This window comes from Molothrus ater, chromosome 2 (assembly GCF_012460135.2).
Source record: "Molothrus ater isolate BHLD 08-10-18 breed brown headed cowbird chromosome 2, BPBGC_Mater_1.1, whole genome shotgun sequence".
Lineage (NCBI taxonomy): Eukaryota > Metazoa > Chordata > Aves > Passeriformes > Icteridae > Molothrus > Molothrus ater.
In genome coordinates this window covers 22,308,144-22,596,501 of record NC_050479.2, presented here as the reverse complement: position 1 = coordinate 22,596,501, position 288,358 = coordinate 22,308,144, and the positions used below count along the sequence as shown (strand labels likewise).

Here is a 288,358-nt window from a genome sequence, read left to right as displayed (position 1 = left end):
AGGTTATTGCTGGTCAATGTCTTTGTTCACTTGGATCTTTCTTTTCCAATTAGTAATTAAAAAAATGCAAATGTTTTTGGGGGATTTTATCATATTTAAAAATAGCACAGTGCAGACATAAAAGAACAAAGCAGCCTCACTTTCACAGGCACAGTTTAGGATGTAATCAAACAGCAAGCTCTAAAGGAACACCTGCACTGAAACCTTGCCCACCTCCTCCTACTTATTCTTCACTGGCAGCAGGCCTGATCTGGCCTGCCAGCTCCCATCCGCAAGCAAGGACAGCTGCGAGAAAGAAAGCTCATCTTCATCAAAACACTCTTTGAAGCTCTTCTGAGGATAAACATTCTTCATTTATTAACAGCTTAATGCTTTGATAAAAGCTCACTTTGTTAAGTAGTTTGCCTTTCAAGAGCTGCCCACGTAGATATTTGCATGACGTTCATAAGGACTTTAGGACAACATGGGATTGCCGGAAATATTGTCGAAGGCATAGAAATAAAAACAGAGACCATATTCCTACTAGAAAAAGAGAGGAAAAATCAAAGGAAACTTATGTTCAGCAGGCTTTACCATTTTCTGATTTATCATAGTCCTGTATGAAAGTGCCATTATGTATAATGGTAAAATCTGTCTGCTTGATTTTGAGGAAATAAATGCAAAGGAAAATTTATCAGAGTGTATACATTTACACCTACAAGAAAGCAAAAATACAATTTCAAGTTTCAGGATTTCAAACCCAGCACTAATCATAATGGTCACTTGCACATACTGGGATAGAAATAAGCAAAACAAAAATGACTGCCTTGTCATAAGTCATGTAACTGGTTTAAGTACTAAGTTCTCCCAACTGCAGCACCAAGTGACTAAAACTCAGCATCATATGAATTCACAAATAACAAAATCTTATATGTTATAAATCATTGTTATATCTTTTCACATTTGCCTTTAAAGTACTGCTGCTGCCTTCTTATCAGAGTGAAGCTAAAAGGCTGCAACACCCCAAAGTGACTTTGCAATTGACAGTCCAGTGAGACTATTAAACTGGATGAACTAAATCTTTTTCTTTATCTTGTTAGATTATTATTCCTTTCTATTCCATGCTGGGTAACTGATCAAAGTAAGATCAGAAAACAAAATATATGGCCTATCATTGAAAAAAAAACCTGAAAGGACTAAGCACTGAGAAATATAATTGATAGCCCACTATAAGAACAGAAGAAATGGGTTTAAAAAATCTATTGAAATGATGTCTTTAGCTTCAGCTTTTATTTTTTTCAGATTCTGTGCTGCTTTAATGTGTAGTTCTGAGCTTCATATTAAGTATTTGCTACAAGTCCATAGGAAGTCAGTGAAATTAGGTCCACAAAGATCACTAAGCACTGGAGCATCTTTCACATGAGGGGAGGCTGAGACAACAGAGACTCTTGTCTGGAGAAAAAAAGTTTCAGTGGGTGGGATATGTCTTATTGATGTATGTGAATTCCCAGTAGGGAGGTGAAGAAAAGGAAGCCAGATTCTTTTCAGTGGTGCCCAGTGTCAGGACAAGAGCAATGGGCACACAATGAAACACAGGACATTTTCTCTGAACATCAGGCAACTCTTATTTCTTCCTCTGAGGGTGGTTGAGCAGTGGCACAGGTTACCCAGAGAGGTGGTGAAGCTTCCATCCTTGGACGCAAAATCCAAGAGAGCATGATCCAGAGAAACCTCCTCTCTGAATCTAGCTTGAGTGGAGCCTTGGACTAAATGATCTTAATAGGTACCTTGCAGCTTCAGCCATCCTGTAGCCACGTTATGCCTCCCGGTTTGAGGACAGGGGATAAGGGCCAGAAAATGCTATCCATTCACCTACCATAAAATATGTTAATGGACTGAGTATCCAAAGAACTTGTTCCTGGGTATTAGCATTTCTTGAGGATAAGTATAAATCACTTTATGACATTAGTATGAGTGATAAATAAGCCCTTATTTTTAACTATAGTTTATTTAATTAATGGAAACTGTTTTAAATTTTAAAAGAAACAAGTTTCTTTGAAGAGATTCCTACAGAAAACCTCATACAAAGTTAAGCCACAGTTTAAGCCACAAGATATTCAAGATGATGTATTTCAAATTTATGTTGATATCATTAATCTTGTCTGTCCTTATGAACATGTTGCTGAAAATTTCTTCTTAAATAGGTCTATCATATATTTTAAAGTATATTAGTAATGCTTCTTTTTTTGAGTAAAATTAGATTGATAGGTAATAGACAATAAAATGAATGTTTTACCCTCTCCCCTTCCCTACCCAAACCTCCCAAACATATTCAAGTTTTATATATATGGAAAAATATGATCTACCTGGAAAAGTTGCACCAGATTTACTTAGTTCCATAGATAGTAAATATGGATAATGTCTGAGATGTTAATCTTCCTCATAATAGGTATAATCATTGGGGTTGTAATAAACATGAATATGAACGAAGATTAAGTTTAACAGACTGAACATTTTTTTTTAAGGAAATAAACCCAAAGCATTTATTTCAAGGAAGGATTTCTTTACTTTTTTCATTACAAAATAAAAATAATAATGAAACATCTGATTTTCAATACTACTACTATTACTGAAAAAAAAAGTTTATCTCCTAAAAGATACCCTCCCTGGGAAAATATTATAGAGTGTCTTTTCATTCCCAGAAGGAAACAACATAGTTAATTTATAGCTTTCACTTTCAAAATAAGAAATTCTGTTCATTCAGCATTTACACAGCTTTTAGGTCTACAACAGATGGAACAGAACTCTACCACTAATTTAGCACACTACTCGTATTTTCTTAATGTTAGTTTTGACATGGGTTCAGGGTGTTTCATACACCTGGGAAGAAAAATAAAGCTACTGAAATAATTTATATGGTAAAAAAATCAAACGTCTCTCTTTCCAGTGTGAAAAAATATCTTGATAATGTCTCAGTCTTAATGCATTTTTCTCTAGAACTAGTCAGCATTTCTCACTGAAACAATACTTTAACATTCTTTAAAAACATGTGCCCTTTTTTTGGTCATGTTTTTTTCTGCATTACAAGAACTGATGCTATTCAAAATTAACAATTCTGCTGACAGTTGCTTTGGGGATGATCTGGAGGTATTTAGTTGTGTGGGTCAACAATTGCACTGTCAGCTAGAACCATGTCCAAGGAGAGCACAAATACACAACAGTAGCAAGGCAATGTGCTCCCTCTGTGTTTCAGTAGCAAACATTTAATGGGAGAGAACTGCACACTATGTGTTTTCTTTTTAGCAGACAACATGGAAATCACCAATGAAGAAAAAGATCCAGAAGCATTTCAGAGATTTCCTTTGGCTTCTCAAAGTTTTCCAGAGGATCTGGAAGTGTGGAGATAGTAAGAAGGGTTGGAGCTCATTATGCTCTTCTTTTTCCAAGTATTTCACAGAGTGTAAACTATATTTTCTATGATAGAGCAGTAAACCGCAACAAGTTTGAGACACTAAAAGTACCTTTAATGTAATAAAATATAAAATTATTATAATAATTGCAATGATTATTATCTCTTTTTTTTTTTTTACTGAATGACCGAATATTATATAAGTAAATTTTGTGCTGGTGCAGCTCAGAATTACAAGACAATGCAAGGAGAGGAATGGAGAAAATATTAAAAAAATACATAGCAACCGTAAATTCAGAGCAGGGAAGCAAAGAATATGTCCTACAAATGAGAGTTTGTAGTGATTTTTTCACACTTCATGGGGCTAATTGTTAAGATAAAAATTGAGAAAATAGTTTCTAGCTTCTATCATACGTACCAGGCCTATGAAGAGTAGTTGGAAGCAAGACTTGCAGATATATGTATACACATGCTGATGATCGTCTTTGAGCCTTACTGTCTTTAAAGAGACATTCTCTTTGAGTAAGGTCTCCTGGTAGTGATTGAAGTGAAAGAATTTTGATTTTTAAGGTGCAGAAAAGATACAAAAAATAAAACAAATACTGATGGATAACAAAAAAAGAATTATTCATGAAGCAGTTGGAGAGAATGTGCAGTACTCAGTAGCATTACATTTTCTTTTGACACATAATCTGAATCTATAGGATAATGTGTTGGTTTTGCATCATGGAAATGATGTTCTAAGAGAAGCTGCTAGCAGTTTCTTCTGTGTCTGACAAAAAACTAATCAGTAATTAGCTTTGAGAATTGACAATCTGCTAAATTACTGAGAAAGCTGATACGCTTTTGTGAACACTTATGTTAAAAATGAAAAATCTTGGGAATTCTTTTTTTTTTTTTTTTCTAGCTTGAGAGTAGGTAACACAGCAGCCCTGTCTCAGCCACCGGGCCAGGTGGGCTCTGCCATGGGGCCAGGCCCCACCAGCTGCTGGCAGGTGGAGGGGAGGCCATGGGGCTGAGGCCGGGCTGGGCTGCAGCTGCAGCTGCTAACATCTGGCCACTCTAAACCCTGCCTGCTGCCAGCCCAGGCTGAGCCAGCGTCCACAGGGCCCCAGGAGCAGCTGGGACCAGGCCGGCTCAACAAAGATGGTGCCACCATTAGGGTGTGACCTCAAATACTGGGCAGGGGGAGGAGAAGCCATCAGCCTCCCCCTCAGTCTGCTGGCTGCTGAGTTCTAGCCTGGATGCTGAGATCTTATCTGCCTTCCTCAGCCCATCCACAGTTCTCACAGTTCTTACTGCAAGCTACTGGGCCTGGCTAAGGTCACATAACCATCTGCAGGCCCCAGGAAAGATATTAACTCTTTTAGTGTTTCAATCTTCCTTTGAGTGAGAGAAAAGGACAAAGTGCAGGTACATGGAGGAGCAACATAAAGATATCGAAGTCACTAAAGAGGAAGTCAAGTTCTAGATGGAAGGGATGAGGAGATGCCTTGATCTTGGACTGAAATCTTCTTGTAAAGCTATGGAGAAAAATGTAATTGATGCATCAAACATTTTTCCCTATAACTTGTTGAAAGAATACAGGGGGATGGATTACTCAAACCTGTGCTGAAACAGGCAAATGAAATAGCTGTAAATTTAATGATAAGTTTGAATAGAGAGAGAGAAGGGTAATGGAAACTCTGTGGCCCCAGGGAGAGAAGAAGACCTCTGTTCCCAGAGATGAAGATGATCTCAAAGATAATTAAAGAGAACCTCAGATTTCGAACAGCTCATCCTTGAAATAGTACCCCATAACTTGACATAACCCATAAACACACCTGTGGGAAAAGCTGTGAAAAATGGGAAGGACTTCAAGATTGCAGATTTTCTGGGCGGCTGCTATTCATGCAAATTAGAAGCCACAAGAGAACTGTTTTCTTGTGGAGAATTCTCCATAAAATTACTAGACGGCTCCTGTCCCTAAGTGAACTGAAGAAGGACAATTCTAGAGGTAATAAAGTGACTGAACTGTTTCTGTATGTTGTGAGTAAGAAAGAAAAGGTTGTAGGGGGAGGAGGGGTGTTCTAAAGGTTTTATTCAGATTCTTATTATTCTTTCTTTTAGTTTATATACATTTAAAGTTTTGAACGTGCTTTGCCTTCCTCCTAATCCTATCTCACAGCAAGAAATGAGTAAGTATATTCTAGTGGGTGCACTGACACTTGGCCAGCACTGAAACCCACCACATTAATTGGTGCATTAGCCAAGAAATCTCAAATTGGTGAACCTAAACCACTACAGGTAAGAATATTGCTTGAGTTGCCAATACAACAACATAAACTAGTTGAAGTGATTTCTTATTAGATTTGTTCCTGAATACAAAATTTTCCAAACCACGAAGTGTTACGAGAAAGAGATTGCTTTCTCTCATTTCATTTTTTATTCCTAAAATAGGTTTCTTTAGTTCAAATTAAATAGAAAAACCTGCTGTTTTGTAATTGATAAACAACTTTAATGATGGTGTATCAAATATTGCATAAACAGGCATGCAAGAGATGAATTTAGTTTCTGAAACTGCTTATGCAAAGCCAGCTTTAGTACATGGACAGTTAATTTCAATCTACAGACAACCTCTTTTTACATACTACTTTCATCAATAGTCAGCTGCTTTCATCACTTTTTTCTCTATTGCCTACACTTGCTGCTCTCTGATCCATCTTGATCCCTCTTTTTCCTAAACTGTTCCGTAATAACATTTGCACAATTATCAAGTATTTTAGTATTTTTCCCCTGCTATCATAATATGCCATATGTCCCTTATTTCAGTAGCACTCTTCAGGTTGCAAGGCTTTCTGGAGATTGCAGGTTTGCTCACCTCACTGGGTTTTGTACCAAGGTGAGAAGATGCTCAGTCTTTTACAGACAAAAGAATCACTGATTTGAGTGCCACAGGCCTCACCAGATTACAAGGTTTTCTCTGCCCATCACTGCTCTTTTTGTCTCCCTGGGTGTCTCCATGTGCTGTGACTAGCCCTTAGTGTAATCTTGCAGTATGACAGAAGAACCTGATTGTAGGAGATGAGCCTGAGGTGGAGGATTGTCAACACTGGAAAATGCCTATAACACCGCTGCATCAAAGAACAGTTGTCAAAGATGTTGTCAGAAATGTGGTATCAACCCATAAAAAAATGCATGATCAAAGACCTTGAAGTGTGTATTTTCACAACATATTCCACCAAGTTAAGCTACAGTAAAGACCACACTCTCTCCACAACAAATTTCTTAAAGGGCAAGAAGTGTAAAAGATAGGTCACGTTGCATTAAGGGGAGCTGTGGGAAGTTCTTTTTAAAAAGGATGTTCTAGGACAGAATTAAGCCAAACAAGGCAAATCTAATATCCGAGAACCCCTTATGGGTAATGAAAGGTGCATTGCCTACTAAAGAAGAATAGGAAAGGCAGAAAAGGAGGAAGGAAAAAGCAAAAGAATGAGAGGGGAGAGAGAGAGAAAAAGTAGGCCTTGCCACCAGAAGGTTGGGGAGTGCCATCAACATCCATCTGGCAGGGGATGTGTGCACACTGGCTGCTGGGGAGCCTGCACAGCTCCCGCAGAGGTGTGGCTGCACAGGCACAGATCCTGTGGCGACGGGCAGGAACACTGGTGGGTGACTGGGCTCTGGGCGGGAGGTGCAGAACCCTGGACAAGATCCCAGCAAAGATCACAGTGGTGGGTTGGATCAGAGAATCAGGGTTGGAAGCAGGTGGCCTAGGCAGGAGCAAGGTGGGCAGGGATGAAGCAGGTAGGGTGTTGGGCAGGAGCACAGGGAGGCAGAACGGGTGAAGACTGGAAAAGGCAAGAGAGATGAAGTGGTAGGGCAGGACACAGGCTAGGAGGTGGTCAGCAGGTGTCCAGCCAAGTGTCCAGTATTATCCAGCAAAAGGATGAGCAAGTGAGTAAGCGAGGGCAAGCAAAAAGCTTCCAGTGAGGGCAAAAGCCCAGCAGCTTGTGACTATACCCCCCAACCCCTGCTAAGGTGTGCTCACTGTAGAAGACTATTGGCCAGCCAAACGTTTGACTGCAGCTCGCTGGGGGAGACATTTTTGTTACCCAATTGGAGAACCTTTCTAGAGGGCACAGTGTCCTCAGTGGTCTCCTAGTCACTGCCTATTCCATGTGGGGTGTAAAATGTCTGTCAGGTGAAGTGTCCCTAGAGACAGGGCATTCCTGCATCTTCTCCTACCTGCATACAATGTTGAGAGAAAAATCAAAATTAAATTGATTCCTCACAATACATCTCCCTGATCTTTTGGGCTCAGCTGACCACACATTATCATGAGTCTTGGTCCAGCATCAGACTGCTTCCAAAGGCAAATTTAGATGATAACCTTATCTTTGTCACTATCAGAATTCTGTAAGAAAAATGTTTGAAAGCAGTGAAGTTTGGGTGATGGTAGCATGAAAAACTGTTCCATTGTACTTTATTTCATTAAAAATCTAAAGAGAAAATTTTAATCCCTCACATTCTCTGACATAAATACTTAGCTTGGAAATAGTCATGCACAAAGATAAAAGGTAAATTTTATGATTCATGGTTAAAATAGAAGTTTCCTATAACAAGATTAATAAGCAAACAATTGGTGGGAATATGTTAAGCAGATTATAGCAAGTCCATGAAATAAAAACAATTCCTCTACATGAAAAAATCAAACAAACCCAACCCAAAAAATCCCCGAATTAAGAAAAATCTCCTATACCCAAAAGAAAAAAACTCAACCGATTCCAAACCCTAAACCTTTCAGTGTTTTCAAGATTTGCCAGCAGTATGAGGTTCAATAAGGCAAAATGTCAAGTCCTACACTTGGGTGACTGTGGGAAGAGATGGGATGTTGTTGATCTGCAGGCCATGGCATGTGCCCCTAGAACACCATGGCAGCACAAAGGAACACAGGGGGGCACAAAGGAGCACAGGGGGGCACAAAGGAGCACAGGGGGGCACAGAGAGGCTGTCTCCACCTGACCTAGGAGGAGGAAGTGCCACGCAGCAGAGCCCTACAGAGAGGAGCCTGGCAGAAGCTGACAGACAATTGAACAGCACATGATCACTCCATAGAAGGATATTTAGAAATTGTGTCACTGACGTGGCAACATGGGATAGGTTGCATAGTGAGAATCACCATATAAGGGAATCCTTGAAAAGAGTATAAAATCAGCTCATTTCTTTGAATAGAGGATTCAGATTCCCTCCCGGTCTGAGTCTGTGTCGCAGTCAGGCACAAGTGACAACCCCAGGCAGTGCTACAGGCTGGGACAGAGTGAGTGGAAAGCTCCCATGGAAAGGGACCTGGGGGGGCTGATCAACAGCCAGCTGAACATGACCTAGCATGTGGCCAAGAGGGCCAATGGCATCTTGGCTTCTATCAAGAATATTTTGGCCAGCAGGACTAGGGCAGTTTTCATCCCTCTGTACTTGGCACTGGTGAGGCCACACCTTGAGTCCTGTGTTCAGTTTTGAGCTCCTTACTACAAAAATGTAGCAGTAAGGAGCTCAAAGACATTGAGGTGCTGGAGCATGTCCAGAGAAGAGCAATGGAACTAGTAAAGGGTCTGGAACAATTGAGAGAGATGGAGTTGTTTATTGTGGAGAAGACCTCATCACACTTTATGAAAGGAGGTTGTAGTGAGATAGGTGTCAGTCTCTTTCCCCAGTGAAAAAGTGACAGTTTGAGAGGAGATGGCCTCGAGTTGCAGACCAGAGGCAGTTCAGATTAGATATTAGGAACCTTTTATATTTCATGGAAAGGGTTGTAAAACATTGGAACAGACTGCGCAGGAAAGTGAGGGAGTCATCAGCCCTGGAAATATTCAGAAAGCATAGGGGTAAGACACCTGAGGACATGTTTTAATGAACATGCTGCTGGTGCCTGGTTGATGCTTGGCCTTGATGATCTCAGAGGTCTTTTCCAATCTTAACCAATCCATGATTCTATGAAAACTGAATCTTTGAGATTTAGAGTTCCTTTATGCACACTCCTATTATGTGTGCATGGCACAGTGTAGCTTGTCTAAAGGAGAGAGATCTAAAGGAGAGATCAAAAGAAGAGCTATCAAGTATACTGCATTAAAGTATATATTAAAAATGTAGATATCAAAATATTCAAATTTTTATTAATCATATTTATTGTTGCCTTAAACTAGAGGTCAAAGCCTAGTATGTTTGCATTAACTGAATTTTTAACTTAAAAGTTTTCTTCCTTCATTATTTTTTAGCTAAACTTCTTTGAATTTTTTAAAAACTTTCTTATATAACTAAAATTGCATTTGCCAAAAAATCTCTCATGAATGTAGGAAAAAACCCTATACATTTTGTTATCTATGAAAAATATCTTGTAAAACTAGAATTTGAACAAATGACACAAAGAGCAAAAATAAGGATATCAAGGTTTTAATGATTGCAGTAGTATTTATGTTCTTTTCTCTTTTCACTAAAGTACTCCAAATACCTTTCATTTATTGTCTTTCATGTAAAATTTCATGGTCAGCGTTTAAAATGAAATTAGATTATGGCGTACAAACTGTCTAATCTTGATATTAAACAAAAAAATCAATTCATCCCTTTTCCTTCTTGCTGTTTATTTTTTGTATACAAGGCAGTGAGGAGAACTGACTAGACCAGATAAGAAAGTAAAATACTGATAAAAATGTATCAATTTATAATTCAGTTAAGAGGATTCTTTTTCACACTTTTTGACTCTATTCTTTGACCTACATGAAGAACGATTAGTTTATGACCTTCATTCACATTGGACAGAGCATATAGATGTTCAAGGAAGAGCAAAGAAAAAAAATCATAGCATGACAGCCAACAAATTTTATTAATATATTTCTTATATCATCTTGGAAATCCCTTCAAAATTGCTGTGATATGTAGTCAAATTGAAATATTTCTGTTCCAAGTTTTTCAGGCTTTCAGATGCCCCAAGTCACTCTTGTCACTCTACAAATTGCTTCACATTCTTCCATAACTTGAATGTTCTTTCTTCTATCAAATCAGGGCACCTAAAAATGTTATCTGTCAGGAAATTACAAAAATTCAACTTCCATTTTCTAAATGCACATCTAATAACATTTATGTGGGAAGATATTAAATTCATAAGATTTGCACACTGTTTCTCTATCATTCAATATGTGAAATTCAGATAAAAAAATCCACAGTAACATCTGTTACTTGGGAACTGTTTTGTATAGTGAGGTAGAAATATAAAACCGTTGAAAAAATATTTAAAACATATTTTCTTCACAGACATGACTTGGAGAGTCCTAATAATTGTTTGAAAAGTCAAATAAAATTTTGCAAAAGTCAAATAAATTTTATTGCAATTGAAGAAAAAAGATGACAAAATATTCTTTACAGCGTTAAGAAATTATGAATATAAAAATAATAAAATACAGATTTTGATAATGTCACCACATTTGACTTATCTTGCATGAAAAGGTCAGAGTCAGAGTAATTTGTAAGATTCAAATGAAGTCTCAAGGCATATAGGGAAGAAAATTCAGTTGTTTTTTGGTTATATTAAAAGGTTACTCATTCATAAGCAGAAAATGTATCTTTGACATGTTGAGTGAGCTATCACAAGTGGTGTTCATAACTGTAGTTGCTCTTTTAAGCAATAAATTTTCTGGATATAAAGAAAATTTTAAAATAGTTACAATATTTAAAAAAGAGTTTTATAAACAAAACAAAATAAATTAAATACACACACACACACAAAACCAAAAACCCCATCAAATAAAACAACAAAAAAAACCAAACAAAAACAAAGCAAAAAAAAACCCAAAACCCAAACCAAAATCCGGGATTATTTTTTGTGCCTTTAAAACTCCTATTTATGAAAGTGGTGAATTTATTCTTACCCATGTCTAGTGACTGTAAACTAGATAAGAACTGGAAAAAAGGTGGAACTACTTATTCCATCATGCAATCCAGCTATCACTAGTATAAAGAGCTTCAAATTAGTCATCCTTTTACTGAATTCTGTCAAACAAGTAGACAAAATGCCATTCATTATGTCAAAACCAAGTCACGAAAGAACAGTCCCACTAATAAAAATAGGCTTTTCTACCAGGGTCAAGAATATGGAAAAGTAAATTAATAAGAAAATTCAAGTTGTGGAGGGTACAAATTATGCTTAATATAAATTATTCTAGAAATAAGGAATTTATAAATAATTGAATCACTTACAGCAAGGTTAATGTAGCTGGAAACTGGACATTAAAAAATGGAAAAGAGTGTGTATTTTTATGACATTAATTTCCTGAAGCTGCAACAGAATGGACAATGTCAAAAGCCTACAACATGGTTGTCCTCATTCTGTTACAGTGGAAATCAAACAGTTAGAGTTTCATCTTCATCATCCTTATGTAGATCAGAGGAAACTGTCTGGAGCCAATGCAATTTCTCTGGGGTAAAACTAGGAACACAGTAAGTGTTATCAAGATGTTAATGGTTCAGGTAAAGTGGTATAGTGGAGTGAAAAGATATTCAAGGAAGGTAAGAAACATTAATTTTGAATTGTAAGTACTTGCATACAAAAATGATGGATCTCAAATAAAAATTGAAAGCATTTTCTCATAGTATTTCCTTTCCCCTTCTGTCATTATTCCCTGATCTTGTCTTTCTCACTAGGCTGTTTCTCTTTGATAGAGATCTATATCCACAGATAAGAATTTCTACTCTACACCACACAAACCACTGATGGCCTCTTTCCCTTTCCCACCACAGGGGCCTTGGGCAACAGGGAGCTCACTCCCACCCATGGATGTGCCTGGCCCAGCTGAGGGTCCAGCACCTTTTTATAAAATCTCCACGACAGACCCTGCTAGCTGCACTGTCAACATACAGGGACATGCTTCTCCCACCCTCAAAGAACTGTTTTTTAAAAATATTTTTTATTTTCTGTATTAGACTCATGGCCTAAGCCTGAAAAGACTTTTCTAGTCAAGTAGCCTCTGGACAATCTCTTTGACTTTCTGTGTTTCTAAAGCCAAAGAGCAGTTGTCAACTGCTTTTTTGTCATCCTCCCATTTTCTTTCTCAAATTTATTACCAAAGTGTGAGCTTATGTATTGCACATTTTTTCTGATGTGTCTTTGTTTTCCAGATCATCTACATTAATCTAGTCAGTTAGAGCTGGTCTGATGTAGTCAAGGTCTTCTTTGTCGGGGAAGTGCTTTAGGGTAAGCTTCACCCCATGACTCTGTGACATTTTAATTGGACCTTATGTCCAGAGATGAATTTGTTTTTGAAACCTACTGAAAAAAAGGAGTACACAAATGCATGTCTTTTGCTATTTATACATATAATTTACCCAGAATACTTTTTCATAATATTTTCTCTTTTTCATTCTTCAAAAAAAAATTAAAACCAGGAAGTTCTATTCTGTTTGTGTCATCTGTTAAGATTTCTCTTAAGTATTTTCAGCCAGAATTACTTAGTGAGTAAATATTTAGGAAAGAGTGGTGCAATGTTAAGTGTGGATACATTTCCTCTAAATTAAGTTTCTATACTTCACTTTCTGCATTTGTTTTAAACAAATCTCCCATCTTATTCTCACAAACACCTTGCCCCCCCCCCATTTTTGCAAATAAAAGAATCACATTTTTCTTAGGACATACAGCACCCACTGATCATGCAGTAGTAGCAGTGAAATAGGCTACTTCCTACTATTCATTAATAAGGCTTTAAAATTCTATGGTTAATTTAAAAATCACAGATGTAAATATGATGATAATATAAACCACAATAGGAATTTTAAAAAGGTGTGCTATTTGTCCAATTTTGTCCATGGTGAAGTGTGCATTTTGTGTGCATTGAAAGTTTATTTGCTACAATTATTTCTTGAAATTAAAATATTTTTCAGCATTATAACTACATATCTATATAGATGTGTATGTGATAGATTAAATAAAATTTATTAAAAATTAAATAAAATATATTCTCCTAATATATAAATATATGTGTGTGTGTATAAATATTTACCTGAAATTAAATTATAATTAACTGGTAACATTAAAATAGCCAGCAAGCAAATTTTCTGAGAAGAACTGAAAGACAAAATAAAAACAAGTACTATTTTATTGCAGAAAAATGTCCAAATTCTACATTCTGCCTGTCCTGCCTGTTCTGTATTGCATCATTCTGAACAGAGAAGAAATAGTAGCAGAAGCTACTCTAGTTAATCTACAAATATATTTATGCTATGGCTTTCTGTACTTAAAGTGAATAAGTGCTCCAGAGTGCATTCATAAATACAGACGGTCCTATATTAAGGAAGGAAAGGGGAAGCAACTGTCAAGAACATGACTTGTTTTCTGCAAACAAATCTTAATAACTTAAAATAGACATCAAAGTCTCAGTTAGTGTAGAAGTGTCAGCAAGTGGCCTAGTATAACTAAATAGAATATGCAGTTAGGTAAATCACTACAGCAAGCACTGATATTTGAAGTCACAGAGAGAGAATATGTCTCTTTAACAAATGACAGGTAGGACCATACATACATGCTTTTTCTTACCTATTTCACTGATCTCATTTGCAGCAAAGGATTTCCAGAACTGACTCCCAAGTCATGGCAGCGTGACCAGATGATGTGATGACAAATTCTCAAATAGGAACTCTTTAGAGAGCAGTGATGAGATGTATAGGATAAGGTTAGCTTCTGAAGAGATCAAAAATATACTAAAACCATGGGAGCTGAGGAAATCTGTCCTGGAGGAGAATTTTAGAGTGCCAACATTACTGGTGCTCTCAAATTTTTAGAAACAGGGATGTTTATATTTACCTAATAAACTTTAAAATATATCTTCACTTGTGTTCTTTTAGGTTCACTATATATAATATATTATTGCTTGGGTTCTTTTGTCAAAATTATTGCCAATTTACATACAGATCTCCTTCAAAAGGACTTTTGCCATTAGAGAGAGATGAAAGAAGACCTTGTTTCTCCCCTATTATTACAACGAAGGATAATGGGCAGACAATACGGACAGTGGTGAATTGTAACTTTTCATTTTATTCAGAATTATTACCCTTGAACTTTTAAAGAGGTATTCACTGAAATTGCTAGAAAACTAAATGCCAGAGAATGAAATTATGTGCTATTATATGGAGATTTCTGAAAGTGCCAGAAGTGAACTTCTGCCACTGAAAGATTGCAGAAAGGTTCATCAGTAAAGTGGGTAAATAATTTGTTCATCAGTTTAGAGGAACTGACTGCTTTAAATATTGCATCTTATTGGGTTACATGGTCTTTTGTATGTCCAGGTTCCTCAGGTGGCCTCAAACCTGATCTTCCTGAATGAAAAGGTGTATGTTCCCCCAGTCCCTGCCTTGAGGATAAAGCACTTAAGAGAAGACAGATTGCCAGGGAAAAAACTTCCCTATGCTCATTTTCACTAGTTCTCTTGTCTTAATTATTATGAAAAATACATCTTCCTTCACTGAGAAATATATTTGCATAAACCCATCTTATAAATCTTCACATTTTCTGCCAAATTATCCACTCCAACTTATTCTTAGCTTTGCTCATCCCATCCCAATTTAGTTGCACAGAGTCCCAGTATTTTTCCTAGAATGCTTATCTCTGGTACCCTTGCAAGTACATTCCTTTCTTATATTATAATTTGTTCAGGGGCCAACCATGCTGGTCTCCTGCCTTTCCTACCTGATTTCTTACATGGGGTAATTAAAGAGTTCCCAAGGTCTGAAAAAAATGTACTTAAAGTAACCTGCCAGCTCTCTTCTGCTCCTTTATCCTTGAGGGCAGTTTCCCAGGGAGGTTCCAGCCAGTCAGTATATATTACATATTCAATAGTGTCTTGGTGAAGGATAGGCAGCCAGCTGTCCACACAGAACAAAAGCTGGGTCATAATAATTAGATCAGTAGTAAGTGAAATTCATTCTATGTGTAGTTCTGTATTTGTTGTTGAATCAGTAAACACACTCTTCTAAAATGTGGACATTGTCTCTTCCCTGACTCCTTCCAACTCTGAAGGTCATCTTAGACACAGTTTTTAATTCCAATCCCTTTTGATCATGCTGTGTAGCTGTACTGTTGTCACTTAGAACATTACAACATATTCTGACTTTGAGCTCAAATGTGTACTCTGGGAGATTATAGATTATATGGTGAACATCTAAAGGCCTCTAGGCATGTTATATCTTGTAAATCTTTAAACCATATTTGAAGAGCACTGATCTACCCAAGTGCTTTATCTTCACTATATTTAATAGGTATATAGCTAGTAGATAATGGGAATCTAACAGTATTTATCTCTGTATTAGACTTGTTAAAGCTCTGTGGTAAAAGGTTGTGGAACTCTTCTTTTTATAAGAGACCAATGGATATCTTGTACAAGTCTTTCTTGTGAGTTTTACATTGTTGAAATTTTTTACCTAATCCTATTAGGTACAAAAATCAAATGCTACATTTAATAACTTTACCACAGACAAACCTTAATCAATTCCACTCAGATTGCAGTGCTGCAAGGAAATGAATATTTCTTTATTTTTGAATTTTTTAATGTACCATGATACAACATTCAGATAAAAAATGAAGAGAGAAATGTAATGACATTTCTTCATTTTTTGATTGTCAATTTCTTCACATCAGTTTTTTTTTTCTTTTATGACTGACCTTTTGTCTATAATATTCCATGCATTTTTCATTTTTCTTGCTCAACATTATTTTTGAATGGAAGAAGTGTAGTTAAAGGAATTTCTGTACTGCCTGTAATGACAAATTCTAGTTTTAAAAGACTTGTTTAGGGTCTTAGAATTTCCAAAGGCTCCTAAGTGTAAGAGATCTTCCAGGACTGCAGAATAGATATTCAGTTTGCTCACACCTTACTGGTGAAACATCTTCTACATGGAAGTGGAAGTATATGGGTAAAATTCATCTTTAGATGATTAAAAACAAGGATCTGATCTTCTCACACCTGATCTTCCTATTAATTTGTTTGAAAACATAAATGAAAAAAGAAATAAAACACTAGCATAATAATACATATGCTAATATTAGTGTTTATAAGAATAATAATTGCAGTTACAGAGGCAAAGAGAGTAACAGAACCCAAGAGGAACAAGTGATGCATAACAGCTGCTGCTCACCAACCAACCAATTCCCAGCTCATTCCCAAGCAGCAGTCAGCCCCTCACTCGCCCACTTTGTATGCTGAGCATGACATTCTGTGGAATTGGATATCCCTTTGGCCAGTTCATGTCACCTGTACTGACCACGGTCCCTCCCACCTTTATGTGCCACTCCTCACTGGCAGAGCATGGCAAACTCAAAAGTCCTTGATTTAGGACAAGCAGCCTCTAGGAACAGACAAAATAGCAGTTTCTCATATTATTCTCATACCAAGTACAAAAAACACAGCACTGTAATGGCTACTAAGAAGAAAATTAATTCTATCCCAGCTGAAATCAGGACAGTAAATGTCCCTGACCTGGGTGTAGCACATTGGTGCAGCACGTTGCACTCAGCCATGTTGAACTTCCAGCTCCTCGAGGTTGAGCACAGGTCATTCAAAGAACACTTCTCTGGTTGCTTTTTCATGAGTGTATTCTCTAAATAACAATGTCTAAGCCATTATACATCTTGCATTTGGTGGTACTTTGTAAACTACACAAAATACACACAGAAAAATATTCACTTTTTACTGAGAAGTTTAACTTTTTAGGAAAGTGGCAGGAATATTCTTGTGTTGAACAGCAGAATAGACTGATGTTATTATCATTATTATTTTAGCTAGAAGAACTATTATTTGTAATTTCACAAAGGAATTTGGATTAAGAAGATAAACAAGAAGAATTTGGAGTTGAATATGTTTGAAGTGTTTCTTCAAGCCATACTTGACCTTCTCCTGTTTACTGATGTGTAAAGGATAAAGACTTCTGTTATTAGAATCGATTTCAGTACATATCTCAAATATCAACTGTCCATGATATATTCTTTTGTTTCAGGAATTTACAGCCTGTGTCACCATATTTTTTTAATAACTTCTTCAATAAATGTGAAATTACCCAATTATCATACCTGAACTATGTAGTAAACTGTTCAAATTGCACTTCAGCTTCTATCAGCTAGAGTAAATGGAGGGTTGGAGTGGGCTTCCACATAACATTAGGCTAATGAGCTGTATTTTTCTTTGAAACAGAGGAAAAGTAATTGTACTCTAAGAAACAGTTATCTAAATTTCAAGTGGAAGAAGAAAACACATAAGGAGGTGTTACTGTATTTTGGATAACATGCAGTGTTTTCAAGACAGGGTTTATCTTCTATTCATGCATATACGCATGCTTGCTTCTATCTCTAGGAGCATACAAAAATCTATTAAAATAATTCAGTTTTGTTTTTAAATATGTCTAAAATACAAACCATATAACTTGGTATTTATACTCATGAACATGTCTATCTGTATTCTGGTATATACAGAGATGCCCTTAACTTTACACACGGGTATATATCTTATATATGCAAATGCATTTGAAATATGTACATTATATTCATAGGTGCCATTACAGAAAACTGAACGAGCTCCTTAAAAACCTATGCTTCTCTCTGAGCAGTGCTATTGTCCTAGAATGACCTTGAAAATAGATCAAAAGATTTTCCATGCAAGACATGAAGTAAGAGATAAAAGGATATTCAAAAGAAAATCCAAACAATTTTGAGGGAAGGAGGAAATAGTACTCCAAGCATTTGAAAAGAAAACTGATTCTGAATAAAATATGGATGAAATGTATGCATTTGGATCTTTCAAAATAATATAAATAGCTCAAGAAGGGAGGAAAAGCTCAAATTTTATTCTGACCTGATAAGGATCAGATCGGGAAGTTCACCCGGAATGCTATTTTTAATGGTAGAATCTCACTACTCATTTGTTTTGTTTCACCAAAATACTTTGGGAAGAATAAATACTTTGGAAGCAGCCATTTCACACCTGTGCCTATACAGTGAATGTATGAGATTTAACAGCGCAAGCAACAGCAGAAGTTAATTCAGGTAAAAATGATATTGTTCCAAGGGTAAGAGCAAGTAAAGTGTGATGGGGAGAAACAAACCTGAGGGACACACCTGGAAAGACAGGAAGCTGTTCTCAGCCTAAATTCACTAAAGAGGTCAGGCCTGCACAGATAAAAACAGAAGGAGAAGCACTGTATGCCGTTTCATTTTTTAATACATCTTTGGTCTCAGGGGCAGATCCAAGAGAATTTAAGAGGAACCACAGGCTTCTGGATGCAGTATTAGCAAGGAGTAAAGAAAACAAGCATAAAAGCACCTTCAGAAATCAAACAAGACCTTTTTGAATGTCTTGGACTGCTAATCACTGTCATTATTTTAGGTCCTATAAATATTTTAGTACTAAGTGGAAAAAATATAATTTTTCTTTGACTCAGTTGTCCAGCACTACCACAGTAATTTACTGGTTTGTATTTATAGAGTGTGTCCATCAACTTTAATTTAATTACAAGGAAGATGTAATAAAAAATAAACAAAATAAATTCATATAACAAAGCCATGCCATCAGCAGTGCTCATGCTTTGTGCTTCAAGGTAATTACATTCTGATTATATGGAGAACACTGCCTAGTACAGTATGGTGTGAAATAGCTGTTCTATGGCTATCTTATTTCAGCCTGCATAGCAGCTATGTTTCACAAAGAGCAACACTAGAAAGTTAGTCTACCCTCACTAGTCCATCAATTAATTTTTAATTACTGAATTAGATTAGAAAAAAAATAAAAGGTGAATGAAAGATAAAAAGGGATAAGGCAACACATATTTTCTCTCCCAAGCAACTATAAAACTATAAACAGAGATATATGTAATAGCAGATGCAGAACAGTGGGCATCTTTTTGAGAGTTCCTGGCAAAAGCTTTCTTCAAAGCTGAGTGTACATTATTAGTTTTATTGCAAAATGTTAAGGATAATTTTGTAATAATCCCCAAATTAAGCACTACCAAACTAGAAAAGTCTCCAAATTACATTTCAGTTTAGATCCAACTATGGTGCGAGTGGTAAGTGTTAATTTTCTCTGTGTTTTTCTGTCTTTGCCTCTTGTTCTAATAATATGATCTAAAGATAACAAACAAGGTTTTTAACATAGACATTAAAATTCGAAGTGTTGCTTAATTTTTAAAATATGCATGAATTCTTATTTCCTCTCTTTTCAATACATTAAAAGTTTTGTGTTAAGATTTCTTTTAGTAACTACAAAGAGGTAGAACATGATGCCTAAAATAAAATGCTCCTGTCTTGATAGTGGTTCCTTCCTTATCAGATAATAGACGAGAGGAGAATGCCTTTGTGCTTTTTCAGGAGCTCTTTGGAATGGTCACTGAGAACTCATTTGAAAGAGTTAGCCCTCATGTAAATCCTACTCTAGCATTGATAAAATGTTCTTAGCTGCTGAAATACAAAAGGAGCCAACCATAACTCCTTCTTTTTTTTTCAGTTTGGATACTTTCCTGAATAGCAGGTAGATGGCCTCAATCTGCCACACCTGAAATCAGAGGGAACTATCTAATACAAAGGGAATTATCTGATGATAATTTAATTCCAGTTTCCTATCTCTCTCTACTCTAAAGAAATACTTGTACATCTTACCTAATTAGTGATTCTGATACTGACTGTTTAACACTTTGCTGCTTTGTATATGTGCTTATGTGACATAAGCTTTCCCTAATGAGACAACCCACAAAATAATGTCAGGTTATAACGAGATTCATTCTCTGATGTTAGACATTGAATCAGCTTTCCCATATTTTAAACATATTTTGTTCATTCTCCTGCTGAGGAAGAATGTCTTTTTCATATGTATTTACTTCAGACTTGATCTTCAAAAGATAGAGTTTTAGCAGTATTTCTGTCACCCTCTGTATGAATTAGAAGACAACAAGCTTGACCTTTAGTGGATTTCAGGGCTCAGAGGAAGATTTCTGTGGAATAGTTAGGAGTCAGAAAAAAATCAGATGTCTGAAAGACAGCTGTAGGAAAATGTGAAAAGAAAAAGGACAAGTTTATAAAAGAATGACAGCAAGTGGAGTATTAAATATATTAAAGCTCTCTTTCTTTCTACTTTTTCTTCATGCATATCTGGAGCTGTATAAAAATCACATTTTCATACATTTTTTTCAAAAACACTTTGACTACTAATGCTTCTTGATGTTTTCATGGTTTATTCATTTTAGCTCCTCTGATCAAAACTGTCTTTTTGTGAGGAATTACTTTCAAATTATTTTTTTACATATTAAATTTGCCATATTCCTTTGCAAAATTCATGTGCACTAAAGGAAAATGGATACTTTTCTAGTATATTTGCAACAGTAAACATATGTTTCCATTAAATTGACTTTTTTTTGTGAGATAAGAGGACCAATGCTGAATTTAAATAATTTTTAATTCACTAGGTATATTTCAGTATTAGAAATGTATAAAGCACTAACAATTTCTACATATGCACAATTTGAAGGTAAGATGTTCTGTTCAGAGCAGATTGGTGAAGAATTTATTTAATAATACTAAATAATATTTTTTGTCATGTGAAAAGAGGAGATTTCCTTAACCCTCAGTGTGGGAGACCTCCTCAAGCCTCAGTGTTTGATTTGTCTGTCAGTGTCCCAGGAAAGCCGAGCCCCTGTTCCCAACAGCCTGTCAGTGTCCCATGAGGGGGGGCCCTCTCTGAGCAATCCTGCTGCATTGGAGGGGGCTTTGCCTGCTTATTCAGGACACACAACAGCGTAAGGGAGACCCTTCAGCAGGTCTTCCACTTTATTCAAGTATGTTACTCACTGCTGGCAGCTGCCAGCACCCATGAAGGACTCACAACAACTCTTTCAAGAATGGCTCTCTTATTATAAGATTGTGACACATACTTTTAGGATATCTCTTTGCTCATTCCTTTAGCTGATGTTTCATTGAAAAGTAGATTTGTTTCCTTCATGAGCCTGATTAGATTTTTTCAACAGGCAAACAAAATCTCTGAGATAATAACATTATCTTCTTGAGCAACTTGATGTAACTCCCTTAACAGAGTGCCTGGTGGCACTATACAATGCCAGAAGCTTGTTACGTTCCTACAGACATTGCAGTGGCAAGCACAGAGTTTGTCAGCAGCAAATACTGAAGCCACTTCTAGTAAGAAGAACTGATTCTGCTTGAGAGTCATGAAAAGCAGTTTTGTGCAAGGAAAGAAGTTGGACGGGAATCCCTATCGGATCCATGAGAATGCAGTGCTCTCAATGCAATACAGTGCTTTCTACCAAATTGTTCAGAAGTATTTGGTAGAGTTAATGCATGAAATCTAGCAGCAGTGTGACATTGACTGGTTGTGCCCTCTAGAGAGGGCATATCAAAAGTATGTAGAGAAAACACATTTCAGAATGAAAACAGAGTGTCTCAGAAGAATGCTTCAATGGATTATTTGTATGCTTTAATGTATGGTTAAGACTGTGGCTGAATAATGATCTTTACAAATGTAAAGAGAAGCTGAATATAGCTAAGTTTATGAATAGGAAAAAACCCTTGACACCACTAATGTGTAATGTGTGTGGTCCTCTCAGAAGAAGGAAGAAATTTATTAATACTCATTTCACTTTCATAAAAGCAATATCAATCCTCTCACATATTCTCATACTTAGAGTCCAATGTCATACATAGTTTTTAAGCTGATATTTTATGTTAACTTAGCACCTTGAGAAATTACTGTTGTTTTAGGAGATTGAATAAAATGAAGTTTAGCCTTTCACCTTTATTGTACAATCTATCTTACATGGGCCACCGAACTCAAAGGAAAATTATTTTCATTTATATTACCAGACTTTGTGACACTCTGAACATCTTTACCAAATCCTAATATTTTATATTGTCTTTACAAAGTGGTTTAGATCACCTCTTGATATTTCTATTTTCTCACAGTTCTGAAAGCTTTCTCAGTGTTGTTAAACCTAAATAAATAGCTCAGAGCAGAGCAATTCAAATAAAGGAGAACACAGTTCAGACTGTAAGGTTAAATGCAGTCTACATATAAAAATAATTGGCTGTCTCCTATAGAAAGTTTTGAATATCTCATACAGTGAGTTCTAAAAGAAATATAAATTCTTGACAGACAAAAAAACGAACCCAGGTCTGAATACTTGGGTAACTTTTTGTCTGTTCTTATAACCTCAGACATAAGTGATAGACAAGTTTATCCTTTTTGGAATGGATTGCTTAGCTCTTTGGCTTTTTTCCTCTTTTTTTTTTTTCTCCAAGGGACTGACAAAAGGAAATAATTTATTCATTTCTATGTAGGAAGTTTATTTTTATGTACAGAACCAGTTAAGAAAAATTTATATTAAACCTTTCAATTTGGGATGAGACATCAACAGGGGACAGTACTTAGGGTGGTTTCCTTTATTAGTAGAATTCCTGTACTCTTGAATTGAAGATCAACCTGAGAATAAATCCTAACATGGAGAGCCAGAGAATTCTTTTTTAGATAAACTCAGGATTTACATCTTTTGTTGTTGACCTATATTATATAGCTTATACTGTCTCTTTAAAAGATACTCAGTGGCTCATAAATTTCCTTCAGAGAATTTTTGCCCTCATCTTCTTCAAAGACATATCTGTCTGTGCAGAATAGTAAATCCCCTTGGTGAAATGTATTGTTAAATTTTATGCTTTAGCATAAAATGACAAAAGTTCTAATTACCCAATCAGCTTCTGAAAATATGACATCTGATATTTTCAGGTTATATTAATTCATTTAACGTAAAACATTTGCAAACTCTGGTTCTTCTTAGATAATTTAAAATTTTCAACAAAGGCAAAAAAGGAAACAAGTCAGAGCAAGATCTTCTGGGATGTAACCTGGATTATGTAGGTAATTTCAATCTGGTTTCAGCTGGAGACACATTCACATTGGCCATTCACATTGGTCTATTTTTTTTCCTTTTCCCCACATTCTACGAAAGCGCTTCTTTTTAATCCCTTGCTGTAGCAAATAAATTGGACATTTCTAGTAAAAATATTTGCATTTAAGGAATAATAATTGAAGATCTACCCATAGTGGTAATTCATGCCTAGAGCTGTTTTCATGGACAGTGTTCTTTTCAAAGGGGTCTAATTAGCTCAATATACATATAAGAATTGTTTATGAAGATGCTAAAGGAAAACAGACATTTCATGGTTTCTAAAGGAGTTAAGAGCAAAATTAAAAAAATAAATAGTGACTGGAATGTGACATTAAATGGATGGCCAAGTAATATTTACTCCTATATTTCTATGATTCTTCTTCTCTTTCATGAGAAAACTATGAGTGTGAGAGCCAAATGATCATCACTCTACAGCTTTGTGGTCCTATCCATTTCCTTCTTTTGTAGCATAGCAGTTTGGCCTAAAGAATGTAATATGATTCCAATAGGATAAATGAATGTTGCTACAAAGCAAAGAGACAATCCCATTTCTCTTTAAAGGAAAGGATGTGACTTTAGAATAAATTAGTGACTATTTTGGTTTGATCCTGCAAAAAGATGACTCAGGCTGGGGTTCCAGACTAAGGAATCATACTAAGAATTAGGATTCCAGGTAGAAAAATGCCTCCCAAAATGCTTCTAAAAGCAGTCTTACGGCAAATGGATAAACTGTGGCACATTGTTTTCATTTGCAGTTGGCTGTCATGTCCAGATGCCTGGTCTGACTGGAGAAAATCAGATATTTATCTAGATGGAAAAAGATGTTCTTGCTATGCAGTCAGTTCATGACAAACCACCTCAGCAAATTTTCCTTCATAGGAAACTCTTTCTTTCATAAGTAGCCTTTTTCCTTCACAGGCAACCTAAAGTTCACTTTCCCTTTTTTATAGCATCTTCTATAAAGAACGTATTGTCCTCAATAGGACACAATCAGGCGAGCTTTGCTGGAGCAGTTTCAGAAATAAATTTAGTCCTCAAAATGTCAGGATGAGATGTTCTTGACACAGAAATGGAAATAACACCTGAGGGGAAGAGAGGAAATGTCGCCTCTGAAATAAAGCTGGGTAGTTATTTGGTGTACTAATATGCAGGCATCTTTACTACTCACAAAGAAAAAGTCCTTTGGAATGAAATCTTCACATGAGCAATAGAATAACAAAATGACTAAATAAACAAATAGAAGTATACAGCTTTGGTAGCTTCCTGTTCAGTGGAGAGTAAACCATACTCTTTCTAAATTGCAATCTACTAAAAAGTCTAATTTCAAACTACTAAAAAATGTTATTAAATTAGATGCAGCATGTGTATTGATGTCTGCAAATTTCTTTAGAGGGCACCCTGCAAACATAAAGCACACTTAATGGTCACTTCCAATGCAGAGCCAATCCTTTGACTTTTTATATCAGCTGGTGAAAATAGGGGAAAACAACTACAAAATCTAATGAAGTGGATAGAAAAAGTGTTCAACTAGAAAACAAGTCACCAGCCATCTATTCTGCAGGTACTAAATTCCCCACAGTTGTAACCAAACCAAATGAAGATGACAGTGTTTTCCTGATTATAGAAGAAGCATTTATCTCATAGCAGTACAGTAGAAGTCTAAAACATAAAAGCACAAATAAAAAAAATTTACTTTGATAAAAGTTAAGAAATACTAATTTTATGAAGCTTTTCCTCTATGACATCTGCTGAGGTATGATGGAAGGGCACAGCTCATGATCTTCTAAAGGTAAGTTCTAAAGTCACATATCCTTCTTCAGCAGCCCAGGATTTTCCAGCTCTGGCCCAGCTGCTGGAGCCCCGACTGGTGCTCAGGGACCCAATATCTCTGCCCAGGCTGGAGACATGGCTGCCACTTCTTTGCAGTTTCAAACGGTATCAAAGCTGATATTGGTAGCAACAGGGACTCAATTATGGACACACACAGACCCAGACCCAGATTTACCAAGGACATTGACATGGTTGGTCACACAGACTGACAGACAAGACCCTCAGCCTCCCTATGGACAGAGAACAGGTCTTACATCAGACACAAGTGCAGCCAGCCACCTCTCATCTCCTCTTCTTTGCTGTTAGAGACAGCAGCTCACAAGTGCAGGCACACATGCACACATGCGTGCACTCTCTGCTTACAGGCACAAACACTCGTGGAGATAACAAGTATCATGGTCAGGTTTTATGTTTCTTTGTGTTTGTTCCCCTTGTTTACCACTCCTCCTAAACTGATAAGATAATATATCTGTGTAAGATAATACTGAAAAAAATAAACATTTCCACACTCTATGTATCTTCACCAATTAATGCATCTAGCCAGATTTGTTCTCCTCCCTAACTCTCTTTCCATCTCTTGGCCAGTTTTGTGCTTCTGTATGATCGTGTTTCTTGCTTATTGTTTTCTCCATTTTTTTTTCCACTGAAAATGCCCTTGCCCATTAAGAAAGTCTTTGACTGGATATGCTCAAAGGAACAGCCAGTGTCCTCCCACACACCCTTATGGCACACATTGGTAACTGTGTACAAAATACATCAGTATGAAATTACAATTAAGTCCCTGAATGTATGTTCTTTCCTGTAGACACTACATAGCTTATCTATTCACTCAGAGACCTAGTGGAGAAGAGGCAGGCTACTATAGATTTATACCATATAACATTACTCTCCTGGTTTAAGAAATGAAGCCAATTTCATTACATTTTTCATAGATGGAATTCTATTAAACAAAATTACTGCTATCTCAAAACATAAAAAACTTACACATGGAATATATCAAAATGGAATACATGTGCTCACCAGCTCACAACCTTGAGGTACTTCAAATTGGATAATCTGGGGTTCACTCTTGCATTCATCATCAATGAAGCAAATCTAGTAGATGTCATACTAAATGAAGCTTCCTTTAGTAAATGTTGCAAGAAGAAAAATATTCAAGAAATTGTTTTATTTCTTGTGATACAACACCTTCAAGTGTTCTTATTCTTATGGAAAAGGTTTCATCAATAAGAAAGGGAAGAACCAAGGTCAGTTAGCAGTTGGGCTGATCTTTAACTTAAGAGGAAAGGGATTTTCTCAAATCTTTACCTGATTTTACATTAGCTGACATGAAGAGGGAAGAGGGAATTGTCATAAGGCTTCTTAGCTGTATCAATTTACTAGTATGCATTTCTTACAAAATAATAGAAATAGAAATTATGTCGATCATCACTTCTTTCTGTGTAACTGTCTATGCTGACAAGAATCCAGTCAAGATAAATGTTAATTCTCATTCCTTCTCATGTACATTCATACATTCTTTTTTCACAGAATGTCAAACACAAATTTTATTTTTCACCATTCAGTACTGTAAATGTTCTATGAACCACTATTGAAAACTAACAAAGTATTATTAAGTTAGCATCAGATAAAGAGATTTGACACAATTGATCCTGCAGTTCTATTAGCTTTACTCTAATGTCATACTATCACATTTAATCTCCATCCTTCCCTCTCCAAATCAAATAATCTAAGCCCTTCCATCATTTCACTGCATAATATCCTTTACTCCATCCTCCTTACCAATGAAAATTTGATTTATTATCTAAATTTTGCCTTGTTCTGCAATACCACTTTAAAATGTTACTTGCAGTATTTAATGTATGGACGAATTACTGAAATAATAAGGAAACTGTAGCATTTTCTATGTTACAGTATGACATTTGTCTCTTTTTTAACAGTGTCAACATCCTGTTCATGCTTTCAATCAATGTTGTTTGCTCAATAGGGTTTTTCAATGGCCTATTGTGGTGCCTCCATTTTCTCTCTGAAGGATACAATCCCATCATTATGTCTGAATGATTTAACTTGTTAGTGCCAATGTGCAAAGACTGCTGGCTCCTGTTATTGTAAGTGACCTCTTTCAGTGCAGAGCAATTAATTTATTTGTAAAGCATATTTTATTCAATTTCACCATGTTTTTTGAATAGAGGCTCTATGCACCAAAAAAAAATTACAACATTGATGCTTAACTGTTCTAATATCTCAATTTAAATTTTTTTAAAATAACTACTCATATTAGTTCATACTCAGATTTTTTAACATAAAATTACAGGCTTAGAGAGGCAATTGTAATTCTGTTCTAATTTAGTTTTCTCACCAGGCCAAAGAACAAAATTGAGCCAAACAACTGCTGAACAAATAAAAGTACTTATAAGAACACACAACTTTTAATTCTGTCATGAATATTTAGGCATAATAGACATGCATAACTCTACTTTATATTTGGTAGCCAATTAATTTTTCTACATACAAATGAAAGTGAGACAATCCGTTCATTAAGGCAGTAACAAGAAATATGTATGTCTTTTTTGACTGTCCTCCTTTACCACTGATGAAATGTAAAGTATTTTATGTTGTCTCTAGCTTACAAAAGTCTCATCTATATTTTAGAAATAAACATTAAGAATCATTCAAAACCTTTCTGATTTATGTCAGGGCATTAAAATTGAAATTCATCTGATGTATTAACTTGAGAATACGGTGACTAAAATTGTGATAATTTTAAGATTGACCAACTACTTTCTATTCTTTTGTGCAAGTCCTACTTAAATGCTTTAAGGTGTGTTCAATTCAGCTACAATCAAGAATGAGAGTGAACTAGTAGTTCCTAAAGAAATTTTTTAAAAGTAGGTGATTTTTTTTTTAATTTTAAAACAGAGAATATAACAATCACTTATGATATCAAAATAACCTGCATGAAAAGCTGTTTTTCACTAAGTATCATGAATCTATTCAGTTACAAGTTTGCAATATTTCACAAAGCTATACCTAAAGTTAAATTAATGATTTCTTTGGTTCAATTAGTAAATTCCACCCCAATTAAGCTGTACTTGAAACATAAATCTGCCAAAAGCTTTCTAAAGTAGCTATAGGAATAGAGAATCCAATTTAGACAAAGATTCTGCTATATGCTAAACATAGAATTTAAATGGATTCATTTTGATTCATGCTTTAGGTTTACGTGAGAAAGAAAGAGCCTGCTAAAATGTATCAACACTTATTTAAGAATTTATTGTATTTTATTAAATTAAATTGGTATCTTTAAAAGATTCTCAATTTAAATTATGATTGATGAAATATTAGGACACAGAAACACACAATTTTCGAATTTGCAAGAGACCTTCAAGACCAACTAGTCCAAGCATCAATTCAGCACCACCATAACCACCCCTAAATGATACCCCCATGTGCTGCATCGAGGCATCTCTCAATCACTTCCAGTGACTCCACCACCTCCCAGGGCAATTTATTGCAATGCCTGACCATTTCTTCAGTGATTTTTTTTCTAATATCTAATCTAAACCTTCCCTGGTGCATCTTTGGACCATTTACTCTCATTCTGTCACTTAAGACATGGCAGAAGAGACCAACTCTCTATAACTACCTCCTTTCAGGTAGTTGTAGAGAGCATGAGGCCTCCTCTGAGCCTCCCCTTTTCCACACTTGACAACCCCAGCTCCCTCAATCCCTCCTCATAAGACATGATTTCTGGACCTTTCACTAGCTCTGTTGCCCTTCTCAGGACATGCTCCAGTACCTTAATGTTCTTGTAGTGAGGGTGCAAAACTGAACATGCATTTCAGTGAGACCTTACTGGTGCTGAGTTCAAGGGGATAATCACTTCCCTAATTCTGCTGGCTACATTATTCTTGATACAGGCCAAGATGCCATTGGCCTTCTTGGCCACCCAGGAGTGAGAGCAGACAGCAGTCAGTTCAGACAGCAGTCAATAAGCTGCTGAACTTTCAGACTCAAGTCCCTTTCAGCTGAGCAGCTCTTAAGCCACTCTTCCCCAGGCCTGTAGTGCTGGGGTTGGTGTGACCTATGTGAAGGACCCAGCACTTCGCCCTGAACCTCATGCAGTTGATCTCAGCCCAGTTGATCCAGCCTGTCCAGATCCCTCTGAGAAGCCTTGCAGATCAACACTCTCACCAAAGTTGGTGGCACCTGAAAACTTATTGGGATCTTGCTGTTAGACTCTTTTTCAATGATTTGAGCTTACTCATTTAAATCATCAATAAAGGTGTTAAACAGGACCAGCCCCAGTACTGAGCCCTGTGGAGCACTACCAGTGTTCACTGGCTGCTTATTGGATTCAGCTCCATTCACCACCACTCTCTGGGCTCGGCCAAACAGACACGTTTTTATGCAGTAAGGGGGTCACGCATCTAAGAATGAGCAGACAGTTACTCCATAATAATGCTATGGCACACAGTTGTCAGACTGTTTACTGATGTCTGGACAGACACCATCCACTGCTTTCCCCTCATGTCATAATCTTTACCTTACCATTTCTTGTAACCTTAAATCTCTACCTGTTCCTAACTGCATTGGCATGTAAAATGCTGAGAAAAAATTTGCCTTACAAGGCCTCCTTCCATTCTCTTGCTGGAAAAAACTGTACAAACCAGCCTCCAAAATTTACTTTTCTTTTGAAACTCAGAAACAAAACCCTAAATACATGTTATATATTTTAATTTTTCTCTTTATATGAGCAAAATTGGATATCCAAGTTTCAAAGCAATGATATCTTTCTCTGCCCAACACAGATGTCTCAGAATCCTTTTCAATTATTTTTTTCTTAGTTTTATGCTAAAAAAAATATATATGTATATATTCATAGCGTATGCTTCCTGAATTTCTGGCCATTGTCTATACAGGACCTATAAGGACCTAAATACCTACAGACAAATTCAAACTTGTTCCATCTGATTAATCATGTCTGGCCATCTGTAAATGATACTGGCAATTCTTACAAAATTAACACAAGAGAACACATCTTTCGCTGCAATTTTCAAGACAAATTGTCCCAGTTTTTATATAGTCCCCAAACTATATGTGTCGTTGGTTGTGGTTCCAGTACAGCCTTCAGTCTTCAGCGCCATCTGTACTGTGACTTTCCAGTCTGGTTTGTGCTTTTAGCCTGTCAGTCTCTGAGGAGAGGAGAGGCAGTGAATAAAGAACAGTATAAGACCTTAGATATAATTAACTTGTTGAGTACCAAAGCCTGGAAAGCTAGTGAAGACCGTACTTACACTTTTAACTTTCTTTCAAGATAGAAGTATATGTTTTGCAGAAATAATAATTACATAGGATTTTCATTAACAATTTCTGTCTCTGTGAGATTCTTGATCAGAGACTGGACTGTGGCAAAGTAGCAGAAATATCCAGATTTCAGTGCGATGTTATCAGACTTATTTGGAGCAGGACTGTTATTTCTTTAATGCAGCTAGGAATGACATTGTCATACATATTAAATTAAGTCATTTTCCCTCAAAATGACCTTGTGTGAATACAATATTGGAAAATGTCCATATTTCAATAACAATACTGTTTAATTACACTATGGATGAGCAAAAGACCATATGGGAGACGGCAAAAAGGACAGAACAAATACGCCAGGTATTGAACTTGTCTCTGAAGGTAGCAAAAAGATAACTAATTATTTGAGATATTTAAAGGTACACAGGCTGAGGATGGTCTCATATCAGGTAGGAAACAATTTGGCATTTGGTAGAGAGACAAGATAAAAGTGCTAACAGATCAATTTCATTTTTTAATTTTAAGATTGGATATGAGTATTTTTCAAGATACTGACAAATATATGGCATTTGAAAATACATTAAAAAAACTGAAGAAAGCAAAGCACTAATTACAGCAGTTTTGTGTGAAGTGTATAGACATTTAGCAGAAAATAACCCCTCTTGGATTCTAGCTGATCTTCTAAGATAAGAAAGGCTGGGTGTGGCTGAGGTTAAATTTTGATTATAGCCAATTAAGCACTATGAGTCTGGTTGAGTTGCTTGTATTCAATGAGGACTTACATGATTCACACACAGCAGACGTCACTGAAACAACAAAAAACCAGGTTCAGGTTTGCCCATGATAAATGCACTAACTGCAGAGTATTAGTATGTATTGGTATGTGCTGGGAGAGAAAGCATAATTAGAGCAATCTAGTAACAAGATAGATAGATATGTGTGTATATAAATATATAAATAAATTAATATTCCCAAGTATGTTCCTGTGGGAACTTTGAAGGAATTTTGAATGAGTTCGAGATGGAACTTCTGAGTTACTTTAGTTGATACAATTTTTTTTTCTTATCGTCTGCATAGGCAGGAAGGGTGAGTTTGGCTCACATCTTCACCACATGGCTCAGAATGTCACAAGACCTCTAGTTACAAGACCTTTTAAGGATTTGTTAACTAATAAAACACTGCCAACAAGGATATTTATGCTTTTGACCTAATCCTTAAATATTTTGTCTTATGGACTTATGCTACAGTGTAAGCTTTCTTAGCTAATCATGTTATGACACACAAATGTACATAAAACTCTAAACTTTTTTCTACTTAGCTTAACATGTCTCTGCTTTAAACTAGAAATCCACATATTTGCTTCTAGAACTTTAGTGCTAGTTTAGAAGCCTTTTCCAAGGTCTCAGGTTAAATCCTGTGTTTAATTCTAAGTTGGTTTACTGGCCCAAAGTTCTGAGAATTCTGTGCATTTCAGGTTCCAACATGTTCTAACACAGTTGGATGTTCAAAGCTCACCTAAAGGCAACCCTTTAAGGAAAATAAAAGAGACACAGTCTACTGACTGCTCACAGAGAGCAGAGGTGTTCTCCTCCAACTTTTTCGGAAGCCCCTCTTTTATGCTGTAAATATTGGGTCCAAGGAGAGGGAACAATCACATGTTGCTGGGGCTTGGTAACTTTGGTCATACAGGCATTATAGATCCCATGTTCTCCTTCATTTTTATTCCTATGGGTGTGTAATTTAGTATGTTACTGGGACTTAAAGAAAGTCTCAGTCAAAATTTATAGTTAACAAACGTGGTCAAATAGACATTTTGGTCCTTCTCCTAGTACTGAGAAGGCAGTAAAGGCTCTCTGTCCTTCATCAGTGGGCATTTTTACACATCCTCACCTCCTTTATGAAGCAGATTTATAATATGGCTTGTTTTTCAGGGTGAGGGAGTGGGGCTGTTGGCTGGTACAGAGGCACAGGGTTCTTCTGTGCCTCACTGGAACATCAGGCTGCGATACCTCTGCTTCTCTTCAGACATCATTCCATTGTTAGGCTTTGCCTGAGCCAAGTGCAAGATAAGTAAGGGACCCAGTTCATGTTTTTCTCAACCAGCCCCATCAATATTTCACTGTCTTAAAACAGCACTCTACAGTTCTGACCATTTACCCGAAGGGGTAATACTTTGCAATGGTAGAACCAAACATAAACATACCTGGTGTTACTGTTTTGCTAGAGATGGCTTTTTAGATGTAGGAAAGTCACTTTTGGAGAAAAACCCAAAGATTCATCTACTGTAATGTGAACATCTAAGGTAAGAGCAACTGGTTTTAAAAAGTTTTTTCAGAGATACATTTTCACTTTGGTGAAATAAAGTGGGAGATGAAACCTTCCAACAATGAACATAAATGTTATTGTGAAACATAGATATGTGAAGATAGATATAAGCCAGTTTATAATAATTAATAAATACTTCCAATACTTCTTTTACAATCACAATTCCTGGGGTTTTGCTTTAAGGGTCACTGAATTCAGACTGGTTCACACAAGGGTGAGAGAACAGATTGGACTGGAATTTTCCTTGCCATCACAAGGCTGAAACGTCCCAACTCAGTTGTTTTAGTTTCAAAAGTACAAGTGGAGAAGAGTCACATCTTACATTCTGGCTAGTGGTTAGACACTGAAGAGTAGGAAGATTTTTCTGAAATTCTCACTTACTGAGAATTATGGGCAATGCAGGTATTTCTTTTGTGAGTTCTACAGCCAAGAGATTTTTATCCAAAGGTGTCCTTCTCTTCCTCTGCGAAGCATGAACTTTCAGAAACAAACTCCACAAGGAAGAGAGGTATTTCTTCAGACATTTCTTCTATCACTGGTCTCCTAACCTCCTATATAAGGTTATATCTGTTATTTATTAATGTGGTTTCTCTTAATGTGTAAAAGCTGTGTAAACCTCACAAAACTCAAAACAAATCTCATAAAATAGACATTTTCTCTACATAAAACAGAGGTTCATTTTTTGAGCTATCTGGATGTCTTTCCAGAGAACTGCTCTGTTTTCTAGATAGGAAGCCTCTAAGATTGTTGCCTTGATGGAATTGGAGTTTAAAACTCCATAATACAATATCAAAATGCAGTGGTATAAATGTGGCCATACATTGTCCCTTTATTCACAAGTTCCTTCTCACTAAATAGCTAAACAGTAAAATGAAAATATTTTTCACTTCCTTCCCTAGCTTCTGTGAAATTCAGCTTTGTTTTAGATAATACAGATTGAAAGTACTCTTCCCAAATTTACACAGTTGATTTTCAAAATCCTCAAAATAATAAAAAAACTAGTTATCACTTTCTGGATCTGGAATAAGAAAGAAAAAAAGTTGGGGGTTTTTCAGTATTTTACAACATTTACATTCTTGACACATCTTACCATGCAATGGAAATTCAAGAATAATTCCATGATCCACATGCTTTTGAAATAGAATGTACTTATTCAAGATTAGATCCTGTACTTCTGGAGAGCATTTATCTTATCTGAATCTGAAGAGGTTAGATTTGCTGTGAAGACTGAATAATTCATCTATTTCATGGATCATTGAAAACCAATTAAGTTGATTATTCAGATTATTTTAGAATATTTAAACTCTTTTTTTTTTCTACTGCTTTGCTCACTAAAATGTTGTAAATAGCTTTCATCTAAAAATGGGCATGTGGCATTATTTGAAGGGAATAACTCAAAAAGGTTACCATAATTTTTTTTTAAACCAAATGGGATTCTATATAATTTTTGAAGTGCAAAAATATGAAGGACTAGAGATGAAAGAGTTGTTTGTCAGAAGTTGTTTGTATGTCTTTGAACAGTTAGAAAAAAATCATAGTGGAGAACATGCAACAAAAATAATGTGATTAGCAGAATGATTTTTTTTCCCCTGAATATCACCATCAAAGCAATCTGTTGTTTTTTTAGAAAAAAACATGTACAGATGGAAGAAGTCACATGGAACATCTATTTTCTAAGCACCCACTCAAAAAATAACAAGGCTGTACCATGAAAATAATTCACTAAAATTCCAAAATAGTAGTGAGAGGATAAAAGGGCTAATGAGAAATAAACAGGTACATGAAAATTCAAGGATACAAAACTGTTCCTAAGAAAATCACGTACTACCCTGTGCATTTCACTGAATGTGAGAACTCTACCACCTAGTACCACCTGACTGCAATAGAGCAAAAGCAGCAGAACTATATCAAGGGCAACTTTCTGAACTTGGCGATACCATGCCTTCTCACTACCCCACCACAATGCAGGGTATGTGAGGGCTTTTGGGTCTAAATGTGTCTCATTTGGGTCTAAAGTCAATTCCTCTTCCTTATCTGTGCTTGTTCCTCAAGTACCTCCATCTGCTCTTTCCAGATTCCAGTCCTCACTCAGGGTTGTAATTAAAGCTACTTCACTTTGTGCTTTAACCTCTCAGTGTGCTCAATCATTTGTGGAAACATCATCACTAGCCGGTCCATGAAGCCTGTGATCATCTCCTGTGATAGATTCTCAGCAGCAGTAGGTTTTCTTCTAAGCAATTTCTAAATATCTTCCACACATCTTGGCATGCAGACATAAATAGCCCACACAAGTAGGTATAGTGATCATCTGTTTTTCTCATACTATTCCTCTGTTATCCTAGAAGACATCATCCACACTGATACCATATTGAATCTATCTGATTTCCGTCTCAAGGAAGAGATTTTTTACATCCAAATCTTTTCAAGGTTTACATGGACATTAGCTCAAGGACAGCTCTTGAGTATGGAGCATGATGTACTAAAAAGACATACTAGAGTGAATGCACATTCTTGTACTAAAACCCCAGGGAACACATCCAAGGGGTGAAACAGGTAGTGTTTATGTGATATGGCCCTTTGTCTAAACAGGGGTGAAGAACTGGGACTGGAATCTTTAAAGTATTTGGAGGAACTGGCTCTACTCTTTTCTTGCTTGTAGCAGACCTCTGTGCCTCCTCCCTCTATTCCTTGTTCTGTTTAATCTTAAAAATATCTTTTTTATGCCTGGTCTGAGACTTCTTATTTGCTCTCTCTCTGTTGTCCATGCTTGTCTTGAGGATGAATTAGGATCCTTTGATTTAAAAGAAAATTTTTCTTACGGCAGCATTTTCTCTTCCATAGTTCCAAAATAATTTAGTTAAACCTGTTGCATTTCTATAAAGTCCTTTGACTCGACCAGAATGAACATTTTGACAGAGTAAAAATGCCTTCTAGAAAATAACCCACCAGAAGATGACCGTTAACATTTTGAGGCAAGGTTTTGCTTCTCACAAAAGTCAAGAAATGACTATAATTTCTCTTCAACATATCTAGGGTGAATGATGCTATCTGACTCCAGATCTTGATTTCCAGGACCAGTAGCAACACAGATAAGGGGTGTTACATTATGAAGTTTTTCCATTTTCTCAATTTACTTGCCTGAAACTCAGCAAGAAGGCATGGAAAGTCTGTTGCAAATGAAAGCAGGAATATCTGGCTAGATTATAAACTTCCAAAAATGTATCAGCAGAGACTCTGCAACAGAAAACACCCTGAGGCTCTGTCTCATTGAACATAGTCTGTTCAAGGATTACAGGAACTCTTTTTGTATCAGTCATTAAGAGATGAAGATCTCTGCAGGAGCCAGGACATTAATATAGAAATTAGGACTAGGAGTGAGAGACAAAAAGGGTCACTAAGGTATCTAGTTAGAAAAACAAAGTTAGACATAGGGGCCAGATTTGGCAAAGGTAATAGGACAGAAAAGCCACAGGAAAGAATGGGAGGGTGAAGTCATGAAGATAATGTGAAATCTGAGAGGTAGCTTGCTGGTTGGATAGCTTCTGTATCACTTCTGGGGAACTCTTCCTCATCCAAGTTCAAGACAAGTGTTTTTTAGGATTGGTATTTTTTTTTTAGAATACCATTGCATTCTTGGTTCATATCATCCAATTCTTTTTCCATTGTCTGCACAAAGATTATCAATTTTTCGATTTTACATTTTTGTACTTCTTGACATTTTTCTTTTGCTATATTTATGCTGCTTTTCATAATCTAATTAATTTGCTCTTGTTTGTGATCTTGAATCCTAAATAATTTGATGAAGAAATTGTCCCCAAATTAATCTTAAATTGAACTAATCTTCTTTCAAATCGATTTTAAGATAAGCTGTATAATTTGTTATAATTAAGCTGTTATCCATAACTATTCTGAAGTTTTATTCCAAGACCTGTTACACAGGTGTAAGTAATTTCATCAAGCTGAGCTAGAAACTAGCATTCAACTCACCTGTAAAGCCTTAAACATAGCTTTCAACTTTCACTTCTGAAATTTCTCACCTATCTGTTTTGAAGATTGCTGAAACACCAGCAATAACTTAAAAAACTCAATATCTTCTTTCAAAGTTACTTGAATTTTCTGGTTTGTATTTCATGGCTACACTTGGCACAACTTATGAACTTCACTTACACAGGCAGGCTAATGGACAATAGGCTTCCATGGCAGAATATTTTGTTTTGCCACACAAATGGATTAAAATTTTCATATTCAAGACAATTATGTTAGCTGTTACTTGAGTCTTTCTTTGCTTTGTTTTGTTTTTTTTTTTCTGTCCCAGATAAAGTCATGGGCCTTGTTGTCAGGAGGCAAATGGTACTCTGAAATATATGATGTGAGGTCTTGACAGTCTGTTGATCCTAAGAAAATGATGCTGTGCCTTTGAGGGTTATGAAGGGTTTTTTCAAATAACATCTGTAAACCTGCATTGTTGTAGGACCTCTGCAATTATATCTGCACTGTCCCCTCAAAGTCTCATTTACATAACTAAGACTACAATTTATTCAGTTCTTCTCAGGTTCTTTCAAAGGGGCTTATTATGTGCCTTTCCCCTTGGAGCACTAATTCACCCATTCAGATCATCAGAGATGCAACACTGAGAAGGTGCACAATTACATGCCACCACAAATTGCTTAAATACTTCTAGAAAAGAGGATGTCCTTTGAATTTGTTTAAAATAACATGGATTGATTACTGTCTCAGAGAATTTCTCAAATATTTATGACAACGTTTTTTTCTCTATCACTACAATATAAATAATGGGCTCATTAGGAGATACTGTGATTTACTTGCAGGCATGTGGATAATAATCAGATACAGTGTTTTGTTTTGCTATTGTTAATTTTTTGGTTCAAAGCTGTACAACGTAACCTCAAGCAACATATTGGTGTCACAATTAAACAGCCTTATGCTGGTTGTGTGTGTTAAATAACAGCTTTATACTTAGAAGAGTGCTTTTTACTCATAAAGGGCTCTGTTGCACTTTTGATTAATATGAATCACTTTCTGTGATATTGTTATATTTTATCAACAGAGACCAATTTGCTCACATTTATGAAGGATTGTGCTTTACTTATATGCTCAAAGCTGTGTTCAGGTGCCCCTGAAGCGATGCCCAGCCCTTTAACTACCTGCACAGTAGGAACATGTGTGATGCAAAATCTCAGAGAATCAAACACTAATCTTGAGTGCCAAGCTGACCACAAGCCGTTCAGGTGTTGGGGGACTCCTCTGCTTTGCTATGAAATTTAGTTTCTCTAAAACCAGTCTGGTATGGAAGTAAAAGCTCAATACCTGCATGTTAGCATGAATTTGTTCGGGCCACTTGGTGTCAGAGCTGGGCATGTTTTACACCTTTTATTTAGCAAAATGAATATGAATATTAGGGTTTGTAAATATACTTGTATTACAGTGGAAGAGGAAGGAAGGAAGGAAGGAAGGAAGGAAGGAAGGAAGGAAGGAAGGAAGGAAGGAAGGAAGGAAGGAAGGAAGGAAGGAAGGAAGGAAGGAAGGAAGGAAGGAAGGAAGGAAGGAAGGAAGAAGGAAAAGATTTTTGTAGATGTGTTTAACCTGTGATCCTCCAGGTAGAAAAAGGAATTGAAACTTTTGACTATTAATAGAGACTCAAGTATTCCCTTTAGATGTGTAAAACAGTACATGGAACTTTGATTTTCTGCCAGCTTTCAATAAACTGAGAGTGGTGTTTCTTTATGCCAGTTGGCTACTTATCAGCCATTATTGCTCCACTGAAAATACTTCAAATGGGAGACATGACACATAACTATAGGCTGTCTGAAAATACAGCTTTATATGAATGTTTTTTGCAGATTTTTTTTCTGTGTTTCCTAACACAGGTTGAGATCAGATAAGGAAAACATACTATGCTCTTTCTTTTCAGGTCAGAGAGAGAACCACACTCTTGGCTACAATGTTTGTCTTAGAGTTTCATTTTTCTCTAATGTATTTATTCCCACTCTTGACTGATTTTAGGTACATAATGCTTTGCCTTTTTATGATAGAAGTTTGCTAAATTATGTACAAGTGTTTTTATCCATTAAGATTTCTTTCCAAAGTTAATTTTTTTGTTCTTATTTGGGATGTTTTCTATTTCTTCTGTTTATATCTAGACAGGTTGCAAACCTGTTCAGCAAATGTGTCAAGTTTGATTAAAATTCTGGAAACGTCTTGTGTTATTTCAAATTATTATTCTTTTCTTTCTTTGCTTTCCAGTGTCTTTAGTATTTCCTTTTTGAATAGGGCCACTTGGGATACACGATGTGGTTGAGTTTCTTTCAAAGTTTTACAGAAATACTATGGACAAGGTTTATAAGTCCAGGTGAATTCCACCACTACTTTCAGACTCCTGGTCTCTATGTATGCTTTAGTATCTGGTTTCTGGGTTTGCATGGAATTTCTGTAATGCAGCTAGGAAGACTGCAAAGGTATCAACCAGGATCCCAGTCTAGGGAATCAGTACAAGAAGGACTCTCATAACACAACATGTTTTCAAATCAGATCAGTTTATGCGTACTGTAAAGAAATTGAGACCATCCTCCATTGCACTATCTCTATAAAGAGGGAAGGTTCATCAAGTTGTTACTATGAAAAAAACTTCCTCATGCATGGTATTTACTGATTAGACATACATGGAATTTGCAAGCTCAACTTTTATCTTAGAATTTTGATAGTGAAAGCACTAGAATTCTCTGCCTGTTCTTCCTGTGTGCCCACTTTTTATTCATAAGCCATAGCTGGGTTACAATACCTTTATTTCAGTTTTAAAATAGGTATTTCATTAGAAAGAAAAATAGATCTGATTTTTTTTATATAAGTATATTCTATGTTTTTACTTGTTCTCTGGACATAAAAGAGAAGTCATAAAACCAAACAAATAAACAAAACAAAAATATCCCCAAACAGCAAAGCTCCAAATCCACATTTCAGTGGAAGATTTAGAAAATACTTTTCTACTGCATTGGTCTATCAATTAATGTTTTTATTTTGTACAAATAATTTAACTTCTGACACAGACCTCAGCATTTTATAGTGTATTTTTTGCAGAATCTGATATAGCTGGAAATCAAAATATGAATGCCAATCACTTAAGTTCCAGTTCCTTTCTTTTTTTTTTGGGGGGGGGGAGTTTCTTTTCTCAGATGGTTTCTGTTTAATATCTGCCTGAATAAGCCTGACTGATGTGGTTTTACTTACAGTTCTAAAATTACACTGGACTAAAGTGAACAAGCAATTTAAGTATTTAGAAAAAACAGTGCACACTTTACAATGTGTGTTGTGGCAAGCAAACAATTCAAGTGTTAACATAACTCAGCTTCAGGTCCAAGACTTTTTTTTTTGTTGTCGGGAAATCCTAATGAAGGAGCAATAGAAAAAAAAAATCTTTGCCTAGGAATTTGTAGTGCAGACAAGACAATGCACCAAACTCCCCTCGATCTGAACCAAGTAATTTATTACTATGGTGCCAAGAAGGGCTAAAGAAATCACACTGGCTGGGGATGCTTTCCATTATTGCTTCTTTCTATCAGACATCTTCTATTAGATTTAATAGAATCTTCTCCAAGAGCAATTTGCCAACCAGAAAATTGTGTTACAATTTAGTGAATGTTGCTCTTCCTCAGTTGATTCATTTTCTAACCTTCTTGATGCATTATTTTAAATATCTTAGTCACATTTGCAGGAATCCTAGAAGGGTGAATAAGAGAAATTGAAAAATTGTCCTTTATTCCTATCTTTCACTGAAGCCAAATAACTAGCAAGATAGAACTCTATGTAAAAACTACTATTTAACACTGGTGTGGTCTTTTATTCAATGATAAATGTTGCTCTATATTTTTCCCAGCTGGCTTTTACACTAACATACAGAATCTGTAATTTTGGCACTACCCCACATGTCAAAATATCCCCATGCCACAAAGAATCACCCACCCTGCCACAGGGGTTCGTGATGAAATGGGGTTGACTATTTTAGAGCCTGTGCATGGCTCGTTTCACTCACAATCTCTCAAGTGGTAACCACGCTGTCAAAAGCATCGTGAAAACTGTTTTTCTACATCTCTTATTCAAAAAGAAGTTTTCTTATAACAAGGGGGAATTAATTTAAAGAAGCACTGACAATATTAATGTACCTACCTCAAGGGATGGTTGTCATGCAGTGTCTTTAGCTGTCTCCCTAGTGTCAGGCACAGTGATCCTTCTCTCAGTCCCCTGGGGAGTCAGTGGTCTAAGAGAAGATGGGATATGGTAAAGAATGAAGGGCTGTCTTTGCCAATTTGCAAGTCAGAATTAATTGAATTCTACTTTCCTTATTCTATGAAGAAAGAGCAGAAGACTGGCACTTAGAAGGTAAAGTCCTCATGGCACCAGCCTCTTGTCTTCCTGTAAAATGCTGAGCATGTGTTCTAGTATGTGCAGCTATACAAATTATTAAATTGAATTGAAAATGTCGGAAAAAAAATTAACTTCCTCAATCTCTTTATTTACTTGTCATTTAATTTTATATATTTAATTGGCTTAAAGGGATTGATGAGGTATTTGATTACAAGAGCTTGCAATTCAGCAGCTTTATAAAGCTGGAAGAAATAAATAATTAGCTTTGAGGAGCAGGCAGTTCTAAATGCAGGAGCAAGATGTCAATGTAACCTCATCATTATTTGGCACTCATGACTATTGCAAGCAACCTGCTAACTTGCCAGCAGGCTCAAAGCCCTCCCTTTTGTTGTTCATAAGTGTGAAGGGACAAGAGAATATATCTGGACTGGAAATAATTTCAGAAAGTTCCATTATACACATTGTCATCTGCACTCTGGTGGTCTGCCCGAAGAATCTGTGGACCAGTTAATCCAGTTCAGAGCTGGAATAATTCTAAACACTGAATACAATGCTCCTCTGTAACTAAAAGTCTCATTTTTGACCCAACAGAGTCAAGGAAAATGCTCCATGGCAATGGAGATGCTCATTGTGGGGAAATGTTCCTGCCTTGTTGTTTGGGAAATCAAGCCTTGTACAATAAGGCCATGTACTTCTTTAATTATTGATTTTCATTAAACAAGTTTGATCTCATAATTTCTACTGCTAGGGTTTTTTAATTGGTAAATACATCTACAGTAGCACTATCTGCAGCAATATAATTTTTAAAGGCAAGGTTTTTGGTTTTTAAATGTCCTCTACATATTTTGACTGTACATGGAGAGGAAGTATCTTGAAAGAGATGGGCAGTAATATGATTCCACTTGTTTTCAGTAATGCTTTCATAAGCACAGTAATAACACCTGTCAGTATAACTAGGTTTTGTCAAGTACTATCATAAATTTTAAGCCTAATACATTCACAGATTTTTTGGTTTTATTTTAGTTTGTTAGTTAGGGTGGTTGGGGTTTTTTGTATATGTGTTTTGTTTATCAAGAATTATTAAATATGATATCTAAACTTATGGGGAACCAATCAAAGCTTTATTTAAATTTATATAAATCAAAGCTGAGATATACAAAAAATTAGATTTTTTTTTTAGCTGCCAAAAATACTAGCAAAAACAAAGCAGTACTTTTACTGAAGTGGTTTTGCAGTTATTATAAAACATAGTCTGGGAAATTAGAATGTAGCAGCATTTTTGGGTGGTTTGTCTGGAATTGAGGCATCTAGAAATATTAAGTAGTGCTTTTCATTTAGGCAAAGGGCAAGGACTAATTTGCATTCTTCATTGGCTCTTCCTAGGAGCAGATCAACAAAGCAGTGTTGGCTTCAGTCCTGAGGATTCTGGCTGATGGCCTCACTTCCCTGGCTGCATGGAGTGTGACTCATGCATTTGCAAAGTGTATGAGGGATAAAGGGATTCATCCTGCACCCATTGACTTCAGTGGGACATTATCAAACACAAAGACCCATTGAAACTCAATGGGACTTAGAATCCTAAGTAGGGCTGTACAAGAAACTGATTCTTTGGTTGTGCCACTGAATTTTTTTAATTAGGAATAAAAGAAGAAAAAGTGGGATAATCAGAAACATATCTGTGCTAATTTTCACAGAAGTATCAAAGATTAAACAAAGCATTGCATATTCCCTGAATACAATTCTCACTGTATAAGGGGAAAGAAAACCATTATTTTTTAGTAATTTAAAAAGTTTCAAATGGAAAAATGTTAGAAAAGATAAACATTTAACTTCGAACATGTCAGTATGAAACCCTCAATTCTTTGTTTTTACTGAATATGTTGATTAATTGTTTCAATCCCTCCAGATTTTATATTTTGAAAATAAATAGTTTACAGAAGAATGTATTATAAACTCTTCATACTAAATTACATTATCAAATTGGGATATACAGATTTGTTTCCTTAGTGGAGATAACTTGATTTGAGGTGAGTGTTTGTCCTTCTTTCACTGTAGTCTCTTCCCTTAGAGATTCCCATTCTTATCACCACTGACTTCCAAAGATATTTTTAGCATGCATAGACTTTTTTCTTAACTAAAACCTCAGGCTGTTAACTGTGCTCATTCAGGGCCTTTTCAGATAAAATGGATCAGTCCAGTCGATGCAACAAACAAGATGGAAGAACCCAGGAGAGAGAGGATAGATAATTGGAGACACAGTGACTTGTACTCCAGCTGGATTCTCAACAGCACATTTTTTGTGAGTCAGAGCCATTAAACAGACATTTCAAAGATTTTTATTTAAATATTCCCATAGATTACAGTGAGATGTACTTAACAGGCATCCACAGTCCGGTCTTCAGACTGCAGAAGTCTGCATAGCTTTCTAATTTAAATACCTTTAACATTGGACTCTAGTTGAAGTATTCTTTTCTAGCTTAGAACTCTCTCACTCCCCTTGTTCTTGTCTAGGAAAACATCAGGACTTGTAACCATTCACTGGACTGGATGGGTTAATTTACAGGAGTAGAGACTTTTATGACTTAAAGTCACCTCTGCCACCTTTTGCTTGCTACCTGCACTCATACATTACCCCTTTGAAAGATGTAAGAACAGAGAGTTCTTACAGGTATCTGGATGCCTAGGATCTTGCCACAATCTCCCTGTAAAATAAAAATCAGTCAACTACGAAGTAAAAACTAAAAGAAGACAAAAGACTGTCTGTTGTCTGTTATCCAGATTTAGGTTAGACATTTGACAAGGCATTTCCCAAGGGATATAAAAAAGATACTGCCAACTTTATGAACTGACTTGGAACATCCTTATAGATATTGTCTCTTTTCAAGCTAAGACTCTGATAAATAGCTCTGATTTCAGAGTGTATCAGATGAAGAGATAAAGTGTTAAGGGACCTGTGGCATACTACTGGTTTTAGAAAATCTTTAATAAAAACAAGCATAAAATACATTATTTAACTCCTTCTTATAACGAATTTCAGTGTAAGAATAATTACCAAAAAGAAAAAAAAATCTTTCATACTGTAATCTTCATATGAAATTTTTAAAAGTTAAAGACCACTTACTATGTATGAATTTCTACATAATGACAAATTACCTACTCACATAATTAAGCAATCTGCTCAAAGTTCTCACTCTGATTTTTGAAGTGCTTATAAAATTAAATTGCACAAGCCCAGGAAAGAAATTCATGAGATGTTAATTAGGTGAAGAAACAGAATTAAAGGAGAAGAAATGGGATACGGGGATTAAACAAGAATAAATAAATATTTCAGTTGGGAATTTAAAAAAATAGACAATAAAAAAAATCAAATAACAATGAATTAACAACACATAAATTTATTGACCCCAACTTACTTAAAATATAAGATCTCACCTATTTTAAGGTACATTGCTGAGATAGCACTATGACTTGCAATTTATTATAGGAGGTTGGAAACACTGGGGTTGTTCTCATATGATGGCTCCATATCATGGTAGACATCAGGGATGAGACTCAGAGCCAGGCTTTTGGAGCATAAATTTACAGGTAAAATGGCTCTGTAAATGTTATATTCAAAGGCATATGCAATACTATCAATGAAGGCTTAAAAAGGCCCTCAGGTGACCAGTGGGCTTATTTAGGATGAGTATGCTGGTTCTGTAAATTCAGCTGACTACGTCCTCAATAATAGCCCAAGACATGCATTCTACACTGTACTGTGAAGCCTGATATTACAAGCATCCACATTTAAGTTTCTGAATCCCAAGGAGAATTTCCCTCCCTTTTGCCACTTGTTCTCAGAGGATGTTTGCAGAACATACATCACTGTCAAAACGAGCCTTGCATAGCAGATCATAGAAATACATGATTGGATTCTATTTCCTGAATATTTCTGCTAAATGCTTCTTGATACTTAATATACCTCTGTTCCCAGGTGGCTGGAGTATGTAAGACAAGATATATTGGAAACCTTCACACTTCCAGAATGAACATGCCATGTGGTTGGAAAATGCACTGTCTTTTTCCTGAAATCCCTTTTAGTAAGTGAAAAGGAGGTACAGCTGTTTGCCTGCTCCAGAGATGCACATAACTCAGCTTTCAAGGGCTCTTTACTGGGATATGGAGGAAGCACATTCTGCTCTAGTGATGATTTTCACCATGTTTGACTTCAATACATTCCTATCATGTTTAACCAGCCCAGCTGATGCTGTTTCCATTTTTCTCCTCTAAAATCCACTTTTCTTCCCTCATGAAAGCTTTATTTCTTTTTTTTGTCACCTTGTCCTTTTTACAACTAGAGGTTTATGATCCACAATAGTCACAAAGCAATCTAGAAGCTTAGTCTGGTTTCTGTGTGAAAAAAATATAAATTAAGAGGAGCATATTTGTGGAAATGGGGACATAGAAGAAGTCATTGTAAGAAAAGAAAAAAAAAAAGATTTTGCCAGAAAAGTATGTTTTCAAATAGCTTCATTTTGACAAAAATACATTCAAAAAGTCACAGGTCTCTTCATTCCAAGGCTCCATTCCCTGAATTTATAAAAATAAGTGCTTTAAAAAAGTTTGTTTTCATCCTTGCCTACAGTATATCTGAATGCTCATCCCAGCCACACAGCACAGCTATGCATGTTGTTTGGAAGTTTTATTGAAAACACAGAACTGTGACTCTCAGATGATGAACTCATTCTACCACCTGTCTGCTGGGGGGTAAACAATATTACACAGAAATTAATGTTCCTGCAAGTATGACTAGCCAAAAGGAGTGGGAAGGGCTTGCTGGAATGGAAACAGGTTGGAAAGATTAACTGTCCTTTCCATGAAAAGCTCATTAAATGCCTGATCGTCATGAAAAAAAAAAAGTGCCATGTATGAAATCAGAACAAAGTGAGCCTGGTTTTGGACATATTTTAGAGATACATGACAGACTGATCCCAAAAATAAATGACAGTATGAAAATTAATGTCTGCTAATTAGATTTAAAAGTATTAATACATTAGAAGAATGTATTACTTATTACTTATTATTACTTATCAACTACTTATTTCCCAGCAATATGTTTTTACACAAAGATTAGAAACAAGAATGACTCATAACATGGTTTATTATTAAAGTAAAAACAAGCTGCTGTGTTATGAAATTTACTATGAAAATATATATTTAACAAGGAGGAAAAAGCAGCTAAAACATACAGTATTGTGGTGTTGTAAGTAGGCTACATATCACTAAAACAATACATTAAATACATTAAATACATTAAAATAATTTCTATTTACCTAGAAATAGTAGTAAAGCCCTTTTGAATTCTCTTTCTAAAGGAGAAATAGTGTAAATTACAAGATATCATATTTTTGATATTTGTTAGAGTTTTTTTTAATCAGAAATACTTTATTTTCACAATTGCTACATGTTGATTCCAAAATAGCAAAAAAACCCCAAAAACTATAAAATCCTGTACTTTGAAACAGATTTTTTTAAACTTCTTCTCTTTCCATCACAACACTTGGGAAAAAATCATTCAGTCTGGAATGAGATGAGGGATACAATGAGGATTAAGTTGTTTATCCATTTAATTCAGAACACTTTTAAAAATTTTATTTTTTTTTGCAGTCTCAAAGATATTTTTTCATAGAAAGCAATAACTTGAGTGATTTGTATCTTAGTTCAGCAGAAGGTGCTTTACTTTTTTCAGTGACCTATTTTCTGTTTCTTTACCCTGAGCGGAGTTTATATTACATGATGTTAGTAGCTTGCAATGTAAACTAGCACAATTCTGCAGCAGAAACCCAACAGAAGTCTGGATTACTTTTGCAGCAGCACATTAATATTTTAACACAGACATCTCCAGAGAGGTATTCATCACCATCTAAGACCAAATTATGAGAAACTGCAGTGACGAGTAAATGGTAAATGTAATTATGTGCAAGGGAAATGACAAAGCAAGACATCCTACTGATAGGAGCTGTTGTTAATCTTTGAATTCCCAAGGGAATGAGAGTGAGATTTCATTGATCAAACCACATGATATTCAATTTGACAATATGTTAGTAAATACAGTATGAGGAATAATGCAGGATGGATTCCCTAGGGGATTTAATATGATTATTTTTGATTTTATATTTCAATGTTTCACAAATTGAACAGTCATTATAAATTATTTGTTTAACAGAAAATCAGAACTTTTCTGCTTACAATCTAGGAGGTTTCCTTACTTTTTAAAATTTTTCTTCCTCATGCATCAGACAGGAACAGAAATTACAAGTTTGACATAATCACTGAGAATGTTCCCAATTTTTGTGTTTCCTTTGCCTAACAACATTTTTTTAATATAAAAAACAGAGGGAGAAGCAACCTGAATATTTTTACGTTCTTTGATTGCTGAAACATTGCAATTCCTTTCTTCATTTATTTTGATGTGAAGAATACAATAGAAAGCAAGAGAGGAAAACCCTTCTAATTTTTTAATTTATTAATGATTTTAATAGTCTCTTGTACAGCTGGATAACTGAAGGATAATCTCTGAATGTATATTAAAATTCTGGGGCTATTGCTACATAGTTCCACAGAAGCAAGGTCCATGTCCAGTCTATTTAAATTCAAACCTTTAATTCAGATTATATGGAGTGTCTTGTATTTCTGTAAAACAAAGATACAGATTGCATTTTCAAATCATGGAATCTATTTGTTTTAACGTTGGAAAATATATCAGAGAACAACAATATCATGAAAAGAAAGGATTTCTGAGATAAATGCATAGATGAGTCTAAAATGTTTCTAAAATTCATCAAATGTTTCAGTGCTAGACCTGTAAAGTTAGTATACTCCAAAAGTACTACTTACTTTTTACATATTTTTAGTTTTCAACAATACCGACAAGTTGAAAGTCAGAGAGCTGCTTGATACTATTCAGGCATTATTTTCAGCAAAGTAAATCAGCATCACTTGCAAATATGTAAGTCTGATACAAAAAGGGTGGTTTAAGATCGCCTTCAGAGAGAGTTAAGGTGGTAAGAAGCATGGATGGAAGAGAAAATAAGTTTCACGTTGTCTAAAATGACTACTTCTCATCCATGGGTAAATGATGACATTAGGTTGTGAAGACTTTTTTGACTTGTTCAAATATGGGGAATGATGGGTCACAGGATGAATAGCATTCATCAATTGAAAGAATGAAGCTCTTGTTGCTGTTCTTATTTTACCATTGCAATTGATCTGCCCAACTATTATTGTCAGGGCATTGCAACAATTTAGTAAATTTCAAAATGTAACACAGCAGGTGAGACCAAAACTTATAGTTGGTATGGCTAATTTGAATTATTTGAGGGGAAGAAAATGAATAGCATGCAGTAGATACAGAAATCCTTTTATTTGTTTCTTTCACAATTATCATAACTTTATCTAAGTCATTTAATAAGGACAATGGGCTCTTTGGGGATTAAAAAAATTATGCAGTTTAATAACAAGGTTAAATTGCATGGCTTTGCTTCATTTGCGTTATCTTAAAATAAAAGTTTTAATGGTCCAAGAAAACTGAATTCCATGCTAGAAATTAAAGATAATAGATCTCTGACTTTTAGGAGACTCTAGTAGTAACATAAGAAATGTTATAAGAAAACACTGTAAATCCTTAAGGAAAAAGCACGGGGCAAAATTTGAGAACTATAGGTCAAGGCACCCAATATTTGAGAACTATAGGTCAAGGCACCCAAATTCTATCTGCCAATAAACCTGGCCTTAGTAAAAATTAGCATCAGGGTAACATAGTGTTGAATTTATTTGTTCAGGTAATTTAAAAACTCTTTGAGAGAAAAATGGTTTTTCAGTCATCAGTTTCCTTCAGAGACTCTAAAAGAAGCTTTGGAGAGGAAAGGGAGAGATCCTTTACAGGTAATGGAGCGAATACTGAAAGATCTGTAGCACATGACTGAGAAAGGTGATGGATACAAATAGAGAGAAATTAATGGTTTTTTCACTCCTATAATTTTTTTAGTGTTTGGGGTTTTTTGTTTGTTTGTTTGTTTTTGGTTGTTTTTTTTTTTTCACTCAGCTATCAGGTGGTGTCTGTCTCAAAGTACAGTGTAGAAATGTCATTATTTAGCACCTAAAAGTAAAGTAGCTTGATATCCTTCCTTCTGGGAAGATGAAGTAAGAGTCTGTGAGAAGAAAACTGAAAGAGGTTTCTGCGGAAACAAACAAATTTTTCTACCTGCTTTTCATGCCTATGCTTCTCTGTACTCTACTACAAAGCATACGACCCTGAAGGCAAGCCAGGCAGTGTTTCTTCTTTCTCCTTTCAAAAGTTAAATAAATCCAGGAGATGTGATATTTTAAAACATTTTGTAGGTCCCAAAAGGAAATTAATTCTGATTTTTTTCCAGAGGAAAACCTTCTCAATAGGATGGAGAAGGGGAAATAATAACATGAAGCTTTCGTTTTTTCTTTAAAGAATGGAGGTGCCAGGTTAACCAACCCAAATTAACTTCACCCCTTCTGACCCTGTGATTCTGTGAAGTCTGCAGGAGCAGTCTATAGCCAAGAGTCAAGTAGAATATATGTGTCCCTAAAAAGCAGAGTATGAGTATTTTTTTGGGAAAGACTCTGCTTTGAGGCAGGACTGTAAGACCTGAAACTTGGGGAGAAGGGCTGGAGAACAAACAGAGCAATAACTTCCATTCAGGTACAAATATTTATCTCCTACCCTCAAAGCAGGTTGCTTGGAGAGTGGATGGTTATTTAGCAGATATCTATTGTTTGATATGATAAAAGCCATGATATTTGTTTGTTTCCTGCTGTGGTTTTCTATTTTGCTGGAAGCCTAATTTGAAGCCAAATACCAAGACAATTGTAGGGCTTGGAGGGCTTGGAGAAGAGATGATGTGTTTTACTCCTGAAAAAAAATTATTTTAAAGAGTGAAAATTCACTGAAAAGTTGTTGAAATAGCACTGAAATAACAACTTGTGAAACAGCCCTCTTAAGAAAGAAAACAAAAAAATAATGAAAAACACAACCTTACCAGATAAAAAGCCTCCATTACAATATCATGCCTGGTGCCTAATACAGCAGAATAGCCATGTAACAATGAAAAATACCCCAAACCTGATGCTAATTGAAGAGAAGTAATATGAGGCAAAGTTCTTATATGTCTGGCTAGACTGACTTTATACCACGAAAGGGGAAGAAAAAAAAAGCTCTTTGTTAAAAGCCATGCGTGTTGTCAATCGAGTTTCATGTTGTTTTATAGACTAATACACACGAATGAGCTACACATTCCTTGCTAAAATTGTCTCTCACAGGTGAAATAGAAGGAAAAACTGCTCTGAGAATTGCAGTACTATGGGAAGTTGGGAATTTTCAATTATTTGCTTCTATTGTTTCAAAGCACAAAATATAAGCAATTCTATTCTTCATTAACAGTAAGTAGACTAAAAAAAAAAGAAAAATTATATCATTATATCATTATATCTAGTAACCACATGAAAGGAAGAATCACTGTGACAAATCTTCATCTGCCATAAAGAGGAAAAGTTCCATTTGATTCAATGGAGTGATTTATTCTTTTTCAATATCACAACTAGAAAAGTCTCAGTGCCCTTGCACAGACTGGGTGCTCCTTCTGTTCTACTTCTGTATTAACTGCTATTGTGGCATAAATGTCCATATCAAACCAAACCCACCTTTCAACCTCTTCTGTCATGTAATAGGCAAAAATGAAAATATTCTTTAGTTAATGAGGGCAATTATTTTTAGATATGTCACTAGTATGTAAGAAACAAGTTCTTGTTTCATTGACTGTGATTTATTGCCGTTTTAAATAATTTTTTTAAAATTGTCTTACTCACTTTGAAGACAACAAATATTTAACCCTCAGATTAATACCACGTCATATGTGATTTTTCTAATTTTTCCATTTATAAATTAAATTTTTAACTAAAATTTTATGAGATACACCAACTACTTTATGTAGTTTTTTTCTTTATTATTTTTTGAGTTGTATTGAAGCTATTAAGAATGCACTTGTATATAAGTCACAGTATAATGTGGATTTGGTAATATCATATTATGAGTGTGATTCTGTTTCCTTGGTACATAATTTTACTGGTTTATTAATGTTGATTAATTCTTTGGGTCAAATGAGCATGATTTACATATGATCCACAAGGCAAATTTAGCAAATTTCTAGTTTACTTATTTTTGTCTTCTTTATGTTGTGCCTTTATACTTTCTCATGTTGTTTAAAAAAAATAGAGCTCTGATTTTAAAAAGTATAAAAAATCAAGGTCACGCTGATGTTATATCTTTCAAAGATAACCAAGTTTTATTGGTTTATTTCTGGAAAAAATATACTGCAAATTTCAATATGAACACAATTCAATGGAAAATTTCTAGTGTAATAAAAGTTCAATTATTTTATCATTTCCCTTCCGTCACAGGAAATTCTTACAAACTGTATGGTATTCATATGTGAAAAGAACCTAAGTGGCAAAATATACACAGTGACAGAAGCAGACTTATATTAAAATTTAAAGTTACATTCAATTTGCATTTTGTCTAATCTTGTGTTTTTATAACTTCCCTGACATTTTAGTCACCCTATTTTACTACAAATTAGAAAAAGTGAGGATTATGAAAATGTACCCATCAAAGATATTTCTTGTATAAATAGGAAATCTTTCTCACAGAAATATGAAATCTTTGAAAAATTACCAAAAAAAAAGAAACAAAAACCCAAACAGAAGTTTTGTTAACACTTGAATATATTATTTTTTTTGTGTCAGGGAAGAAGTATTAAGAAGTATTAAGAACTCTGAAAAATAAGATTTTACCTGAGGCTTAATTTCCTTTTCTGAATGTGGCATTTATATAGAACTTTATCTAGTAAAATGCTCTCCAAACTGGGTGTTATTTTGAAATAATCAACATTCTTCCCAATTTTCAGTGACAAATCATGACTCCAGTTATTACATGACTTAATTTAGAGACTTCATATATAAGTATCACTTCTAGTGAATTCTTATGATTCTTAACAAATTTTCTTACTAGTTTTATTAAAAACTTGACTGACAAGTGTGTTTTAGACAGATGCAACTAAATCCTCCATATTAATGATAAAGACTTTTTAACTGTAAATTTCTTGCTAGGCGTAAGCTAATGTTGGAACATATTATGAGTACACCAGCAATTTTTTTTAGCTTCTAACAGAGAAGAAAAAACACAACTCCCCCCCCTCCATTAACAAATTAAAAAACAACTGCTATACTTTCAACTTTTTTTTTAAGAAACCATGTGTACCATGTGTGTAGTTTTTGATTAACATTGTGGAATTCAGTGGAAATGTTGCTGTTTATTTTAGAGGGAAGATATTTACACCAATATGCACATCTGTGATTAAAGATCACAGATCTTTCTAATTTCACAGGGGAAATTAGAGCTTTGCAGAAGAACACAATGTTCTTTTCAAAGTTACAAATAAGAACATAGCACTTCCAGGCTTTATGTCTTAAAGTTATTTGCTCATTTGATCTCGTATGAGGAAACATTATAGTGACTGAGTAAACAAAGGAAAATGTTTCCCACAACACCTAATTTCCTTCAAGAGTTAATTTTGATGTGAATTCTTGCAGTATTTCCAAGTAAATTATATCTAATTATGAAGCACACATTTAAATGTAATATAAAAAGAAGGGGGTTGTAATGAAGGTCAAGGTACTTTAAGAGTAATTCAGTTTAAAGAATTATGGCTTTTATCCTCTTTGAGGGCAAATGGAAGAATTTTCTCAACTACACACTGTGGCCAAGACAACCTTTGACAGACCAACAAAGGCATGTGACATGCGGCACTGGGCCAAGCAGCACCTTAGGACCCATTTAATAGGCATCTTACAGTAGTGGTGGCAAGAAAATGAACAAGCTGAGACATTCCAAGTCATGTATATTATTTCCAGACTGCCCCTAGATGTATCCTTGGGTTTACATCCATGCTCTGGCTAACCCAAGGCTAGATTAAAATGCATACCTGTATGCATAAGCACAGAGGAAAAGGAAGAAAGGGAGAGCAAATAAATACTAGATATATAGCATAACATAATGGGGGAAAAATTAAGGAATGCTGATTTTATTATTCACAAATTGTGTGCTGGAATAGCTGGTTTCAGTAGTACTTAATATAAAAGGTATTTTAATATTCTACAACTTAGAAAAAGAATGAGACTGTGATGATAACTTATTAAAGTATTCTGTATATTCAGAAGAATAACTCTGAGCAGAACACAGTACCTTATTTTCTAGAGAAAACAAAATTTCCTTTTACACCTTCTGGTTACAGTCACTCGCCTTGTCAGTAGAAACTGTGCACTTGTGGACTCGCCAACCTCACCCATATGCCAATAAAGCCCATGTGTTACCAAAAGAAATAAGAGGAAAGAACCAAAACAGTGTGTATGTGCATACATTTTGCACAATATTATTCCATGTGCACCTTCTCACAATATTTGCTCTTCACCAGCCTCTGCTGACCATTAATATTACAATTACTACATAAATCTCATATAGTTTTATTACAGAGAGGTTACACACCTCTATGTAACATTTGTACAACATTTGGACCTAAATGTAAGAGAAAGAATGAAGGAACTTTTTTCAGCCCCATGGTTTATCTGCTGCTGTTCTATTTATTTCTAGTTTTCTCTTCTTTTTGGATCTACTATTTTCTAATAGTTATTTCCATCATTATGTCTCATATGCTATTTCATTATTCTGCTTTGTGATGCATGAGTATTTACCCCTGTAAATGTAAACCCTGCTTTCACCTATTCTGAGATTTTATGTCATAGTTCTTTTCTCTTTACCCTCTGTCCCAACTGCAGGGTTTTTTTTTTCCATTGTGAAGTTTCAGCACAAATACTGAGCTCATAGAATGCTGCTTCTGAAATACTTGATACAGGCAGTCCATGACCTTATCTTTATTTTCAATTTCTCTCCCAGAAATTCTCATAGCCATTTAAATTACTCTTGGTGCAATGGACTACTAAGAAATGGATTCACTGAGTATGCAAATTATCAAGAGAGGCTCCAGGCCTACCTTGTTCTGCTGAAGACCATGCACACTCAGGGTGGTCTTCTAGATAAAGTCTATGCATTACTGATCGCACTTTATGCTTGGTGCCAGGGAAAACCACTGTGGATATAAATTTACTTAAAAATAGCCAGACAGGGCAGTTCTTGTCCCACTCTGCATGCACTTATATATCTTAGAGCCTGCATCCTTTAAAGATTCAACTTCATGTTCCTATCAGAGGTGGTTATGAATGTGATTTTTTTCACCTTTTGCAAGTACATAATTTTAACTGTTTACAGTTATCTGAAAAAAAAAATATTGGATATATTCACTAGTCACTTGATTTCCATTATTGAAAAAAATTCTTTACTTAAACATCAAGTCAATCTTGCCCTCTGAGTTTCTACATCAGCCCTATCTCTGAATTTACCAACTTTAGGCCACAGTCCTTCACCTTTTCTACACCTCATTCTCTGAGCCCAGTGCCATACCTCTTGCTCCTCTCTCCTCCATAGCTGTCTCTTCTCCCTAACAATTACCATCCTTTCATATTTTTCTGTTCTTCTTTTTCTGCTAAACAGCTGAATAACTCCAGAGGGGCAGAACTGCCCTGACACTCTCCATTCTCTATCCCATTACTCTTTAATTTATGCTTGGTGTTAGTAGGGTACATATTTAATTTTGTTGCTTAATTTAAATTTACTTCATGTAAATCACATTTTCACCCCTTGTATTCATAAAATCTTGCATGGAGAGACAGATTTGCTAAAATGAAATATAAGACATTTCTCTTAAGATAATTTGATGCTTTGCCTTCCTCATTCACAACTGAATTAAAAACTCAATGCAGCTATATTACTACAGGTTTGTGTTGTTTTCTTTTGGTTTTTTTTACTAAGTATCAGTGTAATTCGGTTTTAATTAATGCAGTTTTACCAAGAGTATAAGACATGATAACTTTATGCATCCAGTTGTAGTTTGATTCTTTAAACTGATGAGTGATTTTCTAGAAATGTTTTCTTCTGAAGTTTCAAAAGTACAGGAAGTTCTCAGATCCTTTAAAAGTTTAATTATTCAGTAGATTATTCATTAGGTTAAAAATTTATTTTTCAGTATCTTAAAAATAGCATATTCAAACTTTTATTTTAATCAATATTAATCTCTATCTTAATCAGCAAGAAGAATCTAATTTAAAAATGATTCTGTTAAAAATGCATTTGTACTCCTGAAATCCATAGAAAACCTGTCTCTATACTGCTGGCTACCACATGTGATGTGGGTCAGACTCAGTTTTAGGTAAAAATTTCATTTTCTCTGAGATTAGGGTGCCTTCTTTGGATTTGTCCCCCATAAATGTGTAGACATTTTGAGTTGCGGTTTTTTGTTTGTTTTGTTTTTTTTCTTCAAAGAATCTTTTGCTATTTAAGTTGTGAAATGAGAGGGATATGTTCTTACATGCCTTTAAATTGAGAAAACCTCAAAATTTAGGCATTGCAGTACATGATGAGATATAAGTTCTCTCAATTGATGTGATCACAGAACTATCATGGAACTATGAAAAGGATGTTGTGTCCTTTTCCTAGTTAACACAGGGTCTTTTAATTGCAATAGCCAAGATTAAATAATAAAAAGCCTAGCTTTGGCACCTAATTCTTACTTTGTCTGGTACAAAAAAGAAACCAGAAACATACCTGTCTGTCTTTTTTGCACAGTGGTGTGACAAATCTACTGCCTATGGCTGTAATATTTATTTAGAAAGTAGAAGAAGCGAGAAACCATGAAACCACACTGAAATTCCTGATTCATTCCCCCATATTTTGTAATGAAATTGATTGCCAAAGTGAGTCTAATAACATTTCCAAATAAATTATGTTACTCAATGCCTAGATTTTACAGTGCAATAGGATTAAAATCAAATGGGGCATTCAAAAGATAAAACCCCTTTAAAATTGTGAAATTCTATTGTTTGATTTGGGTTCTTTGTTTGTTATTATTTTTGGATATGTTCACTCCGAACATCTTCAAGTATTTGGCATTTTAGGTCAGTGTTAGGAACATATACCATAATACCAGGTGTACATATTCTCCCACCAAAACACTTTTGAAATTATTTCAGGTTTTTAGGTGGACAAAAGTAAATTTCATTGCATTGCTGAATCCTTAAACCACCAGTAGCAGAATTTTTTTTGAGTATCAAGTGCGTGCTTGCTTTATTGTAGAAAGAAATATCCTTTCATCAATATAATCTACGAAGTCAAGAGTGGGACATTCCCTTTTTCATAGTTGTGAGCAGAATTTTAAAAATGAGCAAACGTTTTGCAAATGGTTCTAGAACTTGGCAGCTAAGTATGCATTTTGGGACTGAAATCAAAAGCATTGCACTATAAACTGAACTTAGACAGCAGGATCAATTAGCCTTGCTGCAGTGGGAAAAGACTGCCGTTTGTATGCCAGAGGCCATATTGCTAAATTGCTAGTCTGTTAAATAGGACAGGGACAGGGGCTGATGCCAGGGCTGTGGGGAAGTGTTGCAGAATGGTTTACATCCTCAAGTGCCAGTGGTTTCCTTGGAGGCATGGCCTGCATTTCTAGATCACATCTTCCAGTATATCCCTGCAAAAGGAATCCATCTCACCTGTTCCAAGATTGCTTGCAATGCACAACAGTGTTCAGTTTGTGAGGAATGTTTAATAAATGGGGATTGGCATATTTCCTTTAACAGTACATTCCCGAACCAAACAAAAATAGTAATGTAAACACAGCTTGGCAGTCTAGCATTGTGTCTTTGTCCTGTGCACTATTTTCTGAACTTTTATTCTCAGTATTATGGATTTTCTGGTCATTTTCCTGGTTTCTGGTTTATACTTTTTTCCGAGTTCAGTTGATCCAGCCTCAAACCATTTCCTGGCTCCTCCTCATGTGTCCTTGGTTAATCAACAGCCACAATTCTTCTGCAGCTCCTGCCATCCTCTTGACTTGCCTTTGTCCATTCTGCATAACTTGCTTTTACTCACATTCCTGTAACCTCATTTTTTACAGATGAATGGGATTTTTTCTTTTTTCTGAGGAACAACTGAGGTCTACATTCTGCAACAGAATCTTTGCAGGTGGGAAATTATTTTCACCAGGAGTTTAAATACACAAGTTATCTTCTCATCTATCCCTCAGTTGTATTTGTGTGTGGATCTTCAAAGCAAAAGCTTATGTAAATCTATGAAAAAAAAAAGATTTTAAGAGGACCAGATACAAAATACTTGTAAAACATTTTTTTTTCTTTTTTTGTATTCTATGAATTGCAAATAATTGCAAATAGCTTTTATAATCTGACACTGAAAACTGGCAGTCAGGAAACATATAATAAGCATATATATATGTAATAAATAGATCTTCATATATAGATGGATGTAGAAATACATCCCAAATATCTAAATATGCAGACTTCTGGACTCAAATGTTAACAGAAGTTCCTATAAAGGTTATATATTTTCACTTCAATCATCATATTGCTTATTAAAACAATTGAGATGGTATATCTACCAAAAACCTTTCCGCAAATTATGTATCCTATAACATTATATTGCTATTATACTTCTTAACATTTCAAGGTTTGCAATGCAGAAACTGCTCTGAAAACAACTGCTAAATTTCTAATCACTTAGAGTCAGAATTGCAGATTTGGACTATTGTAAAAAGCTGTATGCTCAAACACACAGCCTCTTTCAGACAATCATTGAGATAACTGAAAAGTATTAATTTTCCCATTATAAATTACTCTATTTTTGAGGAAAGCAAGATTACAGTAGGATTCTACAAGTTCAGAGTGCCTAAACTCCACAACTATCTCTATCCAAAAAATCATAAAGCCAAATAATTCCAGGAGACAAACAAAGCTGAGATCAGATCTTGAATTCAAAATGGAGAATTATCGTCAGTTTAGTACAAATGCACACATCTTTGCAATAGTAAAAATTGTTTACCTTTTCCTCCAGCATTACCTGTGCTCTTCAAATTATTTGTTATATGCCAGATTCACAAGAATTTTTGGAAATTGCTGAAGTGCTTCTATATCACAGTGATCTTACTAACAGGAATTATTTTCATTTCTGTTCTGTTGTTGGTGTTATTTCTCACATGGTACGTATTGAATAGACGTCTCTGTTTCTGACTGGTCACCGATTAATAAACTGCCGTGCGCCAAGGAAGTCTGTAAATCTGCTCTACAGAGGTCAGTGCAGTCACTGACATGCTACCACCACCCTGAGGGGAAATGTTTGTTTTAAATCTATGTTAGTCCCTAGTTACTCAGCAGCCTCCTAGAAGAAGAAACAGTTACTCACAAGAAAACCCTTCATTACACGTAAGATCTGGATGGAGGGCAGGCAGCAGCAACTGAAGAGGGCCAAGTTCCTAACAGAAACCTCATCTCAGCTGTCCAAAGTTCCTACAACTTCCAAAAATGTCTTCATTTTTCTTTCGCTGTGTGCTGCAGGTCTGAGAGCTCTTAGCAGCTGTTACATGTGTCCTTGGTATACCTTACCTCACATTCTAAAAACAGCAACAAAAGGTAAGTAACTTCAAACTCACTGTTTATTTAAGCAGCAATTTATGGAGCTGTTGCAAATTGAATTCTGCTTTCTACCTTTGTGCATGTACACATGATGATTTATTCTCATGCCTCTACCAGAAATCTCTATTGTGTCTGATTTGGAGGCATAGTGAAACATCTGCAGTCAGATGAGAGGATTAACACAATGCTGGGTATTACTTCTCTCACACATACTGGAGCCTTAGTTTTGATAATTAAATTTTTTATTTGATTAATTTTTAATCACATCCTTACTGATTTTCTGCTATATTAATGGTGCAGAATTTACAGTCTGGAGAGCAGCATAGATATTTTTTAATGAACCCATTATAATGGGTGAAAAAGACTTTCAAGCCTCATGAATCAACTCAGCTGCTGATTGTTGCCCATCTCCAACAACCCCCTCACAGACCACTGCTCCTTGAGTACCTCCATTGCTTTTCCCTGATCAACTGAAAACTGAGTAAGGTGCTTGGCTGGCCCTTCCCTGAGTACTGGGGTAAATTAGCTGCATATCACTCTTCATCTCTTAATTCTTTCTGATAGTCCTTCACCAAGAAGAGAAAAAAAAAGGCTAATAATAAGTAAACTGTTCATATTTCTTCTTTCTCAGCTCCAGTTCCAGCTTAGAGGGACCTCTAACATATCAGTTGGAGATTTTTGAGGGCTCAAGGGCCAGTGGTTAGTGGAAAAGAGTATATTCCAGGGACATTTTCTCCATGGACTCCCACCTGGGAAAATGAAGAAAAAAGCAGATTTGAAACATAACCCCTCTGTTGGGCCTACATGCAGGGTGGTTATCCAAGCAGGACCTGCACCTGCCTTGTACTGTCATTCTTCCCTGTTTTTTGAGTCTAGCACTTTATCTTTTAACATTCCCTGAGAAATGTCCACATTTCACTTTGCTGTGTTATCTACAATGGCAGCACTGTCTTCTGGTTAAAGTAGGGCATCTTGGGATCTAATTTTATATTTCACAATACCCAGATAAGCACTGTAGATTATGTTCTGCATATCTAAATCCATATGGTATTCCATTATGACACAAAATCTCTGTTCAAAATTCCATTATAGTCTAATTTTCTGCAATGATTTAATTTGACAAGACCCTGTAAAAATGTATCCATTGAGATAATTTTCATTTTTTCTGTTGTCCCTTCACACAGAAGAAATCTATCACATTACTTTAAGGTCATTTCATATAATGTAGTATCATATTTCTTCCTGTCAAATTCATTTAGAAACAATTTGCATTTGACTCTTATTTATTTTAAAACATTCTTCCTGCAGTTTCTTTACTGTTGCTGGTAGGTATTTTGAAAGCAGAAACCCTATTAAAGATACTTTTGCAATATCATCTTGATTTCCTGAAATCTTCAAATTCCAGTCTAGTTTCTGAAGTGAGACATCCATTGACTGAAGTGTACAAAGTACTCATGCAGCTCAACCTGCAAATTGTTGCCTACACAAAATAACCACCAGGGCAGGAAACTAGTGCGTTTTCTCTGAATTCTACCTTGGGTCTTGCTCACCTTTGACATGGTGTAATGAAATTTTGATACATGAAAATGTTAATTGCATTTATTTTCCTTTGTATGTGAAACAAGTCACCACCAAGTGGAAGGCAGTATACCATGAATTCTTGTCGTACAAGGCTGACTGTGCCAGCCTCCTGTTAGTTTGCACTGATGGTAGAATCAGGAAACATAATAGCTTAGAAAGGTTTTTATGTTTTGGTGGAACAATGTAATTATGTGTATCTAAACAAGAATTACGAACAACGTAGGGTTTGAGAAATCTTGCTGTGGAATAGAATGGCATACTAACTTAATTTACCTTTGATTAAAGATCAAGGTAAAAAAGAAACAAATGCCAACAGTGAATAATAACAATAATAAAAGCTGCAGGGTAACAGGAGAGCTGGCTGCAAGCTGGCACTTCCCACTAAGACATACACTGTGTCAAAGCAAAGCTGTTAGGCTGGCGCAAAATGCAGTCACAGAGATCGATGCATTTCAAGGATGAGGAATATTGTCATGTAAATACCCCTTCAATAGAACTTCTTAAACACTAAAAGCAGCAAGGAAAATGCCAGATGAAAATGCTCTCTCACAGTCATACAGCACAGAATGGAACAAGTCTGAAAACTAAAGTTGTGACAGAAAAAACCACACATGAAAACATATCTGCATCTCTCGGAAAGTATCTGATGTAAAAAGAGATAAAAGATATGACAGGACATGAAATGAGTGAGGGCTTTGAGTCAGGTACAGCAAAAAAGCAAGTTATCAGACACCAAAATATTGAAAAAAAATGGTCTCTATAAATGCATTATTTTAAAAATAAAACATAGATAAAGCTCTCTTCTGTTTTTGTGCCACATCTTTGGCTCTTGGAGAGAAATAAACTGTGCTGTGTAGTCTAAGTCAAAGCCAATATATGTCAGTCCTTTGTCTAGATTTTCCCTTCTATTTAAACTTGGAGCCCTTGAAATGGGACCACTTTGAATCAGCCAGATAACCTAGAAGCCCTGATAAAAGGCACTAGAGGAAGAACATTTTATGCTTTCAGCACTTACTTAGAAGAGAAAACAAAGAGGTTGTCTATTTCATTGCTCATTTATGTATGTGAATATTACAAACAGTACTGTCTGAAAAGGTTTTTTTATTTTATGTAGAGAAGGGGTGGAAAATGAAGTTAGGAAAATGGAGATATTGCAAAAAAATTTGCAAACTTTCCCCTGATAACAATGGAATGTACCTTATTTATTAGGTGTATATTTTACATTTGAATTGTTGGGATATTACTGCATATTGTCATTAATTACTAGCATGTCTTAGGAAAGCTGCAGTTTACTTGGTTTATGACAAAACTCCTTCTACTGGTTTGGACTTTGTGATTGGATTGTGTCTAAATCATCCCTGAGTGATCTGAATTTCATTACATCATTAAAAATTGGATGAAATCATTTGGGTAGGCTACAAAAGACTGAGAAAGCATAATTTCCTTAAAACATAACTTTTAGAAGACACAGTGAGGAGCTTAGTACCCACTGTTGTACACCAAACAAAATGGCTTGAATCAAATCTTCATCTGGAAGTAAAATATTTATTATGCTACAGCTCAAAACCGATGTTTAGACATTTCCAAAACCCTTCTTTATTTTAAATTTATTTTAATTTAATATCTTACTTTTCAGGCTAATTTGATGGGTTGAGAAGCATTTAAAATATTATGATATTAAATTTACAATATCATAATTTCTAGTGGGATAAAAACCCCAGTTTTCTCCAGCTGCTAATGGCCTCTGGAGACATTCAAGCTGATGAGGTTTGTGATTCCAAACAACTGTAGATGAAAATATGAGAAACAATTGACAATAACTAAATAATACAAATGTAAAATCACAAATCTGAGACAAGCACATAATTGTCATGGTATTATTTCATATGATTTTTATGTGATATTAAATACCATTAAATTGTAATACTCTTAGCAAAGCCAAAATAGGAACATACTAATCTTCATATTTATATTTCAGGCAATAAAGGAATAAAATAACACAATATTAAGTTAGCATGAACAAAGTTCTGAAGATGTTCTCTTTTTAAAATGTGAAACTGATTAGCTGAAAATAAGCAAATTTATTGAGTTCACCCAGAAATTTCAGGGGAACAATTCAAGAAATGACACAATTGTAACCCCTCTTTGTGTGTATGAATTATCTCAGAGCAAGATGTGGAAATTTGAAGTGTACCTGTAATTAAACATATTTGCTGAAAAATTCCAAATCTGCAGTTTATTTGCAAAAGCTTTTTATACAAGTTCAATATTCAAAATTCAAGCTGCTTGATTAGGTCAGCAGGTGCATGTTTCTATCTCAGAAGCTTGATTTTTCATATCAAAATTTTGATATGAATAATTAAGACTTTGATTTTTTCAAATACTTTTCTCTAATATGCTCAAAATTCATCAAATATTATTGTTAGTACCTCTATTCAGAATAGTTACAGAAAGAAAACAATACCCAGTTCAAATTACTAAAGTGCTTACATACCTTTCCAGTGAAAGGAAATCTGGTTGATAAACAGAATCTGATATCATAAAAGAACAAATTATTTACTTTCTCAGCCTTTGAAGGAAGAATAATATTAACATCCTTGCAATATATGTAAATACCTTAAATGCATATGTGTAACATATGTTGCTAGTTTTACATATTTTTTATAGCAAAACTCATTTTGTATCTAAATTTAAAATATAAAAATTAAGTATATTGACTTGTGTAGCTTGACATATTAGATTTATCTGCATTATTTGATCCCTAACTTGGAAGATGTTTTTTGCATTTTTCAGCTGCTAAGCTATACACTAATATGGGAAACTTCGTACCCAAGCTTTTCTTTCATTGCCGCAGAAAATACTAACAAAACAATTAAACCATTGCTTCAATGGGAATAGCAGTGTATACAGGTAATAAATATATGGAGCTTAATTTTTTAAATCTTCATTGTCTGAGTTGCTTTCCTTTGACTGGCAGGCTTATAGAACTACAAAAGCCATGAAAACTCAATGCTAACTTAAAAGTGCAACCTCTGTTACTTTAATATTTTTATACTGAGTATCAAGGCATTGTTTACAGTAGATAATGAAATGGAGATGGGGGCAGAAAACACACCTCTGAAAGACTTTCTACACAAAAGGATGAACACGTAGTTATTTGCACAAAGCATTAGAAAATACCGTGATATTTTATTATTAAAAATGCTGCTGAAAAGTTTATACATATGTGTCCAGCCATATATATCTTCTATCATTACTTAAGGCAAAAAAAACCAAAAAATTGCAAAACAATAACAGAAGAAACCATTGAACCCTGTGTGCCTCTTAAGGACAAGAATATAAGCCTGGGAAAGTACTTTTGTTTTTCTTTTACAGTTTCAAAGTATATTTTGATATCATTATTATAGAATTCTATGAAGACCCTATAAATCTGTTCCCTCTATAAATCATACATCAGTCCAGATGTATCAAATTATTAAATCAACTTGATTGTAATTACTTTTAAAAGCTAAAATCATTCACTTACAGGAACTTTTTTTACCCAAATGTCACAAGCCTGACACAGTACTGTACATATTGCTAGCAGAAGACAATTGGAAGTACTAAACAAATACTTTAATTCACATTACAAACATACCCAACTGATTATGATGCCAAGCATCATTACCTTTTTTTTTACTTTTTTTTTTTTACTTTTTTTTTAAACCTTTTTTTAAGAGTTATAAACTGCTGCATCTCAGCTGAGGCATTACATAGCTGGTGGAAATGGCCTGGTGTAGAGTCAGCATTAATATATTATGTGATGGATCAGTGAAAGAAAAAAAATTTCCATTTCCTACTAGTTGTACTTTGGGGTTGCTGCTTCATCACATTCCAACCTGAGCTCCCAGGTCAGATTTATAGCACATTTACTGCAGATAAAGGATTATATCAGCCACATGTTGCATTTTTATCATGTCATTAACATTTTATTTCTTTCCTTCAGAATTTGCTTTACTGCCTGCTACAACAAAGAGTTGTGCAGATGAATAGACCTCAGTGAATCACCTTGTCTTGCTTTTATTTTTAGGGGTGACTATTTCAAGTTATTTTATTTGGAAAAAAAAAAGTGTAGAAAACAAGAAGAGGTGCAAGGCATCTTGTGTTAATCATTATGGGACATATGATATTGATGCAGTTTACTTGTGAATTAAAATAGAAAATACATCTGGGATAGTCACATCCAAGTGCAGACCAATTTGTTCAAAGATCTTTGGTTACTATTTCTCAATGTTGGAGTAACTTTCAAAGACAAAATATAAAGCAATCTTCATCTGCAAAAACTATTATCTGGGTTTTCACATTCAAATCAGTTGTTTGAATCAAACTGCAAAGTTACTTTGATAGCTCTGCTTGGCCCCTGTTTTTTCTAGTGAAGGAAAGGCAGAAGGGAACAACCAGCTAATAATTTTGACTTTCCTGAGAGTGATGCTCTCTGGGATTTTCAGTTTTATTCAAATGCAGAACAGCTGAGGATTTCTCTGCTTCTCTCTCCATAACGCTCACTGACTGTGGGACTGAGTGCAATGAATCAGCAAATAAGAATTTTCTGACAGGTACACTCTCAAGCGCAAAACAAGATACTGGGCTGATAAGTTCTTTACACACTCATCGCTCTGAACAGTTTGAACAACAGCCAGCCAACCAACCCTGCATTTCCCAACTTTCAAACTGTAGTTTTATTTTGTTTATCAATGCTGAGGAGGTGCTTTCTCAGCTGAGATTCTACTGCAACTGCTGGTGAGCTTAGAGCTAGTTTTCCTTGAAGGCTGACCAAAACACAGGCTTTCATTGCTTTTGTCAGGGCACAAAACTCTTCCTAATGTATCACAATAACCAAGAACTACAAACTGGACTCCAAATATATATTATTGGATGTTTCTTGGTTCAGTTCAATAAGCTTAAAATAGTAATTCTTTAATTCTTTTCTTTTGCATTTTTTCTCTTTGTTTTCCATTGCTGTGTTGGAATTTAACAAAGGCTAACACAAAATTAAATTATAGAAAAAATGTTTCAGAAAAGAACAACAATCTCCTATGAATACTTTAACATGCACTAGTGTAACCTGTAAGAGAAAATACGCAGGTTACACAGACAACTGTATCCTCTGCATGACACCATGGTCTCATATAAATGAAACATGTTAGAAAAAACTCATGGTTTTTGTTAACCACTAGTAATTAAGAAGAAATTCCTCCTTTGGTCTTGGAGGAAACAGAGGTCATATGACTAATGTATATACACATAGGTCACAATCGAATGCACAATCTTTCTAAAAGCTCTTTTCAAACTGAAAACATCAATAAAAGCTGCTTCTTTTTTGTTTGTTTTTAAACTCACAGCTATGTACATTTTTACAAAGTTTCTTTAAATATAGTTCAGGCTGGCAAGTCATCTCTTTGCACAGAACTATACGTATTTTACTGCATAGTCAGTCCTCCTCTTTTTTTTTTTTCATTTTTGTTTTTCATAATAAAATTCTATTTTCCCCATCTGAATTACAGCTTCATATGCTGGGTAAAAGCCCATGGTGATGTCTTTGTTTTATCAACGGCCATGGTATGGCACATAAAGAATCTTTTTTATAATTTTATTTATTTTAAAAAAACCAAAACAAAACACCTGTACAGTCACTGGCTCTGTCTTCCAGAAGACTCTGCTTTGCTTGTTACACTTACAACACCATTTTAAATTACTTCTTCTGGCCTCGACTTTCAATCAAAGTGGCTGAGATCTTAAAGCAGTATTGTAACAGCAATGTACACTTTTCACATTTCACAGGGTTTGTAGTTGATCTTTAACATCAGTGAGTTTCTGTGGGAAGGATCAGTAAGAAAATAATGACTGTCCTTCTCTTTTACTTATTTTTACTTTAGATTTTGACAAGGTGTTCAATGGATGGTATATAACTTTTTCCTCTTCTTTTTTTTCTTTTTTTTTTTTTCTTTTTTCTTTCTTCCAAGTGGCTTGTGAGGGTAGATGGGGAAGGGCTGAGCTATACCCTAGTGGTCGAATGTCCATGGGGCAAATTTGTACTGTTTTGTCCTCCACTGAAAGTGTTGAAAGTATGCAAAGGCTGCATTCCTGTTAATGTATTTGGAATCATGGTTATGGTGTTGGGTGTCATTAGCGGGATGTCATCTGGGGACCTTCTCAAAGTGAGCGTGTAGTCGGGCGGACAGGTGAGTCTCAGTGTGTCGTGGGCCTGCAGCGATTCACACTCGTGGTCATGTTCTAGCTGCTTCATCTGCAAGGACATGATCTCCTCATTTTGTATGTGTGCTATGTCGTTGGTGGTGTTCCTCTGGGGGCTGGGGCGCCTGTGAGTCTCATGACGCCGCTTGTCCTTCTTGTAATATAATGCAGCAAAAGCTAAAATATTGAGGAACAGCAAGGAGGCCCCCACAGCGATGGTAACACTCAGCTCTGTGGAGTAATCCCTCTTGTTTTCTATCAGAACTGTGGTATCCTCTGGAGCTGTTTTATGGGTGTCTTTCGAATGTTTGGGATTGTTGGCAGGTGTCATTGCTGGACGTTTGGTGGCTGGCCATAATTTCCCAGGAGAACGCCGGGTCACATACGGAAATGAGGTCATGTCAGGAGGGGGGACTTTAGTTGTGGTGGAAACATACTGAAATATTTCATTCAGGTTGTGAAGGTGTGGTACCAGCTCCAACCAGAAAGCAACTTTGGTTGCTCGATAGTGATCACGAACTCGGGGTTTCAGGCCAATGTGTAAATAAAGTTGGTCCTTAGGATTGTATTTGGACCAGGCCACTTCTTCAAAGCGGTTGGGTTTTGTGTGGATGAACTTTGTGTCCTGTGGAACAGGCTGGTTTGGATCTCTAAAAAAAATTAAAACAGACAATATTACAGTCATTAACCTTGCCACAAAAAACCTACAACAAAACAAAAGCAAACAAACACGAAACCCTCTCAATCTTACAGTTAATAGTTTATCTAATATTTACAGTAACCTAAAAGCAGAAGATAAAAACCGTCCCTAACTGAGGAACAGCTGTTAATAAATAATCAAAAGAAAATTACTTACTGCACAGAACATCTCAGATACTACAATATTTTTTGACATGAAAATGTAGAAATCATAGTGTTTCAGTTAGCAAAAGGTCATCTGAAGTGATTCAGTACCATTCTCCAAGGATGTGTCTTAGAGACATACCATCTTAGAGAAGTACCAACTACCTCTTTCCATAGTAAATGTGTAGGTTCAACTCTTCTCCAGATTTGACACTAACTTTTTCATTTAAGGTACCACTTCTTCCACTGCTGTAAGTAGTAAATATGGGCATCTAAGCCCCATGGCAATATTGGAAGTCCTTCTGAACACACAGAATTATACTCACTGCATATATTACAAAGGAGAAAAACCTCTTCAAAACCTGAAGTAGCAGGGCTAATACATGTACCTGGGAACCGTTCTGCCTGTTTTCTTTTACTGAGCTATTAGTCCTCCTGCATTTATATAGCTACATGGGTGAAAAAACATCTTTGAACTACCTTTGTGTCACAAATCTTTCCATCATTTCCACTAGCAAATGACTATTGGTAGCCAAAGGACAATGGGCCTTAACTAAGATGAGAAATATTTTAGCTAAGATCAACCAGTTTTAAAGTACTTCAGTAGTAGTAAGAAAAGAGCAGTACACAAGTCAGGGATAATTTCAAAATTGGTAAACCATTTTTTTTCTTACAGGTGCAGAATAAAGACAAACCAATGCCACAAAGAGCATTTAGATGTGATTAATGTATGCATATCTTTATTATTTTATATTTAAATAAATAGCATGAAAAAATACAGAAAGTTAAAATTACTTTTACAATACTAGGTTTAATAGTATGTTGCACATTAATTTGAATCATCTTTTCTAGCAATGATTGCTTTCTGTGCCTTTGTGATGTATGGTACTGAGTACATTATTAATTTCCTGTGCATACTCAGAACTTTCCATTTTCCTTGTTATTCATTTATATGCATTGGCTTATTTCCTGTGAAAACAATTCTAATATTTTCCTTTTCTTCCAATGTACAGTTATATATATTCTGGGAATACCAAAACATATCCTTACAGATTTTAAAGCATGCTTCTTCTTTCTCCATTTTCAAAAGTCTGTGAATCTAAGAGCCTACTTTAGCATTTCTTTGCTGTACATAAAGAGTTATTTCTTAGTTCTTAAATGAGACAAGTAATTTGACTTTAATAATCTTATGATTCCTGCATTCTTTTTTTACTTGAAAGAAAGTATCTTACTTTTTTTTGAGAGAAAAGAAGAATTATTTTTCTATATATTTTGGTATTTTGGCTTACTTATGCTTGTGGTTTTAGTGTTTGGGTTTTTTTGGGGTGGTTTAGTGTGCTGATTTTTTTTAATATTGAAATATATCTCATCCTTCCCATTTCAATAACATTTAAAAAATACAAACTAGGGGTCCTGAAATGTTACTCTTTCTTTCTTTCTTTCTTTCTTTCTTTCTTTCTTTCTTTCTTTCTTTCTTTCTTTCTTTCTTTCTTCCTTCCTTCCTTCCTTCCTTCCTTCCTTCCTTCCTTCCTTCCTTCCTTCCTTCCTTCCTTCCTTCCTTCCTTCCTTCCTTCCTTCCTTCCTTCCTTCCTTCCTTCCTTCCTTCCTTCCTTCCTTCCTTCCTTCCTTCCTTCCTTCCTTCCTTCCTTCCTTCCTTCCTTCCTTCCTTCCTTCCTTCCTTCCTTCCTTCCTTCCTTCCTTCCTTTCTTTCCTTTCTTTCCTTTCTTTCCTTTCTTTCCTTTCTTTCCTTTCTTTCCTTTCTTTCCTTTCTTTCCTTTCTTTCCTTTCTTTCCTTTCTTTCCTTTCTCTTCCTTCCCTTTTGCTCCCCCCCCCCCGCTTCTCTCTTTCAACAGTTAGCCAAATTGGGTTAGTTCAGAAAAAAAAGACAATTTATTGGTAATTGTTCATCCCAGTTCAAACTAAAGAAGTAATATTCCCTTCCAAGCAGAACAGAAACAGATATATGCTGCTGCTTTGAGGGATTCTAACATGCACTGAAGAAGGAAATAAAGCTATTTATTTTGTTATTAAAGAACAGACTGAAAGATCTGGAAAATGTAAACACAAAGATATTGGCCCAATTCAATATATCTACTTTGAAAAAACTTTGGGGTTCAAAATATAAATTCTAAGGCAAATTAATAATCAACAATCAACAAATGCAAAACATTTTTTTCTCAGAAACTCAAAATACTGCAAGAGTTCTGGCACACAATCTTGTGTCATCCCCCTTGCTGTTCTGATTCACATCCCAAAAGATTCTGGGAATGGATCTAGAGAGAACTGATTCCTCAAGTTAGCTCTTGTAAACAGGTTGCAGTTGATACACAGAATAGCAGATGAAGAAGCTGAGAACTCACTTCAAAAAGCAGCCAAGCTGGACATGCACTTTTAAAATTTTTAGTGGTCTTATAAAAATTATTATTATTATCCTCATAGCTGATGATTATTTTAGTAAATAAGATTTTTTAAAATTAGCATTCTCACTGTGGTCCCTTCCATCCATTTTGTATCTTGTGATTCCCTTTCCCTACAAAAAGCCTGCAAAACCAGTAAATATCAGCCTCCTTTTTCCTCCCTGCCATCTTCTACTTCCATCTGTCATTTTTGACTATATTTATTGGGAGCAGCCAATTATGCTGCCGCCTCCTCCAAACACAAGAGAGAAAATAACATTACATGAGTCTGGGCTTGTATTTTAATATTTGTTTACATAGCTCTGTGTGGGCATGAAGTTGTCCATTGAAACAAGAAACAGAAAAAAATCAACCATCCCTACAGACAAGTAATTTATTTGCTGAGGATATCAGAGCTCTGTGATTGAAATCAACTCTAGGGCTGATCACTTAAAAAATTAATATAATGGTTTGAATAGTCTCTCTGAACTTAGAAGGTAAATCTATAAATTATATTGTTTTTTTTTTTTTACAAGAAACAGGAATAAGTCCAGTCCTAAATAAAGGATCTAATAATGGCCTTGGATCTTGCTTTTTATAGACTAATGATCATTTGCCAAAAATATTCAGTAGAGTAAACAAGAGTATTTTTACTTCCCTTGGCCCTCCTGCTATGTACACTGCAGAAAATTCATGAAGTTAAAATTTACAAATTGTTAAGTTTTTTCCTGGGGTAGTTGGGCAGCTTATCCTACTATAAACCATTTTCCTGCTTTATTGGTAGGCATAAAACATAGATGTACAGGAAATAATTTCTCGTATCAAATCATCTGTTCAACAAAATTTTTGATCTGTTAATTTAATTTCAAATTTTCCCTTGCCTTTTAAGACTCTCACAATTCCTTTGTGTTTCTAGATGTTCTTGAGTCTCAAGTGTTTAATTTCATAACAAAGACTTGCCAGGAAACCTTTCTTTAAAAATTCACTGCAATCATGATGATAACATGCAATCAACATGATAACAGTATAATCTGAACAATATATTTCCAGTTCTGAACTTTGTATTGGCTCTCATAGGGAGGAGATTTCTTGCTTCCCCATTTGTCAGCTGGTAGGGAAGCTTTCTCTTTTCTTCATCCGACTACTATAACAAGATTGATGATTATTGTTATTTATTTTGCTATCTCATTACTTATTTTTACCACCTTTAGAATTCAAACAGCCACCAAAAAATGTCTCTATCATGAAATGCCTGAATTTTTTTCCATATGACAGAAGACCATATCTTCCCTAAGGTATATTTTTGTTAATGCGCAGAATAATCCCATTTCACCTGCCACCTTTTTCCTCCCATTTTCAGTCTGCACTAATTTTGCACAACTTAAGATGTTTTTGTATATTGTCATTCAGTTCAAACCTCATAAGCATGAGATGTAAAATCAAAACATCAAATTTTTTCTCAGGTGATATAAAGTAAATATGCCTGCAATGGATGTTGACTGAGGAGCAACACACATTCCTGTTCACAAGGTAGATTAGTAGCTGACCTGGAGAGTAAATGAAGGAATTGGGTATTTCATATCTGATTATATTTTCATGGGAAGGATAGTGAATTAAGAAGTTTTCTCATCTCCCAAATTCCTTATAAGATGGTGAAACACCATTTATGTTCTAACTACTTCTGCCACAGCACTATCACTCAGGAACTCTTACATTGATGTATTTGAAATGTTTTAAATTTTTTGTTCTTCTCTGTCTTCACTGGAGAGCAAAATGTCTTCACAGTTACATAATCTTTGTCTCCAACACTCTGAAAGGCCCTCAGTATTTTATTTTCTTTCAGTAGTACTCTTTTCTCTGTATGATTAAAAAAAATGGAAGGGAGAGAAAAACTGGCTTTTCTTCATTCTTCTGTTGATTCTTTTCATGCTGTCACAATACTAATAACGCCACAGACATTCCTTCTTGAAAGACTGTTTGACAGGCATGTTTTCCCTTACCTCCTCTCCTCAATTATCACCAGTTCCCACTGTTGCCATGCTCCCTGTCAGCTAAGGACTAACAGCTAAGGACTCCTTATAAGAGCTAAGGAGCACAAACCATAACTACACTGTTTTGTTTGGCTAACACAGATTTGCCATTGGAGATAGTTATTTCTTCAGACGAAAACATCAAAAAGAAATGCAAAAGCCTCATAAAGAGTTGCCTGAGAATTGGTTTGAAACTACACTTTAATAACTACAAGTTTAATCAGGTCTTCTATTAGAGAACCAAACTGCATACAAAATACAGACATTCTAAAAAACTCAGGTTTGTTCTTCAGATTCAATGGCACCTAAATAATTCTGGAGTATTTACCTGAAATGCAAAGAAAACAAGGATATATCCTCTAGACCTTTATCTTTCCCAATATCAACACAGGTAGAGCTGGATGAACAGGATAAAAAGTAGAGTACTGTAATTCCTGAAAACCAGGGCAGTTTTTAGAAACCTAATAGATGTCTCTGATAAGCGTAGGGCTTTGTATCTACCGTGAGAAACTTCAAATCCCTCACAAGAGCATAGCCGGCAGAGTATCTATGAGGGACTGGCCCACAACCCCTCATGTTCATTCTTCCTGCTGATGTGTCTGCAAAGGAGGTAACATGGTCCTAACAAACAGAACTTGGCCTATAAAATTACCATTACAGTTAGGATGGCACTACTGGCAGCAGACTGAAGCTCCAAGTGCACGTCATAATAAAGCTCTCACATATATTTCTGTGCATTGAGGAATTCAAAGCTGTATTTTCTTGTCATTTTTGTATCCCAAATGTAGTATCTCAAACTTACTCTGCAATAAATTGTTTTCCTATTTCTAGGGCATGTTGGAAACAGTTTTGAAAAGGCCAAATGAAAAACTCTAAATAATAATCACCATCATTAAAAAAAAAAGTCATAGGTGAAGGATTAGCAAAATGCAGCTTCCAGGCATCATTTGAAGCACAAACTATTTGCCATTAAACACTTTAATTGTCACCTCCTGTTTGCTAGCTTCAGTAACCAACTTACAAGTTAAACACAATAAAAGTACTGTGCCCTGTGCTGTGTCTTTCACCTACTGATTTTACAAGATTGACCTGCCCTGCAAACCCAGCCTTGGCAGTAGGCTCATTAAACAGTGTGTGCTTTTTAGCAATGGATGGCCTGTCATTAAAAGTGCATCTGAATGATGCACCACCTGAGCCATAATTTTACAATAAGTACCTGAATGCAGCCTCTGTGGGGGAGTCATAGAGATTGGAAAAGTCTCAAACACATTAAAAATAAATAAATATATCTGCAGTTCTAATGTTCAAAGCTTACCTACAGGGAATTGCGAAATAATAAAATCTTTCCACTAAAAGAATTTTATGCGTTGCCATGGGTACAAATGCAAAGCAAGACAAGTACTATCATAATAAGGATGGGAAATTATCAATTAAAAATAGGGTGGGGAAAAAACCAAAGCAGAGCCCCCAGCAATGCAGTTCTGAACTTGAGAGTTGAAGGATCTGAGTGGGTACAGAGATTCCAGATTGCAAGTGAATGAGCAGAGTGGAGAACAGTTACCCCAGAGATCTCATTGCTCTAGGCTTGAGATGCTACAACCTTTGCCTTTCTGTTTGAGGAACCAGAGGTGCAGAATAAATGTAATCTTAAAATATTGTCTGCCTCCAAGTATTCTCCCGTACAATGCAGAACGATTAATCATTGTTCACCCAAACGAAGAAAAGACCCCATCAAGGTAATATGCATTGTGCTGCTCTTTTCCTTTCCTTTGAAAACTGAGATGTTACAGCTAGAGGCCATTTCTAATGATACTTCTTTCAGACTGCCTGTAAGGGAGTGAGCCTGTAACAGGATATATACACCATTCCTATCTCATCAGCAATGAGGAAGTTTCAGAAATTACTAATGGCTCTCCCAAAGCACCTGTTTTTGCCTTTAGGTATAGTATGACGATGGCTTTATAACCAGAGAACTGGGTATAGCCTGCTGAAATTAGTTTTCAAGCAGCAACAGCTGGAAAGTGCTTGAAATTGTGAGTAATGGTGGCAGCTGGGACTGTGAGAAGCTCCTGTCAGCCTCAAAAACTGCTTAAATACAACTTCTTAATATACAAAGTAATTGTAAACAATAGTGAGACCATGGAGATCTTTTATCTCCATTATTATTCCAATGAGTATATTTGTAAGGATCTGAAGTCCTCTATGTATACATAGCACTTCATCTACCAAAATAAAGACAAACTGATGGTATCATCATCTCTGCACATGTGGTACAGCCATCATGCAGCATTGTCTGTCCATAAACCAAGATTTCATCACAAACTTTGCCCATCCCAGTACTGAAACTTCTTGTTGCCAAATACATCTAAATATTACACAGTTCATTCATTTTTGTTGCTGAACTCCAGGGTTTCTGCATGCTTTTGTATCTGTTTGTCTGATATGCAGTGCAACAAAAGATTTTTTTTTCTTTGTGCACTGACCTGAAGCATTTGATTGGTTTTTACTCAATTTATGCTTGAGGTTCTTGTTAAGACTGCAAAATCTCTCTCTCAACCCCCATTTAGATTCATGGAAGGCTACAAGGGCAGCTAAAGCCTCTGAGTGTTTCACAATAGGCATCTGAGTTTTTCTTATATAGCTGCACACTGTTCACTGCAGTGCAGTAAAGCTGCAGTTTCCAGAGCCCAATCCTGCCATTAAACATTCAGCGGAAAGATTTACAGCCCCTTTGTGCCACAAGTATCTTTGTTTTAATTCAGTACTGAAGAATCAAGGTTAACAAAAAAAGCCCTTGCCGCTGAAGTAAAACACTGCAATACTGTTAAAAGGAATGTTATAGGAAGAGAACAGAATTTATTAATATTGCTCACAGATTAAGCTGCTTTGAGGGTTCTTTCCTTGGTGTTTACAACTCTATTTCATCAAAATATTGATGTCTTTAATTTGTTTTGTAAGCAGAATTAATTTAATTTTTTAACTTTCTCAAAGCAAAATTTATATCCGAGTCTCTTCTTCATTCCAGTCAAGTACTTATTATTGCCATTATAGCCCTCAGAGGGAAAAAAAAATTCCAGTGTCTGCCTTTCTGTTCTAATTCCTCCCTGAGTCCTCATCCCTGTGAAGGTCGCTGAAAAACAAGAACTTCCTTTTTTTTGTAGCAGATAAGTGCTATCTGCCTGACAGTTCCTTCTTCAAGTAGCAGACATGTTGCCTCTGATTTTTCGGTATCTTAGTGAACCACCTTTTCTCTGAGACATGCTTTTTGTCTTAGTAATTGTCCTATTTTTTGAACCAAAAATACAGTGTGTTATTATTCTCATTGAGCTACTGAAAGAAAATACTTTGAGGGAACACACTAATTAAAAATCTATTAAATATGAATAAGCCTCATTTACCTCCTGCCTTAGCACAAATATTTCTATACATCTACTTCAAAATCAGATTTTGAGGCCACTGGAATGGGATACTGATTATTTTAGAAGTATGCTATCAACAAAATGAATGCTAGGGGTCACACTTACCCAGTTTTGGCAAAGTTAGTCCAGTATGTCATAACCACTGCACTAAGCATGACATCATTCTTGGAAAAGTTGCAGTTGAACAGTTCTGTGGGACCAATCATAGGAATCCCAAACACATAAGGGACTTCATCACCATGAGCTGAATCAGCCCAGCTGGGTTTCATTTCACTTTGGCAATGGTGATAAAATGCATAGAAATATGTTGGAGATCCATACTGGGCATGCAGGTCAGCCGTGGCAACAGCTGGAGCAACCCATTGGTGGTCTGTAAAAAGAGCAACCAGGGTCTTCCGTCTTGTTTCGGGATTTTCTTTGTCTGCCCAGTCAGTGTACATGAATTTAATGGTCTCTCGCAGTGTGTCCTTCCCTTCTGGATAGCCATATAGATTGTCCACAAAATTGGAGACAGAAAAGTCAAAATCATTAGGAGAAACACCATCCTCATTGTCTACAATGCCATCCACAAATTTCAAACCTTCCCCTTGATTCACACCCAGCATTATATCATAGTTAAGGAATTCCCCTTGCTCCATTAGAATCTGAGGGTCATCTGGAATCACATCTCCATCTATCACAGGCCCAAAGGCAATGTGGTACGTGGCTGGAGTGATAGTCTGTTGAATGAGTTCTTTGTAATTCTTATTCCGCAGACATTCAACCAAATCAGTGGTATCCAGCATGTCGCAGCCCACTTTATCTGCCAATATCCGAGTGTACTTGGCAGGCTGATAGTTCACTGCCCAGCTGGACAGGGCTGTTCCACTCTGTATGATTGCCTTTTGGAACAAACCTGCAGGTGCAAATCATTTAAATACAGATGAAATTAGATATTAAAATATATATATATATATATATATATTTTAAAAAATGAAAAGTATTTTTTACTAAGGAAACAAAGTTTTGATTATATAATCCCTAAAGTATGCATTCAATGAAATTTTGAATAAATTTCCATAGATCCTACTCGCTGCTCCCTTTTTATGCTATGTAGAATAGGCTACTAATTAAAATCTGCCATGTTCTTGATGCTCACACACAAAAAGCATGAAGGTTTCAGGTTACTGTTTCAAGAACAAAGCTCATTCCTGTACTGCAGTTTTCTTGTATCTTTGATGGAAGTCCTCTGGCTTTACCACATTGGTAGTGCTGTGAAAATTTCTTTGAAGGACTGAAAGCTAAAGGCAATCATATGCTCTTTGCCATGTAAATGACACTCATAAATGCGTCTTTCAGTAGTTTAAAGGTCAAATGAAAATTACACATTCTCATTTCCTTTACAAAAGCCATGCATCATACTAACTTAAAAAAATCTGCTCTATTAAAAGCAATTTCATATGTTTGAATCTTCTATTCTGATATTTTTAATTTACCATTTAATTTTTAAATTATTATTGTGTGTATATTCTAGCCTAGCATTGCTTATATGTTGAATTGCATGTGTGTGTGTGTGTGTGTGTGTGTGTGTGTGTGTGTGTGTAACTCTGCTTATATGTTGAATTAAAATTGTAATATTTAAATTGTTTTGCAAGAGAGCAAGATGGTATTCAATTGTTCTTTCTGGTTATTTTATGTACACTAATATATAAACTGGAGTATGAAGGATAGATGAAAAACCAATCTGAAGAGTTTCTTTGCTTAAAGCACTGAAAGGCAAGGGGAGCTTACTGGTGAATCTGCCCCATCTGTGGGGTTTTTTTCTGGTAAAACCACTTAAATGGCCTATTTTATATTTAAACTGAAATACTTGGGTGTCATCTGCACATGGTTTCTACCATCATGTTCTCAAAATGCAAAAGACAGAAAAGTTAGAAAAGCATGTGGGATTTTTGTTGATATACCTTTGAGGATGATAACTGAATGCACACACTAAAAAATTTCAATTATTTAATCAGTTACATTTTTCATGGTTCCATCTGCTTGATTTTGGCATGGCTTGCTCAACAGTTATTCACTGAAATTTTATTTGTATGAATAGACAGAATTGTCAAGCATAACTATGTATTTCAAAATTAGGTGTGTTTTCCAGCCTCCCTGCTATAACTTCTGGCTATGGCTTATCTGTTAAAAATTTTTGTCTGTTTTATTGTGATAGAAATGACATGGATTAATAAATACAATAGATATTTTGGTGTTGTCTTTTATCCAGTCTTTGTAGATTTGATCTTATCACCAGGAATATTTGTAGTTCAGTACTGGTGCTGTACATTCTTGGAGTTTGGGTTTGGGTTTTTTTGGAGGGTGAGGTGCTGAGGGTAGAAATCTCACACCTCCCTTGCTAAAATCTGAAAACACTGTGTGGGATCACACAGTACTTGTGGGGAGTTAAACACAGTTTTAATAAGGCTTAGTTATATTTTTACTAAGTAAGGAAAGCATCTACATATATGTTGGAAGTGCAGCCAAGAGTGTACAAAAAATCAAAAAGGTCATTGCTCTTTTCCATTTTAATTAGGGCAAATTCTTTGATAGAAGAGCCAGCGGAATCTGTTGATAAAGCTAGAAAAAGTATATTGCCCATGGCATTTGTTGCATGAGATTTATGCTGTAATAGCATTTAGTTTTCCTTATAAACAGATTTATGTTGACTAATACAAATCCAGAATTCTATCTAGTAGGTATTTTACAGAAATTACAGACCTCATGTAATTCTAATTCAGCCTACCTTGTTTGGCCCTTTCACTACATTTTAACATAAAAAAAAAAAAAAAGAAGAAGAAAAAAAAGTACTTTGCCTGGAAGACTGTTACCTTCTGAATAGTGGGAGAGTGTCAGGAGACTGACACAGGAAGCTCCTGCCCCAGATCCAAAAATAGTAACTCTCTTCGGGTCTCCTCCAAAAGATCCAATATTTTCTTCAATCCAACGTAAAGCTTGGATTTGGTCAAGCAATCCATAATTGCCTTTTGCAGCTTGGTCCCCAGTACTTAAAAAACCTATAAGGCAAAATCCCATAATTTTAGTTCACCAGATACAGAGTTAGCTACAGGGTATCTACATATTCACAACACATCTTTCCATCTTTTCATCTTCTGTGCTTTTTTTTTTTCTTCTTTTTAAAGGTCACAGTCCTAGTTAAATGTCTCCTGAGCAAGCAGAGAAACTCATTCTGTGTGCTATTTTGCTTGATTTTGTTTTTCCCTACTTCAGAGATCCCATTTATGAGGAATCACTATTTTCTTACTGAAATATTTCTGTAACAATGCAACAATACAAAAAGACAATTTAAAACATTTAATAACTGGATGTGAGCCGGGTGCAAAATCTTAGGAAATAGTTTTTGGGCAAAGACGTGAGATAGCCAGTCTATGACTGAGAACGACACTCTCTAACACATTAATTTAAATACTTCTTACCAAAATTGTCCTGAACTACATAGCTCTTTAAATTTCTGTACTTGTGATATGGATAAATGTACTCCGAAACAGAAAAAAGAAGGCTGAAGTAAATAGAAAAAAAAAAAAAAACATGAAAAAGCCTAGGAGAAAAAAAATTACACTTCAATTTCACAGAGGATATTTATTAGGAAGAAAGCAGGTAAATCCATGACAATATAGCCTTTGGTGGGAAGACTTTATCTGAACAAATCAGGTCTTGTCTTTCTCTTTGGAAATTGCAGGAAAACCTGTGCTGCTGTTTTTTGTTCCTGTACTGCGGTTATCAGATTCTAGAAAAAAAGCATGGCATGTTTGCTGCTTGTCTTGCAACCAAGAACAAAATGACCATAAGATTAGGACTGAGATTAATTTTTGAAACCAGCTAAGGTGAAACATTGCAGTTATCTCTGCTGCCTATTATTCACAGTTAAGACCTGTGCTATGTCCAAATTACCACATTGAGCTGGGTACTCACAGTCCTCTCTTTAATTCCCTTTTCTGTTAGACAACTTTTCCTGTTAGACAACTGCAAAGTCAGAAGTCTATTAGAAATATCTTACAGCATATGGAAGTTTTCAGATGGACATTACTGATTTAGGCATCAGTGACAGCTGTCAAAGACAAAACAACAGCATCGCTTGGCAGGTTTTTCCCAGCTAATTATCAGTTGAGAAATATTTTCTAGAAGGGGGACCCAGGACATAGGAGATCTATGATCTGGAGCAGTTGGAAATGAAAGAGTCTGTTATCATAAACCATGTGAGCCTGCTGTAACAAGGCCTCCATGCTCCTGGCTGGAAGGTGAGTCTTAGGTCCCTAGGGGAAAAAAGACTTTGCAGTACATTTCCCAGGCTTTGGTAAAGGGGAACAGATCTCTTTGCATTGGCTGTAATAATTTTTTTGTTTATAGGAAAAATGAAAATACACATGAAGGAAGGTATTCACATAATGGAGGAAGCAGAATACAAATCATATCCATATTGCTAAATAACATGATAAAGCTTTTTCATTTAAAAAGCCTCTACTAATGGAAAGCTCAGTCATAAGAATGGCAGTAACCTTTTTTTCTCTTCTGTGCAAATGGAGAAAAAATAAACACTCTTAATCCATAATTGTCTCAATTTATGTTTTTAACAGATGTGTTTTTCTCTTTTTTCACATGCCTTTATTATCTTTATAAGCCTGTCAAAGAAAGAATAACCCACTTGCTGGCTTTGTTGCTGTAGCTCACTGCAATATTCTATAATACTCTATAATTAAGGCTTTATTCAATCAGAACTATGACATCCATTGGATAAAGAGAGTGTTGTAACCTTTAAAGAAGGATGGTAATTAATATTCAGAGCCTAAACCAGTTTTAGTTCTACTAGCAGCAACAAACTAAAGCTGTTTGAACTTCTTAATTTTGAATTCTTAGTAAATGTTCTAAAAGGTGAACTTGGTAAAACTGCAGTCAATGAATATCTCATGTTCAAAAGATGAGGTATTTTTTTTTTGTTGTTTCCACAGTTGTCTGCTGATTCTCATTAATTGCAAGAACAAATTTTCTTAATTTAAAAACTAATCACCATGGCAAAGAGTCAGCCCCACATTACACAAACTGAATTCATAAATCTGTCTTTTCTTGCCAAGGATGTATTTTCTTTCATGCTCTGAGTACCAGATCAAAATATTTTTTCAAAGCTGTTTGAAGAAATTCTGGCAAATAGTAACTATTTGTCCACATATACACAACACTAAGGGTTTTTTGGCTTTTTTTCTACATTACTTCAGTGAAGAGAAAAAAAAAAAGCTTCTTTAAGCTGAAGTTCCTGAAATAACTTATTTTTCTCTCACTCTATGAAGGAAAGCATTCAAGAAAAATTCTTTCATTTTAAACTACTTGATAGAAATCATCAAGGAGAAAAAGATTGCAAATGGAAATTGCTGGGAATTTTCCTTTTCTACAACCTTTAAAAATGCTACTAAAAAGCTACATGCTGTCACTAGCACTGTTTCGATAACACAGTGAATACACAAAGCTACACACAAGGCTCCTTTAGATCACACTGAAACAAAAAGAAATCCCTTCCTTTATCTTTATGGTTGGTTTTCCCATATGCTACAGAAATCTTACTGAGATATCAAGCCCCAACATACTAGTGGTGATATTTCCCCATTACTACTAAACTGTTATGCAGACACCCACTGGGACAAGTAGAAGGAAAAAATATCCATAAAATCCACCCAAAGAGTTTAATTTTGCTCAGCTTTAGCCTTGTCTAATGGTTGGGGGCCATGCCTACACATCCCTAGTACGGCTGGCAGACCTTCAAGAGTCAAGACCTAAAGAGAATGGGTGGTCTGCCTGCCCGCTGTACACATTTCATGTCCTTTATTTTATCATGACCAAGCTATTGCTTGGTCCATGGGCTGAATGAATGACTTCTCATGGACACAGTGCATAAGGGGCAGGACATCTTCCAGCTGAGGCTCACCTGGAAGAGACCTAGCTGTAAGAAACTCTCTCCAATGTGAAACAATGTGCAAGGAATGGTGACAGTACTGAGGTTTTCTGTGGAAATACACCCTTGATCTGAATTAAAACACTAGTGTAACCACAGTGAGGATAAAAAACATATTTTCCCAATGACAGGACTTCAATTTAACATACACAGATTTAGGAAGAAAAAAAAGCAATGGAGAAAACCCCCTAAACACCATTATGTTAAAGATTGAAAATTATGATCTGAGAACTATGATTTCACCCTTAGAGATAAATAAAATGACCATGATAACTGCAACCTTGCAGTAATTTTCATTTTTAAATTTATGTTACCTACTTTGTCATTCTTTTTAAATTATTTTAAAAAATAAATTATACAAGTTCCCTTTGACATTTTGCACATGGCAATACCCAATATTACATCACTGCAGGAAAAGTCCATTCTTTATCTTCATATTTTGGCCCCATGGGCCTAATACATATCAAATCAATTTCATAGCTGTCTGAAAGCCTGAATTTCAACTGTGAATATTACTCTGCTGGTTTGTGCCTTTTCCCCTCTCTCTCTCCCTCCTTTCCAACCCCCCAAGTTGGGGACTGTTTCCCAGCGGAAACAGATGAGGTTGCCTTGGTGAAATCTGGTATTATATTACTGGCTCAAAATAGCAGTATATAAATATAAATAATGAAAAATTGAACTTGATTCTATCATGAATTTTACTAGGTATTACAACCAATTCCAAAAGTATAACTTGAAATGAAACATACTTTTCTTTGTAAATGAAGCACTTTTGCTTCAAATTCTGCCCTTCACAGGTTTTCTTAAAAACAAAATGTTTCATTTCTGAGGCACAGCCCTCAGACAAAAAATAATGCCAAACTTAGTAAGAAACATTAAACAGCCAAGATGTCACAACAAGAAATTAATCACCAGGAAATCTGTAGAAAATCAACAAGTACGTGCATTTTGATTTATTTAAGTCCTCTTTGTTAAGCCTCTGCTGCATTTTCTGAGTTTACATTTCTTTTGTCTTTATGCCTTTTCATGACTGCTGTCCAATAGCCTGCTGCAGTTTGTTTGTCAGGTGACATACAAAGATTGATTTGTACAACAACTGATTGAGAAGAACTATGACATAAGCAATATAAATAAGATACTGGAGAGTGTGCTCCAGAGTACAATCATGTCTTTTTTGTTTACATTTGTGAAATACCAGAGTAGGGCCTTTTCAAAGCAAAGAGCAAATGGCAAGCATACAGCAGAGCCTTCATATTTTCTAATAGATTTTGTCTGTACTTATCATATTTACTACTGTAAAAATGGACCAGTTCAAATGCCAAGTAAAATTCACTGGGGATTATTGAGAACATAGAGACTATAGTTAGTTCAGGAAGACCCTGAAATATAAATAGTTGGAGAATAGAGAAGCTTTGAGGGAATTATCACATAAATTTGTCCTACACTTGCCCTTCCCTAACCATTCCCAAACATCCCCAATAGTGTTAGGAGGGAGGATGTTTGGCTGGATAATATCTTGCTTGGAATCAATATAACTATATATTTTTTGGGTTTTTTTGACTCTATATGTATGATGTCCACATTACTGAAAAGCTGGTGGGATGTAAGATAGTGTGATGATGTCCTTGGCACAGGTTTAGCAGAAAAAACCTCAAACTCCTGCAGCACGACTGGCATATGCAAAGCTGAGTAAGCATCACAGCTGCACCTGAAATTTCTACCTAGAGACTAAAACAAATGAGAGGACTCTCAACTGTCTATGTACGGGTCTGTGCAGAAATAATGTTACACAGAGACTTCTTCATCCTGAAAACAAAACAACAATGCCTTTCCTCCAGCTGCAAATTGGTTTGAAACTTGCAGGTGCTCTGCCAAAACAAATGTTTTAATATTCAGAAACTTAAGAAGTAGGATAGTGTGTGATTCTGAAGCAGTGGTCATAAAAGGGAATTTCTGCACGCCATGGCTATTTACCATATCTAGCTGAAAATAACACTCATTTAAATTTTAACTCAGATTTTGGTAAGTGAAGAGGAACAAACAGTGAAGATAGCTTACAGTTTTTATATGAGGTTATAGATTATGTTAAAATACAGTGGTGATTTTAATTCAATTTTCTAGCTTGGGCTTAAGAAAACAGTCTCTTCTGATTCTGCCTTGATGGATTCTTTTCAATTACTTCTATTGGGAAGGTAAAACTTAAATCTGTTATTTTAGAAAGATCATCTCATTACTATATGCAGTACAAAAGAATAGGTCAGTGATGGTGAGGTGAGATTATTGGTTCCTATATTGATTCAGTACTGAAACCTAAAATCTAGATTTTTACAATTCAGAAAAACATCTAATCTGAAATATATAAAAGTCTTTTGAAAATATTCTGGATAATAAATATGCATAAGAACACTTAGCAGTAAAAGAATGAGAAAAGACAACAGGATACGTTTTAACAAGATTTAAAACCTACTTTTATGCATATTTCTAAACAGTGAAAAGCTTCTTAACATAAATTTATTGGAACACCAGGGAGATCAACAATTTCCTACAGTCAAGCCATTATGATATTCTACAATGAAATATTTTTAAGGAATCTAGTTGAAATTAGTACATTAAACTTAAACTGCTCTTAAATTTGCCTTGTTCATTGTAAAATGCACTGAAGCTATTGTGCAACGAGGTTTGGCCAATGAATATTATCTAAAATATTAGAGATTTAAGATGTTCACATTATTCAATTCTATTGTTATTATTCATGATGAGAAGCACATAACTCTATAGGAAGTGTCACTGAAGAAGATTTTGCCAATCATTAGGAATGTAGATTTTTTAAAAAAATATGGTAAATAATGATGACAGCATCAAACATTTCAGAGCACATTCAATGATCTACTGTCCATTTAACTGAATATTCACAAGTTAAACATGCCATTGTATAATATACAATCAATAAAACAGCAGGTTCAATAAAAAAGATTACTGTTAAATACATGGTTAACAGCTTGATTAACAGCAAATTAACAGCTCTGGGAATGTTATTGCCAGAAAAAAAAAGTGTGTGTGTTAAAGGAGAGACTAATAAATATCTGGTGCCATCAGCCTACAATTTGAAAATATTTCATAATCACTGATCTAGACAGTCAAATCCAAAGGCATTTACAAAGAAAAATATGCCATGACTACCTATGAAGCACTAATGCAGTTACACCCTCTTTCTTCTCAGATGAGGAAATACAAAAAACAAGCACAAGAAAAATTATAGATTGAGACAGAGCACAATAAGTGAAAGAAACAGGAAAAAAGTAACTAAAGGAAAGGACAACATCTGACACCTCCCAAAAGCAGAGTGAAGCCTTGCCAGTGTCTGAAAAACAGCTACTTGGAAGTCAGACCCACCCCACATCCTCCTCTGACATTGTGTCCTCTGTGTGATGATACACCACGGGACATCTGCTTGGTCAATGTGGGTCCACTGTCCTGCTTCTTGCTCACCCTCCCAAACTCATCAGCCTCCAACTTATTGTCTCTGGGCAGCATGGGAAAAATAAAAAACCTTGGATCTGTGTAAGCACAGTTCAGCAACAACTACGATATCAGTCTGTTATCAACACTACATTAGCTATAGACACAAACCACAGCATCATAGGGGCTGCTCTGAAGAAACTTAATTCAATCATTAATTCCCACCTTAAAAATCTTAATTCCCACCTGTCCCAGTACAGTATTCTACACCTATGGCACAATCTCCATTTCTAAAGGGATGCCATTTGGGTTTTGCCTTTTTTTTTCATATGTTCTTTGTATTATTCCACATATATTTATAACTCTGAAACCTATTGTATTAGCAGCTACTTTCCCCAGTACTTTTCCATGGCCTTTCTCTAAGCAGAAAGACAAAACAAATTCCAGAGCTCCAATTCTCTTTGTATGTTATTTTTCATGTCATTTGGGATGTAATTTGATTTTAAAAGTTGTAATAACAAGGGAGTTAAAGTTATTCTTTAAAATAAGATGAAAGAACCAACATTTAAATTTTAGACATTTTAATGAGTCACTTATTGATAGCTGAGTTTGTGGTACTATAGCTACCATTTCATAGGCATCACACAAACTTCCTTAAGTGGTATATAACAGCTTCTTAATAGAATTACTTATGGCCCTTAGGGAGGAATTAGATTTTCAATTATCACATTCATAATTTAGAAAAGGAAATATTGATTAGATTTGTTAAATTTAATGTTTCAGCTAATGTGGGATTTTCCTCACTAATATATTTATTCTTGGGTTTGGGTTTTGGTGCTTTCTTCTGTGCTTCTCTGATTAATAATATATGTTTTATAGCACTAAATCAATGTAAATGTTAACAGTAATGAATTACTATTATCCTTTTTATTTGTTTGGGGTTATGAACCCAGGATATACTTTGTTCAGCTAATAGTGATGGTTTCAGTTATTACACTGTTTTTGTTTACACATGCATGTAGTGATTTGCAGACCATGTGAGAAAACTTGAATAAAGAATACTTGAATAGAGAGACTAAGACAGAATTGTTTTTAGAACAGTTTTTGGGATTTCTAAGTATCTCCAAATTGTGCTCTAGCTCTTAATTTTTTCTCCAGGATGGATTCAGTTTTGGTGATTTCTGAGAGACCACTGGAAATGATGAAGTGAAAATTCTCAAGTGTCAGATATGATTTTTGGGGATACCATCCACCTGGTCTCCCCAGTGCTCACTGCTGTCATACTCAAAACAACACTTTTCAAAAGCAAAGTAATTCAGTCCTAAATCAGTCGTTACAAAATATTCACATTATCAATAATTTGGCATCTCATACAGAGATATGAATTGTAGGGAGACCCTACTCACAGGGGTGAACTTTTGTAAAGGAAGATTAGTCTCCAGAAAATCTTCTATTATACATAATGGCAGAGAGAAAGAAAAAAAAACAAAAAACACCACCATTTCTAGAAGCCAAATTAAAGCACTGAGTCACAGTCTTACTCTAATCAGCCACTAAGCAATCACTCTTCACAAGACAAGAAAAGTTTAACAGGAATTATCTTTAAGGGCACGAGAAGCTCCACCTCAGCTCCTCCTGATTTGTGCCACCAGAGGTGCAAGGGAGGCACCTGCAAGGTGGTGTTGAAAGAGCAGGGAAGAAGGTGATCAGTTGCTACTCTAAAGAAAGTACAAGAAATTCGGAAATTGCAGAGAATCCACTTGGGAAGCAGAGCAGGTCAGAGGGATGGCTGCACAAACTGCTGCTGTCTGTCAGGTCTGAGCGAGGCTGTGACAGCAGTTCCCATGCTTTGGTAATTTGTACTACCCCTTCTGTTAAGAAAATGAAACATGCTATGAAAATCTCCCAGATGAATCTTATTCCTGTGGAATCAGTCAAGCTCTCCTGGCATTAGGTGACATGCATTAAAGCAGCAAACACTTCACCTGCACTCAATATTTCACTACTAAAAATTGAGCTTCTGCTAATTTCTGCTCCAAATGATCCTCAATGTGTTTGAAGGCAACTGAGATTCTCTACAAAACAAGCAAAGCTAAGAAGTGTCAGGGCTCAAATTCTAGCAAAGTAGTTGTAAGAATATGCTAATTACCAACCATCAGTAGAAGGCATAAGTGTTGAAGAAAGAAATCAATGTGCAGCAAAAGAAAATATGGATGAATTTTATAAACTGTTAATATGACTGTATCCAGACTTTACTTTGGGTACTCCAGTGAGAAAAAGACAGATCTTCTGAAATGATTCTTCATAGCAGATGTATCTGAGATGCCTGAAAAGCTTTGATTTATTTTGTTTATAAAGCCAAAAATATTTATTTCCTAGAATGATTTGGATGCTTTCAAATTGTTTAACATAGCAAAAGATTAAGAGAGACAGTTCTAAAAGATGCATTAAATATACAGAAAAGCCCAAATTGCTTCTGGATTTGCACACATGAATCTTATTTTATGAAATGTAAATGCTGAATATATGGACTTTGTTGTCTTCCTCCTGAATTCTTCTGGTTATGAAACAGATGTTAAAAAAAAGTTAGACACTGCTAAATATTAATGTTTTGAGTGTTTCAAAATAGTATTATAAAACCAATAATTTTCTATTTATTATTTTCAACAAGTGAATGTAATAGAAATAATCACTTCTTTAGAAAACCGTTCTGAGGGCTAGGAATTCACATTCTGCAGTTTTGGCTGAGCTCTTTGGGCTGGTTTCTACATCTTCATACTTCATATTTCTCTCTATTAGCATGTATCCAAGAACATAATCCTAAAATTATGAGTCTCAGTCCTCTGAGAGTTAATGAAAAAAAAACATTAACCACATCAAAAGCACTTCTGCTGGATGTTATCTGTCCCTAGATTAATGTTCAGCAGAAGGAAGAATATCTAGGAATGACCACACACATTTTTTGTTCCATTTCATTTTATCCTGCTTCTAAAAAATACTGACAAGAAATACAATACAATGCTGTGAAGTGTTAAATAAATTGGGGAGGAGGGGGTGGTGGTGGGGGGGGGTGGAAGCACTGGGAATTCATTTTCATATTTGGATTCCCAGAAGTCACTGTTTCTCATCTGTCTAGGTAAAGCATTGATAGGAATGAAATTATTTCTCCCAGTGAAGAAAAGCAAAAGTGAGGGTGACTGTGTACAAAAGTTTCTTCAAGTTACATCATTAGACACAAAATGAAAGCACTTATGCATATTTAAGCTTCTACTTTGTTGAAAGGTTTTAGTAAATCTAGTTATTGTTGAATCTTTATTCAAAAAATGCAACTTTTGCTTTTTTTTACCTTTTACAGGAAGGTAAAGCAGTAATTTATTTCTTCTACAGTATGTGCCTATTAAAATGATTATTTACATTCATACCTTACTATTAAAATGGAGCAATTTCATGTTGCCTAGATACAGATCAGAAGGCTATTTTATATAACTAATACACATGAACAAACAAAGCAATCACAGATGAAAATAATTCTTTATTCTAGTATTTTCTTTAACCTTCTTTGCTCTTTTTTGTTACCATTGCTTGTGACAAGGAAAACATTCTTACTGAAGATATCTACAACTCCAGCAGGATGTTATGGTCTGACTTTTACATTCAAAGCATTTCACCAGCTCTTTTTGAAATGGATTATTTTGTCCATTCACTAGACTTTTGGTAAAAAGAAGACAATGAACTATGGCAACTAACATTTCTAGCTTTACTTACTGGTCTGGTTTTATTTGGACATAAATATGACTCAAAGCATCTTGCATCTTGCATCCACGCAACTCACACAATTATCTAAAGTTATGTTTTCCAATTTAAAATTTATAATTTTAAAGAAATACTGTTTCTCCAAATCTGATCTGATTTAAAATGGCCATCATAAAGTGAAAATTAATAGATTAACACATTATTTCACATATGTTCACAGAACTTCATAACTTCTGGGTATTACACAGAAATTGCAATTCCCTCACTTCTTTTTAATTTGAACTGTACTTTTTTTGCCCTATGTTTATCTACATATTGGTCTCCAGTGGAATTTTTTTACACATATAAGCACACAAGCACACATGTGTGTGTGTGTGTGTATTTAGTGTTCATTAAGTACAATCTGAAAAATACAAATCTGTCTTTTGTCAAACATTTCAACCCACTAAGTGATATTTATTTCTAGAAAAGTAAATGTAACAAAAAAAAAATTGCTATATGGGAAAAAGATGCAGAGTCTACTTTCTGGGCTGTCTCACAGTGTTGGTTTGCTGTCTTTTTTCCCATGGGAATTTAAATAATAATGCAAATGAAACATAAATAAAATAAAATTATTTGCTCAGTTTTAATTATTTTCCCTTCTCTCAAAGTTTTTAATTATTCATGCACACAGCTTCCTTTTGCCTCTTTGTTTTATGGCCCCATGATTTTTCTAACCTGTCTCGTTCACCAGAAGTCACTCTAGTTCACCAGAAAGATAAATTCTATCCTCAATTGGAATATCTCTTTTGGGCAGGAGTAAGTTTGTAAAATAGATTTCTACATCTTGTATGAATACTATCAAGATAAGATGAGAAATAACTGTTTTTCACACTGCCTGCTCCTGAATGCAAGCCTTACCAGCTCCTAAGGGGAAGGCTCCCAGCAGTCTGCTTCTGTAGGACAGTTGCTTTGTCTTAATTAGGAAAAACTTGACTAAGGAAAGGTCAGTCTTTCCTATGGTCTCCAGAGCTGCCTATCTTTCTCCATTGACTGCCTTACTAATAAACACTACTTTTGTAGAATAGACGCTAAAATATGAAATCGGGCGTCCTCAAGGATCACAGAGACAGTGGGTTCAACATCTAATCAAACACAAATAACCAACAGGCAGTGCTACCAAATAAACATCCCAACATGACTACACACATCTAATTTAAACTTTCCAGAAAGGATTTCCAGCACTGCTTACTATAGAATATGTTCTTTATAAATAATTTTCAGACTATTTTTAGAAAGCTCATTTTAGATCCACAGAGTTTGTAATATACAGAGGGCTTTGCTTTTGCAATGCAAATACATACAGAATACATGAATAGAAGTAAAACAGTTTGTGGCAATTGGTATTTTACCTAACAATTAATGAAACTTTTAACTTACCCTGGCTAGCCTGCTCTTTTATGTAAGCTGGTGAGTTGTTTGTCACCATTTGCTGAATTTATTGCACTATGAACAGAGACAATTTTGCTTGCGTGCTACTTTGGAATAAAAGGAATGACTCACAAGCACTATTTGTCTGTTTGTGACAACAAGTCTTTGTACTGATATTCTTACTGAAGATATCAGGGCTCCCAACAGGATGCAGAATTTTTTATGGTGCTTTTTCATTCTCTAACTATTTCATGGCAGGTCACCAAATATGTTTCTAAGTGGGTCATTCAGCCCATTCACAGTTTTTAAATTTTTTTTATCCAAGATTTTTAATCGCATCAATATCCTCCTGAGAAAGAGCTTTAGGAACACAACATCAGTGCAGATATACTTTTTGGGTTTAGTTTGATACCAAATATAGCATCTGATAATGTGGACTAGAAATCAGGAAAATACCCAACCTGGAAAGAATTTCAGCATATTGTTAATGTTTTCTTGTTCTGAAATATTTAACATTCACATTCACAAACACACAAACCCACACAAGTATTCAAAATACCCCCTAAGAAGCATAAATCTCAATATACACAGTCTTCATTGCAATGAGAAAATAGATGGATACAAGGCTCTTCATTTTCAAAGGATGATCTGAGAATTTTTACTTGCTTGTTAGTGCATCATTATTATTGCCTCTAAGGTCTTAAACTTTAGGTCATATCCATTCCTTTTAATAGAATTTTTGAGCTATACAGAGGGATAGAAATCTGAGTGTCAAGTTGCCTTGTACTTCCAGGCCCACAACTTTCTAATTTCACAATTTGGATGTAAAAAAAAATCCTGTTTACACCAAATTTTAGAACCTAAGACTAATTTCATATCAAGTGAAATAGATTGTGGGAAATTGGGTTAAAAAAACCCCGACAGATTTTTTTTTTTTTGACAGATTAATATCAAGGGATTTTGTCTTAAAATACCAGAAGTCTATGTCAGTGTTCCTTCTGTTATTGTTCAGATAATAAGATTGCAGTAAGTACAAGAGCATGAATCCCTACTGCTTTGCTCTTCTGGAAAAGGAACTGATGAAAAAGGTGTGGCAGAGACATACAGCTGTGTATAAATGCTCGCTAGTCAAACTAGCCTTTGCTGACTGTAGGTCTACAGAGCAATTTCTGTCATAGGATTACTTTTATCTCACTCTGTCCTGCCTTCTTTTCACCTCTTATCTCTTCCCAATATTTTTGATTTTTGTTTTTCTGGTTGGGTTTTTTGTTTGTTTATTTTTCATTTGTTCGGTTTTGTTTCATTTCGGTTTTCTTTCATGTCATGGTAATTTATTGGTGCCCTGCCTCTGAAAGTAAGAAAATATGATTACTCTTATTTTGCAAATGAAGAAACTCAAGTAGAGAAACTGAAAACCCAAGACACAGAAAACTGCTTTTGGAATTAATAGTAGAATAAAGAAGAATATGACTTCCAGTTCTAATTCAGCATGTTGCAAAGAAAATGTTTTCATTAATGAAAGTAAATAGAAAATCACAGATGATAAATCTTACAGATGACTGATCTAAAGGGGATGAAACACCCAGGCAGCAAGCTACAAATACACTTAGTATTCTGCTCTTTTTCCTTGATAAAACAATTCTTTATCCAGAGCAAAGCACAGATTTACCCAGGAGCATGGAATGGAAGCCATAGCTTTGGAAAGTATGTGAATGTGCGAGGAGCAATGGGTAGTAACCTACAAATCAATGACTAGAAAAGCCCCAAGGGGCTGGGGATTTTTTTAGAGCAACTGAAGAGAAGATTCCAGTGTGATAAACTAGTGCTATCTTTGGATATTTAAGGAGCAGAAGAAGAAAAGAGAGATGACTTCATCCCTATGAGGAACACTGTAATCCATTCTGAGGTTTTTATTTTAAGAGATTAACAGTGTGGATGAAGAATGAGCCAAAAAATTCAGGATTTTAGGAGAACAGAAAAAAATAGGATTCATCTCTCTTAGTTTCAAATACTGTCAGTGTAGAGAGCTGAGTTAGATCTTTAGATATCTCTTCAATCTTAAGGGTAACAGGCATCTACTACATTTAAGGCATACACATATAGTGAAATTGTATTCTTTAGATTTTGGAATGCAAGTCTGCTGAGGTTTTTGCAAAAAGATTGAAATAGAACTTAATTTCAATGTAAAAATACATTTATGATCACAAAAACTCACTTATTTGATAAGAAAAAGTCTCAAAAACAACAAAAATGCAGTAAGTTAACCTGAGACAAATACAAATGAGATATAAACATGGAAGGTTTTTTCAAAAGAACAAGTATTGTTGATACTTTAATCTAAAAGTGAGCATATGATGTTGATAGAACCCTTCTAAGAACAGATCTAGTAGCACAAAATCTATGTGAGGAATATTTTATTCCATAAAAAACCACCACTACCTAATGAAAGGTAACTTTGAAAATATTATGACTATACTATCACATTTTCAACACAGATTATCTTTCAATCCACCCATACAGAGGGAAAGTGAAGTTTATATTCTAGTCTGTGACCAAGAGGTGATTAATTTTAAATTGCTGCAGAACCATTAAAAAGTGCATATAAACCCCTGTGTACAACTACTGAATGGTATAGCTAACTATGAACTCACCAGCATCAGTTACTGGGGAATATCCTTAGAGTGAGAATTAGATTGGCAGCATTAGGTAAAGTTATAGCATAAGAAATCCCTCATCAGGTTTGACCCCTTCATTAAGCATTTCAATTCTGTACATAGATGGAAGCTTCTTTTCTTACAAGAAAGAATTGTTCTTTCCCTTCCACTTTTCTATTAACATGCAATTATTTCATTTTAAGCTATTTTTTTCCTGACAGAATTTCCCTTCTCTTCCCTTCTACTATTGATTATACCAGAGGCCAGCCACTGGAATGTATTCAGTTTTACTTCCAGAAACAGAGACAAATGATCATGATCTTGTGAATGGGTACTGCTGTTGGTCTATAATAAAACAATGATTTTCATATGGCAACTTCTAATCACTATACAACAAAATGGAATGGTTTATTCATTCATCTTGTCCTTGTTTAGGATGGCAGTTCAGCTGCCTTGTGTTATGCCATTAAATCAACAGTTCTATAAGAAGGTGTGCTTCTCTCAAAATCTCTGAAAGATGCTGCCTTTTCATTATAGCTACAAAAAACCCAGTAATTCCATCTAGAAGGAAAATTTTAGGTTTCATAACAAAGTGGATATTAGCTTTGCCTATGATTTCCTCTGAATGCATACAACAGCTAACCCAGTTTTCCTGGTGTCCTCTACAGGGATGCTGGGTTACCACAAGTGTACTTGAGGATTACTTTCTTCTAATGATGACTCAATTTTTATAAAACATTCATCATATTCTGAGAAAAAAAGAGGAAAAATTCATAGACTAGGTTTTTAACACATTTCAGGGTGATTGGAGGAGGGGAATAGAAGTCCATATTCCTTTCAAATCAGTAATTTTTATTAATAGAAACAATGTAACACATTCTATGTTGCTACTGAGCCATGAATATACCAGAATTAATAAATATATAATTGATATGCTATGCATGTTCATATTTATATGTTCCTCCAGCCACTGAGGCAAACAAAAATATTTCACACAGAAATTTACCCTTTTCTAGTAGATTTTTTGAGAAACAGAACTTAAAACATAAAAATAATAATTTAATTTAAACAAGGCACAATCATGAAGACAGATAGACCACAAATGTAAATCACTTCAAAAATAATATGGTTCAAATCTGTATGTTAAACTAGATTTCAACTCTTTCAAGGAACCAAGGGATGTAGAGACATGTTATGGAATGAAGAAAAGAGAAAAAATAATTAATTTTTAACCAGCATTTTCAGTGTCTGCAGTAACCCAATCTGTGTCTGGCAGTGACCAAATCTTTCAGACCTCAGGAGAAGCAGCACAGCGCAACATTCCTTTCAGAGCAAACTTTGCCAGTCTAAAAAGTTTCACAAGTAGGTAAATGAGATCACAGGAATTAAAGAATGAGAATTATTTCTGAGAAAATGACCCAAACTTGAAAGTTCATAAAAAGTAATGTTAGTATTAAATGAAAATTTCAAAGAAATACTGCAATCATAATATACCAATGCAGAATACAGTAATGTATGTTATATATATATATATATATATATATATATATATATATATATATATATATATAGTGATTGTCTCTTCCATAAGATGCATTTTACATTTTACATAAAGACATAAAGACATTTGTGATATTACTTAGTTGCCATGATCAGCCCTAAACAGAGGGGAGTCAATGGGAAGGTCAGTATAAAATCAACAATTCGGAAACAAACTTTGACAAGAGAAATAAGTATAAATACATCAAACAAAAGTATCATTAACAACACAATGAGGGTTTTGTACAGATTCCATTATAGATGAGGACTATATCCCTCAAAATTCTTGCAAAACTACTCCTCATGAGTGGTAAACAACAATAAATTATTTATATTCCAGATCTGAGTTATGGGCAAAGGGGAGAACATGGAATAACTTCCTCTCATCCACAGTAGTATTAAAACATCACTTAAATTACAAAATGTATAATTTTAAGCATCATGATTTAATTTGCTTTTAATCTCAAAAGGTTGTAGAAGTCAAGAAGAGATAGGATACTATAAACTGGACTTTGAGGCAGTAGACACTGTCATTGGACAGCTTTTAGTGGCGTTTCATGTATGTTTTTTCACATGTCTCTCTCTCTCTCTCTCCCCCCTTCCTAGTTATTCCCATGAAGGCTAGTTTCTGAGTATTAGTAAAATGATCCAGTGTGACAGTGGTCACAGGGGTCTTTGGATGAGGGAAGAGACGAGGATTTGACTCTATATTTCAGAAGGCTTGATTTATTATTTTATGATATATATATTACATTAAAACTATACTAAAAGAATAGAAGGAAAAGCTTCATCTCAGAAGGCTAGCTAAGCTAAGAATAGAATAGAAAAGGAATGATAGAGAAAGCAGCTGGCTTGGACAGAGAGAGCGAGCCAGCTCTGCCGTGACTGGTCACTAAATCCAAACATCCACACGAGACCAATCACGGATCCACCTGTTGCATTCCACAGCAGCAGGTAACCATTGTTTACATTTTTTTTCTGAGGCCTCTTAGCTTCTCAGAAGGAGAAATCTTAAGAAAGGATTTTTCATAAAAAGATGTCTGCGACGATCCAGGAAACCCTCTCAGAGAATAGCTTTATATTGAGAACTGAAAGAGATCTTGCTTACTAAAGGATTAGGCTGTACCTGAATAGAGATTTCAAAAATAGCAGTTGGCCATTAATATAAATACCTACTTTAAATTTTGTCCCTTGACTTCAGACAGATAAGTTGAGCGTTTTGTGAGAGAAACCGTAATTATCCCTCTATTACAGAAAAAGCAATGAGACATAACTGTGCAACATGACAAAACTGAACTTGGGATCCTTTTATCCTTTTGCGAATAAATCTAAGATCAGGCCTAAGTCTGTAAACCTTTGGAAGTGAGCCCCATTCTCTCAAGCTTCACTGAAAGGGTGCTCTTCAGTGGCATAAATTCCACATCCATGCAAATCCCTACAAAGATGCCCATTGACTCAAGAAGACTTGGATAAAATGAACAAAATAACAGATGCAGTAGTTTTCATTCAGGATAAACTTCCTTAAAACAAATGAGAGTTTCATTTAAAACTGAGAGTAAAAAAATTAAGGACCATAAGTTTTGGTAATATGAACTATGCAAGGGGACTACATAGAATTATCTATCGATAAAGAATTATCATATTATTAGTACAGGAGTATTCCATTAAAAGATGAAATTAGAGCTTTAACAGATTGTTCTATGGCATTATGTAGAGCACCAAAAATTTTAAATATCTCTTCAGCTCTCAACAGAAGACACAGGAGTCAAAAAAGCTAAACATTATGCATCAAAATGTCAATGTCAGTTCAAAGCCCCATAAAGACTGGAAAAGTAATTTCTTGCCCTGAATATTGAAAAATGTGAGTCAGTTAAAACTCTGAATACAGTTTTGATGTGTTCCCAGTTATTTTGGGAAGTAATTTATGTTTTATTTCCAGCATTTTTATTGTAGAAAGTGACAAACAGATTGGAAACATTATGTCTTCATTGGTTGTCTTTTTTTTTTCAGATTTTTACCATCCGTTTCTGCTTATGACTTTTCTTATGCATACACTCTGAACACACACAGAGCATCAAGCAATGAGGACACAGCTGAATTCTCTTCTCTACAGTGGGCCTCAAAAGGCTCAGCGATAAAAATGATGTGTCTACCTAAGCTCAAATAAAGGTATTAAGGTATTATAGAGTTTAATCAAACTTAGAAACTTCAGGGAAGATTTTAAGAATAGGATTCCTCTTCATTTAACTTTACTAAGGCTAAGAACATTGCTGAATCTTATCACCTAGCTTTTTCTTGTAGTCAGTCAATGGAGACTGCCTAATGACAGCTCTGGCCATTTTCTTAGATGTCATAAGGGTTATTAGCCTTTGTTTAGTTCTTCTGTGCTGCAGTTGACAGCAAGGGATTGCTACTAGATTCTTAACATTTCTGAAGCTGATGGTGAAGTGAAAATACATGAGTGCTGTATGAGCATCTGCAGTTATAAACATAGAATTTATACAATGGATTTTATACAGGATCTTCAGAGCTCTCACAAACTCCTGTACTGGACAATATAAGAGAAGGACTGGAAGTTTTAATATATATATATATATAAAGCTAAAAAGCTGTATTCCTTTACAGTTGTGGGTTTTTTTTACCTTCACTTTAGATTTACTCTTATATCAATACAACTTGTCTCACTCTTGAAGACAGGAGTACAAATTTGTCCAAAAAATTCGTTCATGCATTTCAAACCTGGAAATAAATTTTTCTATGAGAAATAGATTATTTTCTGAGATTGTTGGTAAATCTGCTGTGCTCAGTGCTAGAAAATTATTTTTACTGTGTACCCAGGTCATTATCAGCAATATTTCTCATTCAAGTCTTAACTGACACTAGAGAATAGTAATATACACACTTAACAATAAGGACATTTGGAGTCTATTCCATATCCACTATTAGAGGTCTTTAAGTTAAAAAGTCATTTTGTTCTTGCTTTACTTATTTTCTCTGGTAAAAATGTTTATTTAAATTCCCACTTTATTTGCTGCCTAATCCCTCACAAATACTCATGGCCAGATTATTTCTATATTTAACTGACTTCCACAGAAAACAAAGCATTAACAATGCCCTCTGATTCACTGTAGTATTGTGCTCACAGAGTGAAATTGTTACACAAACCTAGATTATACCAAAGGTTAAATGAATGTAACATTGGCAGGACTTTTAAAAAACTTATGGTGAGAGTGCTATTGTTGTATTCTCATATTATCTATCTAAAACTGTTTTTCCCCAGGAGACTTTTAGAAGCCTCCTATAAATTATTAATTATTATATCTTTTTCTGAAAAAGTGTATACAAATAAGAGAAATAGCAAAGTCTTTCAGCATCTTTAACTGTGCACTTGATATCTTATAAAAATGAATTACTTGTAACTCTTAGAGGAATTGCTTCTCTTTTAAACAGAGAAGAAAAATTACATGAGAAAAACTTAAATTTATTAAATCATTCATAATTGAAAAAAAAAAAAAAGTACATATCTTACTGCTATAAGAACAAAGAACTTGTATCTTTCCCATCATGAGATGGATGAGCAACTGGCCCACAGGTCAGGCACAAAGTGTTACAGCGAATGGGGTGACAGACTGGTGACCTGTTACTAGCAGGGTTCCACAGGGCTCCATCCTCAGCCCTGTGCTCTTCATCTTCGTGACTTGGATGCCAGACTTGAAGGGATAATAAGTTCACAGGCAATACAATACTGGGAGCCTCTGCAGGGCCTACCTCCCTCAAAGGCAGGGAGGGAGGCCCTGCAGAGAGTCCATAACAAATTAGAGAGCTGGGCAATCACCAACCATAAGAAGTTCAACAAGGGAAGTGCCAGACTTTGGAGTTGGTATGGGGCAACCCTACATCTACAGACTGGGAAAAGAGAGGCTGGAGAGCAATGCTGCAGAAAGGGACCTGAGGGTCCTGACCAACAGAAAGCTAAATATGAATTAGCAGTGCCCTGGCAGCCAGGGGAGCCAACCCTGTCCTGGGGGCATCAGGCACAGCATGGCCAGCTGGGCAAGGGAGGGGTGGTCCTGTTCTGCTCTGCACTGGGGTGGCCTCACCTCGAGTTCTGGAATGATAATGATTGGTAGGCCTACCAATAAGACACTGCACACAGAGAAAAGACTGAAGACAAGGACTAGCTAAAACTGGTCAGAGCACAAGCAACCAAACCAAAGCCTGCACTGCCTAGAGACCCTCCTCCCACTGAAATTCTTTTGTGGCAGTCTACTAAAGCTCTCCCCAGATATAAAGACATTTAATGACTTTGTCCTTGGTCTTAGTCTTATTCCAGGAGAGCAAAGACAATAAAGAAGTCAGATTAGTAGAAGCAGATATGTAGAAACCAAAATTGGGGACATAAATTATAAGTTTTCGAATGAGATTTTTATGTATTTTTGTAAATTTTCTGTCCCATTTTCATTTTTCTTGCCTGTCCTTCCTTTAGCACATTCCCTTTAGCTAGCATCCTTTGTCTATTTCTTACCTCTTTCCACCAGAATACCCTCCTAAGAATGACTTCTGTTCAAATAAATTATCATCCATTACTCCTTTCACCATGTACCTCTGCTATCATCCTTTCATTAGCCTCTGACTGCCTGTCTAAAATAAGATTTTAGGAGACAGAAAGCTAAGGCTGTGTAGCTTTGCATTTTCTAACAGGGTCAGGTATCATTTCTGTAAGTTCTACAGGAATAAAATGTTATTAATCCTAAAGGCAAGTGCTATCTAAAGGGACCACAAATATCTGACACCACCAAAGCCTAGCCACATTCCTTAGCAAATATTAAGACTATGCAGTAGGATTACAGAAAAAAAACAAACCACCATGCCCCCAAAAAAGCAACACCACCACCCCTCCTCCAAAATCCCCACCCAAATCTCTAAGGAAAAAAAACCAAACATATACACAAACTCAGAAAAAATCCAAACCAACTAACCAAAACAGCTTAAAAAAAAAAAACCAAAACAACAAAAAACCCTGAAACACAAACAAAAAACCCCCCACAAAGAAACAAACCCACTCTCCAAAACCAAAACCAACAAAAAAATTCCTGTTTAGAGAAACAAAAGAAGAAAAAAATAAGTTCCCCCATTTTTTCAAAAGGTTCTCAATCAGTTCTGTAGTAACTATGAAAAATGACATTGTCTGTCTTCCCTAAGAATATTGTGAGTCAAATTCTTATACAGAAGGATACAAAGCACAAAAAGAAGTTAGAATTTTGGTCTTGGAAAATAGATAATCTAAAAGATGAACATCTGTCTAAATTATTAGAGGAACTCATACAGCAAACTTTATAAAGTTTATACACAAAAAAGATTTGCGCTTTCAAATCTCACAAAAATATAAAAATAGTAGCATTTACAGCACTTACATCTCTGAAGATCAGGAGAATTTAATGATGCTCAGTGTTTGTGAGAAATACCAATATGCTTTCCTGCCAATAGCTTGAATGCATTGTGCATGAATCTTGCATCTTTAAGTTAGCAAACTCAATTTTCTGTTATAATGGAAATCTGTGTATCTAGCACCAAAATGCTACAGTTTAAATAGTACTAGTAGTAATAGTAGCAATAGCACTATTTCAGTAGATACTAAGCACATCTAACTTCTGTAGATTTTAAGTAGGTTTTATTTAGTACACAGAAACATTCTGTTGTTGTTTTCTGTCAGGTCAGGATTTTTCCCATGATGTTTATACAAAATCATGCAATTTATTTGACATAGAGACTTAGGATATTTTAATATGGGTATGAAGGCATTTTATATATTAGAACAATCAGTGAAAGATTATGTAAATATTATGTAAATATTTATGTAAAATATTCTAGGGGGTGGGGGGGGGAAATAATATCTATATATCCGTTTTAGATGTTACTTTAATCCCACCACAGCCCAAAGAACCATTTTCAGTTTCCAAGTAGTTTATTTGATCATTTTATTATATTGTGTCTTTTTTTTTCTCAATTTTAACAACAGTAAATTACTCAAAACTGTTTTGAGAGGTATATTGTCCGAAAGCTGAGATGAATAATACTCATAAGTCATATTTGAAAGCTTAGAATTTCAACAGTTCTGTGCAATAAAAATGGAAAATAGGTGTGAAAATGAGTGTGTAAAGTGAAGATCTCTTCTTCATAGTGCTCAATATTTTATTTTAATGAAGGAGAAGCAGCATTTTCTTGGAAATGAATACACGTTCCACTTTAAGGGCAATTTAAAGTTTAAATGCTGACTTATTTCAATGGGTATATTTAATTTGATTTTGTATAGAAAAGTTCCATGATTTTTAAAACTAAAATAGAAATTCCTCATGATTCATGTTCACATATTCATAAAGAACTTATCGATGGCACAAAGACTTTCTGGATGTTTAGCAATGTTTCTGAGGGGAGAATCATGCAACATTTCATTTTATGTAAAAGATGGAGGCTGCAGAGTCGCTGACTGTACATAATGATGAACAGCTGCACTGACAAACTGCCCAGGTGGGAAATCCCTCTACTAGGATGCACCATTTTGCTGAACATTGCCAGCAGGTATTCTTCATGGATTCAAAGCCTCAGAACAACACCCTGTGTGGGTAAATTAGTGGCTATTATAATTACTAACTGTATTGGGACTTTAGTTCATCATCTGATAAAGTGAGGGAGTCAATAACTTGCATTCCTTAATAAAATTTGTAACATAAATGGCTGAAAATTTGTCCAAATTTTCTGCTGATGTAAATAGGCAATATTTCACCTACATCAGCCTAGCTGTTTTATTTTACTTTGCAGAGAATGCTGTTCCTTTTGCAACATCATAAGGCAAAATCCAAAGACAAGCCCATTATACAATTGCCAAAGTAATGGAGTACTAATGCAAAAAAAAAAGGGGTCAACTGGGGTAGAGTTGGTGGAAATAGTTGAGTCACGGATCTTTTCAAAGCGACATAAATAATATGTGGATTGTGAAACAACATAATGGGACCTCTATATTCACATGAAGTAGAGTTCAAAATAATCTTACAAAAAAACCCACCAACTACTAAACAAAACCCAGGCAGATAGAGAGGAACATCTCTAGCATAACAATTGAATGTATTATAAATATCAGATTTCTGTATTTTCGTGATATTTCCAAGAAAATGCCAGTCATTTCATTAAATTGTCTTTCTAGGTCAAGCCATGGAATACATAATGGACCCAGTACCTCTGCTGAATAAACTGAATTCCATTCTTCTATTTCCATTGTCTGTTATCCATTGCATGAACTTCTATAGTCATCAATGGAAGCTGAGATGGGCATCAGAAAATAAAAGATAAGCTCTCTTTCTCTGATTCTCAGTTCTGCTCAACCACATAGGAATTGAAATGCCATTTCCTACTCTACTGAAGAGTGTCCCAAACATTAGGCCAAAAAGCATTCTAGAAAAAAATCCTTCTTATAGAATTTGTTTTCCTACTGACACTACGCTGAACAAACAGGAATGCAAGAGGCAGGAAGCAATAAAGGAGACTCACCAGAGCAAGAGAATGGAATAAACAGAAAATGTTCTAAACAGTTCAGATGTCTAATCCATTGGATTATATTTCTATCTAGGAATTAAAGTACTTAAAATCCACTGATGCAGATTTTTAGCTGTGAAACAGACAGATTTGTGCACATCACTGTGGCTGATGCATTCTCCCATAAATAAAATTTGAAGCCTAAGTAGGCCAATCAACACGAGTCTCAAAATTATTCCTTAAAAATAATCTTATGTAAGATCAAAAAGAAAACAAAACCATCATCCCCAATACTATCAGTAGAGGCCAATTATGAGAACTTTTGAAATTTATTACAATATAATTTTGAAAGCAAATATTAATTAGAATCTGAATCTTTAATATATATGAATACTTTTGCTGTCTAAATAGCATCTTTACATTTTTGTGGGAAAAGGATTATTTAGCCTCTTTCTTATTTAGAAATAAGAAAAAGGCTCAGAACTGAATTTCTTTACAACAAAATGATCATATTTCCTTTTATTTTACTCAAATTGTTTTTTTAAGTTGATATTATCTTAGGAATTATTTGTATTCTATCCCTGAATATTAAAAATAACCACATGAATATGTTCACTCTAGTAATATCACAGAATATCTACATGCACTTTATTTATTAAAGTCATGCATGTAACATCTCAGTGACAAACTGAAAATTGCTATGTATTCATGACAAAATAGGAAAATGATGTCTTAGATACATAAATTTATTATTTTGTCTTATTGCCTTTAGATATCTCTCCAGGAACTTTCAAAGACAATGAAGATACTCTCCTCTGCTATACAAAGAGTTCTCTTGTTTATTGGTTGTATTGCTATAAATCCAACTTCCTACAAGACCATTAGGTGAATAAGACATAGCTGTTAGTGTGGTCATGCAAAAAATAACCTCATTTTAATTTGTTGTTCTCAAAGTATATGACATTTTATCATATTTTTTAATATACTGTTTCTCTGGTATAATGTTTATTTGACATGTGATAATAAAAATTGCCACCTTTGGAAGGACAAAAAATTAAAACCTAGTATATGTACATATTTGTGTCATATTCTGCCCCAGATTTGGTCATGCTGAAGGAAACAGTGACTCAGTCACCCCATTCTGACAAGTCCTTTTTATTCTTTGCATTTAATAACTAGTGAGATAGACTTTTATTTTTTTTTAAGGTCAGATGTCATACACTGGAGCCTCTTCTGCTGTCAAAGCTGTTCGTGCTGTCAGGGCTTCTCCATGTTTCAGAATTGGTGTGCAGTGTTCCCACTAAATATTGTGTATTTACCCCCTCTGGGAATTGTGATTCCTTTTATTCAGCATGTCTTGCATTGTAAGTGACATCACTGAGTGTGTCTCTATGACACTTCTATTTGGTTTTTCATGAGGTAAGGTCATTTTTATTTCCAATATACCTAAACTTCTTGTTAAAACTATTCATTCAATTAAGTCAGGGAAGAATACAAAGTTGAACAGGCTCATTAAGGATATTGGATGACTTGTAAAATAAGATTCCATGTTCTTGGGAACCCCATTAAACTAGTGATTACAGGATTAGCAAGTATTAAGGGACAACTTTAATATAACTTATGAAGATTTTTTTAAAATATGTTTGCATATTTTGCTTATTTGGTTTGTTTTCTGTTTGAAAATGATAAATTATTTCCCAGAAACAGAAACCACTTACTCTGATAATAAAAACAAATAATTCCAGAGATGGCATCCGAAGTAAATGTGTTTTGATACTACATTTATCAACCTATATCCTTCTTTTCAGAGCTCCAAAAGTAAGAAAGTCTGTATGTCGAGCTTATTTTTATTTAAGCAAGTCAACAGTTTAACTTTGAAAAAAATGCACAGTATCAAGAATGCAAAAGGTATTATCTGAGTTATAAGATCACCTCATAAGAAAAAAAAAAAATTGTATCTGTACCTATACTACAGTGCCAATTAGTGACATAGCTCAGTTCACATCACACACAAAACAAATGTTCCATGAAGCACATTAAACATTTTCTCCAAGTTTTCCTATTTGATAATCCACCAAAACATGACTGTTACAGGGTGAAAAAAATACCAGAACAAAAAAAAAAAAGTCTAAACCCCAAAACAAGAGACAACCAGTCTGAAATACTATTTTAACAGTAGCAAGTAATAGCTCCTTCCTGTATGCCAAGAAACTCACCTGAGTCATCTGCAATCCTTACTTACCCTTGTCTTGGCTGTTACACCTACAGAGAAGCTGAAAAGAGCCATCATGTCCAGGGACAAGACTGTTCTTCAAATTCTAGTACACACAAATTGTAGTACCCTAAACATTTCAAGTCTTTTGGAGTTGCCTGGAGTAAGGTTTTCCTAGTTCAAACAGTTCTACCATTACTTGAATGTTGAATCAAATTGTTGGATGCCATTACTTGAAAGTCACAACGTTTTCTAGAAAGAGGGATTTTTTTACTCTTTTTTTAAACAGATTTTAACAAGATAGTTTTTATCTTTTAATTCCATTCAGCATGATAAAAATACTCCCTTTTAATAAACATTCTGATTACTGTTTTAATATAATCACTTTTATCTACTATAATTATGAATTTCTTAATAAGTCTCTGTAAGAATTCTTAAAAGTCAGTTGATATAATTTAAACTGCTTTAAATTCCTTCTAACTAAAAAGGTCAGGGTATGTTTTTTAATTAATTTTAATTTATTTTTAAAGGACTATTATTTTCACTTTCTTAATTTTTTAAAACCCTTCAGGAAACAAAAATTCACTGGAACTGAGGTCATGTTTTGAATTCATGAGAGACAAGCTTCAAACATGTTTTTCTTCTTAAACTATAATCTGACTGTGAAGGATCACTTTTTAGATCACCAGCTCCTAGAAGCTTTGAAGACTGGTTTTGTGTTTTTTGTTTGCTTAATTTTTCCTTTGTTTTTCCTCTTGCTTCCTGAAGATGGTAGACTTATGCTAAAAAGACATTTGTACTAGTGGCAGAAGTACAGAAGACATTGTTTTAGAAAGTGATTGGTTCTTAAATGTGTTAAATATCTTTTGACAACTCACAGTAATAGTATATATCTTTCACTAGAAATTGAATGTTGCTATGCATACCTCATCTTCTACTGCTGATTTCATATTAGTTACATGTCCTTAAAAGTCTCATTAAAAGAAAAACCAAAATGAACAACAAACAGTTTTATAGAGTGTATTTGACTGTACTAAAGCAAAATAATTACATTGTTAACATTAATTCACATTGAAATGACAGGACTGAAAAAGAATAAACAAACTTGTAGAACACTATTACTACTAAAGTTTCAAGTATTAAAAAGTATGCACAAAAGTCCCTGAAAGCAACTCCAAAACACCACAAATTTTGTAAAGGGACACTAGTTAGATTCGGCAGAACGTTTTGTAAGCTTGACTTTCCATGATACTACAACAACTTCAAATCATTTCTCATTGCAAAAAAAGTAAAGAAAAAATGTGATTTTAAAGAATGTCCCAATATTTAAGTGGAATATTATTTGTGAATACAAGGAAGGATTTGCCAAAAACATACCCTTTACATCACAGAATCACAGAATGGTGAGGATATGAAGGTGTCTCTGGAGATCATCAAGGCCAACCCCCTTTGATGAAGCAGGTTCACCTGGAGCAGTCCTCGATCCACCTCACTGTCCACTCATCTAACTCATGCTTCTTGACCTTACCTTATGAGGAGGGTATGGGAGACAGTGTCAAAAGCCCTTCAGATGTCAAGGTAGACGGCATCTACTGCTCTGCCCAGGTATCTATCTCCCTCTGAGCCACCAAGACATTATTTGCAGTAAGCTCAGAGAAGAAGGCAGCTCTAAGACTTTGCCCATTTCTTAATTCATTCATTAAAATTAATCAGATTAATTTTACCCACCTCTGCTATGAGGAGAGGACACACCACATATAGCTAGATATCCAAGTTGTGTCAGTTCCCATTCTACTTAATGAGATGAGCTCCCAAACAGATTTCATCTCCCAAGTCCTCAAGAGGTGACATATTTGCCTTATGTAGAAAGTATTGCAGTGTCAGCAATTCAAGCTTGTAGATACAGTTAGCATCATTATATATTTGAGTAAAAAATATTTTTAAAGAGGAACATTTAAGAAAAGGTTTGAAAATTAGTCATTTTGAGAATCACATGTAGTATAAATTACCAGATGTTCTGTTAGAATTAAAAAACTCTGAGAATTTATTTTCAATTTCATTATCATGCTTTCTTATTTAAACTTTGGGCAGGTAGTCTGTTACCTCTATTATTTAAAAAATATTTAACAAATTATTTAACAACCAATTTCTATTCATTCTGCTTGAAAATCATTTCCAAGGACTGGGGTTATCTTCTTTCTTTAAGCATTTCCAAGGAAGGGTTATCTTCTTTCTTTAATTTAATATCTTAGGCCATTTTCCTAGATTCTGAAAGGTGATCCAGGTGATACCCATGTCAGATACAATCCTTAACCAAGTATAGGAAATACCAAGGAATGTTATTTACTTCAGTCCAAGGTAGAATTATATTAAGTCAAAAAAGCAGTGGTTTCAGACAATCCAAAGGTGACACCATGTTTCCAGAAGTGTCCTATCCACCAAGACACTAAAAAACCCTTGCACAGGACTCTCCACTGTTTCATTTCATCAAGCTGAGAAAACATGTGGCTCAGAATATGAGAAAAGGAAGACTAGGCTGAAGTTTAGGATAGAAAAGATAAGAAACACACCTCAGCTGAGAATTGCTGCTTACCTTTTCCACAATGTTCAGCACAGGTGATGACCCCAGTTTCACTCTTCTGAAGTAAGTACTGTAACCATCACACTATTATCCACCACAAGGACCAGGTAAAAAGAAGCTAGTTATAGGTCTGACATTTTCTGGCTTCTGAGGTCTCCCAAGAGATTTAGGTTCTCAGATCTTTATCCAAAACCTGCCTGTACTGTATCTCAGGGCAGCAGGTAGGTAAGGAGGTGACATTCCCCCCATCCCCTCAACATCCAATTAGTCTTGGGTTTTGTGGTGATTCTTTCCTTCTGTTCTTTCTCACAACCTGTCTTGTTTGCAGTAAGAAAAGCACCTGCTGTGAGTTTAGGCTTGCTCGGGGTGGAGGTGTTAGTTATTATTCAGTGTTATGCTTACTCAGTATATTTTTCAGCTTCTGTTTTTCCTATAATCTCTCTGAATAGTTCTGCAATTTTTTGCCATGAACTACCTTTTCTTGTGAATTTTTTGTCTTTTCTGAAAAGCACTGAAAATACAAAAATATTATTTTATTTAGTGCTATGTAACCTTTAGAGACTTAGCACTTCCTTTTTGACCCTTTCCTATCATGAGTCTAGATAGACTTCAACCAGACAAATATTCTAAATCAGAGAATAAAAGAATACATCATTAAAGTTTTGGTGTTTCATGTTTACATTGTTCAATAAAGCAATGATAATACATAGGTGCTGTATAACTTTTTAATAGAGTGATCTTTCAAAAATATCAGATAAGAGCAGGCCCATTTCTGATAACAACAACTAATAAAAAGGAGCCTGCAAGGGCAAAAAATATTTTCCTACCTACATTAAAAAAAAAGTGAATTGAAAAGTTGTTTCAACTCAAATTTGCAGCAACTCCTTGCAGGTTTAAAAGTAAATCTTTACAAAACATTAAAATGGTTCTCTGGATAAATTAATATTCTATGATTGCATCTGTGTGTTTAGAAGTTGTTTAGGTTTGGGGTTTTTTTTCCCTTTCTTTCTTGCAATGATTTCCCAGCACATTTTTAATGGACAGAGGTCTTAATGAGACTGAAGTAGAGAGGAGGCATTTTGATAAATCAGAGCCAACTGCTCAGCAGCTTATAGAATCAAGTGTCAAATTCATTTATTTGATTATTGAGCCAATCATACTGAAAAGTTTTGTATCTTTTTTTGTAGATTACCTAGTCACTTTCTTTGACACAGCTGACTTGGAAACACCTTGGAGAGAAAAAGAGAACAATTTTCCTTATGTATATTTTTGTGTCTACAATACAAAACATTTCTTGGGCCCCACCAAGCCCAACAGTCAGTTCCAACTTCTGTGTTGCACTGTTCTTTTCCTTTTAACTTGTTATAGAGCTGTTGAAATTTTTTCTTATTTAAAAGAAATAAAATAATATAATACCATCTTGTGGGATCTCAGCACATCATTCCTGATGTTCAGAGATGCCAGGAGAACCCTTGGGGGTCTCGAAAATCCTGGAATGTTGCCAAGAGTGTCTGGTGGCTTGATTTTGATCCATCCACAGAAATAACAAGAGTTTGAGGACAAGAGAATCACTTTAGAGTAAAAGGTGTAAAATAGACACGTTTAGAAAGTGAAATATAGATTTTAAGGTTTTTAGGTACAGGGGGGTTATGGAGACAAGATGGAGGGATCAGGGCGTGTCTTGTCCTTCTTCTTCCTTCTTCTTGTCCTCCATCTCCTGTGGTGATGTTGGCATTTGGGGATTGGTTTATGGTGAAGGTGCACTTGCCAACATGGGTGAAAAGCATTGGGAAATAAAGGTAAATATTGTGTACGTAGATATTAGTATAAAAAGACATGACCGCCCCGTGGGTGGTCAGAGAGTGCCTGTGACTGCTTGCAGATCAGACCTCTGTTGGGCAGACAGAAAATTTTGTAGATAAGAAATAATAAACAACCTGAAGACCGAAAAGCTGAAGAGTCCAGACTCGTCCTTTAAAACGCGTGCCACCCAAGAACCACACTACCCGTGTCGGGGCAGAGACAGACAGCCGAACCCGACACCATCTCAGAAGTTCAAAGTATTTTTGACCAAGTCATTATTGTTTGGACAGGACATTTGCTTCCAGTTACTAATTTTAAATATTTTTCTGCAATTATTTCACTATATTCTCTGTTGTCTCCATTCTTTTGTGGTTTGTGCCCAGCCTAGCTGCAAGAGAAATATACAAGCCTATATAAATGTTTTCATTATATTTCACTCCAGTTTTATATCCTATAATCCTTCTCCACAGCTTTAACAATTCTTAGCTCTCACCAAAAAATCAAACAAACAAACAAAAACAAAACAAAACAAACCCTCTAAAAAACCCAATCAAAAGAACCAAAAGAGTCCCAAAGAGATAAAATAGTAAGTTTTCCTTTAAAGAATTTTTTAAAAGAAAGGTGCTTGATTTCTCTTTAAGTTAATTAACTCAATTGAAGTATTTCTGTGAGGAACATAGTTTTTCTTGTTTTTCTAGTACATTCAGTGGGATTTGAAGGCTCTCCTAGAGGGAACTTCACCTGAACTAGGCTCCTGCTGTGGAGCCCTCCCTGAACGAGTCTCTTTTCCTTGCTAAATGCTTGCTGCTTAGAGAGCCTGCTGAGAAAAGGCTTCTGCTTACTTCACACCCTTCCTGTTTTCTTGTCAGCCCCTGGCTATAAAGTTGCTGAAAGCCATAAAGGGGATTTCAAAATGAATCATGACTCATGTTCATGGAAAGACCAACTGCTCTAATTTTATGGGACTACTATTGTTCATATTTCATCCCTTTGGGAGATATAAAGAATAGAAAGACTTTCTAGTGGAACATTAGATATATCCACAGAGAAAGTAAAAAAAAAAAAAACCAAAAAAAGTGTTTCAGAGTTATTCTACTTATTCAGCAGCCATTTAAGGGCACAGGAACCCTCTATAACTCGCATGTCCTCTGTCCTGTTAGCAACCTCTTCCATGTAGTCTTGTTCCTAATTTCAACTGGGAGACCCAAGACCTCAGCCATGGTTCATTCCCACCCACTGTCTCCTTTATTTTAAAGAAAAAAGTGCCATTCAGTATCTTTAACATGCACTTCTCCTTGGATTCTGTTAGATTGCACTTCTGCAGTTAGTTCCACTCAGTGGGTTATGTCCAAGCCTTCACTCTTCTTGGGTAGCACAGAGATTAGCTCATGGGGTTAGCCATGTGAACAAAGCATCTTGGATACACAACAGACCATATTCTTCAGGGCAAGGAAAAGGGATAAACTATATGTTCTTCTACATGAAGGAAAATTATAAGAAACATGTCACATTACTTCTTTTTTTTTAAGTTATAATATGCTAATAGATACAGTCAGTAGTCACAGCACTGAAGACTCAAATAACTTTTCTCTTTTTGTTTATATAGCAGTGTTCTCACCGGTAACTATTTAGTGTAGTTTTTTTCTGTTGTGTTTGAAGGCTCAGATTAGATTTTAGGATATAATCTGCACTCAGTAAGTAGGGGTCAATAAACATTAGACAAGAATCTAACATATCAATTTAACATGTAAATTAAATATATATATAGATTTTGAAAAGGGCATTTCTTCAATGTATTTAAATGCCATTCTCTTCAATTTGATCACAAAGACATTAATGAACAAACAAGCATGTATCAAGCTCTTATTCAAGTTTAACAAACCACTATTTTGAATAGTCAGGGCTTGGTATAAACACAGCTGCAATAGTTTTTGTTTGTCTGTTCCATGACCATAAAAAAGTTTCTGTCTTCTAAAGGAACCACTGAAATCTCTACTTCTTCATCAAAAACTTAATGTGCAGAGTTTGATCCTTCAACTTTGTGTTAACATTTAAATGGGAAAAAAAAAACAGAAAACACCAAAAATTCAGAAGAAAAGTTAGTTCATGGCAAAAAATTGCAGAACTATTCAGAATGTGCTTAAAATGCATTTTAAAATTATTAAAATATGTTAATGTCCTGATCTTTAATACACCATGAAGTATATAGAACTGGTTTTCATCAATAAGTGTACTCTTATTATCTTGTTTTTCTTCTATTGCTTTTCAAGGTCTTTTCCAAGATTTTCTTTTCTATGAGGAAATAAATGTATGTTATTTCAGTGTATTTCATAATAATGATCATGGTATTTGTTAAAATTTTCATACCTATCTGTGTACAGAAGGTAGGCAAAGAAATAAAGACGTAAAATTTGAACCTAAAAATTCGGTAGATAAGGATTAAAATCACTTAAGAAAAAATATTACTGCTAAGAAGTATACATAAAAATTCCATTTTTCCCATTCATGCAAAGCTTCGAACTTGCTTTGTACACAAAAACTTTTTTGTACACAAAACCTAGATTTACACTATCACGAATTAAGTTCGAATATTCTTATCTGAAAACTGTTTAGGGGATTTCAAAAGAGATGATTTAAAGAAAAAGATAAGTACCATTTATAACAATGTGATTAGACTACCAAAAATAAGGAAATCCCTCAAACATAGCTAACCACTAGTACAGGCATAATTTTAGATAAGTTAATTAAGAAGAAAATGTATGCATGCCTCATGTGTTATTTATTTATTTATTCTTTCCTTTTAGAAAGGTGTTTTGAAAGTAAATGCTATTTATTTTTTTAATGGGTTCCTTGTTCTTGTCACAGACTATATTTTCTAGGTCAGACTATTTTCTAAATATATGAAACACTTTTACTGGGGAAGTTGGATGTCACCTTAGTGATAGCCACATGCACAATACCTCTGTCACACTATGGAAGCCTTCCCTTCAGTGTGCACTTACAGCTTTCAATCAGTTATTCTTGTTGCTCAGTCTCTGTCATATAAAAGCACTGAAGCTTTAAATAATTAATTAATTTAAAAAAACAAAAAAAAAACTCAAAACAAAACAAAAAAAACAACAATAGGAGGAAATTTGCATGGCAACTTAAAGGGCAGAATATTCAAAAATAACTTAATAATTAAATACCTAATAAATACTCTAACAATTAAATTTCCTTTCCTCTTAACCCTTATCACCTAATTCTGCCTCAATTCCACATGATGATTATCTATTTCAAACTTGGTTGTGCCTGTCTTTTCTTTACCTGGCATCTGAGTATTTTATCTGCTCCTGGCATTCAGTTTTGCTCTTTCCTATGTTATTTGTAATTCTCCTATTTTTAGAAGCCAATCATCCCTTTGAACATAACTGTCCAGCCAGTCCATGTGCAGAATCCACAGAAACCAATTGTGGCACAATGTGCAATCAGACCTTGAAACTGTGTCAGAGGTAACCTTCAGCCCTTTCATCCCTCGGCAGTATGCAAGACACGTCTCATGCTCATACATACCAAACAGTCACCTCTGACTAAGAGGATTTGAATGTGATTCCTGGGTTACCAGGAAGAACAAAGATACATGGTATAAATAGGAGGAATACACGAAAGCAATCAACTTCAGGAAATATGACATTCCATGTCCCTGCATCAATGGGTCAAAGATTACTGCTTTTTGTGGCATAGGAGATAGAATACACCAAGAGGAGCTCATGGATGAAAATATTGGACTTTGAAAATTTTCTGTTTTGCACTGCAACTGGTATATCCATTATTTAACATGGTCCGAGTATTACTTTGAAAACACTACGCAGAATAAATACATGCAGTGAAATAAATTAAGGCATAGTCAGGTCCACAATAAAAAAAAAAAATCAAACTGTTTCAAGGATGTCTTTTCATTTTTTTACAAGCTTTATATTCATGATCATTTTGATTGCATTTGACTAAGCATCTTTTCAGGGATATGCACTACCTACCTGGTACCAGAAGAAGACATTATGAGAAATATGACAAAGTTACAGCAGTATCTTTCAGAAAAAGTGATATGAGAAGCAGATGATCAAAGAACCTGATGACCACAGAACATGGCGTGCACAGTTTCTGATGCTATCATGTTTATTTTTAGAAATTTATATAAATTATATTGGAAGCATCTAAGAATGGGACTCTGATCTATTCCTTTTATGTTATTTCTAAACTTCAGGCTGCAAAACACCATTCCCATTCTCTTGCATATGCCAGTTCTAATGCAGCCATAGGTAAAATGGATGAGCTTGCTGGAGTCTACAGCTATGATCTGCAGAAACTGCTTTCAGATGTGTGAAATGCTTTCTCTCAGTCCAGAGTTGCCTGTTTGCCAGAATGGGTTAAAAGAAGGAATTTTACCTCTGGTTTATTCATTGCATAGTTCAAGGCAAGTTATCCCAGTTCCCCATCCTGTGCCCTAATCTATCATTAAAATAGATAATGATAAATGAAAATCATTATCTATGATAATGGGAAATGGGAGAAGAAAAAATGCAGGGGTCAAAGATTTTGCAGGGGTTTCAAAGTTAGTAAACATTTCATATGATCTGAAATTTCCACATAAAGTCATGACTGAGCTGTAACTTCTAATTAAAGCTGAATATGACAACAATAAAAAGAATATGGAAAAACAGAGCAATTACTATTTGAAATTACTGTTCTTGGCAGAATTGAGAATCAGGAGTTATGGCTTTACATAAGACCTCACTCTTCCACTTCAGGATGGAGGAACCATACCGTGGGGTTTTTTGCTCCCTGAGCTAAACAGTGATTAGTTTAGCAGTAAATATGTTCCTTAAGTACTCATAAGTTTGGATGATTCCAAATATGGAATACTTGTTGGCATTCAGCAATTTCTTGGTCTTACAGGATAAAAAACTGTTATCTTTGCACTAGTCTTAGAGGCTTCAATATTTAAAGTGCTACTTTAATGAAGAAATCTCCTATTTTACAGGACAGAAAAGAGTCACTGCCCAAGGGAAACGTCCATGCAAGAAGAAATTTCTTGTAACAGCTGCTCTTAGAAATGTTTGACCTTATTTCCACTGTAGAAAAAATTAGGGAACTGTGTAAAATATAAAAAAAAAAAAAAGTGTAAAAGCAGCATAGGAAGAAATTAACATTTTACTCAATAGTTCTTCCTTTCTTCTCTGTTATCTTGGCTATTAGGATCACATTATTTTAAAGGTCAGTATTTTAATAATCCCTGTATCTGCAAACCATACATTCTGCTTAGCAACATTATCTGATTCTGAAATATAAAAATATAAAAGATGTAACAATTAAGGATCACAAGAGATATAAAAAATTTGAGTTTGTTTTTTCAACTCGTCCATATTTTGTTAAAGTGATTTGCTTTTTATATATATCAGAGGATGTTAACTGAGAAGTGGCATAACTCACCTGCAAAATCTCCTAAAATTGCATTTTCTTAATTTAAAAAATGAATTATTGTTTCAAGTAATAAAGGCTTATTATTTAAAAGGGGAAACCTTTATTTATTTATTTCTAGTTCTGTAAAAGGAAATTTCAGTTTCAGGTAAGCACCCATTTTATACATTGCAATTTGAAAAATAAATTGCTTCGGTTTAAGCAAATACATAGTTTTCTATTTAGTGACTGAACAAGATGAGAGAAAATTGGAGAAAGATTAAAATCTTTCCATTTGTATTAAGAGTATGCTTTCTCCACTTGGCCAAAATTTGAAACTTCCTAAATTAATTTCCTGTTGAATCAAATAATCCCATATGGTATAAAGGATCACCTATGGATACTTCAATTAAAAAAAAAGTTATATATGTGTCAATTTTGACTGGGATAGAGTTAAATTGGGGCTTAAATTGGATTTGTGCTGAACAAAGGTTACTGGAGATGTTTTTGTAATTGCTGAGTGAGTCTCACAGAGCCAAGGCCTTTGCTGCTTTTTCTCCTGCCACCCTGGGGAGAAAGCTGGGGCTGCGAGGGAGCCTGGGAGGAGACACAGATGGGTCAGATGACCCCAGCTGAACAAAGGAATAGTCTAGACCTTATGACATCACACTCAGCAGATAAAGTGGATGGAAGAAGGAGGAAGGGGAAGACATTTGGAATGATGGTGTTTGTCTTCCCAAATAACTGTAACATATGATGGGTGCCTGCTCTCCTGGAGATGGCTGAACATCTGCCTGCCCATGGGAAACACCTAATTAATTCCTTGTTTTGCTCTGTTTGTGTATGTGGCTTTTGCTTTCACAACTAAAATGTCTTCATCTCAACACATGACTTATCTGGCTTTTATCCTTCCTGTTTTCTCCCTGATCTTACAGGTACAGGAGTGAGTGAGGCAGCCAGGTGGGGCTTGATGAAACCATGACAACATACTGAAATCCTTTTTTTAATGGGAATTGACTCTGTCCATACCTTTTGTGTTGATCATGTAGAAGGTTTCTGCAGCAGCTGTTTTCAAATAGTCATTATTTATTACAGAATGACACTTGTATTCTTGAATTCACCATTGATATTATGAATGTCTGTGAAGTTATCACCTCTTGCTACTTCACTACTTCTGCTCATTTTCAACATGAGTATACACATTTCTCTGTGAGGAAGATCAGTAAATGAACATCTTTACATAAGATGATGTAGTCTGATTCCTAATCCTCTGAGTGATACACAAAGTTCACAGTTCTGCTTAAATAAACCTCTTTAAACACTTTTTTTGTCTTGTAGAGTAAATTCTACTTAAAGACATTTAATAATATTCCATCTCACAACCACTATAAAACAATAGATGCAAATATGTGATAACTTTTCAGGCGTATAATGTTCAAAATTCTGTGTTTCCCCCTAAACTGTAGTTCATATTGTATTCAAGATGACTAAAAAAGTAATCTTTATCTATAAGCACTACTTCCTTGATGTTTTTTCAAAACTGAAGTTCTGACAGCACTTCCAGTCCAACTGCCATATATTTTATAAATATTCCAGACGATTGTCTTGCATGCCTAGGCATGAGAGAAATGTGAAACTTCCTACACTTTGAAAGAGCATATGTATTCAGGATTCAAATTGCATGGACAAACTGCCTACAGTTCTTAAACCAATGTTTTGGAATGTTTTGCAAATTCTGTAAAATGTCTCATTTGCTACAGTATAGGTAGTTGTTTACAGGCAATATAACCAAATTTGTTTAACATCTGCCAGTCAGACTTGCCACATGTAGGATGTCATAAGTGATTTTGATTGATTTGCATTGATTATTCTATTTCAGGGAAGTGTCAAGAAAAATACACCAGGAAAAATGGAAAACAATTATTTAGAATATAAACTCACAGCACACTGAATTGGATGTAGTTTTTTTTTGAATACTGGTACAGTTCAAGGTCATTTTGCAGGTATCCTTACAAATTAACAACAAGGAAAGTCAGAAAATCACAATTTTCTCAGACACATGCTGACCCTAACTTTTGATTTTGTACTTTTCAGTACACTTTAACCAATGCTATGTGGTAGTGATTAGTGAGACTAACCAAAGTCCTTGCTCAGAATTTTTTATGCAGTTTTGCTTTTCCTATAAGCAACAGTAAGCATGTTTCATTTTACCAGAAAAGGGAAGATGCTCAGTTCTTTCCTAAGTAAAATATATTAAATTGTAAATATGTCAAATATTTATATTTGACAACATCACTAGCTCTTATTTTCTCAGCCCTGCCAAGAAGACTTGGGGGTGCTGGTGGGTGAGAGACTGGACACGACCCTAAAATGTGTGCTTGCCCTTCATAGAGCCAATAATGTCCTGGGATGCATCAAAAGAAGCATGACCAGCAAGCTGAGGGAGGTGGTTTTGTCCCTATAATCGAGTGTCTGGTGAGACTCCCCTGGAATCCCCAGCACAGGAAGGACATTGACCTTTTGGACTGAATCCAGAGGAGAGCTGCTAAGTTGATTAGAGGTATGGCGCACCTCTCCTATCAGGAGAATTGGGATTATTCCTCCTGGGAAAGGGAAAGCTTTGGCGTGACCTAATTGTGTCCCACAAGAAAGATACAGAGGGACTGTTACAAGAGCATGAAGTGACAGGATAGGTGGGAATGGTTTCAAACTGAGAGTAGGTTTAGATAAGATATTAGAAAAAAATTTACTGGGGTGGTGAGGGACTGGAACATGTTGCTTGGAGAAGCCATGAATGCCCCTTCCTTGGTAGTGCTCAAGGCCAGGTTGGATCTGGCTCTGAGGAACCTGGTCTAGTGGAAGGTGTCTCTGCCTGTGGCATGGGGGTTGGAATTAAATGACCTTTAAGGTGCCTCACAACCCAGGCCATTGTATGAATCTATTATAGGATTTTTCTGACCTTGTCTTTTATTTACTTCTTCTTATAAATAGAAAAAATTCTGAGTGATTCATTAGAATTTCTAAAGTAGTACCTCTCTATATATTATTTCTTTAAGATATCAGTTCCATTTTTCTTAGGCAGGGTATATCGAAGTCATACATTCTGAGTACTGCCTTTGGAGAAAAAATTAAATTGTGGAAGGGGTAAAATGTCACCAATTTAGAACTTCTGTGGTGACTGGCCTTTTTATGTTTCTAAATGAAATTTATCTTCATTGAGATGACATAGAAAGTGTTTCCATAGGAGAATTTTAATATAGTCTTCTTTTAGGTACCATCTTTTGGCAGATGCCAAGATGCAAGCAATTTGTCCTCAATGATTCAGCTATATAGCTAACTGATTACCAGACTGAGATGCTTCTTTGTTGGAGTGATTTGCTTCCTCCTCTTATGATCTTTGTGAATTATTTCAGATTCAAGTTATTGAAATGAAAGGAAGACTTTCTCTGCAATAAGAGAAGATATTGCATTTTAAGGGAGACAATCTGAAGATGAAAACTGGATACCTTAAATTGAAAGATAAAAGTCCTCCTGATTTAAACAGCAGGAGGATTTAATCATGAATGTCAGAAAAATTTGTCCCATAGGTGATTGGATATATTGCCCACAGTTATGAAAAAGAAATAGTAGTTCAAAGTCTGTGTTATTTTAGCAGGTATGCACAATGGATTTTTATCTTCCCCATAAAGTTTCTCTTTCAGAAGACTATATTAGAAGTTAATCTCTGGAATATTTTCTTGTGTTGTCCATGCACATACCTCTATGAAGGTCATAAAGGGGGGGCAAAGTATTCTTAATAAAAAAACATTGTTTATGAAGATAAATTATTAAATAACTTCTTTTTTTTTAGATTTTTAAAGAGCCTAAGAGATAAAACTTACTGAAAACTTACTGATACTTATTGAAAAGTAGAAGTCTAGTTGGATTTTATTCTCTCTTATCAGCCACAGGAATGACTAGCTGTCTTCAGAAGGCACTATAAAGGTTTCAGTAAAATTAACTTGCATTTCAATTGAGCGTTGACTAAAATCACAGGAAAAAACCACATGTATATACTGGGAGAGGAGCAGCTGGAGAGCAGCCCTGCAGAAAGGGATCTGGGGATGCTGGTCAGCAGCAGGCTAAGCAGGAGTCAGCAGGGTGCCTGGGCAGCCAAGAGGACAAACTCCATCCTGGAGGGCATCACCAGCTGCCCAAACCAGACAGTTATCCCCCTCATTCAGCCTCATCTTGAGTACAGTTCTGGGCCCCATGATTTAAAAAGAATGTGAAAATCCTTGAATCCATCCAGAGGATGGCACCAAAGCTGGTGTTAGAGCTCAAATGCATAAGAGAAAAGGTTTTTCACCAAGGCCCCCTTTTTCTTTCTCCACAAAATAACCACATAATTTAAATTCTGACATTCTGAAAAACAGCAGAAACTTCCATGCACCAAGATAATTGATTGAAATATTATTTCTTTAAAAACAGATTTACAGCATTTGAAAATGAAGATAAAGACCATTTCAGAAAGAAACAATCTTGAGTCTAGCATTGCAGAGACCATGTGGATGTACATAAGCAGATACAAAGTGCCATGAGCTCCTGGTTGTGGTTGTATAGAAAAAAGCAATTATTCTCCTGTCTCTCTATTGCTATGAGAAAAAACTGATTTTTTTTATCACTCTGTAATGCACATTAGCAGAAAAGAGAAATCTTGTGCTTCTTTGAGAAGTCATCAATTGAAGCAATGTAATTTCTCCCAAGAGCAAGGGAAAGTAAAGATGAAATTAGGACCTTATGAGTCATAGCTTTTTCTCTCTTCTATTTTGGGAGTACAACATCTGTAAGCTACCCTTTATTCAAGGATATTCAGAATTGAATTCCTTGTATTTTTATCAAGGACTAATCCAAGTCCTTGATTTAAAACAATTAACAATCTAGGGCAGAATGTGTGTTTGAATCCTCCTACTTCCCACAGTAACATAAAAATAACACGCAGAAAGTGTGGCTTTTTTTTGGTTGCCGGTTTGGTTTGTTTCCCCTCTGTCCAAGAAACAGGAATTCTCTCAATATTTTCTGGTAAAAGGAAAGCTAGACAGAAGTTAAGGAGCTTTACAGTCAAATCTCTTAGAAGTTTACAGCATCTAAGTCATCTGTATCAAAAACATAAAGTCTTAATGACAGCATTTCTCCCTGAAAGATTCTCAACAGAAGAAAATGTTCACTGGTTATGTCTTGCTGGGGACTAATGCAATCCCCTGAAGTATAAAGTCATGAAATTTTTCTCATGACTAATTAGTCTCAATGTGATACTTGGCTGTGGGCTAGACAATCTCTGTAAATCAATGTATTATTTGTTACCTTCTTATTAGACTGAAATACTTTCTGATAGAAAGATAACTAGTCATTAGAGATGAGATTATAACAGAGACATAATGCTGTTAGATACCCACTTGCTTATAAAATGTGGAAATATTTTCAAGGAGCACAAATATTTACAATTGGACAACTTGTTTTACATGAAACAAAAGTGAAATATAAAAAAACATACTTAAATTGTTTCAAAAGGAGTCACACACCTGAGTAAGTGTTAAACATTGATTTACATTTCTAGCAGAAATGAAAACTCAAACTTATTAATTGTATTTACAGAAATTGGTTTTGTTTCTTTACATGGCTAAAATCTGACTTTATGCAAAGTTTGATTGTATGAGTGACAAAACTTAGGTACCTTCTGGTTTTATTCTTGTCTCTACAATTCTTCAGAAGTATTTATTTATTTTACCGTTTCCCAGATCCTAAAGCGGGGGTACTTAGTTTTAGGAAACATAACATAATACAATCCACAGATGATGTGAAAACGGGGAGCAGAAAAATGGAAAATTCTTAAATCATTTTGTCCTTCTCACTTTTTCAACAGTAATTTTATTGCATCTGGTACTGTTATTCTTTCTCTTAATCAATGTGAGCTTCAAATGAACAAGTGCTATCACAGGAGACTTGACACCAATGAAAGCCAAAAAGACACATTATTTTGATTTCCTAAATGGAAACCATAATTTTCGATTAGAAAGTAGAAGTGAAAAGATGAAAATTGATAGACTTTCTCAGCTGCTAACCTTTCCCTGCAGATATCTATTGAAGAATGCACTTAACATCTATCACCAGAAAGCTTTATTCATTCAATATTTTAATATATTTTACAGAGGCTTTTGGAGATATTAAAGCAAAAAAAAATTCCATCTGTTCTAAAATGGAAACTCTAAAATCACACTGGAAGCATGTTTTATCTCTCCATACTGTATATTCATATACTGTGTGAATAGGTATTGTAAAGCAGTAAAGGTATTTTAATCCTTCAGTGTCTTCTAGGCTCTAATTGCAAGGAATTATGTGGAAGGTATTAAATAATTCAGGGAAAATGCAGTTATTTTGCTATCCTTCCAAGAGCTGGTGAAATCCTGCATCTTTTAACTCTTTTAACCACTGCAAGATGCTCCCTTGTCTCCCTGTAAACAATGTAAAGTCATTTACCTCACACACACACTATTGCCATTCTCATTATGTTAACAAGCTCATTTCCAAGGAGTGGTTAGATTAAATTACACTTTTTTTTCTTTTTCTTTTTTTTCCCCTTCTAATTTCTGTATAAACTATCATATCCTACAAAATGATAGATTTAACATGCATTTCTTTTAGTCAGCCAGAATCTTCATAATAGTATTAAAAGCATGTCTCTCGCAGTATCTTTCTGGATAACATGTCCAGCACACTGCTGGGTAAACACATCATGCACTGGGTTAGTAACTGGCTGACAGATCAGGCCCAAAGGGTCCTTTTACACTGTCTTGTAGCTTTTTGATCTGTTTTACTATATAGGCTACGATAAAAATTATTTTATAAGACCATGCTCTACTGTCATGGTCAACTGAGTCAATCCATCAAGCCTGGAGAAACTGGATTCTGTTACTTTTAGGTAAAGGGAACTCTCTGTCATTAGCAAGTTTCTTGCTAAATTCCATTTTTGGCAATTAAATTTCAACAAAAAATATACCTAATTTTAGAAGCTCTATGAGTCTACACATAGCTTCTGATGACACTGTTACTTAGCATTTGTTGCTTCTGATATTTGAAATGGAAGAGTCTAAATCAAATGGTATATGGATAGAGCTTATGAGCTGCATTTACACAAACACAATTTCTGTGACTGTAATAATATAATTAAAATATAAGAAAAATGTAAGTTTTACCAAAAGAAAAAATAAAAGAATTTATTATCATCTTTGCAATGTTTACAAAAATATGTTAATAACAGTAAGATTAACAGGTGTCATTCTAGAAAATTAGGAATTACACTGAACTAGAAAATCAGCTATGAAAACTGACATTAGCTAACAAACTGTTAGGCAGCTGAGAAGAAACATGAGAGACAAAACTGGCCAGGAAATCTGCACGAAGCTTAGAGATGTGAGTGAGGCAATGCAGAGAAGTTTGTATTGGGTTCAACAATAAAAACAGTCACAGTAACCTTAATGAGTCTAAATAAACCTCCTTTCTGTGTAAGCATGAAATCGATTTACTTAGCCCACTCCAGCTCCTGGGTCATTCCCATGTTTTATTACCTCTGGCCTTTTCTACCAGGAGACCACCTTAGGTTTCCTGTACTAGTGGGATCATACACACTGGTGGTAGAGAGGGCTGTCCAGAGGCACAAGGGGATCAGATATCTGTATATCAAAATTTAAAATACAGACTTATTATGTGCAGCAATTACACTATTCAAGGTAAAGTTCAATATTTTGTAGAGTAGTGTAAACAAGAATCTGGCCCATGGGGTCAGAAATAAAGCACATACTGCTTGCTTTATTTGATTACTGCTGAACAGGATAGAATAGAATAGAATAGAATAGAATAGAATAGAATAGAATAGAATAGAATAGAATAGAATAGAATAGAATAGAATAGAATAGAATGCAGCTCAGCTGGAATGGACCTATAACAGTCAGTCAAATCCTAAGCAGTTCATTTACAACATACACTTTGTCAGTGCTCTAACTTGCGCAACAGGAACCCAGGGAAATAGAACAAGCTCAGGTTCTCACTAACTTGAAGATGTATGGAGCTTCCTTGCAAACTTGATTTATATTTAATTGTCTAATGTGATTACTTACAGAGATTATAATTGCATGTGGATATAATTTCAGCTAAAAGTCCAGCCTTCTCAGATAGAGTATTTAAAATGGATGCTTATTGCCAAAAAGGCAGATAGATGAGATGATCTATTCTTATCTGCATGATTTAGAATTCTAAGAGGGAGAAAATTGCAAGGGGTCTCAGAAATGCTAATTCAATTTTACAATTCTGAACTCTTAGTGTGTGTCATTTTACTGCAGTAGATGTTTCAGTTAGCTCTGCCTTCCAAAATATCTCATTCATGTTTCTAGAAGTCATCTCAGTTTTTGCCATTCTTCTTTTTCTGTAGTAAGATTCTGGCTTCCAAATGACTGATACATATTTCTGGAAATCATCTCTGGTTTTGTCACACAAGAACATTCCTCTTTGAATATGGCAACTTTTTAGATGATTGCTTAAGATTTTTTCTTGAAAATTTGTAATGCTGTGATTGAATTTAACCATACAAAGTAGTACTATAGGACTTTGATTTTATCGCTTTGAGGTTTTGTTTTGGTTTTGGACTTTTTTTTTTAGGGAGGGTGAGTTGTCAGGTTTACTTTCTGCTGTTATGCAATCTAAACAGAGATTCCACAGATTGAAATCTCACCATGAGACAGATGATTTAGGTCATGTCTTTGTAAAACAACTCTAAACAAAAATCCCTCTTTTGTATTATTCCTGCCAACATAATCTTGAAAAAGGCACTAAAAGAGTGCTTATAGCTGTGTTGGAAAGATATTGCTACTTCTAAAAGCATATCCACAAAGACTAAGAATCTAGATAATAAAGAGGAATTGAACAGTATCTAGATTGAGTGAGCCAGGTTATTCAAACCATTCCATTTTTTGTAACACTATAACTAACATACTTTTAATTAGGATATCTATTTTCCTTCCCACTCTCATAAATTTCTTTTTTTTTTAGATAACTCTCAAAATAGTTTTGGAATTTTGAAAATTCAACTCAGTTTTTGAAAAACTTACATGTAAAATAAAAAGTTGCCCAATGCTAAAAGCATGTAGTGAGGGCTGGGGACCACCATGGGATTTAGTACTTCTGCGTTTTACAGTATTTTTCAGTATACAGGAGCACTGCCTCACACTGGGACAACTTAGCAGCTTCCTGTAGCTCCAGTAGCATCTTCAGTCATCACTGTGGCGAGGTATGAGTAAAAACAGAAACTGCCTAGAAGGGCAGAGGCAGCATCCTCACAAGCCTTGAAGAACATAAGTAATTAAACTCAGCACCACAGCACCCCTCAAACGGTGCCCACAACAAGAAGTAGAAGGAAAATATAAGTATTTTTATTTTATTGTCCCAAAAGTATCCTAACCATGGAATACATTTTGATAAATGCATATTCATACTTAAAGGGAAAATATGGCCTTCTAAATAACAACCCATATTATTGCTGCATGCATTCTTGGGGATCTGTAAATTAGAGAAAATTCTAGAACTCAAAGGAGAGAGAGAGAGAGAGAATTAAAAAGTTGGAAAGTCTTGTGCCCATCTGTCTGCTATTTTGGCATGTTTACTTAGAGAGAAAGAGAGAGACGAGGAAATTATTCCCAGAGCATCTCTGCAGTCCTCTAAGACAGGGGGTATTTTTGGAGTTACAGATACATATTGTTCAGTGCACAATCTAAAGACTCATATTTTACCCATATGCAAGGAGAAAAGATAGACATAAAAATATTTGTGTCTATGATTCAGTTAAAATGTTTTATAACTCTGAATGTCATAATGTTACATCTACATAAAAAAGGGTCTTTTCTGACTCAGACATCTATCTTTTCATCTACTTTAGACCAGAATTTTCTTAGTGGAGCCAGGGACATATATCCTAGGAAGAAGATAAAGATGCTGTTCAGATATGTAGGGATGGGATTAGAAAAGCTAAAGCACAGCTGGAGCTGAATTAGGCAAAGAATATGATGACTGGCTAGAAGGGCTTTTACAGATATGTTGCTCAGAAAAGTAAGATGTATTTCCCACAATAAATAAGACAAGAGAACTATTGAAAAATGCCATGGAGAAGTTTGAGGTACCAAAACATTTTTTTGCTCCTCACTTTTCACTGGCAATCTCTCTTCCTACATCTGTCAAATCCCCAAATTTTCAGGCAGAGATTGGAGGAATTAAATCTCCACCATTGTAGTAGATCAGTTTTCAGATCACCTGAGGAACCTGAGCATACAGAAGTCCATGGGATCCAATGAAAAGTCTTGAGGGAAATAAAAGATGCCGACACTAAGCCAATTTCCACCATATTTGAAAAACCAGGGAATCTGAGGAAGGCCCCAGTGACTGAGGGGATATCACATCTGTTTTAAGAAGGATACTTAGGAGGATCCAGGGAAGTACTGACCACTCAGCTTCCCCTCCATGTCCAATAAGATCACAGAACAGATCCTTATGGAAGTTATACGGAAGCATATGCAAGACAGAAATGTGACTACAGACAGCATCATGGCTTCACCAAGGGCAAGTCGTGTCTGGCTTAGCCACAATAATAAGAGGCCATATACAATAATGTGACTCCATCAGTAGCAAGCAAAGAGCAATAAATGCTATCGACTGGATTTTATCTTCCTGGATGCTTTTAAGAAATTTTTTTAAATCCCCTATAACATTCTTGACAATAAATTAAAGAAGTATGAATTTTTTGGATAGACTACTGGATGGATAATGAACTGGCTGACTGGCCATGTACTCAAAAGCTGCAGTCAACAACTAAATATCCAAGTGCAAAGTAACAACCAGGGGTGTCCCTTAGGGTTCACACTGGGACCAATACCATTTTATACCTTCATTAAGGACATAGTGGGATTAAGTGTACCATCAGGAAGTGTGTGGACTTCACAAAGATGAGTATTGTACTTGGTGTACTAGAGAGAAGGGATGCCATGCAGAAGGACTTTGAAAGGCTTGAAAACTGGACCAGTGGGAACCTCAAGATCAACAAAGCCAAGTGCAAGGTCCTGTACCACCACTGGAAGAAACTCCAGTATTTTACAGACAGATGAATGAGATAGCTTCATAATGGTGGATGAAAATACTGGACAAGAGACAGCAATATGCACTTGCAGCACAGAAAACTAACCATATCCTGGGCTGCATCAAAAGCAGTGTGGCCAGCAGATTGATGGAGGTAATCCTTGCCCTCTACTCTGGACCCCACCTAGAGTGCTGCATCCAGTTCTGGGGACCCCAGAACAAGAAAGCCATGGATCTGTTAAGGAAGGTCCAGAGGAGGGCCACAGAAATGGTCAGAAAAGCTTAACTGGGACTTCAACCTGGAGAAGAAAATGCTTCTAGGAGACCTTATTGGAGCCTTGCAATATATGAAGGTTGCTCACAAGAAAGATGGAGAAATGTTTAACCAGGCCTACAGTGGCAGGACAGGGGGAAAAAAAAATTTTATTATGAGGTTGGGGAGACACTGGAACAGGTTGCGTAGAGAAGTTATAGATGCTTCATTGTTGGAAGTGTTCAAGGTCAGGTTGGATAGAGCTTTGAGCAACCTGATGTAACCAATGTCCCTTCCCATGGCATCAGGGTTGGACTGCAAGGTCTTGGAAGGTCCTTTTGAACATATGCACTTACAAATCAAACACCATTGAAACACATCAGATTTACAGAAATATGACCTCCAGTAACCCAGACTAGAAGAAAGGGATACAAATATTGTTAGTATTCAAACCATATGTAATAAAGTGACACTTATTTTTTAACTCTTATGAATAGTCATGTTTGTTTTACACATGGCTGTTTTTCTGAAGAAATTTTTGTTTTCTTTTTAAACTCATGAAGCAAGCAAAAAAGACGTGTAATTCACCTAATATCTTCCAATGTCCAGGGAGAGCTTAATGAGCTCCCAATGATCACATTTACATTTTACCCAGGAGGAAAAAAATGCAAATATGTTCATAAAACAGATTTCCTCTGATTTTTAAGTGTATACACATTTTCTGAATATCTTCTGTTTTTCTAATTCAAACATAGACTTTCGTAATAAAGAATAAATTCCATAGTGTCTTGAAAGTTACATTTGCCACTGTTGAGAAGCAATATTTAATGTCAATACACATATGTATTTTTCCTAATCCTTTTAAAATCCTGACTACTGTTACTTTTCTCTTTCTCCTAGAAATGTCCCTCTTTTGTGCCTTTTTGCCTGAATTGCACAATTAAAAAAACTAGCATTCTGACTCTTTCTTCTATTTTGTTTGTTTTCAATTTAAATACATAAAATAGGAGTTCACCAATGCAAATATTGCACTTTTCCCTTTAGGTTTATAAAATACAGAGAGGCAATGAAACATTTTAAACCACTTATAGTGGTTTAAACTCATCTGTATCCTTCAACAATGTTAGTTGTAAGAAACCAAGAGAAAACTTTTTAAAGAGATACAGTATATAATCTTTTTTTACGGTTAAAAAACTACCAGGATTCTGGGTATATATGTTGTTTGACAACAACCAAAACTGCAATTTGTTTTCTTGTGTCTTCAGTTCTTCCTTTTTTGTCCTTTTGTTTGGTTGGTTGGTTTTTTGTTTGTTTTTATTGTTGTTTTGTGGGGGGTTTTTGGTTTCTTTGGTTGGTTTGTTTTTTCAGGGTGTTTTTTTTTTGTTTGTTTGTTTGGGTGTTTCTGAGTCCCAATAGTTCCTTTCATAAATATACCAAGATATCTTTTTATATTTCTGGCTTTAAATTGAAATCTCTTTCCATCATAGAAAAAAATTTATTTTTTTCTCTTTTCTATTTAATGAATAATCAAAATTAGGGACAAAAAAACCTCAGTACTCCGATGAACTATTAAGTTGTTGAAAAACATTAACAGATAGCTCAGCAACAGAAGACTTCTGTGTTCCAAAACAGTGCCTACTATGAAAATAGATCAGCTTTGCTATTAGGAAAAACAAGATCAAAAGTCCTTGTAAAAAGACACACAAACAAAATTACTGTACTTTAGGCTGTGTATCTAAATTGCCAGAAATATGAACATTTGAGCATTTTGTATTCAGTTCTATATAAACTATAAGCTTTTTGACTAGGATAACAAATATTTCTAATGTCTGCCATATTTTAGATTTTATTTTTTCTGTGGAAAAGTAGAACCTCAAAAAATAAATAAACCTTATTTTGAACAAAAGTTTGGTACATGCTATGCACCATGATTATGGAGTTTCTTATCTTTTTGAAGATAATGTCATTGTACTCCTTAAAACCCCTTGATTGCCTATTACCCACAACACAAATTCCATTAGTGTATATGGCCTTTATTTTTTGTATGTATCTCTAAAAACCAATTTGCACACAAAATTAGTAAATACAGATAAATAGTAACATTTTCCTTCTTCTTGCCATTGCCAACTGTTTTAAAACCGTGAGGACTCATTCTTGATTGACTTTCTTCTTCTTTTTGTTTTAAACATGGAATAGAAATTATTTAAGAAAAAGATACCAGTTATCAAAACATTATACATTTCCAGTCAATTTCTTTTTAAGGTGAAGGCAGTTGTCAAAAATAATGTAGTTTAGCCAAGTTTCCATTAAAAAATGGACAGAATTCAAAATCCATCATTGAGATTGTTCTGTTTTAAAATCAAAACTGAGCCAAATATCTATGATTGATCAGTGGAAAAATTCAGCAATAAAATATTTCTGTGAAAATATTTCTATGAAGAAAAGAGTCACTTACCTAAAACCCCCAGCCTGTAATTGATAGTGACAACAATGACATTTCCATAACTAGCGAGAATGCTGCCATCAATCATGTTTCCAGTACCCTCCATGTAAGATCCACCATGGATGTAGACCATAACGGGTTTCTTGCTGTTCTGATCATGAATGTCTGAAAAAATTCAAGTAAGGAAAACACAATAAAGCAATAAAAACATAAGGAAAATGGCATTAGCAATTTTTAATAGTGCTTACAATAGTCTTAATTACTTATGTTTCCAATGTCACCACCCCTATACTCGCTAGCTTACACAGTTCAGGACCATCCTACAAGCCTAATATTTATAATTTAAAATTTCAAATACTATTTCCTCTAAAATGGTCTCACTTCAAATGCATTCAGTATTACAGGAAATATAGTTTTAATAGAAATGTCTCAAAGCCTAAAAAACCAAATTATGAAATAATCTTGGTTTCTTTAGAATTCTCGGCTTCAAAAATATACCAATTTAGAAATGTCTGTGCATCTAATAATAAAATTATAGTAATGATCCATACTTTCCTATTTCTTGTGGGACATAATTATTGAAATTATATTCCCAATATTTCAGTAAGAGATAGTAGCAAAAACTCTAACTGTTCTGGTAGAAGAAAACATAGTAGACTGTTCTTTCTTTTAAACAGCCTTAGAGTTAACAGAGAGGATCTATGTGAATTTATGGCACACATTTTTGCATTTAAATCAAATTATGTTTTTTGTGTTGCACTTTTCCTGGTCTAGTAGCAGCCAAGCCTCAAAGAACAACCTTGAGTTAATGGATGATCTTTTGTATAGGTAGAAAATTCTTGGCTACTTTAAAAAAAAATAAACAGCTGGCTCTTTAAAAGAAAGTTCAATGAAATTGACAAAACTTTAAAAAATTCTAAAAGAAAGTAAAATGAAATTGATATTACATATGTAATAGTGAGTTATAAAGATGTCCTAATCAGTGATTGGGGTAAATTTGGGAGAAGGTTAATCTAAAACGTTCAGCTCTTGATGCCAGTGATGATTCAAAATACCTAAATCTGAAATTGATGTTCTCTACAAAACAGTGTGAAGAGAGGTTAAGCTCCTCTATGAGGTAGAAGGCAATTCAGCAAGCTACCATTAGATGTACAAATCTTCTATAAATAATTCAGTCTTTCTGCATGGAATCAGAGCACTTCTTTCAAGTATACAGCACAACATACAAGGAAAAGCAGAGCCTCTGATTATTCAACCAGATTTTGAAAAAAATCTTTTGGGTAGGCATATATTGAAGAGCAGAGAAGGAAGGTGGACAAAGGAAAAGCTGAGCTAAATACCTACAGGTGAGGGATCTACATTTGAAAAGCTTCCAAACATCCTCCCTCCCCTCAGGCTGATTAGGAAATACTGAGATAAAAAAATGTGATCACCAATGACGTACCAGATAGTCAGTGTTTATATATGTGGAATTAATTAGAGTATATTTAAAGGTAAATTTTGAATATCATATTCTTGTGTCCCACTTTTGCTTTACTCTTGTGTATACCTTAAATATCACAAATTTCCAGCTGAGTTCGGGAATGCCCAGGCTACAATGTACACCTGTCTACTTGTCAGAGTTCAAGGCTTGTCGTTGATTCTGCCTCCTTTCCAGGAAAAGACATATCCATACATGTTGTATTTTACATGTTGTACTTGAGCAGCAGAACAAAAGATTTTGTGATAAGATCTTTTTAATTGTTGTGACTATAAGAGTAGTACAGTAAGTAAACAGATCACTTAAAGCAATGAGATGCATTCTAGTCGATCTATTTTTTTTTTTTTATTGTCAGCATTTTCAGCAAAGTATATAAAATTGCTTCTTCTCTGAAGGCACAGCTAAGATCTCAAAGAACCTGAAAGCAGCAATTATTTAACACAATTATTCGTGTTGCTGAACTACCTTTCCCTTCTCTCCCCAAAATCTCATGGCATGATTTGTTTGCATTTAATCTTTTCTTATTACCTTCTTATTACCTATTCTACCTCAGAGTTGAATCTTTCACTGATGAAGTCAATAGAAGGTTTCCCCTTCCTCTTCAATGACAACATTATTATTTTCAACATAAAGGAAATTAGCTGGATGCTTTATGCTTAGATGCTTAGATCTAAAATGAATACCTGTGTTAATCATGAAATCCTAACATTTTATCAAATTTTAAAAAGGTTGAATAATTATGTGTTCATAATCTAGTATTTATCTTTGAAGCAACTTTGGTTTTGCCTGTTATTTGTCCTTTACTTTAAAATTAACTTCAGAATTTGGTATAGAAATGATAATACCATCGTTTGAAAAAAGCCTGCGTTGCACAGAAATAGGAAGCTGATAATCAGAAAGCAACAGAGTAATTCTAGAGTACTCTGCACAGTATTTCTGTGTTGTAAGAAAAAGTGTAATTCTGCAGTGAAGGTAGTGGGGTAGAGGGCAATCAGAGTAAATCAAAGACCTGGGGTTTTTATTATGGTATTTTATATACAGACAGAGTAGCTACAATAGACCTGAACTCCCAGGAAAAGAGGTGATAATATCCTCACTGCAGTGTGTATGATTTTAAGGGAAATAGAGAGGACATATGTTTCCAAGTAATTTGAAATTATGTCAGATGGGGAAAAAAAAACAGGAAAAAAGACATGGAGTAACACTTTGGATTGGCCAAGCCTGAGAGGATTAGTAAAGATGTTGCTTTGAAGCCAGACCAACAAATTATCCAGGATTTTTGTCTTCTCATTTAATGTGAAAATGTTTTTTTCTTAATTTGGTAAATACGTGTAAACTGACAATGTAACTTTAATAAAAAAGAAGGGTGAGAATAGAGGAAGATTTCATGACTTCTTTCTATTTTGGTGCATCCTAAATAGATTTGTTGCGTCAAGGCAAGAAAAGAAATCGTTTCCATCTAAAACTTTTTTGGGGTATTTCACTGTGAACTTTTAGCATTTCCTTTCAGGAAACCCAGTCCAACTTTGAAAGAAGTCAATGAAAATGATTGTTACTGATTTCAGTGGGAATGTGGTCAGAGTCCGAATGAATGCGTCTCAGAGGCTAGCTGATTACAGGAAAAACACAATAAAGCAACATCAACAGCTTCCTTTATTTTTGTGTCCTGAAATAAACCACATCCTGTGAGAAAAAAATATAAATAAGTAAATAAAAATAGCAAAGACAAAGCACAATTCAACTGTATCAATGTACAGCATGTGCACTGGGGAAACAGTGGAAGTGAAAGGAAGGATATATGTGAGTTTTTTCATGAATTTCAAACAAGTGAATATGCAAAATGTGTAGGAGGGAAAAGAGCACATGCATGTTTTTAAATTCCATTTTCTCAGCCTAAGAAAGAATATAGGGGAAAAATATGTGGTTTCAAATAACATTTATGTTACTCACTTCACACATATTTAGGAATAAATTTTACACCTATGTCACGGAGGAACTGCAGTCATCTATATGCTAATTTAGATTTTAAAAAGAAAAACAATCAAAGCAAATTCTAAAGAAGAAAATAAAGAAGCACACTGATGTGAGCTTCTGCAAATAAGGGACTAAAAATCATGTTGAAATAACAGCAATAATAATAACAATAATAATTCTTATTATAACAAAAATTGAAAAGTTTATGTTCATGCATCAGGGTCAGGCTTTGAAAAAACAAAAAATACCTTCATCTTCACCACGATCATTACTGGTTATATCATCTGCGCTTTTCTTTGTGTTGGCTCCTGGGTTCATATTGAGGAGGAGAATAAAGGGAAAAAAGAGAATTCAAAACCAGCAGGTTCTCAAAAAGAAAAAAAACCACTAGTACAAAAAATGTAACAAAAATGTCAAAATCTGTTACATTTGAAATTGAAAAACAAAAAAGATGCAAACTGCACATAAACATAAAATGTCAAGAAGAACAAATTGAAAATATTTGAAAAAATGTATCATATTCTGTGACAATGCAGTACTTTAGTTAAAAGTGATTTCTTCAAAAAAAATCAAATTAATGTGCTATTAAAAAAGAATAATATAAACCAAAAAAGTATGTTAAAAATTACAAAATTATGTTTTACATAAGAAATGCAATTTTTTTATTCTGTTCTGTAACCTTGAGGAAATAATGCCTTGAGTTACTTTCTTCAATAACTTAACATTTTATTCATCTTCATTACAATTTATAAAGAAATAGCCACAACCTGAATTTTGGATGGAAATAATGCAAATAAAATGATTGTTTGAGTTTCACAAAACTTGATTTGACCAAGACAAAACATAAAGACCTCCTTAGAAATTAATCTTGTTTTCCATATGAGCAAAAAGATATTTAAAACAAGACTGTAAACAAAAGTGAAACAGAGTTGAGTCAATGTCTATTCATGAAATTGGTCCAAAACCAGCCTTTGTTGAAAATATACCTCGTCTCATGCTCTTTAGAAAAACCTAGAAATTCACTGAAAACATTCACTTACCATGATAAAGAACTTGCATTCCTTTATCAGAAGATTTAGGGAAGAATTTTTTTTAATTTGTATTCAATATGCTTTCTTAAAATACTTTTGAGGTGTACACATGCACACACACAGAGGCACGCACACACGCATAAACATTTATGCTCATACATGTCACAGCCTGTACTTATGGGAGCAAGAGGAAATAAACATAGTTTTCACCATGCCCATCCTTGGGCAATACTTCTGTTTTCTGACTAAAAAAATAAAAATACACCAAGCTATCCTAGCATACTATAACATTATGCTTATTCCCATAGCAAGCAGCTACTTGATAAGGAGTGAAACACGAATAGGAAACTCAGTTTATAATTTAGCTTAGAAATTAACATAGCTACTAAAGAAATAAAATGGCCTAAGCATGCTAATCATTATTTTCTTGAATTTTCTTTATTTTGAAGTGCCTTTTCAATACATGCTGAAAAAGAACAGTATACTTTAACTTGTTTATGTATGAAGTCGAAATTTGTAACAGATACATCATATTTAAATAAATATTATTTACTCCTTTTATTTTCCAATTTAAATTTTACTGTTAACTATATTTATATCCCTCAAAATCCAAGGCTTCAATTAAATCTTAGTCTATGATTGTAAGACAGAATGTCTTTATTATTACTAAAATATTTAAGATTAAGTATTTAAGATTTTTTAATATATACAGTTTTAGGATCAGTGTACTAGTTTATTTGTCTTCCAGATACCCATTTTCTACAGGCATTTTCTGGAAGCACTTCCACTATGTATGCAGTGATGATGATTAGTGAGAAAAAATGTGAAAAGCAGTGATTGATACTCTATCTCCTCATAAAGTCTCCATCTTCAATGCTGTTGTACAAAAGATATTGTTTGTCCAGTACACCAGTGGATTCCTTATATATATATATCCAGTACATAATTAACTAGGTAAAATATCTCTGTCAATGAAATATGGTGTTCTCCAATCCCTATTTTCTTTCAAAATAGATACAGGCTCATAATCTCAGCCTCCATGTGTGTTTTGTCTTTTTATTGTTCCAATTACTTATAGCCCAATGAAGGTGCAATACTTTCTCAGGTGATACACAAATAAAGTAAATTTTTTATTTAAATAAACAACGTACTCAACCTTGCCCTTAAACTATTTTTGATTCATGCAAAATATTTAGGAGAAATAGTTGTTTATAGGCAATGAATACATATAGACACAAGTTTGAACGTATATAACAAATTTCAATACTAGTTTCCCCAGGGAGGTAGTCTTTTAATTGTTTGATAAAAATATGATCATCATATGGCAAGTATAAAATCAACTACCACATATTTTTTATCTGTATGAACTAAAAAATATCAAAATCAGTGTGATCCCATATATGCAGTACCTGTAGACAAAAACTGTGTCTACAGTTATTAGGACTGTAATCCCTATTTCAATTATTTTTGAGTGAAAGAAGTAATTGTGTCCCAGAACACTTTAATTTGGGTACTATCTCGCCCCAAAAATCTTCAATACACATATCAATAACATATTGCAAGGATTTTCTCTTTAATGTGCTTCCCAGTGTGGGAAGCACATTAAAGAGAATGGTTCAGTGTACTTCTGATAAAAACAACGCAAGTGTAATGAGAATTTGGAAAATGTGCTCACATCATGCTATTAAATGTATCACCTAACAAGCTATGTGACATAAGGTTATCTGCAATAATTGAAACACCCCTTATTCCATTTTTATGTCCTCCAAAGATGTAAAATATCATGTTGTAATCAATTTCCAGAAGAAATTACTATAACTTAGTATGTTTTTATTTACAATGTGAGTGGGAACACTGTTTCTCCTACATGCTGTGAAACAATCATGCTCCTATTGGCAATTGGAATACACTTTTGTGACTAAGTTCTTGGGTTTGAGAGGATTTTATATTCATTTTGAGACCTGGTTAGATGGATTACATCAATGAGTTCTCAAACCAAGCTTCTGTGCTCCTATCACATTGGACATTTTTCATACTATGCATACCAGCCATAAAATCATGCAATTGTTAGGGCTGAAAAAGATCAAGTCCAACTGTGGCCCTAAGTACCATCTTTTAAATACCTCCAGGGATGATGACTCAACAACTTCCCTGGACAGACTGTTCTAATGCCTGACCATCCTTTCCATGAAGAAGTTTTTCCCAATATCCAATTTTTACCCCTGCTGGTGAAACTTGAGGACATTTCCTCTCACCCTATGCCTTGTTACTTGGAAAAAGAGACTAACCCCCAGTTGGCTACAAATTCCTTTCAGGTAGTTGTAGAGAGTGATAAAATTTCCCCTGAGCTTCATATTCTTCAAATTAAACAACTCCAGCTCCCTCAGTTGCTCCTCAGACTTGTGGCTAGATGCTTTACCACCCCTGCAGTCCTCCAATAACAGAACATTCCAGCGCCTCAATGTTCTCCTTGAGCGAGGGACCCAGAAATGAGAGGACCCCTTTGAGTACAAGGTCCCCCTGTACTCACCAGTGCTGAGTACAGGGGGACCTTAACTGTCCTGGTCCTGCTGGCCACACTATTTCTGATACAAGCCATGTGGGTGATACTGTTAGCATGTATTAGTAAGTTGCTGGGAGCTTATATTTTTGAAAGATTCATGTGATTTTTCTAAGCAATGCTCCTAAGTATTTTAGGTGGTTTTGGAGCTACTGAAATAATTCCAACAATGACATCTGTTGTCCTCAGACTATCTCACACAGAGAGAAAAAATTTGAATTTTCCAACCATGTTGCGTTTTTTATTAAAAATGTCAATTCATTTGTCCTTAGACTTCTAAAAAAAGATGGTAATCCCTGTCATAAGATAAAAAAGTCACTATGCCTCTAAGGTTAGTTTAATTATCTTGGAGACTGAATGGAATCACAACTCAGAAACTCCCATTGTTCAGAAAAAAATGCCTGCCTGCAACAGCTGATTGTCCCACAGATCAACACTTCCCTCTGCTTTGGGGCTTCTTTTGCGAGTGTTCAGGGTTGGGCCAATTTTTTCCCCATATCTCGTATTCTCCTTATCCCAAATCGCAGGAGCAGCAATTTCAACCTTCAGTTCCCATACACCAAGTAAACATAATCACTGTATTATAGGATTTGGCCCTTCTGCAGTCTAAGAACTGTTTACTCATTCATCCCACATTAAACACGGATGGTAAATTTCAACAGCAACCCAGGATCCAGAAGTAGTAGTAATGATCTAGTGCATTAAAGACTGAATTCCCTAAGCATCCTTATTGACTAACCTGGTGTTTGATGAGTTTTCCTGGTTTGTAAAGTTTGTGTTTCACTTTTCATAATACTGAAAAGTAACAGAAAAATATTTCAAAATATAATTAGGATGGAAATTTTTTTCCCAAACGGTCAAGGCTAGGAACTACTTAATTACATATGTTAAATATGCTGTAGATAGCATAGCTCTACTGAAGAATACATTTGCATAAAGGTTCATTGTATTTTAGAAAAATATCTTATTGTAAATGACAATTACTAGAAAAATATGTGACTTTGCAATGCATATTTTAAATGCATATTCTCTTTTAATTTGTCCTACAATTCCATTCACTGCTGAGCGAAAAGAGCATGATGCAATGTATTACTGAACTTTTTTGAAACCTCTTTTGCAAAGGATATTTGTCTGCCAGAAACTGCTTCTTTTTCATATTTGTGTATATATATATGTATATATATATATATGTGTGTGTGTGTGTGTGCAGTTTTGAAAACAGCTCCATCCAATTTGGTCACAACAAAGAAGGTTTCATGGGGGCTATTTTTTTGTCCCTGTAAGAAGCACTCTAAGCAATGCAGTTGTAAACATTAAGTCAGAAAACATCTCTAAAATGTTTTGATTTTGAAACAATGATCAATGTGTTAATAAACTAATAAAAAGTAGTTGATTTCATTTATCTATGCATGAACAGTCACCATGTATTCCCAGACTTGTTCCAATGCCATACACAAATCTATCAGAAATTAAGAAGTCACCCTGCTGTAAGCATGTCCTCTGGCTCACATTTCCTTTGCATAATGAACAAAAATCTCATTCAGAAGCAAATTTTCTGGTTTTGTATGTTGTCCCAGTTGTACTGACAATTTATGCTGCATCTTCCTCTATTCAGACAATATGAATCACATATATGTAATAGAGGCAGGTCCCATGCATGCAGTTTACCACACTTGCATATTAGGTATTCACTCTGAAGCCTCTAATGGCAGCAAAAAATCATCCACAACTGCTTAAGCTGATGGCATTTCTTTGCATTTTATTTGCAATTGCTCCATCTGTCACATACCTTTTGACCCCATTTAAATTTGGAAAAGGGCTCAGTTTTCAGAAATCACACAGCACATTATCAGCTGTATGACCTCTCAGTTTCACATAGCACATGCTTAACCTTCTGGAAATTTCCAGCTCAAACCAAATTAATACAGGTTTTAATAGATGTTATCTCAGTGATATGTCTTATTTATGCAGCCATTTTAATAGAACTCTGACGCTCTTGTTTTCCTATCCCATGAAAACTATTATAGTTTTACAATCAGGTCAAGTCAACAAATTTCCTTTCAGCATTTATCCTAAGACTGGTTGGAAAACTTTGCTTTGAGTCTCACCTAGTGTGCAAGACTTGACACATTTCATGTCCACAAAAAGGGCTCCATCACTGGCACAGTTTGGCTGCCATAACACTGCACCTGCCTCATCCCTATGGCCAAGGCTCTCCAGCTGCCTTTATAGTTGTAACAAGAAGTTCTAATTTGGCAGCTGAAGAAAGCTCAAATGAGGCATTTGGCACTTCAAACAGAGTGGAGGAAAATGATTGTCTAGAATTTCAGCTTGTTAAAGTGACATAGAAATGACTGTGAATGCCCTATGTTAAGGAGAGACCATAAAGGCAGGCAATATATCTACATACCTGCTGTTTGGAAGTCTGTTCATTTAATCAAAGAAAGAAAAATATAATCATATTTCCTAGATTTAAATAACTATTATTCTTAACTCTTTACTGAATAATTTCAACATGTGCGTGTAACTGTATGTGGGTGTACACATGTAAGCAAATATGCACACATAAATGCACATAAAAAATCTCTATACAGCTAATCAGCTTCCAGAAAGAAACCACTTTTATCTTCTGGCACTCCTTTCCCATAATCATATCTAAATTAAGTTATAATACATCAGTAATGTGCATAACTCCAGCAAACACCCATATTTGATGATTTCAGTGCAGTCCTTAGCCATAAATTAGATGCCATCTCTTTCCTTAATAATATGAAGACTTAGACCTACTGTTCTACGTAGTTTTCAATGTGAAATTCAATGAAAGCTCAGAAATTTCCTTCAATTTGCCTGAATGAAATGTGTTTAGTTTTGTTTTAATTCCTATATTATCACTGAATAGCAGAAGACACACTATTAAAGTAGTCATTATTCTAATGCCATTAAAAACAACAAAACAAAACCTTTTGGGTTGCAAGTGATAGCTCTGTAAAGCAGCAATATTTAACTACATGCAATACAATTGAATTCATGCTCTTAATCACTCCAGCTGCAACACACAAAAAATTTATTGGGATTCCAGAGAAAACACATAGATGTTGTTGTATATCCAGGAAATGCTCCTTTTCAAGAAAAAGGAATTAAAGGACAATTTTGTTTGATATCCATAATTGGATGGACTGTAAGGAAGATCAGCTGAAATCCCTACAGTTTTGTGTGTTCCATGCATTAGGGAGGATTAAATCAAAAAGAAAATGCAGTTTCACAAGTTTTTTCAAATGGTTTCAGAGGATAGATTAAAAAATCTGTTGAAAAAGAAAAATTCTGAGGTTGAAAAAAGGTTGCATAAAAAAATATAGGATTGTTATATCACCTCAACTCTGTACTCTATATTGCCTATAGGTTTCAGTTACACAAAAAGGTTTTTTCCCTATACTTATACATTTTTGGAAAGTAAGCAGTGTATTTTAAGAAGACAGTTAAAAATATGTCTATGATGAATATAAACACTGAAACTTATAGCATACACATGGTATAGTTCCTGAAAGAAACACACCTAAATGTTATTTCTTTTTCCAAAAATATTTGTATTTACTTATATTGTATTTATTCTTTCTGGAAAAGAATTTATAAAAAGACTAGATTTTATATTTTAACACCTGTCAATTCATTTTGGCACACTTTGTACTTCCTAAAATTGTTCTGAATAAAAACTACCAAGAATAATAATTTTAAATCTATTGAATTAACATTAAACATATTGTTTTCACCCATATTAATATTAGTAAAACTATTATTATTCTAGAGGAGTCATAAAATAGAAATGAGGTAGGCAGATCAACTCACTAATAGTTTTTATAAGGGTTTTTGTCATGCAAGTTACACCATAACTAGAACTTACCATCCTCTAAATATACTGCATTACTTTGACAAAACAATCCATAATGGTTCAAAAGAAAGAGGGAATTGTGAAGCCTACCCTTTCAGTGACCTCCATTAGATAAGAGGAGTGTTTCTTGCACTTCCAGTGTAACTGAATCTGCTTTATTTGATGGAAAACTGGACTAAGCCTGCAATGTTTACTGATTCAATAATGAAAGACTAATTAAAACCATAAAACTATCATATAGTTATATTAATTCCAAAAGAAACACATATTTTTCAGTACAAGCATCCCCTGAAACACTGTCAGTATGAAAGCTTAGCAGTGACCTCAAATAGCTGACATTTCTCTGCTGAAGTGATGCACTTGTGAAAGTGTGACTGTAGTAAAGCTGTGTCCTAGATTCAGCTAGGATAGAATTAATTTTCTTCATAGTAAGTGGTACAGTGTGGTATTTTGAATTTAGTATGAGAGTTATGTTGATAACATGCTGATGTTTTAGTTGTTACTGAGTAATGCTTGGCTTAAGTTAAGGACTGCTCAGTTTCCCGTGCTCTGCTGGTGCACAAGAAGCCATAGGAGCATGGCCATAGGAGCATTTATAGATCCACTGGTTAGATCTATAAATCCCACTGCAAAATTTGTTCAGAGTATATTAATACTGTACTGTCAAGTCAGTGAGAGCAAGACAAGAGCTGAGTGCAATTAGCTGCAGAGTGGAAAAAGGTTGTTGGCATGATGAATACACTACAATTAAGTTGCCAATAATGTATAGGACTTCTGAATTAGAATATAATTCAACATTTATTATTAGTCAAAATTCCCAAGCTTAGATGCACCTACATTCTACTTAATGTAGACAAGTAGAATTTGCAAAGAATTTGCAAAGAATTCACTAATGTTGTCTTAATACTACCTATAACTAAAGAGTGATTACTTTCAAATAAGCTTAAGAGAAGTACCTATGTGCCATTTACAAAGACTGTGAATGTGCCCCCTCTGCAGACAACTGAACACTGCAAGCACACGCTCTATTTGGTGAAGTTGTTTGTGCAAATTCTCCCTTTGGGCATTTGTAGGCACCACTGGAAGCTGTGAACTGAATAATCAACTCTTAAGAAAACATCTAATTATTTGATGCAGCTATTTAATTCTTCATTTTGAAGACTAGTTCAATTTGTGGTTTCCTTTGGAGAATTCAGAGTTTAATTGTGTTTGCTATGCCAGTGGATCCTGTGAAACTGTAATTTTATTCCATTGTGATAGATAAATAATTTGGCACCATATGTTGATGTTTACTGGATCTTTGACCCTTTAGTTTTTATTTGGAAATCTTGGCAGTGTTAGTTACAGGTAAATAGAAGGTTCATATGTGACATCCAATGGAGATAAAAGATTTTTTGGGTGTTTGGGATTTTTTTGGTTGGTTGGTTTGGTTTGGTTTTAGCATATAGCCATGTTTTCAGGTTTTTTTCTACTACTCTTTAATGACATCTTCATCTACACAAAATAATGCATTAAATCTTACTGGGATTAATAACATCAAATCAACTAAACAATTAGACTACCAAATAATTAAGTTGCTAATAAAGAGTGTAATTTTAAAAGATGGAATAAAATATACTATAGCTATTTCTGGGAAAATCACATCTAAGTTGTATACGATGAAAAGCTTTACAATGTGATATATGAATATTTAATTAATCTAATACTTCCCAAAATACTATGGGCACATAAAAGATTTTCCCTAGAATTGAATAACAGATGTGTAGAGAAAGATAGAACCTTGAATATTAAGTTCATATAAATATTTTATTCATTATTACTCAGTACTGAAAATGTATATGACTTTTCAAAACAGAAATTAGTGTCTTTATCCCAAACAACTGGCAATACCTTTTTGCCATCAACTTGGTAAGATTTGTTTTCACAGAAATATTTTAGGGAAGAGGGATGAGGAAGGGAAAAGCACAGACAAAACCTGCAGCATTCTGTATTATTTACAGTTTAACTGCTTTCAAGCATTAGTTTTGGGTATATTATGAAGCTGTGATATTTTATCTATAATATTAAAGAAGAACACAGACCATTTTGATTCATGCATGCTATATAATTATTAATTATATTAAGCTAACCCCAAAACTGGTGGTCAGAATTATGATTTGAACTCAAACTTCAGCAACACAGCACTGTGCTCACTAGTATCTGATCCATCTAAAACCCATTATTTGAAAATATCAGTTGGTTTGGAATAATTTGTGGATTATATATCTATGCTGGTGGAAAAATCTTTTGTCTATTAAAAAAACTGGATGAGAACTCCAGTATCTCATTTTGGCTTTCCATTTTGCAATGTTCCAGGCATAATTCACATTTTGTACTTTCAGTGCTGGGGCTCATGCTTTATTCAAAATTTAGAAAAGAATAACAGTGGCTTGTCAATTATAATTATCTGACAGATGTAGGAGATTAGAAGCAAGTACTAAAAGACCTTTTTTGATGTAAATACTATATAGCATGTGCCATTTGATACAATACCATATAATGGAATAATATAATATCAATATTTTATAATATGATTTACTATTCCCTCTGAAAAAAGGCAAGTTAAATTTTGCATTTTATAAGAATTATATATGAACTACATGGAGTTAGATATGAAATAATACAGCTTATGTATGCAACTACTTCTGAGAAATTGAATTCCAGTCATCTTTGACTAAATATAAGTAGTCCTTGTGAAAAGGAACAGGTCAAGTTTTTCTTCTTTTGATTTATTTAAGCAATATTATTGTAGATTTGCTGATGTTATTTGTTGTCATACGCACCTTCAAGTCCTACAAAAAAAAAATTGTTCTGTATTTGTATTCAGCTGTAGAAGAGAGCTGAATGTTTCCTTTTCTCAATCAGTGCAATTTACAATTTAAAACACCTACCATCTCTTTGAGGAAATTAACTATAATTGGCACTCTGTTGAAGGTCACTGACAAAAGGACTTAACGAGGTTTTCTGAAGGTAAAATTGGCTCAACACCAGTCCAAATTATATCTGCCTGTATGCTGTTGTTAGTCTGTCAATCATACCAGGACTGAAATACGGTCACACGAACAAACCAGAACTGGCACCACAGCCAACTTTCCTATTACTTATGGCAACAAGAAGAAGGTATCAGATGTAAAAACACAGTAAAAACAGATTGCTGTGATCAAATCTGTGAGTTTCCTCCTGGCACCAACCAAACCTCCTGTCCAAGGTCAAAGCCTCCTGACAAACACCTCATTGGTGTAGCAACTGAACTTACCTGTGCCTTTAAACTCTCCCCTCCCCGCTAAAGAACACTCAGTCTCTGCCAACTGTTTTTTTCCTGAGGCATAATTTGAAAGGAACAAAACCACCAGGTGAAAGGTGATTTTTGTAGTAGCTGTTCCTCAGCTGGACAGCTGCCAAAAGGCAAATTCCATTAGTTCCACTGTATGTGTATGTGGTTGTATGTGTGTGTCTGTGTGACATTTGCCAAGTTCTCACACTCTTTTTAGGCTTTCATGCCTAGATCCTTTAGCAATAGAGGAAAAATCTGAGAATGTCCTTTGCACTGTGTTTTGCTTTTCAGGCACCACTGTGGGTAATTTCCTACTTCTTACCAGTAAACCCTGATAAAATTTGCCATAGAAAGTGGAGAAAGGAAAAGAAAATTATCAGCACATTATGCCTGACTAATCCGGTCTCTTTCCATGATTTTTATGGGATAAGGGAAAAGCTATGGATGTCATCTATCTCTGCTTCTGAAAGCTCTTTTGTATGGTTCCATACAACAATCTTGCTGATAAATTCAGGTGATAGACATTTGATGGAAGGGCTATTGAGGTGGATTAAGAATTGACTCCATGGCTGCTGAAAAAATAGTCAAGAGCTAATAGTCCAAGTGGAAACCAGTAACCCCTCAAGGGTCTGTATTAGTACCGATAGCATGGAATATCTCTATCAAGGACACAGTAGTATTGAGTGTACCATCAATAAGTTTGTGGACAGCACCAAGCTATGTGGTACAGTTGGCACATGGAAGAGAAGGGTTGCCAGTCAGAGGGACCTTGGCAGGCTTGAACAGTCAGCCAGTGCGATCCTCATGAAATTCAACAAGGCCAAGTGCAAGGTCCTGCAGCTGGGTCTGGACATTCCAGCATCAGTAGAGACTGGCCAAGAATGGATTGAGAAGGAGCCCTGAAGAGAAAGATTTTGGAATACTGGGGGGAGAAAAAATTGGACATGAGATGTCAGTGTGGGCTTGCAGCCCAGAAAGCCGATTAAAATCTTGGCTGCATAAAACCAAGCACGTTCACCATTACTGAGGGCTGTGGTTCTATTTTGCATGTTTTCTAAAATCTATGACACATTCAGTTTGGAACAAGTTTAATAATTCTTGCAACAAATGTATTATGGGACATTCTGCAAAATTGCATATAGAGTTCTGTGCAAACAATGCTCTACATTTTAGCATTTCAAAATAAACCCCTGCTGTCATCCATATTTTAACTCTGGTGATATAATTTCTCTCATGATCAAAGTGCACTGCCCTTCTCTGTCCCATATTGACTTTACCACATTTCATTTTAGTATCTCATTTCACAGGTCTCTACATAAATTTCCCTTGGAAGCTTATAACAGATTTTTGTAAAAAGCAGCAATTCCAGTAACAACCCTTAATTTGTGATTCAGACTCTTGCCTTTGAAAATAGATTTCAAATTCATTAATATCAGCAGTAGGGTACAAACAAGATCATTAAAGTAATTGATAATGTTCCCTCTCTCAAGAGTAGCTTTCAGATTTTCACACCAAGAAACCAACATCCTCTGACAAGTTATTTTCTTCCAAATCTTCCTTCTTTCCTTTTCGTGTTTTTGCAACCTCTGACACCATTCTTTCTCTTTACAGTGGTTAAGCCTTCTAAAGTGATGCTCTTATCTTTTCCTTACATGACTTCGATTCTTCTTCTCCCTCATTTTTTTGTGTCATTATGTTTTAATTTGTCCATTAACTTTAGCCTAGGATGCTGCTTAACTACCACAATATGTACTTTACTACGTCTGCTTGTTTTGGTTGGAGTAGAGATAATTTTCTTTCCAGTAGCTTGCCTGGGTTATGTTTTGGATTTGTTCTGGAAACAGTGCTGGTAACACAGGGATGTTTGAGCTATTGCTGAGCAGAGCAAGGTCAAGATCTTTTCTGCCTCTTGCATGGTCAAGATCTGCATCTTGCATGGTCAAGATATTTTCTGCCTCTCACCTCACCCTACTCCACCAGCATGAGGGCCGGGGATGCACAAGGAACTGGGAGGGGACACAGTGAGGGACAGAAGACCCCAACTGACCCAAGGGACATCCCTCACCATATGGCTTCATGCTCTGCATATAAAGCAGGGCATGAAGGAGGAAGGCAGGGGGATGTTCAGTGGTGACATTTGTCTTTCAAAGTCACTGTTACACGTGATAGATCCTGGCTTTCCAAGGGATGGCTGAACAACTGCCTGAACATGGGAAGCAGTGAATGAATCCCTTGTTTTGCTTTGCCTATGTGCACAGCTTTTGCTTTATCTATTAAACTCTTTATCTCAACCCATGAATTTTCTCACTTTTACCTTTTGGATACAATCCTTCATCCCACTGCAGGAGGAATGAGTGATCATGTGATTGAGCTGGCTGGGGTTTACCATGACAACACTCTAGAATACCAAAATTAATTCAATCTAATGCTGTCTTTGGTTACTCTTCATCTTTCAGCATTCAGTAATAATTGAATGCTATTGCAATTTTTCTGACTTAATTCTTGTAATATCACCTTGTTCTATTCTGTATTTTTCTCTAGGTCTCTAGTTTTACAAGAAGCAACAAAACATTATGCATTTCTCTCAGTCAGGAATTAGAGATGTATAAAAGAGAGTCAAACAAGCCATATTTTGATAAACTGAACTGTCAGAAGAATAATTACTACCACCTACATCCCTAGATGCATTAATTATAAACCAGTATGTTATTCCCAAAAAGGGGTTGAGAATAAAATTATTGATTTGCCAGTGAAATGCTTCAGTATCTAATAAATAAATTACTATAAGAGATTAGTAAGAATATATAATATAGACATTAAAATCAAGGAAAAAAGTTACTGTAGCCTAAGGAAAACAGGTATTAGAAGCATCATAGAGCATTTATATACATACACAGAAAATAATCCATAGCTCTCTTTAAAGAACAAGCATCACTCTTTTATCTGCTAGAAATCTTGATTAAAGTTGATAAAATTTATTTAGGTTTTCACAAAGACCTTTCAAAAAACTTTTTCCATGAGATATTGAGAACATAATTATTTACAGAGAAAGAGGTAATGTTATGGATTAAAAACAAGATATACAGGGTATCTTATATTGTAACCAGAGGTCAATTTTCAAACTAGCAAAAGATTAATGGTCTAGTGAAATATTCTATATATTAATCTGAGGTTGTTTAGTATTCTATTAATGATCTGGAAAAGAGGATGAATTATCATTTTGTACCAATTTACCAGGCACAGAAACAACATGAGCCAAGGCTAGAAAGAATATTAATATCTTCAAAGACAATTTATAAATCTAGGAAAATGAGGGAGCTCTGTTTTTTAAATTTAAGGAGCTATGTTTTTTAACTTAAGTCACACAAATATCTACATGCCTGTGAAATATGAGCTATTCACTCTGCAGTCCATGGAGATAAGCAATGGTTGCCCCAGTCTGAAACAATTTCAAACAAGGTATACTTATTTCTCTTTCTTTCTTTCTTTCCTTCAGAATAAAAAATAAACAGCACAGAGCTGGACATACTTCTTAAGTAGTATGTTTAAAAACTAATAGTCATGTACAGTGGAAGCAATAAGTGGAGCCAGATACGTGACTGTTAGATTCCAGATTATCCATAACGTCCAGAGAAAAAAGCTTAGGCATTACTCTAGACATAGCCATGAGAACCTTAAAAAAAATTGCCAAATGCAACACCCAGAATATTAAAGCAAAGCAGGAAATTATTCTGAAAATACAGAAATATTGTCCATCAACATATAATAACCAGGTACAGCAGGTTTTATCAGGAATGATACATTTACATCCAGATTCTTTTTTACACAGCATCTAGCAGAAAGTCTTCCATCAGTGCTCTATATTTCTGGAAGACAAAAATTATTTTGTATGTGAAGAGATTCGTTAGCATCCTCAATTACATCCAGAGATCAGAAAAAATAACAAGAATTATAAGATTGTTGAATTGTTCCTTTACAGAGCTCATGTATGAAGTAAGCCAAATTTTCTGTGAAAATAGTGTTGAAGTCCTTTAAAGAATTGAATATATTTACTATCTATTAATCTTTAACAACCTAAAACCAATAAATACTTTAAAAAGTGACAAAGTCATAATGCAATAAAATACCAATTTATTAGCATTTGGTACTATTATTAGCATTTAAGTAGTTACACCATATAGCTGGCACCAACAACTCAAAAAAAGGCAAAACACACAGTTATGTGTAATTTAACTGAGATAAGTGGGGCTGATTTGTGTTCACAATAAAAGTTATGGGGCAGAGATGGTGAATTATGTCATTCATGGCATAGATCAACCACCACACTCTCTGGCAAGAAATCACAGTGAAGTTCAGTTCACACAGAAGTCCCTTGCACCCTCAGGATTCCTTGCTCTGATGCATGAGAGGACTGGCAGCTTGAAAGAAAGGAACACAATAAAAATATTTTGTGTGGTCCTAAAACACTTTCAGCCTCAGTTTTTAATGGTGCTGTGGAGAAAACTGACTTTTATAACAACATAATTATTTAAGATGTGGTAGCAGTGAAATGCTAAATTGATATTAGGATCAAAGAGGGACTGCCCCTAGTTCTCACAAATGGATCAGAGAATTCTAGAATTAAGTTTCCAAGAAGGTTAGTTTTGTTACTGTTGATTTTGTTCAACCTTCAAAGTTTGCTATATTATTTGATCATACTCTGTTTCATCTTTATGATCATAAAAGGAATATCAGTTTATTAGGGGATAAAATGTGGGCTTCTCTTCACACTTTAAAAATTACATGTTCTTCATATTTTTCTTAAAATAGACTTTCTAAAAGCATCAAAGCCAATCACACAATTACTTGTACACAAGTACATAAAAGAATTGCATTTCAGTTTCTAAGGTTAATAAAGTTTGCAGTATATGTGCCTGCTAACTTAGTTTCAGAATGGACACTAATAAAAGGAACATACAAAAGTCTGTCCTGAAAGCAGCAATGGTAATAGGAAGCCACTGTCAGAAGACAAAGCACCCTAACATCCACACAGAAGACAGGCTGAACTGATTCAGAGCTGCAGTGATGTTGCAAAAATGCATCAAGTTTTAAGAGAAATATTTTTTTTTTAAAAGGCATGAGCCAGGCACAGCTTCCCACATGCAACTGGCATTACAAATCAAAGGTGTTTCAACCTATGGTTTGGCTACACAATTTTAAAATTGGAAAAATTAATTTTTACCCTTCAGACCTGTGAAACATTTTTAAACACAGCTTGACTACTTTTCTTTTAAATTTTCACCAGAAATCTATGATAACTGACAGAGAGCAACTGTACCTATATATGTATGTAGAATTAAAATAACATCTCTTTTAAGGATTGAGATTGCATGATTAGAAAGGAAATTATTATTATAACTAAGGATAAGATTTAGAATTATATGAATAAGAATAAGAATAAGAATAAGAATAAGAATAAGAATAAGAATAAGAATAAGAATAAGAATAAGAATAAGAATAAGACATGTGGATTCACAGACTCACAAGAGGGATTGGTTATTAACTACTAGACCATGAATGACAGTTCATTCCTAGAAATGAGCAGAGGGAGAGAAGAGAATGCTGATGTTTCTTTAAATCTCCAATGTATCACGACGCTTACATCATGCTGCGTGGGGTTACATCATGTTTCGACTAGTGATGTAACCCGTCGCAATGCAATGCACACATCGCATTCAGTCAGCACTTTTTCAGCCTGTCCACATGATCACCATGGCCAAGAGAGGTTTGCTTGAGTTAATCAAAATTATTGTATTTCTGTGGTATTTATGGTTGGTCATGAATATAAACTTTCTCAGCTTAAGAAGATGCAGGAAGGAAAACAGAGATGAAAGGCATCCTAACTATAAGAAAGGCAAATGTGTAAAACATGCAGGAAGGCTTGGTCTGATGATGATGTGAAAAGCCACCCACATGAATATATTATATAGTAAACTTAGGAGGAAGTAAATCAGGGGAGAAATACCAGATGGATCACTCTAAATATAAGCATATTTCCTCTTTAAATATAAAATGCATCCATGTGTTCAGTCAGGGGGTTGTGCTTTTACAGAGGGGAAAGCGCACCTTTTTTTGCCTTTTTTTTTTTTAATGGAATGTGGTAAGTAGAACTTTAAGGCAGGACTTAAGGGTAACCTTTTCCTACATTGTATGAATACTGTGCTCTTGTGTTTCCCCCAAAGCAGGCTTCAGCTTAGGTTTTAGCAATAATTTCTATGCAGAACCAGGCTGCTGAAGGTATCAGAACAGTGTCATTGCCAGTGTCTCCAATGCACATGCAGCAGCCAAAGTGTGGTTGATGGTGGAGCTGGTGCCCAACAGAGTATTCAAATAGCTGGAACAGCAGAAGCAAGTGTCATTAGAGACAAATATTGCATACCAACTGTAATAATGTGCCTACTTATTTAAGACTAAAGCCAAACAAGTCTAATTTTTGTCTCACCTTATTCCTTCCTTTCTTTTCTTAGTCCAGCCTTAATGCTAGTCCCTAAAGCTTGAGCAGAAGCATCAGAATTTAGATATGGGAAATTTTTACTAGTATGGTCATTTTGAAAATATGATAGACATTTAAATGCATGGTTGAAGATTTTCCTTGTCATAGGCCACAGTAAGTTTGTTATTTCCTACTTGTTTTTTTACACTATCCCTTGGAAAGCACTCTTTTCTCTAAATGCTAATACATAGGAAAGATAAACAGCATACTCACAGCACTATTTTTTTAATTAATCCTATACTCCATAATATTTATGTTTAGATGGAGAAATAGCCATGAGCATAGGATGCAAAAAAACTGGCAAGGAGAGTATGATGTCATATGCTACATTGCTGCTTTTTTTCCTATAAGATTTGGGCAAAAATTATGTCAAATTATGTGTTCTGGAAACTTTGCATTTTCACTGTTGTTTTTATGTTGTTTTAAGGCTTCTTCCATTCTGTCTATCTTTGCAATAGGGATATACAGAGCATGCAGAGTCCTGGTGATTTTCCACTCTGCTGTCCATCTTGCACACACAGCTTGCTCAAACACACATGCATAAAATCAGATAATATCAATTTCTGTCGAAGAACTGAATGTAAATGGAATAATTTTTTAAGGTTGATCTTCAATTTAGATGTGAAGATGCATTCTCCATTGGCAGTTATAGTCATGAAAGCATTTACCATTTCTTGACTAAATCCCACCCTTTCTGTCATCAGCTTATAACTGTCTTCTTGCTAGAAGCTAATTCAACTGCACATGTGATTTCTTCAGAGCTCATCTCAGACAAAAATGTGTCAAGTTAACAAAGAACGACTCTTTGAACTGATAAAGCTAAAACACTCTGACTGAAATAGGTTAGGAGACAATCATTTGACTAGCTTCACAAGCAGAGGCAGAAATTGCTGTACTGGAGGGTGGGAAGCAGTGGCTTTCTTTGCTGGCACAGCTGCAGTATGAAGAGGATTCATCCGCTCCTCTGAAATACTTAAGCAGGTGAGAAGTGACTGGCAGAGAAGGAAGGATTAAGAACTTTCTGGAGAGAGATAAACACTAATTTAATCTCTAAGAGTGAAGTTAGAAAGCAGAGTGGTATAATGCCATCAGGAAGCAGGAACCACAATTAATAAAGCAGCAGATGCCAATGAAGGCACTCAATACAACTCTTTCTCAAAAAAAATGTGACTCAAAATTGCAAAAGAAGCATTTAATCTCACTTATTTCCACATCCTACCTAGTCCTTCACCTTTAATGACAAGACAAATCAAATTCCCCTATAGTAAAATAATACTAATTAAGAGCATGGAATCAGATCACAACACAAAGTGATTAACTATAACTGACAGAATAAAGAGAAAGACACTTCTGGAATGGAATCTTGATCCCAATACTCCAAAATAGTCTATATATGTATCAGATATATGGCCTCTCTGAAATCAGGTCAAACTAGAGGCAGTTTTACTGCAAGTAGAATAAGAGTAAAGCATTACAATTTTAAATGACCCATTCTAAAGGAGAACAAAAACAAAACCAATGTAAATACAGTGGTGTAGGCAGAGTGATTGTATTAATACAGGTAGGTTTACATGGAGAATATTATCTTTAGATGCTGTGTTTGAGCAGCATTCAATTTTTAATGCTGCTGTGTTAAAATAATTGAATCCCTGAAGCAGGAAGTGAAGAAAAAGGCAACTGAGCTTGAAGGTTGTTCCTAAGGCACTATAACTTCCAGGGCTCCTTCTGGGACAATGCTAATTATGAATCAGCTTTCGCTCCAGGTTTTGCCTAAGGCAAAATCTAGCTATAAATAAATATTCATATAATTGAATCCAGCAAAGGCTCATTTTTTCTAAAGCAAGAATGTTCCTAAGCAACTCTGAATCAGGTCAGAATCCCATAAACATTAAGTAAACTGAAACAGCTTCCTTTGCAGATTATGTAAAGCCTTTAAGGGAAAAGTTTAGGTTTATGGATGAACTTGCTCTAAGGCTTATGCTAAATAAGCCAACTACATTTCCTCATAATCAATAAGATAATTTATTCTGTAATTTTCTATCGCCTTAGTGACAAGCACTATGTTCTTCCTGCACCCAAGGAGCAAGGATTCACAACATGGCAAGCTAAGTTAAAAAAATCAGGCTTCTGATATTAAGGAATAAGTGGAGTGTTTCAGTAGAATGAAAACTTCAGCAGCTTTGTCACACACAAGAGAAGTCTTTGGCAAAATGATTCACCCTGGCATAAAAAAATGATTTGCAAGTAGATAAGTATGTTTTGCCTTTTTTTTTTTAACTGATACACAGTTTTACAGATATTTGTTTATAGTCACATTTATGTATTTGCAAACTAACCTCATAGTCAAATTTTATTGAAACTGATGCACCTAAATAGTTGAGCAGGTCCATGTGGAATCTAATAATGCCTTTAAAAGTTCCAGTCTCATGTAGTTTTGAAACCACTACATATTTTTTGTGTAACATGATTTACTATCTTGAATGATGTAAATATACACTTTTTCACCATGATTTATCTTAAATCATTACATTGTCATTATTTTCACTGCTGTTATGCTGAAGTCCTAACCCCTATTTAAAACATGCCAATCTTACTGATTATTGCACTTGTAGAAATGCATCTTCCTATAAGCAGCAAAAGCAGCCACTGACTTTAACATAGGCAGAGATTACATTCAATAGCTTTATGAAACAATATATCTTGTTTCCACACAAAAAACCATTATTATTTTGTGTAGATGGAGTGAGATGATGACTATTTTGTTGATCCATTTGCTGAAACAGGGCAGTATTAGGAAAAATGTAGGCCTCTGGCAGCTTAGGAAAAATGAACTAGAAATGGAAAAAATTAGCATATTAACAACTTGCCTTCTTAACCCTCATTATATTTAGTATCTGCTCTTTTCTGAAATGGATTTGATTGCATGTGCACATAAATGTGTTCTTCTGGATCCTAAAAGGGCCAACAGGTAGCAGAGAGGGAAACGGGTTATTTAATCCTTGCTTTACTCTCAGTACAAAGAAATATAATGTGAGATTTGTTGCAAGACCTGTCAGGGTGACTGTCATATGTATTCTAAAAATGTTGCTAGAATGACAGACAATGTATATATGCTTGTTCCATTGCTTATACACATGCTGCAAATGTAAACCTGGAAATGATACAAAGGAAAGCATGAGTTTAATGGAGAACTATTATCTCAAGTCCACCTGCAATTTGAAAGAAAAATATTGAATTTTTACATAACAAAACAAACTTGTGGTAACTCATTGCTTCTGACAGTACATTCAAAAAGTAGGATACCTATAAATATACAGAAGTTATATGCTAGGGTCTGAATTCTGAAGAAGCTTCTTTAACAGCAAAACTTGGTCCAAAAATCAATGACAAGCCTTTAAATAAATATAGAAATAAATAAATAAATAAGTAAATAATAAGTCTTTAAAAGTTCCAGCTTTAAAATCCCTTTCCAAATTTGTCATACGAGACTGGAAGAGAATATGCAGAAAGCAGACAGCATGTTAGATTAAGAGGAACTTAATTAACAGTTCAGGATATTAACACAAAAAAAAAAGCAAAAAAAAAAAAGCTATGTTTCCATGAAACCTCCAGTAAGACCAAGGTTATTTGGTGTGTACAAAGAAGATGCATGTTCTTTTTTACTACATTACTACATCCCTTTTTTCCCTTGTTGCCTTGTACCCCACTAAAATTCCCCAGTTTCTATCCTGCTCCTTGGGGAATTCATTCTAGAAAGAGTGTGATGGCTGTGGAACCAAAAGTTGCTGTCAAGTTTGCTTTTGAAAATCCTGGGCAACTTAATCAAATTCTATACATAGCATACATGATTGAAAACCTGGCTACAGCTGATATCTTATAAAGTAGTTGTATTGCCTGGAAGGCAGGAATTGGACAAGAAACCAATAACATGTCAAAAACACTAGGGGAAAAAGAAAGGGAATCATTTGAGCAAGCTTCAGATAAGTAGTCATAGTGGAATATTTCCATAGTTTATATGGAATGTTCATGTTCCTATGAGCAAAGGCATCAGGAAGAGTCAGAAGAGCAAAAAAGTCAGAAAACCATGTGTGAGTGCATAAGGCCATGCATGAGTGCATTCAAATGAACTGGAAACCTGTAAAAAATTATTTTATGAAAAGTGACTACTAGAGGTAGCTCCAACTCCAGGAATCAGATTTCACAATCCTATTAAGCATTTCATAGGGTTTCTTTGCACACGTCAATGTCTCATTTTTTGTGAAGATGGTTTAAACCCTTACTGAACTCAAAGTGAGATTTCTGCTCTTTTCTCATGTACTACATGTTAAATTACTAGGAATAGCCTGAAATTAATGTAATTACTCACAAATGCAAATATTTATTGTGCAATGCTAGAAATATAACAGAGAATTAGGGAGCAGAGAACTTAGTCTGAGTAATATACACAAAAATCCTGACTTTCTAAAACTTAAAAAAAAAAAAAAAAAGCCTCATTGGGCACTACAGAGAAGCCCCTCTCAGGAAGTAATTTATGCCATAAGTGCCATAAGTGCCAGGAAGGACTTATGAGGGCTCACTAAGTAGTTTAGTTAGTTTAGTTCTAATATGTGTATCTACAATTCCCTTGTAAACAGAGTTTCTGCCATGTCTACTGTCCAGACGCGACAGAAAACCAACCAACTCTTAAAAGAAAAACTACCAACCCTATAGATTACATTAACAAGTGGTAAAGCAATGAGTAGATCGAAAATGGAAAAAAAAAACCCATAATACTAAAATGCAAATTAGCTTTCAGAAGAGCACAGAAGTTTCAAATATGGGGAAAAAAGAAACGGCTTCCATGAGTCCCTAAGAGGTTGTCTGCCTGTGAAGTAGCAGCATACAGATGTGTGAAGTAGCAGCATACAGATATCCCTAGGCTAGAACTAAAAAGATTTTTTGATGACAAGAAGTAGAAAACTTCTATCTCATTCTTCCTTCTTTATCTAATTAGGTCTGATAAGTGACAAAAACATGTAGTCTAGATGGAGCCTCTTTAAAAAAAATGAAGGAAATTAAATTCTCTATTTAACAAACAGATCCTTTTTGTTTTAAAGGTGTCTGTTTTGAGGATTTACTGGTAATTTGGTACTGTCAAATAGGTTACTCGGGATTAAAAAAAGATCTGTGGAGTAGAAAGATTCTTTATACTATTACATCATTAGTAGTAGAAATAGTAGAAGTATTACATTATTACTTATAGAAGTATTACATTTTTATAATTATTATTACCTTGTTATTAGAAATCTAATCATTTTTTCACAATTTAATGAATCAATGCATGCTTTCTTTATCAGGTACAACTGAGATTAAAGGTAGAATTAGTTTAAATTAATATCTGTATACCAAATGGTCTGTTTCTAATGAATCTCCAACACAGTCAGTTATTATTATGTACAAAAAATTAGGCTATTATTTGACTTATTTCATTATTGAATGAACTATTATTTTATTATTTTTTTTCTAATCATTATGGACAAGAAAAAAAGTTAAAGAAGACTATTGTTCTCTTTGCCTTGTAAAGCAAGCATTGTTACAAAAATTGATTCCTACAGAAGTGAAATTCATAAGCCTAAATTGGCACTATAATTTAGAATTCCAAATAAAAATTGATAAACTCTATTTTAGATAGCCTCTTACTTGAAAGCTCTTCAAAGATAAGTATATATATATATATATATATACACATACACACAAATATATTTGGAATATAAAATATACGCAAAAGTGTAAAAGACACACAAAAATATGCCTATATAGTTTGTTTTAGAAAACCCAGCTAAAGTAGATGAAAATCACTGAAAATGCACCATCAACGTATAAGCCATAGTACTTGAATCCTCCTCATCTGTACCATTCCATTCTTACTGCTCATAGTAAACATACTCATTACTTATCTATCTGCATTATTTGCTATTATCTGCCTGTATTCCTTTCAGACAGGTTCAGGTCAGAGAAATCCCAAATGCCATGCTCTTTTGCTATTCCTCAGTGACAGCCACAGTGGCCCCACAATCTCTCGCTGTAATTGCACCCTCCCACACCGCTGGTACAGGAGCAGCTCTAGGGCAATGTTCCTGCAGATAGCTCCATGGGGAAAGGCTCACAGGTGGGGTGCACATCCCTGGCTCCTGCTCTGAGCTACGCCCACCTCTGCTGGGGGGTGCCCTGAGGCTTTTCACCACAGCCAGCTCTGTATCTAGGATGGATGTCATGTGCCGGCTTCATGTGGGCTGTCGTTTCTAATGTTGAGTCTTTTGGATATATATTCTTGGGTAATAACAAAAAAGCCAAATTGTACTGCTGGTTAGATTATGCTGTTGAGTCAGGGACGGAAAGAAAGACTCCAGTCTTCAGGTGGATCAGAAGGCAAAAGCGTTTTATGAAAGTAACGGGTCCTTTAATAATGTGACTCGCTAAGGTGATACTTGATTGGTCCCAAAGTAGAAACATCTCACATTATTGGTGACTATGAATAGCACACTCTGGAGAACCATATCTATAAACAATGGTTACAGAAAGAGAGATTATAATTGTTTGAATTCTTTCATCTAAGGTTCCTAGGCTCAACCTGGGAGAAATTGTCTCTGCTCTTTCTTTGGCTGAACTGAATTCTCAGTTAGATACAATTAAACAGTGGGGAAGGCTGCCACAGATGCATGAAGGACACACATTCAATATAGACTCTTATAAATCTACAGTGTCCTGCTTCATCCAGCTTTGACTAGTGTTCAATTCTGTGGAAATACCTGTAACATGAGAGTTGAATATTTATACAAAGTTAACATACTAAGCCTTGAAGGAAGCAGGTATCCCCAGGATGGTTTGCTTGTTTGTTTGTTTCCTAGTTTGTTTTCATACTAGATACTCGCTAAAAAAAGAATCTCTCTTTAAAAAAAATCCTGACAGATAATTGCATCATTGGAATTACTGTTATGTTCAGTTTGGTCAAAACCAACATAATAATACAAAAACACTAGTTGTACCATATCTTTTACCAAAACAGGTAATAATAAGCAAAGTTCAATGTTAAATAAAAATTTATCCTTAGATCACAGTAAATGCTTCACACAGGAAGTCAAGAAGTATTTTCTTACTCTAATTTCACCATTAAAATTCTTTTCTATGCAAAAGATTTACTTTGATGATTTAATCAAAGTAATAAATGAGAAAATAAAAGTCCTTTCAGCTCTATTCTGTATCTAATGTTGTTATTTATGTGATTTTTTTCCTTAAAACAAAGACAGAGAGTAAATTTGGTCCATGAGAGTTCTGCTGTTCTGTTATTAGTGGTAATCAATACTACCTTGTGTTACATGCATAATTGACCATTTCCTGGTGTTCTTTTATACTAGATTACATATGTTATCCTTTACAAATAACACCTCTTTCATCAAGCAACTAATGTTTCCTCTGAGGAAAGCAGGTATCGACTAAGGAGCTCTACATTCTCCACTGCAACAATTGGCAGCCCTACCACCAGTCTAGTCCAGCTGGTGTTTAAGTCAGAACTACCCAAAATTAAATTTGATTTCTTGATGCCTTGAATTGTCATGCAGGACATGGAAAGATCTGGAAACATTGTGAAAGGTTTCAGAGGGATTGAGTAGGAGACCAAATATATAGATGTCTAAGAACCAAGGTGTTTTGGGTTTTTGGTACTCAAATGATTTTTATTTATGCAAGAGCTCTCATATTATTAAATATCTGAGAGGGCCAGTGCAGGGGCACAGAGAAGACACATTTGTCTGTTCTCATTAGTTTAATCTGTTAATATATACAAATTAAGATATGGTGATTCCACAGAACTAAGTTAAAAGCAAGTTCTAACTTGTATTATGGAAACCTTTTCATTATTTTCTTCTATGTTTTTCTTTTTATACACAATGGCAATAGAGTTTTGCTCACAGAATTTAGCCTTTGTGGTCCACATAACAGCTGTTGGCAGTAAAGAAATTATACTGTCCACACAGCCTGACTGCCTCTTTTCTGGATGCACTGCTCTTGTTCAATAGAAAAAGAAAAAAAATGCTTCAAAATGCAATAGATTCTAAGTATATAAAACTGGAACATAAATGTGCCAAGTCACATGGCTACTAAAATACTAATTATTGCAGTACACTAATTATTGGCAAAGTACATTCTTAATACAAGGACTTTCTACTGAAGTTTATCCTGCTAATTCTGAAGTTAAATTTAGACATACTGTTGTCAACAAAAAAGATCATTATCAACATTATATGCTGTGTAGTTTAAACAGAAAATAATTGAGGGGAAGAGTATATATATATATTGAAGAGTTCTTTAAAAAAAGACAAGAATAAAATAGAATTATAGAAAGGTCTTCATAGAAAATGGCTAAAACTGTCATTCAACTTGAATGCTGAGCTGCAGGCTTTGAGTATGTTAGTCTGCTAATTTAAAAGCTTTAAACCTATTTATTGTTCATGAATTTACTGAGCTGACAACTCTAAAGACAAAAATAATCGATTTATCTACAGGAAGGGTATTTATGTACAGCAAAAGAACATAAGTTTGATTTTACTAAGTCAGATCAAGGAGTGGAGTTTCTTATAGTGAAGAAATTTACATCAGTGAAAAGACAATTGCAGTTTATTTCTCAGTAGTTATTTCCAGTTACTTACATGCCCTGTTTGAAGAAATGGAGATAGAAGAAAGAAATAAACAAATAATTACCAAGTTAATTAATGTTAACTAAGATACCTATTTTAAAAATGCATAAATGTTCTTTAGCCGTCCAGTGGAATCTCAAGGGCACAGGCTGATACTGAAACCTCCCGTAAATGCAGTGCTGTAATTGTTCAACAGGTAAGTAGGCAATCAAAAGGGATAATGAAAAACCTCGATAAGTCTTTTTTAGTCTTTTTTATTTTTTTTCAAACATGAATATTCATTCTGGATTGTTAGTAAAGAAAAGGATGAATAGGTGGCTACTGATGTGCAACAGATAGGCAGGCATCCACCATGTTCAATAAAATCCAGCAGTATTATTTTCAAATGGTTCAATCAGAAATTCTGGAAAAGAGACAAAATAATTGAGGAAAATAATGTCCGATAGCAAATATGTAAGACAAAGCTTCTCAAAATTCCAGGAGCTACTAATGTTTCTATAACAAAGTTCGTATGAAATATCAGTGAAGGCAAACTACTGTGGTGTATCCTGCATAATAACACAACAGGAAAAGAATGAGAATGAAAAATTCATGAGGGGATATGAAAGATGCTTAAAAATTGCAGAGCACGAGAAGTTTCTAACCACCTTGGCAATAAATGGCCATTAATAACTGCAAAATTAATACATTTGAATGCAAATGGATATAGACTCCCTTGAATCTATTCATTACTCTGAGGGTGACAGAGCACTGGAACAGGACTCCCAGAGGCTGTGGTGTCTCCTTCTCTGGAGATACTCAAAACCCACCTGGACACAGTCCCTGTGCAACCTGCTCTAGGTGAGCCTCCTTTAGCAGCAGCATTAGACTAGAAGATTTTCAGAGGTCCTTTCAATCTCAAACATTCCCTGATTCTGTGAACTACTTAGATTTCATGAATCAAAGGAGTTATCATCTTCTCTCAGGTGGAATTTCTGCTCTAATAATGCATCAGGTTGCAACTTTCTTAAAAAAAATTAATCTCAGATTACTAAAGAATTCACTAGATAAGAAGAAAATTGACAAAGAGATATTATTTATTGTATGTATATATGCGTGTATGTATATACAAATATATGTGTGCATGCATCTGTGTGTAGGCATGTGGGTATGTTTATACACTCAGGATATCATAGATATTGAGTGTTTCCTGATGCAAAAGCCCATTTCAGCTGTTCATGAAACAAATAAATTTGACCTAAGACAAAAACATATTTTTACTGATTGCAGTCTATTTAAACCTTCTAAGTATGACAAAATTCTTTACAAGGCAATATTGTCTTATGATACAGATCGATTCAAAACTACTGTGCACATAAAACCCTAAGAAAATATTTCAATCTTATCATAGCATAGATTATGACCTTTCTTGATAAAGTGAATATACTTATAGCTAAACAAAGGACTTCTTTTGGCCTACATTACAAGATGAAATAAAAACTGCCAAATATGCCTACTCGGACCTGTGAAAGTAAGTCCAAAAAGGGGAAAATAAAAAGCTGAGGATTGCTTCAGAAAATTACCTTATTTGCAGAGAAAAAAAGTAGATAGATATAGTAAAGGGAGCATAGCTAAGAAATAGTGAAGACGCTGTGCTACTTAGGAAAAAAAAAGTGGGAAAGGTCATAATGAAATGTCTGTATCCTATCACAACTCTTTTTATCCACTTGTCCAGTAGTATCTATACTGTTATTTCTGAGAAAATGTAGGCTTTCTTTAGCAGCTTAGATCTACTTTGCTACGGTCCAGTCTCACCAGAGAGGATTAATGATGCTCTCTGTGTACTCTTTGTTCTGGTAGGAATTCAGGCCAGGCTTCCCCGTGATGGTGAAAATTGCTTTTTTTGCTGTCACTGCTGCTTCCTCCTTCAGCAACCTTGTCTAGCAAATCAGTCCTGCTCAGTGAGGTCCAAACTACAGAAATGTATTGTCATGACCATTTGCTAACTGTTAGCATTTCCCCACATTGCTAGAGCTTTGGATTGCTCCCCAAAGCAGCTTTCTCCATCATTAAGCCTGAGTATTGGGCACACCGCGTGACTTGGCTGCCATCAGATATTCCTTTATTGGATGTTCTGACAGCAGACTGTGCAAGACTCCACTTACTGTCTGCTGGCCTTGAGAAAACAAATACAGTGCTAATATATCTAACAGAGCTTACAACTCCTCCCATGGGGACTGCTGTGCTCAACAGAGACTTTCCTCTAGGTGGAGACTTGTGAAGTCTACCAGCTTCCTTAAAACACTTTCCTCCAAGGTGAAGCACTGACAGCCCTTGTAAGAGAATAAAGGAGCATTCTATTTTTCTCTTCTCATTTTTTCAGTCAGTGACTTTATCTAAGAAATGTAACTGTTCAGCAAAAATGTGGAGTTTGTCCTTATCTCTCTTACCTGAGAGCTTATCTATGCTACCCTATTGTGCAGTAGGGAGTACTGAGGTGTAATGCAAATTATCAGTGTATACAGGCAATTTTGCAGGAAATGTCAATCAAATATGAATGCAATTTTCAAAGCAATTACCAAGTAAAGAGGTTAGTTCATTTTAACTGTTCATGAAAAATTCTCAAGGGTGTATATAACTTCTGGGCTAAAGGCAAGCCAACATATTTTTGGAAAACAATATGTAAGGTTTTTAAAACTATCTGTTCATAAACTTCAGGAATTATCATAGGCTATATTTGAGCAGCATTAAGCCTGCAGGAGTATGTCATGCTTAGTGTTGCTAAAAAAGTAGTGTTAATAAATGCAGGTCTAAAATTTCCACGAACATAGCAAATCACAGCTAGTAACTTCCAAATTACTAGAATCATATTACTGATTAAAAATAATCCCAGAAAATCTTTTCATTTTCCTATCAATATGTCACATGGGGGTGGTGCTCAACATGACCAATATGTTGTTCTATGGTCATGAACATACAGGGGTACTAGCCCTCAGTGTTTTATTCTGTTTCATGTGTAGTTCACATTGTCTATGGATATGGCTAAGATAAAATTACCAATTACATATTCATATGTCATCTCGATTACTAAAGCTGACACATGCTTAAATTCTCAGGGTCTGAATCATTACCATTACAACACATTAGATAAACTGGCTGTTCATAGTGCGTGTGCCTTAGATTCACTACTAATTTGGATAAAATCCATTAGCTTAAGCATCCTCCATTAATGTTTTTTACACCTAGGTTAAAAGCCAGGGCATTTACAATAGACTAAGAAAGTGCATAGTCAATTCGTGGAGCTATCTCTTATACTGCAATACCCCAATTCTGTTTGAAATTTTTTTCAGTCCTTCTAAGTTGTGGGGAAGATGGAGAAATGCACTTGCCAGTAGCAAGGGGACACGTACTCCATGGAACTATTTAAACTGTGGAATCGTGTCAAGGTTACAGCTAAGGTTACAGCTAACTGATCAGAGGAACAAAGCTAGGGAATACACAACCAAATGCTTTATTAAGGTAAGGGGAATTGGAGAAAGGTGGGATATTTTTAATAACCACCTCCTGGGTTATGTACAAACCTGGAGTATTCTAGTTCAACACAGAGTAAGTGTGCTGCATACAAAATACAGTGCCTTTGAAGAAATAAACTCTGAAAACAAATGTAGTTGGTTGCTCCCTCAAGGATGATTTAGCAGCCACAAGAAAGTAAAAAAAGTCAATATGGGTTAGGGTCTTAGCCGATTAAAAATGACACTAAACAAGTTCTGTGCATAAAGAATGCATCTGCTGCTCTCAGTGTTCTGGAACCAGCGTAAAAGTACGTATCCCATTAGGTCTCTTCTCAGGAGGGGGCTTATAGGTCATGCAACATTTTCATTTCAGAATGGTCTATAAGGTTTATGCCAGCTAGATCATAGCCATTGTAGAGCAAATCTGGCGCATTTGTTAGAGCAAACACTTAATATTGTACTCAAGAGTAATTTCTTTATTAGTTGAGAGATAATGAAGAAAATTAAAGGACTCACAGAAATATTCCAAGCCATTTGATGCATCTGCAAAGAGCATATTTTCTTCCAAAAATCCATTTCTGACTTCTTGCTTTCAGTAAACTTTATGAGAAACCTATTAACTCTGCATCATGTATTAGTAACAACCTTTTTTCATTCCTCAGAAATTTAGCTGATCTCTTCTGAGTTTAAAGAGATTACACTGAGAGCTTGTATGCCTTACCCAGCCACAAAGTTTTTCCTACCTTTCAGTATTTCAATGCCTTGGGATCTTCTTCTGGCATAAGTCTTATTTCTTTATTTCCTTATTTCCCTTTCCTTTTAACTCTTGGAAAAATTCTATCTGCTTTCTGATTTCTGACTACTCTGTGAATATTGAGAGTAAAGAATTAAATATAAACTTTGATAGCAAGTCTTCAATCTTCTATCAGTACATGACACAAACCAATTCCTAGATTCCTTAGTTTTAAATCTCTTTACCCAATTACTTAAATTCATCGTGGTATAATGGCTTCCAAATCTATTGCCCTTCAGACCTTTCAGAGTTTGCTTGGAGGTTACAATACAATGCAATGACATGCAAAGTTCTGCCAGTAAATGGATCACCAAGGGGAGTAAGACAGATACTAAAAAAAGCTATGCACACACAGAGAAAAAGGAATACAGTCTTCTAGGTTATAAGTATATGGGAAGTAACTTGAGCCTTTTGTCACCCAGAGGAATTTCCTTCTTGCAGTTGTTTCTAATCCTAATCAGAGAAAAAACCTGTGATACTCATTTTCTAAATGGAAAACCAAGGCACAAAGGCAACAGATGATCAACCTCATGTTTCTCTCCATTAGACCTCAGAACGCCTCAGTGCCAGTGTATAAGCAATACAGTGGTTTTGGTAATTTATTAAAAAAAAGCCAAAAAAACAGCAGGCAATTTTACTTCAAATCTCTTCCCTATTAAACAAAAAGCCTTGTAACAAATCCGTACAAGAAATTGAGAAATTACTAGGCAAAGTGGTAGGTGTTTGTAGTTCCAATTTAGGCTTACAGAAGAAACACAAAACAGAAAAGTCACCAAAAAAATTAAGTTACTTGTGCTAAAGTAGCACTTTTGCTTAGTACATCATGAAGGAAAAAATGCTTAAACTAGGTCCACTTATAATGCAGAAATAACTGTTTTATAACTGGTTTTAGGAACTAACGGTGTCTATCTTATAATTTGTGTTGAGACAAAATAGGAAAAAAGATCACAAGAAGAAAAAGAACATGAATATAGACAGTCAAATCCAAAAGCTATATATTAGAATTTGAAAGAATCAAGTTAATTATCCCCACACTAAGACATTTTGATTTACTGTATTAAATATGCAAAACAAGCATGGTAAAGTAACCTGCATTTAGAAGTTTGATACAGTATTATGAAGGAACAAATCCAGAAGTAGCACTCAGAAATGGAATAAGCTATTAATTTAATAATATTTTAAAAATGTGATACATGCAGATACTTTCTAAACTTGTAAATTAGTTATAAATTCTTCATTTTTCTGAAGAGAAATAGAAAATTAACTTAATCATTACAGGCCACACTTTCAAAGGCGCTAAAAACTGAAAATAACTGCTTGAACTAAGGCAGGATAAGTGTTACATGATGGAAATCTTTCACGGCCTTCTTAGACGCTCAGGCACTTTTATACAAAAGTGTACATTGCACTTAAAGAACAGACACTTAAAAAACCCTCAAAAGTCAGTATCTGAACATCATCCTTCCCCTTTATTCTTGCAATATCCAAAAAATTTTCTGGGCATATTTATCCATGGGGTGTGGGGTGAACACTTCATGGTGACAACTAAAAATTCGAGGAAGAAATGTTCAGCTAAAAATGAAAAATGAAAACAACAGCCAGCGAGGAAATTAAAGCAAACCCCAGCTTACTACAGCAGGGCGCATATAGGATCCCCACATACTATCCTATAGGCCAAATGCAGCTTGGCAAGCACTGCTGAGCAGCCCACTGAAGGAGTCAGGTACAGAAGAACTAATACATGAAGGAGAATCAAGCTTTCTCTCTTTTCTTGATCTTTTACATCCACTGGACATCTAATATATACATAGCTACCCTTCCTAAAATTATTTAAAAATCATAGCTGCTGTTTTCTCACCTACTGCTGCTTCTTGTGTGTGACTTTATGATTTAAAAATAGATAGGGAAGAATATCCAAATACCACCATTTTTGGAAATGGAAACTAAGTTTACACTTACTTTATAGTATTACCTTGTACAGTGAGCAAAGGGATTCATTTATAAAATGACAGTGGCCAAAGGAGGTAAGAAGAAGTGGTTACAAGGAATAGTGAAATTGGATAGAGAAGAAATAAAGCTTAAACACCTCTCAGCAGTTTATTTTGAAAATGGACACAGTTAAGAAGAAAAATTTACCTATTTAATCCATCTACTACAGTTTACTTCTGGGAATAACCCTGAAGTATGGATAACCCTGCGAGAATGAAAATAAGAATAAACTGTACAATATAACTTTTAGAAACTTCTCCCATTCTTTAAGTTCCTATTAGTGCATTTATTTGTATTCAGTTATTTCTTCAATTTGCTTTCACTGAAGTATTCCTACTGAGAGATTGTTGTATGGAGCTTCTCCTTTTGTGCAGTGTCTGTGTCACTTTCTTTGACTTAGCTCTACTTTCAGGCAATTGTTAGTGACAAGTTAATCCATAGGGATGGCTTTATGCATCATCACAGTAAAAATCTGATTTGATCCAACTCCCAAGGACCCACCCTAGACATCAATTGCAACTCAGCCTATTGTAACTAGTCCCTGAAGGCAGAACAAGGTTTAGGGTTTGGTAGATGAGAAAAGCACCTAAAATCCTTAACACCATAAAAAAACCAGTTTGTTTGAATCAGATACATTATGAATCTGAAAGCAAGGTATTTTGGAGGGGAAGCCCTCCAGCATTTGAGTAATTTGGCACCTTGTATGACATATTACAGCTTAGTTATAGTGTTAATTCCAACAAAGTGATAGCAAAAACTTGGAAGATGCTTTAAGTAAGAATGAAACTTCAACATGCTTAACATTTTTGTCTCAGCGAAAGAGAAGGAGGCAAAACACATTTGGCACTTTACATGATTGAGCTGTATAACTAAAACAGAAGATGGTAAGCAAATGACATTCATTAAAAAAAATCTTCTTTCTTTATATTTTGGCTTTGAAATAGAAGGAATAAATCAATACTTTTTTAATCAGGAATGTTCGTACTAACTCATCACAACCAAACAGATCAAATTCTCTACTTTGGAATCTGCTCTGACATTGAATGCCTTGCAAGTATTATTGAATTTAAAAACTGGTGCATTTCCAGTATGCTTATTATCCAAACATTTATTATTTTATAATTTAAAAAAAATAGTTTTGCATAAATTTGTCAGTGTAAGTGCATGTTTTGCTTGGAAAAGTCCTATCCCTTGTATAAATTCAACAGTCCACACCACCAGAATCAACACTGTCAACTTTATCAACTTTCAGCTTGGGAAAGGTGGAATCAGATCCCTACCTATCTGTTTAAACAGTAAAAACCAGCACCTGTTTGCATGTTTTACTACTGCATTCACCAGCATGATTTGTGTCTCTCTGTGATTCCCAGGGACAGAAAAAAATTAGTTTGCTGGAAACTCGTGCTCCCTCTGGTGTCGGAATGAAGCATGAAAAGCCAGCAAAAGCATTACCATGGGGGCAGTATTACAAATGCAGAATGATTTTTTTAATTTCCTGGCCACCCTAAAAATACTACATAAAAGATAATTTGATACCAATTTATTTGAAAGAGGATGAAGTGTATATATTTGGATTGTGTTTTCATTTGCCCCACTGCATATTTAATAAAACAGACAATGTATCCATGATTTCCATCTATGATGGCTTGTAAACGTTACCAGTGACTAATTGAACAGTCATTTGAATCTGCACAAAGCAATTTCCCTTCATTAGATTAAACATGTCACACCCTGTCAATGAAAAAATCTATTTAACATCAACCCAGCAATTATAAGCATTTTGGAATGAGGCACCAGAAATCTATTTGTAATTAAAATTCCCTATATATATAGTGTAGGAACTTGGCTTAGCATGGCAACTAAATTTATTGTTCACTAAAAGTTTGCCTACAGCAAGAACTGTAAAAGAAAAATTTCCTTTCTATTATAATGGATTTTTAACACATCAGTACCAGATAGCTATAAGCATTAGCTCATTTTCACGGTTTCATAATAATTATTTTTTATTGTTTTGTCTCTTTGGTACCAAGAGCAAGGTCCAGACTAAAAAAAGCCTTAAACCCCAAGAACATAAATTTATCCATATTTCTTCAGATGATAATATCACGAACACAAATAAAATTTGCTATCATTAACTTTCTTTTTTTCCTTTTTTTTCCCTTTGTTCTATTTGGATTACAACTAATACATTCAACTAATACCATCCTAAAATGTAAGCATACGTAATTGATTACATGCCATTCTGAGAGTTTTATCAGGACTGTTAAGCAAGAAGCACTGAATAAAGGCCAGAAATATTCTTTCCCTCTAAAAACAATGGCAAACCAAAGTACTGTGCAAAAAGCTATGTTCAGGAGAAATTTTTGTCTTTGTTTCATTTATGCACAATTTTTTCAGAAATCCTGAGGAGGAAATAATGAGCATTTGCTTTATTTCAAACTTGTGTTAATTTATTTTGGAGATACCTAAACATTTGCAGAAGAGAATTGTAAATTTTCCCAGTTGACAAACTACCTATGACTATCACATTGATGTGGGTAAATTCCTTGAAATATTTTCACAGATGTGACTGATTTATGAGCCCTGTGATTTAGCTGAGCTATTCAGCATGTGTCAGTTTTGTTTGAACCTGCAATTAATGTGCAAATTAAAGGAAACTGAACCAAATTTGAATGAAAAGATACAAATAGCTTTCAAAACTTTCAGACCAATGCAAAAAATACCTGAAGGAAGACCATTGAGGCCACAAAGCCTTTACAGGAAATCAAAGCTGATACAAATGATGTGTCCAAGACACTGATCAGATCTGACTGCACATATTCTGCACTATTCACCACCCAGGAGCCTGCCAAGGGCTCACTGCACTGCTCTAGGACAGAGGCACTGCCTCAGTGTTAGCAGGTATCACATTGATTTGTGTTTTGACAGCAAGCAAGGAGGCACACAGAGAACAGCAGCAGCTTACAAAGACACATTTTCCAGGAGTGAAGAGTAAAGCTGTATTTAAAAACAAAACAAAACCCCCAAACAAAACAGAAAAGAAACTCCAAGCAAACGCACAGGAAAAAATCCAAACCAAAACAAAAAGTCCCTTGAATAGACAAATGGGAGTCAGTGGACAAAATTAAGTTAATTCTGATCTGTCTCATGACTCACATGACTAAAGACTTTTTCTTCTGTGTCACTGAGCCAAATGGCACAGCCTCTACAATTCCAAAGGCACTGTTCTTTAACTAAAAGGATAACATTAATTTGCCTTTGCACAAGAAACGTTGATTCATCGTGTTTTAAAGAACATTCCCCCCCCATTCTAGCAGGTTTTTCAATATGAGGTAATGATGAGACTCTAGGAAATGGTGCCAAAAAGCCTGTTGGGATTAACTAAAGTCATATTGAATGCTGAGTCTTCTTGCTAGGCTTCACTGCATATCAGTTCCTGAGAAGGCCATTTGGGTGCAATCCTGTAAAGTGCCTGTGGAATGGGCAGCTCCTGGGGGAAAGGACAGCATTTTGAAATTAGCAACTAAATCTGAATTTATCTCTAAGGATTTAAGAACTTTATTTCATCTAGATTAGAGTCCTGTTCTTTGGTGTCAGAAGGTATTTGAGACTGTTAAAAGCAAGAATGTAAAATGAGGGCCTGGATTACCCACAGCTTTATCCTGGTAGGCAGAGAACAGCCAGACATATGCCTCCTCCTTTCTCACAGATGCCACAATATTTCTGGATTAGGAGGAGGGGATATATTGGACCCTAACGGTGAAAGAATTGGCTTGAGGCAGTCTGACACAACAGGGAGTTTATCTTTCACAATGGAGAGCAATTTTCTCTCTGATCCTAAAACGTATATATTTATGTTCAACTGGTACTACATGCAATAATTACAACATTGTAATTTTGTATTGTAATTAGTATCTATTATCAATCTTTCTCACCCTGGAAAGAAATACAATCATTTTACAAACGGATATTTCTTATTTTATGTAATTTTTATATGTGTTTTTATAAGCTGAAATGGATTTACATAATGAAATTTTAATAATTAATTTTAGTTTTCCAGAGTAGAAAAAAAATTGACTGAATGGGTGGGGGTTAAAAATAAACCAGTCACCGACAAAACCTATGACAATACTGAAACTGAAAAAAAAGTTTAATTTCTTCCTGGGTTTTTTTTCAGAAGAACATTATTTGCAATATGAAACTGTTTAAACATTATTATCTATAGAAGTCCAAAGTATGATTTAAAACAAATTTGAAATATTTTTAGAAGTAAATAAATGTATTTAATTTGCTTTTAAAAATATGTCAGAAAACATAAGTAAAACTCTACGTTCCTATGCCAATTACAGAAATTATAATTGACTTTAAAAAATATGTAGTAAAGATTTTGAGAAACAATAGAAACTGTAAACATATATACAAGAGATATTGGATTCTTAATTCCTTAAAGCTATATACATAAATCCTTGCTTTGATTTCTTAAGTAGCTACTTATATTTACAAAAGTAGTGAAGAGATAATAGGACAATTAAAATTTTAAGATTACCTGAAAAGTGTCTGATATACATATACTGAAACCTAAAACTACATAAAGTTTAGGAAAATCTAATGTGTAGAAAATTGAGTTTATTTGGAAATTACAAGTTACTATTATTATTAGCATCACCTTCTAATAATTCAACAAAAATTATGTTGAACATATTGCAACTATCTTGCTCACTGTGACACTATTTTTATGTATGACCCTATTTTTACATTTGATCCCTTATTTCTCATGGTAACAAAGAGGCCATTGATTAAGTTACTTTTTTATTCTATGCCATCAAAATGAAAAGAGTAATCTTTACACTATCTTTTTCTTTGCCTCAAAGAAAAAGGAAAAAACCCCAATTTTTATCAATTACGTTTTATTAGGATAATTTTGATAAAAACACTTTTTCCACATTAAAGACATTGCACTCAACAGCAATTGCAAGAAGAAAATTGTAAGCACCCAATTATCTATTAAACAGCAATTATTCATTTCACAATATGCAAAAGGGACAGTCTGAGGCACATCTTCTCAATCAGCTTTGCTCAAATTTTTCATTTTGCTCTTTCTCAGTCAAATAGACACAGAGTCAAGAGCTGCAGGTATATTTAGTCAATCTCTTCCAGAGAAGGAGCACACTTGATCTCTTTGCTTTTGCCCAAGACTTTTTTCTTCCTGGAATTCCACAGTTAAATCCTGGGCAAACCTCAGTTCCAATAATCTAAAGAAAAATTATCACCTACCCATTCAGCCTTAATAAGTGTCATGATCTCCCACCTTTTGTTGTCACTTCACCTGTATTTATTCTGAAGTAAATGAAACAAGAGCTCACAAGCAAAAAACAAGAAGATGCTAAATACTTCATTAGTTAATCTGCAACAGATACATAGTGGATAAAAAGCTCTACCCTGTGTAAAATGTGCACTCTATCCATATGCCAAAATAAGTAAAAAGTATGCTTCCCATTGATCAAGCAAAGACAACAAAAAGTAACCTTTATTATTTTCTTTTTTGATCTGAACATAGCAGGTTTTAGACAGACACAAAATTATCTGTTCTTGTTGGGTTTTGTTCTTTTTGCTTTGCTGTATTGATTTTTTTTTAATCTTGCTTTGTTATGAATAACATTTTTGAAGTTTATAATGAAAGAAATACGAAATAAGGGTCTTTTCTGGTTTTTTGTTTCTTGTCACACTTTTTTACCCCAGTTATGATAGGAGTTAGCAATCTCCTTCAGAATCCACAGATTCAAATGATAAAGGCCAGGGATTAAGCACAGCCGATTAACAGTCTGTGTCCTCTTCAATCTAGCATTTCCACTGTAGATAAACCCATATTCAGACTGAAGTTATAATAAACACACTGTCCTCAATATCATCTCCCTAGATGACCTCCTCAAAACTGACATTCAAGTATTCTTGTGGAAAATTACAATTCATAGTAACTGAAAAAGCAGCCTAGCCAATATACACCCACAAAAGTAATACTGCAGATCAAGCCAAATGTTTAGAAAGCAAAATGATAAAATGATAGTTTCACTATAAATATTTTATTTGCTTCAGTTCTGAGTAATTTATTATTACTATAGGTTTGACATATAAAATAAAATAATCTTCTTAGATTTTATTTTTATTGTTTATATGTGTGTCTTTAAAATAACTGCAATATCATTTATACTTATGAACAAAAAATAAAAAATGTCAATGGATCACAGTGGTTGCAACTTTCTTTCCCTTCCAAAGGTGAAGGAAAACAAACAGTGAAAATCTCCAGCTACCTTAGATACTCTGAAATAGAAGTATTACTGTAAGGAAAGGGACACCAAAAAACACTTATCTAGTGAAAAACAGCAAAAGAATAAAAATCTACAAGACAGAATTGCAGTATTATTCTTCTAAGTATGTATATTGACTTGTATGATAAATAATATTTTCACCTATAATGAAAAAAGACAGCCCATAAAAAGGAAGATAGCTTTTGCTTTGTAAGGACATGTTAACATAGGAAATTCTGATGGGATTCTCCTGGTATCTGACATTTGAAATCCAGCATCTTCTGAGTCTAAAAAAAGGCTAGGATTAATACAGACACAGACTATGTAACACATTATTTTAATTTCTTAACCTAGAAGCTCAAACTATTTTAAGGAACTATAGATTTATATGTTATTTCATTTCCTGGTACTTTTTCAGACAATAGCAGTAACATTTCAAAATCTTTTAATATAACTAACTAAACTTATCTGTCTAGTTAAAGTGATGGTATTCTGCTCTTATTCCCATTAGTTTATCATGAAAGGATTCTAGTGAAGCAATTCTGAAATCAGATGGAAGGATATATTTATTAGTCATTTATTTGTGCATTTATTAGTCAACCCTTTATTGAAAGTACATGGTCAAAATTTGGTTCTCCTCAACCAAACCACAAAAATAATAAGAAACAGGTAAAGCTATATACTGAAAAAGAACTGCAACAAAACAAAACAATGAAAAAATCCCCAAACCTGAGCTTTTTTTTAGTTATTCACCAGAATTGCTTTGAAGTAAGCACTGCAAATGACTGCAGTTAATTCATTAGCTGTTGTTCTATTCTTTTCTCCAAAGTTAAAAAAAAAGAGAAAAAAAATTATTCAGAGTGAGTTTCATAATCAGAGCATTTATTAGGTTTGGATGATTCCAGCCACCTTTTCTTCTAGAAAACAGTTTCGAAGCTCTTTTAAATCATCTATACTGAAGAAAGAATTGAAAATGTGAATTTAATTCAAAGTCACTCACTTTGAAATCTTGCTTCAAAAACTAATTTCATGGTCTGTTTCCATAACAACATAAATTATTTTTGCCAACTAGGACTCATATAATGAAGCATAACATCTTTAATCAGATTGTATGCACTACTATTTAAGACTGTTTAGAGTGATTTGGAGACACACTAACTTAGAGCATCTGATTTGTAGGTCAGTTCCCATTAAGAATCTTTGTGGTCAGAAGATCACATATACTTCTCACTAAAAAAGCCTCTGAGATTTTTTAATTAGTGATAAAATATACAGCATACAATTAACACATTGTGTACTTAATTTATTCATTTTTAAAGTTCTTGTTTCCCAATGGAATATTTTAAAAATGCTTTTCATATTGTAGAGGAACAACCTTACCTTCAGCTCATCACTAACACAAACCTTGTCATCTCATTATTCAGCTACATATTTTTATGCATATGTTTGTATTTTCAACGGAGATATAAAAGCAACTTGATACCATTTACAAGCTATTTAAAGAAAATCTAAAACCAGGAAGAGCAAACCATGATTTTTGCAAAAGTAAGTGGACAAAAACGTCTACAGAATGTGAAATTAAGTTTCTCAGTTCTTTCTACTTTAAATCTAACAGCAAATGTCATTATCTATTATAGCAAGATGACTGGTATATGTTGCTAGTCATTCAGCTCAAAATATTTTACTACTTTTCATTTGATATTAAATATTCTTTTCCTAGATGTTCACATATATTTTCCCATGTCTAATTTCCTGTATCCTCTAATTAATAAATGAAACTTCCTATTATTAGATTGGAGGAATGTATTATTTATTAAAACTGGATTCTAAAATAAGACTGAGCAAGCAGAACTGATGTTCCTTCAGTGAGAACAAATAAAATCTTAACCCAGAATGCTTTCTCAGGGCAAGCTTACCCCAGTGACTAATTAAAAGATGAAGGCTAAAATCCAGAACGTAAACAAATTTGTGAAAAAATTATCTATTTCATTATCCAAGGAGTAATAAGGAGTCCAATGAGACTGGAAGAGGGAAAAAAATGCCTTGTAAAGACCTGCTCCTTTGTCTACACACAGGGCACACACACACACACATGCACACACACTCATGCACACAGAGCCCCCATAAACACAGGCTTCCTTTCACAGCACTTTTCCTTTAAGCACCTTGGTAGTATTTACGTTTGCAAAGCTCCCAGTATTCCCAAACCTTACCCTTTTATTTTTAGCTTTCAAGTTTTTGCTTCAGCTGATGAGAACAGGAAAAGAAGGTGGTATGTTTATTGCTGTCAGACAGCTTGGAAATTCTGAGTAAAGAAGCCAGTCAAGGCAGAAGGATTATAACAATCAAAGTAGAAAATTTGCATATTTAGAGTATGGTTACTGAGAAATAACAATGCCTTGGTTGTGTAAATCAAACCCTCAGCAAAAGTGAAGGGGATTTGCATATCTGGGGGAAATCTTTCATGTTATACATCCGTAACTGCATTCTAATTAGCAGAAAGCACTAGCTTTTAGTGGAATATTAAATATAAGTGCTAGTACTATTTTTATTTCCTTGTGAAATAATAGACTTAGCTTGTTTGGGGCCTGATGAAAAGAGGTTTTCTTGCCTGTAGGAAGTAATACTATTCAAAACAACCAAAGATATATTCATCATGCCATACAGCTACAATTTTTAAGATTGAGATCATGTAAATATTCAAAGAGTTCTGTATTACCAATTGTGTTCATCCTTTTTGTCTATAGAAAGTGGCTTAAAGTAGCTCTCTTGAGAAAGTATTGCACAAAACAGATGAAAGTTTAAAGCCATCTCTTCAAATCTGCATAATACATCACCTTGACTTCATTTTAAATTTAGCAAATGAAGAAAAATAAGCTGTAATGAAAAGTTTTACAGACAAAAATCCTAAAAAAGCTCCTGCTGATGGAATTCCTGTAACAATTTTCTATTATCTATTAAAATCAAGTAGAGTTTACAGTAGGCCCAGAAATTTTGTAATAAAACAAAGAAAAAAATAGGTAAATTCTTCTTTCAAAATTAGCATGTAACAGCACGTTTGTACCATTCATACATGGAAAAATGACTATATTACTTCAGGTTAATGTTTATTTTCCCTTTCCTCTCTTGTGAATGATTCTCAGCTGTCTTTTAGATGTAAGTTTAAGGCTGGCTGACATACCCTGGCCACTACTCATAATCAAACTGCCGGCTGGTGTTGCACTGAAAAGTAAAAGAGAATCTATGCAAGCATATTCAATCTACAAAGTATTACTAATAATGCATATTCAGAAGCATTATCCATTTCCACAGATAAAGCATGGATGAAACTCAGTAAGATGCTTTAAAGACCTGGACACTCCTCATATGTTGAACTGGTGAGCACACCGCAGTGTGGGTCTCAGGGTACTTACCATCCTCTGTGGGCACGTAGATATTCAAATACAGACAGTCTTCATTTTGATCTTGAACATATGTCACCACAGTATCCAGATTGGCTGTAAACCAGACCGGCAGCATATCGTTGAGCAGTGACCTCTCATCCAGGTACTGCGGGCAGACAGCGGCAAACTGCGTGGCGTTGCGGACACCCGTCCAGGATGACGGTGGCTCCGGGGGCTGAAATCGCCTTTCTCCAGTTGGAGGAGAAGCATAAGGAACGCCCAAGTACTGCTCCACTGGACCAAGGATCTCATTAGGCAAAGGTGTTCTTAAACCACGTATTTTGCCATAATTCGTAGTAACAACTGGGTATTGTGCTTGGCCATCAATGAGAGTAAATCTTATAGCCAGTGCAGTTATCCACAGGAGGAAGTTAGAATTCAACATGACACACACTGGTGTGAAGATCAAAGGCAGCCATAGGAGTCCCATTGGTTTCGACATTATTTAAATCAACATTAGCAGGGCTCTTTTTTCCACAGCCAGGAGAAATTATTCAGTCAAGGAAAATGAAAACTAATAAAAAAAGTAGTCAAAAGGAGATGAAGTGAGGGAAAATGTATCTTTGTTCAGGCAACAAAAAAACAAAAGATGATGTGTGATAGGTGCCTCAGCTGACTGGCTGTAGACAAATCCCAATGTCAGAAGAAACAAGGGAGTGTTTGCCCCTAAGGCCCATCCCAGACTTCAGTGTTGAATTAATCCTGGCAACGCGCAGCACTTCCCAACAAGTAGAGTGATGAGAGATCCACAGTTATTCCACTGCCCCAGTGAAATGGCTCCTTTCAGTGAAGTCCAGCCCACTCAGTCAGCCTGCGGCCAAGAAAAAACAAACAATTCAAATCAATAGACAAATTTATGTTGGCATAAACCTCAAACAAATAAATAAAGAAATAAAAGAAATAAAAAAGCTAAAAAAGTTATATTTACACACTACTTCCATGCCAAGGCCCACAAATGTTTTATGAACTTTAGATATCATAGTTAGCTATGTGTTTCCAAAGATATGTAAGTTAAGAGAGCTAAACTTGAAGCCATAAGATTATTCCACAAAACAAATTTTTCTTCTTCTCTATATGCTTCTAAACCAAACCACAGACCAAACACTTCTGATTTCAGGAAGAGTATCACATTCAAGTGCTAGCTTGAGGATATTTTCTGCCCTAAATAAACAGAATCTTCTTTTTAAGCCTCTTTGCACTCCCACAGGAACCATTCATTACTTTTGTTTCCTGTATTGGATAATCTCTTTTTGCTATGAGTTGACAACTAGAGAATATTTTTCACAGACATGACTTCTTTTCTGTATGACAACCTAATTTACCTCCATCTAATTCAGAAATTCCAATGAATGCAATAAATGATTAGTTCAAATCAAGTGTGAGAACAGTCAAAATGAGATACAAATTTATTTTTTTCATTTTTTTTTTCCTATATCTGACAGAACAATGGAAAGCTAAAAGAAAAAAAAGGCTACAATCTCTTAAGTCAGATTTTGGCCTACATAGTGTTACAATTATGTAACGTTACCTTCTTGCATTCTTACTTTTCAATAGAAGGTAATTCATACAATAATTCTGAAAATGTTTAATGAAATGCAAGTCATCTGCATGTATATGCTAACCATTACAAGTGTACAAATAAACACACATCAACATTCTACCTGCCCAAAGAAATTAGGAACTTCCTTTTTACCCATTACTCAACTCAGAACCACAGACAACAATTCCACAGGTAAAAAAATTCCACAAGCAAAAAATTCCTTGCTATAAGAAACTGACACTGATACCTTATATTTGGTAGGATGAACAGCACATGTATATATCAAAATTATATATAAGGGGACAAGCAGGTCCTGTTTTCAGTCAGACTCAGACATGGAAAATAATTTGAATGACATTTTATTCTCTCAACACTCCTGGAATTTCATTTTAGCACTCTTACTACAAAACTCTTAAAACACCAGAACACCAGAGGCCAGAAAAATACCAGATACATATTATGTGTGATGGACCTAAATTTTGTCTACCAACATTTTCTCTAGGACTTGCAATTTGAGCACCATTTCTGAAGGACAAATCATTAACAGCTCTAATTTTCATGTCTCCAGAGGCACCACCAGGGCTGTCAGACCCTGAGTTATGCTGCAGGAAGTCCTATGCCCAACCCCATGCCCAGCCTGGATCTTGGCCTCACTGGGTCCCCAGGTAGACCTTGGACCTGACTCCTCACCCTGCCTGGCCTTACAATTATTGGGTGGTGGCAGAGTCCTGTCCCTGTCGGGGAGCCTTAGAAGTTCAGAGTCTTGCCCTGCCAGCTGTGCAGTGCCCACAGCTCCTGGGTCAACCTCTCCCATGGACAGCTCCACTTCAGCTGCTCCCTGGCACTCAGAGTGGTCAGCCAGCAATGGGTCTCTCAAAACTCCTCCTCAAGCATCACTTTCCCTTCTGATTTTTGCTACTATCTTTAACAATGGAAATCAGCAGCAGGTGGTTGATTTTGAGTAGCATTCCTCTTGCTCTGTCCCATCCTGATTTTGGCACACTTTACTGATCATGCAGCACAAATCAGATTTTCCAGTTATATCCAACTGAGGATTTAATCTGTGTTTCGGGAGGAGCAACAGATCTTATTCCCTTGACACCCACACTGTGGAAGTTTGTAATGACATTCTAAGAAATGTGGAATGCAGCACTAAGAAAATTGACAAGGTGGAAGGAAACACAGTGATCCAGATGATGAAAGATGGATAGAGAAAAAAATTTTCTGGGCAAACAGCAAGTAAAAAAAGAGGAAACAAAACAAGAAAAGAAAATGGGAATGACAAATAAACAAACGTGAACACATTACCAGCAGGGAGAGAACCAAAAATGACAACATGAAGGAAATCTCTCTGATACAGCAGAGAGAATATGCAATTGTAAAAAATGTGATGTACTAAATAGTATGGCTTTCTTGGCCACCTGGATACGTGCTGGCTCATATCCAGCCAGCTCTCAAACAGCACCCCCCAAGTCCCCTTCAGCTGAGCAGCTCTCAGGACACTGTTCCCCAAGCCTGGAGCATTGCAACTGCAGGACCTGACCCTTGGCCTTATCAATCCTCAGAGAACTGATCTCAGTCATCCAGCCTGTAGAGTTCCTTTTGCAGAGCCTTCCTATGCTCCAGCAGATCAATACTCCCATCCAATTTAGTATGATCTGTGAATTTACTGAGGATGCATGCAATCCCTTCCTCCAAATCATCACTAGAGACATTAAACTGGCCCCAATACTGAGCTCTAGGGAACACCACTGCTGACCAGCTGCCAACAGGATTTAACTCCTTTCAGCACCACTCTCTGGGCCTGACTATCCTGCCAGTTTTTCACCGAGTGAAGACTGCACCCATCCAAGCCATGAACAGCCAGTTTCCCCAGGAGAATGCTGTGGGTGACAGTATCCAGTGCTTTACTGAAGTCTGGATAAATAAAATCCACAGCCTTTCCCTTATCCACCAGCCAAGTTACTTTATGACAGAAAGAGATCAAGTTAGTCAAACAGGATCTGCCTTTCGTAAACCCATTTGTGAGTATGATCTGGGCCTGATTCTCTGGCTGTCCCGCACACAGCATGTGATGGCACTCAGGATGATCTGTTCCATGACCTTCCCCAGTATCGAGGACAGGCTGACGGGCCTGTATTTCCCTGGGTCACCCTTCTGACCCTTCTTGTGCATGGGCATTACATTTGCTAATTTTCCACCAACGTGACCTTCTCCAGTTAAGCAGGACTGCTGGTAAGTGGTTTAAAGCAGTTTAAAGCTCTTTCATCAGCTTCCTCAGGTGTATCCCATCTGAGCCCATAGACTTATGTGTGTCTAATTTGCTATAAGTAGCAGGTCACTAACCACTGCCTCCTGGATTTAAGGGGGCTTCACTCAGCTCTCCATACTTCCCCAGCTTCCAGCTCTGGGAGCTTTGCATCCTCGGGACAACTGGTTTTGCTATTATACTGAAGCAAAGAACCCAGACTGAGGCAAGGAAAGCAAAAATATCTTGTTTAGGCAAGAAAATTAGGCAGAAAATATCACAATCAGGCAGAAAATATCACACATTTCAGTTCATCGACATTACTAGAGGAATGACCATTTTCCTAAGGTTAGTTTCACATGTGAAATGTATGCATGCTCATACACAAAGACACAGAAAATAATTTTCAATAATAATGTTGAGAGGTAAGGAAGAAGGCATGCTGCCTATTAATTTGTGAACTGTGACGACTATGATATGATGTTAGATACCTGATTGAAAATGTTGGAAGATGTAAATAGAGAGTCACAGATTTCAATTAGGGATTAATCTTAAATAGAAAACTAAACATTCTAGAAAGGTTTTTAGATATATGAAAACTAGTTTGATGTTCAATTATATGTATACAGTCAGCTATTTAATACGCCTTTACATACTGAGTCTACAGGAAGACATGAACTTGTCATGTCTTTATTTATTATCACTTGTAGTGTTGTACTTTTTCCATATTTTTATTTACTGCTTCAAATATTAGAAAAATGCATACAAACTGCTTGCAAAAAAATCTTAGTTGGAAGTATTACTCATTCAAACAATCGAAAATCAATTCAAATCCGAATTTTCAGTTCAAAATGACAACTTCTGGCAGCACACCACACAGAGAAGTCAAGGAAGATCTGAAATCAGATACGATCACATACAATGATTTTGTTATTGGCAGAGGAGTGTAATTTGAGGCTAATGAGACATTTATGGCCTTTGAAGCAAATGCAGATTGAAATTAACATGGATGTGTGTCTGGAAATACCACTTGTTCTTGTTTATAAATCTGTGCCCCAAGACACTCTTAGAGATGCTTAAATAGTCTATGAATCAGGCCTTCAGGGCTAAACTGATGGTTTCCAGGAACTGCAGTTAGCACTTTTTCAACCTAAGAAGATTGTCAGTAGTTCTGCACTTATTCTGTAGCTGCTAGGGAAATAGAAGACATGGCTTAGAAGTCATCTTTGCTCCAGTGTAGAATAAAAAACTAAAGTGACTTCAAGTTTTTTTTTTTTGATCCTCTTGTTCAGTTACAAGAAAACTAAGCAGAAATATAAATTATATCAATATAGGAAATTGAAGACTCTGCAGATGTCCTAGGGTTTCCCAGGCTTTATCTAATACAACTAATGTAGAACAGTACACCTCAGCTTTCAGTCACTGACCACATTTATTCTCTGGCCCTCCCTTCTGCTCATATTCCCAAGGGAGTTTTTGGGCACATACACAGATCTGACCTCAATAGAGAGTCAGGGTTAAAGACTCACATCCCTTTCATTAGACAGGCATTCTGAAAGCGTACAGTGATCTTGATTAGCTGAAATATAAAAGCAACCAGCTAGTCTGTAGAAAAAAACTGACAAATGATGTAATCCATAAAATTTCAGATTCTCCTCATATTGACATTTTGCTAAGTATTTAATATATTTTACAGAATATGGAGATTCAAAAAATATTTCATTTACCAAGAACATGAACTGTTTTTTCTTCTTTCCATTCCCTTTGTCCCCTTGAAATAAGTAATTTTGAAAGTTATTAAGTGGATATGTATGGATTGCTTTTTGGGTTTTCTTTGTTGCTTTGTCATATGTCTGTGTGTGTGTTTGGTTGACTGTTTTTAAACAAAAGCAATTAGAATATTATCATATTGTAACATATATAAATCTCTATAATAAAGTAATATTGTTGTACAATACTGTAAATAAGAACTATCCGAGGCATAGAAATTTTTAACATGCCTACAGTATTAATTTTTAGTAATATGTCCATACAATTTGAAATATTTGCAGAAAACTAATCAGACAATTTTCTTCTGTAAAAGCTCTTCCCCAAGCAGGTTTAAATACACCTCTACCTCATAATCAGCACTACACTCTCTGAATAGTCACAGTATTTAAATGTTCATTCAACAACAAAAGAACAGTTTTTCCAAATATCAGTAAATGCATACTGGGTTTATCTATTATCTTTCAAATTAAACTAACAACCCAAAACAGTTATAACTTCTTTATGGATTTTTTTTCTGAGCTTCTAGAACTTTCTTGATACATTGAAATGAGCTAAGCTTCATTTTTCCTTATCCTACATACAGTCATTCAGAAATATCAGACAAAATAATAGTGAACAACACAGAGGAACACCAATCATTAAATAATGTCCACCTTCTAGACTGGATTACTTAGAAAATTGGTAGAAAGTTTATTTACGAAAACTGGTGAATCAAAAGGTATTTTTTAATCTCAGATGTGTAACTACAGTGATGTCTGGCTTCAAATTACCATGCAGCAAAGCTTTACACGAAATTCATTTTTCTTTAGCATGTATATATTTATTTTGTTGTATTTTTGTAAGCATTTTCCTAACTCAAATAAGATATTTATCATTACATGATTCTTAAAAATACACACAAACACAAAAAACGCCCTCAAAAAAATGAAAACCCCCTAAATATAGACTTCTAATAATCCTAATTGTAGAGGACCCGATCTAAGCGTGTTTTATCTCAAACATGCCGAGCATTGCTACAGGAAAGGTGACCAGAGGAGGGGTGGGGCAGTGCTGTCTGAGCCAACTCCCTGCTCTGCCTTGAGACTTGTGCTCAGTCCCTGTCACCCCAACTCACTTTCTGGGGAAGGGCTGGCTGTGCAGGGGTGAAAAAACATGCAGAAAGCCTAATTTACATTAGAGGCATACAGACTGCACCCCCTCTCACTTTCTTTCTTCCTCTTTCCTTTAACTGTTTGCTGCAGTTAAGAACACAGCTATACAGTGAAGCAGAACAGTTCCCTGACACATGGTCCAGTGTCTTTGTTCAGCCTGAGGAGAACTTACAACAAACATGATGCCCTGTGGGTCATGAGACTAACTTAGCATTATAATCTAGGGATGAGTGTCTGAATAATGTCTCACAGAATCACAGAATTATTTAGTTGGGAATTATAACTGATTAATCACAGTCAAAAATTTCTTTAAGATTTAAAGTTTAAACTGAAAAGAAAGTGATACAAATTTAAGAATTGGTAGGTACCCTTGATTAAAGTGAAAATAAATGCCAGCTATATAAACATCACGATTGACCTTGACGTTGGTCTTAGTTGTATGATTAGAAGTCACAGAAGACAAAGGTAGATTTCAAAAAAAAATTTTAATATGGAAATAAAGCCCAAAGAGCAATATAAACATTGAATTAAACAGGTTTGGGTTTTTTTAAAAAAACATGTTGCATTTACCCTTCCATTAATTTCTCCAAGTGAGAGAAATAGGCTCAGATAGGCTTGGACAGTGTCAGTAGATCCCTCAGGTTAGAAACTACAATCACCATTTGCTTTTCAGAAAATGGGCACACATTTCTTTCATATTATTGTTTCTTACCTGTAGCTACCACTCTTATTCAGAATGTCTAAATCTCATACACTATCAAAAAGAACAATGGGATTGTAGGAAAAAGCTGCGTGGTCCCTACACTGTTTTTGAAAACAGCAATTCTCTCAATAATAAAAACAATTTGAAAAGCAAGCAAAGGAAAAGAAAACACATGATCATCACTCGTTTCCAAGCAAAAAGAAAAAAAGAAATTAACATCAGTATTCTCAAAAAATCAGCTGTTTCGATCTAATTATAAGAAGTGGTTGTTAAAAAATCACAGATATGGTTTCCCCTATTTTTTTCTGTATTTAAAATTATTAAAAAACTGCATGGCCAGAAGGACTCAAGACAAACTAGGAATACTCAGTTAAGACAGTTGAACTTATCTCACTGATCTTTTGAACATTAATTTCAACTACTATTACATGTAAGTATAGAAGAATTTCAGTCAGACAATGTTCATAATACTTGCTGCTTAGGATAAATTGATGATAATTGCAAATAAACATAAGGTTTCAATATTAGAAGGAAAAAACATAAACTCCTTACAAACATAAGCCTGAAATAAGTAATAATCCCAAAATTACAGGTGCGTTCCATTCAGCTCAAATTGTGATCTGAATTTAAGTTTCCCATGACAGTAGCTATTCAGTTATGGTCTCATTGCAGCTGTGAAGTCTAAAGAAAATGCTACATTTCTAGTACATATTCTAGGGAAATGTACAAAAAATAGCATCAGTACAGTCTAGCACAACCGATGTCGTAATTTCCAGCTTTAACTTCTGATATAACCTTGTATAAGAAATGTAACACACTCTGGGTCTCTCTTTGTCTCTTTTATGCACCTCTCTTTGCTTAAATTCAGACGTCTTACTACAAAAATAAAAATATTATGATCTGAAACAGAATGTTCAGTCCTGAGTTTCTTTAAGGCAAAAGTACCTGTAAAATCTCTTATGCCTGGAGCAAATCACTGATTTATGGATATTAAAAAAAATAATATATGCACACAAAAATCAGTATTTGATACATGAGGTTTACAGAGTAGGCCTTAATAAATTGAATAAACCTCAAAAACATCAAAGTTCATTACTCACTACCACTTCAAGATCTCAAAAAAAAGCATTTGTAACACGGAATGAGTCTTAACTCCTCTTCTGTAAGAAAGATCAAATGACTGAAAAGAAAAATTCTTAATGAAATCTAACAGGTTTTGTCTAAATGTTATACAAAGAAACTCACAGGTCTCAGTCCTTTCTTGTCTTCTCCATTGAACTGAAGTGCATGCCTTTGTCATGGATGAAAGAAACTACAGCTCTTGTCTGAACCAACTGAGAAATTGTCTAAGGGACTGATTGATATGCAATTTGATCTCTTGAGGCTATTTAATGATTAGAATTTGATATCTCCCTCTAGGCATTCTAGTCTCAGAAGAGCATACTTTAAAAATGTTACAATGACCAGAAACAGGGTGGGAAAAGCAATTTAAACCAGCTGGGCATATGAACACATGTAAATACACGCACACGCACACAGACACACCATTAATATATTATATGGCCAAAAAAAGTTGCTGCTTTATTATACAAATTCTTATGACTTAATTACACAGGAGACACAGGCAGGACATTTTCATTGCATTACCTGGTTCAGTTACCAGGTGGTGATACAGCCCTCATTCATATGATAATGTCACAATTATACATTCATTCTGGAAATGGGGAAGTTGAGTGGCTACCCTCATTAACCTGAAGAAATCTAAACCCTTTGTTCCCTCTTCCAAGTTACAAACATTAGCTTTCAAATAAGGCTGGGATAGCTATGAGGACTCTGTGAAGCATTCTCCCTGAACTAAAAGACTTCACTCTGAGTTTCTTACCCTTTGACTATGAGAAATCTCTAACATTGGATTCCCATAAAATAAAAATTTTCTTGGACAGGTATTCTCAATTTCAAGCAAGCCTTATGTAGTTTGTAGGAGAATTATTTCATAAAATAAAAATTATGAGTGGAAATTAACTTTACTAGGGTTTTACATCATCAATTTGATTTATCAGGTAAATCTTCCCTTTTGGTTTTCTTTATTTGTTTGAAAGTAGACAACTTCACCAGCACAAGGAGGAGTGTCCTCCGGCTTCTCTTCCTGTATGGCTCTCCTCCTAACTTAGTGGACTTTCCTCTGCTAAATGTTGTCTTGAACCCCTTATATTTAAGAGGTGAGAGAACATGTCTCAACAAAATAAGTCTCCAAAAAATATTGTGAAAAATGGGATCATCAGAATCCCTCACTAGATCAATGTTGCTAGATCAATGAAGCTGGTGAAGGGGCTGGAACACAAGTCATAGGAAGAGTGGCTGAGGGACCTGGGGTCATTTAGCCTGGAGAAAAGGAAGCTTACGGGTGGTCCATATTGCTCTCTACAAATACCTGAAAGGACACTCCAGCAAGGTGGAGGGCAGTCTCTTCTTCCAAATAACAAGGAATAAAACAAGTGGAAATAGCCTCAAGTTGGAGCGGGGGAAATTTAGATTAAATATTAGGAATTTTTTTCACCAAGAGGATTGCTAAGCACCAGAACAGGCTGCCCACAGAAGTGATGGAATCATCATCCCTGGAGACATTTGAAAGGCACGTAGATGTGGCACTTAGGGACACAGTTTAGTGGTCAGTGTGACAATGCTGAATCTTAGAAGTCTTTTCCAATGAAAAATATTATATTATTCTATGATTTTAAACAACACTAATGAAACCATTCCTGTGCTGCCTGCTGCCTTCCCCTCTTCCCTGCAAACACAGTTTAAAAGCTTGCCTAGAAGAGAGACTGCGGCATATACTCTGCTTACTGTCCTGTCTATGCTGAATTCAATTAATGAAGGATGAAATTCTTAACTTTCTTGCCAACATAAGTACTGGGAGCTGTGAATTATATCAGATACTATGGACTACTAAAAGCTAAGCATAGCATTATCATACAAAAGTCTTATCTTGAGCTGTTTTCAGGCCACTGCAGTAAGCACTGGAATTCAGGGTCTAAGCAGGAAACTAGATAGGGCTAGAGCATGGACTCCAACACTGTCCTGCCCCAGTATTCATACCTACCAGCCAGTGCACAAGCATAAACAGGGAGTAGCATAGGCCTGAGGTATTCTTCAACAGATAGCTCTTTTTTTTTTTTTTTTTTTTTTTTTTTTTTTTTAAGTAAGAAAGATTTTCACTATGTTATGTGGCATCAGGGGCAGAGAATAGCCCCCTGGACCATTTTATTGACTAAGATGTAACTTCAGGGACAGAACCAGAGATATCTTTTCTCACCACTGATTAAGATGCCAAAAAAGCAGGAAAGCTAAGCTTGGAAAAAATATCAAATCTTTTTCTGGTAGTTTTCTGTTCAGTGAAAAAGGTCCTCCATTTCAAATCCCACACTCCCAAATGATAAAAAATCAAACCATCTTTCATGGTCTTTCAACAATTCCAAGAGAAATCTCAGAACAATATGTGATGTTTACTCTTGGAAAAAAAAATCCCAAAATTATCTGCATGACAATCCTTATCATTCTACTACAAGGGAAATTTCAAAGCCATCTCACATGTAGTTAATTATATTTTCTTGCATCAAAGGATTTTCAGAAATCTAAGGTAATATATCATATTTGCTTTGTAATGTGTAGAGTTGTACCTGAGTCGGAAATGGAAGCCAACGAAAAACACAGAAGTTACCATTTCTCCTCCTGTTCATCCTTTCACTCCAATTATTGGAATGTTTCCATCTTTGCTTAGCACAATGAATAGGTACCTTCTCTACCTTGGTAACAAATACTAAAGCTCATGTTCGTTTCCCAAACTGTATATGAAAACGTCAGATAGTCTGTCTATAGCAGAAGCATACACTTCAAGCAGCACTTCCCCCTACTGTTACACAGGTATTTGACATTAAATATAACTTGAAGTCAACTACTAAAAAAGCATCCTGAAGATTATGCTGAAAAAGCCCAAGTGATTAGCCTAGATTAGACAGCTAACTGTCCTAACTGAGCTGTAGCAGGATGATTCTTTCTTTCACTTCTTACCAATATACACAGAATTATCTTTATCACCACAGACTTAAGAGCCTCGTAACTTTCCTGTTTGTTTCATACATGAACAAAGTCCTCATGACTAAAATCAGGAAAAGCTTACTCTGCTATGAGTTTCTTAACAAGTTTTTGTCTTCTATCATTAATTGCACTGATAGTTTATCAAAGATAATGTAGCATCCATTGATGGGAAAGTCCATATAAAAAGTTAAGACTAAAATGCAGATATTTTCTCACCTACCATTCAATTAATTTTATTTTCTGGGGCTGTTTTTATTATTTTTGCCATTAATATTGTTATTCCCACCTATTGTTATAGCCACCTTCAAGTTATTTTAAAAACTGTTGCAATGAATCTTTCCTGGTGTAAAATCATATCTCTGAGAATGAGTTTATCCAGTTTTTCCATCTTCACCTAATACTAGCCTTTACAAACATAGAATTGATAGGCTTGTGGAAAACTACGATTATTTTAGAAATATTTTGATTATTTATTTTTAAAAAACATGTTTCTCCTGATTTTTTTGGTTGCAATGAGTAACATTTATGAATGACTTTCTAACAAGACCCGTACAATATTATTATTTTTATTATTACTATCATATTGTTTAGCACACTCTACCTGCTTTCGCAAGAATGCAAAACTGATAGTGGGGCCCTGGAAAATGTTAAAGATAGACTCTGAAAATGTTAGGCTTTGTGTTTTGCCAGATCAATGCACCTGCGTAAGCAGTATGATAAATGACATAACTGTTAGATGTGATGATTGTTTAGTAATTAAATATAATTATTGTATAATCATAAGAAGAATCATGAGAAACTATGTTAGAAATTTAAACGGGGGCCACAAGGAGCCATACTTGATTGAAATCTATGTATACAATAGAACAATATAAGTTTAATAATTAACATGAAAGTTATATAACGATAGAATATAAAAACATGTTCATCCCGAATGCATATCGGAGTCAGATTTGGGTTGAATACCCCTGACACCCAGAGCTCTTCAATAAAGCACCTACATATAATCATTTTCGTGATTATGTGTTTCTGAACGCTAACAAAACGACATGGGCATTTTTAAATATGAGGAGAAATATTTTTTAACAATATAATTCCGTGACAAAACTTTATGCCATGGTACTTTTTGAAGACCCATCTTACTCTTGTTCTTCCCTGCTTGAAAATGTCCTCTTATAAAGGTACCTTCTATACTTTTTCTCTTTTGCACATAGCCCTCTCAGTTCTCTTCTAATTCTCAAATCTTTCTCTTTCCTCTTTTCTCCAACTCATAACTCTTGCCTGTGACTCCTTCCTTCTTCCTGGTCATTTGTTTTTAGCTTCGTTTTGTATAAAGGAAAAGTAATATGCCCATCAAAACAATCAATATAAAACTTATTTTTATGTGTAGAAGGAATTTATTTCATTTATTTTGTAAAGGGTTTCTGGGTTGTTTTTTAAACTTATTTGGTTTTGGGTGGGGTTTCCTTTTTCTTTTCTTTCTTGTATCATATCCATATGGGATGATACTGAAAAAACCCCAAAAAACAACAACAACAAAACAAACCAAAAAACAAACCAAAACAAAACAAACAGAAGACAGTTTGCAGCTGCCAGGTTGACTAGGAAGGACCGATCTATTTTTTCCTGCCCACAGTCAACTGATTTAGGTCAGGATTGAGAAAAAATATACCTTGTCACATGGCAGAAGTTACAGCTTCCTGTGTGCTTCTATTATATCATCTCAAGAAATCTCACTAATAAAACATAATACCAACCAAAAATATCTACCACAAACTAATGCAGTCAATTAATAGAACAGATGGAGGTCAGGGCAGACAATTAAATCCCTTTGACAGAGGAGAAGATTATTCTACCTCATATTGGAGATATGTCAGTAATTCCTGTGTGATCTGATTTATACTTTATTCTTCAAAATAATTCCTTCCATAATGCCTTCTTTGGCATGAGAGAAAAAGATCCATCACCTAAAGGTCTTGCTTGCAGCTGTATATAATTATCTTTAAATGGTGGGAAAGTGCACATATGTTTTCCCAGCAGTATTCTTATTGATTCTCAGAACAAGAAATTCAAATCTCCTTTCTGCTTTTATTTAGATTGCTGCTGCTCCTCAAAAGGATGACACAGCTATCACCTTGGGAAGGTGTTGAACACTTTTTTTTGGAATTTAATACTGTCTTCTATAGGTATGGAAGATAACCATTCAGGAAGTGTGATTGATTATTTCTCTGGCCATGAATTTCAGCATATTTGCAACAATTATCTTTCCTAAAGTCTTGCACAAAGATGGTTGTATTTCTGGACATGGCAGCTACACTGCCAATAATACAAACTGGTAAGTGTTGTTGCCATATTCTGGCAATATTGATGACATGTTTAATGTTTCAAACAAAAAAACCTGAGTTATTTAATTTTTTCCAATTTTGATGATTTCCAGCATATAGATTCCAAATAATAAACCATAAATAGCTATAGGGAAAAATTCTTCAGCTAAGGAATTAAGTTCCCCATGACATATTTTTTCACAGAAAAGGAACTCTGTGCCAGATGAGTTCCAATTTGTTTTTAAATAAAGGTCAACACAAGTTTTGATAACTTTTTAACTCCTTTTTTTTAAAGTTATCCTCATAGCATACTGTGGTAATATTTAAATTTTAAAAAGCTCGGAGAAAGTTGCACTAATATTAAACTACTATTTAAAAGCACTGAAAATCCATATTCCAAAAGACAATTAAACTGCAAAGAGAGTGACCTGTTAGTGTAATTGCTGTGACTGCTGTGTCCCAGCTTCAATTTTCATTGGTGAAATTCTAACACATCCATTTTCTTTGTCAAGCTCCTCTATTGAAACTCCTGCTTTGTTAATTAATAAACTCAGATTGCTTAATGACTGCACTATCCTAAAAGCTTTGGTTTTCAGATAAATATGCTTTAATGAATTCTGATCTCAAATTAATATACATTTGATGCTGGATATATCAGATGTGAATTTCTTGTACCCTTATGTAGCTTATTACCTCACTGTTGATACATTTTAGTTTTGATGGCTTCTAACAAAAACAGATTCTAGTTCTGCCATTGTTTGAACTTTGTATTGTAGCCTCACACCGTGCCACTCAATGAGTTGTATTTCACTAATACTTTGTAATAAATATGAAATAAAAACTATTTCAGTAGTCTTTAAAGTATTTACTTCTGTTTCATTTGGTATATAGTATATATAGTATATTATATAATATACTATATTTCTTTTAACTTTCTTCTTTTAAACAGAACTGTATTAACAATAGAAATGCTAAGTCTCTAATTATTCATCACCTATCTTCTCAAGTGACTCAGCATCATTATTTAAACTTATAGCCTAACTGTTTGCAGGTTTTTTCCATCCTTTTTGATACTTCCATATAATGAAAGAGAAAGGGTCATACTGTTATTTTATATCTATGGAAAGAAAAATTTAATTGCTCTTAAATGCAGATCACAGGTTCATAGATTGGTTGAAGCTGGAAGGGACCTCTGGAGTTCATCTGGTCCCGCCCTTCTGCTCGAGGAGGAATACCTTCAGTTTGTTTTGGTGATGTTGTTTAAGTAAGAATAGACTGTAGCTCATTATTCACAGTTTTCAAGAATTTGCGTCTCATCTTTGTGAATCAAATTCATGACACATGTCTACCAGTAACAGCAGTCACAATGGTATGATGCAGCATATGAAATATCACCTATGTACCTTTAAAGCTAAGCAAAAAGCCTCGAATGATAGCAGCAACACAATTTTTCAGATTAATTAACTCCACTGACTGCAAACTACATTAGAATTAAATGTGTAATTTAGTTCCAGATAAAAGAGCTTTTTTTCCACCCCAAAGAGACAAACCACAATTTTAATAGATATTTGGTCGCAGGTTATTGATTTCTTACACAAAGAAAAAATGCAGCTTTTTAAGATTATAATTATGCACCAAATTTTGTCAGTGATTTCCCAAAGTCATATTGAAACATAAAAATTCAGGTTGTTTTTTCTAACATTTTATGAATAGTCATGTAAGCTTTAAATCCATGTTCATGCTGTGAGTGCAGAAAGGCTATTAATATAGCTTCAACCAGGTGAAAAAGAGAAGAGTACTACTTCATACATCTTCATAAGAAATAGAACCTATAATGAAAGGTGACAGAATCTGATTTTACTTAACCTGAGTAGTTTCACCTACACTGAAGTTTTTCTAAGTTGTAGATAACAACATTACCATATTTGTGTTGTGTTCCATTTCTCTGGCTTTTTTCTTGGAAAAGAAAACTTGAATGCAAAGCATTATATATGAAAGGAAATGTGGGGAGGGTGTTGATAATAAACCTGGTTTAGAAAGAGTGGTTTAGATAATTTCAGCTTCCATACTTAAGATCCAATAGAAAATACTATGTGTGTGTATATATATACACACATATATATTTTCCACAACATCAATAGAAAAAAAAGCAAAATAACACTGTAAAAAATTCTGTACAATACTAGCTATCTGGGTCTAAATTGGCATGCAATTAAAGCTAAATGCATTTTATATTCATATATACAAACATATTTACCTTCAGAATCAAATAGTGATTTTCAATTCTAAGTAATTTCTACAAGCAGTTTGGCTTCCTGCTGGTAAAAACATTTTATTTTTTTCTTTCAAACAAGAAAGAAATATGCCATCATCTTCCCTAGTCACTCAACAGCTGTATCAATTTGTTTTCAGGGCAGTGATTAGCATAATTGTGGTGGATTACTCGCATTTAGCACAGAATGGAAATAATTCAGTATTTTAGCAGATATGACATAGAATGCATGGGATATCCAGGCCCTCTGGAGTGGTGCTGGAAGTTTGTTTTTTTTTCCTAAAACTGTACTAAAAGCCTATTTTTAAAAATCCAAATCTGTCTGAAAGAACAAAAAACCTTAATTATTCTCATGTGCTGTTTGATAAACAATCTCACACTATATCAATGGCACACGATCATGGAATCAGCTGCAAATAGCTATGCTAAGGGCACTACCCAGAAGGGTTTCACTGTGGTATAATTTCTCTAAAAATTAGAAAAAAAACCAAACCAAACCAAACAAAAAAACAAAAACAAAAACAAAAACCAACAAACAAAAAACAAACCAACAAAAAACCAGATTAAAAAAAAGGATAAAAAACCCAAAAAAACAAAACACAAAACCCCACCCAGAATGTGATTCCATCATTACTGGTTTTCTACTTTATCTCCAAATTCTAGTTCTGATGCTGAGGTGCATACAGTGCTACCTTTAGTGCTATATGAGTGTTAAAATCAATCTGTTCTATATATACTCAGCCATTTACCTTAATACACTTGCATGTTTTATAAACATGCATAGACAAGCACTGTATGATATTATACAGAAATATAATAAAATTATAAAATGGTTTTGGTTGCAAGGGACCTTTAAGACCATCTGGTTCCAACCTCCCTGCTATGAGCAGGAATGCCACACACGAGATCAAGTTGCTCAAAACCATCCAACCTGGCCTTGAGCACCTGGCTTTGAGTTGAGGATGGGGCATCCACAACTTTTCTGGGCAACTTGTTCCTGTGTCTCCACACCCTTAACAATAAAGAACTTCTTCCTTACAGCCCCTCTACATCTATGCTCTTTTAGTTTAAAGCCATTCCCCTTTGCTCCCTGTCACTACAGGCCCTGATTAAAGTCTCCACATTTCTTATCTCTCCTTTTCTATATATTGAAAGGCTGCAATAAGGTCTCATAAGAGCCTTCTCCAGGCTGAACAATTCCAATGGTCTCAGTCTGTCTTCACAGGTAAGGTGCTCCAGTCCTCTGATCACCTTTGTGGTCTTCCTTTGGACCCACTCTAACATGTCCGTGTCTTTCTCGTGTTGAGGACTTCAGAGCTGGATGTAGCATTTCAAGGTGGAGCTTCACCAGAACAGAATAAAGGGGCAGAATCACTTCCATCAAACATGTTGGCCACCTATTTTGATTCAGCCCAGGGTACAGTTGGATTTCTGGGCTTCAAGAACACATTGCTCACTTATTAACAACTTATCCACCGGTACCTCCAAATCCTTCTTTGCAAGGCTACTTTTGATCCATTCACCATCCAGCCCCTAATGTTAATGGATATTGACATGACACAAGTGCAGGATCTTATACTGGTCTTGCTGAACTTGATTAAGTTTTCAGGGACCCACTCCTCCGGCCCGTTGAGGTACCCCTGGATGGCGTTTCTTCCCTCAAGTGAATCAGTTGCACCACTCACCCACAGACTTGCCAAGGGTGCATTTAATCCTATTGTCTATGTTACTGATGAAGATATTTAATACATTGTCCCAGTATGGACCTTTGAGAGACATCACTCCTTATTGGTTTCCACCAGTAATCAGCATAGCCCTTGGTTTCAAAACCTAGATTACAACCTGTATAAAAAGCATTGTATGATATCGTTGTCCCATGTTATGATCCCAGAAACCATCTTCTGTCAGTTGTTTCTAAAAGAAACTTGAGAATGCAGAGCTCAAATTAAGTTATAGAGATACCAGGAAGACACAAGATTTTGCTGTTACACAGAGCCATTCCTTTTATATGAAAACTGAGGGAGATAACTGCTGAATAACCGGTAAAGGGATATTTATTAAAAGATACAGATGGTCTTTCTTTCCCATCAACTACTGAGTTGTCCAAACAAAACAAGCTGTGGTCTTGTGGTTAAAACAGCAAGAGGACAACTGCTTGCCTGTAATTCATTTGCACTGGAATCATTTTCTCAAAAGCTTTACTATTCTTAGGGGGGAAAAAAACCCCAAAACCCAAGAACTCTGAGCTATTATGAACTTCTCTTAAGAGTTTAGAGTTCCCTGTAGAAAAAGATATAATAGATATAACGTCATTACCTGTTGTTCAGTACAGTAGATTTAAATTATATTAGTCACAGTGATAAAAGATTTTCAAGTTTAAACATTGAGATAGTAAAATTTGCACTCTGGTTCTTTGAATTGAACATGACTAAACTTTAAATGAGCTGTCTGTGAAAAACAGTGTGATTATTTTTTATTTCACATTTACTTATTGCTCATGATGTTATGACTCAGTGAACTTCTATTATCCATGAAGTCTGTATAATGTTGAAATTACACTACTTTAACCATTCTCTGTTACTATTGTACAATACTTTGTGTAATATGTTCAAATTAATTTTCTACAAAATCAATTATATTTCTGGAAGCATTACTCAGATAAGAACAGTGCATGGGTCCTAAAGATTTAAGACAATCATTACTTATATTTTTATAAAATTGTTTAACTATCCTCTCAAGGCTTTTTAAAAAAGCTAATGAACTTAGGTAGAAGCTTGAAAATAATTCAAATACACTGCCACCTGAAAATAAATTTAATGACCTGGAAAGTTTTGGTGTTTGCTATTTCATATTTGAGTAATATTTGAAAAATGCTTCCTATTTCCATTTCTCACTTGGGTTCTTAAGAAATTCACATATTGGTGGAGATCATTAGAGTTTATCTAGTTTTAGATACTTTAGGTCAGTCATACTGAAATGCATTACAAAATATTGGAATAAAAATAATGGATACATCATTTTGAATTCAAATGGAAGCAAGGATTATTTATATTCATTAGAGAATCCACTATTTTTGATTTGATTTTCATTCCACTATTCACAGTAAGCCTCTACCTTTAATGGAAAACACACACCCTAATACCAGTGGTGTAATGGATTTGTTAAGATTAGATTTACCAGTAACATCTCACAGCAAAGCAGACAACGCAACTTAATTTATTTTTCCTAGATCAACTGAGAAACAGTTAACTACACTGGATTTAGGATTTCAGAATATTCTCCCTGGAGACAAATTTTTAGGTGCATAGAGAGCTGTGGAACATCCTACAACAAAATCTAGACAAACTCTCATTAAAGTCTGGTTAAATTTCCAGACAGTAGGTGTTAAATTCAATTTACACTACTGGACTTTTTTTAAGAAGATACAGTTTCCAATTTGGAAACTTACTGAAATGTTCAGCATCAGCCTCAATTGACTGACATAACCAGACCATCAATCTGGGTTCACCTGGTAACTTCATTAGTTGCTCTTGCTTATCACTTGTGTTTCAGTATGGAAAACACACCTTCTATCTTTGTAAAAAGGAAGAATTTTAAACTGAGTTATTTTTTTTCTTTCCTTCTTTGTGTTTCAAAATTAAGAGAGACTTGGTAGGAAGGATGCACACTATAACATTAGCAGAGCCTAAGTATCATAACACGGTCTTAGGAACCCGCATAACTGATGGATTTCCATGCTAAAATTGTGCAGATATTTGTCCAAGACAGAGGAAATGTGGGGGAGCACTTTTCTTCCACCTAAGACTATAAAATCAGTGAGAGCCTAAAAAGAAAACTGGAGGAGTTGAAGATGCTGCTTAACCAGAGGTTGGACTGCTCAGCTAAGAGTACTTTCATGTACAGCCTTAAACCCTGACAAGAGGAAGGGAAAAATTCTTATCCGAATCCCAAGAGCTGAAAAGTAAGCTGAGGAGCTCTGACAGCTCTAAGAATGAGAATTGTATTGTGCCCTGATTTTCCTCAGAGAATAAAGAGTTGATCTGTTTCCTAAAACTCCCAAGACTTAAACTGGAATGGTTTATTCCTGCCTCCTAATATAAAGGCTTTATTTTTCCGTCACATTTGTTACCATAAATGATACAAGACAGTAGGTTTGATCAGAGTCTGAGAACATGATCAAGAATCTGACAGTATGTGGCTACATCAAAGGAATGACACAGCGCTTCACAGACTACCACAGGGCTCCATCTGCACATTCAGCTGTCAGGTTGGGATTCTAGAAAGAAATCCAACCATTTCAACTCACTTATACTTCCAATGCACAATCAAAATCTGAGGAAAAAGCATGGGCCATTCATTTGCTTCAGTTTTTAATACTATATTATATATGCATTTCCAGGAAACACACATCGCATACTCCAAACATAAATTGATGGCTCCTGTTCTTGAGAAAGATAATGGGTCTATCATGTTGAAGAATTCTATCTGGAATTATGGATGAGACAGATAGCAAGTAAGCAGTTAAAGAGTTCAAGATGTAGGGATTTCTTTCTGTATTTCTCTCAAATATAAGAGTCCAATATAGCCAAAGTTATAGTTAGAATCTATCCAAGCTATTGTCCCTAGTTATCTTTCGGAATTTTTTTGTTCTTCTGTTTATCCAAATGGATCCCTATTTTCTGCTGAAAATACAACTTTGAGGTTAGTTTGGCTTGGATTATGAATTATCCTGAAGGCCTTCAGATCCATTTCCATTTTTCTCCTGAAAAAAATCTCAATAGAAACTTTTTCTAGACAAATAAGAAACAAACAAATATTTCTGTATTTCTGTTGTGTATTTTGGATTACCTCAGGGCTAGTAGTTGAATACAAATATTTGTGGCTACTTCAGAAAATTAGCAAGCAGAGAAGCAGAAATAAATTTTATGCTGATTTATAACTTCATTTTCTAATATTTTTCTTTTTTTTTTTTTAATGTATAGTCCAATTATCACCTTAGATGAACAAGAAAATTTTCAAAAGGCACAGCTGGCTTCTGATGTTCACTAACTTGCAGTGTGAGTTAAAAGCCAGACATCAACAGGCTCCATCTCACTTTTCTGCTTTAATGTTGTTTCCTTCCTTTTCTTCTCCTCCTCTCTGACTTTCCTGCTGTGCATTATGAAGAGCAAACAAAATACTGAGAAATTGGAAAAAACTAAAATCCCTCCATCCCTTGGTTTCCCCTTCAAAATCCTCTCTCCAGCTTCTGTGGTCTATCTCAGTGTACTGTGATAGAGCTAGAGATAAGAATTTCCCTTCTTGGAACATGGCTGTGGCTCATTCTAATGCCAGACAAGGCAAATGTACCACAAATTGTTAGTTCCAAAGAAATTATTTCAACATTGACTTCAGTTTTATATGAGCCTTGTATTCTTTATATCAGTTGCTTGCCTCGTTCCTGAAAAAAAATGTCATGAGTTCTCTGAAGCAGAGTCAGTAATTGAATTCTATGTATGACACTTATGCATATTGTACTAGTCACTATATACCTCCAAATAGTTCAGCTATTATCACAATCAGTGTGGATGCTAAACTATTAAACGGGTCCCTGTTCATAAAGTATTTTTTATTCAATTCCATGTAAATTGTTACAAATTGGAATAAACATGGTTCAGTGATGCAAAAATCACATACATTTTCAAAGCTGTTATTTTCTTTGTCTGAATTTTACACTTCACATAATGGTAGCTTCGATTTTCATAACTAACCTGTCACACTTTGAATTATTGCTTATTCACAACTTTATTATAACATCAGATATATTATTATTCCTTCTCCTTGAATTTAGGTCCCAGTGTCAATGCAAAATGGAAACGTCATTGTACTACAGCTGGTGCAATGATTACAGAAAAAGTCACATCTGCTTCAAAGTTCATAGATAGTATAAAGTGAAAAGGAAGAATTTGCACCAGAGAAACTTTTCTGGTCACTTGTACATCTCATTCCCTTCTCGTTAATCAATGTGTCAGGCAAAGTATGAAAGAATGGTAATTAGATCAAGGTGTTTTATAAAAAGAACATATTCTATGCATGGATTTCTAAATTAAACCCTTATCACATATTTCATATTGATATAATAAGAATGTTTATATATCTGTGTGCATAGATATACACATACATATATGTGCTGTGTACATGCTATACATTAAAATATGTTCTCTCATATTTTGCTAACAACTGAGAGGAAAAAATAGATCTTTATGGTAACAGTATGAAACAGCAACCCAGCCTCTTTTTTAGTACAGCCTCATAAGAACTCTGGAACCCCACCTTATCTTGCAAACTGAAGACAGACAGCTCTGTCTGGTACACTGTGGCCTGGAACCCCCAAATCTTACTGAGCAGCAGCGTCACAATAGCCAGGCTTAATCTCATGTCTTTTAATTACAAACTGATTGGTATAATTCAATACTTATAGAGCTGAAAAATAATAACAATTCATGCCTAACATAAGTAAGCATATAAACAGTGCTAATGCTTAGAATGTACTGTATTCCATGTCTCATTGGATGAACACAGGGTAAACAAACTTTTTAAATGGATATATTGCAAAGATATTCCAAGCACATTTAAGAACACCAGCAACAAAGACTTGCTATCTTTCTTTTCTATATTATGAAAAAAGGAATTGTTATGAACATACTTTTAGTACTTACCACTGTGTTGTATTTTTGAGAAGGCTTCAGCGTTCCCCCACAGGAGGCAGCATGATGTCATTTTAGTTACAGCAGAAATTTTTCCTGTTAGGAAAAAAATACATAGTGCTCTTCAGTAAATGAAGAAAAGAAATGCAGATGTATGAGTCAAAAATGGTAAAAAAGTGGTTGCTTAGTAAATCACCTGTAACACTATTTTTCAAGTTACCAAAAAGAGAAATGACAATATTAATAACCACACAATAAATACATTAAGCACACAGTATTGATTTGTGTCATAAAAATTATTAGAAGTATTTTTTTTCTTTGCATATTAAACACTGCTACAAAGACAGAATTGTCTTTAAACCTGTATACCACAAAAGCATACATTTTGAGAACCTGCTAAGGCAATTAAATACTCTGAAATCCAAGATACAGAAGAAATCATAACAAAACACTTTGGTTTTAAATATTTCTCTAAACATATATTATGCATAGCCAAATATAAAATTTCAATAGCCCAATATATAAAAATGTATTCAATTTTATTTAAATATAAATAATCACATTTTAAATGCCATTTTACTATTTTTATTCTTTCCTATGTGTAATTGAAAACTATACTTTATACTTCAAATTTCAATGGATAGACTATTTCTGAATAATCTATCCATGTTAGATTCACTTTTTAGATTAAATTCCAATATTTACCAATGGTCTGTTCTGTCAAGAGTATCTTGAGACACTGTGATTTAAAACCCAAATCTTAATAGTGTTAAGAAATGTATTTCAGGTAATTTTAATATTTCCAAGACTTTAATACCTTAAATACTTGTCTTCCCTCCAAAGCCAGCAGACTTTATGGGATTTACTTATCCCCTGCACACATTTTGCAGGGGAAACATGCGCTCTGTTTTTCTCTGTATAGCTCTTAAAGGCACTTCTTATCATTTATTCTTTTTTTTTTATTAAGTTGATCAGCACACAGATAGGAAATTTTGCAATTTTAATCACAATGAATACTTCCTCATGAATGGTTTGACTCTCTACAACCAAACCACTCACTGTAAGTGCAATTTATTATAACAGCTGCAAACACAGGCCTCAATTCTGTGTAAACACAGTGATTATCTTTGTAAGTTGGAAATAAGTACCAGTGGATGGCTACGTGAACACACGTCTGAAAAGAAGAAATTCTGAAATATGAATAAGGAATGTGTGAAACACCCTAGCTAAACTGTCAAAGTGTCCATCTGGACACTTGCTGCAGGGCAAGGCTGGCAACACTGCGACTTTTCATACACACCCATTGAGGAATCAGATGTTGAAGTTTAGAACAATCTGTATTCCAAGCTATGGTAATGCCTTAAATCTCTCTATATGACAGTGGCACTTTTACTGGAGATTTCACTGCTCACGTAGACCGACAGCCATTCCAATTCTCTAACAGTAGTATGTGATCAAACTTAGGATATAAGAAATAAGGAAGGATTTAAGGAATGGCTGTCAATGGAAGTGAAAATCCACTAAGGCTAACACAGCTTCCCTTCTCAGTTATTTAAAACCTGAATTTCTTTATTTCAGCATCCTTTATAGCTTAATTACTGCTACAGGAAGAGAGGAGAAAAAGAGAGGAGAAGAGAGGAGGAAAGAACTCAGCTTTACTGGTAACCATAGGGATTGCATTTATTGTCTCTCCATGGTACCAAAATAGTCTCCAGCTTTAAAGCATGAATTAAGAAGGTACTATTTCTAGGTTTTCCAAGTTTAACTCTGTACCTATATGTCTATCCTTTTCACCATTACATTATCTTACACTGTCTTCTAGTTGTCCTTGGCAGACTGAATTTGATTGTAGGTGACTAGGGTTATAATTTACATTTTATGTATTTTAGTAAATCACAATGTCCCTTTAAAGATCATGTTTAGACTTTATCTCTCTAATAGTCAATTGCTTTCAAAAAAGCAACAGCAAATGCTGCACCTCCTTTCTATCAGGAAGCATAGGCACATGTTAAAAGACTAGCACTAAGACAACATCTAGACAAAGTATAGGCATTGTCTACATACTTTATTTCTTTTTTAATGAGCTATTTTTTTTCATATCTGTGAAAACTAACTTCCTCATAATTACAAAATTTTAATGGAAATATTATGGGATGCTGGCAGTCCCTCTAAGCATATTTTTTTCTGAAATCTATGCCAGATTTGCTTACCATTCCACAGACACATTTCTAACTTAAACCCAATGGCGTTATAATGGCCCTAGTTTTAATGTTACCCAGTTTAAGCTTACTTATTTGAGTAATTTCTCAGAATTACCACAACTGTCTATGATTTTATAGATGGTACAACAAGAACACAGTAATACAGATATTCTGTCACTATGTACAGTTATCTTAGTCTACTTGAGAAAGAAAATCTGTCTTATAAAAAAAAATCTGTTTTGTTTTGAACATGATGACCCACTTTCTCCAGCTATTCCTAAAACCCCTGCCAGATCCTGCCAATACCTAAATATAGGCTAAAAACATTTTTTTTAGTATTTGATGCTCAAATTTGTTCAACACAATTACTGGACTATTTTAATTAACTTCTGTTTCAGCAGATAGATTCGTGGAGTCCCTTTAAGAAAATGTACCCTTTTGAATTCAATTTTAGCATCTTTAAATACGTCTTTAACACGTCTTTAAACCTGTAACCTTTACAATGTTTATACCCTTTTAACTTTCAATTCAGTTTCATAACAAGTTCTTTCTTTTGAAAATTTTCAGAATAAGCTCTCCTCACTGTTAAATTGAAAAAATTGTATCTAGTGACATATTTCACAGCAAATAATTTTTGAGTCTTTTTATCTATTAAAAAAAAAATCAGTCATTAAACAATGGGTGATAGAATATGCTGAGTTGGAAGTGACCCATCAGGATCATCAAATCCAACTCTGGTCCCAAGCAGGATACCCCAAGAATCACACCATGTGCCTGAGAGCATGGGGAAATGCATGCAGACAGTTCTGTGATATCCTCTCAGAATCAATAATCCAGAAGTCAGAAGATCAAGTAAGCAGATGTTGCTATTTCAACTCTTTATGGCCTGGACAGTTTGGGAGGCCAGTGCTGTTCAGAAGAGGAAAGCTAGCCAGAGGTAGATCTCACAGCAGGAAACAGACGCAGCCAGCCAGAGGTATATCAGAGATATGCAAATGAAATATTTTTTCCCCCTGATTAAAGTATATGAAAGCAAAATAACTAAATCTGACCATAGGCTTCCTTTGTATTTTAGTGGGTAGAAAAAAGGCATCCTTTTGAATTCTAGACTTATAATCTCCATGAGTCAGAGTGTGGGCCTCAAGTTAGAAAACTAACAACCCACTCTTCAACTACACCAGCTGAGCTAATGTTGATTTTGATTTATCCAAGAAATGAGTGGTGGCATCTTAATTTCTTTACTCGAACTAAATGTAATTAAGTATTAAACAATGCAAAGGCAGTGAAATGTAATTTTCCTTTGCTGAATAGGCAGTATCTCTCTCTTTGCCTAAAGGGAGGAAATTAATCCAGAAAAAACCTCCCATTTTGCAACTTTAATCAAAAGCACCACACCAGAAGATAGGAAGCCTCTTATCCACACACTCTTTCTCAATGTACATATTCTGAGTTACAGTCCTTGTCTTCAAGCAGATCAGAAAGAGATGTGAAATTTGTTTCTTCTTCCTACCTCTGACATACATACCTCATGATTCTCTGCTCACCTATTTCTGTTTTAAATAATTGAACCTCTGAACCTTTCTGTACCTCTAGTCTTGATTTCTGCCTGTCCTATGAGGATACCCTTGTAGCAATAGTCAGAGAAAAGCAGGGAGAAAAGATTGACACTCCTCTGAAGCCAGAGGTGAGGGACTGTATCTTCAGCCACAAATAACTAAAATATCCCACAAAACAGGTGGGTGGCTTTAGAAAGAAACTACAAGAAAAAGAAAGATTAGTCTTGTATGAATCTTGGCAAGGTCTAAGGGCAGGAAAAAGTCTAGCAGAGACCAAAGACGAACAGAGGAAGTAGGCAGAACAGCCGAACACAAACAATAAACAGAGACTGCTCTTCAGAGAAAATGGGCTGCTACCAAAGATACAATGGCAGCAGCAAAGGAGCAGTAACACAGAAATGGAAAGGCTGAGGCCACCTCCACAGGATGCAGATGGAGAGGAGAAATGGAGCTATGTGTAAGGCATGATGGCAGCTTGGAACAAGTGATGTGAATTTGCTTATTTTTTCCCCATAAAGTACTAACATTTCTTGAGAAATCATCTTGCCTTCAGAATTATTTGGATATGAATTTTTGTTAATACAACTGGCAAAGCAGATTAATTTCTCATGTTAGCTACATCAGAAACATCCTGAACCACCTACAAAAAAAAAAAAAGATATCATATGTGATATAGCAGATAAAAAAGATTAAAAATTCCTCCTTCATGAGGAGAATGAATTAAGATAAATATTTGAATAGAATATAATACACATTTCATTCTAAAACAAAGGACAAAAGGATCACAATATTGGTGCAATGAGGTTCCAAGCAAACCTAATAATAAATACTACAGGTCAAAACCTGAAAAGTTGCAAGAAAATAATAAACCATGCTGAAGAGAAAAAAGAAAACAAACCAAGGCTAAAAAAACTAAAAAAAAAAAAAACAAAACCCTAAAACCAAAACAAACCTAAAATACAACAAGCAGACTGCAAACAAAGACTTTAGACTCACTTTGAATCAAAACAAAACAAATCTTCTGAAGAATTTGCAAACTGCTATGAGAAGTCAGGAAGAATTAGACTCATGAAGCCTAGGTCCAAAACAGCAACAGAGACCAGAGAAATGCTGAAGATGCAGAAGAGAGTAATTTGCCATGTTAAGAAATTCTGAATGGCAAATGGAACAATAAATCCCCTTAGGGGAACTCTAAGAAAGTAACAATCCCGAAAAAAGCATGTAGAACAAGGCACAGAAAATCCAGAGGACATAAGAAATGTTAAGTCTAAGGTCAAAGAGAAGGGGAGAGTGCCAGCCCTGTGTCAAAATAAAAGGTTGAATCTCAAGCCACAGACAAGAGAAAGGCCAAGCTTTAGATTAAGGAGGAGGAGGAAAAGGAGGATGAGATACAGCTAAGGGAGAAAGACATCAGAAAGCAGAGGGGAAAATCAATCTGAACTAAAAAAAAAAAAAAGACTAAGGACAAAACTCAAGTTAAAGAAACAAAATCCAAAGAGAGCTTCAAGACCATGCTGAGACATTGAAACTAAAGTTCAGAAGGAACAGCAAGAGTTCCACATAATAGCCCTCAAACTTGTCGAGGTACAGCATTCAGAGTTTGCAGATAGGGAATAAGATGAATAGGAGACAGAAAAATCCACCCAGTGGCATGGAGTTCAGATGATCTTTTGGTCCTCACTTCAGGTAAATATTTAAGTCTCCTTAGGCCTTTTAATAGTATTTCTGTTTCTGAAACTAACAGCAAGAAATGTATGAAAAGGCACTGAAACAGCTATTACAGCAAGGCTCTTGCTCTGCTGGAGGTAATGTTAATTATCTGTGTCATTCAAAGTTATAACTAGTAAACCAATTATCTTTGATGAAATTATATATGCCTCTCTTATGCACAAGTAAACTGGTCAATATACCTTTCACCCTTATGATTTTTTAAGACCCTAGTGATTCAGGAAAAAGTTCTCCTAAAATTTTCACAGCCAGAAAGACTGGAATAACTAAAAATTCATTAAATAAAAAACTCGTACGTGAAAACTCTCTCAGAAGTGGAAACATTTTCATCTTTCCATAAATGATGTGTCAGATACTATCATTGCTGGTTAAGTCACTGAGCTGGTTTTCACACACTCAATAAAAATGCAGTGTAGGTAACAGAAATTGCAATTCCAGATATCAAGGTGAAATCAGTGCATCAAAATCTGTCTGCCCTTAGGGAATTGCCTATCTAGCTGTATAAATTTCCATTCCTACACTACTGAAACTTCTTTCAGGTGGACAAAACATGCACAGGGAGGCTATTCCAGCTCAGTGTTGATGTAAGTGGATGATGCCAAGGATACAAAGCACAAGGGCCCGACTGACAGCAACAGAGGTTCTGAGACTTTCTTCTCTTGAAAACTGACCTCTTACTCATTTTCACCTCTATGGTGTTTACCAGTTCTCCTCAATGAACCTAAAATATCAGTAAGACATTTCACAGAAAGTGACCCATCTATACTGCCTCTCCAGAATAAACATTTTCAGAAAGCCTTTCAACAAAGAACATCCCAGAGGACATCACCGATCCTGACCTGCCCAGGACCCGGGACCCCTGTCAGCTCCAGCCTGGAGGTGCTGCAGCAGGGCCGGTCCCCAGCTCCCCACAGCCCTGCCCAGACACACCCACACTGAGCCGGGCACAGCTCCCCACAGCCCTGCCCGAACACGGCCCCACTGAGCTGGGCACAGCTCCCCACAGCCCTGCCATGGCCTCACTGAGCCAGGAACAGCTCCCCACAGCCCTGCCCGGACACGGCTCCACTGATTCGGGCACAGCTCCCCACAGCCCTGCCTGGACACGGCCCCACTGAGCCGGGCACAGCTCCCCACAGCCCTGCCATGGCCTCACTGAGTCAGGCACAGCTCCCCACAGCCCTGCCTGGCCATGGCCTCACTGAGTCAGGCACAGCTCCCCACAGCCCTGCTCGGACACGGCCCCACTGAGCCAGGCACAGCTCCCCACAGCCCTGCCCGGACACGGCCCCACTGAGCCAGGCACAGCTCCCCACAGCCCTGCCCAGCTCTGCCATGGCCCCACTGAGCCAGGCACAGCTCCCCACAGCCCTGCCCGGACACGGCCCCACTGAGCCGGGCACAGCTCCCCACAGCCCTGCCCGGACACGGCCCCACTGAGCCGGGCACAGCTCCCCACAGCCCTGCCCGGACACGGCCCCACTGAGCTGGGCACAGCTCCCCACAGCCCTGCCTGGACACGGCCACACTGAGCCAGGTACAGCTCCCCACAGCCCTGCCTGGTCACGGCCCCACTGAGCCGAGCACAGCTCCCCACAGCCCTGCCTGGACACGGCCTCACTTAGCTGGGCACAGCTCCCCAAAGCCCTTCCTGGACATGGCCCCACTGAGCCAGGCACAGCTCCCCACAGCCCTGCCTGGACACGGCCTCACTGAGCTGGGCACAGCTCCCCACAGCCCTGCCCAGCCCTGCCATGGTCCCACTGAGCTGGGCACAGCTCCCCATAGCCCTGCCCAGAAGCAGCCTCACTAAGCCGGGCTCACTAAGTTGGCCACTGGCCCAGCCTGGCCTCATTCTGCCAGAGAGGGTCCTGATGCCCGGGGCTGAAACTGCCCCAGTGCCCTTGGCTGTCCTGCTCCTGACCAGGGGGGAACAGGTCCTGGCTGACACACCCTGCCCTGCTCCTCCCTGTGCAAAGCCTCCGACATTTCTGCACCCTGTGATGCCATGACATGTTACCAATGTGAATGAAATGTTCACGTGGCAAAAAAACCCAACAGTGATGGGACCCACGATGACACACAAATGAGGAGCATATCCTTCTTCCACCAGTCATCATTCCATCAATAACATAATCACCAAAATCTGCATCTTCTAAGCCCATAATATCTTTCCCCAATCACCATCATGACAACTATATGGATTGAAAAAACACATGAAGATAAACCCACACCAAACACTGCAACAGAATAAACTCATACAATATCTTAAGAAAGGAAATTAGTTACCACCAATTTTTTATAACATTCCTCTATTTCCTGTTTCTCTGCCCAGACTACCACCTTTGAAATACATCTAAGCATTAAATTCCTTAACTCCAAGTGCTCAAAATTACAGACTCCACAGAGACCTGAGTCTTACTCTTGTCTCTATTCCTCTTCCCTAGAGAAGCTTTCATTTTTTATTATAACCTATCTTCACTTTTTTTTTTACATGATTGAGCCGCCTTCTCAACACTTATGCCTGCCACAGAGGGACTGCCTCTCAGATTGTCTAACTGGTAGATAAATCTTTTGTTAGAGATAAAAAGAGGGTCTATATATAATTCCATAGGAGGTAATCCTCACAAAATTTGTTGCTAGCTGTCAGTGTAAAGGTCACTACTTTGGTTTCAACCCCTTAGGTAATGGTCTTCTGCATCCAGAAGTTCAACATTTTATCTAAGTATATTTTTTTATTAAAATGAGTGATGGTAACTCTCTTTACGAACCTTGCTAAACTTTGAGATTACCTAACTGAATTTTTAACATAAGAACATGTCTTAAAATTTAGCAATCACAAATGAAATAAAGTAAGAATGGCTATCTTCCTAGTAGAAAGCATTACATAAAGAACGAACAATGAGGTTCAATCATTCTGCAATTTGCATTAAATCATCAGGCAAAAATAAATGTCCAAACCACAATGATTACATAGAAGTGTCATAACTGGACTACAGTTTTAGATCATTTAGACCTTTACCTTTTTTTTACCTTGATGTTATATCTCCTTCCCTGTTACTGTCCCTTCTCCTTCCAGAAGGTACTTAATTTGTTTATTCTAAGCAGTATTTACCTTTATAGAGATTATGGTCAGAAGCTGAGGGCAGACACAACCACATTCTACACTGACCTATGGACTAAAACCCACACAATTTAAGCTACAATAAATGTGTTTTTACAACCTCCTTACTAGTCTCAAAATGATTGGTGATGAATGATTGATCTATTATATTTAGAAAAAGAATGAACAGTATTTTCACAAGAAGCAACTTCTGATGAAGCTGGGGAGTAGAGAGAAACAAACCCAAAGTACAACAGCAGTCTGATAAGGTGATTTTTTTTAAACAATCAGTGTGATTAGAAACATTCAAATATTGATAAAACAGATTTCTCTATAAACCTCATCTTTTCTCAGTTCAAAATTTCAGGTGTTGAATGGTACTCAAGTAACAGGACCAGAAGCAATGGGCACAAACAAACACATGAATTTTCCTCTGAATAGCAGGAAATGCTTTTCAGTTATGAGAGCGATCAAACACTGGCAACAGGTAACTGAGAGCTTGTAGGACCCCACTCCTTGGAGATATTCAAACAATGTCTGGACAAAGTCCTGGACAATCAGCTGTAGGTGTCTCTTCTTGAGCATAGGATTTGAAAAATGATCTCCAAAGGTCCCTTCAAACCTCAGTCAGTTATTCTGTTCTTACATAAATACATATATGTTTTTCAAGAAAGACGGAATACGCCACCAACATGACTGACTCAAGCTAGGCTCCAGTTGCAAGGGTTATAGCAGATGTTCAGTGTTTGGTTATGTCTAATTCATGCCAGTGATTCACTTCGTCAATTACTCAGATCATTATTGCTCCTTACGGAGCAGCATCATTTAATATTAGCAACTAAAGAACAGCTTGAACTATAATTTCTGACATCTCAAGTGAATATCTTTTGTGAAAACTGAGCAAAAACCTGATTCAAGTCAAGTAGAATGAGGATTGCTATAGTCCTATATCCCCAGGTGCTGTCCTATCCTCAAGGGACAGGAAGAAATTTTAAGTCTTTCCTGATCATACAGAATCACCTGCCTACTGATGGAAAGCCGCAGAGTCAGAACAGAAATGAAACAACTCCATCTTCTTCCAGCACCACAAAAAACCAAAATTATTTGAAATGGAGTGTAGGCACCCTTACACCACTTCTAGCCTCCCTGACAAGAAGAGAAAAAATACTTAAGCTTCTATTTGGTAACCACAGCCTTGTGAGCAAACATAAACACATATGAGACCCACAAGAACTGCACATGGTGTTTATGAGTGCCCCTCTGGGCATGCAGCTTAATTGATCTATCACCTTCATTCCCACAGTTCTCTACATCACAGGGCCAACTAATAAAAATACAATTATCTTCCTGCTTCTGTATGTGGGGTTCCCTTTCAACGGATAAAATAACTCTAAGTAGGAGTAAACAGAAAGAGAGGTGTGAAAGTAACTACTGAGCTGTTCCAGATCATGGCTCAGCCTGGGTCTTCAGCTGAGTCTGACCCAATTGTTTCATATCCTGCCCCAGGTTCAGTCTAAATACAGACAGAATTTACTTTGGTAATAGAGCAACAAGAAAAAATTGCAGAGAACTTACATCTAAGGTTCCAATTCCTCTTCCCTCAAATCCAATGAGGAGGAATGTCTTTCACTGGAAATCTTTCTTCCGCTAATTAAATTCAATTCTGGCTTATCCAGGCTGCACTTGAAACTATCAGTTTTCCCTTCTCAGGGAAGTTTTGGCAGTTTGCCAAAAGCAAAAGAGATAAAAAAAGCAGCTATTTTAAAATGTGTTTTCTTTTTTAGGGATAAGATGTGACAAAACAGCAATGGTGGCAGCCACTACCAGCATTACTATTATGTTGGGACTGCATGAGAAGCCTACAAGAGAAGGATCCTGTCTTGAGAGGAACCTCATGATCAACCCAATTCCTGATCTCTAGAAGCATAAGAGGTAGTGACACGGGTTGAAATGGATTTTTCTGGACAAAAAACTAAACTAAGTTCCCTCTACAACCGGGGCATGGCACCTGCAGTAAGTACAACCTCCCTCTTCACCACCAGATTCCTTTACTGTCAGCTGAATGGTGTGAAGTCCTGTAGCTCAAGCAGCAATGAGCCATACTGAGTCTTGAAATTTTGACTTAAGGTGTTTTACAGAAGGGGTGGTAAATGTATCTGGTATTGTAAGAGTTTTGTTTTTTTTTTCCTTTTCCTGTAACTCCAAATAGTCTGTGAAGACCACAGAAAAAAAATCAACAGAAAACCAAAGTCTAAACATATATAAAAGGTGAGAATATGGCCCTAAATACTTTTGATTAAGGCATTCAAAAGACATTTGTGAAACAAACGCAGTTTGTTTAATGCTTCTACTAAGATTTCAGTCAAATGCAAGAAGTTAAATACATTAATTACAACTTAATCATTCATTATAGTTTTATTGTGCTGAATGAACCACGTACCAAATGTTAGATAAAGGTTAAGAGTTATGAGAGGTCACTGGAATACCCACAAGGGAAGCATTTACGCATGACAATGGATTATCTCAATCCTCAGCTAATCAACCACTCCATGTTCTAACTGAATCTATTGTATTTAGAATCATCTAAAATCAGCAGTGGACAGTGTAGAATAATTACTTGAACAAGCAAATAACAAACACTATAATACTAAGAACCCTCACATTTCCCCAAAGCAGGAAATTAGTATGTTGGTAAATTTATTTAAACTCCATTACATGAACTGAATAAGTTGCCTAAAATATTTCCAGTGTCTCAGAATATTTGCTGAAGATTCTAAAGCTTCCCAAAAAAATAAATCCTCTCTTGTCTCCCATCAGAAGGAGAAATGAAAAGATTTCTCTCACTGTAGGGTTATATATAGAGTCATTGTTCTGTATTTAGAACATTCTGTTTTCAGCTAGATCTTACTTGCTCTAGGCTGTCAGTCATCTTTAGATCTCCTGCCTGCAATAGCAATAGGTTACATCATATGCTGTTGATTACAGGTCATAACAACCCCAAATTTATGATTGTCATGAGTACAATATGTCTACTCTTTCCATTTGTCTGTTGAGAAGTCAATTGCTTTTCTCTACCCTGCTGTTACTTGGAAGAATAAAGATATTCATGAGTGAATGAGTTATGAATATGTTGGCCTTTTACTATTTCAGTGTTAAAAATTGAAGAAAGACTACAGTTGCTTTGAGCAAAAACTAAGAGATTGATCCAGAGCCCTTTGAAGTCAATAAAAGTTCTCATGAGATCAGTAAACTGAAGAAGTCAGTCCTTGTATCCAAGTCTCATACTTGCTGTCTCATACTTGACTGCAGTCTATTGGACACATAATTTTGGGAGGAAACTCTGACAATAGCTGGTAGCTGCTACTGAAAAATTATAAATCACACATAAGATCATGGTTTTGACAGCAATAACTATCACAAGGTCTCAAGCAGAGCATTAAAGAGAAACATATTTTAAAAGTCTCTTCCACAAAGACAAAACTGCTGTTATTTTGCAAACCACAAGACAAATTTTACCGCAAAAAGCCTAGGAAGTGCTGATATACCATGAGTCTCACAGTGAAACAAAGCTAACTCTGACCAAACTCGTATGTCACACTGTAGCACTCTGCAAAGACCATGGTTCAGGTCCCAGAGGACTTTCTGCCTGAGCAAAGTACCAGCCTCTGGAGGGCTGAACAGCACTGTCATGCACTGTGGGGATGTGTACTGTTCCAGTAACTTGGAGTTGTTGCACAGTGCTTTAAAATATTTGTAGAAATACCCCTCTGAGTACACACAGACTCCTGAAACACACACGTGCAGAAGGTAGAAGCTGGAAGGATAACGACAAAGTGTAAGCTCACACCAGGCACCTAAGTGATCACCAAAAGTTTTGAAAAATAGCTCAAAAGACCCCTTTGGTGATAAACCCATGGAGCAATAAAATCCTTGGTTTTTTTCTAATACTGCAAACTCTAAATGTTGTGTATGTTATTTTTGAACAAGTAATTCCCTAATCTTTAAAAAAATTTCCAGCCACAGGTAAATATGCTAACAAAGGTATTCTGAATGCAAGTAACAATTTGAAGTTTCTACAAATAAATTAAATCTTCCAGTAATATATAATTTGAATTGCAAACAATTAAAAGCATTGCAGTTTGCCGTTCTTTCTCATTCTTTTTCCTATTCACATGTCTAAAATGCAATTGAGACTCATAGATAGCTAAGTGATAAATACCTGTTGTGTTGTAGTCATCATCCAATTTTAGTTAATAATTCAATTTTTATATTTCCTCAGAAAACAAGGAGATATCAGAGCAAATGCTTGTTGTTTTTAAATACAGCTCTTAACACTTATGGGGGTTTTTAACCTTGCATTGTTTATTTTTTTTAAACAATATTCTCAGGAGTTGAAAATGAACTTAAGATATCAAGAAAAAAAATATCTTTGTAGAAAACACAGCTCATAAGCTTTTGAAATTAGATTCTTGCCGTGTAAGCACTTCCAACAGAGATTATCACTATCTGATTACTGGTGCATGAAAAAACACTAATATTTCACTCAAGAATCCACCTGCAATGTATGCCCTCAAAAAAACCCTCCCCTAGAGAGTATTCAAGTGAGAGTTGTTCACAGTAAAAGAACCATTACAGATGATCTGTTTTTAATTTTTAAAAGAATTTGAGTTTGCATTTGATTCATTTTTTTAAAATCACTCATTTTTAAAAAAGGTCTACATTAAGGCCATCAAGATAACAAGTGAACACTTGCAGTTTTTAGTTAGACAATAAAAACCACAAAACATTGAAATGCGTTGAAGAATACATTAACATATACATTCACAAGTTCTATTTTCACTATAACCTGAAAATTTTTCATTTGAAAAATGTTTTTTTAACATGAGTTTCAATTTAAAAAATCCGTATATGTCTGATTCTTTAGCTTTTTTCATGTGAGAAATATTAAAAGTTGCTGCTGAATGGAGAGACCTGTGCTGCAGCAACCACTATATTAGCTATTCCTGTCAATGGTATACTTCAGTAAAATATTGAAACAGAATTATTTGCCATTAGAATTACATCATGTGCTCACCTATTATTATAAATAATGAAGCTAGCCTTCTGCTTCCAAATTTTCATACTGCGATTCATAATTCCAAAAAGAGTAGGGGGTTTAAAATATACAGCGTTAGATAGAAATGAAAGCTGCTGGGTTTGTTGCTGCTTTTGGAAGTTTAAATTTTATGTCTTGTGTTAAATACATTTAAGCAGGCAACACATGGAGATTTTCCTTCTGAAATAAATGAAGTTTTCAGTGATTATATTGTGAGCTTTGTCCTCTAAATTGTAAGTATTCTACATTGCATTTCACCACTCCCAAAAAATCAGCCACATATCCACTTTTTTCTGCTTATCAAAACATCCAAAGGAATAAGAGATGACAGTCTGAGTCCTTAAACTCAACCACAGTAAAACATATTTATTATAATTATTTCAAATAAATGCTATACCCCTTGTATTTTTTTCACCTCTTTTTCATTCAGAATAATTGAAAATCCTGTAAAACTCCTCCACACATTTCTTCAAAAGGATGTCTCACACAGAATGTACTTGGAGGTAATCAGCATATAAAATACTATATTTCTTTCATACATAACAATTTGCATACATCAAAACTGAGTAGTTGATATTTTTTATGTATAACTAAAATCACTGAATGACAGTGTTAGAAGAATGAAATTTTTTGATACCAATAACCCATGAAAGCCTGACAAATGTGCTAGCATGCAAAAGTTCAGAAAGGAATACAGTCTAATGATTCAGGCCTCTGATAGGTACAGTGATAACCTAAAATTAAGGCTAGATGCTAGACTATCAATGGCACTCAAGCATATCAGACATCCAACAATCCCACAGCTTCATAAGGAAAATGTGTTTGAGAATGACACAGGTATTCAAATGTCAAGAACTGTAAGCCAGGAAAGAGAAGTCCACTATCTTAAAACAAAATCTGTAACTTTACATAAACAGAAATAACAATAAAGGAATAAATTGTAAGGCACCTTTGCTTCATCAATAATATGGGTGTCTCAGATAGGCCTCAGAACAGGAAAGGCAAACAGCTTATAGTCTTTGAAACAATGTAAACTGACCAAGATCCAGTTTCACCCAATCAAATTCTTTTATTCATTAATCACAAGTGCTTAATCTCATTCTGAAGAAAACCTTAAAAAAGGTCAATTGCATCCTAAAATTCTTAATTATTCCTATATTGCATTGAGAAGCTAAAATAACGAATTTGTACACGACTGTCTTCATTTGAAAACAAATTTCTGGTATGCAAGATGAACCAACCCACAGGGACTCAAGAAAGGTCTTTCCTTAAAAACTTCAAAAAAATCTTCTGCATATACTTTTGATAATCCTACTAGACAGCTAATCTGGTCAGCATATGAAAGTATCTAGATTGAAGGAGGAGTAACAAATAATTTTAGCTATATTTTTTCATAGCGAAAACCAAAACCCACACCATTTCCAAGAGGTTTAAAAGCTATGGTTATCAGTGGCAGCTGAGCTAAACTAGTAGCATATACTAGCAAGAAGCAAAGAGCTCTGCAGACAGATAGAGTCCTCACTGATCTGATAAAGACATCTTTGAGAGAAAAATGCTCATCTACTAGTAGGAAAATCACTGAAATCCAGAGGTTGTCGGGGCCTCACCAAAGTTGTCTTCATTGAACCAGCTGTGGAAAAAAAAAGTGTGAAATTTTTGTCATAAAGCTCCGCACATGTGAGTATGAATTGATTATCTCGAATATGTGGACTAAAACTAAAATGCATTCCCCTCTAGTTCTTCTAGTTTGTGCAATATATTCAGTAGATATTTGACAAAAAACATTAAACATGGCCTTACTGAACATATACAGTTGACATTGGGAAACAGAGTAGCAATCCTGTAAGGATTTTTCATCAACCCCTAATGAGTTAGGCATATGGGAAAAGAAGGGATTTTGTTGGTTCTTTATCTGGGGTGGAGGGGAGGAGGGAGGTGTTGGTTGTGGGTTTTTCCTATTTCTTACAGCAGAACAGTCCAGAATTAACAGTCAAAATTTCTCAGCTTCTTCAGTTTTTATCAGCCAAACCCTAAAAATAATAAACCTGACATCCAGCCACTGAAAAACTGATCTCATTGTCCAGAGTAGTTACCTGGACTATTGAGGAACTTCTACATTTTTTCAATGCTTTCTTGAGAAAGAAAACTGAAGCTAAGCTAAAAGATGTGATGATAAAAAAAAAAATTGCCAGTGTTGTGAATAGTTTGAAAGACCAGATCAGTTGGTAACCAGATCAAGAAATTCCGTGGATATTGCTGTTTGCCACCACAAAAAGCCAAAATCATCAAAGATAACATTGTACTCCCTGTTGTGGTACCTCAGCTTCCAATGAATTTAGCCATCTGATTATGCAGCATCATTCCTCAAAGTACAACCTTCTGAATGTGGCATTTCTGGGAACAGCACCAAAATATGACAGCAATCACTGTGTGTGTTGTTAATGCCTGTGGCTAGATTTTGTATTTTGGAATACCTTGAGGCATTGGGTAATGAGGATATCAGGCAATTCTTGTGATGATTTACAAAGTCATAGCACATCTAAATGTACCATGGCAATTACTGTTTGATAAATGATGTAGTCTTAGGAAGAGAGGACATCCTTCCTTCCAAAGGATCCATTATGAAATAATAGAAGTTATAAAGGGATACAAAGTCACCTAGTACTTACAAACAGCATACAAAAAAGCACTTGCTCCATTTTGATGAATATAGTAGAACATAATGTAAATTAAGGGGTTTTGTTATAAAAGATCACTATATAGTTTAAAAATGAAGGTATTTACTGATACACTATGTCTTTACCTAAAGCAAGGTAAAGACAAACAAAAATACCCTTAGAATTCTCTATACCTTCCTTTTTGAGAAAAAGAAAGTATCCAGGCAAAAGCCTAAGTTATGCCTACATGATCCTAATTTTTATATCTCTGATGTTAAGTTTAAGTGATCCAATACAAATTTTTCATTCATGAATGCTGTTAAATCATGTTTTGCCTTGAGTAAATTAGTATCTCAACCTCAGCAATGTCAAGGGTCTGCAATTCACAGCCCTGCAAGCTATCATCTAAGCCACTGAAGCAGTGTTTTCCCGAGCCCTCCATAACATCATTTTTCTTTTTCCCTTGATGTTCTCACACTTTAGGTCTTGTATTGTTATTATGACAGCCCTGCAACTGCAAATCCCAATAGTGTTGTATGGTAGGTACTTGTGGGAAAAACCATCACTACAGTCAGAATGGTCCCTCTTTTGTCCCTCCAGCTTCAGCTTTCCTTACCTTTTGTTTTGTAGACTTTTACTTTACAGTACAGAAGCCCCATATGCAGCGCATAGACACGCAACACTTGAACCTAAAATTACCATACTTCAATCAAAATGAACACCCTTTGTGTAACAATACATATGAAAATCTAGAATGAAAATTCTTTACTATGTTTCTGGGCTGAAATCCTAAATGGGGTTGTTGGGACTGAAGTGCAGGATGCAGAACTTCATCTTACTGCACCTCATGCAGTTGGCCTTGCCCCATTGATTCCTGCTGTCCAGATGCCTCTGCAGATCAGAACTCCCACACAACCTGCTGTCCTCTGCAAACTCTGAGAATGCACTTGGCCATTGATAAAGATATGAATAGGACTGGTCCAACACTGAGCCCTTGGGAACACCACGTGTGGCCAGCTGACAGCTCAGTGTAGCTCCACCCACCACCACTCTCTGGACCCAGCCATCCAGCCATTTTTCAATCCAGCCAAGAGTGCACCTGGCCAAGACATGGGCTGCCAGTTTCTCTGGGAGAATGCTGGGGGAGACGGTGTCAAAGGCTTTACTGAAATCCAGGCAGACAACAGCATTTCCCTCATCCACTAGGCAGGTAACTTGGTCATCAAAGGAGACCACATTGGTCAGGACCTACATTTCCTAAACCTATGCTGGCTGTGCCTGATCCCCTGGTTGTTCTGTACATGCCATGTCATGGCATTCCATGAACTTACTCCTTTCAAAATCACAATGCATAAGCAAGAGTGATTCCTAGCATGACTTATGACTTCAGTTAGATGCAGGTCAGAGAACCCAGAAGCATTTCCCAGTCTGAGTGCTGGAGATATATTCGGATTCTGTATTTGGGCTAGATGCAAATCTCACCTTCTCCTCTCCTTCCTAAGTGGCAATTTTATGCATTTCTGAAGTAGATTGAGCTGTGTTGCAGGTTATCAGTCTAGATATCTGAAATCCATTTTGCCTTATGCAGTACATTACCCAAATAAAATCTAAACAAAGAAAGAAAGAAGAAACAAAAATAAATCATAAATTCATTCCTTTGTTTCTTTTCTCCCTTCCCCAAACTATTCTTGAGATATATGAAAGACTAGACATCATGTAACAATCTAGCAAAGTCTATATTCTTCATCCAATTTTTTTTTGGTGGAATATTTTCTGTGGTTTTGCAAATAAAGGCAATATATTGTTCTAGAAAGTTGAATTCCTCAGGCATATTTTTATTAATCTTCTCTAGAAAACTATTTCTAGTCTGAGATATCTTCTTATAGAAAATTCAGTGCTTATTTCTTCACAGAAAGTATGTACTATAAATAATCAATCCTAATACATGTCAGAGCAAAAAAAGAAATCGGTGTAAAGTAATAAAAATATTGTGATTAAATATTTTGCATCCATTTTCTCTCATCTGTACCTGCAACTTCTGCCTGTCTAAACATAAAATCTGAGTACATACTAAAAATTAGCGTGGATTAAGAACTAAAATTCTGATAAAACATACTCTTCCTGTTTAACAAGAATCATCTAAAGGGGACAAATAAATTTTAAAGATAAATTTATCTCTAAAAATCACTTAAGTTCTAAGCCTATTTAGTAAAATGTGCATCATGTTCGTTTCCACCACCTCCTGTCATTCACCTCTATCCTCATCTTAACTTTTCAGAGTCACAATGTCAAGAAGGTTAATGCAGTTACATGAATTTGTGATGGACCGTTTCACTCAGATTCGCTAAGGCAAACACATATAGCTGGCTGGTAAACAATTTACTCCACAAAGAACAAGTTCTTCTTAGCTGAAAAGAGACCTCTGCCAAATCAATACATTAAATGATGGGATATTAGCTGCAAAAGGAGGGGGAAATCCTGGAACCTGACTATCCTTTTTTAAGCACTAAATACTTCTAGACACTCAGATATTAGGCACAGTGTCATTGAAGGCAGCAGTATAAACCAATGCAAAAACAGTGTTAATGAGATCTTAGTCATGCTTGTAATCTTTTAACTATACAGTTCACAGCAAGCAAAGAAAAATTGCTCTCAAAATTGCTGTTGTATGCAATATGTCCATTTATATAAATAGGGGAAGGTTGCTTGTTAGGAACATGAAAGGCACTCCTCAGCCTCTGAGGAAAAATTGCTTTCTTCTGTCTGCTTTATTTCTTGGCAAATTTTGAGCTAAGAAAAGTATATAAATTTTGTTTTAAAATGTGAACAGAAAAAGTATATAAATTTTGTTTTAAAATGTGAACAGAACTTTAAAATTCCAAAGTTATATGGAATATAACTTAAATGTAAAATAATAGTTAAGCAGCACCTGCATGGTCTTTATCAACTATTACATTAATATCTTTAAGTGATGTACATGAGTAGGATGAAGGCACATTTTACTCTAATTTTCTTTCCCTCACCCCCATGTACCAGTGACAGAACCATTAAAACCCACAGTTTGTTAAGTCTGCCTTTATATAATCCCAGGTAAATTTCTTTACATTCTTCATGCACTTTGCTGCAAAACGAAATGAGAACAAAAAAAACCCAAGAAAAAACCACCAACAAAAAAAACCGTACAAACAAACAAATCCACCCCAACCTCCCACAAAAAAAACTCAACAAAACAATCCAACACTCCAAAAATCCAAGTATTTGAAATGAAGAAAGAAAGATGACTTTTCATGATTCTTGGGACAAACAGCTTAAAAAAAAACCAAACAAGCAAACATTCCTAACTAAAAATATATTCAGTGATGATACCAATACCTACTTTATATGAATACTTTATTAGGACAAAAAATTTTAAAATATTATTCAGAAGAAAATAGAGTCAATTTCAAAGCGTACGATCTGGATTTCTACAGAGGGATGATGATATCAAAACTTGTACTTTTACCTTTACCAGTAAGGTCAAGGTACATTGTGCCCCCTCAAACTAAATCAAACACTTATGTTCAGAAGCATCAGCTCCTGTTGTAAATCCAACTTGATTTATATCCTGCTGGTTTAAGTTCTCCAGAACACAGTATGTGAACTGCCACTCCTACTACTATACTCTCTATGCTCTTATGTGTCTACTATCCCTGTGTGCCATCATGTTCTTTTTCTGTGGAAGTCAATCATGTTAACCTTCCTTTGAAACTGGTCATCTGTCTGCAACTCAGTGCCTGTTTACAGACTGACTAGGATGGGCCTCTTGAGGCAGTAATAAGCAAGAGAAGGAAAACACCCCAACATGCTGGGGATGATGAGTAAGAGAGGGAGGGGCTAGGTCACTTAGGAAGCATCTTCATCTTTCACAGAGAAAGTAAGAACTGGAATATGCAATCTCCTCATCTTAGACATAGAACTGGAATATGCAATCTCCTCATCTTAGACATGCTTATTACTTAGTTTTCAGGCCTTAAGAGCTAGAAGTGGTGTTACAAGTGCTATCACTGCTGTTAAGAAACCCATTAATTGTCTCCTAAAATGGAACTGCCATTTCTCCATCATTTTTATTGATGTCTCAGGCTCCAAACAGTATCTTCTCCTATTTACACATTTTGTTTTCTCTTGAATAAACCAGCTCTAACTGGTTTCGGGAAGCAGTGAAGTATTAAGCCTCACCAAATGACCATTCTCCCGGGGCAAACAGAAAATGAAATCTACCACAGAAGGATGCTTCTGTGAAGTGTTATTATCCAGTGATCATTTACTTATATACAAAATGCAAGACTTACTTAGCTTTCCAATCTTATGTACTTAATAGCTAAGAGAATTCAACACACTGGCACTGTAACAACTGCTCCCATTTCCTGTCCTTTCTACAGCATTGCTAGTGTGGCTTCTACATAGCTGATGTAATTTTCATTGCCAGAACAAGAAATCCTTCACAAAAAGACACTCAAACTCAGCATAAGAGAACTATGCAACCCAAGAGTTAATGGAGTTTCCACTGTATTGGTCATCATATTGACCAGTATTACACCTTTATTATGTCATGAGTGGAAAACATTTCATAGGCTCTGGGAAAGCAAATTAAAAAGTTACAGAAAAAGAAAAACAAACAACAACAAAAACTTGCAGAAAAAGAAGAAAGAGAAAATAAAGTATTCTAACTACATGCTCTAATTTCAGTTTTCTCAAGCTACAACTTTTATAGACAAGACAGATTTGGACAAGAGGAAAATTCAGTAGAACATCTTATTTCCAAAGCCAACAGGAAAAAAAATACAGATTGAAAGTTACAAGGATAAATATTCATTTGCTACTCTACAGCATAAGAGACAGTCAGCCAACTCTTCTAGAGAGGAACCCTTGCTCTGTTTCAATGCCTCTCTATGACCATAACAACTTGGCGTAAGAGTAATGGCACATGCTAACTACACCATTAATCACCTGCATTTCAGTAACACCCCTGTACCAGATCAGGGCAGATAAATCAATGCAGCATGCCTTTCAGAGTGCAATAGTATAAAAAGCTTACTGGCTCTTCTAGTTTACTTTTTTATTATTATTATTTATTTTTTTCAACATAAGTGCCAGGTGGCCTGCATTCTATATTCCTAATGTGCTGTATTTGAAACATCTCTATGTAAAGATGACATCAAACCAATAGAAACAAGAAGCATTTGTCTTCAAAAACTGTAACTCATACTACAAGATCTTGACAAAAACAAAGACAGAATAAATGTAGGATTAAACAAAGCAATGTATTTTCTTAACAAGTGTTAGACTCTTTAGATTTAAGCAGTAAGTCCACTTGCACTGTAACTTGCGTACCTGAACTAAATCAAATATTATCACAATGAGCATGAAATTAACACACTAGCTCTCTCATCCAGCTCCATAACTAATTTCCAGTTATGCCAACTGCTATTATTTAATCTGTAAAAACCACTGGATCTACATCATCTGCCCCCAAATTCACCACCTGCACATTTGAAAACTACACACACTGAACATTTCTAATTCAGGAAGCAGACCTACTGCTGGCTGTGTTAATACAAATTCACAGCCTCAGGCACCACAGCTCATCTGTCCAGCTGTGTATAATTTGCAGGAAGTTCTACTTCCCCTCATGCCATTGTGTACTGAGAACTTATCTTTGCTTTCATGTAGATCATATAAAATGCAGGAGGCAGACATAATAATAATTACATTATTGGTAGAGATATATTTGGATTGGGAAACTTTAGAAAACCAATCAGTGACCACGTGTCTAACTGAGAAGAAACACTGATTGATGAATGCTTCCCTGAAGTGCTGCATTGGACCTTCCCCACTAAATTTTGGGTGAAGGGTACATTTCATACAGCACCAACTCACTAGCTACTTCCTCTAGTTGTTGCTATAATTTTCCATTATTTGCCTAAGACATCCCATGAAATCCAGATACATTACCACCATTTAAAAAATGTCAGAGAGTTTTTGTAACGGCAGATGTACCAAAGATTTACATGGGCTTCACCTCTTCTTGCATATCCAGGAGAGGATTTTTGCCCCCTTTTTTTGTCATAAATCACCTATAAAATAATACTGAAATCTATGATCCAAAAACATTGCAACTGAGCATCCAGGAGGATTATTTACTAGTGTTAAAATGCTAGTTTGGAGAGTTGGCAAGAACTCTAGCACCACAACTAATGAGATAACTGAATCAAAAGGTGAACAGACTGGATGTGAATACTCCATCTAACACATGCCCAGTTCCTTTGACAAGCAAATCCAAGAAACTTCAGAAAGAAATTACAGATGGAACCAAGTCTGTATAACCATTTGTCTTTATAAACATAGTCACCAATAAAACATGAGTTGAGAAAACATGGTCCTGTATCATCTAGCATACTCTTTTAGTGTGCATAATGATCCATGCTTATAACAAGCTCTTTGAGGAAGGGATGGAGATGAATTATTTTTCATAGCCTATGCTTTCTTTTTTATTTTTCAAACTAAGGTTTGAAGGCAACTTCATTAGCAGAAGTTAATGGGAAGTTGGGAGAAAAATTTTAAGCATTATATATGATATTGCCAGCTCTATGGAAATACTCCATACTATTTTATTCAATTACCACTTTCTCTCAGAATCTGACCAAAAGCCTCTTGAACTTAACAGGTAACTTTATACTGAATCCAACAGACCTCATTGCATGACACTAATCTGTCAATGGTCCATTTATTTTGGTACTGTTGCACAGGTCTTTTAATGTAATGGTTTATGCTATGTCCAGTAAGAAAATGAGTAAAAATGTACTGTACATTAGAGCATATGTCTTATATCTTATATGGTGTTCTACATAAAGAATATATTAATTTTGTTTATTTGAAAAGATATGTCTGGAAGACACCAATAGATCAGAAAAGGTAGAATCATATCTCAAAGAATAAACATATTTGTTATACAATTTCAAGGTAATTTGTTCTGTAAATGACCAAGTACTCAAAAGAGGTATTTCATGGATAAGTGGTATATAAGTGATAAATTATATATATGTTGGAGTAAAGTAAGTAAAGAAATAAAGAGAAAGGCTGGGGAGAAGAAAAGATTGTTTATTTTCAGAGAAAGAATTCTTAGTTGTATAATTAAACTACTGATAATTGTTGAGTAAACCCCTGTTCTTTTTAATTGCAGAATTCTTTGTAGTGTCTGCAAAAAACTTTATTTAAGAGGAGAAAAACTGGCATGTCTACTTCCAAGCATTAGATTCATGCAAAACTTAAGTCTAAAATCAGTACCACAAAAATCAGTACAAAACAAAGATATATGAATAAACAATAGAAATCTGTTTTGCTTCAAAATACTTTTATTTCAAAAGAGGCTATCAGCTGTGTTCTGGTTTTACTACATTTGGATGGTTACGAAGTAAGGCTTTTCTATATCAGAAGTCAAAATGTGATGCATAATGTAGTAATTGTTTCTTGGAATAGAGCAAATAGATATTTGGAGGTGATTTCTGCAAAATCTGTTTTGGAGCAAAAATACGTACCAAGCAGGAGATTTATTGAAGTCTGCTCACTTACTTTCTACCAGAGTTTAAAACTGTAAAAGAAACCCAGTTACAGAAAATATAACTAATTTATTTGAGCCCTCTCCGTGCTATTTCTCTAAACAGATTTTTGAAAGACTTGTTGGCATTAAACTGCATATCTTCTCCCTAAGGGTCCAAAGTGATGTTAACACTTCAAAAAGCTTGATCACTAACCCAGCTATGTCTGACAACAATATCACAAGATCACCACATGATGGCACTGACTAAGATCACTGGTCAGTCCTGGAAAGACCATTAACCTGACAGCAACACTACTACAGAGCTTGAAAATCTCTTCCTTCCAGGTCTGTACTGGGACTGCAGCCCACACAGACACTACAGTAACAGCAATTTTCAAAATAATCAAGCCATTAGACCACTTCAATTAAGGCTTTGGGTCAGAAATCCTATTCATGATTGTTCTCTTTCATTCCTGGCTGTCCTAGACCTCTCCTAATTGGCAATGACTACATCCAGCTGGATGACAATGGAAAAGTCTTCCCCCTGAACTGCCTGAACAGAGAAGCAGTGGTCTATCTCGTTTTGTCCACTGCATTCAACAGATGCAAATCTGAAAAATACTGGTAGATGGAAGTTTGCTACTATCAAATCACGCCAGTACTATTTCACGTCATCTTTTATGGTGAAACAATGAAGGGGCTTAGTCTTAATGATCTTAGTAACTAAATCTCAAAAGTGTTTTTAATTAATTTCAAAATAAATTTATACACAAGTAAATACAAATTTCTATTTATATTCATACTATATATGAAATTGTAACAGTAACTGCAGAGTCAGTAAGAGTATCTCAGCCTCTCCATCAATTTGCAAATCTCAGTTAGCACATAAATAAGAGAAGATAGACAAGCATGGAAAACCCTAACCCTCCACTGAAGCTCACCAGTGGTACACACTTACTGAAATACATCCTACGACAATGAGTGGTGCATGGGCTCAGTGCAGAAGACAGCTGAAAGAATCATACATTGTGACATCAGTGACTACAATTTATTTTTAGATTATTACAGTACAAATCTGAGCATTCCTAGCTAGGGATTGTTCCAGCATGTGGTAATGCATTCGGTTTGAATTAGCTGTGACACTGGTAAAGCCCCACTGCAGATCTCACAGGATAAGCCAGTGCTCTACAGGGGCTGCTTCTATTCAGACTCTTGTGTCAGCTATGTATGCAAGCCATGAAGTAACCCTGTTTCATATACAGCTTATTTTTAATGTCAAAATTCATCCCCATTTGTTTACATGGGGGGATGAGCTTAAAGAGGGATGAGCTGCTGGAAATGTTTCCAGAATAACTTCCTACTTTTTAAATTCAACCACTGACAACACTCTATAAATTGTATCTTTCAGTTTTCTATTCTCTACCCTTATATCCAAGTTGAGAAAAGTTTATTACCATCGTGTCCTATCTCATTGCTAAAATTTTCCAAGAATATTGCCAATAAAACTTGTTACTTGCTCTTCCTCCACTAGGCAGCAAAATGTTTTTTCTCGTTGGTGTTTGGGGGTTTTTTATTGGTGCTGTTTTATTTTTCCTTCAAATCCAATCTGGGGACTACTAAAACAAATACAATGGGAAGTGGAGAATTATTAAAAGGTGACATAGTTGAGTACATAACCCTGTCAGATGTGAGGATCTAAATGGCTCACAGCATAAATGGTTTACAAACATTTCTTGAGAGTACCTGAGTTGAACTGTGAGGATAGCTGCAGCTGGACATGAGATATTTGCATTGATTTTTGCAGCTTTTGTTTATGTTTTATTAGATTTTTATTATTGTAAAGACTCCCAGCCTTGTAATTCTGTGCACAAAACTAACCAATTTACTCATGTAGAAGAGATCTTGAATCCTGATGACAAGTCTTCAAGCGACAGAATGACTAAATTATACGCTGGTTATAGCATGGTGCTTATTCCTGTCCTACCCAGGTGGAGCTGTTCTTTACACTATGTGATTCAGCCATCAAATAGCAGTGTGCGTGCTTGAAAGGCCAAGAGGAGGCTGTATTGAGAACCTGTCAAAAACAAACGTGCAAACCTCTATGTAGCAATCAGTAAGTGTTGCTTGAATCAATCTTTTGTTAAAAAAAAAGGCCAACAGATTCTTGTCTCTATATAATATTTTTAATACAAAGCTTCAGTTAAATAGGTTTTCTTTCTGCCTCTTTCCTTCATCTCTGCATGACAGGTCTACAGCTGAAGGATGCTATTAGGATTGACATTTTTATCAAATGTAAACATTTTCAGGTGAATGATCTGCCCAAGAACATGGGATTAGCTAAAGATAAAGTATTTGGAAGACTACAAAATATATAGGCTAGCATGGCATCTCCAGTAAACCTCCCAGTTTTACCACTTGTCCTAATTTAATCCAGTTGGCCTGCTCTGTTCCTGCTATGAGGCTCGCTTTTGTTCGCTCGCATTGTGATGACTTTAAAAGAAATGACACTGATCACTGTGCTTTGCTGATCAAGAAAAAAAACATTGTGAATTTTTGAATTTACAGTCTACATTTTCGTGATACAGTGCTGCATTTTAAAATAATAGGGGGTGAGTAATCAATCCCTACAGAATTGCAGAAGAAGGAGAATGTATTTTCTTATCTATATGAATGTATTCCAGTAGAGATCAAAACTAAGGGCCATTACATCCAATGAAAAATTTAAAAAAAAATTCAAATTAGCTCTGAATTAGCTTGTTCCTCTTGAGATGCAAGCTAATTCAGAGCTAATTTGTTTTTGTTTTTTTTTTTTTAATTTTTCATTGAATATAAGACCAAGATAGTTTGGATGTCAAACTGAATTTCAGTTTTAGTATTTGGTACAGCTTAATAGGTTGCACTTGCACACGACCCACCAAAAAAAAATTGGATCTATACGATACACTGGCATATGAATAGAGAAGAGAGAGAAGGGGTAATAATAGCTGTATTTACATACAAAAGCCTAATAATTTCACGATTATAAATATCATGTCAAAATTAAATTTCTTTTTCTATCATTCTGAGAAAATTACATGCCACCATAGACATTGCTGTTTTGAGTAACCAGAAACTGCGTGACATGTTTTAATGGTTCTCAAACCTTAATGATTCATTGGAATATGATTCATAAGACAATGCATGCAACCCTCTACTCAGCAATATAAGCAAAAAATACTTGGAATTTCCTGCCTTAATGCACATCTATATAAAGGCTACCTATACAGAAGCCTACACAGATATTAATAGATAGGACATAAAGTAAGTAAAATGAAAATAAAATGCAGAGTTCATTTGATATATGAAATGAGTTCACTTTTACAATGCAAAGCAGTGCTCTTAACTAGGAATTAAAACTAGTGGAAATACTTGCTCCTTAAGGTGACAAATAGTTTATTTCTTTAGTGCTAACTGAGGATTTATATATCTAATAAAAATTTTTGTTCCACACGATATGGGAAAAAATATTACCCTTTAATACATGAGATCTGCATTAGCAGATGTATTTATGTTTTAGGAAGAGAAGAACAGCAGGGATTCCCATTTTGGTGTAACTGTAAATTCCTCCAATTAAGCTTTGAATTCTAATCTCCTAAACACATGCACGTATGTTCTTAACGTTATTAATTTAAAACCAAACTGGAATTTTATTGGTGCTTGCTTTCAAAACTAATCAAACATCAGGCTAAAGGGGTGTTTTCGAGGGTGGCGTGGGGGGTATATTTTGGGTTTTGGTGGCGGCGTTGGTTTCTCCCCAAATACCAAACATCCGAACTCGGCCGTGCGTTTCGGCCATCCCTACGACAGGCAGCAGCACCCCGGAGGCTGCGGACGGACAGCCGGGCACGGGCACCCCGACCCGCAGCTCCGGTGCCGCCGGGCGCTCCTGGCTCCCGGCCGGGCCCGGGCGGTGCCTCACGGGGGTTCCGGGCCCGCCCCGGCCCCGCGAGCGCCCCCGGGCCCGGGCCCGGCGCGGGGCGCGCGGCGCGCGCGGGACGGCCCCGCGGCGGAGCGCGCGGCGCTGCGGCGCGGGGAGCGGCGGGCGCACGGCTGGAAGGGCCCGCACCGCCACCTGGCGGCCGCGCTCCGCCTCTGCCGCCGCGGCCCCCGCAAACTTCTCTCCCCCCACGCCGCGCGCCCAAACCGGCCAAGTTTCCCGGCCGCGACGCCATCTATTCTTAGCCCCGCTCCAGGCACGACGGCGGGACACCCGCCCCGACCTGCTCCCGCTGCCCGCGTCCCGCACCCTTCCGCAGCGGCTGCGCGGGACGCGCCCTGCCCGCCCCGACCCTGCGCGCCCGCGAGATGCGTGTGGGGGCGGGCGGGCGGAACGGCGGCTGCTCGGGCCCCGTCCGTCAGGGCGGCTGCGGCGGGGCCGCCCCCGCTCCCCGGGGCGGTGCGGGGCTGCCGGCGGCCTCTCTCGCGGGGAAGGGGCAAAGCGCGGCGGCCGCGGAGGCGCCTCACGCCGCCAGCCCCCGCCTCGCCCGCCCCCGCCCCAGCTTTGCAGAGAAGCCGATTTACTGCCGAGCTGGGGAGGAGTGTGTCGGGGGGTGGGGGTGAGTGGGTGAGTGGTGGTTGTGCTTGTCTCTTTTTTTCTCCTTTTCTTTCCCCCCCGCCCCCCCACCCCCGCCACCGGTCCGCGCACGCTGGCTCTCCCCAGTGCCAGTCCCCGCTCCATCACGTGCGGAAGCCCATGCCCATCACAAAAGCGGGCATTTTACCCGTGCCCGGAAAGGAAATAAAGAAAGAAAAAGAAGAAAGGAGAAGGAGAAAAGAAAGGGGGGAAAAAATGGAGGGAAGGGGGGAAGAAAAGAAACCCACCACGGAATAGCTTAAGCGAAAGCGGGTGAACCGCTTAATCCCAGAAGATCCAAGATTTCCTCTGAGCAGCCGCCTCCCTTGTCCCCCCGCTCGTCCCCGTCCCTGTCCCTTTTTGCTTTTTCGTGGCTGTGGTGGTGGCAAGGAAAGTGGTTAACCAAAACCCTACGTGTTGGTTTTGTGTTTCCCTGAAAACCACAGGCTCACACAGAGCATGAGGTACCGCTCCTGCCCCTCTTCGCTCTTGCAAGAAACTGTGGCTTCGCTCTCTCTTTCTCTGCCTGTACTGCAGATATTTTTCCCTTCTCTCCTCCACACTCTTCTGTTTATTTCCCTGTAAAGCAAAGCTACTTTGTAAACATCTCACACAGAACCTCAGAGCCTTTCCATATAGCTGATTGCAGCAAAATGCCTCCAAACAAATTATGGTGCAAGGGAGATATAAGGGACGAGAACGAAGTGGGTAAAAAAGAAAGAAATTTGCATAAATATGCATATGTGACAAGAAGATCGCGTATGATGGTGGAAATGTCAAAAAGAAAGTATCGCTTTATCATGATGGGAAAAGTAAAAGCACAGACGACTGCAGCAAACTGCTCGCCCTTTGCCAGAGTACCAACTGCAACACCTCTCCCTCTCTTCCCCCACCCTCGCCGAGGAAAAAAAAAAAAGGGGGGGGGGGAACAGAAAAAAACACAGGAAAAAAAAATGAACACTCAAACTGCAAATCCGGTACTCCTACCTTAACACTGGGATAGCTGAAGAAGCATAGGGGTCTTTTTTACACAGCCAGAATCTTTCAGGAAATCCTCTCGGGCTATCATGCAGCCAGGATTATTCACATACGGTTCCTGCTCCCCTTTTTGGAATCCAAAGCGATTGGCTTCTCCAAAGGAATGCAACGACCACGAAAGGGGGGAAAAATTAAAAATAACAAGAAGAGAGACAACAACACTGGATTTGAAGGAAACTCGTGTTCTCGGTTGTAAGCGACCTACATTCAGGCAGAAAATTCATTGCAATCAGTGCGAGAGGGAGAGTTGAGTCTGCAAGTAGGAGCTGTGATTGCCTATGCAGAAAGACCGAGCCGCGGAGAGACTGATCTGCAAGGCAAGGCGAGCTGGGAGAGAGAGGGAGATGGGGGGGGGGGGGGGAGAGAGGAGGGGGGGAGAGGTCCAGGCTGTACCAGGCGCTCTCCTCCCGCTATTGGACCAAACTGAATGAAATTCACAAAGCCGCCAGCCAATGGCTCCCCGCAGCCAGCCCAGCGCTACAGAAACCGCATCTCCATCCACAGCCCCCCGCGGACGAGCGGCGCATCCCCGCGCGGAGCGGCGCCGGCGGAGCCGCACCGGGCACCGGGGGGCTGGACAGGTGGGCACTGCGCACACGGAGCGGGGAAGGTGTCCCCATCTGTGTGTGTGGGTGTGGGTGTGTGTGTTTGGGAGGATCACACAATTCACACTGCCGATCTCTCTGCTCCGTGGTCGTGTACAGCAAGTGCAGTCTTTGTTAACCCTTTACAGTGGCAGGGTCTACTGTACCAGCCTGTTGTTACCATACTCACCCATCTGCATTTTCATGGAGCTGACAGTATATTTGTACACCAAGCAATGAAGCATTTTGTTCCTGTTCCCCATCCCCCCAGAAAAAAAAAAAAAAAACAGCAAAGCAGTCATTTGCCCTGTGCCCAATCATTTTAAACAGATTTCCTTTGGTTTGTTTTTTTTTTTTTCATAAGGAGACCAGTTATTTGATGTTCATATTTTAGTTAGCTAGCCACTAAGCTAAGTGATGGTCAAGTGAGGGCCATGTGGTTGTTGCCACATGCTACAGCACAGGCTCTCTGGTTCATTCTGTGCATAGTTTCCCAGGATGGTGGAGGGTGGTGTAGCAAATATGTTCTTAGGCCTCCACAGGTACACCTTGTTTCACTCTACAGCATGTTCACTTAATCAGTTTAATAGCAGCACTTACACCATCCAGAGTTCCGGACCCCACATCAAGAACAGGTGAGCATTGCCTGACTTCACTGAGGATAGAGCAGAGAACAAATAAGGGGGTCTTGAATATCTTGCCATCATTTGAAACAAAAATCATATTCATACCTTTATGAGATTTCCTTCCACACGAGTTGTATTAGATTTCATAAGCAGAGTTTTTGAGATTTTCAATTCGGAAGAAAAAAAAATCTGCAGCTCTTCTTTTCTAGAATCTTTCTTTCTGCCCCCATGTCAGATCCTCAGTAGAGAACAGATAGTGCATTGAATTCTCAAATCTAAATTGTCTGTGATATTTGGCTTATCAATCACTTCTATACTCTGCTGTTTCAAGTGGTAAAGAAATATATGCCATCTGATCTAGCAGACAACTAGTAAGCCTGTTGTGTGTCTGTTCTTATATTTTGCTACATGGTATGAAGGATACTTTCTTAAGTGTCCTTAAGTGTCCTTAGGAATGTATGTTTTGGTTTTAAATGTTGTAAATCTAAATACAGGTGTAATTCACTAACTTAAAACGTTTTAAGAATTGCAATAGCCACTGTTAACTTATTTGTCAGTGAAGTAATTATATTTATATTGCTTAATTATATGTTTTGACTTACTTATATTAAGTCACTCTAGCAGCAGGTGTTCATGCAAGTGAATTTTACTGCTTTTGTTATTTTAATAATGCACCCACAATGTGCAACCAATCATATTGCTTGAATGAGTGAATATTTTGACACATTTAGAAAAGATTTCATCTTGCACTGCCATCTGTCCCAAATTTTGCAGGACAGTCTTTATTTTGATGAATATGTCATGCATTTTATAAGATTAGTTTGGAGGATATTAAAGTGTGTGCTAGTTAATCTAAATAATGATCTTTTACCTATGTTGTACTATGAGGAGGCAATTTGTTACAGGTTACCAAAGAATCATCTGTAAAGTTTGCAATTAATATTTGCTACTATGACTTAAATATTCTAAAGCACAGCAATAAAACTAAACTTTCTATAGACTGTACACAAATTTGTGATCAAAGTATGTACGTAAAAGGTATTTGGTCAGAACAGCAGAATGTACTTTTCTCCTCTTACAACTTTCAAAAAGCTAAATGTACAATTGGAATCTGTGGCTTATCTGCAGCAATCCACTGCATTTTTATAACTGCAAGCAGGAGTCCAGGAGCACTCATTCAGAGAGAAGAATTCCACTTGCTATACAACACCATCACTTCTTACTAGGTCGCATTGTATTCTAGTATTAACCCAGCTTTACTTATTTTGCTGGTTTTGTTGAGGAAAGAGTTAATTTGTTCATAGTGCAGAGCTATGATTTAGTTTTGTGCTGGAAACAATGTTGATAACACGGGGATGTTTTAGTTATTGCTGAGCAGCATTTGCACAGCATCAACTTCTTCTCTGCTCCTTATCCCACCCCACCAGGGAGCGGGCAATGGTTACTGGGGTACTCCTGGGGGTACCCAAGGAGTTGAGAGAGGACAGAGCAATGTGCTGATCCCAACTCACCAAAGGGATTTCCCACACTGTATGGCATAATGCTCAGCATATAAATTGGGGGGGAAGAAAAAGGAAGAGTGTTTCTCTTCCGAAGTCACCACTATGTGTGATGAAGCCTGGCTTTCCTGACTGAACACCTGCCTGCCCATAGGAAGTGGTGAGTGAATCCCTTGTTTTGCTTTGCTTGCATGTGCGGCTTTTCCTTTACCTATTAAACTATCTTTACCTCAAGCCATGAGTTTCTCCCTTTCATCTTTATGATTTTCTCTCCCCATCCTGAGTGGGGAATGAGGGAATGGCTGTGTGGGGCTTAGCTGCCAAATAGAGAGGGGAGAAGAGGGGAGGGAAAGGGAGGTGTGGGGGGCATCTCAATTTTGTTTCTTTGGTTTTTTTATTCATTCCAAACAATTCATATTAAAAATTAACTAAATGGAATTAAATACAGCTGGCAGCTGATCACTAGCGGTGTTCCCCAGGGCTCATAATTTTGGCCAGACCTATTAAATATATTTATCAATGGTTTGGATAATGGGGTTGTATTCATCCTCAGTAAGTTTGCAGGTGACACCAAGTTAGGTGGGAGTGTTGATCTGCTTGAGGGTAAGAAGGCTCTGCAGAGGCATCTAGGCAGGATGTTATCAATGGGTCAAGATCAGCTGTATGAGGTTCAATAAGGCAAAGTGCTGGGTCCTACCCTTTGATTACAACAGCTCCATGCACAGCTACTGCCTTGGGGAAGTGTGTATTGAGAATGGCTCAGAGTAAAGCCAGCACTACTACGGAATTGATTATCCCCCTGTACTGAGAACTGATCAGTCCACACCTTGAATCCTGTGTTCAGTTTTGGGTTGCTCACTTCAAAGACGTCATCAATGTGGTGGAGTGTGTCCACGGAAGGGCAATGAAGCTGGTAAAGAGTCTAGAAAACATGTCCTATGAGGAGTGACTGAGGGAGTTAGGGGTGTTTAGTCTGGAGAAGAGGAAGGTCAGGGGAGACATTTATTGCTCTCTACCTGAAACAAGATTGCAGTGAGGTGAGAGTTGGTCTCTTCTGCCATATCTCCAGTGAAAGGACAAGAAGAATGGTCTTAAGTTGTATCAGGGGAGGTTCAAATTAGATATCGGGAAAAAAAATCACTGAAAGAGTAGTTGGTCATTGGAAAAGTTGCCCAGGGAGGTGGTGGAGTCACCGTCTTAGAAGTAAGTATTTAAGAGGTGTTGGGACGTGGCACTTGGGGACATGGTTTAGGGAGTATGGTGGTGGTGCTGGTTGATGGTGGGCCTTGATAGCTCTGAGATTGGCCCAGTTGGTTAGAGATGGGTGATAATAATGCCAGGTTTGGTGTCTCAATCCCTGCATAGGCCATTCACCTAACAATAGGAATTGATGATTCTTGTGGGTCCCTTGCAGCTCAGAATGTTCCATGATTCTGTGAAGATGATCCTGAAGGTCTCTTTCAGAGTTGCTGATTCTGTGTGTGAAAATACTAACCTAATGCAGGGCAAGAGGTTTCTACAATTGCATGAACAGAAATTGACTCCTTACCCCTCTCTATTTCCTGCTTGATCTTCTTACTCCAATTTGCATAGTGTCAATGGACTTACATTTCTTTTTGTGCAAGGATGAGCCAGAATGGTCCTAGTACACTTTATGCAGTTGTAATGTTATGTTTTACTAGCCTCATGATGCCAAAGGCTTATCTTCAGTGGACCAGAATTAACCCCATAGTCAGGTCACTGTGTGAGTTCACTTCCTGGGTATGAGGGTGATAACATGCAGCAGACATAGTCCTTTGTAAGACCCCAAGCAAATAAGAACTGCTAAATAAATTAATGCCAAACTGCAGACATAAAACAAATTCAAAACAAATAGAATGAGTTCACCATGTCCATCACATAAACAAGAAAAATCCAGCGATTAGTTTGAAATGAACATGCAGAAAATTAAGATTTGGGAAAAATAATAAATGTCTCCTAGTTGAGTAGCCCCAAAATGATGCATAATAAATTTCAAGAAAGAAATTTGTCTCTTATGTGACTTATTTTCTTACAATTTGCTCATGAAGGAGAAACTTGATTGATAACTATTTTCACAGAAAATTACACAGAGTAACAAAATTACAACACAGAAAAGACCCATCTATATTTTCAAATTCAAAATCTTTCATTTATAGTAAAATTAAATGCTTACTGCACTACTGGCTCTGCTACATACCACGTAAATCAAAAATACACTGTAGAGTCCCACCTGTATGGCCAATTTCAGAGATATTTCAGAGTAGTGTACTGTGAGAACCAATACTCACTAGAGTTTCCCAAAGGTATGGTTTTTGTCATGATACATGCCTTTTTAGTTATGTTCTAATTGCATTCTCCTTGCAGTTTTTCACTAAAACTTTTAGTGTTTCACTAAAACTTTCTCCTTCTGACAAAGGTCCAAATCCAAAATATCACAGACATAGAAAATAGCACATTAAGATCATATATTTCATGTTTTTTAGAGAACAAAATATGGGAATTTGTACTAAAAAGTTTCAGAGATGCAACCTCAAACTACATGGGGCAGATACAGACATTGATTTTAACAGACACAATATTTCAATTCTGGAGATGGGGAAGCAGTTGATGGACTCTGGTCCACCTTGTATAAAGACAAAATTTAAAAATACCATTAAAATTATCTTCTGAGATATTTTCTATCATTTGGCCCAAGTGCCTTATCAGTTTGGTTTTTTGGTTTAGTTTGATTTCTTTTTTGTTTTGGAGGGATTTTATGGGGGTTTTTTTGCTATTGCTTTGTTTTTTATAAAGCCTTTTACTCACTGTTGAACTAAAGTGAACAAGGTGTTTTGGGGTTTTTTTAAGGGTAAATATTTCTCATTGTGCAGATTCTACATATCTGAGTAAATTTAATCAGTACTTAATTACTCTTACTCTCAAAGTTGCATTCCTGGCTTGTAGTCTTAAAAAACTGAATTTCTCTTTGGCTCCATACCTCCTTCTTCTTTCACCTTACATACTTTACAGATCACAATTAGCCAGCCTTCTAACCTCCTTATTGTTGAGATAATTAGGTTCTGTTTTGTTAGTCTCTTACTACAAAGCAGGCTTTCTAGACTATGAGTCATCCTTGTATTTTACTCCAAACTCTCACTTATATTTTTAAAAGGAGTACATTTGAACTTGGCCTTTATGTGAGCTGAGAGCTTTTGCTCCTGGTTACTATGATTTAAATTTTTTTTCCTTAAGTTACAAAAAAGCAACTCTCATCTTAAAGTGTGATCTATGTTCTCAGTTTTAACACAGTTATTCTGTAAAGAGATTGATTCACAAGAATGTTCCCTAGCATCTGTAGAAAATTGATTGTCACTGATATTTTTCACTAGAGATAACATTTTCAAACTTTTCCTGCAATTATTTAACTTTTTCATTGAGATCCTTAATAAGATCTTACATGCTTAACCGTTGCGGATTTTTTTCCAGAAGGAAAAGGAAACAATAATTTGTTATTATTGTTTATTGTTTATTATTAATAATTTCTTATAATAAAGCAAATACTTGTTTTGTGGAGGTTGTCCCTAAGTTAACAATGTGCTTTGCTAAACTGGAAACTGACTCCTGTTGTTGCAAACGCACTTTTTCCATTGATGATCACTCAAAATATGGTTCTTGTTTTCATCTGAAACCAGACCTAATTGAGGAGTCAAACTTCTGATCAATATCTAACAGCACCACAATACCAGTATTTCTATAGTGTAGTATCTTTATTCTTCAAAATACCATTCAGAAAAAGATAAGTTAATTGTAGGATGAATTTAATGGTTATTTTCATTTTGCGTGTTTGGATACATGCAAAAAGGATATGCAGTGAATTTCTTTGCAGTGTATTCTAAACAGTTGAAACCTTGCTGTACCCATGCAATTTTTGCAGAAACCAGAGCATCTAATCAACACAGCACAAGGCCTGAGGTGATATTTTTAGCTGTAGTGAGTCAAGAAAATCCCTCTGCACACCCACACTCTAGATCCCTATTGCCATTTAGGTCTGTACCTCTGCAGGATGAACCCATGTACCTGCTGAATTAGGCATTGTACAGTTATAGTGTAATCACGCTCCTTGAGTGCTATGGTAGTTAATATGATCAATAGCATTAAAAAAGCTTATACCTTAGACAAACAGACAAAAACATTCAGTAGTAGGTCTAATTATTCCTTGTGCTATATAATCATCCCATTTTTAGGGGTTTGTATTGTCAGATTTTGATTCAGATTAACACTCTTGGGACAATTTCATGTACCATTTACATAAACACAAAAGTGAAGTTTGCTCTACATACCCATGGAAATCTTGATTTGATCTTGACAAATGTGGTCAGTAACATTCATTGATACAAAAAATTATGCTAACCAGAGGCTAGTAATCCATCCCTGCTTCTATTGTCTTTTAGATTAGAAATGGGCACAAAGTACCTTGGAGTAAGTTCTTACAAGCTGAGTGCAACCTTTTCAGTTTCAAAGTGCAATGCAGACTGATTAATATTAGAAAGAATTATTTATAGCATAATTTAAGGATTACAGAAAATCATATGCCTAATGCCATATAAGATACCAGTTTACCAGTATACATGTTGATCTTTAACTGCACTTGAATAGCACAGGAAGGAGAGCAGAAATATCATTAAATTAAAGCAGAGAGAAATAAAATGCAGTGTCTAAATACCTGAGGCATATGTCACAGCTCACATTCATTCACAAGTCAGCTCTTTTCAACAACTTTTAATCTACAGCCACAATATAAAGGATCTGGATGTTCAAACCCAAACAAAATAGCTCTGCAGGTAATTCCTTTGACAATTTGTGGTCTGTAAGACATTGCTCATAGACCTGTGGACTTCAAAAGAACACTAGAGCTGCAAGCTTCAAACAGCAAGTAAGTTTTCTGAAAAAAATCATTCTTAGAAGCTGTTAGAAAATCTCGACTTTTGGACTACAACAAGAGACAATTAGAAGATCAGTAGTGTTGGAATGATTTTCCTATTTGCAAGATAATTACATAAAACACAATCCCAGTAGTAGGTAGTGATATCTATTTCCAAATGCTTTTCTCACTGTGTTGTATTATTCATGCTTTTCCTAGGCAAAATTATACTGGGTTTTTTTGCTACCCAAGGTAGAGTTTCTGCTGGAATGTGGAGAGTGCTTTCTACTCAAACTAGCATCTATTGTACTGCAGTCTATTAAGAATATGTATTTGAAAGTCCACAGACTGATGAAGGCATTGAATCCTTCAAGTCTCAACACTTCTCTCACTGAATACTTTAGCAAAAGAAGCTACTACATAGTAACCAGGCAATTCTGGAAGCATTAATGTCTCTGACAGTGTTTTTATAAGAAGATATGGTTACACATAAATATTCTTTGAAATGCTTCAAGTAGCAAGGCACTTACCAGGTCTGAGCGTGAGGACCCCAAGCTGTGAGAATGCTGTCAATTTCTGCCTGTCAGCTGAGCCACCTATTCATCAAAACATTGTTAGCCCATCCCAAATGTGGGGCAATTTCCTTCACACAGATTTTCAGTGTTTTACTTTGTAATTGAAAGAGCTAAAGGCATTTACAGACAAACACTAGTGAAACTAACTCCAGCTTTAGTGCCATACCTCTGACAGAGGTCATAATTCCCGGAAATTAAATTAGACATAGAAAAGTTTGCATGTGTGTTAACCACTTGTTGTAAGGCAACAGACTGGACTAAATGAGCAGTGGAGAGTTTAAACTAACCAGTAGGAGAAAAGGAATATTTATTCTGCCACACTGACTGCAAAGGATGGTCTTCTCCAGTGGAAAAAGAGCGAAAAAGAGTTGGAGTGGGGAAATAATGTCTCAGACTGTGTCTGTTGGTACTATTTGCTAAGAAAAAGAAAATCAGAGTACTAACAGAACACACAAGCTTAGCCACTGGGATGTGGGTCATTAAGCCACAGAAATTTGGTAACATTTCTTTGTGTGCCCACAGCTTATTCTCTGTGGTTCTGGCTGAGTTTAGGAAGAGCCAGGTACAAGCTGTTCATGCAGAGTCAGTCTGAAAGGACCAGAGAGAAACTCTACCTCTAAATGGGAAGTACCTAATGAATTTAGGTACAGTACAGGCAAACTCTTCTGAATAACAATTTTAAAGGAGTCCAACTTCCTTAGAAACACTACTTCAGTTTGTGAGCCATTTAAAAAAATAAATTATCTTAATTTCAGATATGAAAAGACATAAGATTGGTTGACTGAATAAGAAGAATTTGGACAAATAACTGACATAAGTCAACAAACATATAAAAGTTACTAAAAAGGTTAAATTTGTTTTTTCCAAGACACTGCCAAATCTTGAGCTAAGAACAGGAAGTTTATTGGCAATTTTCTGAAAGAGGAGGAATCCAATGATAAAATGTGAGCCATCTGTCTTGCCAGCCATTAAAGGAAATTCACTTTAAGGATTTTTCTGGAGTGGTTGCTGCTGCTGGTGTGCCCATTTTAATTTATCAGTGTGTCTGCTGGTAATATTATCATCATTTGGAGCTCAGGTGGACTTCCATTAGTGCTATCACTGTACTCAATGGCAAAATATTCCACTGACCTGAACAGGATCTATCAAAAACTTTCAAAGCAGCATCTGCTGTGGATTTTTTCCTGCTAATTATTTCCAGCAATTATGTAAGATAATTCCTCAGGACGAGTTATCTAGAGAAAAGCAGCTACAACAAACATAATTAAGAAATAAAACTGTGTCAGTCATCTTCATGTTCATTTAATTATAGGCCATATCCTTCTCAACCTTCATCTTCTTGTGTGATATTTAGAATATAAACTCTCTGGTAGAGGTAATTTCTTTCTGATCTCCACTCCTGTCTTAGCTTTTACTGGCATCTTTGGACACCATCACAATACACATTTAAGACTAATATACCTATAGGTAATAAATGTAACTAGGCATAGTTATTTAACCATATGTTACATTATTTTTATGGATCTGTTACTTGCTTTGATGTAAAGCTGTGTTGAATTAATGCCAAGTATTGAAAAGTAGAGTTTGGCTGATTTCTTTGTCTTACACAACAGCACAGAGAAATTCCAGCCACTCCCGCCTGTAAGTCAGGTACACTGGGAGCCCACCTTAAATGCCTCTATGCAAACATAAGCAGCCGTGGAGAATAAAAAAGGGGATTTAGAGATGTGCCCACACCTTCAATCTCATTGGCATTATGGAAATGCTTGGGATAGTTCCTATGACTGAAGTGCTGGTGTGAAAGAATACACTTTAGAAAGGACAGGAAGGGGAGACAAGGAGGATGTGTTACCCTCTCTGTCTGTGAACTCCTGGAGTGCAGGGGACTGTGCCTGGGGGTGGATGAGGAGCTGACTGAGACCTCATGGATGAGGTGGAAAGGAGGGGCAAGGACAGGTGGCACTATAGGGGGAGTCTGCTACAGGCTGCCTGACCAGGAAGACTGAGTAGGTGCAGCCCTCTCTCGGCAGCTGGGAGAGCCTCATGTTCACAGGCTCTGGTTCTCAACCAGCCCAATATCTGTTGGAGGGACAAAGCAGCTGTCTCTTAGCAGCTCTCGATCACTCAGTGGAATCAAGAGACCTCAGAGAAGGTGCTGAATTTCTATCACATTTTTTCCACAACTCACAAAACATTTTGCACCTTTAAAAGTTCATTCACTGGAACCAAAGGTAGAAAAAATTGAAGTTTTTCTCTTTACTTCAACTAAGTCAGTCAAGCTAGCAAGGTAGGAAGGAAATGCTGCACTGTGTCAAGTTCTATCAGAGTGTACATGAATTTTCCTCCGCAGTTTGAACAATTGTTGGTTCAATACTTTAAAAAAGTTTTTCTCCTGCTCTTTTGGATAGTGATATATATAGAGATGATAACTTACATAAATAATTTCTTAAACTTGGATTCCTTGAAATATAAGACAACATCTAGCATTGACACTGTTACTGCTGTTGCTTACACATGGGTTGACCTCTGCAGTTTGGAAGAACACAGTGAATATGGTAATTCTGTATTGATACTCTATGTAAGAAATTGGAATTATCATCAAATAATCTGAGGGAACTATAAAGAGACAGATGACCTAGCCCTCAGTGGACTACTTTGTTAGTCCTATTTAATGTGCAGAGTGAAGTCAGCATAGCTGGGATTTTAGGTCTCTATAGAAATAAAAAAAAAAAAAACAAAAAAAAACCAACAACAAAAACAAGTTGAAGACCCAAGTTATATGAAGTGACATGTGACTTGATAAACTTCTTTTTTAAAAGTGTGTTTACTCGCAAGTTTGATTTGGAAGAATCAGGTTTTCAGATGGGAGATGATACATTTGAGCAATTCTAGCAGCTTTTAAGGTATATTCAGAAGGTCATTTCTAAGTGTTCTGTCTTACAAGATCTAATTGATCAGGGGATTACAGGTCCTACCACTCTGTGAGGTGCTGCCACATCATAGCAAGGTCAACAGAATGGGTAGTACATCTGCTCCTCTGTTTTCAGTTTACTGTTTTTCTGTTAACCAAGGCTAGCATTCTTTTTTATAAGTGGCAGATTTTTTTGTTAACAAAAGTTTACAGCAGTTTACCTGTATACATCGGGCTGTGAATGAATAAGCCAAAAACCTCCCATTTATAGATCCCTTTGGACTTGACTCAATTTGCTTCAGGAACATTGCATTCTTATCATAAAAATGTTTTGAATCATTCTAGGCTTTCCCCCTCACAAATACAGCTTCCTTCACTCCGGCAATGTAAGGGAAGTTAAGGTTATCTTATCTTCAGGCAGGAGTATCCCAATGCAAGCAATCACTGACATTTTGCCAACGCCAGACATTGAAAGGATATGTTGGAGGGTGAAGGGGCTTGAGCAGTGGGCACTGAGTATTCCTTTCTGGCAGAGCAGCTCCTTGGGCATTTGTGTCTGTCAGTGCAGATGACATAAACCCGAAGGCTGTGCTAGAGGCCAGCCAGATCCAGCCAGCACTCAAAATCTAATTTGCACGTTGAACATTGTGCATTGTATGAACATGCCATGTGTGTCTACTGTTAGCCTCTACTGAGTAATTTCAGCCATAGGCAACTTTTCTGTTCTAAACACAGACAAAATAACTGAAGATGATAACAGATTTGCTGGTTTGTCACAAGCTGACACATCTTCATGATTTTTTTAATGGTTTGTCCTTTCTAATCGCTCTAATCCCAGATGAGAACTCAGATTTGTAAATAGTGATATAAAAATAATCTTATTTAGAATCTGTGCTACATTTGTCAGTAGCTGACTAACCTAATAGCACACAGTAAGCAATATATGTGAATCAATTGACCTAAAAATATTCAGACACCCAGACAAAAGGCATATTCTTTTGTTAGGTTATACTTCCTCAGAGTATGGGAAAAAAACAAAACAAACAAACAAACAAAAAAACCCCAAAAAAACCCAAACAAAAAAAACCCCAAAAAAACCACAAAAAACAAAACAAAAAAAAAAAAACCCAGAACAAACTAATATGCCTTACAGTAAACATTTGATGCTAGCCAGTAAACAAACTCCAATCTATAGGAATCCTATGGATTAACTGCAAGTCTGAAGTATTGCAAAATGCTTTTATTTGAACAGCCTTTCTACTGTGTTTCATTCAAACCTTTGTTAGAAAATAACCAATGGGAATCATATTAGCAAAGTAGTAAGAATCATGTAGGATTATCTGTTAAACTGATATTGGCACTATTAAAGTCAGTATCAAGGGCAAATTAATGAAAAAGAGATTGGGGTTTCACATGGCACTGAAAAGAGGAAGAAAAAATTGAAATTTTTAAAGAGACTGCTATTTATTTTCTTTTTCTTCACATAGGCCACGTTGGATTGAAAACCTGCTACTATTTTCTATGATAAAAGTATCTGTACTAAGTAGTCAAGATTGAGGTCCTATTTGCTTTGTGTGGTCTATATGAAAGGACAATCCCTATCCTAAAAAATGAAAAGACAATTCCTATCCTAAAAACTCTATGATCCCACAAGCTAATGCAAAGAGTAGTGGAAAAATACCCTTTGACATTAGCACACATCAAATTGTTCCCTAAACATGACTGGAATGTTTGATCATTTAGCAGTGCATGCTTTGGTGGGCCTGTGAGCATGGACTGAGAAGGAAGGCTTTCTTCCTCCTAAGTCATGAATAATTATAACACTTCAAATGTTGTCACTTGTTCTTTTGTTATGACTGTCAAAAATATTATAGATCTGTGCACTCAAAATAAAAAAAAGGACAAGAATATACAAATTAGTATCTGCGATACACTATCATTCATTCTGGATATAATTAATTGTTTTCCACCAGAATACTTCAAACCCTTTGAAAAAACTTTCAATATGGGAATCACTCATTTTATAAAAATTTAAAACAATGATGATCAACTGATATTTATGGGGATTTGGTGATACTGAAACTAAATATGTACCCAGATCAATAGGTCTTTCATTTCACCTGTTCAAGGTAATCGAATAATTATTTCTAAGGCAAAGAAAGTTTAGTCTTTTAATTTTCAGCTGTATTGTCTTCCTTTCTCAGAAGTTTCCAAAAGCTCAGATAGAGGATTGACAGAGGAAAAGAAAAAGAAGATTGGTCCGATCCATTCAGTAGATACTGCTGTGGCTAATTACTGTCACAAATTGAATAACTAAAATTATAAAGTCCTGTTTTTCTCTGACTTCTTCTGTAGCAACATACTGTGGTGATTCTTTTCTTTCCTATCTTTAATTTTGGTGTGTGCTAAATGGCCATCATATCTAAAATTAAGGAACTTACAGAGAAAGGTTCATAACTTACTATATTCAACATATATTTGTGATACTGTAGGCTTTCATCACCCAGATATACCCATGGGAAATTTTGTGATTTTGCCCTTCTCTTAATTCTCCTGGAGTCCAGATTTAACCAATAAATATATTTCATCATCAAATTTGAAGCAAATATGAATGACCTTTTAAATAAGTAGATACTGAGAATTTCAATCTTTGTAAAATCCTAGAATTTCAGATGAAAACATAGTACATGTCACTAAAACACTGTGAAAAAAATAAAATTCCATTTTTGTTGTTTCCCTGTTATCAGAGTGATGTACTATATTTCTTTACAAAGTCAAAATGTTGCACTCTGTGCAGGATCATTCTGCATATACAACTAAGTGTGTGTGAAGAAGTATTTACACTATATTAAAAATAAAATCCTCTGAAATGTTTACACTTCTGTTCATAACACTTAGAAGCTTTCAAAAGTTGTTTGACAAATATAGATATTTTTGACTGATGAAAGAATCTCATTTACTGCAATACTTCCCAATTACACAGAGTGTACAGGACATTGCTAATGTTTAGAATGTGCAGAAATTAAAAGCAAACACACGACAGTTTCAATTCTCTCTGTTTTACAGCTGTATCAGAAGATAATGCTGACTTTTCAATTAGCCAAATGGACCAGAGAATTCATAGCATATTTCTGATTCCCAGTTCAGAAATATCCACCTAAATTTGCCATCAGCCTTGAGTCAGTGTGAATCCACCACCATGACACGTGAGCTTAAGTACACATCTTTCTTTCTTCTTCAAAAAGAAACATCTTTTTGAAGTCAAATGACTTCTTGAAGGTCATGCCCCTGAAATAAATACTCAATTTGTGAGTCATTGAATTATAAGCTAGCTCTTTAGAGCGAATGATTCTCTCTTGGTCACATTGGTTCAGCACAGGTTGGCTTGAAATAATGAATAGAATAGTGTGAAAAGTAATGGCAAACATTATTTGGAAAAAAACTGAATCTAATTATATTACGTCATGATAAGGAGCTTCCAGTTCAAAAATGAAGTCCTTAGGATGCTATCTTAAGAACAAGCAGATTTTACCTGTAAAGGTGTTCTATCTATTACTGAGTTGGACAAGCAGTAATATGGACAAATATGCATGCATATACACATACACACATAGACTTGTTCATATATTTTATGTATCTTTAATATGATGGACACTCACTGTTGCTGTTCCTATTGTTCTTTTTCATATGAGGAAAAGATCTAATATTTTAGTTATATTAAGGTAGTAAATTCAAAGAAAAATAATATTTTGAATAGGTTTTTTGTGAGATATTGTCATGTATTTAAAAACAGTTATATACGGTTATAGATATGCAAGAGTATGTGTGGGCATTTAAACAAACTCAGAATTGCACCAATTTTTTTCAATTTTTGATGTACAATTTTCTAAAAATTCTGAATCTTAGTGTTGTGTCTGTGTCGATTAATACTATTACTCAGTAAGGGTAAGAAATGAATGCAGAAAATCAGACAAAAAAAACAATTAATGTTTATTGTCTGAAAAAAGCAAGAGTCTAAGAGTTATAATAATTTCACCCCAAACAGTGGTTATATGTTTGCCATTGATCACAAAGAGTGACTATAGCAAAAGCAGTATTTTTCTTTCAGCTTTTAGTTTTATTTTGAATACTAATTTGCCGCATAATGTCTATTATTCTTCATTCTGGAATTATATTTTATAACTAGTATGAAATTTCAGGGATTCAAAAACTTGTCATCCCATTTGTACAATACAGCATTTCTTCTTTGGGACATGAAAACTCTGTTTATGGATATGTTTAAGCAAGGGGGATAAGCAAACTAATTTCAGAAACTTTTAGAAGGATTTCTGTGTATGACTTCAAAAATCTTTGAAATACATTGTAGAACCCTGTAAGACATAGAATGTACCCAACTAAATGTCTCCTTATTCCTTGCCCTGTCACAACCAGAGGGTATGAATGGTGGTCCAATCTATGTGGAAAGAGCTGGTTGGAGATGCATTATTAGCAGGACATATAATCTTGTCCTAATTTAGCAGAATCAGAGTTGTGTAACCAGCAGCAGCTGTTAAGAAAATCTTGCAATTAGTTTCTGAAACTTTCCTTCAGTAACTATTTCATGATGTTACACTAGTGAATTTATATGCTAGAAACAGAAATTAGAAGACACTACAAAGAAAATTTTAACTAAAAATATTGCCAAACCTCTAAAAGCCTCTTAAAAGAGATCACATTTCCATACTTTTACACTGCATGGTGAAACATCAGTCAGACATGGTCTCAGTCCAGAAGGACTCTCTGTAAACTCAGAACAAGTGTTAAGTACATGAAAATTGGAGCAATGATAGCTATGCACAAATGTGGTGCAGTATCTCTTTTTTGGTCATCATAGAGACATCCCAAATCTCATAACTGCACTAAGTTGAAAACTAAATAAACCCATAAACTTAAATTCCCCATGCTACTGGGTGTAGAACGTATTCCATGTGAAAAATGATGCTACAATTTGTCTGGAACTTAAGAGAGCAGGTTAGAAAAGACAGCAAGATAAACTTTATGGTCTGCAGCATAAAACCCCACTGCTGCATAAAACATCTGGGCAAGTCCCTGTTCTTACACAGTTGAAGTCAAATATCCAAAGCCAATGATGAAATTAGTATAGCTGTATCTATTATACATGTGGAAAAACTTTCACACCCTGCAGATGAAGTTACTATTATTATTTCCTCTAGATATATTAAAAGTCTTACTCTTATGTCAGTTAGAATTGCACTGCAGGTCTTAATAACACAGTAAATATTCTTGGCTGTAATGTTAGACTGCTGATTGTCAGTACAAGATACTGCTTTTTTATGTGGTATGTATTTCATCTATATAGTTATAAGAACACAAAATACCCTACATATGTTTTCTCCTAAATTATAAACAAGGACATAAATATGGTAGCAGAATACAGTAAATAATCAGCAAAACACAGATCAAAAAGGAAGGTGTAATAATGTGCACCTCAGTAAGGGTTGAATTACTGGAGGCTGTATTAGTATTTGTTGGTGCGGTTTTGAAGCGCCCTGAGAGGACAAAGGAGATTTTATTGTTTGAAGAAGTCCAAAGTGCCTTAAAGGAACTTTCAATTTCTTTTAAAGTTTGCCTTCTATTACAAGAATATAATCAAATGTGAACAGATTTACTTTCTTTAAAGACAGAAGAGTGTACAACGAGGTGCTGAATAAAAGGAATGTTTATCAGCACAAGAGATGAGTGGAAGCAAATATTTACTGGCTACATTTCTATGAACAGAAAATAACTGTATCAAGATGGTGCATTCATCTAAAAAACAGAGTTTAAAGATATTGATTTTCTTTCAGTCAAAGACCTGATGTGGTATAAAAACAAAAAACTACAACAAAAAAAACCTGCAGTCCTCACTGAACTTTTTGTTTGAAAAAATTTCACAGTTTCTTAAAAAAAAAAAATCAAAGTATGAATATTTGATGAGTTTAAGTGACAAAAATATGTAGTGCATTCATGAAAGAAGAAGCAAAGAAAATTCTTTTAATACCTTATAAAATACCTAGATCAGATTTTCTTACTTAAGACAGAAGAATTGATGTTGGGCATATTAACAGGAAGAAGCTATACATAAAATAAGGAAATGTCTTACTGAGTCATCCTGATAGTCTGTGTGGCCAAATATTTATGTCTGACAGTAGCAAGAGGAAGCCTCATTTAAATATATGACCTTGGTCACTTGCTGTGTTTCATTGGCTTTGTACTTATCCAAAATTTCTATCTGTTGTATATGACAATCTAGATAGGTCACTGCAAGCTGCTCCTTTCCATGTCCGTTTATTGATCTGTTGCACACAAATTTTTCTAGCCCCTTTATGACCCTACTGAAAACATCTGTCAACACAGTGGCAATAAAATAAAATGGATGTTTTATTACAGTGAGAAAATGCCTAACAGAAAAGTCCCAGTACAGTCTTGGAAATATAGAATATACGTAAATCACTTGGTAATCACATGTATTAAACCTTACCTACAGCTCTCCTCTCCTGTAGAGGATGGGACTAGTTGTTCCTTTTTTATATTTTTCTTCCTTAGAATTTGAACATTCATCCTTTGCAATGCAGGAGGTTTAATGCAGTTCAACTTTTTAAAGTGCTTTTGAATGTTACAGAAATGGTAAATATTCAAGTAAATACAAGTAAAATGTGTCTCCTCTTTTTTCTGTTTGACCAACATGACCCCTTTGCTTTTGAAAAGGCTAGTGGAGCATATTCCAGGTAATTTACTCACTAAGAGTTTAACTTAACAAGGCAAGAAAGAACAAAAGGAAAATAAATCTGGGACCTCCATTTTTGGTTTGGAAAGATTTGCTCTAAAGAAGCAAAACAGAGACTTAAGATGAAAATTGGAGCACAGCAGCAAAGCTATTACTAAAGCCATTTGTTGTTAGATGATGAAGAAAGGGGGATGAAATGTGGTGTTGCTAATGGGAACATATTCAACAATTTTGTGACCTTTTTGTTAGCAAAATGAAATGTTCTTTCACCAAGAGCATTAGTTTAGTGTTAGTACTGTTTTTCAGTGTATGGTAACTGAACTGTGGAGGTTTAGAATATACACCTAAAGGAAAAATTTTTCATATTCACAAAGAAGCATGGATTAGAGAAAAGATGTAGGCCAAATCCCTAAGTCTTTACTTGGGCAAAGCTCCTGTTTGTCTCAGTGGTATTGCTACTCTGATAATTGTTGCATGCAGAGATTTAAATCTGATTAATGAGGTATGGAAATAAACACCACAGTAAGGCAGATAAACTGTCATAAAGTTTCTGATTTCAGCACCAAAATCAGGCTGGATAAGGGTTTCTATCACTTGGTATTATGCTTTTACATTTTCATATAATTACAGGTGTAAATGGCAAGAGCTTCAGAGGAGTTCCTTTAAATGCAATAAGTTTTCCTCTATGCCAATATTTCAGCAATGGCTCTGTTACCAATTAAGACTGAATGACTTTGTTTTAGTCAGACAGTAAGTGAATTAACCCGAACCTGTGGTCAAGTTCACATATCCCAGCCTAGACAGCAGCGTTTCTGTATTCCACGAATACTCATGCCTGTCACAAGCTGTCTGCATCCCGTTTCTAAGGAAATTGGTGTGCAGACTGGCTCATTCCATATTTAACGCTAGCTTCAGCAGTAATTAAAAATTAGGAGAGATCTTCAGGAAATCAATTAATTATGCATGCAAAGTGCACCAACTAAATTTGGACGCACAATTAGATGACTAATCATAGATTAAAAGGTTGAGAATGGCAGTTGCACACTTAAAAGGAGGATGGTGACCTATTCTATCTCAGGTGCCTGTGCTTTCCTGTTTAGATCTTCTAAGATCTGTTAGACTGATATTTGACACACCTGTAATAAAAAGATAATGCCTGAAAAAGGTCCAGAAACTTCAATACTCAAGTCTCTTTGCTTACTAATGGGAATATCCCAATTTTACAGAGTTTCAATGTAATTGTGTCCAGGAACTTGTGTTTTGAATAAGTCAGTATAACTGGAAAATCAACTTCCATTTGAGTTGACATGCAAGATTGAATTTATGTACATGAAACATAGGGGGAATGAAAAGTTACATCTGTCCTGAAACTATTATGCTACTTCAAAAGCAGTATTTAAAAGCAAGTATCAACAAATTTAGGAACAAACTGTAAGGAATAAACTTCCAAAGCTGCATGTTCTGCTCTATTTCCCAGGGTGACATCACAACATGTTGATCTCTAGTCATTTGACAACTGTAATAAGCTACTGCCTAACCATCTGACTAGCTCACCCTAGATTAATTCCAATTTTATCTTTTCAGGGATCACTTAATCTTCTGATGGAAGTTCCCAGTACAGTTGAATTTGGTTTCCATGAAAACTTCTGTTTTATAATATAATCAGTTCCTGACAGTTTGTTCAGAGGCTTTTGGAACATTTTTTGGTTTGTTTCACTTTGCTGTGTTTTGTTTAATAAGGCCATAACCAGATCATAGAGCTGCAGTGGAAGTGTGGCATTTCTCGCTGTTTAAGTGCAAGCATGAAGCGCACAACAGCTGTCATCCACTGTGAAAGGGTTTTCATTCAGCAGATTAAAGGTACAGAACGGGGGTTCCTCAGGTCACAGAGCAACTGAGTGATAAGAGTGATGGCTAGCACTCCCTTCTCCCACAGTGTGTTTCAGCTTCCACTGCTTTTCTATGGAAGAAATAGCTCTCTCATACATCTGACTGCAGAAAAAAAAATAGTGCATGATTATCTAAAAAAAAATAATTAAAAACAACAGAGCAGCAGATGCTTTTGTTTCTTTTTCTTTTTTTTCCTGCTTTTTTTTCTGGTAGTTTTTGTTTCACTGCTTTTGCAATCACCTGACATAACACCTGATGTGAGTGAAATATAGCCCTGAAGGTAGACAATGTATCTTTTGAAGGAATAGTAAGTCACATTATACATCAAAACATGGCAAACATCATATCTGAGTCAAATGCTAACATTTGGGTAGGAAAAGGTAAAATTCTTAGTTTCACCATTTACATATTATTATCTATGGAAAGTATTTCCCATAAGAAATATCACTGTTGGTGAGATCAGGTTTGGCATTTTGATGGTCTTTCCCTCCCTCCCATCAAATGGGAGAAATATTAAGGACATAGGCCAAATTCCCATGCTGTAATCTACAATGAGTGGTATTTGACTCTGAAAGGAATCTTTAGTAATGACATTCTCTTGAATGGATCAATTTGGAAATGAAATATTAGCCAAATCAGTCAGAATCTTTCCTTCTCTTCAGATAGAATAACATTTTTGCAAGATCAGTGTTAACAAGATAGGAAAATTCCTTGGAGAAGTCCCTCCAAGGGCATCCTTCTGCCCTATCAGAAATCTAACCTGTTAAACTGCATCTTGCCCACCAAGGGAATTTCACGATCCTCCCAAGTGCATAGAACAATAGAAAGCAGGAATAAATTGAATAGGACCGTGAAGATGATATTTGAATTTATTACAAGCAGGATATCCAGAATCAAAATGCAAAGGATATGATACAATACACTCAGTGGATAGTGCTTCCCTTGGTAAGTATTTCTATTAATCTCATTCCACTAAACATATCAAATAATATCAAACTCTGTCCAATTCATCTGCCATCTAGAAGCTGAGCACAGTGGCTATAGTGACAATGTTGTGTTAATCAATTTTCCATACCATATATAAGCCATACTTGTGATGTCCTGCAAATATGCCTGAAGGCCCAAATCTCTCATTTATGTGTTGTGTTATTCTCCTCTACAATTTCCATGCAATACAATTCTGTAAAAAAAGGCAGATAAAGATTATTCATGCTAACAACACACTAATGCTTTCTTTAAGGACGTCCCATACATTGGAAAACATATTTTCATGCATTTTTATAAAACTGAAAAAAAAAAAAATTGAACAGTTTCAGCATGCTCTAATCACTTTGTTTTTACTAGTAACCAGAGCAATGGCAGCAGAGAAAGTAGACCTCAGTATTTCCTTCTGCTGTATTGTATGTGACTAGAGGGTTCCACCAATGCTCCTTAAGTGCTGCTTTAATCTACAGAAAAACTTTCACCAGTGAGTGAGTGACAAGTGCTTTCATCTAGCATTTTTCTGAGATGTACATGTTTTTAATGTACTGATACACCTCAGATGCACTACCAGTAGAAAAGATACTTATACTTATGTCAAGGTTACAGAACAAAATAGTGTCAGAGATGCAGTGAAAACTATTTCTAATAGGGATTTGATTGCTTCAAGCATTTTTTTACACTCTCAATCTTCAGAAAGGCGTATTTTACAATCCAGTCTAAAAAAAATAGCATCTGACTTAGGTAATGATCACAAGAGTTCAGTACTGCAAGCATATTTATCATTTTGGAGTGAATGTTCAATACAGGAATGATGAAAAGTAACAGGATATCAGGTAACACCTAAAAATGTTCTGGTTGTACAAAACAAATAAGAGACAAATATTAGCATAATGTGTACTTAAAAAATGCCATTTCAAAACCCTTGGGTTTTCTTAGGTGGTTCTAAACGCATTTTCCTGGAATTCATGAGCAGCTTATACTGTGGCTTGGCTTAATGTTGTAAATTAAATACCTGGCAACAACTATCAGTACCACTATCTGTCCCTGATATGTTATTCTTTGTAAATGAAGTTGTTACAGCACACTCTCCAAGTAATAAATGAACAAGAGTGTTAGACAGCCCTAGTGCAGCCCACAAGCCGTTGTCTTAGCAGCACACTTTCAGCTCACTTCTTCATGTGTGTTAGCTTATGTGTGCCTATATTTTATATACATATATATTTATAGATACATATATATATACAACCCTGTTAGTGTTTAGAGCTGTTCAAATTTAGATGACAAGAAGCTATACAGCATCTGAAGAGATGACAAAAAAGAAAAAAAAACGATAAAATTAAAAGCAGGGTACCAGGTGGCAGCCTTGTGGTTGCATTTATCTTACAAATAATGTGTCAAAATTTTTTCTGTAACAAGCACATTCTGTATTGTGTGTGTCCAGTCAGTCATTGATGGAATTTGTGTGCTTTTCCAATTTCTCACAATGACACTTTTTGATACCGTGATCACGGCTAAGAGCAGAAGTCACTGCACTGCCTTTTGGACAGCAATTTCAGGCATAGCAAAATAAAAGATGTGTCCATTTGTGTTGGGTTGTTTTGGGAAGTAGGGGTTTCTTCTTTGTTTTAGTCTAAGTGACAGGCTATCTGGATGAAGCCATTCACCACTCATTCTTCCTCCTTTCAAAAAACTTGTGATAAAATTATATATCTTTTTCAGAGGTTACTTTTATATGCCCAATAGTTTAGTTTGTTTTTCATTCTAAAAGAGTAATGACATATATCACAAACAATTTTTATTTGGTAACAGTAGCATTAAGAAAGAAGATAGTGCTTTCTGTCATACCTTACCAAGGACTGGATAATGAATCTTTGAAATAAAAGTGAAGGAAAAAAAAATTTGATGTTCCCTTTTTTTTAGTATCACTTCACTGTTCTTATCAGCAGCACAGAGACAAATTATAGTATAAACTTCAGTCATGTTCATAAAGATATTTTCTAATTTTAAACAGCAGAAACTATCTCTGATATGCATTCTTTTTTCTTTCCTAATTCCTTCTATGTTTGCAGCACTTTGTCTTTCTACATAGCCTATAGTTATTAAAATGGACTACCTCAATCTCCCAATTGAGACCATAAGGTTCCTCATCTAAACAGATATGAAGTGAGACTTTAAAGAGCCTCTGCTAGCTCGTCATAGTCGTGAGATAACAAAAAAAAAATCAGAAGAAATATAGTTTCATTACTAAAATACTGTTAAAGTCCAAAGTTTCCCTACAACCCACTGATAGACTCTAAAATTAAGATTCTGTAGTGGCAAGGGATGCTCTGACATTCTTAAAGTACTTTGTTTTACTATAGAGTTGTGTTTCTTATTTGCAGACTGTTAGTAGAAAAGAAAATCCAGAAACAATCCAATGGTATCTAGGCAGGATTTGCTATACTGTTTGTAGAAACAGCCCATGCTGGCTCTACAAACAGTACAGAAACTCTATAGAAACTCTAACTGACAGGTAAATCTCATTCAAGCCTTCCTACTGGAAGACTTGAATGAGATTAATATTGCATATTAATATCTTAATATGTTTGAAACTCATTATGTGAAGTATAAGATTAATGTGCATTAAAGCACACTTTATTTCATCATAAGGTGTGCTAAACAATGATCACAAAAATTTCATTATTGAATTTCTGTACAACATATATAATAGGTATGATAGGTACACATGTAAGAGGTTATTTAAACAGGCATATCAGATCTCAATATAGTAGGGCCAAAAGAAATCAATATATTTTTACTATATGCTACTTCTTCCTTGGTCTGAAGGTTATCCCCTAAATGTGTTAAATGAATGACAGAATATTACTGACCACACTATTTTTCCTTCTTATTCCTCCTTAAGCTGAAAAATTGAAGCTTAAAAATACGTCCATGCAAAGCATTGTTTTATTCATACACTTTCTCCCTCCTTTCAGTACAAAATGTCTATCTAAACTTCCTTTTTAGCAGCCACAAAATCTGATTTTTTTTCTCCATTAGGAAGAGAAGTAAAATATTTCCTATAAGAGTTTTATTCGCCAACTACAAAAAATAACCTTAAGTCCCTACCACAGTTTCTCTTTTCATTTCTCCTATATATGAGTGCTCAACAAGTACATCTGAACAACTCTGAGTTACTTACACTGCATGTCTTTCCTTGCCATTTTGGCTGGGATGCAGTAAAGCCCACAGAGTGATTATTAATGGCTTTTTGGATCCATTTCTCTTCATTTGAGGAGGGCTCATGAAAGAAGAGTGAAACAGACACATCTTCAATGGCCAAACTTCTTTCTTTTCACAACAAATGCTTCTTTTGCCTCCCTCTGGACTCAATAGTACAAACACAAAAGTACTGCTCATATCCTGAATGTAGACAGTAGATATTTAAATGTTTTAGTAGATATTTAAATAGATAAATAAACTAATTCATTAAATCAAATTCTTGTAAGAAATATAAGAAAAGAGACACTTTGAAGAAAGTCTTGGACTTCTGTTGAAAGCAGCAAAAAGCAAGCCAAAATCCTGAGCAGTCACTAGCTGCGCTAATGCAGGCAAAGCACTTTTTAGGCTATTAAAAGTACAAATATCAGCAGAGAGCCATACCAAGGCATCTTTTCTTAGGAGAATTTTCTCTTATGAGAACTGAAGAAAAAGAATGCAAAGAAAGTTAAGTCACATATCAAAACAGAGCAAAGGATAGTGCTTACAAACTCCTAAATCTAGATCAATGCCTCTATTGAAGAAACTTAAGAAATACATCAGATTTTCTATTAGCAAGAGGCTTATCATCTCTGCCAGAAGATTCAATAGCAATTTTTTTGCTTTAAACAGTATTAAGTTATGTATATCTTGCCAATTGTAACGTTTTTGGCCAGATATGGCAATATTCCAAGCGTTACCAACTAGTGTCTGTTCAGTGAATCCAGAATGATTTCCTTCCTGATATAGATTTCAGAGTGAACGTTTAAAACATGCAAAATAAACAAGTATAAGAGTAATTGCATGCAAATGAAAAGAGTTTCCCCTGGGGAAAAGGCTATCCCTTCTGTAATAGAGATAGGGAACACATTTAAGGTTGCATAATTTTTTCTTTCAAAAGCTAAAGTGCCTAAGTTGCTTAACAATAGTTTTACTTCTTCAGAAAGTAAAAAAGAACAGATTTCTGGGAACTCATCTCAAAAACATCTTCAAAATTTTCCTCCAGATAACTATGTTGTTAAAAATGTGATGATTTGCCTTGGTATATGAATAATCAGGAAGAAAAAGAAGGCCACTCCATCTTCTCCCTCTTAGGGCATGCTGAGGTGTTTATGTGACTACAAAATAGCTCCTGTCCTAAGGCTGTCAAACCAAGTACTTCCAAACAACTTATGCCCAAAAGCACTTTTGTTTTTTACTTCTTAAAACTATTTTTCCTTAGTGTCTAGAGTCAGTCACAGGAACCAAATGAAGTTCGTGTTCAAGTTAATAAACTCCGAATGCGCTCACAGCACATGACTTTGGTGGCTTGCTGTGATGTGATTTATGCCATTTCATCATATGCATTCTTCCAGGCTCAAAATGCATATAATTTTTCATAACAATTAGCTTAGGGACACCACACATCCAGTTGGGCATTTCACTCTGTTATTAGCAGGTATGTTTTCAAATAACTGATTTATCTGTAACAGCTTAAAAAATTAACACTATCACCCTCACCACTCCTCCCACGCCCTTCTCCTTCCTCTTCTGTTCATTACTGTGCTTCCTAAGCAACATCTATGGACAGATCCTTTGGTCCTTATTATTGCAACTTAAGCCTTTCCACCCACCTGTTTGGACAGTGAATGTAGAAGCACTCTGTATGCATGTACTTCCTTGTAGCTTATTAATGACAGCATTTTTCTTCTTAATATTCTGCCCATGTTCCGAGTCACAGGAAGGCTGAATGATGTAGATTGTTTCTTGAAATCTTTGCCTTGATGATTTTTGCTTTCTTTATTCACACCCACATGTGGTACAATCAAGAATAAAAGCCTATTTTTTGAGATATTGATAGGAGTAGCACCTTCTCACCCCTCCCCTGCAACCTCTTTCTTTACTTTTTGGAACAAATAGTAATTTTTATGTAGGGCTTTCTTTGGGAATCGGATTGATTTTGCCTTCCTATTCTGTGCTATCTGTAAATCCTACCAAAGAGAAGTCTGCATACAAGTCATCTTCTGAAAGTTCATTCCTATTCTGAAACCTCATTCCCAGTCTTCATGCTTTTTGCAGGTATTTGCTCTCCAGCTTCAATATCTTCCCCACCCCCTCCCCAAAAGATGAAAATTCTGCAGCTTTTTACGTTTCTGTTACATGGAGTTAGTAGAGTACATGATAATAATGCCACATGCCTTCAGCCTTCTGCAGTGATCCACAATTTTTTCCTCTTTTTCACTGAAAGGTGAGATAAGCAGTTAATAATTCTTTCTCTATAACTATTTTGGGATGAGGTTTATAAGTTATTATAAAAGATTTGGTTCGTTACCAAGCTTTGCTCAAAGAGTTTGCCACTCTGTGATATGGCATGCATGTTTTCTTTTATCCCACAAGCTATACTAAATCATATAAAATTATCAAATAAAGAGTAAATAAGCTGCTAGACTTTCTTCAGTAAAAAACAGATGTTTTATCTAAGTTTCAGAAGAAAACTGTTCTTTAAAAAATTCAAAACTTATTTTTCCCTAATTTTTGCTGGCAATAACCAGATTCACAGGTCCAATAACAGAGTTTCTACAGAACTTTATTATTAATCCCATATGTTTTATTCTTGATGAGCCAAACAGAAAGACAATTTTCTTTGAATTAATGTCTTATGTTATATCAACAATTCTAGTTTTGAAGGCCTCCAGAAAAGAGAACATGGACATAACATTCCAACTATGCCTCCAAGCAAACCCAGCAGGCTTTAAATCTGGCTGCTTGCCAACATATTCTAAAATACATAATTTAAAATACTATCTCTCCCAAATAGTACATGAAACAGAGAAAGACAATATTTGAGAAGATCAAACAGTTATCTGTATGAAAGAGTGAAAACAGAAGAAGAACCTTGTATTCCTTATCACTTGGTTGCAGGAGAAGCTGGTGGTCTCCATGAAACACACATGCTCTGGATCAGGCTCATGAACAGAAATTCAGGTCAGCTAGAGATTGACAACTTTTTTTTTCTTTTTCACACAGGTGCTTACTTGGGCTCCTAAGGATGCTATTCCTCTAGAGGGTGTATACCCAGAAGGATAAGGAAACCGATCTCTGGCTAATGGCAGTTTACAGTACAAACCTGGCAATTGCTGCCATAACAGTTTAATGTCACTGCTAGCATGGCTTAGTGTGCATGGAAGACATCCACTCTCATTTTCCATTTTAACTTACCCCCTGCACATGACTGCTTCTTGGTTCACAATGATTAGCAATATTTGGCATCTAGCAGGGTTGATCTAATAGGGGAAACTGATAAACTGCCTCATGCAAAAAAACATACACATGAACTTTGTTTCCCCAGATAAACAATCATCAAAAGTGGACACTTCCTTTATTCATGCTGTTGAGTTTATCTCTACAGAATATTCGGTACCTAGGAAATTCTGCTGCATATCTTCTTCACGTAGTTTACCAAAAGCTCCTAACTTCATTTTTTTTGCTAAGAGGAGAACTCACAGCTATCACAATTTATCTTCTGATCAGGTCTTGCTGGGCAGTGCAAATCTGTGAATGATAGCCACTGCTATTTTTGTTTGTTGTCATCTCCAGTTGCTTCAATACATAAAAGGAGCTAAAATTACTCTTACAATCTCGAAGCAAAACAACTTAATCATTTGCAATTGCCTCTGTTTCACACAACTTTAAACATGCAATATAAATTCAATTTCTTGATGCCTATATTCAAGAGAACTTTAAAAGGTTTAGAGATGTACTTGAGGTTATTGCACTTTCAAGAAAACATTAGATTTTTCAAACTGATCAAAAGGGTCATATTAATGTTTCATACTCTGTATACCCTGTAGAAATTAATTCAGTATACACACCTTCTTTTCTTATACAAAGTATTCAAAACAAGCACTTTTTTTTTTCTATTACAAAATGGAGAACTCATATACTCTAGCAGTAACTTCAATTAAAACATTATGGAAACACAAATTTGGTATCAAGCTATACATGATCCCATTATCTACTTTGCTATTCTTTCAGAAACTAACTCCTTGCTGTGAGGAGTTTTCAAGAAATCTGCATTATGGTAATGGTTCACTGTAGTTTTCTGCAAAGACACAGATCTGGCAAACCAAATTTGGTTTTTTTTTTGGTCTAGTTGCCATTTTTAATGTTGCTTGCTAACACAAGGACTCTGAATTACACATATTTAATAAAACATCACAAAACTCAAATTATGTGACTTCTTTATGGTTTCATCAAACATTCCCTGTGGGTGATAGCAACCAAGACTCAGTCAAGAAAGACTTCTGCTATATTTATACACCCTCAATCTTTGATTACTGTTTGAAGTATTTAAAGAATATAGCTACTATAAATTATTCACATTTATAATATCTTAGGATCTCTTCTATATTTTTTAACCCTATTTTATTTAACCTATTCAAATGTCAATTGTTCTAAATAATTTGGATTTATCCACTTCCACACCGCAAGAACTTGTACTGTTTTCTACTGGATTTCCTACACTCTGAAATTTTATGTTTTTTTAATGTTGAGTAGGAAGTTAATGCCCATGCAATTTTTGTACAAAATTTCGAATCATGATTTTACCTGATTCAATGATAAACAGTAATTTCTTCTACTGGCAACAGGAGAAGAACTTTATTAACTAAATGTACTTCTGGTATTACTTTTCTGACCTGATGGTCTTTTGTTTAGAACTGAATATGCACTTAGGCATAAACATAGGGATCTAGAAACACTTGTTCACTGATCGTACTTGTGAATGTCCATGAGATTTTACTGACCTAATCCAATATACCCTCTGAATAATTATTATAAGCTTCTTCACAGTCTCTCGAGGATCCCGAACGGATCAGGTCAACCATGATGGCTGTTCTAGGAATGTGGCTATTCTGTGGCCAGCTTGGATGTCTGCACCATCTTTCCATCTTGCATTGCAAAAAGGAGCATGAGATATTTGGAAACTTTTCATCAACAGGGCAGACAGAGTAAAAGATTTCTGAAGCTTCCATGTAAATAACTGAATGAAACCTTGTATAGCCATTAGTAAGTGAAGAATTATAATACTAATTTTAAAATTAAAACTTTATTTTTTTCTTTTGATACATATTTTCGTACCATCACCTTTGGTTAAAAAAATTTTAAAAAGTTATATATAAGTATCAATGTAAATATAAATAAAATACATAAAGGGATTACAGTAAGTCAATGTAAAACAAATTAATGATATCTTTTTTCATACTATAATTTTAAATTAGGAAAATATATTGTAGTTTTGCATTACTGCAACAGTTCCCCTTTTAACTTGAAATGGTATTATAAAGATAATAAATTAATGTTTTCTTTCCTTGAGCCTAAAAGCAAGTCAGAAGGGGGGAACATGCTCTACCAAGTCTAGCCTCTTAAGAATAAGAAAAGGGGGTAAAAAAAATAGATGGGAGTTTTCTTTCTTTTTGTGCTAGAGATGGTTCTGCTAGAGATCATGCCCTGCTCCTGGATTTCTGAATGCTTCATGGACAAGCTATGTGACTGAAACAAAACACTATTCAGTACTCTGCACTCTAGACATAGTGCTAACAGCTAGAAAAGCCAGCGACTTTCTATTTATGCTCTAACATACATTAGCAAAACTCTGTTGACCTCCTTATGGATGACTCTAAATTCATGGTGGAATTAAATAAATGGGAAACAGATTTGCTTGTTACAAAAACCTTTTCTAGTTCTAGAGGTAGGGTCCTCTCTTGCTTGTTTTGGTAGTTTTTTTCACTGTGAAAAGTACTGCATGTTCCAAAATAAAATCTTAAGAGACTTACTAAAACCTCAGCTAATACATGTAAATAAATTAATTATTAATTAACCATAAGATTTAGACATCTAATTCGACAGCTTTGCAGGGATTTTCTTAGTAGTATATTCGCAAACTATACTTATGTAAGGATATCATTTTTTCTCTTTTTTTTTTTAATAAATGCATGCAAGCAAACCACTGAAAGACATACAGCAGGTGGGGAGGAATAATCCCAAGTAGCAGTACAGGTTGGGGGCTGACTTACTAGAGAGCAGCTCTGCAGAGAAGTATGTGGGAGTCTTGGTGGATGACAAGCTAATTTTGGGCCAGCAGTGTGCCCTTTTGGACAGATGGACAAGTAGTATCCTGGGATTCATTGGAAAGATTATGGCTGGCTGGTCAGGGGAGGTGATCCTCCTGCTCTGCTCAGCCCTGGTGAGGCCACATCTGGAGTGCTGTGTCCAGATCTGGGCTCCTCAGGGCAAGGGTCTGGAGCGCAAGTCTTATGAGGCTGTGAGATGGGATTGTTTAGTCTGGAGAAAAGGAGGCCCAGGGGAAAATTTATTGCTGCCTACATCTGCCTGAAATTGTTGTAGCAAGGTGAGGGTCAGCCTCCTCTGACAAGCCTCAAGTGACAGGATGGGAGGAAATGGCCTCAAGCTGCACCCAATGAGTACACATTGCTGGCATTGAGGTTTAGATCGGATATCAGGAAATTTTCATCATGGAAATGGGTTGTCAAACATTGGAGCAGGCTTCCCAGACAACTGATTGAGACACCAGCCCTGGCAAAATTTAAAATCTCTACACATGTCACACTTAGGGACATGGTTTAGTGCCGGACTTGGCTGCGCTATGTTAATGGTTGGACTGGATGATCTTAAAGGTCTTTTCCAACCTGAAAAATTAGTGATTCTATCATGAACTATGATTTGATACTGAACTAAAGGTACTTTGAAGCTCTTTTGAATTTCAATACCATAAATCATAAGAATAATGGCAAGGCTATGCATTATTTGATACAACAGGAAAAGACATGAGTGTTGGGGGTGATAGTGTGTGTGACTGAAATGTTACAGTTAACAACACATAATCTGCTCTTTTAAAAGCAGGAGGTATTTTGCTGAGGTGAAGGTTGCAACCCACAACCGAAGGGGAGGAGGAGGGTTTTAGGGTGTGTGGCGGCAAAACTGATCTGCATAAAACAGGGGATGTGAACCCACCACCAGAGTATAACCACAACAAACTGAACTTTGTTAGCAGCAAGCTGTCTTTTGGGCCAGATAAGGGAAAAGGCTGATAAGAAGCAGATCCTGTGAGGTGGGATAATGGTTTTTATCATGTCCCCAAAGGGGTATTACATAAGTCTGAAGATATCATCCCTTCTTATAAGGCCTAACTGGCTCAGCTAAGCAGAACATATAGCCATCATGTCTTAGAAGGAGTCACAAACCATCAATGACCCTTAAACAACCCAGACTCATTTCTGGGGCTTTCCACCAGAAGACTCTGTATGATCCAGAGCATTGCATCAGGCAGTGTGAAACTTCCCTCCAGGGGAGGTGTGTGGGCATTCCCACTTGAATTTTAACCCCATATTAACATTGTGTTTCAGGGGCTTTCTCCTCTAGTGTCAAGGCAGTGACCAATGGACACTGCAATTGCAACCATCAAGTCTCATCACTGACGAGATATCACGGATGGTGATATCTTTCCAGTATCTATGCTTATCCTTTCTCTCTCTTTCTTAAGGTATATTTTTATACTTTTATTTTGCTATATTTCTGTATACAATTACCAAAATGTCTGTATACCTGCTTTACATTGCAACCAAATTGTTCTAAAATGAACCTGCTATATTTATACATGCATCTATATGTCTGGATATCCATTATCTATATATTTCAACACCAGTCATTTCACTGTAATCTGCCTCAAGGTTTTTATTAACAAGAACCTTAGTTATTCCACCTCAGGGGAGGGTTGTAACATAATTTCAGCAGAAAGGAAAATCTCTGTTAATATCTTTGATAATTTACTATTTTTGGTCTCAGATTTCCAACATCTTATAAACCAACGATAACAAGAGAAAGCTCTGACCTGTCTCTATCTGAATTCATGCCTTCTTGCATCAAAGTTTTCTGATTCACTATCATCACAGATGATAGTGAATCTCTTTCAGCCTCCATTTATTAAACTACAGAAGCCAAATTTTTTTATTCTCACAAAGCACATTTCTTCTTTCCTTCCAGTTATCCGTGTTATGTTACTTTTTGCTTCCTTGCAATTTTGTGCCATTCGCAAATTCCACAAACATGCTCCAAGATATTTTGCTGGGCAAAAGAATTAAACATGAACAACTCTAAAGTGATCCTTGAGGAACCTCTTTACAACACAAAGTCACAAAACCTCTTGGAATCTCTCTAAACAATGAATGCATGAATGCAAAGTTTCTACTTCTTAATAAGCTACTCTTTTCATGATGAACAAGTAAATTTTGTGCACCTCCAAATAAATTTTCCTCAAGTCTAGGTTCATGATTAATGCCTCTGTGTTAATTTCATTTGAAAAGCTGTCAATTTAAAGAAATATGCCATGTTACAGCAATATAATTCTTAAAACACTTGGATAGGTAAAATACTGTAAATGCCTGTGGGCATTTACATATATAATTGTTTCTGCAAGAAAATGTTCCCCAGTCATTCATATTATTAAGCTCAGAAACCTGAGTAATCAAGTGTCCTATCTTTCAAAATCATGACAGGATAGTTGTTGCGTTGTGTTTTGTAGAAGTTGGACTGTTCCGTTCACCTTGTTCTGTAATGGTTCTGCCCTGGTTCTCCCTCCCCTCCTTGCTGTTGTCAGTTTTCCCAACTCCTCCCCAGTTGCCCTGACGACAAATGTATCCTTTCCTAACTCCCTCCCCTGTGCCTTGTCCGTCACTGCCTGCTCCCACCTTTCCCTCTAGAAACTTCTACTCAGGGCAGCAAGTGATTGGTTCAAGGACCAGGGCCCCTCCTCCAAGGGATTCTTATTGGTGCTTCCCTCAAGTCAATCCTTTGTAATCCACTCCCCCCTGTCACCCTATTGGTCCAAGGACCGACTCCTCCCCTGGATTCCCTTCCCTTTATAACCTGATGTAACCCGTCCCTTGTCTTCTTCAGCTGCTGGTTCCTCTTTGGCTGCTGGTTGTGCGTGGATGCAATAAGCCCAACTGTACCCCAGCCGAAGAGCGCTCTCGTTGTTCCTGTTGGCCGCGGTCTCATCCTTGCACAAGACAGTGCTACAGCTGTAACGCTAGGCGTTGGCCTTAGGCGCTGTCCCGAAGCTCGAGTGCCCCCCGTGCTGCTAGCGGTTGCTGGCCAGCTAGCCGGGACGTTTCTCGCTGGACCGCTGCAGATAGTGTCCATTTAATATTAGTATTTTGAGCACATGGCATTCTTTACCTTCTACTTCACCTGTAATCGTCAGTCTTTTTTTTTTTCCCTCTTCACATTAGTCACAGTGCTTGTATCCTGTGACAACACTGTTCAATTTTATTTCAGAATTGTACTTAGGTTATTTTTCTCATTTCATACTGCCATGCTCATTCTGCTTTTTACGTAAATGTATGAAGAGTTTATTATTATTTGTTTTTATTCAGTTTGAAAGATACATCTTTAAACTTTTTGTCTTCTCTTTGTATTACAATTTTTTGCATTAAATTCTCTCCAGTATTTATAGACCAATAACTTTATTAAATATGTAGTGGAAAGTCTGAAGGAAAACTAAAGCACCAGAGGAAACATGCTTACATATTTTTGGCATCTTATGATTAATAAAATTAATATCTGCTATATACTGTAGAAGACTGAAGGACCCTGTCTAGTGTAGTCAGTGGTTCTTAAAAGTTTATGGTTTATTTCAGAGCACTCTGTCCCTTAAAAAACATGAACTAATCTTTCAGGAAAAAACATGTAGCTTCAGCTTCATTCAGAATTTGTTGAATTAGCAGTCTGTGAATTTGTTGGTTTTGTTTTGCGGATTCTTGTGGTTTGCTTGCTTGTTTTTAAAATCAAATGCACTTTTGCAATTTCTTAGTTGTCCTGTTTGCAAAAGGTGGTGAATACTAGCTTCCTATTTTCCCCAATTAGTCTTCTCACAGCGATGACTGAAAAAAAAATCAAAGAACTGTGAAACAATTGGGAAGCTAAACTCTGAATTTTATTCCATGTTTAAGTCAAGATCAACCTTTCTTATATATGTTCATCCTTGCTCTCTTCTGGAAGTCAGTTATTTAATTTTTTTTAGCACAAAAGATGATTATGTGAGCAAGCACTAAGTTTTAGAGAATTCTATGGTGACAAACACTAAGAGACAAAACATCATGCATTTCTGAAGGGAAAAATACACTGGAAATATCAAAATCCCTGTTCCAAAATTCAAGGGCAAAATAAAGAAAGTTGTTAACATCAGCATCAGATCCACAAAGTAATTTTAGCATAACATTCCAAAAGAAAACTTAAATTTGAAACAAATTTATCTGTGTAAAATATCCATCCAAATGGTTAAAATTCAGGATTTCAAAAAGTGTTAAGAAACATTATTTCATCATCTGACATTTTCTATCAAGTAATGTAAATTCAGTGAGTCTTCTAATTGGCTGGAACTGAAAATAGTTAATATAGTAGTACTCTGCTCTATATCAGATAAATGAAGTTGCTGGGGATTCACTGTCTGCAGTGATGAAGTGAAAGTTGAAAAAAGCTAAATCTTGGAAGCCAAGAAAACATCCTCCTTTCAAGATACTTTTCAGAAGAGTAACCATTAATAGATTTAACATATATGTATTTTGGGTAAAACTATGCACCCATTGAAATCTCTTACTTGAAAAGTTCATTGCATGACCTATTATTATCTCAGTATTTTTCCCACAAACCTACAAGTACATATACAAAATAAAACCAAACAAAGTAACACTAGCTGGCTTCCTTTTCTTACAAAAGGACTACTATAATCACTGAATCAAAATAAGTATTTGAAACAGATGATTATGCTAATTTAAAATGGTTTGGTTGATGTTTATGCAGCATTTATGCTTGTGCTTATTTTATTATGAATGGTTTGTTAAACAGCTATGACTGGTCAACCAGCAGCAGAAGTAAATTCACTTTAAGGATTATTGCCCAATAAATAATTTGCTGAGGCTTATCTAAGCCCTATTTAATAAAATACCTAATCCCTAAAATAGAGCATGTTCATTTGTAGCAATTACTGGTAGTTTAGACCTGTCATGGGTTCTGTGTGTTTTACTATAGACTTTATGATACCTACAGATAGGTAGCCATTAAAATTAAGCATTTTCATTATGCAGCTAGGTAATTTCCGGAATTATTCATTTAGTATCTGTAGAAAAGCAAAGCTTTGAATAATTTGTTCACATTATTTCAAGGATGCTTGGCAAGGATGCTTGCTTGCGGAACAGAAGAAGCGAAATTCAGCAACAGTTGCAATATACACCCGTGAGAGATGAGACAGTGCCACCTCTGGCTCCTAAAAACTAAATGGCCTGTAGGGTCATGGCAGACCTAAATATGTACCTCCTAGATGTAAAATAAAATAAAAGGTAATGAAATACACCAGCAAAAGGATATAATTATAACAAAAAAAATTCTTCAGTGAAAAAGTTGAGGCATTCATAGAATCTAAAAATAAAATAAGGAAGGTATATCTGTCCTTTTTAGGAACAAAAATAAAACACTAGATTTGCAGTATTGGAAGTGAACTTCCATGGCAGTTTCTGATTTGTTTCTATTATAAAAAAGAGAATCCTGAAATAATTTGGGACAAATTGAACTTTTTCTGCCCATGATTTTTAAAGTTCAAAGTAGGGTTATTAGAAAGACTTTTCTGTTTAAGAAAGGATCAGAGAGACTTTGTTGGTGAAAAGCCTGGCCACATCCATTTTGGCTAAATAGTACATTTCTCTTCAGTGGGTATTTTGAGACTGGCTTTTACTTTACAAGTATCTGAAGGTAATAACACTGTGTTATCTTTGAGTGGGGAATATGATATTCACTGGCTTGCTTCCACCACGGTCTTGCTGTGTTTGTGTGGCTGATAACTGCAGCAATGTTTGGAATAAAAGCTTGAGAATTTGTGTTCTCAGCTGAATGTAAAGTCGTTCAACTACTTTCTCCTCACTCCCCCCAGCTCCCTCTGAGAATCCTGTGATGGTTAAAATTCAGTTTGAATGGCTGTAGAAAAGGTTTCTGAAATTACAAGGTGAAAACTCTGACTAGTGTTACCTGTTTTGCTGGTAAAACCAGAATACCTGTTAAGAAATTATGATGAATAGTAGATATATTTGTTTGGGGTTTTTTTGAAGTATGAGTTAATTTATACTAGAGTTGAAAAAGGAAAACTAAATTGGTTCTATGTATGTGTTAGACTATCTAGAATAATTTGTGATTGTTATCTTAATATGAGTTTCCTAAAATAATATATCTTCTTAAAAATAATTATATGGAAAAGCAATACCAGTTTCTGAATTGTCCTACTTTTCTACTTGAAGAGATAAATTAATTTCCATATTTAATTATTAAAATGTTAATATAATAATATCTTGCAATTATAATAAATTGTAAATATATATCTAAATATAAATATATATAAATTGTTATTATAAATAGAATAAATTGTAAGTAAATATAAATTGTAATTATCTTACCTGGATACTGCTATTGATCAAAAATATTTTTAATCATTAAAGAAAGCTACCTTATTTTACTTCTTTACTTCTTTTTACTTACTTCACGGGAAACTCACATTAGTTAAAATCAAAAGACTTCACCCTTCTGAAGATCTTCTCTTTTCAGGAATGACTTATTAATCGCTAAACTTTTTTCGTACAGAGAAAGTGGAAGTAATATTATTTACTTTCTGGAGGTTTAATAATATCTTCTGGCTTTAAAAAAAAATCAGAAAACTTTTCAAAGGTTGTTGCTGAAAAGATAAAAGTCTCCATGCAACCTAAAATTTTACAAGCCCTTATGGTTCTACACTTTATAATGCCTATATCAAAGAACTCAATGGCACATGCAAGGTGTGGGTTTTTTCTCCTAATAGTGCAACTTAAGAAGAAGTATTTGGTTTGAACAAAAAATAATAGATTCTTGTCACCTTCCAAGTAGATATATTGTAAAGGGAAGCTTCAAAAATATGCTAAAGACATTCCCAGGAAAAGAGGAGCTAATGTCCCTAATTTGGAAGTGGTAGAATATATGTGAAGGAATCAGAGCAGACAAATTAAACAGTTTTTAATGTAAGAGAATCTTGCAGCTATTGTTTAATTTATATTCTCATGGTGACTGCAAATTCGGGCATTTGCCTATAAAATAATAATAAGTTTTGATCAAAAACACTGTTAAATTTTGGTTTTTCTTACAAATTAGAAATAATTGTGTTACTTGTCAAACGTTCAAAAACAGGTTTTTCAGATTTAAAGACCTTGATGCATTTTTTTCTTTTCAACTAAAATATATTAAAGCCATGTAAAAAATCTTCTTTACAGGTAATTCAGGGCAGAAGTCTAACACTTACTGCCCTTGATCATGGAAATGTCATACCTCATGCAGACTATTTAATTATATTTTTTTCTTTGACCATTTTCAAGAATGAGTATTTGCCTTTTAAACCTTTACAGTGTCATAATCATATTATGATCTTAAATATTGGCACTCCATCTGTTAAATTATGTGGGAAATTTCATAAAAGGGAAGAAAATGCTGGGGGAAAAGAAAAAAAAGGTGAGATGTCTGTGGTCTACAAGTGAGTCTACCTTTTGTTGTCCAAATAGACTTAAAGATGTCTGGGAGGCACAGTGGTAAGAAATCCAAGCTCTCCATTGAAATAGTGGCATGTAAGCAAAGAATATTAAGCAACTTTCAGTGTTTTACCTCTAGGCATAAAACTGTTCAGGTAGATCTCAGTTCAATGAAACTTTACATAGTTTTAACATTACCGGTGTGATTAGCCTTACTGAACACAAAGTACAGGGCTTAAGGAATGCATTAATAATTTCAAGAGTAGAGCCATATTTATTAAATAATTCAGAGATCTTTAAAGATCAATATTATTTTATAGACATTTGGCATAAGCAGGATATTTTCTTTCCTCTTATATGCAATTTTTTCTTCAGAAAAGTGCACAACAAAAATGATCTTAGAAAACTCAAACAACAGAATCTGATTATACTAACCTGTAGACAGAAATGGCTAGGAACTTTCCAATGTAAAATTTTTAAGAAAGGGAGTAGAGATCAGTCTAAATAAAAATTTCTCTCACAGAAATTTAATCAGGAATGTTTTCTCACATTGAAGGTTTAATCCATAGGATGAAGAGAGATGGGGGAGACAAAAATGCAGACAATAGACTTCTAAATCAGATTAGTGCTGGATAGTGGATATTCAGTTCAGTTTGACTCAGGCTGTAGCTTATTTTGCTTAATATAAATAGCTCTCTGTGTCACTACTGAAAGCATTCTATAGGTATAAGTGCCTAATTTAATATGGATTGGAATATATCTAATTTAATACATCATTTTATCAGAACACTTGGCTTCATCATTAGGTAGTAGAGAAACAGAAACATGAAGTATTAGGGTACACATCAGAAAATCACTCACTTTGGTCTTCTGCATCTGGACATGACTTACATATCTATGTGTTACAAGACAGAAGTTCATGCAGCCTCTTCATAAATTATGAGAACCTTTCCTCAGGGAATCCACTTTAATAATCCACTGCTCTTCTTACTGCAAAGATTTTCTCAAATTAGAGAAATCTCCCTGACTTTAAATGAGACCTCTTGTCCTTTGTTCTCTTTATCTTTGCTTATGACACTAACTTTTACATGTTTATGTAGTCATCTCATTTTTTTCTTTTCTTCTGTGTCCATCTGTAAACTAAAGAGACATAATTAGTTAATTTTCTTTTCATAAGCCGTATATGATAAACCTGTGATCATTCTCATAGGTTTATATATTATAAACCTATGATCTTTCTCTCTGCTGTAAAGCAGAACAAATTAGCACCATCTTTATCTTTTGTGAAGTTTGACATACAAAACTGGACACTTTGCCCTCCAAGTTCTTGGTTCTCTTTATTGACTGGGTAAGCAGCCTAGAAGCATCTGGGCTTTGTCAGATAAATTCTAGATTTACTTTTTTTCCTTTATTCAAAAGATTTCTTAGAGTTCCTAATAAATCCATGGTGGCTTTCAGTGGTTGTATTGCTATTCATACAAATCGATTGTTTCCAGTATTCCTGTTGGAGCTAAAGTAAATCTAAAGAAATTTTCTTGGCTTACTATTGCAGCCACCCTTTCTCTGACATAAACCTGGCCACACATTGTCTGCTTTCAATATTTAGGGATGCTATATGTGGATATTGGAATGAAATACTGTCTTAATTGTCTCTCTGGCTACTATTACATGAGTAAATTAAATTCATTATTCTTTGCTAGTTGCCCTAGGTACAGGGAGAAGGGGGTGGAGATTTTAGCACTATGTATTCAATACCGACTACACCAGTGGTACTTGAGATTAAAAAGCCAAGACCAGAAACCACAAGTTTGCCTTTATTTGTTTGTTTGTTTGTTTGTTTTGTTTTTTGTCTTTCGGTTTGTTTGGGTTTTTTTTTTGCGTTTGCTGGGCTTGCTCTGGAGAGGGTGTGGGATTTGGACCACCTCTGCTGTTGACACAGTGCCACCATCCCTGGGGAGAGGGCCCCTGCAGCGGGGCCCAGGCCACACAAAGTCACCATTTTGGCAGCATAGCTCCTCATTTGGATGAACTAGCTTTCCTGGTTATGTTTTGCCCCTGCTTTCTGTTGTTTTCAGGCTGGGAAAGGAGGAAGTTAAGCCAGGAGAGCCTTCCTGATCCCTTGTTTTAGTTTTCCTGAATACCATGTGGCCAATAGCACAGGGCCAGTGGCCATTTTGCCTTTGTCAGGAAACCACGCTGGATACTGTCTTTAAGAAGTGGTTTTGTTTGTTTGTAGTGAATATCCTTTTGTGGGTGTCTCAGTTTGAAAAGACAGGTGTCTGCTAAGGAAGGCAGGAGGCTCCCCTGAACTGGAAACTGTAAACCTCTTCCCTCCAACTTGTTATAAATTCGAAAATAAGGGGGGCTCTCAGGCAAAGATATGGGAGCAGGAATAACAGATCTTTATTAGGGAAGAAAATTAAAAAATAGAATAAACAAAGCAGTAATACAAAACAACACTGACAGAGTCAGAATACAACCTGACACCCTGTTGTTCAGGGTGTTGGTAGCAGTCCAATTGGAATTGTGGCTGCAGTCCTTCTGGAGTGGCAGATGTGGTTCTGTTGAAGCAGTGATTCTGTAGAAGGGTGTAGTTTTCCTCTGAAGATCCAGTGGAAAAGGCAGCTGTTCCTCTGGGAATCCAGTGGAAAGGCTGCTCTGGTGTCCCAAAATCTCAGATTATATCCAGTTAGGAATGCTTGGCTTCTCCCTCTGGGCAAAGCATCTCACAATGGGATGCTGTATTTTTTATCAGTCATGCAGTGACACTCAATGGCCCATTAACAGCAGATGTCTCCCTGGAGGGAGGATTGGTTTGTGGAAGAGTTAAAGAAAACTCCCAAATTAACAGAAGATAACTGCCACACCTCTAACGGATGGCAAATAGAATACACATTGCCTTGCAATCTAGGACAGTGAGTAAAACTCTCTTTTGTACACTTTTTTATTAATATTGTTAAGGTTATTAGGATTTTTCAGTAAATTGTTGTTCCAACTTAAAATGTCTCCTAGTGTTCCTCCATCATTGGAAGGGGTAGGGAGTGGAAAAAGGAGTGGCTTAAGTGGGTTTAATTTTCTAGCTGGATTTTAAACCAACACACCAGTTACATGGCCGGAGTTGTCTATAATCACCATACACCTTAAGAACAAATTACCTTTACTTATTTGTCTACTTCCCTACCAAGACTTCTCTAATTCTAGAATCTCACAAATAACTTCCTTTTCTGGTACAGATCCTGTGGAAATCACATTGAAGCGTATGGAAGACAGAGAAGTGAGTAGAGCTATCTCTGCTTCCTAGAGATATGGCATACCTTCACCAAAGGCAAATCTGGAGTTGTGCTGCCAGGCTAATCTGGTGGCCTTCTTATGATGATGTGACTGCATCACTAGAGAAGGAAAAATCAACATGTTATTTACCTGGTTACTTTTTAAGGCCTTTGGCATGGTCTCCCATCACATTCTTGATGCTAAATTGGAGAGATTATGAGTTTGATGGATATACTTCTAGATGGATAAGGAACTGACTCGATGGTCACATTCAAAGAGTTACAGTAAATGACTCAATGCTCTAGTGGAAACCAGCAATCAGTGGTGTCCCTCAAGAGTCCATATGGACACCAAAGCTATTTTATATCTTCACTGATGGCACAGACCAATGGGATTGAGTGCACTCTCATCAAGTTTTTTGGATAAAACCAAGATGAATGGTACAATAGATACATTAGAAGGAAAGGACGCCATCCAGACAGACCTTACTAGGCTTGAGGAGTGGGACTGTATGGATCTCATGAATATCAACAAGACCAATGCAAGGTCCTGCACCTGGGTCATGTCAATCTCTAAGATCAGTATAGACTGGAGGAAGAATGGATTGGAACCAGTCCAGAGGCGAAGAACTTGATGTCCACCATCCTTGTGGATGAAAAAAATTGGATGTGTGTGACAGTGTTCACAGGGGTTTTCAGGATGAGGGAAGAGACATAGATCTGACTCCATATTTCAGAAGGCTTGATTTATTATTTTATGATATATATATTACATTATAACTATACTAAAAAGAATAGAAGGAAACAGTTTCCTCTCAGAAGGCTAGCTAAGCTAAGAATAGAATGGAATGAATAACAAAGGTTTGTGTCTCGGACAGAGAGTTCAAGCTAACTGGGCTGTGGTTGGCCATTAATTGTAAACATCCAAGATGGGCCAATCACAGATGCACCTGTTGCATTCCACAGCAGCAGATAACCATTGTTTACATTTTGTTGCTAACACCTCTCAGCTTCTCAGCAGGAAAAAATCCTAAGAAAAGGATTTCCATAAGAAGATGTCTACAACAGATGTGATCCAGCAATCTGTGCATGCAGCCTAGGAATCATATGCTTCATCAAAAAAAGTATAGCCAGCAAGTCAAGAGGGGTGATTCTCCTTCTCTGTGCTGCTCTTATGAGACCCTGCCTGCAGTACTATGTCCAGCTCTGGGATGCTCAGCACAAGAAAGACATGAATGTGTTGGAGCAAATCCAGACGAAGAACAAAAAAATCATCAGAGGGCTTAAACACGTCTCCTATGGACAGGCTCAGATAGATGGGGTTATTCATCCAGGAAAAGAGAAGAAAGACCTTGCTGCAGCCTTTCAATAATTAAAGATAAGTTATAAGTAATATAGAGAGAGCATATCCACCAGGGCCTGTAGCTACAGAACAAGAGTAATTGGTTAAAATGGAAAAAAAATTATATTGGATGGAAGGATGAAAGTTTTTACAATGATTGTTGGGAGACACTGAAACAGGTTACCCAGAGAATATTTGGATGCCTCATCCCTGGAAGTGCTCGAAATCATGTTGGACAAGGCCTTAAGCAATGTAATCTGTTGAAAGTTGTTCCTATCCATGGCATGGAGCTTAGACTAGATTATTTTTGAAAGTCCCTTCCTATGTAAGCCAGTCTATGATTCTGTGACATTATGACTTAAAATTTGAAATACATAGATGTTAACATTCTACTCATTCTACTCAGGAATTCAGAAAACTTTGTAGAGAGACAAAATCAAAGGACTAGATAGAGTGGAAATCATAAGAACAAATAAATCTTGCAGCATTTAGAGGCGTCTTTTTTTTAATGTTCCAGGTATTACTACATTCCAGATATAGTCCTACACTCAGGGAAAAAACCTCTTAAAATACTGGTATTCAGATAGGATAGAAGTACAACTAATTACTGGTAATAGTTAAGTCATTGACTACAACAATGAGAAAATATATATTCATAAATTCATTTTGATATTACTGAGATTTAACAACTGCAAAATTATATAGTCCTATGCAAATATATTAAAATAGAGGGAGATTTAAGTAGGACATGGCTTTATGCTGCCTTTCTGTATATGTGGGAGTTTGTCTACATGCATTTAGAAAATATGAATTCCTAATGTGCTATTTAAGTTGCTCTATAATCTGCTTAGAGAAACACAGTTTCATCAGAGCTTTGTCAAGGTATCAGATAGAATAACAGAAGTGTATCATCCTTGTATTCCTGAATTAAGATAAAATGAAAGCTGTAATTAAGATAGCGGCTTCTTATTAGTTTAACTTGATTATTTAATTAGAATAGAAGGGCATACCATATTGAAGAAGAATTTGAAATTTTAATCCTTTTTGGGTTATTTTACTTTCTTAGGTTGCTGAGCAGCAAAACTTGTTATGATGTGAATGTCTTTAAAATATAATTTATAAAAGATTGCCCTTAAACACTCTGATTCAGAACTTGCCAGGGTTTGCAGTGCTAAGTTGTTTTCATGTAAAATATTTGAAAAGATGAAGACAAATATTCCTGGAAGTAAGCCAGATAAAGGAGAAATGGATATCATAGATTTTTGCAATATCTTCCTGATGATTTTTTTCATTTGTGTTCTCAAAATGGACAGGTCTAAAAGTCTGAATTATATATTTTCCCTATGCTTTAAGAAAACCTTGTGCTGAAATCCACAGAGGAATTTGATTTAGCCTTTTTTTTTTTTCAATTTAATCCCTAGATAAAATCCAGCTCTATAATTCAGAAAAATGCATTTTTGACTCTACGTTTTTGAATCATGCTAATAAATCCTAAATGCAAAGTTTGGATTTAAAAATCTTTCTTGCACTTGGGACAAAAAAGGACAGATTTATAAATCATGACATGAAAGATGTTCAGTTAGGATCAGCATTATAAACTTCTATCATATTTTGGGTCGACATTTCAAAAATGTAACCCTTCATTGCTATGTATCAGTACTCACAGCAAGCCACTTTAAAAAGCACCTGTTTTTCAGGTGAACATTCTAACACTCTGTATGCATCAAATGAGGCAGAAAACCACTCATAAGGCGGAATTATTTTCTTTGCAACCTGCAGTGTTTTAGAAAGCTGAGAGCATGGAAAACTTCTCAGTATATGATGAATTTTAAACAGCACTCTTCCAACCGTCAGTGCATATTCAAGCTGAAGAAATAGGTTGCACCGAATGTAGGGCACAGTGGAGGAACTGTGCTTCTGGCTGTTGCTCAGGTACAGGAATTTTCTGTGGAACAATCCAACTGTGTGATCCAACTGCAATCACAAGCAGTGTGCACCCTGCCTCGAATTATATATGGTGCTGTACTTCTTCCATTCTCTTTGCTCTAAATCTGGGTTAGTATATTAAGGATGCCAAAACTGTGTCACTGTAGGATCATTTATATCAGGGAAAATGGTCTGTGTCAGGGTTTATCCCTTGTCACATAATAAACAGGACAGGCATCATAAACTAAAAGTTCTGTAAGTTAGTTAGCCACCTGATGTTTTGCTTATGATGCTTTCTGGGTCACCCAGAATAGCTGCTCACCTGCTTCAGTCTCAGGTACAAGCACTATCCAGGGACCTTGGCTGGGATAGGAAGGTACAAAGGTAAAAACTGTGTCTTTTTCATAAGGATATTAATAAACATGTTGATTTTTTGGTGACCTATACTGATGTCTGAGATTCTGACAGAATCTTTTCTGCCTCTGAGATATTTTATGTACTATGAAATACAATGAAAAGGTATTAGAGGTAGAATTCTGTTACCATTTTACTATGAATGCAGGTTGCACTGCAAGTGATATTTTCAGAATAACATGAATGTTCTTGCCTATTAAACTCAATTTGCTAGGTTAATTTTTTGTCAGAAGAAGAATTGGAATGGACTGCTAAAACTGGTTATAGTCAGAAAAGTGGCTGTCAGTGTGGAGATTGTTATTTAACATATCAGTTATTCTGTGGGTAAATCATGGCTACTTTTATGCCTAAAGTAGGCTTTTACAACAACTAACACTTAAGTACTAATTCAGCTATAGAGAAGATTGGATTTCCCTCCATTTCATGTAGGTGTTATTTTTGTTGATATTACATTTGATTGTGGTTCAAAAATCTTTATTACAGATGAGAGTCCAGGAAAAAAAGAGACAAAATTGACCAATTTTCTAATCTCAGTTTGAATGTATAGGTCTGACAAAGAGGGGGAAAAAACAAGAAAAAAAAAGCATAAAGCAAACAAAAAACCCCAAAATCATTCTCACACACTGTGAAACCTGTCACTATCTTGTGTCATAGTCAAAATTAGTTTAATGACATTTTATTTAAATTAACCAATTTCAAATATCCTAATTTCTCCTATAGGTTACATCTACATTACTAGAAATGAGTCAGTCACCTGTTTTCAAGCCACCTGATTTCAAGCCACTTTTCTCACCATTCTTCCTAATGAGGAAAAAAAAAGGTCCTGTCATCCATGCTACCTATTAAAGAATAATATTTGGTCTATAATAATACCTCTTTTAGGTACCCTCTGGGACTGAACTCATTGTCATGAGCCAAAACTATGCCAGAGATTAGATGGGGAGGAGTGATGTGGGGATCAAGATCTACAGATTTAACAAATGTAAAGCAAAGTAAATTGAAGCATTTTTGTCTGCACATTATGTTTTAATGCCATCAAAAGATTAAAATCTTAAAAACACATCATTTAAAATTGAAGCCAAAATTCTTATTCAATAAAAAAGTCTGCTTTTTAGATACCTGAAATAAATGTATGGGGATCAATGGGGATCAATGTCCATTGGTGCAAAGAATTACAAAGTAAGGCAATAAAAACTACTTTTTGACAAAATGCTAAACATTTCCTCATCAAAGTAATTCTGACTGGCTAAAGTAAAAATCCTAACCATTAAAATTTAAAAAAAAATATGACTAAATAATTTTTGCGCTTTAGATGAACTTTTGAGTGCAGTGACTGTGTTCAGTTTACTGGTTCAGAAGTGCCAGGTGTTGTTTTAGCATATGGAGCATTATCTGGCCTTGCACCTGCATCTGAGAGTCTGGATGGTGAGGGAGATGATATAGCTCAAGAACATTGAGAAGGTTGCTTACTCTACCAGTCAGTCAACTACACCATCTTCTGGTTCACAGCCAGCTGGCTTGGTCACAGATAAGCTTTGACAGCTAGAGTCCACTGCATGGATCAAAAAAAAATAAAAATCAGACCTTGGAAAGGTTATAAGAGACATAGAAACAGCTTAGGATTTGATTCAAATGAAACTTAACTTGGGTGGAGGGCATGAGCTTAAGGTATGACTTTGTCAGATATCCCACAATATGCTAATTAATTTCGTACAGCCAAGATGTTAGCAAAAAAGAAACTGTCTTATCGGTTCTTTTTGGTCCAGACTAGAAGCTAAATTAATACTGTAAAAATCAGCATGGTTAAGTTAAAAAACAATTGGGTTTTGTTTGTTTGGTTTTTTTTGATTGCAGCAACATTTGTACCACTGGTGAAATATATATTAATCTAAAAATAAGATTAAGTTATTTTCACTTTAATCCATTTGTCATATTGTCAGAATTGTATCAAAGGACTTCAATATAATAAGCAATTGAATCCTGGTAGTGGTCACTGTTGCAAAGCACACATCAAAAGTTCAGTGTGAAAAAATATATATCATGTTTGTTATCAAAAGAGTTTCGTTTTCTAAGCAATCAATATGAAAGGTTAATTAATGCTTAATTAAAGTTATCTGCATTTGAATGAAATAAATAAAAAATAGTTAAGTAATATCCAAAATTCATGTGATAAAACACTGTTACAAATCACTTATGAAGTGTTTTGAAAGCTCCTTTTGTGATGAAGTGACATTATATATCCATTGTTTTTCCTCTGAGATCAGTCAAGGTTCAAGCACTGTCAATAAAACAACATTCACAGTGGCTTACCCATCCTTCATATAGTGGCAGACATCATCAATCATTTCCCCTTCAAGAAAAGTTCAGATCTGTCTACGTGAGTTCTATTTGAGTGAACATAACTATTGTATTTGAGTATCTTGTGAAAAGGAACATTAAGACATGGCTGAACGAATGAACTGTGTTTATCCCTACTCTCCAAAAATTTAGTGAGATCCATTTTTCCTTTTTTTTTTTTTTACTTCAGTTTGTATTTCTTTTTTGAGCTTCTTTTGCCACAGAATAAGCAAATATAATTTAGATTATGTTCTAACAATACTATCACCTGGGATTTAACACTATTTTGACTAACATGTTGCAGTTTCTTTTTTCAATTTTGTAAAATGCAAGTCTGTGAGGAAATTAGGATCATTAATCAATAGAGACTTTCAAGTAACTTTGTATTCATAAATAAAGTAAAAATACTTTCAAAAGCTCAGCATGAAAATTACTAACTAGACATGCATGCATTACACAGTAAAAAGCAAATAGCACTAGTCAAAGAAGGACATTTTCTTTATCCTGTACTGTTTGAAAGCAAAGAACTTCATAAGTTCTCTTTGATTAACAGTACTCCTCAAAAAGTACTGTAGTGTAGTCATTAACAAAAGATTTCAAGGCTTGTCATACCACTAGAATCAATCACTGCTGTCTCCTTCTTTGGAATAAAATGTTCTACTATTTGTCTTCCACTTGTTGATTTCAGCCTCCAGTGAAGATTATGAGCTGATAGTGATGCCCTGGCTGCAGAACAACCTCCTGCCTGTTGCCTGCCTGTGAAGAGACTGTGGTACAGCAGAGCCTGAAGAGTCTTCACTATAAGAAGAGATTACCTTGAAGGGGAAGCAACTCATCCCTACTTACATTGCAAAAGAAATAATCAGATGAGCTATTCATTCAATACATGAATTAAACTCTGCCCTTACCTGTTCTATGAAGTAAATTTTTCATGATCCTGACTACCATAGACTACTTAGAAACACCGATGTTCTCATGTTGGTGATCTAAATGAGGTTATTATCCAGTGATCCCAGTACTCTTTACTTTCTCTGACATAAACAGAATGTTCCTTGGGAATCATATAGCACAAGAGGGAAGGAAGAAAAACAGTTTAACAGTAACTTTGTATTATTTATTTCCTGGAAAAAACAGTGGATACTCACTAGTTGTAGAGACTCTAGACAATTTGTTACCTTATTTTCAAACAGCTGTAATTTTCTACATCCTATTTTAAAATACGCCTTCACAGTTTCTTTTGAAAAAGCTAAATGTGTCAGAGATTTATTCTGCTAACTATGAGGGACATGTTTGTGAATATCACGTTTTCTCTTGCTCTTGTTACTTTAAAGTCCTTTTGTCTGGAAAGCTTTAAACTTATTCTTCATGGAATGATATCTGGCAATGGTTTTTCCAAAAGATTAACACAGAATTTCAGAAGTTTTCTCCAAGAAGCAGACAGATAGCTTTTAACAATCAGAAGTAATGATTTTAGATCAGTGGACAAGTATTTGGACTTGAGCACAACTATTTGGATAACTGAGCTATCAAAACATCCTGGTAGTTTAGCATAGTAGTGCCAGTCAGGATTTGTACAAGTAGCACCATGCCATGCCACACTATATAATTATTTGATTTTATTTGCACATATAACTCTGCCCTGAAACAGACCCCTGGAGGACTGGTGGATCTATGGAGAGAGGAGCTGGAGCTGGCTTGCTGGAAGGACTTGTGAACCTGTGGAAGGGAAACAAGATGGAGCAGTTTGTGGAAAAACGCAGTCCCTGGGAAGGATTGACTTTGGAGAAATTATTGGAATTTAATTATATCATAATTATTATTATAATTATCCCTCCCACTCCCTCTTGTAGGACTCCACACCAGAGCAGGGAAAGAGTGTGAGGAGTACTTCTCCTGAAGAGGAAGGAGCAGCAAAGACAACTTGTGATAAACTGACTGCAGCCCCCATTTCCTGCCCCCCTGCACTGCTGGTGGGAAGAAATTGGAGAATTCATTAGTAAAGTTAAGCCCAAGAGAACGGATGGGTCGGGGAAAGACATTTTTAAGATTTGGCTTTATTTTTTGTTTGCCTACTCTGATCTGAGGGACACTTAATTAAACTAATTTGCTAAAGTTGAGTCTGTTTTGCCTGTGAGAGTAACTGGTGACTTCCTGTCCTTATCTTGTCCTCATTAATATAATGACCCTTTACATTATATTTTCTCTCCCCTGTCCAGCTGAGGAGGGGAGTGACATAGTGGCTTTGGTGACCACCTGACATTCATCCAGGGTCAATCCATCACATATGGTGTCACCAAGGTAGAGGTGATTTCTTTATTTTGAATCCTAACTAGCACTGTATATAGTGGACAGAGAGGCACCAACTTACCGTGTAAGGCAAGAAAACAGAAATGCAGGAAGTACAACCAAATTCTTAGAGAACAAAGCTGATATTTTTTTAGATGAAAAGGAAGTAGAAATCTTCTCAGGCAACAGAAAAGAAGAAGAATGAGATTAGTCTGTGGCAACAGATGTCAGACCATATTTCTAAAGAGTATTTTAATTTAGAAGAGATTTTGAAGTTTTTGAATTCCATTGCTTTCTTTAGTTCAACGATTAGTACAGGAGAAGGCCTCATCCAAAGCTGATTGTAATAAACTGAAAATCTTCCACCAGTTACATTAGGCTTTGGAACAAACCCAGGTTTTATGATATATGTTCATAATTTTCAAAGTCCAATTTCCCTTTCAGTTATACTATCTCATAAGCCAAATCTTGTAGATAATTATACAGGCCTGAAATTGATAAGCAGTAGTCACAAAACTGTTGAACACATCTTGTAAAAAGAAACAGAAAAGCAACTACTCTGTGATGTTTCTGAGCTGCAATCAGAACTGAAACCTCCCTCTTGTTCTGAATCAGCCCCAGACACAGTGCGATATGTCCTTGTATCAGCCACTGATGTGAGGCTGTGGGATTAGGGATATTAATGCACATGCTCATCTCACATGAAATTTTATTCTTAGTATCAGAAACAGTAAAAATATAAATGCAGTCAATGACCTAAGTGGAAAATTGATAGAAAGAAGCTTTTCAAATGCACAGGTAGATCTGACTACTATCACTGGTGTCTTACACAAACCTTCCATATAATTTCTTTTTGTACTCTTAAGTTATGGCTTGGCAGAAGAATATCTGTAAGTGAACTGTAGCAAGTAATAGGTTTTTATGTTATCCTCTCTCAGATGCCATTTATAAAATGAGTTCTTTAAGGGGTTCTGAAAAAGGGCAAATCGCATTGATTGCTTATGTTTAAAACAGAAAAGCAAGCACCTGAATAACACAGAGAGTAATTCTTTCCAGAGACAGAATTACTTCTTTTGTAGTTTGAACAATACACCATTTTGCTGTACTGATAATTTCTTACAAGAATAATTAATGGTCATATGTTTTATTATATAAATTATGATTTAATTTTTAAAATCACAACATGTGGCTTAGGATATTCTTGCAAAATAATTTATGCAGATTTTATTAAAGAGTCAGACTAATATCTTTCTAAAGATATGGAATAGTCAATTACACTGTAATTTCTAATGACTATGGGGAACTCTGAACACTCGATGCCTAAAATTATAATGATGTGTTGCTGTAGTCATTATGTGAAGATTACCACTTTGATGGGGTGCACTGACCTCATTTTTATCATTGCTTTTCTTTTCTTTAAAGCCATCTCCATAACACACAGATGTTTTTATAATAGTTTGGAGATAGGGAATTCATTTTTACAAATAATGAGATTTTTTCTTTTTTATTCGCATATCTTTTGACTCTTGTAAACCAGTGTGATAATTACAACTTAAACATTTTTTAAAAAAGTATCTGTTTACTGTATAAATTTTGAAACAAGCCTTTAATTTACTCTAACAATGGAACATGCACTGTGTTCTGAGATATAACTATAGTAATTTTCTTATCTGCTCATATGTGATTTACCTGTGTTTACTGTCATTTTCTGATCTATATAAAAGGCAAAAAGAATTTTTTGAATTAAATCTTCCTTCAGTGAGAATATGTCAGAAAAAAATATTTATTCATGACATTAAGTTCACCATTAGTAGGGGTTCCAGCACAGTCTGATAATGCACCAATGACAATGTATACCTGCCATGGTTAATAGCTGTCATTTTTTAAAATCTTCACTGTATTTCAAGCCTGAATCTGTCCTGTATTGAAATTGTAAAGGAAGAGCAGCATATTGATATTCACACAACAGGTCTTTCAGGATACAATTATTGAAGGTTATAGTTCACATATTTTATTGTTTTTACATACATATTTTAGGAAAAATGCCAACATAATTTGCTTACAAGTGTCAAGAAGTTGATGGCAGTAACATTTGTCAATTTTAATTTTTTTGAGAGTGGCCTGTTATTCTTTTTTTCTTTTTCTTTCTTGCATAGAATATGTAGTCTTTCACAGAAGACATATTGAGTTATTAGTCAAGAGAATTGCACACCAATACTTCTTTATCTGAATGTAAGCAGACTAATGATCTTTTGATATAGAGTCCTTCACACCAAGAGACCTTGACACTTTAAATTATGATAATAAGTAATACCAGGAGGCTGCAGTTTATTAGGCCTTGGAGAGTGAAATTTACTGGAACATAGATTAGGGTAACCACTGGGAAAATTCTTAGGCCATTTCAGTTTAGCACAGCATAAATTCTCAAGCATGAATCCCACTGTTTAACTGAATAAAAATGTCTCTTGAATTCAGGTTCTTTCCAGACAGTGATTTCCCAGCCTGAAATCATTTTACATCATATTTCACCCAGCTTCAGCCCAACTTACCCAAGACAATCTGGTAGCTGCAAGACTGAAAAACACATTAATACTATTTGAAAACCATTGTCATCCAAATTTTGCTTATTCTTTTTAGATTTTAAATAGGAACAGGTTTTGGAAATGTAAAGTAGACAAAATAAATAAGTTTCAGAACACTTTAGCTTAGTGAATTTTGACTCTAAGGCTTTCCTTTTTTTCACCAATTAATATGTTTTCAGATGGGTAGCCATTTTCTCCAGCTCATCAACCTGTTCCCATAGGTACAGTGTTGGTTAGCTATGATACATAAAGCACTTTTAGATTTAAAGCCAATTGTACATCCTTGCAGATCCACAGTATTCCTAACCTTAAGAGAGGCATAAAAGTTAGTCTGTTTCCTGGGAGTGTGCTGATAAACAGTCATGACATCCCTTTTTCCAAGTAAAATAATGCAATACTGTACAATCATTTCTGTTATGTGAAGGCTTTCTTTCTATCACTAGAGCAAGTGAAGCATAAATCATGTGTCTGATAAACCACATAAAGAAAAAGCAAAATGACATCTTTCTAGGCAAATAATTCCAAAGCCCAGTTGCATAAATCTATGAGTAATAATCAAGGATAAGAGAAAAAATGGATCATAAGCACAAATTGATTCAAAATAAATTTAAATGGTTTAAGATTAACACATTTGAGGTTCATTTTTTAGGCTATTTTTTAAAAATCTTCAAACAAATTGAGATATTACCAGTTTTGAAGACATGATGAATGAATATTATTTAAAAAAACCCCAAAACTAGTATGGGTTTAGTTCTGAGGGGAAACAATCAGAGAAACAGTCCCACTCAACTCTCCCCTTCCCCTCCCAAACATAAGAATAAAACCTCCCACATTTTACACTGTGTACTTATAGAGAAATAGCTATGTACCTAGTTCTGCAGAGAATTCACCACTTTTCTATGGAGGAATCCTATCCTATCCTTCTGTTCTTAAATAAACAAAATTTAAGGGTAGCTGCTAGATGATGTAAAAAGATGAAGGAAAGAAACACATAAATCCAGAAGGCTTCCTCAGGACAAATATAGAGAAGCTAAAGCTGAAGAACATGTAATCTGTGATAGGCTGACCCTGGCTGGATGCCAGGTGTCCACCCAAGCCACTCTATCACTCCCCTCCCCAGGTGAACAGGGGAAAGAAAATATAACAAATGACTGGTGGGTGAGGTAAGGACAGGGAGAAATCACTCAGCAGTTACTGTCACTGGCAAAACAGATTTCACCTGGGGAAATTGGTTTAATTTATTGCCAGATAAGGAGTTTTTAAACAATTCTGAGTCATACACCACAAAACACGAGCCTGTAAAAGTTCATGGGACCTGTAGTGTCCCATGGATAATGACACTGGAAATCTGTAGTCTTTAAAGGGTGGCAATCAAGGACAGTGCATGGTGACCAGTCACTTCCAACCTGCATAATTCTGTGAAATGAAGTTCAGTCATTCTTGGACAAGGAATGTCAGTCTTCAGTCACTGGTAAGGAAAATAGAATGTGATGGCGTTTGCCGACTCCCTTTTCTTCCACAGGAAAATGGGAGTTTCCATTTCCATTTTCCACTGGATGGGGGCTAAATACTTTATTGTACACAGAGAGATACTAAATGAGGAACAGCAGATCATAGAAAATTCCTTTAAATGTTTAAAGGTAAAAGTAGGAAAGCAAATAATCAACTCTTTGTCGTGTCTTTAGGGATAATTTTGTTTGAGTGTGACAAGAACTCTTGCAGAACTTAAGAAAAGTAAAAACAGAGATGCTGGACCCAGCATGTAAATTTGAAGAAGCTCTAGGATATATCAAGTTTCTTTTGCTTTCTAAACTAACAGAAAGCCCAAATCTTGTACAAGACTAACTTACAAATTTGGTTGGTGTGCCTATAAAAAAAAATTCTCTCTTAGAATTTGTTTGGAAATTTTTGATGATAATAATTGTTGAAAAAGCCTTTTATTTTTATTTTGCCACTCTCAAGGTGAAGAGGAAATTGTGCAATGCAAAAATATAAGCATGAAAACAATGGCAATGCAGAAAAAAAAATCACCCTTTTTTTTTTTTTTTGAAGCGCCATCTCAGTTATATCTAGAGAGTCAGAGATGTGTAGGTCTTCGTGTCCACATTCTCAGAGCAGTCCACGCTTTGTTGGTTCTTCGCATATTTTCTCTGAAAAATAAGCTAAGAATAGCAGGAGCACTGCATAACATTTACATAGAAGAGTTATATGTGCTCACAAAAACAGTATTTGTTTTCTTCTGTGTATCCAAATTTTACAATGGAAAATGAGTGAGCACTGAATCAATAAGTTCAACTAAAAGGCAGGATCAAATGACCATTTTCTTACAAATAGTCTAAATTATGATTAATTGCTGCAGAGATTAACTGCTCAAACACCAGTATCAGCAGACAGGAGAAAAAAAAAGCCCAGAAGAAAAACCAATTAAAAAAAAGCCCAAAAAACCTGAAAAAATCCGACTCCAAAACCAACCAACCAACCAGGAAAAACAAGAGCAGTGTGGTAAATTCTCCACCCTATTTTTTATTTTAAAGAAAACACAGAAAGATCATGATACTTTAAGCTCAATATTTATTTTCTTTATGTATTTCTGCTATCAATAGCATTGTTACTAATTAGCATATTTGGTTGTACCTCAAAAATGTGATATTATAATAAAGGAAGGAAGGAAAACAAAAGGCCATATAGGAAAGCTTATTAAAATGCACATCAGGAGGTGCTTTGGTTTTTTGTGGGTGGATAAATCTACCAACATTTCAGCCTTCTAATGCATATTCTTTATTTTATTGTTAAAATGGAAGATTAGCAGCTTACGGAGTGCTCCATGAAAACTAAATCAATGTTTCTTTCTCTGACAGGTTGTTTTGAGTAAGATTTTATTAACATTTTAATTACATGAATGGAATGAAATGTAAATATATTATGAGCTTTACGTACCTTTAGGTTCATAAGAAATGAAGTAGTTTTATTGAAGTTATTTTTGAGAATGAAAAGGAGAGAAGCAATTTATTCCTTGATATGGTGACTGAACAGATGTTACTTAAAGAAGTCTACAGAAGTCTGCTAAATATAACAGTTTATACATATTTTATACAAGTTTGTTTTTTTTTTTTCAAACAATAAAAATTGTGTGCTTTGGTTGCTTAATTTAGCAGTTTTGAATAAGAAAACCATTAAAAATAGAGTTCATGTCAATAAAGAATATGAGCACTAGAGAATACAAAAATTGTAATGAATAGTTTAGGACAATATACTAAAGGCTAAAATGCTTATAATTTCTTTGAAAATGAAATCCTAACCTGGGAGGCTAAACATGCTGTATATATGTTAATCACTGTAGGCTGCCTAAATACTTAGTAGAAAGAAGTGACCACTTTCAGGAACCTATTCTTTTCATCATAAAATATAATGTGCATATAATCATGGAGATTTTTTCCTGTGATAATTTTTAGCTCATGATGTTGTCTTTAAGTAAGTCTAAAGTGACTCCAATTTTTTACAAATCTAATGACAGCAATTAAATAACCCAGTTCTCATAGTTCCTCACTACAAAACTATTTCAGATTAATTTAACAATTTTATTTTAATAGACATAAGTCTGTTAAAATAAATTTGTTTCTCTTTGCTGTTCCAGATTCAGGATATCTATGCATTCATCTTGATTCATTTCTGAGACAAATTCATAAAGCAGAGAGAAATCATTTGATTTTTAATCCAGCTACAAGACAGAAACCTATTTTTAAGTCAAAAAGTATTCAATAGCAATCTTGCCTGTATCTCAAATCTCATGCATCTGAGGATCAAAATCTTGCATTCGAAGCCATCCATTTCTCTCCCCAAAAAAGCAAGTACTTCGGCAAAGAAAATCTTAGGTAAGCATAGGATCTTTATTTTTACTAATATACTTACAGTTATTTACATGTGGGCATGTTGTGGGAATCAAGACCTCTGTGAACCTTTGCAGAAAGAAAAAGCTGAGGAGAAATAAGAGCTGGACAAAAAGCACCCAGGTCTGTTTGATCCAGTAAGAAAAATAGTTGATCCAGGAATACATATATATTCCAGTTTCCTGTTGTGGTTCTTTGTAGAAGCAAATGTCAGAATAGGAAATATAAGAAGGAATTACATCTGTGGAGTTCTGGTTTAAGAATCTGTGCCAGGCTGAAAACAGATATGACTTTGGACATGTTTCTTTATTGAAATTTGAAAACTTCACAAAGAAATAATTCATCAGATCAAACTTTTATTTATTGATATTTGAATAAGGCTGTTTCTAATGATCCACTAAACTATAATTCTCAGTTTGTCATCTGATGAATAAATTCACGTGAACAAAGGCTGAGTCAGAGAATTCAAGGGATTTACTCAAACAATGCAAGATTAGGATGTAATTGCTGCCAAAACTTGGCAAATGGGGCAAAATTTTACTAGTTGTTCTAAAATAAACTTAAATGGTCTTTGGGCTCCTGCTTTGTTTTTTTGTTTTGTTTTGTTTTGTTTTGTTATGTTTTGTTTTGGTTTTTGTGGGGATTTTTTTTGTTTGGTTGGTTTTTGGCTAAAAATTTAAATAATTCCTCTGTAAAGGATAGTATTTGAATAAAATAATGTTAGAAAAATATTCTAGCTGATGGGACTTTGAGAATAAATTAAGATGGTTACTGACTTTGAAATATCTAAAATTACCTGAGGAAATTAAAAACTAAAATGAATAATGTTTTTGAAATCAACTAGTGTTAAAAATATTTGGAATATAACCTAATAAATCATGTAATAAAGAAAAACAAAGGGATGAATGAATTCTCTTAAAGCACTAGAATAAATGTTTTACATAGACTAAGTTTTTTACTCCTACTCCTTCAAATGATAATTTTCAAAGGTAGTGAAAATAGATGCAACTAATAGTAAGGAAACAGCTATCATCACATTTTCTTCTGAGGGATTCTGTAAGTGACTCATTCTCTGCCTGCCTGGTGCTCATGCCCAGATCTGGCACCTCCTGCTCATCAGCAGATCCTGCATGGACTTTGCTGCAAGTAACACATATGGACACCCCCTCCCCAGCTGTTTTTGAGATGATGCAGATACTCCCACCACTCCCACCAGAGCAGCACCGGGCAGTGTCTCAGGCTGTGTGTGCTGCCCTGCTCCAGATGGCTGTGGAGACCCCCACTGCCTGTGCTCACTGCAGGCTGCTGATGCCACTTGCCTGGGGTATCTGCACCCTCAGCTGATGCTGGTCTCTGACCTTAAATCCACTCACACTTTGCCCAGCAGCTGCCCTCTCACCCCTACAGAGCTGGCAAGGGACACTGAGTGAGGAGGAGCACAGAGAGGTACTGCAGGATTGAAGGAGAAGAACAGACCAGCCTGGGCAGGTGAGGCTCAGGGCTGGGTCAGACAAGTCTGCTGGCTGGCCAGAGTCTGCACACAGCCAGACCCCCCTACACACAGCCCATGTCCCTCTGTTCCTCCCCATCCCCTTCCCCCACATACCTTCTCCTAAATTTTGCATAATCCCATTGACACTCCCTTCAAACTTCACAAATCCACATGTTATTGTTTCCTCTTTCTTGTCATAGAATCTTAGAATGTCTTGGATCTAAAGAGAGTTTAAAGATCATCTAATTCAAACCCCCTGCCATGGGCAGATACCAGAATACCCAGAGCCTGATCCAAGCTGGCCTTGAACACTCCCAGGGATGGGTCATCCACATTCTCTACACATTATCTAAGGGAATTTCTTATGACATTTCCTATCATTTTTATCCCTTATGTGTACTGTAAAATCCTTGTCCATATAGTAGAATATAGCAATCATAATAACAGAAAATACATTGGTATTTTTTTGGTGGTATATTTTTACTAGAGTAGTTCAGAAACATGACAAGACAGGAAAACTACCTTTTTACATCTAGAGTGACCTACTAACAAGACCATATATTTTGCAGTCAAAACTCTTTAACTTTGTAATAATACTTTGTAATAAAACTCTTTAACTAAATAATCATTTTCTTTCCTCACGTGTGATGAGAACACTGTCTTGGGAATAAAGAGGTATATGGGAAATAGATATTTGACAATACAGTAATGGAAAAAATACTGTTTTGAATAAGTGATAAAAGAAAAATCATATGTGGTCAGTTTTGTAGATTTCTTGTTTATACCCTCTGAATTTAATTTAATTTCGTGGGAGTATTTTGTATGTGGAGATGCCCAATCTTGTACATTGGATGTTTTCCTCAGTACAGAGAGGAACACTCTTTTCTTTGTGCTTCAGCTGTTGTGTAACTCCTAATTTGTAACCCAAAGCTCCATAGGCTTTCTTGGCTGATGTCGTACTCTGCTGCAGCTTCTTGAATATATATGCTGTAGTGTTTTTCACTATCATAGTTAATTTTGTGGACTCTCTTGCGTTTTACATCTCTATTTTTGTTATCTCTCTCTTACTGTTTTGAATTTCCCTGGCTAACTCTCACTTTAGTATCTCCTTCCTATCCTCTTCCAATCTCCACAGGTAACCATGCTGTTAGTGTAACCTGTTACCCCTATTTTTACGGTTTGACCAAAGTAGTACTGAAACAATAAAGTAATTTGAAAATATTTTCTGATTTTTAGTATTTTTTCCTCCTCTTTAATTAACTCATTAATACTGAAATATTAAATAACATTGTGAAAGAATTTAGCCTTGCAAAACAGCAATTTATATTTTAATTTACTTTTTTGGTGAAGTTTTATATTGTGTGTATAATTATTCACGCAACACTGTTGAAAATCTTAGAGGTTGCAAACTACTATGGGGCTGAGGGCAAGGGGAGGTTCACTGGTCCTTGGCCAAATGTTGTAGTTCCATGATGTAGTGCTCAGGTCCACTGAGCAGCAGTGGTGAGCCCAGCCTGACACACACACACACACACTGCAATAGCACAGGTGACCACAATGCTGACAGAGGCAGAGAACAGAACCTTTACAGGCATCTGTACAAACAGAAACAGGATAAATGCTATAGTCTTGCTTTTCCTCTCCAGATGGTCAGGAATGAAGTCCACTCTAAGACACACATGTACTTCTCTGGGAGCTGGTCTTTGATGCACAGTCCATCTAACACCTAGCCCCCAGTATCTCTCTCTTCCAGCTCCTGATACCTGCAGCTTCCAGGCAAGGATATATCATGGTCCTACTCCAGCAACTGGAGCTCAGACCTTTTTTCTTACTTTCTATGTCAAGCTTCACATGTGTTGACACACGCTCAGAATGGATAGGGCAGCCACACAGAAGAAAGGTAAGGCTAGAATTTGATAAGAAAGTGAGATAGAGTGAGTGCACTGACCAGATGCAGATTTCTCACTCAAGTGTACTGTCCAGAACCAATTTATACATATCTGGACCCTCTTATCCCCATTTTCCTCTCTTTTTCCACACTCGTCGCTCCCTTATCCACCTTGTTCTCTCCTTTTCCCTGCCTTTGTCCCTTCCCTTAAATATTCCATAATAAGATTTACTCAGTCCAAAATGCACTTCCCTCTTGTCTCCCACAGTACGTTCTAAATCTTTTTAAGTGTTAACCGCCTTCAGTCTGGAATGGATTCTGGATTTGGGTTTTTGTGTTGCCTCCTCTTGGTTGGTAACTTACAGATAATTTTTTCCCTTTGACAGTCTTAGGAACAGCTAAGTGAGCTGAGATTCCTCTGCAGGCTGTGGTGAGCCCGTGGCAAAGCAGCTGTGCCCCTGCAGGGGATGCAGAGATCCACCTGCAGCCCATGGGGGAGCGGGTGGATGCCTGGAGGAGGCTGTGATCCAGTGGGACACACAGGGGAGAGAGGGGTCCTGGTCCCAGGCTGGAGCAGCCTGTCCTTGGAGGACTGCACCCTGTGGAAGAGTGACCCACAGTTCAGCAGTTTTGTGAGGACTATTCGCTGTGGGGGGAATTCACGTTGCAGCAGGTGTGGCAGGACTGCTGCTCGTGAGAGTGGACCCACCCTGGAGAAGTTCACAGAGAACTGTCTTCCATGGGAGGGACCCCACGGTCTCACAGGGGAAGAAAGTCTTGGTGATGAACAAAAACCCCACACCCTGTCTCCCTGCACTGTCAGTGGGAAGGAGGGAGAGGCTGGGAGTGGACGAAGAAGGTGTTTTAAGGGCTTATTTTATTTCTCCTCTGATTTTGTTAATAATAAATTCCCTTTGTACCTCTAAGCTGAGCCTGTTTTGCCCTTGGAGTGTTATTTCCCAGTCTTTAACTCATGAAGCCTTCATTAAATTTTTGTCTCTTCTCTGCCCAGCTGTGGCAGGGGAGGCTGAGTGAGCAACTTTCGTGGGTGCCTGGTGCTTGGCCAGTGTCCAACCATGACAACCTGGAACTTATCTCATAATATATTGTAAGCCCTACTTTACATGGAAAAGAAGAATGAAAATGAAGAACAGAGCAAATGTCACGCCCTGGTTTAGGATAACCATATCTAAACATGAATAGTAGGTAAAATTTGGTGTTAACTAAGTAAAAAATAATATACCTCTGACTATTTATGCTCATGACAAAGTGTAAATCAGCTTTGATTGCTTGGGAAAGAAGTTCAGAGGCCAATACAGAGCACTGACTACCACAGCTGCATCCTCAGTAATGAAGGGAGTTGGTGGTGAAGGGTGGGGGGGAAGGGAGGGAGGGATGGAGAAGAAAAACAACCTATAATATTGGAATAGAGAACAAGAACAAAATATAGACACGCCAATTGGCTTCCACCCTGTATGCATGCCTTGAGGAAGGATTTCTGTGTCCAAGAGGATGTAGGATGGAATTGATAGTTTTACAAAGGGACAAAAGATATGAGTAGATGTTGGCTTGTCAGAAATGGGGAATTGTTGAAATTTCTAAAACAATGTGTGCGACAACTTTACAGGAGATGCTCATTTGCTAATTATAAAATACATGAAGTAGAAGAAATAAATTATGAGGCAGATTTTAAATTTTTTAAAGAAAAAAGGCACTGCTTCATTTAGTGCATATCTAAATAATGACAGTTGTCATTGGGCACTCTGAAGGTTCAAATTAGGGAGAGATTCTCAGAGTGGTTATGAATTTTACCAGAGGGTTTATGGCTCCAAAAGAATTTAATATTGTGGATGCTGACATTTATTAATTTATTATGCTGAATATTGTCATTAAATTCTAGCAAAGAGAAATTTTCTACTAAAAATATTTCCTTTCCCTAAAAAAATTTTTGATTAGCAATACACCATGTGTACATGCAGGGATATTTTAGGGAATGCACAGTTATGCATTGTGATACACACACTCAAGAATTGTATCTAGTACTACTCCCAGGTTGGAACTAAATGTTATTAGATTGGAAGATATTTTATCAAATTTAGAAAAATCCAAATTTAATTAAGGTGGACAAGCACCAATTGTACAACTGCAGTTGATGGACTAAGGACATAATAAGAAATGTATCCTTGATACAAATTAGATATAAAATGTATTTAGGAGACTGACATCAGTAGTACGTTTGCCACCTTGTTCCTGGTTCAGAGACAAATGTTCTGTCAGAAAAAAGTTCAGCATGCAGTCAAGTGTGTGATTAGACTGTCATTTTTTACCAAATCAGCTGCATGACTGCTAGCAGCCATTTAGAGTGCTAAAATTCTGACCTTGGCAAACAAAAGGTGGGAGTTATTCTCCATTTTTGGTCCAACCTTATTTAAAGTGATATCAAACAAAAAATGACATTTTTTCCTCCCAGAAACTGTAATGCAAAAATCACAGGCACCTAAAAAAATGTTGTTTGACTCATTAGCACCCTCATAAAAAAACTAAAACCTGTTAAATAAAATTTACTGAAATTTTGTGTCACCTAAAATTTCTTGCCCTGGCAGATATATCAATCCAGTCATGGGTTCATTATAGGAAAATGAGGAAGATTGTCAGTATTATGAATGAAAAAATGCAGTATCTTAAATTTATCACAGAAAGGGAGGGAACTAAAGATATTTTCTGGTTTAAATATCTAAGACTTGCTTGACTCCAGCAAGTGTGTGACGGAGTTATTTTGTATATGCTGAAAAATATCACAACTCTTATATATTCTTCTCAACTCTGGTCTGCTAAAACTCTTTACAATTCTTCAGGGTCTTCTTGAATGTTCTTATGTATTCACTGGTTTTTCTCAGGAAGACCTCACTTTATCCAGTCTTAATAAGTTTACCTAGAAAGTTAACTCTTATTGCCTGTAATGAAAAAATTAATTAGCAATTCAAAACTTGGGTGAGCACTTAATAGACCACTAGACATACCTGGAAAAACAGGCTAATGTTTTGACCTGCAAGAACCTCCTTAGGTCTAAAGTACCTCTATTTTCTCTCTCTCTCTGATTCTTACTCTCTCTCTCTCTCTATATATATATATGGTTTGTTGGTTTTTCTTTCTCATTTTGTATTTTATAATGTTTTGGAAGAACTGAAGTAGAACCTCTACTCTGCAATTTATTTCATTCAGTGTATGATCTGTGAACATTCAAAACCCTCATCTTTCAAAGCTTAAACTGAAAAATCTTAGAAAGCACCTTTGAAAGAGTTGAAGGACTCTTTGAGATAAAAGCTTTCATAACTACACATTGACTGAGTATCAGCAATCAAAAGCGTTTTCTTCAAATATCTACTTCCTCTGATTCTCAGTTTAATAAAAGGCCCTGGGATAGTGATGTTTTTTTAGAAGAGAATAGTAAAAAAATGACAAATATTTCCTTTGCTTTCTTGGATTATCCTAGACAATTTACTAGTTTTCATTAGAAGTGATCCAGTGGTCAGCCACTTGCCAGTCCCCTCCTTCAAAATGATTACAACTTATTTCATTCTGTATTGAAATACATATCTTTAGTTTATCATTTGTATAAACCATGCAATGTCTTTGGCTTACTGCACATAATAACCTGTGATTAAACAGAAACAACTGATGGAAACATTTCAAAATAATGCTTTATTCAGTTCCTGATGATTTACTTGATTGTAATGATACCTAATGACCTTGATATTAATATTCAAAACCTTTGACTAGCTTCAGCACTAATCACACATGAGACTATTTCTCAGCTTTCAGCCCATGGGCCATATTGCCAAGAGACACTGTGGTAATGGGGTTCAAACCAAAATTCAAGGAGAATCTGAGTCCAGGAAAATATTCAAAATGTCTTGCTATGAAATCCTACCTTCAAAAGAAAAGACTGAAACAGAGTATCTTCAGACCATAATGGAAAAAT

At 35.7% G+C, this 288,358-nt stretch overlaps 1 protein-coding gene across 3 annotated transcripts; it reads right to left on the bottom strand.

The window, feature by feature from the left end:
• Positions 1–61,934: 61,934 nt before the first annotated feature.
• Positions 61,935–225,687, bottom strand: NLGN4X (neuroligin 4 X-linked). 3 transcript variants are annotated; one of them, XM_036386933.2, is made up of 8 exons: positions 225,318–225,687; positions 195,802–195,898; positions 172,981–173,821; positions 131,244–131,303; positions 127,554–127,706; positions 78,184–78,369; positions 75,437–76,226; positions 61,935–67,293 (listed from the first exon to the last, which is right to left on the bottom strand). In XM_036386933.2, exons 3-8 carry the CDS (start codon positions 173,450–173,452, stop codon positions 66,444–66,446), a joined length of 2,511 nt encoding a protein of 836 aa, XP_036242826.1. In that variant the 5' UTR covers positions 173,453–173,821; positions 195,802–195,898; positions 225,318–225,687; the 3' UTR covers positions 61,935–66,443. The 3 variants fall into 3 exon arrangements, with proteins under 3 accessions (XP_036242826.1, XP_036242818.1, XP_036242834.1); XM_036386925.2 differs by having other exon boundaries at positions 195,815–195,898; XM_036386941.1 differs by lacking the exon at positions 131,244–131,303 and having other exon boundaries at positions 195,815–195,898.
• Positions 225,688–288,358: the final 62,671 nt, after the last annotated feature.

Coding starts and splice junctions, on each gene's coding strand:
- NLGN4X (XM_036386933.2), bottom strand. CDS start 173,452: ATGTCGAAACCAATGGGACTCCTATGGCTGCCTTTGATCTTCACACCA. Junction 127,707..131,243: donor TGATCGTGGTGAAGATGAAG/GTATTTTTTGTT, acceptor GAATTTTTTCAG/ACATTCATGATCAGAACAGC. Junction 76,227..78,183: donor ACTCTCCCACTATTCAGAAG/GTAACAGTCTTC, acceptor TTGCACCTGCAG/GTTTGTTCCAAAAGGCAATC.